This window comes from Carcharhinus amblyrhynchos, chromosome 22, assembly GCF_965287045.1.
Source record: "Carcharhinus amblyrhynchos chromosome 22, sCarAmb.v2.hapA, whole genome shotgun sequence".
Classification (NCBI taxonomy): Eukaryota; Metazoa; Chordata; class Chondrichthyes; order Carcharhiniformes; family Carcharhinidae; genus Carcharhinus; species Carcharhinus amblyrhynchos.
The window spans coordinates 1-288,358 of record NC_137345.1 but is presented as its reverse complement, the minus strand read 5'-3'; the positions used below and the strand labels follow the sequence as shown (position 1 = coordinate 288,358).

The 288,358-nt window shown below is 45.7% G+C and overlaps 3 protein-coding genes across 5 annotated transcripts; 2 read left to right on the top strand and 1 right to left on the bottom strand.

The window, feature by feature from the left end:
- Nucleotides 1–42,565: 42,565 nt before the first annotated feature.
- On the bottom strand, nt 42,566–62,745 carry prok1 (prokineticin 1). Its single transcript, XM_080209989.1, has 3 exons — nt 62,652–62,745; nt 46,441–46,566; nt 42,566–42,809 (listed from the first exon to the last, which is right to left on the bottom strand). The coding sequence occupies exons 1-3, from the start codon at nt 62,718–62,720 to the stop codon at nt 42,687–42,689; spliced, it is 318 nt and encodes a 105-aa protein (XP_080066115.1). The 5' UTR covers nt 62,721–62,745; the 3' UTR covers nt 42,566–42,686.
- Nucleotides 62,746–97,925: 35,180 nt separating this feature from the next.
- On the top strand, nt 97,926–104,195 carry lamtor5 (late endosomal/lysosomal adaptor, MAPK and MTOR activator 5). The gene is made up of 4 exons (XM_080209783.1): nt 97,926–98,012; nt 98,416–98,477; nt 102,037–102,154; nt 103,932–104,195. Exons 1-4 carry the CDS (start codon nt 97,978–97,980, stop codon nt 103,990–103,992), a joined length of 276 nt encoding a protein of 91 aa, XP_080065909.1. The 5' UTR covers nt 97,926–97,977; the 3' UTR covers nt 103,993–104,195.
- Nucleotides 104,196–142,041: 37,846 nt separating this feature from the next.
- Nucleotides 142,042–285,032, top strand: slc16a4 (solute carrier family 16 member 4). 3 transcript variants are annotated; one of them, XM_080209741.1, is made up of 11 exons: nt 142,042–142,182; nt 158,127–158,278; nt 159,097–159,178; nt 175,372–175,522; nt 213,692–213,824; nt 221,099–221,242; nt 231,869–232,030; nt 237,809–238,411; nt 256,225–256,436; nt 257,107–257,200; nt 279,329–285,032. In XM_080209741.1, exons 4-11 carry the CDS (start codon nt 175,418–175,420, stop codon nt 279,580–279,582), a joined length of 1,707 nt encoding a protein of 568 aa, XP_080065867.1. In that variant the 5' UTR covers nt 142,042–142,182; nt 158,127–158,278; nt 159,097–159,178; nt 175,372–175,417; the 3' UTR covers nt 279,583–285,032. The 3 variants fall into 3 exon arrangements, with proteins under 3 accessions (XP_080065867.1, XP_080065864.1, XP_080065865.1); XM_080209738.1 differs by lacking the exon at nt 159,097–159,178; XM_080209739.1 differs by lacking the exons at nt 142,042–142,182; nt 159,097–159,178 and adding an exon at nt 142,230–142,309.
- Nucleotides 285,033–288,358: the final 3,326 nt, after the last annotated feature.

Genomic DNA, 288,358 nt, shown 5'->3' with positions numbered 1-288,358 from the left:
CGGTGTTGGTTCTGTGGGCAGGGGCAGCGGCAGTGAGTCTTACACGGGGCTTCAGAATCTCCCAGCCAGTGCAGAAGGAGCAACTGTTTGACTGCAGTTTCCAGTGCAGGGGGTCCCATTAGGAGGGGGGAGGTTACCATCAAATTCCAAACTCAATCTGCTTTAAAAAGAAATAGTTAATAATAATTCCTTTTATTTGTTGTAAATGTGACATTTTTACGGCTGGAGTTTATTTGTCTCTGATTCGCTCTCAGCACTGGAACTGTTGATTAAATGAAATGTTTTCCGATAGAACCTCACTTACTGACTTCCAGAGTCTGGAAAATGTGTTGAATTTATTATAGTTTGAGGTCCCATTGATACTGACAGGAAAATGTTTAAAGGAATTCCAGGACAATACGGTAAAATCAGCAGTGAAGAAAACTCTGCTGTACTTTTAGTACAATCAGCCCATTCCACTGAATTCAGCCTCTATAATCCCTGTTCCTCTCTGCTCCCCTATCCTGCCCCATCGTCCCTCCCTGCTCCTCATTCCCCTTCCTACTCCTCCATTGCCCTTCACTGTCCCTCCATTGTCTCTCATTGTCCCTCTTTGCCCTTCCATTGCTCCATTACCCTCCCTACTCCTCCATTGCCTCATTGCCCCTCCCTACTCCTCCATTGCCCCATTGCCCCTCCTTATTCCTCCATTACCCCATTGCCCCTCCCTACTCCTCCATTGCCTCATTGCCCCTCCCTACTCCTCCATTACCCCATTGCCTCTCCCTACTCCTCCATTGCCCCATTGCCCCTCCTTATTCCTCCATTACCCCATTGCCTCTCCCTACTCCTCCATTACCCCATTGCCTCTCCCTACTCCTCCATTACCCCATTGCCCCTCCCTACTCCTCCATTACCCCATTGCCTCTCCCTACTCCTCCATTGCCCCATTGCCCCTCCTTATTCCTCCATTGCCCCATTGCCTCTCCCTGCCCCTTTGCTCCTCTGTCCTGTGGGTTTCTGTTGTTGATGAGAGTGTGATACCAGGAGTAATGGGGAGGAGAAAGGGGGATGTGATGATGTGGGGTATATGGAATTAGCACACAGCAAATAGCCTCCTGAATCATTTTATGACTGGACAGGGGATAGGAGAGAGAATAACCTCTTTTACTGAATAAGGAGCAGATATCTACCAATGTAATTGTGATTAGCACATTCTTACCCTAAACAACCTGCTTTTAACATTTACGATGGGATTTGTACTCACACACCAGGCTGGTGGTATTAATACCAGTCAGTCAGATAGCAAAGACAGGAATTCTCACAATGCACAGACAGTCCATAACATTCTCTCTATAAATCTAAACCCTGCATTCTGAGGAATGGCAGGATTTAGACAGATGAGTACATTTCTTGTCTAAGCAATTCCAAGATCAGGCATGATTCCAACCAACATCAGCTGGGACAGATATCCATCAGTAAACAACCAGCAACACTGAAAATGCTCAAAACCATTTCAACAAATCAACTGACCTGACATTCACCCACCCACAAACTTCCCGAATCATCAGTGATGCACGGTGAAGCCGTGTGTGCCATCTACAAAAGGTGCTGCGGCCACTCACCAAGATTCAATAGGCAGCACCTTCCAAACCCATGACCACCGTCATCTAGAAGGACAAGAACAGCAGATACCTAGAGATACCACCACCTGAACGTTCTCCTCCAAGTCACTCAACATCCTGACTTGGAAATATATTGGCCGTTCCTTCACCATCGCTGGGTCAAAATCCTGGAACTATCTCCCTAACAGCACTATGGATGTACCTACACTATATCAGCTACAGCGATTCAAGAAAGTGGCTCCTTCTGGAGGGCAATTAGGGATGGGCAATAAATGGTGGCCTGGCCTGAGGCAGTCACACCCCGTGAATAATTAATTAAAATAAAACAAACATCATCACCACTGAACAGTAAAAACTGGATAGAACCCAATCCCACCCGAGAAGATGGGATGAGACAATGCGGAGACCTCCTGAAACAATTCCAAACCCAAACTGGACCAATGCTTTGATTATTCTGGAAGCAGCAGAATTAGCTCATTTGAGAATAGCCTCAGCAGTAACACAAGCGAGTCCATTTCCCAAATATCCTTTGTATTTGAATGTCGAAAATTATTTTCCTGGAAGAGACATTTCTTGCCCTGGTGCAGTATGGAAACAGAAAGAGAAGTTGTATTGTGTTAGAAAATGAAAATGAACTTTCCTCATTATACAGATATTTCTTTAAATAAACACAGTCTGAGGTTCCTCTGTCTGGGTTGCCCAGTATCGAGTTACTAACACAACACTGTACAGAACCGAACCCACAGCCTCAATGGAAGGAAGCACATTCCATTGTGAACCCAAGCAGACAGAAGCCAGTCTTCTGAACTTTAATTCTTCAACATTCCTTACTGTCTGCCTCACTGCGTTAATCATTCAAAATATTGCACTTTAATTTTTATACAAACAAAGTCTTAATCAGCCAAGGCTACAGCAGCTTAACAGTGTGGAGGCCCAACTGAGAGGCAGTTACTGAGTGACACATACACAGCCCGGAAGAGCTCAGTGAAATTCAGGCAGATTCTTTCACAGAGAAGCGATGTTGAGGCCAAGGTTCATACACAGCACTGGAGTGAGAGATGTAGCAAATAAACAGGGAAGTATCTGAGGTGGGGCCAGCTCTGATTGGCAGGTTGGATCCTCTCCTCCACAACTGACCTGTGCAAGTGACTGACAGATGGTAAAACTCAGAACAAAGGATGTTCACCTGATACTCTGCGCCTTATAGTACGTGGCCCTTTGTGAGGAATAATACCTCAGGCATTTTCTCAATGAGTCTGAAGTTCAGTGAAATGGTTCCGGTGGTGGGAGAATCCTTTGTTGGGTGAATGAGATATTCCACCTTCTGGGAGTGTAGTGGAAGATGGATCTGGTCTTTGACTGCAGTATAGGATATAGAATTGCTGTAGATGCAGGAACTGAGTGGGATGCTAGTCATTATTGTTTATAAAAGGCATTAATCCTGAGGTAATCCTAATGCTTACTGTTGGTGATATTGCCAGTATCAATAAGTACAATGAGCAATGGTTAAAGATGGTTAATCCTGGAGCTTAGGCTTGGTAAGAAATTGGAGCCAGAGTTTCAAGCAACTCAAGGACACTTCATACATTTCAGAGAAAAACTGGACCCCAGAAAACTGATGACAGGGAAGGAAAAGTTGGAAATGAAAGAGGAATATTTCTAGTTTTGGTTGATTGAACAGTAATGGGAGTGACCAGGCAGTGTCAGGATTTCCTTTAGCAGACAGAGCCTGGTCTCCATGCATTCTGCTTATGGTGGGAATGGGAGCCTTGGGGACATTCTGCACCAATTTCAATATTTTATGCACAATACATAAAATTTTAAATTTATCCAAACTTTGTTACTTTTCCTAATGAAGATCACATCCAGAAATTCAGAGATCCAGAGATCTATTCATCCTGACATCCAGAGATCCAGTGATACAACAGACAGCAAACCAGACCTATTCTGAGATGACAGAACAAACACATGTCTCCAGGTATATCCATGGGAGGATAGGGAAGAGGAGAATATGTAGTTACTTGCAGAATCCTTATACAAGTTTAACACCTTCACCTGAACCTTCAGTTCCTTTTGGGATCTTTCTTCCACACTCACTGACTGCTCTTTAAACACTTTCCATTCGCTCATTAGATCCTCAGTCTGGTTCTTACAATCGCCCTTTTCTGTTTTAACAGTTGGATTTGCTTTTCTAAATCACTCATCACATCTTTCGTGCTTTTCAGATAGGATCAAAGTTTGAGAATTTGATCATTCCATATTGGATTTATCAGGAATTCCTTGAAGCTCACACTCAGTAATTTTACTTCTGTTAATTCTCTCTAAAACTCTCCTCTCTCCTTTGCAAGCGCTTCCTTGTGCAACAAGACAACCTTTTTCTAACATCCAAGGCTCTTGATTTTTATTTCAGCTATTTAATCTTTCAAAAACCCAATAGTTCTCAGTAAGTTAGAGGTTTTCCTTCGATTTGCTTAATCTTCAGTTTCAGACTGACTTTTGTTTCTTTCTCTGCCTACAGCAGGGCTGTATCCTTGCCCTTCCCTTTGGTTTCACTATTAGACACATCTATCTCCAACAAAGCCCTAACTTGTCTCAGTTCTGTAATTGTGCACCTTGTGGTTTTACTACCCGCTTGCAAGCTTGAAGTGTTCGATAACTATCCTTTCATAAAGAACCAGCCAGCTCAGCACTGCCACCTGGTGAGGCAGTTTGTGTAATGTCTCAGCCCTTTCAGAAAGATCCGTGTTTAGGTCTTCTGGCTGGTTCTCTGGCTGGTTCTCAGGCTTCTGTTTCTTCTGCATTAAACCCTTCAGCTCATGAACTCCATTGCATTGACACGGGCTGCCACTATTGTGTGATTTGCTTGGATATTGTCTTTCACACTTTTGTTGCTTTATCAGGGGTGCTCTAACCCTCTGTTTAAAATTTGCATACTCTACCACTTGAAGATTAAAGTACTTGTCCATGGCTTTTACTTTTTCATCAAAGTTGGCTGAGGATTCATCAATAACTTGCATGAAGATTACTTCTTCAGCAGGTTTGCCAAAGAAGTGTAAAAACATATTAACTTGATTTTCCTTTGATTTCCTATTTAAACTTGATAACCTCCAGTAATTCAAACACCTTCTGTTCCATGATGCCCAATTTTGCATCAGGTCTGGGTTTTGTATGAGCTCAAACTGATCTAGAGGATTAATTTATTTTCCAAGCCTGAGATTCAGTTATACGGGAGTACAGATTGTGCTGTCGTAACAATTTTATCAACTTCATCAGGATTTGGTTCCTGCAGTGATCCAGACTTGACCTCAAAGGGAACAATTTCTTGCAGTAAATTTCTGATCAAAGATTTGTGCCCTTTAGAATGTTTTTGGAATATTTCAGAAAGTCTTTGGAGTATTTTAGGATGATTAAAAGGCAATTGTCAGCTGTGGCCTAGTTTCTAAACTTTAGGTGGGATTTTCAGACCTTTCCCACCAGTTGGACCTCCAGCTCCCGCTGGCCCCCTGGTGTGCGTTCCTGGCAGGAGGCTGAGTGAGGCACGCCAAACGCCGCGGACACCAGCAGGACTGGAAGATCCTGCAGGTGGTCAATAGTGAGCCAGCTCCATCGCTGGAAAATATGCCATGGGGGATGGAAAATCCAGTGTTTTGTTCTCAGGGGAGCTCAGTCACCAGGTGAAAGGGCCCCAACTCTGAACCTGGCCTGGGCCCGGTGATGAACAAGGCTCTGACTGACCAATAGCCTGAAACCATACAATGGTCTGAAGGTAGTTCAGCCTCAGAGTTGACTCTTTGCTCACTCTTGCCAGCTCCTTTAACTCTGCAATCACTGAGGGTTCAGAATGGACCTCCACCTGCTCTGGCAAAGTCCCCACGCTGCACAGGGGGTTCAGTCTTCATGTTGCAATGGAGCTTCTCTAGGCGATCTCCAACTCTTTGCCTCCAGTTCAAATGAGTTTCAGTCAGGTGAGAATGTTGTTCCTTTAGTTTTATAGATTCCAGATCCTTCACCAATTGCTTCTGTTCTGAGTTTGTTCATCAGCTACCTCCATCTTGGAAGGAATTGGTAGTTAATTTCACTAAGATTCAGAGGCTTGGAAGGTTCAATGGCAGAGTTTATTGGTGGTATATAACTCAACAATATATATTTATATGGGGGAGAGACAGTGGTCACACTGGACTAGTCACGCAGAGATCCAGTGTAATGCTAATGGGGACCTGGGTTCGAATCCCACCATGGCAGATGGTGAAAGTTGAATTCAATAAAAATCTGGAATTAAAAGTCTAATGATGACCATGGAGCCATTGTTAATTGTTGTGAAAATCCATCTGATTTACTGATATCCTTGAGGGAAGGAAATCTGCCGTCCTTATCCTGGTCTGGTCAAAACATGACTCCAGACCCACAGTAATGTGGTTAACTCCTAAATACCCTCTGAAACAGCCTAGCTAACCAGTCCAAGGGCAGTTAGGAATGGGCAATAAAAGCTGGTCTGGCCAACGACACCCTCACCCCGTGTGAGATTAACATGTATGTAAAAGACCAGACTAACTCCATACTTACTTCTACAAAGGTCTCAGCATAATCTTAGACTTTGTCATGTGACCTTTTACACCATGCTCAGTACTGTTCACCAGTTCCATATTAGCCCAATCACCCTATCCTACAGCTGTAAATGGGATTAATCATGTCAATGTGCTGATACTGTTTCTGTGGAATCAGAACACACACATGAACAAAGAGATGACTGAGACCATTTACCTTAGAGACTGTTCTGTCATTAATAGGACCATGGATCACCTTCCTGCACTGTCCTCATATCCCTTCATTCCCTTAGAACCCAAACATCTGTTGATACACGCATTGAATAGAATTCCTCATCTGAGCATCCATAGCCTTCCGTAGCAGAATTCCAAAGATTTTCAACTCTTTGGGTGAAGTGATTTCTCCCCATCTCAGTCCTAAAAGCCAGACTCCTTATCTTGAGGCAGTGACCTCCATGTTCTCAATTTCCCAGAACATTTTCTCAACATCTGCCCTGTCAGCTCCTTTAGATTTGTCACCCAGGTGATCCCAGTCAACCTCTCAGTGATACACAGAATTACACAGAGTGGAAGCACAGATAAAGCCAATCAGCCCATTGAACCATGCTAGTGTTTATATCCACAGGAATCTCGTCCTGCTGTAATCTCCACCTCCTCCCCTGCCCCACATCCCTCTCTCTCAACGAGCTGTTAACCTACCCTGAAGTGTATTGATTCTCTCCCCCTCAGTCTCTCTGTCTGGCAGTGAATTCCACATTCTCAGCAATATCTGTGTAAGAAAATTCCTGCGAAGCTCGTACTGAAAACACTGCGAGATGTTTTATTGCATTGGCAGCTTGGTGTGACAGGGACTGGAATACTGTACAAACTTTCAGCTAATCTTTCTCCTTCTCTGCAGATCCAGCATCTTAATTTAACCTGTGACTAATTTACATCTGTAAATTGGAATGGTTTGGTAAATCTTTGTGTGATATTATCTATATAATTTGGGAATCTCCCCCCACCCCCTCCCCCTCCAGCTCCGCACCATTTAAAAGTGGAACAAAGGAGACAGACGGGGTCAGTAGGGGCAGACAGGGTGAAAGGTCAAGGTTCAGTGAAAGGCTATACAGTTTGAGGCCCACATTAGACAGTGAGAGAGCTCTGTGCTCAGTTCGAACTGCTTATTACTCTAAAAGGGCGTCATCTCACAGCTGGCAGCATTCCAGTTTAATTTTTTGTGTATGTTTTTTTTCTGCCGAACACTAACATTTGGGAAGTTCAATGGGGGTTGAGCGCGGTGATAGGTAAGGTTTTGGGGCCCCACTCAGGGGAGTATGACTGGCTAGGAATTAAAACAAGCCGTAAGCATTCAGTGACGAGATAGCAGCTCGGAAATTTACCAACACATTTTAAATAATAACCCCTGGGAGGAGCCATGGAGGCAAAGAGTCAGGAGTAAGATTAGTGTTACCAAATCGAGCCTTTTCCATTCATTCACAAGGTGTGGGTGTCACCGGCTAGGCCAACATTAACTGTCTATTCCTAATTGTCCTTGAGAAGGTGGCGGTGAGCTGCCTTCTTGGATCACTGCAGTCCATGTGGTATAGATACAGGGAAGGAGTTCCTTGATCACTCATCAACAGTGAAGGAACAGTAATATATTCCCAAGTCAGGATGGTGAGTGACCCAGAGGGGAACCTCCAGGTGGGGGTGTTCCAGGTACCTGCTGCTCTTCAGGCTGTCAGGGGGTGAGGATCTCGCTGCAGGATTCCCCACCATTGACTTGTTCTGGTAGCAGTTTTTGGTGGTGACACCGGGATGTTGATGGTGGGGCATTCAGTAATGGAACTACCACTGAATACCAAGCAGAGATACCAAGAGATTCTCGCTTTTTGGAGATGGCCACTGATGGGCTGTGGCGTGGCATAAGCATTAATTGCTATCTATTATCCAGGTCTTGCTACATTTGGACATGAACTGGTTCAGTATCGAAGGAATCGAGAATGGTGCTGAACATTGTGTAGTTATCAGTGAATATCACTGAGAATGATGTACTTGATTCTGAGACTAGGGTCCTGAATCTTAATAAAAGAAGCTACAATGATATGTGGTGTGAGTTGGCTGTGATAGATTGGGAAATGTTACTTCAGGTGGTGATGGTGAATAGGCAATGGCAAACGTTCAAGGAGCACTTGGGAGAACTGTAACAATTGTTTAGTCCTGTCTGATTCAAAAGGAAAACTGGAAACGTGGCCAAAGCATGGCTTAAAAGATATTAGTGTTAGATAAAGTATTAGACCCAAGGGAGAGGCAGATAAATAGGCCAGAAAAAATCAACAGACCTGAAGATTGGGATCAGTCTAGAATTCAGCAAAAGAGGGCTGAGGGATTGAGTAAGAAGGGAAAATAGAGTATGAGAGTGAGCTTGTGGGAAACATCAAAACTGACTGTAAAAGTTTCTATAGGTATATGGAGAGAAAAAGATTAGTGAAGACAAATGTAGGCCCCTCACAGTGAGAAACAGGGGAATTTATAATGGGAACAAATAAATGGCTGACTAACTAAATACATACTTTGATCCTGCCTTCAAAAAGGAAAACACAAATAACATTTCAGAAATGTTAGTGAACACAGGGTTTAGCGAGAGGGAAGAACTGAAGGAAATCAGTATTATCTGGGAAATGGTGTTGGGGAAATTGGGATTGAAGGCCAATAAATCCCCAAGGCCTGAGTGCTTAAGGAAGTGGTCCAAGAAATATTGGATGCATTGGTGGTCATCTTCCAAGTTTCTGTAGACTCTGGAATAGTTCCTACAGATTGAAGGGTAGTGAATGTAACCCCATTCGGGAATGGGAAAAGAGAAAACAGGAAATTGAGCCAAAGAAGTTAATCTGAGTGTTTCCCAACTGGAAAATACTGATAAACAGGGACATCCATTGCTTCCTGAAGCAAGTTCAAGTCAGGTGACCCTGATACCATCCAGATACAACCTACAGAGAACCATCAAAGATGCCAAGACACAATACCGGACAAAGAGAGAGTTCCAGGCTAGCCACACAAACCCCATCGATTGTGGTAAGGTCTACACAATGTAACGGACTACGAGATGAAACCGAGTAGCATCACCGACAGCAATGCACCCCTCCCCAGTCTCCCCAATGAGCTCAGCACATTCTATACTTGTTGTGAGCAGGGGGTCAGCGAGAGGCCGTCATCCATTCCAGTGGCCTCAGTCAAACCCGTATCCGAGGTCGCCATCGCAGACATTTTTGTTTATTTCCAGATGGGTTACCCGGATGAGCGCTGAGGTCCTGCGTGGGCCAGCTGGGAACATGTGCAGATATCTTCGACCTCTCCTTGCTCTGATCTGGAAGTCTCTGTCTGCTGGAAGACGATCATTATCCCAGTACCAAAGAAAAGCCAAGCAGCGTGCCTTAATGACTATCAGCCTACAAAACCCATCTCCAAACTCCGTGGCCTGGGCCTCGGCTCCTCCCTCTGTGACTGGATCCTGAACTTCCGAACCCACAGACCACAATCAATAAGGATCGGCAACAACACCTCCCCCACGGTCATCCCCAACACCGGTGCCCCACAAGGCTGTGTTCTCAGCCCCTTCCTTATACACTGTGCGGCCACATTCCCCTCCAACCCCATTTTCAAATTTGCTGATGACATCACCATAGTGGGTCGGATCTCAAACAATGATGAGACAGAGAACAGGAATGAGATCGAGAATCTGGTGAACTGGTGCAGGGACAATAATCTCTCCCTCAATGTCAACAAAACAAAGGAGATTCTCATCGACTTCAGGAAGTGTAAAGGAGAACATGTCTCTGTCTACATCAACGGGGATGAAGTAGAAAGGGTTGACCATGCTTACGCTGGCTGTTTGAAAGACCTATCCAATCAGTCCCTCTCTTCCACCTTTCCCTCATCATCCTGAATTTTTCCCCTTTGTTTTTACTTCTCCAAATCCATCCTGAACATTCCGATTGAATCTCCTCCCGCCGCTCTATCAGGCAACACCTTCCAGATCACAACACAAACATTTTTTTCAACTCTTCTCTGGTTGTTTTGCAAATTATTTTAAATCTATTTGCTGTCAACTTTGTATTTGTGTTTATGTGCATCAAAGTTCCCTGACCTATCGTAGAATCTGCAAATTCAACCAAAGGGACAGCGACACCAAAACCTCAACAATTTCTGGAAATCTGAAGTCACCGTTAATTAACCAGAAGCTGAGAGATGTTCAGACTGACAGAGTTTGTGTGAGGGATTTGCTGGAAGATCACAGGATTCCCAGGAAATGATGAGAACATCGTCAGTAAAAATGACGGCGATCTTACCGCATTTACCACACTCCCACGGCAGCGAAGATGGAGATTTTGGCAACAAGCCAAAATCCCACTGGTGTGAATGGTCAGAAATTTCCAGCTAATATCTCTGTCTGGTATAAAGTGTCCAATTCTCAGATACTCCAGTCCCATTGGGAACTCTGGATCGATGTACTGAACTAAGAAACACTGAATCATATATGGTAAAGGAGGATTGGTCATAAAAACACAGAAACAGAGAAACCAGAAGCAGGAGGAGGCCATTCAGCCCATTGCGCCGGCTCCACCGTTCATTTTGATCGTGGCTGTTCATCAAATTCAATGTCCTGATTCCCCCTTTCCCTCCCATGATCCTTGATCCCTTTAGCCCTGAGAGCGAAACCTAATTTCTTCCTGAAATCAGACAACATTTTGGCCTCAGCTACTTTCTGTGGGAGTGAATTCCACACATTCCCCACTCCCTGGGTGAAGACATTTCTCCTCACCTCAGTTCTAAAAGATTTACCCCTTATCCTCAAACTCTGACCCCTAGTTCTGGACTCCCCCACCATTGGGAACATTCTTTCTGAATCTATCCTGCCTATGAGATCCCCTCTCACTCTTCTAAACTCCAGTGAATATAATCCTAATTAGTCTACTTAATCTCTCCTCATATGACAGACCTGCCATCCCAGGAATCCCTCTATAGCAAGGACATCCTTCCCCAGATAAGGATATCAAAACTGCACACAATACTCCAGGTGTGGCCTCACCAACACCCTGTACAATTACAGCAAAATATCCCCAACCCGATACGCAAATCTTTTCACTATGAAGGGCATCATACCGTTTGCCTTCTTTACTGCCTGCTGTACCTGCGCGCTTACTTTCAGCGACTGAAGCACGAGGACCTCAAGATCTCGTTGAGTATCCGCATCTCTCAATTTTCACCCATTCAAGAAATAATCTGTCTTCCTATTATGGCTACTAATGCTAGGATAAATGTAGATAACGTCACATTTATCCACATTGTACTGCATGTCCATGCAGATGCCCACACACTCAGCCTGTCCAAATCACACTGAAGCGTCTCTGCATCCTCCTCACAGCTCACCCTCCATCTGTATGATCTGTAAATTTGGAGATAATACATTCAGTTCCCTCTTCCAAACCACTAATATATAATGTGAACAGTTGGGTTCCTAGCACAGATCCCTGTGGAACCCCACTGGTCACTGACTGCCAATCAGAAAAAGACCTATTTATGCCAACTCTTTGCTTTCTATCAGCTAACCAGCTTTCTGTCCATTTCAGGACAGTCCCCACAATCCCATATGCTTTAATTTTACATAGTAGTCTGTTCTGTGAGACCTTGTTGAAAGACTTCTGAAAGTCTAAATAAACTATAACCACTGGTTCTCCTGAGTCAACTCAACTAGTTACATCCTCAAAGAATTCCAATAGATTCATCAAGCATGATTTCCCTTTTGTAAATCCACGCTGACTTTGTCTGATTATACCACTGCCTTCCAAATGCCAAATTACTAAATCCTTGATAATGGGCTCTAGCAACTTCCCAGTATTAATGTTAGGCTCACTGGTCTATAGTTCCCTGTTTTCTTTCTATCCCCCTTTTTGAATAGTGAGCTTATATTTGGTACCCTCCAATCTATTCCAATTTACTAATGGATCTGCTATTTCCAGGATCACTTCCTTAAGTATTCTGGACCTGGAGATTAATCCATCTTCCATCCCACCAATTTCCCCAAAACCGTTTGTTTGCTAATGCTGATTTCCTTCAGCTCCTCACTAAAACATGTTTCTTTCAGCAATTCTGGCACATTATTCATGCCTTCCTTTGTGAAGACTGGAGCAAAGTCTGGAAGCTGTACTAACTAAACACACAAATATCAGTAATATTCTCTCAAAAAGTTCATTTTGCGTTGTCCAAAAGTTCCTACTGTTCTCCTGTGCTGAATATATCGCAAAGAGTGCCAAGGATAGATCTCGGGAGAGTTAATTGGTTTAAGCTCTGACCTGTTCTGTTATTTGAGGAGGAGGGGTTAATGGAAAAATTGAAAATCGTTGCTAATCCCTTCAGTCAGTCATTCAGAGTGAATGTTGTCTTAATGTCCCAGCGACGTGAGTGTGGTTTGCTCCGGGCTGGATCCTGGGCTGCTTCAAGGTAAACAGACACACAAGTCCGATCTGGCAAATGTATTGAAGTTCAGAGGGAGGGTCAGTGTTTGATTCTGGACTCTTTGTTGACCAGAGTCTTATTTTAGCATCTAAACTATTCCTTTAGCACTTGGAGCAAACAGGAAATAAACCTTTCCACAATTAGTGCAGGCAGAACAGTGCCTTGCTCAGTGGGAGAGTGAATCAGGTTACCTGTTCCAGGGCACTGCCACTTTCCAATCCTGAATGTCAATTGTAATAAACCAGCAGTCTGTCGCCCAAACTCTGCTGGGAGAATAAACTCATGGCATTAACCCTTGCTCTGCCACTGGGGGTAGAACAGGAAAATGGCCCCCAAACTCCATATGTCACTCACTGGGTCACATTGTCTAACTGGATGTTATGAATATGGAAGAAACGCCAGATAAATTTTACTCTCCTTTCATCAAATTAACATTGGATATAGAATGGCACAGAACAGCAGGAGGCCATTCAGCCCATCAAATCTGCACTGTTTCCTTTATTTTCCTGCTCTTTCCCCTTTGCCACTGCAATTCTCATTTTGAAAATCACAATTGAATCTCCAATGCTCCCAGGCACAGAACGCAAAAGCCACAGGTCTCTGCAGTTTAGTGGGGAGCTGAAAGTTTGGAGAGGGTGACAGAGGAGGTTTGTTAGAACGGTTCCAGTTATGTCCAAATATTAATGATTTTTCTGACGTGGCCTCGAGTCCCTCAGCAAATCACCTTAATTTTGTGTCCCCCGGTAATCGATGTTTCAGCCCCCGGTAAACAGTTCCGTTTTATTTAACTGGACCTTTGTGATTATGAATAAGTTTATTCAATATTCTCTCAGCTTTCTTTGTTCTAAGGGTGAATAATCCCAACTCCTCCACATTCACTGAAATCTCTCCCCTTGGAACCGTTCTGGGTAAATCCTCTCTTCTACTTTCCAAACTCCACTCTCCTGGAAATCTGGTCCCTGGAATTAGACACAGAACCGGCATGGACTCAAATCCCGGTCTGAATGTCCGCGAAATCTTCCGAGTGGCCAAAAGTGGAATTTGTACCAGCGAGATCTCAGTCTGAAACAATCTACCCGTCCTCCACAAAGGCCACGAACCTAACTTCCGTTAATTTATTAATATAATTACAGGGCCTGACACCTTATCCTACCCCTGACCAACCCCCCATCGCTTTCAAAAACAAAAACCAGTCATGATGACCACACGGGGGGAGTTGGGGGGGGTGCGGGGTGGAGGTGCCTGGAGGCCCAGGGGATTTTGGCACTAGACTGGGCATTTTTTCCAAGGACCCTCGGATTCTCTGGCTGCTGAGAATCAGAAAATCTGGTCTGAAAACTGGGCTGTACTTTTGGAGAGAAATGCACTGCTTACCAGTCAGAGACTGTGATAGACTTTGGGGAAATTGAACCAAATATTCTAGCAGGGGTCTAACCAGTCAGGGTTCAGCAGTAACCCCTGGCTTTTATACTCAATACTTCTTTATAAAGTCTCACAATGCCAGGTTAAAGCCTAACAGTTTATTTGGCATCACGAGCTTGCGGAGCTCTGCCCCTTCATCAGATGAGTGGAGGATGGTGAAGGACCTGAAGAAGGAGCAGTGCTCCAAAAGCTCGTGATTCCAAATAAACCTGTTGGACTTTAACCTGGTGTTGTGAGACTTCTCACTCTGCCCACCCCAGTCCAACACCGACATCTCCACATCTGTTGATAGAGGTTAAGATTCCCAATGCTTTATGAAGTTTTATTAAACCTGTCCTTGCAGCTTCAATGTTTAATTTTTCACGGCCTGTCTGCTGTTTGATTTTTTAAATCTGTTAGTTTATTCTGAGCTGAATCACGGGGTTGTATGTTGGCTGCAGCTTCCATGTTCTCCGGAGGTTGATGACGTACTAGCTCCTCAGCCGACCATCGTTACACAGCTGACAATCGGAAACGGCAAGGATGGGTTCCAGATTACCGTCCTGCGGCAGGGTGGGGGGATCGGTCTCTGAGGCGACAGACCCGCCATCCCAAACAGGGTAACAGACAATACTGTAAAGTCACCCCTGACCTGGGCCAGAGCCTTGGTAACCCATCAGGTGGCCAGTGGAGAGTATATCCCACACAGAGCGATGATTTGTGCATTTTCCAGTCTGGCCAGCTATATCCATTTACATTTTAACCAATTCCCTGCTAACAACATCAATCTCCACAGGGTGAGAGAAAAGCAGCAACTCTCCCACCTTTCAGCTTTGAGGATTAAACACTGATTGGATTATTCTGTGCATAGATGTCTGCACCATCAGACTGAAGGCAGCGATGTTTTAGAAGGAGGAAACCTACCCCCAGATTGAGTGAAGCTGTGCTTGGTACCCTCCTGAATGCAACATACATTTGATTTGATTTGGTTTATTATTGTCACATGTATTAACATACAGTGAAAAGTATTTTTCTTGCATGCTATGCAGATCAAGCATACTGTTCATAGAGAAGGAAAGGAGAGGGTGCAGAGTGTAATGTTACAGTCATAGCGAGGGCGTAGAGAAAGATCAACTTAATGCAAGGTAGGTCCATTCAAATTTCCGATAGCAGCTGGGAAGCAGAGAGGTGGCACAGTAGCACAGTGGTTAGCACTGCTGCCTCACAGCGCCAGGGGCCTGCATTTGATTCCCAGCTTGGGTGACTGTGTGGAGTTTGAATGTTCTCCCCGTGTCTGTGTGGGTTTCCTCTGGGTGCTCCAGTTTCCTCTCACAGTCCAAAGACATGCTGGTTGGGATGCATTGGCTGTGCTAAATTCTCCCTCAGTGAACCTGAACAGGTGCTGAAGTGTGGCGACTAGAGGATTTTCACAATAACTTCATTGCAGTGTTAATGTAAGCTGAGTTATGACTAATAATAAATAAACAAAGAAGCTGTTCTTGAGTCAATTGGTACGTGGCCTCAGGTTTTTGCATCCTTTTCCGAAGGAAGAAGATGGAAGAGGGAATGTCCGGGGTGTGTGGGATCCTTAATTACGTCGGCTGCTTTGCTGGGGCGGTGGGAAGTGTAGACAGAGTCAATGGATGGGAGGTTGGTTTGTGTGATGGACTGGGCTACATTCACAACCTTTTGTCGTCTCTTGCAGTCTTGGGCAGAGCAGGAGCCCAGACCAAGCTGTGATGCACCCAGAAAGGTGCATCTGTAAAGGATGGTGAGTGTTGTAGCTGACATGCCAAATTTCCTTAATCTCCTGAGAAAGTAGAGGACTTGGTGGGGCTTTCTTAACTATAGTGTCGACGTGGGGGGATCAGGACAGGTTGTTGGTGATCTGGACACCTAAAACTTGAAGCTCTCGACCCTTTCTACTTTGTCCCCATTGATGTAGACAGGGGCATGTTCTCCACTAGACTTCCTGAAGTCAATGACAATCTCCTTCATTTTGTTGACATCGAGGGAGAGATTATTTTAGAACCACATAGAACTCCTATAGCGCAGAAAGAGGCCATTTGGCCCATTGAATCTGCACTGACCACAAACTCACCCAGGCCTACCTCATATCATTACATATTCACCTCCTAACCCCCTGACCTACGCATCTCAGGACACTAAGGGACAATTTTTAGCACGACCAATCAAACTAACCCACATACCTTTGGACCTTGGGAGGAAAACGGAGCATCCGGAGGAAACCAATGCAGATACGAGGAGGACATGCAGACTCCACACAGACAGTGACCCGAGCCGGGAATCGAACCCAGGTCCCTGGAGCTGTGAAGCAGCAGTGATAACCACAGTGCTACCATGTCGCCCAATTGTTGCTCCACCACTTCACCAGATTCTCTATCTCATTCCTGTACTCTGTCTTGTCATTGTTTGAGATCCGACCCACTACGGTGGTGTCATCAACAAACTTGAAAATCGAATTGGAGGGGAATTTGGCTGCACAGTCACAGGTGTATAAGGAGGGGGCTGAGAACACAGCCTTGTGGGGCACCGGTGTTGAGGATGATCGTGGTGGAGGTGTTGTTGCCGATCCTTACTGATTGTGGTCTGTGAGTTCGGAAGTTCAGGATCCAGTCACAGAGGGAGGAGCCGAGGCCCAGGCCACGGAGTTTGGAGATGAGTTTTGTGGGAATAATGGTGTTGAAAGCTGAGCTGTAATCAATAAATAGGAGTCTGACAGAGGTGTCCTTGTAATCGAGGGTGTGACTGGATCACATCTCTGGGAAGTTGATGGTCTGATGCACTATGGCCCTGGGCCTGGGATGTCTCTCATTGTGCCTCTGCTCTGTGTCAGATCTGGGCACTCTCACAGCTGTCATTACCAGCTTTTCGTAGATAACCCTTACCAGCGAGTAGCCGTCTTTCCAAGAATCCAGGCCAGGGAAAAGTCTGGAATGTGAGAGTTCCTCAGGATGAGTTGGTGGTTGCTGCCTGAGAGTCTGACTCACAGACACATCAGCTGCTGATTATGGTCACACACTGGCTGCACGCTGATGGAGTGGAAGCTTTTTTCTGAAGATGCAACGTTGTCTGTCTGGAACCTTAACGTTGCATGTTTGTGAAGTCAGTGACTCCCTACAGAAACCAGAACTTGCTGCAGAAACCCAGTCTCCATCCGTCTGTGTTTGGACATTCTGCGGGGAGTTGATGCAATGCTCAGCCCTTTGGAACATTGTATGTGAGGTGTAGCTGGCTGTGTTGTCTCACTGAACTCCCCATGGGTTTCCTAAAATCAGCCTGATGCCAGGAGGTAAAGTGTTAATGTCACCTTCACTGTAAAGCAGCTGAATGTTATTCCCACAGCAAACATCGTGATGTTCCAGCCTGACTTATTATCGACACAGAGTCTGATTCAGTCACACAGATTTGCTGCCCATTCACCCTCAGGGTGACAGGAGCCTGTCTACGCCTCGCCTGAGTGTTCCCCGGATCTTCCTGACTTTTCCTGATGAGAAATATCAGCCATGATTGAATGGCAGAGCAGACTAGATGGGCAGAGTGGCCTAATTCTGTTCCTGTGTCTTATGGCCTAAGGAGGCCTCTACAACACACGACAATGCAGAGTCGCTGAGCAGAAACTGATAGTGAGCTTCTGCACGCATGAGGATGGCCTCAACCGAGATCTTGGGTTGATGTCACACTCTGTGTAACCCCCCCACCACCACCACCATTTGTCCTGGGTTTGCAAAATCCTACTAACTGTCCTGGCTTGAGACAATTCCCACCTCTTTAACCTGTGATTATCCCCCTCTCTCCACTCGCACTCTCTGTACCTGTAAAGACTTGATGATCTGTAAAGGCTCACATTCCAACCATTATCTTGCAATTGAATCTCTCTCTAATATGCCGTATTTGTGAACCCACCTCTCCACGTACCTGATGATGGAGCAGTGCTCTGAAAGCTCGTGATTCCAAATAAACCTTTTGGACTTTGATCTGGTGTTGTGAGACTTCTTACTGGTTTCAAACGAGGAGTGATTATACAGCCTGGATTCTATAATCCACACGAGCCTTCCCTTCTCAAGAACATCAATATCTTTTCTATCAGCTTTTCACTCAGAAGGTTGTAAATCTCGGGAATTCTCTGCCGCAGACTCTCAGGATATTGAGGAGAAAGTGGGAAAGTGCTGTTCAGGTGGAAGATTATCCAATGATCTTACTGGCTAGTGGAGAAGGCTCGAGGTGACCCACTCCTGCTCATATTTCTGAAGTTGTTGTGTTCTATAATGTGGCCACCACAATTATTTCCTGGAGTCTAAGGGTTAAATGAGGCCATTCTGCCTCATGTTTTTCTATCTCACACAGCTCAAACTGACCTCATACAACCTCAGCTGTTTCTTATTGGTTGTTCAACGTATTTTAAAAGTTGAAGAGCAGAATTGGTGTAAAAGTATATTGAAGGGAAGGTGTGTGGCTGTGCTGGAGCTTCTGTAATAACCTGCAACCTCAGGAATATCTGACAGATTAAAAATGAATTTGGAGTGATTCTGCACATTGTGTTATTGGGAGTATCAGAGAAATGTTCTCAATAACCCTTGCGATCTAAATACAGAGGGAGAGGGGCAGAGTGAGAGCACAGCAAGAAACTCCCCAAAGGCAAAAACCATACTGGATGTGGAGACACAGGAGGGGGGTGTGGAATGGTGATCACATACCTGATCAAAGGATGAGTCTTGAAGGTGGAGAGAGCGGTGGGAATGGCTCAGGAAGGAATTCCAAAGTGTTTGGCTGAGACAGCTGTGGATAAGGGGAAAAGTGGGTTTTTTTATTCATTTGTGGGATACGGGCATCGCTGCCTGGCCAGCATTTATTGCCCATCCCTTGTTGCCCAAGAACTTTAAGAGTCAACCACATTGCTGTGACTCTGGAGACACATGTAGGCCAGACCAAGTAAGGATGGCAGATTTCCTTCCCTAAAGGACATTAATGAACCAGATGGGTTTTTCTGACAATTGACAATGATTTCATGGTCATCAGTAGATTCATAATTCAAGATATTTCTTATTGAATTTAAATTCCACCAACTGCCATGGTGGGATTTGAACCTCGGTGCCTAGAACATTAGCTGAATTTCTGGATTCTACTGATAATATTGCTGAACCATCACCTCCACTGAGTTTGGGTAAAAAGAGAGAGTTACACAGGGACAGAGTCAGACAAGTGGGGAGTTAAAGGGATAATACATTGTGGTACCAGAGTTAGAACAAAGAACAAAAAAAGTACAGCACAGGATCAGGCCCTTCGGCCCTCCAAGCCTGTGCCAATCATGATGTCCTAACGAAGAAAAAACCTTCTGTCAGTGAGAGATCAGGAGTCACGGAGTTTAAATCAGTTTGATTTGGGGTGATGGGAAACTGGGAACTAGGATATCTCAATGAAACAGGAGAATGGTTAATCTCGCACTGTACCTGTCCTGGGAGTGTTTGATGGGAACAGTGTAGAGGCAGCTTTACTCTGTATCTAACCCCGTGCTGTACCTGTCCTGGGAGTGTTTGATGGGGACAGTGTAGAGGGAGCTTTACTCTGTATCTAACCCCGTGCTGTACCTGTCCTGGGAGTGTTTGATGGGGGGACAGTGTAGAGGGAGCTTTACTCTGTATCTAACCCCGTGCTGTACCTGTCCTGGGAGTGTTTGATGGGGGACAGTGTAGAGGGAGCTTTACTCTGTATCTAACCCCGTGCTGTACCTGTCCTGGGAGTGTTTGATGGGGGGACAGTGTAGAGGGAGCTTTACTCTGTATCTAACCCCGTGCTGTACCTGTCCTGGGAGTGTTTGATGGGGGGACAGTGTAGAGGGAGCTTTACTCTGTATCTAACCCCGTGCTGTACCTGTCCTGGGAGTGTTTGATGGGGGGACAGTGTAGAGGGAGCTTTACCCTGTATCTAACCCCGTGCTGTACCTGTCCTGGGAGTGTTTGATGGGGGACAGTGTAGAGGGAGCTTTACTCTGTATCTAACCCCGTGCTGTACCTGTCCTGGGAGTGTTTGATGGGGACAGGATAGAGGGAGCTTTGTTTGATGGGGCAGTGTTTATTGATGTCTGTGTTTATTGGGGATAGTGTTTATTGGGGATAGTGTTTCCTGGAGACTGTGTTTATTGGGGACAGTGTTTTACTGGGGACTGTGTTTATTGGGGACAGTGCTTATTGGGGACATTGATGGGGACAGTGTTTGATGGGGACAATGTTTATTAGAGACAGTGTTTATTGGGGCATTGTTTAATGGGGACAGTGTTTCCTGGGGACAGTGTTTATTGGAGATAGAGTTTATTGGGGGCAGTGTTTATTGGAAACATTGTTTAATGGGGACAGTGTTTATTGGAAACATTGTTTAATGGGGACAGTGTTTATTGGAAACATTGTTTAATGGGGACAGTGTTTCCTGGGGACAGTGTTTATTGGAGATAGAGTTTATTGGGGGCAGTGTTTATTGGAAACATTGTTTAATGGGGACAGTGTTTATTGGAAACATTGTTTAATGGGGACAGTGTTTATTGGAAACATTGTTTAATGGGGACAGTGTTTATTGGAAACATTGTTTAATGGGGACAGTGTTTATTGGAAACATTGTTTAATGGGGACAGTGTTTATTGGAAACATTGTTTAATGGGGACAGTGTTTATTGGAAACATTGTTTAATGGGGACAGTGTTTATTGGAAACATTGTTTAATGGGGACAGTGTTTCCTGGGGACAGTGTTTATTGGAGATAGAGTTTATTGGGGGCAGTGTTTGATTGGTGGAGATATTTGTCTATTCTCAGTAATAAACATTCCTCAATATACTAATCGCAGGATTTCAGAGAAATCTACAAATACATTTGTAACTCCAATACTTTCAGCTTGCTAATAACTGGATGGTGATATGAATATAATTTGATTTCAAGAACAGAATTATTTTGAACCCTGAGGTATTATTACAATTCAGAACTTGAGCCACTTAGTAACCGGTCAGCATCTTGTTATCGCTCAAATTCAAATATCTAAAAATTCCATCTCCTCAAAGTATTTCCATTTCTGCTGTGATTGTCACCCTCAGATTACCAGCCCTCTCTCTGTCTGATTCTATTGCACAGTGAAAGCTCCCTCTCGCTGTGGTCTATTTCTGATTCCAGTCTAACCTGGATTTTCCAGCAGACACTGAGCTCCGCACGCTTCCTCTCAACTCTCCAGCTCCACTTTCAATTTTATTCCTTCTCTGATGACCACATCGTCCATCTCCTTCCTTGACTTTCTCCGTCCCCACCTCTGGGATATTGAAACTGAACTCACTGGTTCCCAGAGTGACGTTGCCTACACTTCTTCACACAGCTTCTCGCCAGGACCCTGCACCATTCCCCCAGCTCCTCTTCCAGTGCTAAAGCTTTCTGATCATCTCCCTTTGTCCTGAACCAAGGATTCTCCTCCATGGTTGGTGGGGCCCTTTACCCCATGAGTTAGTCTGACCCGTTCCTCATCCTCCCAGAGCCATGATGGGATTGCCCTCGTTATCATCCTGCTGTTGATGTTCGTTAATGTCATTCCCATTGGTCAGGTTCAGAGTGACGGGCGATCGGTGTTAACTGGCCTGGAGCAAATATAAAATAGAGGAGGGACCATGGAGATAGGACAGCGTCGCTGGCTCAGTAATACCATTTCAATTTGATTTGTTAAGTTTCCTTTGATGTTTTGTTTCAGTTACAGTGCCCCACCAGGAACTCATAAAGTCATTGAGGTTTACAGCATGGGAACAGGCCCTTCAGCCCAACTTATCTATGCCACCCTTATTTTTTTTAAAACCCCTAATCCCAATTGCCCGCATTTGGCCCATATCCCTCTATACCCATCATACCCATGTAACTATGTAAATGCTTTTTAAAAGACAAAATTGTACCCATCTCTACTACTGCCTCTGGCAGCTTGTTCCAGACACTCACCCCCCTCTGTGAGAAAAAATTGCCCCTCTGGATACTTTTGTATTTCTCCCCTCTCACCTTAAACCTGTGCCCTCTAGTTTTAGACTCCCCTATCTTTGGGAGACAATGTTGACTATCTAGCTGATCTGTGCCCCTCATTATTTTATAGACCTCTATAAGATCATAGGAACTATGAACCTGTACCCCTACATCTGTCTGGTCTGTAACTCTCCCCAGTGCGCTACCATTAACTGAGTAAGTCCTGCCCTGGTTCAATCTACCAAAATGCATCACCTCACATTTGTCTAAATTAAACTCCATCTGCCATTCGTCAGCCCACTGGCCCAATTGATCAAGAACCCATTGCAATCCTAAATAACTTTCTGTTAACAATACCACTGTACCACTGCCTCCCAATGTATAGAACTTTGGTGAGGCCGCAGCTGGAGCACTGTGTGCAGTTCTGGCCACCTCATTATAGGAACATTGTGATTGCACTGGAGGGGGTCCCGGGGAGACTCACCAGGATGCTGCCTGGGATGGAACATTGAAGTTATGAGGAGGGGTTGGATAAGCTTGGGTTGTTTTCATTGGAGCAGAGACTGAGGGGAGACCTGATTGAGGTGTACAGGATTATAGGGGACACGGACAGAGTGGATAAGGAGAAGCTGTTCCCCTTAGTTAGAGGGTCAGTCACAAGGGGACACAAGTTCAAGGTGAGGAGCAGGAGGTTCGGGGGGAGGGGGGGGGCTGTGAGGAAAATCCTTTTAACCCAGGGGGCAGTGAGGGTCTGGAATGCGCTGCCTGGGAGGGTGGTGGAGGCAGGATGCCTCACATCCTTTAATGGATGAGCACTTGGCCCATCAGAACATTCAGGGCCAAGGGCCAAGGGCTGGCAGATGGGATCAGGTGGGAGCTCAGGTGTTTCTAATGTGTGGGTGCAGACTCGATAAGCCAAATGTTTCTATGATCTTATGAGACTTATCGAATGCCTTTTGGAAATCCAAATGCATCTACTGGTTCCCCTTTATCCACCCTGCTTGTTACATCCTCAAAGAACTTGAATAAATTTGTCAAACGTGATTTCCATTTCATGAAACCATGTTTTCTCAGTCTGATGGTATTCCGATTTTCAAAATGCTTTATCCTTCGTGATGAATTCCAGAGTTTCACAATATCAGATTTCAGGCTAACTCTCCGATAGTTTCCTGTTTTCTTGAACAATGATGTTACATTTACAGTTTTCCAATCAGCTGGGATCTTTCCTGAATTTAGGGATTTTGGGGAAATTGTAACAAAAGCAGCAAGTTTCCCTGCAGCCCATTCCTTTCCAGCTGGAGAATGTGAGCCATCGGGTCCAGGTGTCCAGAGGCTTTCCATCCCTCGAGAATTCCTCGCAGTTTTTCCTCTGGTGATGGCAATTGTTTGAAGTTCCTTCCTCCTGTCTGCTCCTTGATATCCTGGTGTTATTATGGGATGCTTTCTGTATCTTAGTGAAGATTCTATCACTGGCACTGTCTTCAAACAGAGAAAAGATTCATTTGTGAAAGAGTATTTGTTCCGAGAGCGGGTGGTTTGAGGATATCTGTGAGTTTTGTACAGTCTTCGAGGAGCTGTAATCTTCCTCAGCGATATCCAGCTTGTGGACACTGAGAGAGTGTGAATTTCTATAGCACCTTTCACATTATCAGAGCATCTCAAAGTAGTTTACAGCCAATCAGGCCTTTGTTGCATTGTGAGAAACACAGCAGCTAATTTGTGCACAGCAAGATCCCACAATGAGCAATGTGATCCTGTCTGAGACACACACTCAACGCCTTCAGGAATAGAATGATTTCCGACTCTGTGATCCCTTACTTCCCGAGTTCAGACCCCTGTTGATCCCTGCTGGGAAGGTTGGAGCTAGGATCTCATTTACTCCCTCCCTCCAGCAGGATCCCTGTTCTCGTCCTGAAATGCAACTTTCTGTAATGTTATTATAAACTCAGTGACCCCCCGCCCCCCGCTATCTCTCCCCCTCCACCCCCGTTCTCTCTCCCCCGCTCTCTCTCTCTCCCCCGCTCTCTCTCTGCCCTGCTCGCTCTCTCTCTCTCCCCACCCTCCACTGTCCCTCTCCCCCTCTCTCCCCTCTCCATCCCTCCCTCTCTCCCCCTCTCTCTTTCTCCCCGCCTATCCCACTCTCCACCCCCCTCTCTCTCTCCCTCTCTCCCTCCCTCCATTCTTCATTCCAATCATTGAGAAATGGTGAAATGTTGAGGATCTGGGATGGTTCCCGGGTCTGTCACTGGGATGGTTCCCGGGTCTATCACTGGGATGGTTCCCGGGTCTGTCACTGGGATGGTTCCCGGGTCTGTCACTGGGATGGTTCCCGGGTCTGTCACTGGGATGGTTCCCGGGTCTGTCACTGGGATGGTTCCCGGGTCTGTCACTGGGATGGTTCCCGGGTCTGTCACTGGGATGGTTCCCGGGTCTGTCACTGGGATGGTTCCCGGGTCTGTCACTGGGATGGTTCCCGGGTCTGTCACTGGGATGGTTCCCGGGTCTGTCACTGGGATGGTTCCCGGGTCTGTCACTGGGATGGTTCCCGGGTCTATCACTGGGATGGTTCCCGGGTCTGTCACTGGGATGGTTCCCGGGTCTGTCACTGGGATGGTTCCCGGGTCTGTCACTGGGATGGTTCCCGGGTCTGTCGCTGGGATGGTTCCCGGGTCTGTCACTGGGATGGTTCCCGGGTCTGTCGCTGGGATGGTTCCCGGGTCTATCACTGGGATGGTTCCCGGGTCTGTCACTGGGATGGTTCCCGGGTCTGTCACTGGGATGGTTCCCGGGTCTGTCACTGGGATGGTTCCCGGGTCTGTCACTGGGATGGTTCCCGGGTCTGTCACTGGGATGGTTCCCGGGTCTGTCACTGGGATGGTTCCCGGGTCTGTCGCTGCTCAATTCCTGTTGATTGAAGAACCCATTGCCTCCAAGTCACTTCTCCTTCTGCCTCAGCCATGAGGGAGTTGTGTCTGAGTGACTGAGTATCTAACACCTCCCTCAGGACTCTCCCTCTCACCCGCCGTCAGTCACTCAGCTCCTGCTCTCTGTGACACTGGAGCTCAGCCTGGCCTGGATTGCAGACCATTCCTGAAGTAGATCCTCACGGAAAAACCCCCTCTCCCATCCTAACCTTCGCTGGTCACCGCAGACACGAACCCAGCCCAAAACCCCACTGACTCCCTCACAGCCGCCCCACACTCCCTCTGCCCTCCCCACTCTCTCCGCCATTTCCCATCCTGCATTCCGCACAATCCCAGAATCAACTCTTTCTCTTCCTCACAAATTTACTGGAGTTCTATGAGGATGTGTCTAGGGCGGTGGATAGAGGAGAGCCGGTGGATGTGGTCTTTCTGGATTTTCAGAAGGCGTTTGATAAGGTACCTCACAAGAGGTTACTGCAGAAGGTCAGAGGACATGGAGTTGGGGGTAGGGTGTTAGCGTGGATAGAGGATTGGTTGTCAAATAGGAGGCAGAGAGTGGGGGTCAATGGGTGCTATTCAGATTGGCGGTTGGTGACTAGTGGGGTGCCCCAGGGGTCGGTGCTGGGGCCTCAGCTATTTACCATTTATATAGATGATCTGGAGGAGGGAACCGAGTGTAGGGTGTCGAAATTTGCTGATGACACCAAGATTGGGGGAAAGGCAAATTGTGCGGAGGGTGTGGAGAGTCTGCAGAAGGATCTAGATAGGCTGGGCGAATGGGCCAGGAAATGGCAAATGGAATTTAATGTTGGCAAGTGTGAGGTGGTCCACTTTGGTAGGAAGAATGGTAGGAAGGACTATTACTTACGTGGCGAAAAACTGCAGCAGGCGACGGTGCAGAGGGACCTCGGGGTCCTTGTGCATGAGTCGCAAAAACCCAGCCTGCAGGTGCAGCAGGTGGTCAGGAAGGCGAATGGGATGCTGGCCTTCATAGCGAGGGGGATTGAATATAAAAGTAGGGAGGTCTTGCTGCAGCTGTATAGGGCACTGGTGAGGCCGCAGCTGGAGTACTGTGTGCAGTTTTGGGCGCCGCACCTGCGCAAGGATATTTTGGCCTTGGAGGGAGTGCAGAGGAGGTTTACTAGGCTGATACCGGAGTTGAGGGGGTTGAGCTATGAGGAGAGGCTGAATAAACTAGGCTTGTACTCGTTAGAGTTTAGAAGAATGAGGGGAGATCTCATTGAGACGTATAAGATGATGAATGGGATGGATAGGATAGAGGTGGAAAGACTCTTCCCGCTCAAAAAAGACAGTAGGACTAGGGGGCACAGCCTCAAGATAAAGGGGGGGCGGTTCAGAACGGAGTTGAGGAGGAACTTCTTCACTCAAAGGGTGGTGAATCTCTGGAATTCTCTGCCCGTTGAAGTGGTGGAGGCTGCCTCGCTAAATATTTTTAAGAAGCGGGTTGATGGGTTTTTGATAAGAGAGGGGATTAAGGGTTATGGGGAGAGGGCGGGAAAGTGGAACTGAGCCACGACAGATCAGCCATGATCTTATTGAATGGCGGGGCAGGCTCGAAGGGCCAGATGGCCTACTCCTGCTCCTATTTCTTATGTTCTTATGTTCTTATGTTCACTCTCAGATCTTCAGTCTGTCTCCGGATAACAATCTTCCTGCAACTGGAATCACTTCCCAATAAAACTCTCCTGGATTTTGAACGCCTGTATCTAATCTCAGATAATTCCTCGCTCCTCGAGGGAACTGGTTCCCGGTTTTCCAGCCTTGCCCTGGAGCTGAGCTCACTCACCAACGGGAAGCTTCTGGAAAACCTCCTCCGCACTCTGCCAAGATCCACAAATCAGTCAGTCTTTTTATGCGTTAGGTTTTTCTTGTACAATAAACAATTTAATTTCAACACAGCATAAAACATTCAACCCATAAATACTCACTTTGCAGTTTATTTGATTTTTTTATAATGTTTATTGAATATTACACTGGGGAATCCGGCTGGGATTAATGGGCTGTCATTGCCATCTAGTGGTGAGGAAGCAGAGAGCCAGGCGGCAGAATCTCCTTCAGGGCCCGGGATGTGTGAACGACCTCAGATCAGAAGCTTCCTGTCTCAGTCCATCATTAGGGATCGGACACTGGACAGGGATCCCATAATTACAGGATACTGCAAACTGCTGATATTAACACCAATCAAAGCCAATGTGATTCCGGGGGAGATACTCAATGCAAAACCCATCAGTGAAGCACTGACGGAGTGCCGCACTGTCAGAGGGTCAGTGCCGAGGGAGTGCCGCACTGTCAGAGGGTCAGTGCTGAGGGAGTGCCGCACTGTCAGACGGTCAGTGCTGAGGGAGCGCCGCACTGTCAGAGGGTCAGTACGGAGGGAGCGCCGCACTGTCAGAGGGTCAGTGCCGAGGGAGCGCCGCACTGTCAGAGGGTCAGTACGGAGGGAGCGCCGCACTGTCAGAGGGTCAGTGCCGAGGGAGCGCCGCACTGTCAGAGGGTCAGTGCCGAGGGAGCGCCGCACTGTCAGAGGGTCAGTGCCGAGGGAGTGCCGCACTGTCAGAGGGTCAGTGCCGAGGGAGTGCCGCACTGTCAGAGGGTCAGTGCCGAGGGAGTGCCGCACTGTCAGAGGGTCAGTGCCGAGGGAGTGCCGCACTGTCAGAGGGTCAGTGCTGAGGGAGTGCCGCACTGTCAGAGGGTCAGTGCTGAGGGAGTGCCGCACTGTCAGAGGGTCAGTGCTGAGGGAGTGTCGCACTGTCAGAGGGTCAGTGCTGAGGGAGTGCTGCACTGTCAGAGGGTCAGTGCTGAGGGAGTGCTGCACTGTCAGAGGGTCAGTGCTGAGGGAGTGCTGCACTGTCAGAGGGTCAGATGCTCCAGTGGAGTCCCTCTGCTGCCTTTTTCAGATGCTCTTCCTCCGGTTTATCACTGGAGGGATGTGTTTGTTTCAAACATTTGTTCAAGCATTTTTGTTTATTTGGTTTTCCCCGGGGGTTTCAGAGTAGGGTTTGATTCAGTTCATTGACGGAGTCATGTGATTAAGGGGAGGAGTTAAGCTATCAGAGAGAAACAGGCAGCCAATGCTGGGCTCTGAAAGAAGCTGGAGGTGTGTCTGTGTCCCTCTCTCTCTCTCTGGAGGCTGCTGTTTGGGATCTGTCAGGAGAAATCACTCTTGCTCTCTCTCTCTCCCTCTGTCTGTCTCTCCAAAGGTGTTCTGGAGAGTCATGGACAGGCAGCCCAGGTACAAGCAGGTTAGCCTGTGTGTCACTTACTGATTTTGCAGAGGATTTGAAGTCTATACTTAAGGAATATAGTTTAAATGGAACTAATAGAGATAGCTTAGCGGTTAAGAATTGTATTGTGTCATGTTTAATTAAACTGTTTTATTAAAATGAAGTTTGTTTTGGTAAAAGCTTCCCAATGTGTGAGTAGAATCAAGTCTGAAGTGAAACATCACATCCTCACACTAATGACAACATAGCAAATTGTTTGGGTCTAGTCAAGCTCTATAACATAATTGGGGTTTCTGATCTGTAAACTTGTAAGTTACTGAAGGTAAGCATGCAGGTGCAGCAGGCGGTAAAGAAGGTAAATGGTATGCTGGCTTTCATTGCGAGAGGTTTGGAGTACAGGAGCAGGGATGTGTTGTTGCAATTATTCAGGGGTCTTGGTGAGGCCACACCAAGAGTATTGTGTGCAGTTTTGGTCTCCTTTTCTGAGGAAGGATGTTCTTGCTCTGGAGGGAGTGCAGTGAAGGTTTACCAGGCTGATTCCAGGAATGGCGGGACTGATGTATGAGGAGAGATTGACTAGGTTAGGATTGTTTTCACTGGAGTTCAGACCAATGAGGGGAATCTCATAGAGATTTATAAAACTCTAACAGGACTGGACAGGGTAGATGCGGGGAGGATATTCTCAATGGTGGGAGAGTCCAGAACAAGGGGTCACAGTCTGAGGATTCGGGGTAGGCCATCAGACGGAGGTGAGGAGACATTTCTTCACCCAGAGAGTGGTGAGCCTGTGGAATTCATTCCCACAGGAAGTAGTTGATGCCAAAACATTGAATGTATTCAAGAGGCAGCTGGATATAGCACTTGGGGTGAATGGAATCAGAGGTTATGGGGAGAAAGCAGGATGAGGCTTTTGAGTTGGAGGATCAGCCCTGATGGTAATAAATGACAGAGCAGGCTGGAAGGGCCGAATGGCCTCGTCCTGCTCCTGTTTTCTATGTTTCTAAGCAAGTGAGTGTCAGAGCAGGACACAGAGCGAAGAAAATTACAGGCCCTTCGGCCCTCCAAGCCTGCACTGACCATGCTGCCCGACTGAACTAAAACCTCCTCCCCTTCCGGGAACCGTATCCCTCCATTCCCATCCTACTCATGGATCTGTATTTTCTTTCTCAGGATGGCATGGGAACGAGGTGACTTCCTGCAGGCCGTGTCCAGCATTCCTCCAAACTCCATCTTTCACTCTCGTTCTACACTTCTAAAACTTCATTCTCATTCTTTTACATTCTGCACTCTCTCCTTTCCTTCTCTATGAACAGTATGCTTTGTCTGTGTAGCGTGCAAGAAACAATATTTTTCACTGTATCCCAATACATGTGACAATAATAAATCAAATCAAATTAAATTGTCAAAACGTCCCTTAAAAATCACTAAACTGATGCCTGTGAATCAATTTCCTGTCACTGACCTCCAGAATTATAGGGAGGGCATGGCACAGCACAACATTGAGGGCCAAAGGGCCTGTACTGTGCTGTAATGTTTCTGTGACCTGTGAGATGGGAGTGAGAGCAGCAATCAGTGATTATAACTGATCTCCCGCAACACCCTGAAGAACAGGGTTCTGATTTAGTTCTTGTTTATTAGAGACCAGGAGCACGATCTTCCCGACTCTTCACACCATGGTCCCACTCCAGAAAAGTGGGAGAATTTAGCGGCAGCCCAATCTGAGTTCACCGCGGCAGAATGGGAAAATCCTGCCGGCGGGAAGAGTGCAAAGATTCCGGCCAAGAACAGGTCATAAATAAATACTCTGGGAAATTTTATACAGAATGTGGGAACAGAGGTTTAGGGTGTGAGTACACAAGTCATGGAAGGTAACAGGAGAAAGCTGTTAAAAACCATCTGTTCTCCGGAGTTTTATAACTGGATAAACTGAGCCAGGAAATTGGGCACAATCTTTCTCAATCCCTGGTTGGGCCTCGGCTGGAGCAGTCTGCCCAGTTCTGGGTATCACAGGGAGGATGTTAGCACCTTCAAGAGGAGATTTACCCAGAATCATTCCGGGGTGAGGGTCTGGCAAAGCCACGACTGTTCTCCAAAGAGTAGACATGGTTAAGGGGAGATTTGATAGCGTTTTCAAAATAATCAGTGGTTTCAATGGAGCAATAAGGACAAATTATTTCCAGTAGCAAAAGAGTTGATAACCAGAGGGAATTATTAGGAAAAGGCAACAGTGTAGAGGGAGCTTTACTCTGTATCTAACCCCGTGCTGTACCTGTCCTGGGGGTGTTTGATGGGGGACAGTGTAGAGGGAGCTTGACTCTGTATCTAACCCTGTGCTGTACCCGTCCTGGGAGTGTTTGATGGGGGGACAGTGCAGAGGGAGCTTTACTCTGTATCTAACCCTGTGCTGTACCTGTCCTGGGAGTGTTTGATGGGGACAGTGTAGAGGGAGCTTGACTCTGTATCTAATCCCGTGCTGTACCTGTCCTGGGAGTGTTTGATGGGGGGACAGTGTAGAGGGAGCTTTACTCTGTATCTAACCCTGTGCTGTACCTGTCCTGGGAGTGTTTGATGGGGGACAGTGTAGAGGGAGCTTGATTCTGTATCTAACCCCATGCTGTACCTGTCCTGGGAGTGTTTGATGGGGACAGTGTAGAGGGAGCTTGACTCTGTATCTAACCCTGTGCTGTACCTGTCCTGGGAGTGTTTGATGGGGACAGTGTAGAGGGAGCTTTACTCTGTATCTAACCCCGTGCTGTACCTGTCCTGGGAGTGTTTGATGGGGGACAGTGTAGAGGGAGCTTGATTCTGTATCTAACCCCATGCTGTACCTGTCCTGGGAGTGTTTGATGGGGACAGTGTAGAGGGAGCTTTACTCGTGTCTAACCCCGTGCTGTACCTGTCCTGGGAGTGTTTGGGGACAGGTACATGTTCATTCATATGAAGTGGGATTTGTCAGTCACTCAGCACAATTGAAATTTTCTGCACATTCTAAATTACGAATGTGGGAGTGAAATCTCTCATTAACTACATTCAAATTTTATTGCCACTTTTCACAGTGTGAGAAAATAATCCAGTTGTATTATTATCTCATTGTATTTGCGTGTTTCTAAGTTGGTTTTTAATGTGTTGTTTATGGCAGTTGATAAAATTCCAACATTATCGACAGATCTGGTCGTGAACTTTTGAGGAAATTCCAACTTTTGATTCACTGCTTTTTGCTTTGTGAAGGTCGATTTGAATCTTTTATTTCTGATACGCTCTCCCCTCCTGCTGGCCATCCCCTCTCACAGCAAATATCCTTCACTCAGTTTCTCCATGAGGAAATCCCTCTCTTCCCTGCTCTGCTGCCCTGCAGATGGAGTTTATTTCAAGGGGCAGTTCCCCAGGATCACATCTCCCCACCCTCGGCCCACCCCACCCTCGCCCGCCCCCCTCACCCACCCCACCCTCGGCCCACCCCACCCCAGGTGCCTTTCCTCATGGGATGGTAAATAATTTAGAAAAACAAAAGGAAGGAGAGACTTCTTTCTAAAACACTGTCCACATCCTCAGCCTGTCCCGTGGTTTCCAGTCAGTGAAATACATTTGAAGTGTAGTCAAGTGTTGTAACGGGAAACTCAGTCGCTAAATGCCAGACTGCGAGATTAACCGGGGAAAAGGTAACTTCAAAGGGGTTAAAAAATGATCTGAGTCAAATAATCTGAAGCCCAAGTTTAGCAGGAAAAGCGATAGCGGACAATAGGCTGCCTTCAAAGCAGAGATAGTTCAGGCACAGTTCGGAATATTCCCTCAAAAGGGAAAGGGACACAAACGAGAAAGAGGATGACAAACGAGATAGAATTTAAGCTGGAGGTGAGAATGTGTGCTTATGATGGATGTCAGATTGATAACACAACAGAGAACCAGGCTGAAGGTTCAGAGAGGTGAAAAAGCAAATAAAAGAAGCTGAGAGAAACTATAAAAAGAGACAATCAGTTACAGAGCAGGAATTCTAAAGTCTTTTATAGGCATTTAAGTCGTAAAAGAGTGGTGAAAAGACAGGGGCCAATTAGAGACCAAATGGGGATTGATACATGGAGACAGGGAGAATATTAAATGAATGTTTTATAAATCTGTCTTACCGAGGAAGATAATGTTACTCAAAACCTGGTGAGCGAGGTGGTAATTAACACACTGGAAGGGTTACAATTGGAAAACCAGAAGTATAAAATTAACAGCAGAATCAGATGAGGAGCATCCAAGGGTTCCGAGGGAATTAGAGTAGAAACTATAGAGGGACTGGCCATAATCTTCCAACCTTCCTCAGGGGTTGTGTTTGAAGTTTGGGGAATTGTAAGTGTTACACGCTCGTTCAGAAACATCTGTAGAGACAAGCCGGGCAACTGAGGGCCAGTCTGTCCAACCTCACTGGGAGGTAAACATCCGGAAATGACAATGTGGGACAAAGTTAAGATCACGTGGACAGATGTGGATTAGTTAAGGAAAGCCAGCATGGATTTGTTAAGGGGAAAATGATTTTCAACTTACTTGCTGGAGTTTTTTGAGGAGGTAATGGAAAGGATCAATGAGGGTAATGCTGTTGATGTGGTGTACATGGACTTACAGAAGGCATTCCATACAGTGCCACACAACAGACTTGTAGAAAAAGTTATAACTCATGGAATAAGAGGGACAGTAGCAATGTGGATAAAAAATTAGCTGAGGGACAAAGTGTTAGTGGATATTTTTTAGGCTGGAGAAAATGTTGTAGTGGTGTTCCCCAGGGGCCAGGACTGGGATTCTTCTTTCTTCTGATACATATTCACAATCTAGACTTTGACATACAGAACACAAGTTTGCAGATGAAACAAAACTTGGAGGCACTGTAAACTATGAGAAGGATCGCTTCATCTGCCTGAACCTCTTTCTCTAAAATTGGAATGAATGTGTTGTTGATATGGGTGGCACAGTGGTTAGCACTGCTGCCTCACAGCACCAGGGACCTGGGTTCGCTTTGGCCTCGGGTCACTGTCTGTGTGGAGTTTGCATGTTCTCCCCGTGTCTGTATGGGTTTCCTCCGGGTGCTCTGATTTCCTTTCACACTCCAAAGGTGTGCTGGTTAGGTGGATTGGCCATGCTAAAAAGAATTGCCCCTTAGGGTCAGGGTTAATACATGGGGTTAAGGGAATAGGGCTTGAGTGCAGGTCTGATGGGCCGAATGGCCTCCTTCTGTACTGTAGGGATTCTATAATTATGACACAGGCTGGAGTAGGGACTGGGTAGAGCTGTGTGTCGTTGTTGCCGGAATAAACTTCATGTCATTGCGTTCGACCAGAATCCTCATCATTCTCAGTGTGTCGCCTCGCATTGGGACAGATCCCTGGGATGTACATCGAGACCCTCAGCGTATATCGTGGCTGCAGACCGTAACAGACCAGCCCAGGAGGATAAGAAACACAGACAAGTGGGTGGAATGGGCAGACGGGTAACAGGTAAAGCTTAATGATGTGAAATGATTAATTTTGGCAGGAAGAACATGGAGAGACAATATAAAACAAAGGGAATAATTCCATTGCAGGTGCAGGAGCAGACGGAGCTGGATGTATCTGTGCATAGCACATTGAAACTGGCAGGACAGGAGAAAGCAGTTTAAAGTTTACTTATTAGTCACAAATAAGCTTACATTAACACTGCAATGACATTACTGTGAAAATCTCTGAGCAGGGAGGTTATGCTGAACTTATACAAACCACTAGTTAGATCTCAGCTGGGATATTGTGTACAGTTTTGGGTGCCACACGAGAGGAAAGGTGTGAATCCATTGGACAGAGAGCAAAAGAGACTCACAAGAATGGTCCCAGGGATGAGAAACTTTAGTTATGAGGAACGATCGGAGGGGTTGGGACTGTTCTCCTTGGAGTGAGGAAAGCTGCGAGGAGATCTGAGAGAGGAGAGAGGGAGAAACTGTTCCCAGTCATAAACAGATGAAGAGCAAGAGGACACAGATTTCAAATGATTTGTAAAAGAAGCAGATGTGATGTGGGGAAAGCTTTTACACCCGGCCAGTGGTTGGGTTTGTACCTGTCACACTGCAGCACCTTCCTCTTTCAGGGGAGGCGATGGCCCGACTGGAATTACCACCAACCAATTAACCCAGAAGCTCAGGTAATGTTCTGGGGACCCGGGTTTGAGTCACGGCGATGGTGGAATTTAAATTCAATAAAAAATTTAAAGATTAACAATCTACTGGTGACCATGAAACCATTGCCAATTGTCGGAAAAACCCATCTGGTTCACTGAGGTCCTTTAGGGAAGGAAATCTGCCGTCCCTACCCGGTCTGGCCCACATGTGACTCCAGAGTCACAGCAATGTGGTTGACTCTCAACTGCCCTCCAAGGGGCAATTAGGGATGGGTAATAAATGCTGGCCCAGCCAGTGACACCCATGTCCCACAAGGGAGTAAAAAAGAACACTGCGGCACTCCCTCAGCACTGACCCTCTGACAGTGCGGCACTCCCTCAGCACTGACCCTCTGACAGTGCGGCACTCCCTCAGCACTGACCCTCTGACAGTGCGGCACTCCCTCAGCACTGACCCTCTGACAGTGCGGCACTCCCTCAGCACTGACCCTCTGACAGTGCAGCACTCCCTCAGTACTGACCCTCTGACAGTGCAGCACTCCCTCAGCACTGACCCTCTGACAGTGCGGCGCTCCCTCAGCACTGACCCTCTGACAGTGCGGCGCTCCCTCAGCACTGACCCTCTGACAGTGTGGCGCTCCCTCAGCACTGACCCTCTGACAGTGCGGCACTCCCTCAGCACTGACCCTCTGACAGTATGGCACTCCCTCAGTACTGACCTGTGGACAGTACTGGTTCCCGTTGAGTAAATCCCATGAGTTGGAGCTTGTCCTTGACTGAATTTGCAAACTGAATGGTGGTGATGGCCTCTGGCTGTGCATTGCCCCATCTCTGAGCTAAGCTCAGGGATTGGAGCGGATGTGTGAGGGTTGGAATGGGGAATGTTTCAAAATAAAAGGTTACATAAATAGGGAATAGTGAGATATGGAACAAGTAAGGGCAGAAGGTTTTGTTTTAGTTTAGTTGGGGCATCGTGATTGGTGTAGTGTTGGAGGGCTGAAGGGCCTGTTCCTGTGCTGGACTTTTCTTTGTTTTTTGTTCTAAGCTGAATTAAAGTCTGGATTCAAAATAATTATCCCATTAAAACACGAGTCCTGTGTCTGTCATCTTTCTACGTTCAGACTGGGTGTGTTGTGTTGTTCGAATAAAAGCATCTCTGAGATGAATTTACACTCGATCAGGAACCATTGCTGGGTGCACTGTGTGAGTCACGCAGACCCGGAAGATGGAGTGAAATGTGGGAAAGTGTGAAATTGTCCATTCTGGCAGAAAGGTTATAAGAAGCTTATTATCTAAATGGTGAGAGGGTGCAGAACTCTGAGGCACAGAGGGATCTGGGTGTCCTAGAGTTTGAACCATAAAATGCTAGTATACCTGTATGGAGAGTAATTAGAAAAGTGAATGGAATGTTATCATTCATTGTGAAGAGAATTGATTCCAAAAGTAGGACATTAGTGAGACCAAGTCTGGAGTATTGTGTATAGTACTCAGTTAATGATAGGGTGTAATATTCTATTACTCTCCCCAGGATGTTATTAAACTAGAAAGAGCGCAGCAAAGATTTACTAGGATGCGACCGGGACTTGATGGTTTGAGTTACAAAGAGAGGCTGAATAGACTGGGACTTTTTTCCCTAGAGAGCGGGAGGATGCGGGGTGATCTTATAGAGGTCTATAAAATAATGAGGCGCATAAGTCAGCTAGATAACCAATATCTTTTCCCAGTGGTAGCGGAGTCTAAAACTAGAGGGCATAGGTTTAATGTGAGAGGGAGAGATACACTAGGGTCCAGAGAGGCAATGTTTTCATAAAGAGTACCTCAAACAAGCTGCCAGAGGTAGTACTAGGGGTGGGCTTTCATGGGCTTTTACTTTATGCGCTAGCTCTTATGTGGCGCCTTGTCAAATACTTTTGAAAATCCAAATACACTACATCTACTGTTTCCCCTCTATCTACTCTTTCTGTTACATCCTCAAAGAATTTGAGCCAGTTTGTCAAACATGATTTATCTTTCATAAAACCCTGTTGACCAGGTTTGATATTTAACTTTCCGAAATGATTAGCTATTTTCTCTTTGATTATTGACTCCAGCATTTTGCCTGTAATGGATGTTAAACTAACTGGCCTACAGTTTCCTGCCTTCTGCCTGTCTCCCTTTTTGAACAAGGGGGTCACATTGGCTGATTTCCAATTTTCTGTAACTCCGGAATTTAGTGAGTTATGAAAATTTTTAGCCAATGGGTTCTCTATCTCTGCAGCCACTTCCATTAGAACCCTAGCGTGCAGTTCATCGGGTTCTGGCAACTTATCCATCTTTAGCCCCTTGAGTTTCTCTAATAATCTATCCCTTGTCATTGGGATTATTGTAAGTTCTGCCAAGTTATTTGGAATCAGCCCATTCGATATCTTAGGGATATTTTCAATGTCTTCCCCGGTGAAGACTGTTACAAAAAATTTATTTAGCATCTCCGCCATTTCTCTGTTTGCTGTTTTCAATTCACCCGCCCCATTCGGTCGAGGTCCCACATTTACCTTAGCCGCACACTTCCTATTTATATGTCCATAGAATCTCTTACTGTTCGTTTTTATGCAAGTTTTCTCTCAAAATTCATTTTCTCTCGTGTGAGTTTTTTAATCTTTCACTGCGGGATTGTAAAAGCTCCCCAGTCTCTGCTCTCTCACTATCCCTTGCTGCTCTATATATCTCACTTTCCAATTTAACATTATCTTTCACCTCCTGTGTTAACCATGGATTTTGCCTCTTTTTGATTAGACATTTTGGACCAGCAGGTTGAGTATCTGCCACTGTTCATCTACTGACCTGTATCTTAGCTTATTTACCCAGTTCACCGAAGACACTTTCTCCCTCATTCCATTATAATTACCATTATTTAAATTGAAGTCACTGGTTATTAACCAATGGCATTTACCCTCAGACTATCTGGAATTCTATCATATTGTGATCACATCCCCCAAGGCGATCCTTAACCACAAGATCCTTTATTAACCCTTCATTATATAAAACCAAGTTTAAAATAGTCCATTCCTGGGTAGGTTGCACAATCCCTGATACACTCCACAGATTCTCCTTCTGGTCCATCTCGCAGGTCACTGCTCTCACCCCCTCCCCTCCTCCCCTCCTCCTCTCACCCCCTCCCCTCCTCCCCTCCTCCTCTCACCCCCTCCCCTCCTCCCAGAACAAGGATAGGATTTTTTTTAGTTTATTTATTAGTGTCACAAGTAGGCTTACATTAACACTGCAATGAAGTTACTGTGAAAATTCCCTACTCGCCACACTCGGGCGCCTGTTCGGGTTACACTGAGGGAGAATTAAGCACAGCCCAATGCACCCTAACCCACATAACTTTCGGACTGTGGGAGGAAACCAGAGCATCTGGAGGAACCCACACAGACATGGGGAGAATGTGCAGGCTCCACACAGACAGTGACCCAAGCCAGGAATCGAACTCGCTTCCCTGGCGCTGTGAGGCAGCAGCGCTAACCGCGGTCCCCACTTTTCACACCTCCACTTCAAAGGATCATCCTCTGCCATTTCTGCCAACTCCAGTGCGATGCCACCACTCAGCATAACTTCCCCTCACTCCCCCTGTCAGCATTCCGCAGGGATCATTCTCTCTGAGATACCTTCACCCACCCCTCTGTCACTCCAACACCTCACCCCCTGTCCACAGCACCTTCCCATACGGCCACAGAAGGTGCAACACTCACCCCTTTACCTGCTCCATGTCCCAGGGCCCAAACACCCCTTTCAGGTGAAGCAGTATTTCATGTACATCTCCTTCCATCTGGTGTATTGTACTTGCTGTTCCCAATGCAGCCTACTCTACACCAGAGAGACAAAACACAGACTGGGTGACTGCTTTGGTCAACACTTGGTCTGTCTGCAAACAGGACCCAGACCTTCCTGTTGCCCGTCACTGCACCACACCACCCTGCACTCCTGTCCACATACCCATCCATGGTCTGTTGCAATGTTCCAGCAAAACCCAACACAAACTTCCGATTGGGCACTTTACAGCCTTCTGGACTGAACATTGAGTTCAACAAGTTCAGAGCAGGAACTCCCTCCCCACAACCTTCACCCCATTTCCATTCATTTTATTTTATTTCATTTGATTAATTTTTTTCACTTTTTAAATCTCACTTTCCCTATTTTTCACTCCCTATGGTCTCCCCTCTCTTCCCCCACTCCAGGGGCATCTGTCGCATATCTCAACTTCTTCTTCGCCATTCTGCTTCCCTTCATTCTGTCATTGACACATTCTGATCTCTGAGTGGCCGCTTCATAGCCTCGAACATCACCGTTTAGATTTCATTTGCCTCTTTGTCTGTGACATCTTTGTCAATTCCACCCACCCCCGCCCCCACCCACCCCCGCACCGCCCCCCCCCCCGCCCCCCGACCCACCCACCCACTTTGCCTCATCCTATTTTCTCTTGTTTCCAGCTCTGATGAGTGGTCACCCAGACTCGAAACATCGGCTCTCTCTCTGCACAGAAGCTGTCAGGCTGCTGAGATTTTCCGGTATGTTGTGCGTTTATTGCGGAGACACCATTATTCAGTTTAGCAGCTGCCAGTCAGTCATTCACATCTACAGATAAGGAGCCCTGTGCTTGCTGTTGCTCCCTTGCAGATTGGGTTTCCACCTGAGGCACTTCCAGCATCGATCCAACTGCAGGAGAACTAACATCAGGCAAAACACGGATACAGGGGGTCAGTATTGATCTGAATCCCTGTCCCTCCCGGGTTTCTGCCTTCACCGAGACACTGAGCTCTCGGTCATCCCACCACCAAACCACCCCCCCCCCACACCCATGTAACCACAGGAGATAAGTGTAGTCCTCAAGTGAAGGTGCTAAATTGGGGGAAGGCGAATTACAACAATATTAGGCAGGAACTGAAGAATGTAGATTGGAGGCAGATGTTTGAGGGCAAATCCACATCCATCATGTGGGAGGTTTTCAAGTGTAAGTTGATAGGGATTCAGGACCGGCACATTCCTGTAAGGATGAAGGATAAGTATGGCAAGTTTCGGGAACCTTGGATAACGAGAGATATTGTGAGCCTCGTCAAAGAGAAAAAGGAGGCATTTGTCAAAGCTAGGAGGCTGGGAACACACGAAGCAAGTGAGGAATACAAGGAAAGTAGAAAGAAACTTAAGCAAGGAGTAAACAGGGCTAAAAGGGGTCACGAAAAATCATTGCCCAGCAGGATTAATGAAAATCCCAAGGTTTTTTACACATATACAAAGAACAAAAGGGTAGTCAAGGAGAGGATTGGCCCACTCAAGGACAAGGGAAGGAATCTATGTGTGGAGCCGGAGGAAATGGGTGAGGTATTAAATGAGTACTTTGCGTTAGTATTCACCAAAGAGAAGGACTTGGTGGATGATGACTCTGGGAAAAGATGTGTAGATAGTTTTGAGTCACGTTGAGATCAAAAAGGAGGAGGTATTGGGGTTCTTGAGCAACATTAAGATAGACAAGTCTCTTGGGCCTGATGGGATATACCCCAGAATACTGAGAGAGGCAAGAGAGGAAACTGCTGGGGCCTTGAAAGAAATCTTTGTATTCTCACTGGCTACAGGGGAGGTCCCAGAGGATTGGAGAATAGCCAATGTTGTTCCTTTGTTTAAGAAGGGTAGCAAGATTAATCCAGGTAATTACAGGCCAGTGAGCCTTACATGAGTGGTAGAGAAATTATTAGAGAGGATTCTTCGAGACAGGATTTATTCCCACTTGGAAATAGATGGATGTATTAGTGAGGGGCAACATGGTTTTGTGAAGGGGAGGTCGTGTCTCAGGAATTTGATCGAGTTTTTCGAGGAAGTGACGAAGATGATTGATGAGGATAGGGCAGTGGGTGTTGTTTACGTGGACTTCAGTAAGACTTTTGACAAGGTCCCTCATGGCAGACTGATGCAGAAGGTGAAGTTGATCGGGATCAGAGATGAGCTGGCAAGCTGGATATAAAACTGGCTCAGTCAAAGAAGACAGAGGGTAGCAGTGGAAGGGTGCATTTCTGAATGAAGGGCTGTGACAAGTGGCTTTCCTCAGGGATCAGTGCTGGGACCTTTGCTGTTTGTAATATATATAAATAATTTGGAGAGAAAATGTAACTGGTTTGATTAATAAGTTTGTGAACGACACGAAGGTTGGTGGATTTGTGGATGGTGATGAGGACCATCAGAGGATACAGCAGGATATAGATTGGTTGGAGACTTGGGCAGAGAGATGGCAGATGGAGTTTAATCTGGACAAATGTGAGGTAATGCATTTTGGAAGGTCTAATACAGATAGGAAATATACAGTAAATGGCAGATCCCTTCAGAGTATTGATAGGCAGAGGGATCTGGGTGCTGAAAGTGGCAATGCAGGTGGAGAAGGTAGTCAAGAAGGCATACGGCATGCTTGCCTTCATCGGCCGGGGCATTGAGTTTAAAAATTGGCAAGTCGTGTTGCAGTGTTATAGAACCTTAGTGAGGTTGCACTTGGAATATAGTGTTCAATTCTGGTTGCCGCACTACCAGAAGGATGTAGAGGCTTTGGAGAGGGTACAGAAAAGATTTACCAGGATGTTGCCTGGTATGGAGGGTATTATGAGGAGAGGTTGGAGAAACTTGGTTTATTCTCACTGGAACAATGGAGATTGAGGGGAGACCTGATAGAAATCTACAAGATTACAAGAGGCATGAACAGAGTGGATAGTCAGAAGCTTTTTCCCAGGATGGAAGAGTCAATTACTGGGGAGCAAAGGTTTAAAATGCGAGGGGCGAGGTTTAAAGGAGATGTATGAGGCAGATTTTTTTGCACAGGCGCTGGAACATGTTGCTGGGGAAGGTAGTGGAAGCGGATTCGGCAGTGGCTTTTAAGGGGCGTCTTGACAAACACATGAATAGGGTGGAAACAGAGGGGTGTGGTCCCCGGAAGGGTAGGGGGTTCCGGTTAAGTTGGCACGGTTGGAGCAGGTGTGTTGGGCTGAAGAGCCTGTTCCTGTGCTGTAATTTTCTTTGTTCTGCTCCCTCCCAACTGAGCTGTAGCTCCGAGGAATCCCCTTCCCCGACACCACCATCATATCCCCCTCCCCTCACCTCCCCCACACCACCCGCCTTCCCCCTCCCCACCTCCCACTGACCCCTCTCCGAGGCTCAGATAACAATCAACCGAATCCCACCCATCAAACATGGAGTTTGGTGCAGAGTCCCCAACATCAGAATAATAATTTGATTCAAGATGTAAATCTCCAGTTCACAGACTCTCCCCGTGGGACGTTAACCCAGTGACTGAGCAACACAAGCTGCTGAATGTTTGCACGCGAACATATGATTGGCGCAACTTGTGGGCCGAAGGGCCTGTCTGTGCTATAGTGTTCTATGTTCTATGAATGTTGAGGGATTAAATGTGCGTCCCTCACTCTGAAACAGAAACCCCAGACATTGACCCCGAACTCCGACCCCAGGACATTGACCCCAGAAGTCTGACCTCAGAACAATAACCAAAGACACTGACCACAAAACATGACCCCAATATACTTGACCCCCGAACACTGACCATAGGACATTTACCCAGAACACGGACCCCAGGGCAAAGACCCTCGGGTACGGACCACAGGCATGGACACCCCGGCATGGATCACGGCACGGAACCCCGGGGAAGTTTAACCCTGAACGCCAATATCCTTTTTGCTGGAATGCCGGGAGGAGCAGTGGGAATAAGATCAATTCCCAGATTTACAAATAGTGCCTGACGGAGGGTGCTGACAGAGAGTCCATTCCGAGCAGGAAGCGGTCTGATGAAGGATGTGTGCAGTGAGCTTTACAAAGATAACAGTCACTGTTTGTGCTGCTGAGTTTATTGTCACTGCGGAACAATCAGAAAATGAGAATTCCCTTTGGAAACGGCATCATCAACAGGAGAACAAGGTGTCAATCCGTGACTGAATCCGTGTAACTGCAACAAACAGCCTCTCCCCAGTTAGCAGCAAAACAATCCCAACATCATTAAAGGGGCAGGCACTGTGAGTGCTGCCCAATTAAAGGGACAGACCCAATGAGTGCTGCCCAATTAAAGGGACAGACCCAATGAGTGCTGCCCAATTAAAGGGACAGACCCAGAGAGTGCTGCCCAATTAAAGGGACAGGGCCCAATGAGCGCTGCCCAATTAAAGGGACAGGACCCAGTGAGTGCTGCCCAATTAAAGGGACAGGGCCCAGTGAGTGCTGCCCACATTACAGAATGAAGAACGCTGCAATCAGTTGCTGAGGTGTGTGGCCAGTGTGACTGTCACTGTGTGTCTCTGGCCTCCCAGGTGGTGATGGCCACACACTGACCGCATTCTCAGTGTAAGTTCATGTTTTTAAAGTTGGAGGTGCAGCGAAAGCTGCTGTCCCAGGATCGGGAGCACAGCAGGTACGGCAAACACGGACAGATGTGATGCTGCCGCTTCCCAGCGAATGGGACCTGCAGGAGGAAAGAGAAGCAAAAATCAACAAATCCAACGTCCAAAGAGATTTCACACCAACAACAGACAGGAAATAATCAGCCTGTGATCTGAAACACAGATTTCAAACTGGAAATCAGAGAGAGCTTTCCACCCACAAACCAGCCCGACTGAAAACTGTCCTGATACAACCCCCCCACCCCGAACACTCCCCCCTCACCCCCCCGGGGCACTGACTCCCTGGACATTGACCCCCGCCCTGAGACAATGTCCCCTCTTCCCCTGAGACCCTGCCCCAGGACACTGACCCCTGACCCCACCTGTCCCACCCCCCCTCCACCACCCCCCGCCCGGGACACTGACACCCGCCTTTGCCTGGGACACTGACCCCCACCCACAGGACACTGGTCCCCACCGCCGGGACACTAATCCACCGCCCCAGGACACTGAACCACGCCGCCAGGACACTAATCCCCCCCACCTGGGACACTGACGCCCCCCTCCCCACCCTGGGACACTGGCGACCCCACCATGGGGTCTCTTACCCCAGGACACTAAAGCCAGACTGTTACACTTCCCAGGACACAGAGCAGGACACCAGAGATCACAGCCAGAGGCCATCACCACCATTCAGTTAGCAAATTCAGTCAAGTACAAGCTCCAACTCATGGGATTTACTCAACGGGAACCAGTACTGTCCACAGGTCAGTACTGAGGGAGCGCCGCACTGTCAGAGGGTTAGCACTGAGGGAGTGCCGCACTCTCAGAGGGTCAGTGCTGAGGGAGTGCCGCACTGTCAGAGGGTCAGTGCTGAGGGAGTGCCGCACTGTCAGAGGGTCAGTGCTGAGGGAGTGCTGCACTGTCAGAGGGTCAGTGCTGAGGGAGTGCTGCACTGTCAGAGGGTCAGTGCTGAGGGAGTGCCGCGCTGTCAGAGGGTCAGTGCTGAGGGAGTGCCGCACTGTCAGAGGGTCAGTGCTGAGGGAGTGCCGCACTGTCAGAGGGTTAGCACTGAGGGAGTGCCGCACTGTCAGAGGGTCAGTGCTGAGGGAGTGCCGCACTGTCAGAGGGTTAGCACTGAGGGAGTGCCGCACTGTCAGAGGGTCAGCGCTGAGGGAGTGCCGCACTGTCAGAGGGTCAGTGCTGAGGGAGTGCCGCACTGTCAGAGGGTCAGTGCTGAGGGAGTGCCGCACTGTCAGAGGGTCAGTGCTGAGGGAGTGCTGCACTGTCAGAGGGTCAGTGCTGAGGGAGTGCCGCACTGTCAGAGTGTCAGTGCTGAGGGAGTGCCGCACTGTCAGAGGGTCAGTGCTGAGGGAGTGCCGCACTGTCAGAGGGTCAGTGCTGAGGGAGTGCCGCACTGTCAGAGGGTCAGTGCTGAGGGAGTGCCGCACTGTCAGAGGGTCAGTGCTGAGGGAGTGCCGCACTGTCAGAGGGTCAGTGCTGAGGGAGTGCCGCACTGTCAGAGGGTCAGTGCTGAGGGAGTGCCGCACTGTCAGAGGGTCAGTGCTGAGGGAGTGCCGCACTGTCAGAGGGTCAGTGCTGAGGGAGTGCCGCACTGTCAGAGGGTCAGTACTGAGGGAGTGCCGCACTGTCAGAGGGTCAGTGCTGAGGGAGCGCCGCACTGTCAGAGGGTCAGTGCTGAGGGAGTGCCGCACTGTCAGAGGGTCAGTACTGAGGGAGTGCCGCACTGTCAGAGGGTCAGTGCTGAGGGAGTGCCGCACTGTCAGAGGGTCAGTGCTGAGGGAGTGCCGCACTGTCAGAGGGTCAGTGCTGAGGGAGTGCCGCACTGTCAGAGGGTCAGTGCTGAGGGAGTGCCGCACTGTCAGAGGGTCAGTGCTGAGGGAGCGCCGCCCTGTCAATGTGGCTGTGAAAGAATTGGGTAAATCTTCCATCAGACCTGCAATGATTGCCACAGTAAGAGGGATCTGAAATCCTGATGGGCCGTTCAGGTGGAAATTCCGATCTTCGGGAGGAGGGAGAGGAAACTGATACACGTCTTTCGGAAGGGATATCACAAGCAACCGAACTGCAGCCTTAGAATTCCTGAATGTGACAAAGGGACAATTAACACAGATCTCTTGGGAAATATCCTCACTGTGTTCCTGTGTGTTTCACTGATCAGTGGTGGGTTCCCAGATTGTGCAGCAGAGAATGTTCTGCTGGAAGTGAGATTAGCCGGTCAATTGTATTCCAATGTTTCCCTGAGAATTTCTATCCTGTTGGTGACATATTACTGACCTGGATCTTTTCAAAAGGATTGAGATTAGTGAAGAGAGTCTCCTTTAATTCCCCAGCTAGATCGCTCAGCTAACAAGCTCAATAAACGCATCAACAACAAGCCTTAATACCTTAGACAGCTGAGTGTTCTCCAGCGTGGAGATTTCTTTCCTGAACCTGGAAAGGTGGAGACCTGCTTTCTGAGCGGAAAATTCTCTTACGAGTTTGTAAAACAAACTGGAAGCAGTTTGTGTTTAAAGAGGGTGCTGTCCTACAGGCTGGATACCAAATCAATGCACGGGGAGTCCATGTGAGTCACCTGTCTGACTTTTTATGAATATTATTGTGGGGAACTCTGAATGAGTTCCTGTCTATGACAACGAGGCAACAACGCAGCTCAGTCTCTGGAAAATGGCCGTGTTAACAGCCCTTTAACCCTGTAAAGCTGCCCTTGGAATTAAACGTTTCTGCAGGGAGATGATTAACATGGGTCGCTGAAACACGCAGCTGGGGTTAATTACACAACAATTTTTGTCAAAATTAATTCATGGGTTGTGTGGTTTGCTGTCTAGACCAGCACTTATTCCCCATCCCTAACTGCCCTTGAGAAGATATTGGCTGAGCTGCTGCTGTCTGTGTGCTGTAGGTGCAGCCACATTGCTGTTCGGAGGGAGTTTCAGGATTTTGACCCAGCGACAGTGAAGGATCGACGATAATATTTCCAAATCAGGATGCTGACTGACTCAGAGGAAAACTGGTGGTTTTCCCAGAATTCCCTCACCCTTCAAGATGGTGGCAGTTACGGGTTTGGAAGCTGCTACCTGAGGGGTCTTGGCAAGTTTATCTTGTAGATGGTGCACAAGGGCTGCGGTGATTTGGAGGTTATAAATGTTTGTTGATGGAGTCTAATCAAGCGGGGCTATTTTATCCTGGATGGTGTCAAGCTTTTTGAGTGTTGTTGGAGCTGCACCCACCCAGGCAAGGGGAGGGTATCCTTGTAGATTGTGGACAGGCTTGGAGTGGGAGGGGGTGGTGACAGGATTGGGGGGGGTGGTTAGGTGGTGGATTATTCACTATAGTATTTCCAGCCTCTCACCTGCTCTGGTAGCCACAGTATTGAGATGACCAGCCCAGGTCAGTTTCTGGTCACTGGTGACCTCCAGGATGTTAAAAGTAATTACTGGAAGTATTGGGACTCAGCTAGCAATGGGTCCCAGCACATGGTGGATATTGGAACTGTTACCTTACATCCAACTCTGAAATGGAACAATCTAGTTACTTGGAGCAGCCCATTGTCAGGCGGGGGGAGGGGGTCAGTGTGGCTCAGCACTTACTCTGGGGAGACCCAACATTCTCCTTCTCTTGTCAAGTCCCAAGAGATGGAACTGGACTGTGTGAATCCTAACACAATGTACAAGTGATTCTGCAGATCCCAACCTTGCGACTGAAGGGATGACACTTGTCTCCTTCCTGTCCTTGTGGGGTGCACATTCGGAGTCCCCGCAACCACAGACTGACAGCACAGCAGGACCCTGGGCCGCACTGCATATCCCGGTCACAGGCCTGGTGAGAGAAAGAGGGAGGGAGTTAATGAGAAATACTCAAATCTCAGATTAATGCTGCAGAGAGGTTTGAAAAATCAGACCAATTGAAATGCTTAGAACCTACAATTCCTTTTGTGTTTGATTATCCTAGAAGAAAAAAAATCAAAGAAATATTCCAAACTGAAAAAAAACTCAAGATGCGAAGCTGCAGGAGGAAACCACCAGAGAAAAAAATCCAAAGAAAGACTTGGAAGCTGAAGGCAGAAATTAAATTTTTATCACTGAAACAGAAACCTCCATTGGATGGCGTGGAAGTCCAGCTTCTATACCCAGAGTTTACAGAGTCAGCAGATTGAGTAGGGGGGTCAGCAAAAAATTTAAAAGTTCTGGACAACACAAGTCCTGAAAAAGCAGGAGTGCACAGATATTGCTATTGGAACCGCACACTACGAAACCTGATTTCTGAGTTGGGGCCAGAGTGCGTGACAGCCCAGCTCACTCTGAACAAGGAAAAATATCGATAAATATTACTCTGGGCTAAATAACTGAACAAAAGCTGGGATTCAGCACTTCAAAAACCCGAGAACATTGCCCTAAAATAGCGAGGATTCAAATAGATTATCCAGGCTGTGATTGCTAAAAAGATCCACACTCAGAGATCCCAAGTGCCATTACTGTGGGAACCGCCAAAATCAGTAACCGCAGGAAAACTCTTTGTGTCGAAGTGGACAGTGGTGGCATCTTGGATTTTTGGAAACCTCTTAAAGCTGAACATGTAATTTAAAAATGTTAACAATGGATCAGAAATCCACCCTCAGGATCAGTTTGAACTTATCCAAGGATAAGGATAGTGTGGATGAACAGAGGGATCTAGGTGTATGTGTACATAGATCCCTGAAAGTTGGGAATCAAGTAGATAAGGTTGTTAAGAAGGCATACGGTGTCTTGGCGTTTATTGGTAGGGGGATTGAATTTAGGAGTCGCAGCGTCATGTTGCAACTGTACACAACTCTGGTGCGGCCGCACTTGGAGTATTGTGTGCAGTTCTGGTCCCCACATTATAGGAAGGATGTGGAGGCTTTGGAGAGGGTGCAGAGGAGGTTTACCAGGATGTTGCCTGGTATGGAGGGGAGGTCCTATGAGGAGAGACTGAGGGATTTGGGGTTGTTTTCACTAGAAAGAAGGCGGCTAAGAGGGGACCTTATTGAAACATATAAGATGATTAGAGGTTTAGACAGGGTGGATAGTGATAGCCTTTTTCCTAGGATGGAGAAAGCTAGCATGAGGGGGCATGGCTTTAAATTAAGGAGGGGTAGTTATAGGACGGATGTCAGGGGTAGGTTCTTTACCCAGAGGGTGGTGAGGGATTGGAATGCCCTGCCTGCTGCAGTTGTAAATGCGCCTAGTTTGGGGGCGTTTAAGAGATCTCTGGATAGGTTTATGGACGAAAAGGGATTGGTTTAGGTTAGAGGGTCATTGTTTTTTAACTGGTTGGCGCAACATCGTGGGCCGAAGGGCCTGTTCTGCGCTGTAATGTTCTATGTTCTAAGGCACAGACTGAGATGATGGCACAGTGATATTGTTACTGGACAAGCAATCCAGAGACCTGGGGTAAAGCTGTGGAGACCTGGGTTCAAATCCCCCCACAGCAGATGGTGAAATTTGACTTAAATAAAAATCTATTATCTATAAAGTTTAATAATAACCATGAAACCATTGCCAGTTGCTGTAAAAACCCATCTGGTTCCCTCATGCCCTCTAGGGAAGGAAATCTGCTGTCCTTACCTGGTCTGGCCTATATGTGAGTCCAGACCCACAGTAATGTGGTTGATTTTTAACAGCCCTCTGAAATGACTGAGCGAAACATTCCAGTCAAGAACAATAAGAAATGGGCAACGAGTCTGGCACAGCCTTTGATGCCCACACCCCTTGGAGCAGTGCGGTGGCACAGTGGTTAGTACTCCTGCCACAAAGGGACCCGGGTTCAATTCCCAGCTTGAGTCACTGTCTGTGTGGAGTCTGCATGTTCTCCCCATGTCTGAGTGGGTTTCCTTTGGGTGCTCTGGTTTTCTCCCACACTGCAATGATGTGCGGTTTAGGTGGACTTACCATGCTAAATGCCCTTGAATGCCAGGGGGACTAGCTAGGGTAAATATGTGGGGTTACAGGGATAGGACCTGGATGGGATTGTGGTCAATGCAGGCTCGATGGGCTGAATGGCCTCCTTCCACACTGTAGGGATTCAATGATTCGATGAAAGAATTTTTAAAACTTTGTGGAAAGAGATCTTTCAGATAGATAGAACCATAAATTCCAATTAGTGGTGAAAAATCATGGCCCATTGAAGGGACAAGAGCATTTTCCTGTCTGGAAAACTTGGCTCAAATCTCTACTGTCTGGAGTTACCTGGAGGCTGCAGCAAAGAGACCCATAGACCCAAGTACAGTGACCCCAGGAAACTCAGAGAGATCACACCAGCAGGTAAAGGGCCCAGTGAAACTGACAGGCAAGAGAGAAGGTAAGTGGGGGGTGGGAAGGGAGGAATCCGGTCAGGTTACAGGGGGAGGGGAGCAGACATTAAGGGAATGAGAAGGTTGGACATCAGGGTGAGGGGGTGGTGGTCTGGGATCTGGTTGCAGGGAGGACACAACTGTTCAGAGGGACTGAGCATCAGGCCAGTGGGTTTACGAGAGGCTAGTTACTTGTGGCTGGAGTCAAAGGATGGGGGAATTTGGATCAGGGTGACAGGAAGGTGGGTTTGGAATACCCTGGGGTGGGGGGGATTGGGGGGGTAATTAGTTGGGGGAAGCGTGTCCGGAATATGGGATGTGGACCATGTGGGGCTCTGTTAGGGTCTTTAAAATAATTGCTCTCTCTGAGTAACTGTGAGGATAAAACAGGCAGAACCATTTACATCACTTTGTCGGATGGTCCCCTGAACAGTACAATTGTCCAGGAGAAATTAGCACTTTGGGCGACTGCTGAGTAAACCCTTATATGGAAACCTCCCAAAGGGTTTCCCCGGAATGCTCCCTAAATCTGATACTCGGGAGCCAGAAAGTTATGGGCCATAATTGTCTGGGTGAAAGGAAAGGATTGAACAGGTTAACACGCTGCTTTATTCCATTGGTCCAACAGCTGACAATATAATCATAAAACAAGGAATCAGCCAATTATCTGTAAAATCTGATAAAGTTTTAAATTTGTTCAATGATTATTTTAGATGTAGAACTGCCCCTTAGTGTCTGTATATAATCAGAGGCTGAGGAGAAGGTAGAGGATTGGTTGATGCAGAAGGAGGGAGAGATTGGAGAATGAAGCCACCAGTTGGGGAAGTTGTGCCGGAGAGAATGAGACAAAACAGCGGTTCAGGCAGAGAAGGAAACGGAGATTACACACCAGAGACTGCTGAAAAGGTCACACTCATGGAAAAAAACAAAATCCAGTATGATAAAATGATCAGCCTTTATCACTACCTTATACACTCCCTTTGTCTGAACTGTTCCTATCAATTACAGCCCCCCCTCCACACCCCCGCCCCACTGCACCCCCAACCCCCCCTCAACTCTTCCCAACCCCCACCCCCCACCCTCCCACCCTGACAGTATAAATCTTGTCCAATTTTCCTTGTCTTTAGTTCTGATGAAGAGTCATCCAGACTCGAAACGTTGGCTCTATTCTCCACAGATGCTGCCAGACCTGCTGAGATTTTCCAGCATTTCTGTTTTAGTTTCAGATTCCAGCATCCGGAGTCATTTGCATTTATGATAAAAACGTTAATGGAAAGATACAAAGAAAAGTGCTCAAAATAGATAAAACTTTCCACAGGATATAATTATCTAAACTAGAATACGCTGATCACCAGTGACAGAGCGAGTTTGTGAATGAGCTGTCAAGACATGAGGCTGTGATTTGTGATGTTGGTGTCCTGCAGGAATTGTAACGTGTGTGAAAGAGAAAAGGATCAACAGAGAACTAGAGAGTGACACAGTCCGCAGTGTAAAGTATATAATCCTTGATCACACAGTCCAGGACAGAACTCAGAAAGCAGCAAGCCTGTTTGGCAGAGTCCCACAAATCTTCATGGAGTCGGGAGACTCGAGTGGAAGCCATTTCGCCAGCACCCCATTGGGTGGATTTCCAGTGCCGTCAGCTCCATGGTGCAGAGCTGTATCATTTATTTAAATTCACCTTTGAATCTGTTTTAAATATCATTAGCGGGCCTGGGATTGAATTCTCCAGACCCGCCAGTCTCTCCCCCCACTCCTCCCAGGACTGGTTCACTCCAGCAGGGTTTGCTGGGTGCTGCCAGCCTTGGCCTGCTGGAGTGGAAGTGAAAACCTCACACTTTTCCACATTGTATTCCATTTGCCACTTCTTTTCCCACTCTCCTAACCTGTCCATGTCCTTCTGCAGCCCCCCGCTTCCTCAATACAATCTGTTCCTCTGCCTTTCTTTGTATCACCTGCAAACTTAGTTACAGTGCCTTCAGTTCCATTCTCCAAATCATTAACGTAAATTGTGAAATATTGTGATCCCAGCACTGACCCCTGAGACACACCACCAGTCACTGGCTGCCATCCTGAAAAAGACCCCCTTATCCCCACTCTCTGCCCACTGCCAGTCATGATGTGGTGTTGTCAGACTTTTTACTGTGTTCTGCCAGTCAGCCAATCCTCTATCCATGCCAGGATCTTACCCTTAACGCCATGGGCATTTATTTAACAGTCTCCTATGTGGCACCTTGTCAAAGGCCTTCTGGAAATCTAAATAGATCATGTCCGCTGATTCTCCTTTATCTAACTTTCTTGTTACCTCCTCAAAGAACTCTAACAGATTTGTCAAACATGACCTCCCCTTGATAAAGCCGTGCTGACTCAGTCCTACTTTATCACACATTTCTAATACTCCGCGATCTCATCTTTAATAATGGACTCTAAAATCTTGCCAGTGAGCGGTCAGGCTAATTGTTCTATAATTTCCCATCTGCTGCCTCCCTCCCTTCTTAAACAGCAGTGTTACATTAACTACTTTCCAATCCTCTGGGAGCCTCCCTACCTCCAGTAATTCCTGAAAGATCACCACCAATGCCTCCACAATTTCCTCAGCTATCTCATTTAGAACCCTGGGGTGTAGTCCATTCGGTTCAGGTGATTTATCCACATTCAGACCTTTCAGTTTCCCCAGAACTTTCTCCTTAGTGATAGTCACTACACTCACCTGTTCTCCCTGATTCTCCTGGAGCTCTGACATCCCACTGGTCTCTTCCACCATGAAGACTGATGCAAAGTAACTATTCAGTTCCTCTGCCATTGCTTTGTTTCCTATTATTACTTCTCCAGCCTCATTTCCAGTGGTCCAATGGCTATTTTTGCCTCTCACTTACCTTTTATACATTGAAAAAAACCTCTTCCTATCTTCTTTTGTATTACTAGCTAGCTTACACTCACATTTCATCTTTTCCCCACTTCTTCACTCAAAGGGTGGTGAATCTCTGGAATTCTCTGCCCGTTGAAGTGGTGGAGGCTGCCTCGCTAAATATTTTTAAGAAGCGGGTTGATGGGTTTTTGATAAGAGAGGGGATTAAGGGTTATGGGGAGAGGGCGGGAAAGTGGAACTGAGCCACGACAGATCAGCCATGATCTTATTGAATGGCGGGGCAGGCTCGAAGGGCCAGATGGCCTACTCCTGCTCCTATTTCTTATGTTCTTATGTTCTTATGTTCTTAATGTATTTTTAGTTGTCCTCTGCTCACTTTTAAAGGCTTCCCAATTCTCTGGTTTCTCCAGTGGGAATAGGCCCCATTCACTGATTTTCTCTGGAATTCTCTGCCCATTGAGGTGGTGGAGGCTACCTCGCTCAATATTTTTAAGACGCGGGTTGATAGGTTTTTGATAGGCGAGGGGATTAAGGGTTATGGGGAGAGGGCGGGAATGTGGAACTGAGACACGACAGATCAGCCATGATCTTATTGAATGGCAGGGCAGGCTCGAGGGGCTAGATGGCCTACTCCTGCTCCTATTTCTTATGTTCTTATGTTCTTATGTTCAGCATGATACATGCTGGGACACTCTGTAGAGACTCTTTTTAAAACTCCCATTGGATCGTCCAGTGTGATTTACTCCAGTTTTTACGTGAATTCAACACTTAGATTTTTTGGGGGAAAATCACCCACCCACATTTGGAACGGTGCATAGTTTAAACCTCCTGGTTGAAGTGTTATGTTAAATACAAGCCTCCAGAACTCACCTTTGAACAATTATTACACCAATTTACAAATGTTAAACCTGTCTGCATAATGTGTATTTAGAATGTGTGGCTTTGAGTAAATTGACTTTAACATTTGGAATATTGTGTTCAGTTCTGGTCACCTCACTATAAGAAGGATGTGGGAGCATTGGAGAGAGTGCAGAGGAGATTTACCAGGATGCTGCCTGGTTTGGAGGGTAGGTCTTATGAGGAAAGGTCGAGGGAGCTGGAGCTTTTCTCTTTAGAGTGGAGGAGGATGAGAGGTGACTTAATAGAAGCTTATAAGATGATGAGGGGGATAGATAGAGTGGACGCTCAGAGATTATTTCCTCGAGTGGATGTAGCTGTTACTAGGGGTCATAACTATAAGTTTCATGGTGGGAGATATAGGAGGGATGTCCGAGGTAGATTCTTCACTCAGAGAGTGGTTGGGATGTGGAATACACTGCCTGCTGTGATAGTGGAGTCGGACACTTTAGGAACTTTCAAGCGGTTATTGGATAGACACATGGAGCACTCCAGAATGATAGGGAGTGGGATAGCTTGATTTTGGGTTTGGACATAGCTCGGCACAACATCGAGGGCTGAAGGGCCTGTACTGTGCTGTAATGTTCTATGTTCTAACTGTATAATGAGGTAAAGGGGGAGGGATGTAGTGATTATAGGGTCTGTCTCTAAGATAACACAGCAGAAGAGAGTCACCTGACTTGAGGGGCTGGTCATACCAGAGGGTGGAGTCCTCTTGTGCAGAATCATTGAGAGTAGTAAGCATGTAATGCCCCCAAGGCAGCCATGGCTGAAATCACCTCTACCAGATTTCTGTTTATCAATAATTATCTGTTCTTCCTAAAGGAGACTGAAGTGTCTTGACATTGCCCGAGGGGTGTCACACTATTACCAGTCTGCTTGGCTGGTATATACAATCCCTTGGGAACACTTCCTCCTGCTAGGTCCCCAACCATCCTGACTGTTCATTCACTGGCATTGGTTCAAACTCCTGGAACTCTCCCCCCTCCCACAGCACAGTGGGTGGACCTACACCAGGCAGGTTGCATCAGCTCAGCACTGCATTCTCATTGACAATAATGCTGCCTTTTCCAGTTTCGGCGTTCCATCCTCTGCAGTAATTTGCTTTTATTTCAGTGGTTAACCAGTTAACCAATACTGTCGGGGAAGGTTTAAACTGGTTCGGCAGAGTGAGAAAAATCAAAGAATCAGAGGTTTTAGCAAAGAGGTCAAAGGACAGCAAGATATAAAGAGCAGGAAACGCAGAATAATCCTGAAAGCTACAGGAATCAGCAGAAAAGTGATGAAGATGATATTGCGGTGTCCGTACGTCAAAGTCTGTCATGTAATTAATAAGGTTATTAAGCTGTAGGCACTAATTAGTACGTGTGATTATAAGGCATTTGCAATTCCAGGATTGTGTTCTTAATATTCCTGGTTAACAGGTGTTCCCGAATAAAGGAGAAGGGAAAGGAGGAGTTGGAACGGCAGTATATTTATTATGTGTGATATAAATTTCTGAATAAAAAGGATTTATTGAATTTGACTGAATCTAATTGTGTTGAGTTAAGGAAGAGTGTGGGAGAGTTCCATAGCTGGGACTTTGTACAGGATCCAAACAGTGCATAGAGAAGAAAGAAAGCTACATTTCTGTAGCGCCTTTCATGGCCACAGATGCCCCAAAGTGCTTTATTGTCCAGAAAATCATTTCTAAAATGTAGCCACAGTTGTACAATAGGAAACACAGTGGCAAATCTTCACATAGCAAGATCCCACTCGGAGCAACTTAATCGTAGAACCTTGCAGTGCAGAAAGAGGCCCTTTGGCCCATCAAGTTTGCACCGAATACAATCCCACCCAGGCCCTATCCCCATGTCCCCACATATTATACCCACTAATCCCTCTAACCTACATATCCCTGGACACTAAGGGGCAATTTCCTAGCATGGCCAATCAACCTAACCCTCACATCTTTGGACTGTGGGAGGAAACCCACACAGACACGAGGAGAATGTGCAAACTCCACACAGACAGTGACCCGAGCTGGGAATTGAACCCAGGACCCTGGAGCTGTGAAGCAGCGGCAGTGCTAACCACTGTGCTACCGTGCCACCCTTGATAGTGTTAAATCTGTTTTAGTGATGTAGATTGTGGGGTACAGGATTCAGGAAGAATTCTTCTTTGAAATAATCGCATGGATCGATTAGAACATCTGGGAGTACAGATAGGGCCTTGGTTTATGTGACAGCTCCAGCAGTGTAGCTTTCCCCCAGTATTGCTTTGGAATGTGACCTAAATTTTTGTATTCAGCTATCTGAAGTGGGACTTGAACTGGCATTGTGCCGGGGGGACTGTGCCGGGGGGACTGTGCCGGGGGGACTGTGCCGGGGGACTGTGCCGGGGGGACTGTGCCGGGGGACTGTGCCGGGGGGACTGTGCCAGGGGACTGTGCCGGGGGGACTGTGCCAGGGGACTGTGCCGGGGGGACTGTGCCGGGGGGACTGTGCCAGGGGACTGTGCCGGGGGGACTGTGCCGGGGGACTGTGCCGGGGGGACTGTGCCGGGGGGACTGTGCCAGGGGGACTGTGCCAGGGGACTGTGCCGGGGGGACTGTGCTGGGGGGACTGTGCCGGGGGGACTGTGCCAGGACCTGCTCTCTGGAGACCCTCAATGGGGAGACTTCCCTTATGTGTGGGGGGGGTCACCCGATGCTCATGGGGAATGTTTTGCCACATTGATTGTTGGGGGAGTGGAGTTACTCCAATAATTGCTGGGGAGGGGGGCAGCCCTGCTGGGAAAGGGGGGGGGTTGTCCTACTGATTGTTGGGGAGGGGGGTGGTTTGTCTCAGTGCTTGTTGGGGGGGGAGGGCTCACCCTGATATGTAATGGGTGGGGGGGGGGTTACCCCGATGTTTGTTGGAGAGGCATCTCATAAGAACATAAGAACATAAGAAATAGGAGCAGGAGTAGGCCATCTGGCCCTTCGAGCCTGCCCCGCCATTCAATAAGATCATGGCTGATCTGTCGTGGCTCAGTTCCACTTTCCCGCCCTCTCCCCATAACCCTTAATCCCCTCTCTTATCAAAAACCCATCAACCCGCTTCTTAACAATATTTAGCGAGGCAGCCTCCACCACTTCAACGGGCAGAGAATTCCAGAGATTCACCACCCTTTGAGTGAAGAAGTTCCTCCTCAACTCCGTTCTAAACCGCCCCCCCTTTATCTTGAGGCTGTGCCCCCTAGTCCTACTGTCTTTTTTGAGCGGGAAGAGTCTCTCCACCTCTATCCTATCCATCCCATTCATCATCTTATACGTCTCAATGAGATCTCCCCTCATTCTTCTAAACTCTAACGAGTACAAGCCTAGTTTATTCAGCCTCTCCTCATAGCTCAATCCCCTCAACTCCGGTATCAGCCTAGTAAACCTCCTCTGCACTCCCTCCAAGGCCAAAATATCCTTGCGCAGGTGCGGCGCCCAAAACTGCACACAGTACTCCAGCTGCGGCCTCACCAATGCCCTATACAGCTGCAGCAAGACCTGCCTACTTTTATATTCAATCCCCCTCGCTATGAAGGCCAGCATCCCATTCGCCTTCCTGACCACCTGCTGCACCTGCATCTCCTTGTCTGTTATGTGGGGGGGAGTCCGTGGTGGAAGTTAATTTTGGGTGCTGATTGGGGCGCACTTTACAGGTGGTGTCTCTGTGTGAAGCTGGCATTGCTGGCTCTATAATGCCTGGCCCTACCAGACCAACGGCAAAAACCAACCCCCAGACTCCCTGGGCACTGCAGATAATCTGGAGGAAAATCTCAGCAACTGGCAAATGGAATTTAATGTTGGCAAATGTGAGGTTGTCCACTTTGGTAGGAATAATGGTAGGAAGGACTATTACTTACATGGCAAAAAACTGCAGCAGGCGACGGTGCAGATGGACCTCGGGGTCCTTGTGCACGAGTCGCAAAAACCCAGCCTGCAGGTGCAGCAGGTGGTCAGGAAGGCGAATGGGATGCTGGCCTTCATAGCGAGGGGGATTGAATATAAAAGTAGGGAGGTCTTGCTGCGGCTGTATAGGGCATTGGTGAGGCCGCAGCAGGAGTACTGTGTGCAGTTTTGGTCGCCGCACTTACACAAGGATATTTTGGCCTTAGAGGGAGTGCAGAGGGGGTTTACTAGGCTAATACCGGAGTTGAGGGGGTTGAACTATGAGGAGAGGCTGAATAAACTAGGCTTGTACTCGTTAGAGTTTAGAAGAATGAGGGGAGATCTCATTGAGACATATAAGATGATGAATGGGATGGATAGGATAGAGGTGGAGAGACTCTTCCCACTCAGAAAGGACAGTAGGACTAGAGGGCACAGCCTCAAGATAAAGGGGGGGCGGTTTAGAACGGAGTTAAGGAGGAACTTCTTCACTCAAAGGGTGGTGAATCTCTGGAATTCTCTGCCTGTTGAAGTGGTGGAGGCTGCCTCGCTAAATATTTTTAAGACGCGGGTTGATAGGTTTTTGATAGGCAAGGGGATTAAGGGTTATGGGGAGAGGGCGGGAAAGTGGAACTGAGACACGACAGATCAGCCATGATCTTATTGAATGGCGGGGCAGGCTCGAGGGGCCAGATGGCCTACTCCTGCTCCTATTTCTTATGTTCTTATGTTCAGCAGGAGAGATACAGCCTGATTCTCCCACTGAAACTGACAAATTAGGTGAAGATTCTGTCCAGGAAGTGTACACAGTTATGAAGGATATGAGTTGGACAATTACCCTTTGGATCTTAAATGGCAGAATTATTAATGATATACATGACAGCTGTCATCAGAAAGCAGGTGGATGATGTGAAAGGTAAACAGAGGAAAGATCAGCATTTCTGAAAGGACATTTTGTTCTGGATAAAAGCAAACTAGAATTCTGACATAACCAAAGATGGAAATACTTGAGGCCAGTGTTCAGGAAAGGGAAGAGGATTAAGCAGGAAACTACAGCCTGTAAAATCATTCTGCTTGAACATAGAGGCTGTGCCCTCTAGTCCTACTGTCCTTTCTGAGTGGGAAGAGTCTCTCCACCTCTATCCTATCCATCCCATTCATCATCTTATATGTCTCAATGAGATCTCCCCTCATTCTTCTAAACTCTAACGAGTACAAGCCTAGTTTATTCAGCCTCTCCTCATAGAACATAGAACATTACAGCGCAGAACAGGCCCTTCGGCCCACGATGTTGCGCCGACCAGCTTTTAAAAAAAAACAACACTAACCCACTAATCTAAACCAATCCCATTTCGTCCATAAACCTATCCACAGATCTCTTAAACGCCCCCAAACTAGGCGCATTTACAACTGCAGCTGGCAGGGCATTCCAGTCCCTCACCACCCTCTGGGTAAAGAACCTACCCCTGACATCAGTCCTATAACTACCCCCCCTTAATTTAAAGCCGTGCCCCCTCGTGCTAGCTTTCTCCATCCTAGGAAAAAGACTATCACTATCCACCCTGTCTAAACCTCTCATCATCTTATATGTTTCAATAAGGTCCCCTCTTAGCCGCCTTCTTTCCAGCGAAAACAACCCCAAATCTCTCAGTCTCTCCTCATAGGATCTCCCCTCCATACCAGGCAACATCCTGGTAAACCTCCTCTGCACCCTCTCCAAAGCCTCTACATCCTTCCTGTAATGTGGGGACCAGAACTGCACACAGTACTCCAAGTGCGGCCGCACCAGAGTTGTGTACAGTTGCATCATGACGCTGCGACTCCTAAATTCAATCCCCCTACCAATAAACGCCAAGACACCGTATGCCTTCTTAACAACCTTATCTACTTGATTCCCAACTTTCAGGGATCTATGTACACATACACCTAGATCCCTCTGCTCCTCCACACTATTCAAAGTCCTCCCGTTAGCCCTATACTCAACACATCTGTTATTCCTACCGAAATGAATTACCTCACACTTCTCCACATTAAACTCCATCCGCCACCTCTCGGCCCAGCTCTGCAACCTTTCTAAGTCACCCTGCAAACTATGACACCCTTCCTCACAATCTACCACACCTCCGACTTTGGTGTCATCAGCAAACTTACTAATCCACCCAACTATACCCTCATCCAGATCATTAATAAAAATTACAAACAACAGTGGCCCCAAAACAGATCCCTGAGGCACACCACTCGTAACTGAACTCCATGACGAATATTTACCATCAACCACCACCCTCTGTCTCCTATCTGCTAGCCAATTCCTGATCCAATTACCTAGATCACCCCCAATCCCATACATCTGCATTTTCTGCAGAAGCCTACCATGGTGAACCTTATCAAACGCCTTACTAAAATCCATATACACCACGTCAACTGCCTTACCCCCATCCACCTCTTTGGTCACTTTCTCAAAGAACTTGATAAGGTTAGTAAGGCACGACCTACCCGCTACAAAACCATGCTGACTGTCTCTAATCAATTCATTACTCTCCAAATAACTATAAATCCTGTCTCTAATAATCCTTTCCAAAACCTTACCCACCACAGAAGTAAGACTCACCGGTCCATAATTCCCAGGGAAGTCTCTGCTCCCCTTCTTAAACAATGGGACAACATTTGCTGTCCTCCAATCTTCCGGTACTATACCAGAGACCAACGACGACCTGAAGATCAGAGCCAGAGGCTCCGCAATCACCTCTCTTGCCTCCCAGAGAATCCTAGGGTAAATCCCATCCGGACCAGGGGACTTATCTATTTTCAAACCCTCTGCTTGAAAATGGGAATATGGAATTCGGCCCATCGAGTCTGCTCCATCATTCAATGAGATCTGGCAAGATTTTCTGGCCATGCTGATCCCAAATCCCACCCGATGTTCATGGACCTTTGCATGGTCCTGTCCCGCCTATTCCAATTCCTTGGCAGCTGGGATGGGAAAAGTCTCTCATCATCCTTAAACTTCAATCATCTGCAAGTCCACTTTCCCACTTTATCCCCATAATCCCCATTTCCCTTCCTGATTAAAAATCTCTCCATCTCAGCCTTGAACATGACCCAGCCTCTCCAGCCCTCTGCGGTAAAGAATTTACTCTCCCCTGAGAGAAAGAAATCCCTTCACAGTCCACTGACAGCGCAAAAGTCATGGAAAACATTTTTACCAGCTGACTTACCGGTTCTGTTACCTTCAGGGACTGTGGACACACACTCTCAGGGTGCTCTTTCTCTCTCTGTGTGGGGGAGGGGGGGTGGTGGTTTCCTATCCTGCCTTCCACGGGGCATGGACCATGTGGAGGTCTGTTGACCTTGGGCAGGGTTTTCCAGTTTTCGGGTGAGCGTGGCTGGAAAATCCCGCCCAATGTGCCTTACTATCCAGCTTCTATTTATAGTGTATAATGTAATATGTAGCGATGTAATATCATATACTGATAAAAACAACTCTGGGCTTGCAGATTTCTAGCAGGAAGCTGGAATAGTTAGAAAGCTGGCAGGGGTCAGTGATGTGAAAAGATAATATACGGTAATGTCATGACTTTGAACATTATAAATGCACAGAGAGTTCTTGGTGTCCATGTATATAAATCCTTAAGGACAGCAGGGTAAGTTGATAAGGGATTAAAAAGCACATTGGTTTCTTTGATTATAAGTAGGGAAATAGGACTTTTTTTTAAAAAGGCAAAAGGAAACTTTCTGAATCACCAGTTAGCTCTCCGCTGGATAATTGTAGATAACTCTGGGCAGCATGGTGGCACAGTGGTTAGCACTGCTGCCTCATAGCACCAGAGACCCGGGTTCAATTCCAGCCTCAGGTGACTATCTGTGTGGGGTTTGCACATTCTCCCCATGTCTGCGTGGGTTCCTTCTAGCTGCTCCAGTTCCTTCCCACACTCCAAAGATGTGAGTTAGGCTGATTGGCCTAATGTTATATTGGTGTCAGGGGATCAGCACGGTAAATATGTGGAGTTATGGGAATAGGGCCTGGGTGGGATTGTGGTCAGTGCAGGCTTGATGGGCCAAATGGCCTCCTTCTGCACCACAGGGATTCTATGATTCTGGACACCGCACTTGAGGAAAGATGTAAAAGCCTGAGGAAGGGTCCAGGGGAGCATTGTCAGAATATTACCAATGAAGAGGAATTTCAGTTCTGAGGAGAGGTTGGAAAAGTTTGGATGGTTCTGTCTGGAACAGACAGGGTTAAGAGATGAGATGGAGAATTCACGTTGATGTCAGATTTTGATAGAGTAGATTGAGAAAACGATTCCCTCGGTGAGTGGGTCATTAACTGGTGCCCACAGATTCAAAATCATTGGCAAAGGAGGGGAAAGGTTTATTTTTTTCACTCAGGAATTAGGATTGACCTGATTCTATCAATAACTTTGAAAGGGAGTTTGACTCTATCTGAGGATGAATAACTTATCAGGTTCTGAGCAATAAGTGGGGATGTGTTGGCAGCTCCTATGCAGTGAGTCTCTATCACTGTAATATATAGTACATTCTAACAGCGTATTATTGTGTGTAACAGTTTTGGGGGGTGGAGACACAGGCTTTTATCGCAATCACCTCCCACTCTCACAAACCAGTGCAACTGAATATCACTGCCTCAAAATGTTCCTCTCTCACTTTCTCTCTGACTCTCAAACACACACTCTGGCTGCAAATCTCTCATTTTCTCTCTTTCTATTTTCTCTTTCTCTCTCTCACAACACACTGACAGACACATACTCACATAGAAACAGACACACACACACACACACTCATAGACACACAGACATACTTATATAAAGATATACACACATACACGCACATACACACAGACACACAAACACACACATACACACAAACACACACATACACACAGACACACAAACACACACACACACAAACACACACACACAGATGGTGTTTTCTCACTATCTGTTGTGCTGTGTCATTATTTTCCTTCTTTCACATGTGGCCATTTATTGATGTGCTTTAGGAATTATGAAACAAACACAAAGCACGAAAGAGAAATTTATTGATGAACTGTTAGATTTTCCTTCCTTAACCCGGAGGTGATTTTCCTCTCAGACACTAAACTCCAATCCCTGCCTGAATTCACATTCCTAGATCTGTTTTTGTGGCTTCCCCACTTTGGCAAATTGCTTCCTCCCCTGAACTGTTCCTGCCACCTGTTTCTGAATGTTGTTCTTGTTCAGGTCGAGTTTCAGTATCTCAGTATTGCATTCCTGACTGGTGACATTTCATTGTTTGAATAAGATAAGGAAAGGGTACAGCAGGGAAAGGATCTCAACTAACTCCAGCCAGGAATTGCTGCTACATCGATAAAACAGTTCATTTTTAAGAAAACAATTCAATAACAGCAGAATTCGGCAAAGGAATTCATCAGACACGTACTTACCTTCAAAGAACTGAATATTGGAAATACTGTGCGAAAGAAGGGATGGTTGGATTGATGTTTCTGGGATACTGTGTCCCAATTTTTGATCACATCAAGTGGATTATTGTCAATCCAGATGCATTGCTGCACTTTCATTCTGAGATATTGGGCTTGTTAAAGCCATTATTTTACATATAAAAATATACTTTCTATCTGTAAACTCCGGAACACAACATTAGGCAGCATCAGACAACTTTTTAAAAATGTGTTTGAACAAATCAAGCAGAAACCAAAGGAATTGGAACTTGATATTTATCCCTGTTCAATATATTAATGAGTTAATTAAACAGATTGAAATTATTTCACTTCAGCACTGAGCAATAACTCCAAGATGCATTTACAATATGATTCGTCACTAGATTCAGTAAATACATTTTTAAAAGTCTCTAAATCCTGGATATAGAAATAAATTCATTGACTATAATTTAAGTAAGAAATGCAGACTTACCCCTGTAATAATAACACTTTGGCTGGGTATTGATAACAGTAGGAAAGTTAGAAAGAGCAAAGATTTCATTCTGAATCCCAGAGATGGGAGCTTTGTCTGGAGTATTGGGTCTCTGCCTCAGTCTGTAATGTGTACAGCTGAATTGTATAATACACTCGGCCCAGATCTCCAGGAACTGTCCCCTCCCACTTCAGGTCCTGCTCTTCATGGAGCTGTAGCAATCTGATAGGGAGGCGTCTCCCTCTTTTTCTCTCTGTCTCTTTCTATTTGTCTTTTTCTCTTTCTGTCTGTCCCTCTATCAGTCTCTCTCCCTCTCTGTCGTTTTGTCCTAATGTCTCTGCCCCTCTTCTGTCCCTCTCACTATCTCTTTCCCTATCTCGCTCCTCTGTTTTGCTCTCTATCACTTTCTTTACTTTTCTCCTCTCTCTCTTCCTCTTTCCTTCTCTCTTTCTCTCTGTCTCCCTGCTCAAACCCTGACACTATCTGAATGAATGAGTCCTGTTAGAGTGTGCAAAGTCCAATGATCGTTGTTTTAAGCACTCACCTGGAAAAGGAATTCTGGAACATTTAAGAAATCGACATTGCAGAGAATTAAATCATATTCAAAGGTCAGACACTGATTTGTTAACTCATTAATTCAGGATCAACCATTGGCTCTGAAACTAAATCAATAGTGAACATTTGGTTTAATTTAGTTTTAAATGCTAACACTGCAGTTCTATAGATCAGCTTAAATGACTGAAGTGAATATAAATTCCATCAGAACTTGCCATCTTCATCCATTATTTTAAATATTGTTGTTTACAATTTTTGATCTGATTGAGTGAATGACTTTTATAACCCAGAATAAATCTCCATCCACACTGAGTGCGTTCCAGCATTTCACATTTTCACCTGATATGGACCACAACAACATAAAAAACAGAAGCAGGAGTTGGCCGTTCGGCCCTTCGAGCCTGTCCCACCACTCAATACCATCATGGCGGATCTCTGCCGGCCTCAACTCTTTTTCTGTGCCATTTCCCATAGATCTCTATTCCTCAGTCTATCAAATATTTATCCACTTCCACTTTAAATACTCCTAATGATCCAGCCTCCACCCTTTGGGGTGCTGAATTCCAGAGATTCACCACCCCCTGCAAGAAGAAATCTCTACGCACCTCATTTTTGAATGATTGGCCTTTTATTTTGTCGCATGTGTCCCCTTGTTCAAGACTCTCCCACTCGTGAAAACATCTCACCATCCATCCTGTCAAGCCCCCTCAGGATCTGGGTCAACTCTCAATCTTCTAAACTCCAAAGGATATAGACCCAGGTTATTTAGTCCCTCCTGATAGGACAACCTTCCCAATCCAGGAATTAGTCTGGTGAACCTCCTTTAGATTGCCTCCAACGTTTCTACATCCTTTATTGATTGTTCCTATTTGTGAACTGAACTCTTCACTCATCTGATGAAGGGGCAATGCTCCAAAAGTTTGTGCTATCAAATAAAGCTGTTGGACTTTAACCTGATGTTGTGAGACTACTTATTGTGCCTACTCCAGTCCAACACTGGCATTTAGAGATGCAATTACTGATTATGGACAGTCAGCATGGCTTTGTAACTGGAAAATCATGTCTCACAAATTTGATTGAGTTTTTTGTAGGGGTAACCAAGAAGGTAGATGAGGGCAGTGCAGTTGATGTTGTCTACATGGACTTTAGCAAGGCCTTTGACAAGGTACCACATGGTAGGTTGTTGCATAAGGTTAAATCTCATGGGATCCAGGGTGAGGAATCTAAATGGATACAAAATTGGCTTCTTGACAGAAGCCAGAGGGTGGTTGTAGAGAGTTGTTTTTCAAACTGGAGGCCTGTGACCAGCGGTGTGTCTCAGGGATCAGTGCTGGGCCCACTGTTATTTGTCATTTATATTAATGATTTGGGTGAGAATACAGGATGCATGGTTAGTAAGTTTGCAGATGACACTAAGATTGGTGGCATAGTGAACAGTGAAGAAAGTTATTTCCAATTGCAACAGGATCTTGATCAAATGGGCCAGTGGGCTGACGAATGGCAGATGGAGTTTAATTTAGACAAATGCGAGATGATGCATTTTGGTAGATTGAACCAGGGCAGGACTTACTCAGTTAATGGTAGGGCGTTGGGGAGAGTTACAGAACAAAGAGATCTAGGACTACAGGTTCATACCTCCTTGAAAGCGGAGTCACAGGTGGACAGAGTGGTGAAGAAGGCATTCAGCATGCTTGATTTCATCGGTCAGAACATTGAATACAGGAGCTGGGACGTCTTATTGAAGTTGTACAAGATACTTGGAATACTGTGTGCAATTCTGGTCACCCTATTATAGAAAGGATATTATTAAACTAGGAAGAGTGCAGAAAAGATTTACTAGGATGCTACTGGGACTTGATGGATTGAGTTATAAGGAGAGGCTGGATAGACTGGGACTTTATTCTCTGGAGCGTAGGAGGCTGAGGGGTGATCTTATAGAGGTCTATAAAATAATGAGGAGCGCAGATCAGCTAGATAGTCAATATCTTTTCCCAAAGGTAGGGGAGTCTAAAACTGGAGGGTATAGGTTTAAGGTGAGAGAGGAAAGATACAAAAGTGTCCAGAGGAGCAATTTTTTCACATAGAGGGTGGTGATTGTCTGGAACAAGCTGCCAGAGGTAGTAGTAGAGATGGGTACAATTTTATCTTTTAAAAAGCATTTAGATAGTTACGTGGGTACGATGGATGTAGAGGGAAATGGGCCAAATGCGGGCAATTAGGATTAGCTTTGGGGTTTAAAAAAAAGGGTGGCATGGACAAGTTGGGCCGAAGGGCCTGTTTCCATACTGTGAACCTCTAGGACTCTACGACTCTAACTCCACATCCTGAATTAATGAGTTAACAAATCAGTGTCTGACTTTGAATATGATTTAATTCTCTGAAAAGTCAATTGCTTAAATGCTGCATACAGTTTTGGTTCCCTTAGCTAAAAAAGGATGTAGTAACATTGGAGGCAGCCCAAAGATCATTCACCAGACTAATTCCTGGGATGGGAGGGTGAGGCCTCACCAACAATTGCAACAAAACCTCCCTAGTTTTAAACTCCAATCCCTTTGCAATAAAGGCCAAAATGCCATTTGTCTTCTTAACTAGTTGTTAGACCTGTCTGCTAGCTTTTTGTGATTCATGCACCAGAACATCCAGATCCCTCTGTACTTCACTCACCTGCAGTCTCTCTCCATTTAGATAATAATCTGCTTTTTGATTCTTCCTATCAAATTGCATAAGCTCGCACTTGCCCACATTAAACTCCATTTGCCAGGTTATCACCCAGTCACCCGATTTATTGATATCCTATTGCAGAATTACAGTATCCTCATCAGAACCTGCTCTTCCACCTATCTTCGTATCACCGGCAAATTTGGAAATCTTTCATGAGATCATAGAATCAACATTCATTCTGTTCCTTCCTCCAGGTCGTTAATGTGAACAGTGAACAACTGCCGGCCAAGAACTGATCCCTACTTTCCACTACTTACATCTTTCCACTCGGAAAGGACCCATTTATTCCAACTCTGTTTTCTATCTGACAATGCTTCTTCCAAAGCAATGGGCTTTTACTTTATTTGGTACCTTGAACATACGACAGCTACTGGTTCCCCTCTATCTACTCTTTCTGTTACATCCTCAAAGAATTTGAGCCAGTTTGTCAAACATGATTTATCTTTCATGAAACCCTGTTGACCAGGTTTGATATTTAACTTTCCGAAATGATTAGCTATTTTCTCTTTGATTATTGACTCCAGCATTTTGCCTGTAATGGATGTTAAACTAACTGGCCTACAGTTTCCTGCCTTCTGCCTGTCTCCCTTTTTGAACAAGGGGGTCACATTGGCTGATTTCCAATTTTCTGTAACTCTGGAATTTAGTGAGTTATGAAAATTTTTAGCCAATGGGTTTTCTATCTCTGCAGCCACTTCCATTAGAACCCTAGCGTGCAGTTCATCGGGTTCTGGCAACTTATCCATCTTTAGCCCCTTGAGTTTCTCTAATAATCTATCCCTTGTCATTGGGATTATTGTAAATTCTGCCAAGTTATTTGGAATCAGCCCATTCGATATCTTAGGGATATTTTCAATGTCTTCCCCGGTGAAGACTGATACAAAAAATTTATTTAGCACTTCCACCATTTCTCTGTTTGCTGTTTTCAATTCACCCGCCCCATTCGGTTGAGGTCCCACATTTACCTTAGCCGCGCACTTCCTATTTATATGTCCATAGAATCTCTTACTGTTCGTTTTTATGCAAGTTTTCTCTCAAAATTCATTTTCTCTCGTGTGAGTTTTTTAATCTTTCACTGCGGGATTGTAAAAGCTCCCCAGTCTCTGGTCTCCCACTATCCCTTGCCGCTCTCGCTTTCCAATTTAACGTAATCTTTCACCTCCTGTGTTAACCATGGATTTTACCTCTTTCTCTTGGGACAGTAGCCGTGGTTCAGAGATTTAGAGGCCAATTTTCTTCTTCAATTCTCTGAATGAAAGCAGGTCCTTGGTGATTAGTCACTGAACCACAGCACAGTGCTTTAGCTTTCACAATGGATAAGGTGGAGAGGCTGGCACAAGCGGATCCATGTTCTAGCCATCTAGACAACTGAGCCAACCAAAGGGCCAGTTACATCACTGAAACACCTCGACAGCTGAGAAAGTGAGGAAGTAGAAGAAGGTTTGGAAAGCTCTTATATAATCAAAGTTTACTGCACCTCTCTGCAGTTATACTACAGAAAGCAGAGCCAGTTCTCCAAAGGGTTTCTGAATGCTTTGGTTTGCATTGACAGCTGTGCATTAAGCTGCTGCTGGTTTCACTGGTGTGAGAAATGGCAATGATTGTCTTAGAAACCACAGAAAGGTGATCTTGTGCATCAACATAGAACAGCAAACAGCATCAATCAAAAGACAACACACTTTGGGTTAGTCTGAAAGCCACAGTCAGGTCATAGCCTGAGAATCAGAGACGTGGCTCTCAAAATCACCATTAGGTTCATGCGCCTTTCTCACTGGACATTTCTGGAATTAACACTTTAATATGTTTCTAGAATGCACAGCACAGAAACAGGCCATTTGGCCCAATGTTTCTGTGCTGGCTCTTTGAGAAGCTATTGCTTCTTTCCCATAGTTCTTCAACCCTTTCCATTTTAAATATGGAGTGTGTCCCTTTCGAAGGTTATGAGATGTGTTTGTAACACTAGAATCAGGTTTCATGTCTATCAGAATAAATTCCTGATGATAGGTGATCTCACTTCCATTGTGGAAGCAGCAAATCCTGAACTTATTCCCAGGCAGAAACTACTCCAGTCGTGGGGTCCAGCACTCTGGCTGAGTTTTGCAAGCACAGAAACACCCTGTACTGTATCTTCCCTCCCCATTCTGCATCAATTCAATGGGTATGAACCCAAAACCGAGACCTGGAAGCCTCCAGTTTTCTGGCCTAGGCTACACCATGCTGCCCGACTGAACTAAAACACCCAGTCCCCGGAAGGACAGAGACTTTTAGTTCAGTTGGGCAGCGTGGGAAGGCCAAAGGGCCTGTTCCTGCTCTGTAATTTACTTTGTTCTTTATTCTACACCAGGCCATAGAGCCAAGGACAGGGAACATGACCCTGCTCCTTCTGATAGGACTGTAAAATATGTTCCATTCCATAGTGCCATGTGTAAAGATGGGAAGTATTGAATTAAGCTTCCTGTTAGCTGGGAGCAGATTCCAGACCGGCTCTACAATCTCCGGAGCCTGGGGGTGACTTCATTGAAACATGAATCATAAAAATCACAAAAGGTTTGATGGGACAGAGGGTTCAATTACTTTTTCTTCTCTCTTCTTATTTGCCAGGCTGGAGAGTCTGGAACTAGGCCTCAGGACTCAGAATAAGGGGTCAGCCATTTTGGGAAAAGGAGGAAGAATATTTGCATTTATATAGCATCTTTCATAACAACAACATGTCCCAAAATTCTTTACAGCCAATGAAGTGCTTTGAAGTGTCATCACTGTTGTCATGTAAGAACTGTCACAGCCAATTTGTGCACAGCAAGATCCCACAAACATCCAAAGCTGTGCAGATTAGTTTGATTGGCCGTGCTAAATTGTCCCTTGGTATACCAGGATATGTAGATTAAAGGGATTGGCGGGGTAAATATGTGGAGTTATGGGAATAGGACCTGGGTGGGATTGTGGTCACTACAGACTCGATGGGCTGAATGGCCTCCTTCTGCACTATAGGGATTCTATGATTCAATTAGTGCAATATTGACCGGTTAAGATGTTTCTGTGAGATTGATTGAGGGATGTAGTAACCTCAGTTAAACATCTCAGCTGAAAGACAGCACTGCTGAGAGTGTAGCACCCCCTCCATACTGAGATGTTTGATTTTTGTGTGGGGGATTTTGGTGTGGGTCTTGAACCCACCATGTTGCAATTCAAAGGGAAGAAGTTCCATCAAATGAGTCACATCGACACCGACTGAGATGATGAGAAATTTTTTAATTCAAAAGGATGTGAATCTAGACTCCCCCACCATCAGGAACATCCTTCTTGCATCTACCCTGTTTAGTCCTGGTAGAATTTTATAGGTTTCTTTGAGATTCCCCCCTCATTCTTCTAAAGTCCAGCAAATACAATCCTAACTGACTTCGTCTCTCCTCATACATAAATCCCAGGAATCAGTCTAGTAAACCTTTGCTGCACACATCTATAGCAACAACATCTATCCTCAGATAAGGAGACCAAAACTGTACACAATATTCCTGCTGTGGACTCACCAAAGTCGTACATAACTGCAAAATATCCCTGCTCCTGTGCTCAAATCCTCTCACTATGATCCTCTCACTATGGAGACCAACATACCATTTGCCTTCTTTACCACCAGCTGCACCTGCATGCTTACCTTCAGTGACTGGTGCACGAGGACACCCAGGTCCCTCTGCACACTCCCCTCTCCCAATGTATACCTATTCAGATAATTATCTGCCTTCCTGTTTTTGCTATCAAAGTGGATGACCTCACATTTATCTACGTTATATTACAGCTGCCATACAGATGCCCACTCGCTCAGCCTGTCCAAATCATGCTGAATGTTCTCTGCATCTTCTTCACAGCTCACCCTCCCACCCAATTTTGTATGATCTGCAAATTTGGAGATATTACATTTAATGACCTCTTCCAAATCATTAATACGCACTGTGAATAACTAGGGTCCCAGGACTGACCCCTGTGGCACCCCATTAGTCACTGCCAGCCAATCAGAAAATGACCCGTTTACTGTTACTCTTTGGATCGGATTTTCTGGCTGTGTTCACTCCATGGCTGGAAAATCCCACCCAGGGTCAACAGACCTTTCCGTGGATCATGTTCTACCCGCTATGATTCCCATGGCAGGCGGGATGGAAACATTCTGCCCATCATTTCCTATCTGCCAACCAGTTTTCTATCCATCTCAATACATTGTCCCCAGTCCCATGCATTTTCAGACTAATGGGGGGGTAGTGCATTGAAGTGGATTTAAGGTGAAGATCAGTTATGATCTTATTAAATGGTGGAGCAGGTTCCAGGGACCAAATGGTCTATTTGTGCTTCCAGCTTTCCAACATGAGATAAGCCCAATTTAAATATGTAATTAACTTTCAGCTAACCTCCTCGATATTAACGCAAGAGCTAATTTCGCAATAAATTGTCAATTAGGCATCATTAAATATCAAGTCCTGAGAACTGTATGTTCATTGTGTAATATAAATATAAAATCATATTTTATTAGTACCACAGATCGTTGTCCTTTAAAGTCCTGGAACATTTGTAAATTTACATGTCAAATATAACTTGGGTTTGCATTCTTGGCACCAATTTAATTAAACAATTTTACTGTGTTGTTCATCAGTCAACTTGGCTTTTTCAATGATTGCCTTGGGCTTTTCAGTGGGATTATAATGACCTTTTCTTTCTTCGTGTTTTCTAAACCCTGAATTAACTTAGACCGAGCAGTGACTGGGGCCTTTTGAACAAAATTCACTCTCAGTCTGGCTCCCCGTTTCTTGGTCGTTTAACTCCCAGACTCACTGAAACAGAGATCCAGCTTCTGATTGAAGCAAATGACAGTGACATGAGGCAGGGAGGCAGGGGGAAGAGAGGGTAAGTGGCTGCAACGGTGAACCTGTGGAGAGAATTCCTGTCAAGGTGAGTTTGAGGGGAGGCAGGGAGGCTCCTAGGACAGCGAGGGAAGCTGAGAATTCCTGGAACATTCTGCTCTCCTGGGCACCCAAGATAACCTTGGAAAGATCTTTTTGACTGTCTGGCTCACCTGTCCCTCAGTGTGGTTTCCTGGTGAATCAGCCACAAGGTCATGAACTTGCCACTATCAATAAAAATACAGTTATCATCAGGGTTTAGGTTTTGTGAAACTGCCACTTCAAGGGGACTTTTATATTTATGGAAGAATTTTATATACAATATCGCTAACTGACCTCAAATTCATAAAACCATATGCTGGGACTTCCACATTCTCTGGATTATTAGCACAGCGACACAATGATTACACTTCTGCTCTCCACTTCTCTCATTATTGTCACCATGTTTGGTGCAGGTGCCTCATACTCCATGGATCATCACCTTGACACAGTGGACAGACTTTTGCATCCCAACAATTCCTTGAGAGATGTCTTGGGGGTTCCTTTCTCCTTGCAGCATCACATAAGGTGACACGTTTAAGGGGAAATGTCACAAAAGCATGATCCAAAAAGCTCTCAACGGCAGAACAGGTAAAGGAAGCCTGTGTATCACACTCGCTGTGAAGGTAGAAGAGGGTTGCAGTGGCAAGTTAGCCCCAATTATCATTGGTTGACTCACCACCAAAGCCTGACCACCAATCCTCCAAGGTCAGGTGGACTATGACAGCAGCACAAAGTCCCCAGGTTAAACCAGGTCACTGGCGGCTTCTACTGGTCTCCATTTGCCAAGTGCTGTGCTGATTGGTGACAGGGACAGGGCTATGAGCCTGAGCCAAGAATCTACACACAGGCGACAGATATGTGAAGATGGTTGGACACCTGTGTGGAACAGATGTGTCTTTGAACAGCAGCATCTGTGTCTGAGCCGTTCCTTTCAGGATACCCTCTGCTCACACCAATGGGGAGAGGGCTGGAAAAGGTGCCCTAAAGATAGGTTGTCCCACTTTCTCCCGGCTGGGGAACCGCACCCTGCGGCAGCACAATCTTCACGTCAAAGAAAGAAAACCTTCAATTTTGCAACTCAAATATTGGAACATGCATGGACAATCTCAAGAGTGACAATCCAGAAAGAGCTGCAATCGTATCATGTCAGCTACTGAGATTCTAAACTAACATTGCTGTCCTCAGTAAGAGCCACCTTCCTAGGAGAGGCAGTTGAAAGAACAAACAGGGATACACCTTCTACTGGAGAGGAAAGGCTGACAGTGACACAGGGTTGGATTTGCCATTTGGAATATTATCCTGGATGTACTGCCAGAACTCTCCAGTTACAGCAATGAACTACTCGTGACATTTCTCTGACCCGTAACTAAGATATGACCATCATCAGCATTTGTGCACTGACTTTTGACTCCAATGAAGATGTTGAAGAGGGGTTTGATTCTGACCTTTATGAAATCTTCGCTGCTAGCCTCAAACCTCCTTCTGAGAGGCTTTAATCCTAGGATTGGCCATGACTCTGATATATCCTTGCTGAGATAATGTGCTCAGCATGACTTCATGGTAATAAACACCTTCTTCCAGCTAAAGGGCCAATACATGGAGGGACTGTGGCTCAAGGCACTGGCACTTCCTGGGTTATTCCATTATTAATGTCAGAGGGAGGTGTCATTTTCCAGTTTATTATGAAATTTCAGACATCACTTTAAAATTTTGAACAAACGCAGATTGTTAAAGTGGCCACTGCGAAACATGTGAGATTTGTCCGTATTGGCTCCAGACAGTTTTACGCATATCAACCTGTCCACCAAACTTATTTGAACAAGTATTTTGAATTTGTAACATGTCACATAGATAAATTAGCCATATTTGTAGCCTACTTTTGAAAAACCAAGATTCAGCTCTGCAAAGGCAGAGAAACTACCAGAAAGATGTGAGGTTTTTCTATATCGGCTCCAGACAGTTTTGCAACTCAAGCCAACACCTAATTAACTATTCACTTTCATAACCTTCCAAGAAATCTACACATCCCTTTGTTCAAATCTGGAGCATCAACAAAAGGACTGTAGCGTTCCGGCCAACTCACCTTCTTGGTTCACCATAGACAAAAAAAGTCAAAACTCAGTCTGTGTTTGATGAATGTGAATGGGGACACATTAACCTGCCATTGCTTTATGACGGTCCCCCTTGTCAAGGCAGACTAGATAAATTTCAAAATTTCAAATGATAAACATGAGATCAACACAAGAGGCAGCAATGGTTAACACTGCTGCCTCACTGCACTAGGGACCTGAGCTCGATTCCAGCCTTGGGTCACTGTCTGTGTGGAGTTTGCACGTTCTCCCTGTGTCTGCGAGGTTTCGTCTCACAGTCGGAAAGATATGCTGGTTAGGTGCATTGACCCAAACAGGCACTAAACTCTGGCAACTAGGGGAATTTCACAGTAACTTCCTTGCAGTGTTAATGTAAACGTTGCTTGTGACTAATAAATAAACTTTAAGATATGCCTGTTAGGTTGATTGGCCATGGTAAATTTCTCCTTGGTATCAGGGGGATTAGTAGAATAAATACGTGGGATACGGGGATAGGGCCTGGGTAGGATTGTTGTCAGTGCAGGCTGAATGGGCCGAACGGACTCCTTATGCACTGTAGGGATTCTATGATTCTTCTATGATTGTTCCATGTTTATCAACCTGTCCACCAAATTTATTTGAGCAAGTATTTTGGAGCTGTATCAGGTGACGTTGTTGAGTTAGCCATGCTGTATGCCTTCTTTTAAAACACCTAGATTCAGCTCTGCAAAGACAGAGAAACTACCAGAAAGCCCCTGTACTAGCTGCACTCAACCAAGCAGCCAAGGTAATAAACAACAATGTTTTGAAATCGACTGAAGATCTTTCCAACTTCAAGTTTATCTGAGAACCAACCTCTTGAAAATCCAACAATAAGAAACCTCACAGCTTACTGAGAAACCACTGCTTACAGGACCTTCACTTCAACAAAAACAATCAACTCATCTAAGAAACTACAGGTCTGACACAAAAGAGAAACTGAGAGAGTTACATCTTGTAGTTACAGTATTTCTTTTTTCATCTGTATCTAATCTTTAAGTGCATGAATCAAGTGGATGAAAAATCATTCTTGCAAATCTCCAGGGTAAGTGTAAGATAATATATAGGCTTCTTTATTTTAAAATTCACAGAAAGCTTGCTGCTACAGTTACCTAAATTGGAACAATTCCTCTGAGGGTGAAAATGTAAATACCCCAAACGCAAATCACACTGATCAAGACATTAAGAAAGAAATATATTCTGTTTGTGACATAAATAATCCTTATATCACCTTATTAATGCAAAGTACTGATCACCTGCTGGATAAATCCTAGGTTTATTCAATTGTTGATGAATATTACCAAGCTCCAAGACCCAAAAATCCAGGAGGAAGAAGATTGATGTTTCAGCCCTAAAGCAGTCCAATCAAAAAGAGGAATACCAAGTGCAATTCATGACCAATGTGGAAATGAATCAGATATCAATCTCAGTTCCACAACCGTGGGATCAAATCAAATCATCCGTACAAGAGACCTGTGCTGACATCATTGGGTTTGAGCATCATTGTCACCAGGATTGGTTCAATGCTGAAGTTTGTAGCCTCGTAGAACAAAAACACAGGTGACAGGTACAACCCAAGGCTGCAATTATAGAAGGCAGCATTACATAGCCCAAGGCTGGTGCCCCTAAAGACAAATTTGGAAGATAAATGACATGTAATGGGAAGGGAAAGCTCAAGAGATCCAACAATACGTGGTCATCATGACATGTGAAGTGCTTTTGAAGCTACCATGGCCAACTCTAGACCAAGATCATTCACAGGATGGTGTCTCTCTTCTTGATGATGGCAATGTGACCCATCACCACTGGAAAGATCCCTTACAGCAAATCTTCCACCATGAATCTGGAATGGCAGCTGATCCTCTCTAGGCTTTCACCCAGCACCCTGTGGTAGAATCTGTGGGTGTACCACCATCGATGGGAATCTGTGGGTGTGCCACCATCGATGGGAATCTGTGGGTGTGCCACCATCGATGGGAATCTGTGGGTGTGCCACCATCGATGGGAATCTGTGGGTGTGCCACCATCGATGGGAATCTGTGGGTGTGCCACCATCGATGGGAATCTGTGGGTGTGCCACCATCGATGGGAATCTGTGGGTGTGCCACCATCGATGGGAATCTGTGGGTGTGCCACCATCGATGGGAATCTGTGGGTGTGCCACCATCGATGGGAATCTGTGGGTGTACCTCCATCGATGGGAATCTGTGGGTGTACCACCATCGATGGGAATCTGTGGGGGGACCACCAACGATGGGAATCTGTGGGGGGACCACCATCGATGGGAATCTGTGGGTGTGCCACCATCGATGGGAATCTGTGGGGGGACCACCAACGATGGGAGAACCACAACAAACAATCAAAATGATGTAAAACAAAGCCTGTGGCATCAACGCTGACGTTGATCTTCAAAGTTGGTTAGTCTTTGCCCACATCATGACTACAGCCACTCATTCTACATATTGGGAGGAAAAATAACTCTCCGTTCGGGAAAGTGACAATTGTAATAACTCCATGTTGTGGAAAGTAATATGAAGGAGCAATCTCCGGCAGAATCAACATGATTTTGTGACAGAAAAATTGAGTTTAACTAAGTTATTGTCTGAGAAAGTGATGAGCAGTGTGGATAAAGAAGGACTGTATTTAGATTTCCAGAAGGTGTTTAACAAGGTGCCACATCAAAGGTTACTACACAAAATAGCAATTACACAAAGCTCGACCAGAAACTGAACTGGACTAGCCATATAAATACTGTGTCTACAAGAGCAGATCAAAGGCTAGGAATCCTGCGGCATTTAACTCACCACCTGACTTCTCAAAGCCAGTCTACCAGCTACAAGGCACAAGTTAGGAGAGTGATGGAATACTTTCCGCATGCCTGGATGAATCCAATTCCAAGAACAACCAAGAAGCAGAACACTGTCCAGGATAACACAGCCCACTTATCGCTATCCTTCACACTAACATTCATGTTCTCCACCAATCATTTGTTTGGGCCTGGCTTAGTTGATGGCTTAGTGAGGGAGGCAGATAGGGAGAGAGGGAGGGAAGGAGGGAGGGTGGGAGAGAGGGAGGGAAGGAGGGAGGGTGGGAGAGAGGGAGGGAAGGAGGGAGAGAGTGTCACATGGACAAGAGGGTAAATCACAATAATTATTGCCTGGAAAATCATCGGGAATGCCTTCCAATGGATGTCAGCCAAATGAAAAATGAGTCTTCCTGGTGAAATTGTTTTGTTTGCAATGAGCAGCTGATGATGAATGAGAGAATTAACAGGAATTCTGCATTGAAACAGAACTTGCATTTGTCTCAATAGCCCCAGTAATAACTCATTTATCTCTTTATTTGTGAGTCCTATTAATGTGCCATGACTCTGTGCTTCATGTTATAAATACCAATTCATATTCACAGTAATATTTTAAAAGTAATTTTTAATTCTGGAAAGACTAATGTTTAACTGTGGAAATGGGATAAAAGTAACAAGAACAGCTTAGTCTATTCTATTTAAAAGGTGGAGCCTTGTTGAGATAAGCAGTTCTCAGCTGGAAAGGTAACTTAATAAAGCAGCAGGTGGACTTACTTAGTTAGCGAATTGGAGAGGAGGTATTTACTCTGCTTGGAATGAACTTTCTGCCCAAACAGTTACTTTGCTTTGGGAGTTGGAGCTGTATTGTCATCGAGATGGGTGGAGCTGAAGAAAGTTTGAATATTTCCATTTATGGGTGTGTTGCTGGGGGAGTTGGGAAAGAAAGAGAAGCAGCTGGACAAAAACATACTGCAGTTCTCAGGTAGCAAGAGTGTTGCTGTTGGGTTCTGGAGGTAAATGGATTCAGGTTAGGCACAACCAAATAGAATGGCAGAAAAGAATTGAGGGGCTGAGTGGCCTCCTCCTGTTGTGATGAAGAAGAATGAAACGCAAAGATATTGGCCAGCAGGTTTCACTCATAAACCAGTTGTTAAGAACACATTCACGTTACAGATGTTCTTACATTCTTCACAGGGCAGTTTAAGGCTGATCTTCTTTTATGTGAAGTTGCTGTGAGATACATAAGGGTTAAAGTAACATTTGTGAGTTGCTCTCTTCCATGCCTGCTGTGAGTCTCACTGGAGTTTTAGACAAATTAAAGAAATAAAACAGTGGTTTTGCTTTCAGCAGCTCTGCAGCTGATGAAATAGTGTGTGAGTTAGCAGGACCTAGGGGATGAAGGCACACTTCTGGAAAAAAAATGGTTCAATTGAAAAGTGGCACGGGTAACTCATCCTCAGTGAAAATTGTGATCAATGGTAAATAGTCCAGCAGAAGTAAAATCATAGTCCAACTGAAATAGTCTGCACTCCTTCACTCCCCAGATCAAGATCCTCGATGGTTACCTACTGCCTATCAGTTGATAGTTACCCCCCAACCCCCAGAAGGAAAGGCCAGTTCAAACCCGTATTCTTATTTCCCTGTTTTCCTGTTGTTTCCTCCAGTGCTCAGACACCAGAGAGACAGGATGGAACTGGTGCTGAGCCGAGTAAAGCAGAAACTCCAGTTTGCAGCGTATGGTGAGTTATCTGAAACAGCCGACAGGATGACAGATTCACTGGTGGCTCTGGAACTGTGCGAAGGAGGATTGAATCAGTCCAAATATGTCCCAGTTTAAAAAGGTACAAATTTCTTTGAATCTGTTGTATGGACACACATCACCAACAACCACTTTAGATCTCTGTGCCACTGTACTTCCATGTTTAGCTAAACAACATGGGACTGAGAGCATGAAACTGTCTCCAGTACAGCAGTTATCAACATTCACTGACTCTGTCTACACTTCCCGCTGCCTCAGCAAAGTGGCCGGCATAATTAAGGACCCCACTCCCTCCGGACATTCTCTCTTCCACCTTCTTCCTTCAGGAAAAAGATGCAAAAGTCTGAGGTTACGTACCAACCGACTCAAGAACAACATCTTCCCTGCTACTGTCAGACTTTTGAATGGAATTACCTTGCATTAAGTTGCTCTTTCTCTACACCCTAGCTATGACAGTAACACTGCATTCTGCACCCTCTCCTTTCCTTCTCTATGAACGGTATGTTTTGTCTGTATAATGCGCAAGAAACAATACTTTTCACTGTATGTTAATACATGTGACAATAATAAATCAAATCAAAAACTGTCAGTATTGCAAGAACAGACCAAAGACCAGTGGTAAGGTGAGGGGTTCAGCACCCCAATATATATCCTGGTACACAGACAGCTTGTCCACACACAACACGCAACACACACAGATCAATTTGCAGGTCAGGCAAAGACAACATGCAAACTGCACATAGATTGCAGACAGACTGTCCAGACGAAGCACAAAGTGCTCAAGCAAAGACATTAGTATTAAAATTGGGGAGTGCTCAGTAACCACTTAGTACTTATTGAGATTACTAATAATGTACTGAAAATTAGCTAGACTTACTACATATCATAGAAATACGTAGAAATTACACATTCTGCTCAACAAGCCTTTCCAAATATCTTCCACCCGAGAAAAAAGTCCTAATAACCAATCCTGTTCACATATCCCTGATCCTACCCATTTCTCTAATCCAATTGGGGATAGAGTCATAAAGGTTTACAGCATTGAAACAGGCCCTTCGGCCCAACTTGACCATGCCACCAGTTTTTACCACTAAGTTAGTTCCAATTATCCGCATTTGGCCCATATCCCTCTAGACCCATCTTATCCATGTAACTTTCTAAATGCTTTTCAAAAGACAAAATAGTACCTCTACTACTATCTCTGGCAGCTTGATGCAGACACTCACCACCGTCTCAGTGAAAAAATTGCCCTTCTGGACCCTTTTGTGTCTCTCCCCTCTCACCTTAAACCTATGTCCTTTAGTTTTAGACTTCCCTAACCCTAACCCTGGTTAACATACTTCTGAAAGTCTCCCACTTACCAGCCACTCCTTTGCCTGCCAACAGACTGCCCCAATCAACTTTTGAAAGTTCCTGTCTAATACCATCAAAATTGGTCTTCCCCCAATTTAGAATTGTAACTTTTGGGCCAGACCTATCGTTCTCCATCGCTATCTTAAACCTAATGGAATTATGGTCACTGGTCCCAAAGTGATCCCTCGCTAACACTTCTCTCACCTGCCATTCCTTATTTCCCAAGAGGAGGTCAAGTTTTGCCCCCTCTCTAGTCGGGCCATCCACATACAGAATGAAAAATTCCTCCTGAATAAACTCAACAAATTTCCCTCCATCCAACCCTCTAATACGATGGCTGTCCCAGTCAATGTTGGGAAAGTTAAAGTCCCCTACTATTACCACCCTCTTTTTCTTACAGCTTTCTGTAATCTCCTCACATATTTGCTCCTCAATTTCCTGCTGACTATTTGGGGGCCTATAGTACACCCTATCAAAGTGATCTTCCCCTTCTTATTTTTCAGTTTTACCCATATAGACTCAGTGAGTGAACCCTCGGATATATCCCCTCTCAGTACTGCCATGATGTTTTGCCTAATCAAAACTGCAGCTCCCCCTTTACTCTTATTTCCTATTCTATCTTTGTTAAAGCATCTGTACCCTGGAACATTGAGCTGCCAATGCCCTCTAGTTTTAGACCCCCCTATCTTTGGGAAAAGATATTAATTATCTACCTTGTTAATGCCCCTCATTATTTTATAGACCTCTATAAGATCACCCCTCAGCCTCCTACGCTCCAAACATAAGAACATAAGAAATAGGAGCAGGAGTAGGCCATCTAGCCCTTCAAGCCTGCCCCGCCATTCCATAAGATCATGGCTGATCTGTCGTGGCTCAGTTCCACTTTCCCGCCCTCTCCCCATAACCCTTAATCCCCTTGCTTATCAAAAACCTATCAACCCGCGTCTTAAAAATATTTAGCGAGGCAGCCTCCACCACTTCAATGGGCAGAGAATTCCAGAGATTCACCACCCTTTGAATGAAGAAGTTCCTCCTCAACTCCGTTCTAAACCGTCCCACCTTTATCTTGAGGCTGTGCCCCCTAGTCCTACTGTCCTTTCTGAGCGGGAAGAGTCTCTCCACCTCTATCCTATCCATCCCATTCATCATCTTATACGTCTCAATGAGATCTCCCCTCATTCTTCTAAACTCTAACGAGTACAAGCCTAGTTTATTCAGCCTCTCCTCATAGCTCAACCCCCTCAACTCCGGTATCAGCCTAGTAAACCTCCTCTGCACTCCCTCCAAGGCCAAAATATCCTTGCGTAAGTGCGGCGACCAAAACTGCACACAGTACTCCAGCTGCGGCCTCACCAATGCCCTATACAGCTGCAGCAAGACCTCCCTACTTTTATATTCAATCCCCCTCGCTATGAAGGCCAGCATCCCATTCGCCTTCCTGACCACCTGCTGCACCTGCAGGCTGGGTTTTTGCGACTCATGCACAAGGACCCCGAGGTCCCTCTGCACCATCGCCTGCTGCAGTTTTTCGCCACGTAAGTAATAGTCCTTCCTACCATTATTCCTACCAAAGTGGACCACCTCATAAGAACATAAGAAATAGGAGCAGGAGTAGGCCATCTAGCCCTTCGAGCCTGCCCCGCCATTCAATAAGATCATGGCTGATCTGTTGTGGCTCAGTTCCACTTTCCCGCCCTCTCCCCATAACCCTTAATCCCCTCTCTTATCAAAAACCCATCAACCCGCTTCTTAAAAATATTTAGCGAGGCAGCCTCCACCACTTCAACGGGCAGAGAATTCCAGAGATTCACCACCCTTTGAGTGAAGAAGTTCCTCCTCAACTCCGTTCTAAACCGCCTCCCCTTTATCTTGAGGCTGTGCCCCCTAGTCCTACTGTCTTTTTTGAGCGGGAAGAGTCTCTCCAGCTCTATCCTATCCATCCCATTCATCATCTTATACGTCTCAATGAGATCTCCCCTCATTCTTCTAAACTCTAACGAGTACAAGCCTAGTTTATTCAGCCTCTCCTCATAGCTCAATCCCCTCAACTCTGGTATCAGCCTAGTAAACCTCCTCTGCACTCCCTCCAGGGCCAAAATATCCTTGCGCAGGTGCAGCGCCCAAAACTGCACACAGTACTCCAGCTGCGGCCTCACCAATGCCCTATACAGCTGCAGCAAGACCTCCCTACTTTTATATTCAATCCCCCTCGCTATGAAGGCCAGCATCCCATTCGCCTTCCTGACCACCTGCTGCACCTGCAAGCTGGGTTTTTGCGACTCATGCACAAGGACCCCGAGGTCCCTCTGCACCGTCGCCTGCTGCAGTTTTTCGCCACGTAAGTAATAGTCCTTCCTACCATTCTTCCTACCAAAGTGGACCACCTCACACTTGCCAACATTAAATTCCATTTGCCATTTCCTGGCCCATTCGCCCAGCCTATCTAGATCCTTCTGCAGACTCTCCACACCCTCCGCACAATTTGCCTTTCCCCCAATCTTGGTGTCATCAGCAAATTTCGACACCCTGCACTCGGTTCCCTCCTCCAGATCATCTATATAAATGGTAAATAGCTGAGGCCCCAGCACCGACCCCTGGGGCACCCCACTAGTCACCAACCGCCAATCCGAATAGCACCCATTGACCCCCACTCTCTGCCTCCTATTTGACAACCAATCCTCTATCCATGCTAACACCCTGCCCCCTTACCTTCTGCAATAACCCCTTGTGAGGTACCTTGTCAAACGCCTTCTGAAAATCAAGAAAGACCACATCCACCGGCTCTCCTCTATCCACCGCCCTAGACACATCCTCATAGAACTCCAATAAATTTGTCAGACACGACTTCCCCTTAACGAAACCGTGCTGCGTCTGCTCTATCAAGCAATTCCCTTCAAGATGCCTCGCTATTTCCTCCTTGATGACGGATTCTAACATTTTACCCACAACAGACATTAAACTAACCGGCCTATAATTCCCTGCCTTTTGCCTGCCACCCTTCTTAAACAATGGCGTAACATTAGCCATTTTCCAATCTTCCGGCACTTCCCCGGAATCCAGCGACGTTTGGAAAATAACCACCAAGGCATCCACTATCACCTCCGCCATTTCTTTCAGAACCCTCGGATGCATTCCATCCGGTCCTGGGGACTTGTCCACAATCAGTCCCTCCAGTCTGTCGAGCACCGCCTCTCTAGTAACAATAATGTCATTGAGACCCTCCAGTCCTACCATCTTTCCATCGCTAACACCCGGCAAATTATTCACGTCCTCCTCCGTGAAGACCGAAACAAAAAAGTTATTCAAGACCTCAGCCATTTCCCCATCCCCTACCACTCAGTCCCGCCTCTCATCCTCTAAGGGAACAACGTTCACCCTAGCCAGCCTCTTCCTTTTTATATATTTATAAAAACTCTTGCTATCCTTTTTTATATCAAGCGCTAGCCAAAGAAAAAGGTTCCAGCCTATTCAGCCTCTCCTTATAACTCAAACCATCAAGTCCCGGTAGCATCCTAGTAAATCTTTTCTGCACTCTTTCTAGTTTAATAATATCCTTTCTATAATAGGGTGACCAGAACTGTACACAGTGTTCCAAGTGTGGCCTTATCAATGTCTTGTACAACTTCAACAAGACGTCCCAACTCCTGTATTCAATGTTCTGACCAATGAAACCAAGCATGCCGAATGCCTTCTTCACCACTCTGTCCACCTGTGACTCCACTTTCAAGGAGCTATGAACCTGTCCCCCTAGATCTCTTTGTTCTGTAACTCTCCCCAACTCCCTACCATTAACTGAGTAAGTCCTGCCTAGGTTCAATCTACTAAAATGCATCATCCGCATTTACCTAAATTAAACTCCATCTGCCATTCGTCAGCCCACTGGCCCTTTTTGATTTTTGTCTTTGGTTTCTCTGCCTTCCATTTTTTCCCTTACTGCTTTTGTTTCTGATCCCACTTTACTTCCCTCTGACTTCCTGCATCGGTTCCCGTCCCCCTGCCACATTAATTTAAATCCTCCCCAATAGCACTCGCAAAGACTCCCCTAGGATATTGGTTCCAGACCAGACCACCCAATTTGTTCTGGTCCCACCTCCTCCAGAACTAGTTCCAATGTCCCAGGAATTTGAATCCCTCCCTCTTGCACCATCCCCCAAGCCAAGTATTCATCTTAGCTATCCTGATATTCCCACTGGGACTAGCACGTGGCACTGGGAGCAATCCTGAGATTACTACCTTTGATGTCCTGTTTTTTAATTTAACTCCTAATTCCCTAAATTCAGCTTGTGGGACCTCATTCTGTTTTTCCCTATATTGTTGGTGTCTATATGCACCACGACAGCTGGCTGTTCACCCTCCCCCCTCCAGAATGCCCTTCAGCCCCTCAGAGGCATCCTTGACCGTTGTACGAGGGAGGCAACATACCGTCCTGGAGTCTTGTTTGCGTTTGCAGAAACGCCCTTCTATTTTCCTTACAGTTGAGTCCCCTACCCCTATCCCTGTGCCACTCTTTCTCCTGCCCTCCTGTGCAGCAGAACAAGCCACAGTGCCATGAACCTGGCTGCTGGCACCTTCCCCTGGTGAGCCATCTCCCCCAACGGTATCCAAAACGGTATATCTGTTTTGGAGAGAGATGACCACGGAGAACCCCCGCACTGCCTTCCTACTCTTCCTGCCTCTGGCGGCCTCCCATTTCCTATCTCCTTTTATCTAAATGCATGTTTTCTGCATCAACCACTAATCGTGGGAATGAATCCCACAGCCTCACAACAACCTGTGTAAAGCTTTTCCTGCCCTCAGTTCTCAATCTCTCCCATGCAATCTTGTATCTCTACTCCCTCATTCAAGACCCTGAATTAACGGGAACTGTTTGATTCTACAAACCCTGCACCATTCTTACATCTTTGTAAATGCTTCAATAAAATCACCTCATAATCAGCGTTACTCGCACAAAACCCAAGTGTTTCTAAATCTTTCCCCTGTTGATTAAATCACTCGATGTTGAAATGTACTTAGTGAAGCGATTTCCCTGAAGAGATGGGCCACATTTAACCTTCTGACATCTTGCTGATTTAACTCAGCCCAGTGTCTATGGGGAAAGGTAAATAGGATTAAAATGGATTTGCAAAGCCTGATTAAATTGGTTAATTTTATGATTCTTCAGATTTTGCTGGACTTGTAACTATTGGAATCCAATGATGCATCATTTAATTTTGTTTGTCTCAGTAACTGACCAAGTTAATTCCCCTACATATTAATATATCAACTAAAAAAGAGGAAGCATTAATTGAGGAGGAATACAGCTTGTATTCATGGTAAGTCAGGAGTGTTAGTAGCTGTCTGTAGCTCATTCATCAATCGGCAATGGAATTTTTTAAAATTCATTTTTTCGTGAGATGCGGCCCAGCATTTGTCACCCAATCCTAACTACTCTTAAACGGAAAGACTTGCTGGGTCATTCCAGAGGTAGTTAAGAGTTAACCACATTGCTGTGGCTGAGGTGCCACATATAGGCCACACCAGGTAAGGATGGCAGATTATGTTCATTGGGTCCGATTTAGACATTGCTGCAAGTTTAATTGTTTCATGTCAGATGTAGGTGGATCTTCCACGGTATCTATTCTCCTGGACATCAGCCTAAATGTCATTTCTCTAAATTTAGATCTTGAAGGCTTGCTTTGTTGCTCCAATTCCAAGACTGACGCCAATTGCAGTGCCTTTCTGGACAGGATTCGGAAAGGACTGTTGATTGTCTGGTCAAAGCTTGGCTTTGTTGGATACTGTACTTCAGGCACATCCGGGCTTACTTTTATCCGGATACTTCCTGAGGAAGGTTATGTAATCGTCCACGCTCAAGTAGTGGTCACTGAACTCTGTCAAACTGCTGTGAGTGCCCACTCCCATCGAGATACCTCACAGCTCATATGCCAAACTTGTAGCGCTTTCCAGTGATGGGGCCAGCTATAGCACCTGTCTAAAGTCCAGTGGGATTCAACTGGCAGGTGTTTTTGAATAATTACATTATTTATCTCACATACCAAACAGCCTCTAAGTATCTTGTAGTCAACCCAAATTCACATGCTTCTGCCAGTTGTCTCAAGCTTGTTAGGAAACGTGTACCAGATTTCTCCATCTCCTGGAGTGCTGAATAAAGCTTGTACCTTCTTAGAATCAGAGTGGCTTAATATCCCCTCACTAGGTCTATCAATTCCTGGAAAGTTTTGGTAACTGGCGCCTCCAGAAAGGTTAAGCTGTGAATAACGGTAAACGCCACTGGTCCACAACCAGCCAGAAGGATGATCCATCACTTTTCATCTTCCTCAATGTCATTTACTCTCAAAGGTAACACATGTGTTCCGGAACACTGGGCCCAGTCCTCCACTGCAGGGTCAAAACAGGCCAGTTTCCCAAACAAAGTTACGATGCCTGAAACTGGTTTACCCCAAGTGAAGCCAGCTGTTAGTGAGCAAGTTCCTGAGGGTCACTCATTTTCCTCATTGCTACTGAACTAACTCCTCAGAGATCGGGGTCTCTCCACCAGATTCCCTTTACTTACAAACTCTATTCCGTTCCTAAGAGCACTTCAGCTATAAAGTCAGAGTCCAGAGAGTCAGTAGACCTGGCACTCCTCAACATTATTGGAATACTCCCTGGGGGAGGTGATGGCCTTGTGGTATTATCACTGGGCTATTAATCCAGAAACTCAGCGAGTGTTCTGGGGACCTGGGTTTGAATCCCACCATGGCAGCTGGTGAAATTTAAATTCAATAAAAAATATCTGGAATTAAAATCTATTCATGGCCAGGAAACCATTGTCTGAAAAACCCATCGTTAGGGAAGGAAATCTGCTATCCTTACCTGGTCTGGCCTACATGTGACTCCAGAGCCACAGCAATATGGTTGACTCTCAATTGCTCTCCAAGGGCAACTGGGGATGGGCCATAAATGTTGATCTAGTCAGCGACGCCTGTATCTCACAGATAATTAAAAAAAATAGAACTGAGATTCCCTGATTGGCAGGCAATCTTTACCTTCATCAGAGAACTCCTCCATTGAACCAAATAAAGGAAATCAAGCTAGCTTAAGGACAACTCAAAAGGGGCAACTTCCTAAAAGGAGTGAAACTGCCCGAAACAAAAGATAAAGTGGAAAGGAAACTTAAAGCATCAAATTAAAAGGTGACTATCAGGGTCAATAATACACCCCAGTCCTTGAGGTGCCCAGTGGATACGGAAGACATGAACAGTGCCCCTGGACACCGCATGCTCCCTCTCCAGGGACACCTGACTGCGAATATAGCTGCGGTAGAGGGCAAACAGTCAGGTTGGACAACCCCATCGATCGCCCGCTGCCTGAACCTGTTGATGGCATGCCTCGTTATGCCCAGGAGCAGGTTCACAAGGAGGTCCTCTTCCCGATCTGCCCTCCACACCATGCACCCGTAGATCAGGAGCGTGGGACTGAAGTGCAAACAAAATATCAATAAAAGATTTTTAAGGAAACTGAAAAGATAGGGCAGCCTATAACACAGAATGTAGACATGGTCCACAGACTCCACAAGGTTGCAAAAGGACACGCCTGGGAGCCCGTAAACTGGAAGAAATCTCAACCAGGGAGCTCATATTCCAAGAGGCCAACTTCCTGGGCCTCATTGAGGTCATTCCAGGCAATATGCCAGTCCCAGTCCCGTCTTTTCCCTGTAACTCTGACAATCTCTGTTTAGCTAATTGTGCACTTCCCTTTGAAAGCCATAGTTAAAGCTTCCTTTGCTATGTCAATTCCAGATTCAAAGAATTTGCTTCCTCTGAAATACGATCTCCTGGTTCCTTACCACCTGGTTTAACCCTCCCAATAACATGAATAAATTACCCTGAAAGGTCATTGGTCCTGGCTCTGTTATATTCAATCTGTTCAAGTCCCACTCTGCTCTTCCCCACTCCCTCCTCACCAAGAACTGTCCTAATGCAAGAGTGCGTTGAGCTCAGGAAATTCAGATTAATGCATACACTGGCTACCACATTGGTTGTCAGTGTTGGTTAACAAATTGCATATCATTTATTGATTTCTAATTCTGAGTTAATTATTGATCACTGGATTGCATGTTAGTTCTGATTGCTGTTGGTTGCTGAATTCTGAATTCACCATAGTTTACCATGTCGATCACTAGATTATACATTGATTACGAGTTTCCATGATCACCAATGTTGATTACTGGATTTCACATTGGCTGGGAAATCTAAAACACGGTAACACAGTCTCGGGATAAAGGGCCAATCATTTAGAATTGAGATGAGGAGAAATTTCTTTGTACAAAGGATTGTGAATGTTTGGAATTCTCAATCCCAGTGTGTTGTAGATGCTCCATGATTGAATATATTTAAAGCTGGGATAGGCAGACATTTCATTTCTCAAGGAATTGAGGGAAATGGTGAGTGGATGAGAGAGTGGAACTGAAGCCCAAGAGTGGCCAAGATAGTACTGGGTGTCAGAGCTGGCTTGATGGGTCGAATGGCCAACTCCTGCCCCAATTTCTTGAGCTTGTGTTCTTGGTATTGATTGCTGGAATGTGTGCAGAGATTGCTGAGGATCTCCTTGTTATCTAGACCTGGGTGATAAATTGCCCACTCTGTTCTTTTCAGCTGTAATGAATGGTGTTTATTACACAATTGTTATTTTGTGTAGGTGATGTGAGATGGTTTTGCCACACCACAAATGCACCTTGTTTCTAATGTGCTCAGCAGTGAGGTTCATGCGAGGTGTGTTCATTATGATTGTGAGCTGTTTTTGCCTCTCTCCAGTGTTTTGGTAAGGAGTATGAAGAGCAGAATTTGAGGCTATGTTCGAGGCCTCGTTCTTCTATGGCTGGATCACATTGGTATAATCTTTCAAACTTTCTGCAGCTGATTTTGGGAAATTGCAGGAGGGTCAGTGCTGAGGGAGTGCCGCACTGTCAGAGGGTCAGTGCTGAGGGAGTGCCGCACTGTCAGAGGGTTAGCACTGAGGGAGTGCCGCACTGTCAGAGGGTCAGTGCTGAGGGAGTGCCGCACTGTCAGAGGGTCAGTGCTGAGGGAGTGCCGCACTGTCAGAGGGTCAGTGCTGAGGAAGCGCCGCACTGTCAGAGGGTCAGTGCTGAGGGAGCGCCGCACTGTCAGAGGGTCAGTACTGAGGGAGTGCCGCACTGTCAGAGGGTCAGTGCTGAGGGAGTGCCGCACTGTCAGAGTGTCAGTGCTGAGGGAGTGCCGCACTGTCAGAGGGTCAGTGCTGAGGGAGTGCCGCACTGTCAGAGGGTCAGTACTGAGGGAGTGCCGCACTGTCAGAGGGTCAGTACTGAGGGAGTGCCGCACTGTCAGAGGGTCAGTACTGAGGGAGTGCTGTGCTGTCACAGATGCTGTTTTTCAGATAAGATATAAACTTGGTGTTTTGCCTGCTCTCCTAGATAAAGGTACAGGATGTTCAGCAACTTTTATCCTTCAGTCAAAGTCACTACATCAGATTTCTGGGTCATTATCTCATTGCTGTTTGTGGGATCTTGCCATTCATCCAGTAACTATCACCTCCCCCACCTTACAATAGTGACTGCACAAAAGCTATACAAAGTGCTTTGGGACATCCTAAATGGTGACTTTATTTAAATGTTGTTTGTCAATCCTGAGTGACTCCTCCGGCCTGGAGGTCAGGTTACTGCCGTTCTTTGATAATGTGATGCTCCAACATTCAAATAGCCCTCCCACAGTCTCTCCACTGACTCATGGCCAGTTGCATGAGTAATTGGATGCTGGATAAGCCCCAGTGACAGTCATCCCTTCACAGGCACCCGGAGAGGATTAGAGCGAGAGAGAGATCTCAAAAAGCCAAATTCAGCTAACAACAGGGAACCAGTTTTCTCTCTGCCATCGCCTCCTTTACAAAAAAAGGAATGATCCTCACTGGAGCATTGAGCTGAGAAGTGAAACAACTTGTACCTCAGATTGATGATGTTTGGTGCAGTTTACATCTCCCATGTTGCTGTATTTATAGCTTCAATAAATTCTACATGCTTTAGAAAAGTGATTTATAGCAGATGGGCCATACACAGTCTGCATTCTTCACATTAATTTTACTTTTACATCAAGATGCCTAGAGACCTGGGAATTCTTGGAAAGTATCTTCCTGCTGCCCTCACAGTAACGTAACCACTTACTACCAGCACCCCTGGCAGGTGTACCCCTTTACCCTCCTCCCCCTTTCCCTTCCCCCTTCACCTGTTACTTACGTGGTAATTTAAGGGGAGGGTTTTGCACAGGTTCAAAACCATTTCAATCAATGCTCCCAGTGAAGGGCACCTAGTGAGCTGATCACTCCTTTAAGGAACATCAGATGATGAACTGAGACCATGACTGTAACAGAATATAATCTGTCTCTGGGAACTGAACCTAACTGGTTCACACAGGACTGTGGGTTCTGCCACTATGAATCAGTACACACCACAAAGGACAAATTTCCTCTGCGCTAAAGCAATGCAGCTCATATTCAACCTCTGTGCGCTTTTTGAACTTGTTCTGGTTAATGCTCAGAGCGATTTAGTGAGTGTGTTAGGTGAAAAATCATAACTCAGTGGGGAATGTTCTTCAGAGCTCAGAGTCTTTCTGTCCTCGGGATTAACAGCTAGGTTTGGTTCTGTTATATTTGTGAAGTTTATAAGATTGTTATGCTTTTTGGAAGGTGAATTTAAGGCAAAATGAATGGGATCATGAGACCTTTTCTGAAATCTGCTTGATAACCTGAATGCTTTGATTGTTAGCGGTTAAATGGGACCCAGATCATTTGACTGGGGAGAAGGTGCAAGGTGCCCATTCTTTGAGAAAATGGCAGGAGACTGTCAAAGTCCTCAAACAGTGATGAACATGTCAGGCTGTAAACAATTGTCCTTTTAGCTGTCCATTTACTTCCAGAATAGAGTTGGGATCTTAAAGATAGCTAATCAGCATTTCTACCTGGATGCAAGGCCCATGTGATTCACATTGCCATGAAAATGGATTGTGAGGGAGGAAATTGTGGTCCCTGAAAATCCATGGACAGCAATATAGTTGGTTCCCAGCTGCCCTCTGAAATGGTCTTGATGAACCACTCATTTCAAGGGCAATTAGAGATGGGCAACAAATGATGGCCTTGCCAGTGTTCATAGAATCATAGAATGTACGGCACACAGACAGACCCTTCAGTCCAAACTGGTCCATGCTGATCAAAATGCCCAGCTAAGCTAACCCCATTTGTCTGCATTTGGCCCATATCCCTCTAAACCTTTCCTACCCATGTATCTGTCCAAATGCCTCTTAAATGTTGTCGATGACCCTGCCTCAACCACTTCCTCCAGCAGCTCATTCCACACACATTCCACCTTCTGTTAATTTGAATTGATTTATTTATTACTGTCACGTGTATCAACATACAGTGAAAAATATTGTTTCTTGCGCACTATACAGATAAAGCATGCCATTCATGGAGAAGGAAAGGAGAGAGTGCAGAATGTAGTGTTACAGTCATAGCCAAGGTGTAGAGAAAGACCAACTTAATGCAAGGAAAGTCCATTCAAAAATCTGACAGCGGCAGGGAAGAAGCTTAGAATAGAATGACTTAGAATTCCTACAGCAAAGGAAGAGGCCATTCGGCCCATTGAGTCTGCACCGACCACAGTCCCACCCAGGCCCTACCCCCATATCCCCACATATTTAGCCACTAATCCCTCTAAGCTATGCATCTCAGGACACTGAGGGCAATTTTAGCATGGCCAATCAACTTAACCCGCACATCTTTGGACAAGCTGTTCTTCAGTCGGTTGGTACATGACCTCAGACTTTTGTATCTTGTTCCTGATGGAAGAAGGTGGAAGAGAGAATGTCCAGGATGCGTGGGGTCCTTCATTATGTTGGCTGTTTTGCCAAGGCATCAAGAAGTATAGACAGAGTCAATGGATGGGAGGTTGGTTTGCGTGATGGATTGGGCTACATTCACGACCTTTTGTAGTTTCTTGTGGTCTTGGGCAGAGCAGGAGCCATATCAAGCTGTGATACAACCAGAAAGAATGCTTTCTATGGTGCATCTGTGAAAGTTGGTGAGAGTTGTGGCTGACATGCCAAATTTCCTTAGTCTTCTGAATAGCAGAAGCATTGGTGGTCTTTCTTAACTATAATGTTGGCATGGGCAGACCAGGACAGGCTGTTGGTGATCCGGACACCAAAAACTTGAAGCTTTTGACCCTTTCTACTTCATCCCCATTGATGTAGACAGGGTCATGTTCTCCTCTACGCTTCATGAAATTGCTGACAATCTCCTTCGTTTTGTTGACACAGAGGAGAGATTATTGTCACCTCACCAGTTCATCAGATTTTCTATCTCGTTCCTGTACTCTGTCTCATCATTGCTTAAGATCTGACTCACTATGGTGGTGTCATCAGCAAACTTGAAAAGCAAATTGGAGGGGAATTTGGCCGCACAGTCAGAGGTGTAAAAAGGAGTGTAGTAGGGGGCTGAGAACACAGCCTTGTGGGTCATCGGTGTTGACGATGATCGTGGAGGAGGTGTTGTTGCCAATCCTTACTGATTGTGGTCTGTGAATTAGGAAGTTCAGGATCCAGTTGCAGAGGGAGGAGCCGAGGCCTAGGCCCTGGAGTTGGAGATGAGTTTCATAGGAATTAACGTGTTGAAGGCTGAGCTGTAGTCAATAAGTAGGAGTCTGACATAGGTGCCGCTTATCTAGGTGTTCCAGGGTTGAGTGCAGGGCCAGCAAAATAGTGTCTGCTGTGGACCTGTTGCAACGGTGGGCAAACTGTAGTGGATCCAGGTAGTTCAGGAGGCTGGAATTAATTCGTGCCATGACTAACCTTTCGAATCACTTTGTAATGATGGATGTCAGAGCCACTGGATGATAGTCATTGAGACACGCTGTTTGATGGTTGAATTCTTGAAGCAGATAGGGACCTCAGATTGTTGTAAAGAGAGGTTGAAGATGTCTGTGAGTACCCTCCCCAGCTGATCAGCGCAGGATCTGAGTGCTCGCCCGGATACCCCATCCGGGCCAGTCACTTTCCATGGGTTGACCTTTGAGAAAGCTGCTCTAACATCTGCAATGTGACTCCAATTACAGGTTCATCCAGGGCTTCCAGGGTGGAGGACGTGCTCTCGCTTGCTCAAACCACGCATTGAGCTCATCAGGGAGGGGTGCATTGGAGCTGGTAATTTTTCATGCCTTAATCCTGTAGCCTGTTATGTCTTGCAGACCTGGCCATGGTTGGTGGGGATCTGTGTGGCTGGCCTGGGACCCTAGCTTGGTCCCGTACTGTCATGTGGCATCTTTGATGGATCTCCTTAGATGGTATCTGGCTTCCTTGTATAGGTCAGGGCTGACTGACTTGAAAGCCTCAGACCTGGATTTCAGCAAGCAGTGGACATCCCTGTTTATCCATGGTTTCCGGTTGGCACACAGTCTTCTACACTCCTACTAATGAAGTCAGTTACTGTAGTGGCGTACTCATTAAGGCTGGTCGCAGAGTTTTAAATACCGACCAGTTCACTGACTTCAAGTAGCCCCGTCAGAGATTATGCAATTCCTCAGACCAAAGTTGCATAACTTTCCTTGATGGATTGTCCCATTTCAGTTTTTGCCTGTAAGCTGGGAGCAGGAGCACAGTCTTGTGATCTGATTTGCCAAAATGTGGGTGGGTAATAGAGCAGTAGGCATGTTTGATATTTGTGTAGCAGTGGTCTAGGATGTTTGGGCTCTGCTGGAACAGGAGACGTGTTGGGGGTAACTTGGTATTACGCTCTTGAGCTTGAGCTGATTGAAGTCCCCAGCCACAACGATCAAGGCCTCGGGATGTTTTGTCTCAAGGCTATTCATAATTGTGTATATTTGATCCAGTGCAATCTTCACGTCTGCATGGGGTAGGATGTAAACTGCCGTCAGGATAATAGAGGTGAACTCCCATGGAAAGTAGTAGGGGCCGCATTTTAGCGTCAGTATTCTAGGTCTGGGGAGCAGAAACTTGCCAGTGTTGCTACATCTAGGCATCACAAGGTGTTGATTAGGAAGCAGATCTCCTCCCCTAGCCTTCATGAGGCCGCTTATGGTCCATTTGATGGATTGAGAAGCCCTTAGGTTGTAGGATAAACATCCCGTACAACTGCGACATAACTTCCCAACTACAAAATGGCCTGACTAATGAAGGCCAGCATGCGAAAAGCCTTCTTCACTGCCCTATCTACCTGCAGCTCCACCTTTACAGAACTGTGCACATGAACTCCAAAGTCCCTCTCTTCTATGATACTCCCTAAGGTCCGACCATTCACCATGAAAGTCCTACCTTGATCTGACTTTTCAAAATGCAACAGTTCACACTTTCCTGTATTGAACTCCATTTGCCATTTCTTGGCCCACTTCCCCAGCTGAACAAGATCCTGCTGCAATTTTTGATAACCTTCCTCGCTATCTACAAGACCGCCTATTTTAGTGTCATCTGAAATCCACATGGAATAAAGAAAAAATATTTTGGTCAGGATCCAGAAGAGGGAACAGCTCGAGGTTTAAGTCTCTCTGGTTTACCATACAGAAATGTGGTTAGAAACTTACACTTTGATTGAAAAGACCAACCTCTTGGGGACTTAAAATGTGGCTGGAAGATTTTCTTAGCTTTAGCTAGAGGGAGAAGTCTCTAGGAGAAGTCAATTGTGAGAGGCAGTTCTGGAGTTAAATGTTTCTAGATTGGGAAAGGATCAGAAGTAAACCCTTGAAGTTAAGAATCATTTTGGACTAATTCTGGGAGAATTGAAGATCTACTTTGAAGTACAGTGTAACTTATAGTGAGTTTTTTTCAGTTCTCTAGCTTAAAATATAAGTTGCTGATAAAAATAATGTTTAGTCAAAGTATTTTACTGTTTGTTGCAGTAAACATCTTAAAATGTGAAATCTTCTCATGTCATCTTTTCTGCTTTTAACCGTATGCCCAAATGTCTCTTTTTAAAAGTTATCGGGCTCCATGAGGACTGTAACACAGTTCAAGCTCTCACCTCGCATCCTTTCAATTTTTTAGGCTGTAAGTGGGAAATGAGTGCCATCAAAAATCAGACTTGAAGCTCCAGCCTTTCCAAAGGGCTGACTTCCCTTTGGAGAAATGTTGTGCATTTTGTACTTTATTTAACGCTATTGTCTGAGTGAACCTTGGTAATTATCCCAACAAAAGGATGTTTTACACAATTTCCCCAGAATCCTGAATTGGGGCGGTGGGGGGGGGGGTGCTGTTTATAAAGTATTAATATAGAATGTGGCAATAACCCCACAACAAGTATCCTCAAAAGCTGATATTTACCTATCCCGGTTACTAGCTGACCCTGGATAATGTTCACCCAATAACTAATCCTTAATTTTAAGCCTCATTATAAAAACATTCTCGGACATATTGAGAGACGGGGGGTGTGTATTTCTGCAGCTTGGAAGGGTGAAATTTAAAAATGTATCTGATAACTCAGCTTTGAAACCAACTCTTTCTATACATCTGAACCTAGCCAACAGAAAGCTCAGAATGAAAATGGTTTGGATGATTGATGTACTCTCTGTGCTGTAAATAGTTGTGATTGATAGAAAACTGTCTCATAGAGCTGAGATAAGCGATTAGCCGTACACAGAGCACTTCGATCAATAAGAGAGAACAGTCATCGTTATCAATGGTTGAGGTGAGGAGCCAAATTCCCCTTCACACAATCCTCGCTCGGTTTCTGATAATCGTGCTCCTTTCAAACTGTGGATGATGACATATATTGACGTTTCAGAGTTTACCAGAAATTATTCTTTTCTTGAGGTTTTCACAATTCTGACAAAGGGTATTTCGCCTGGGAAGATAAGTAGCAGAGTTCTATTGCACTATCCTTTCTATGTCTCCTCCATTATTATCTCAGCGGAATCAGATAGCAAGCTCACACCACTTCCTACAAAGGTGAAAAATAAAATGTTAAATATAGACAAAGTGTTCCTGTCCTAAACTAAATGGTGCAGATTAAAGAGGAATTAAAGGATATTAGAGAGCATTGAAGCAGAGAAAATGTTTTACAAGACAGCTTACATCCAGACAAATACATACGCATGGATCTATATATTAAAGCCTTGTGTGTATCACGGACGCGCAGAAAATGCAACATATGCCCTTTTCAACTGAACCAACTGCCCTCACCATCTATCTCTTGTGCCAGGAGAAACAGTGAAGTGCGTGAAAATATTGCATTCACTGCTCACAACATGATCTGCTCCACACTGTGGAGTTCAACTGCAAATGGGGTGATCATTTTGCTCAACACCTCCATTCAAGCCCCAGCTTGACACTGTATAATTTAAAATCTTCTCCACTCTCCCACTCTAATCTCTCTATATATAAGCCCCTTCATCCATTCCAGTGAAGTTCAACATAAACTTGAGGAAGAGCACCTCGACTTACACTTAAAAATTTATAGGCTTCCAATCCAACACTGAGTTCAGCTGTTTCCGATTATAGCCTCTGCTCCCAATGTTCCAGACACGTCCATTACTGCACAGGAAACCTTTTAGCCCATTGAGCAGTCCTGTATAGAGTAATCCAGTCATTTCCATTCTCTTGCTCTATCCCTGCAAGTTTATTTCCCTCATGTGTCCATTCGATTTCCTTTTGAAATCATTCATTGGTCTCCGCTTCCACCACCCTCGTGGGCTGTGAGTTCCAGGTCATTGCCACTAACTGCCTACAAAATATTTTTCCCCACATCCTTCCTGTATCTTTAGGCCAAAAGTTTAAGTTGGTGTTCGGAATCATTTTCCATCAGCTAATGGGAACAGCATTTCATTGGTTCAGATCTGATGACAGCAACAGTGGTGAATATTCAGAAAGAAGCAAAATACCCAGATGCTGGAATCAGAAACAAAATGCTGAAAAATCTCAGCAGGTCTGGCAGCATCTGTGGAGAGAGAATAGAGCCAACGGTTTGAGTCTGGGCAACCCTTCATCAGCTCTGATGCCTTGTAAATGACGGACAGGCTTTGTGGAGTCAGGAGGTAAGCTACTCACCACAGTATTCCTAGCCTCCAAACTGCTCTTGTAACCACTACACTTATGTGGCAAATCCAGTTGAGTTTCTGGTCAATGGTAACCCCAAAGATGTTGACAGTGGGGGATTCAGTGATGGTAACACCATTGAATGTCAAGGAATGGTGTTCAGAGAGTCATTTAGTGATAGTCATTGCCTGGCATTTCTGTGGCGCGAATGTTATTTGCCACTTGTCAGCACAAGCCTGGATATTGTCCAGATCTTGCTGCATTTGAACACGGACTGCTTCTGAAAAGGTAATTTCCAAAGTAAAGAATAATGTGTTTAAACAGAAGAAGTAATTATCAGGAAAGATTGAAAGATGAATGAGAGAGAAGTGCTGTGCTTAGAGCCAGCATGTGAAAGAAGCAAAATGAGCTCAGAGTGTGGAGATGCCCACTCACCTGATGAAGGAGCAGCGCTCCGAAAGCTCATGACACCAAATAAACCTGTTGGACATTAACCTGGTGTTGTGAGACTTCTTACTGTGCCCACTCTCAGAGAAAATGTTTGTTTTAGAAAGCAAAGTTTTGTTACAAGCCTTGAATTTCCTTTATCGAGTGAGAGATGAAGAAACCATGTGAAATACCTCCCCTTAGTAAAAACTGGGTGCCTTGTGGCAATATTACTGAAATTTATATAGTTTAAGAATCTATAGGGATAATTACATAAAAAGGGGTGTTTTGTTGTGAGTTCTTCTTGTAGTTGCATGGGTTTCCTCCTGGTGCTCTGGTTTCCTCCTACAGTCTAAAAGGTGTGCAGGTTAGGTTGATTGGCCATGCTAAGTTCTCCCTCAGTGTACCCAAAAAGGCACCGGAATGTGGCAACTGGGGGATTTTCACAGTAACTTCATTGCTTATTTGTGACAATAATAAACTTTAAACACTAAACAAGTGAAACAGTAACTGCAAGGGTGGAAATCCCATTTCATTCCCAATGGTAACAGGGGGTGAAATGAACCTAGCAATTCAAACACCACATTTCTCCCTGGGATTTTTCGGATACTATATGGAATGTCCTTTTCTTGCTAGGCTGCCTGCTCCTACTCCCAACAATCTCAATCCCATTCCCATATCAATCCCCAAATAAATCAGTCTGAACCCACTTTAGATAGTGGTTGGTGGTTTGGAATCTAAATTCATTCCAGTCATTTGAAGTTGTTTCAGGGAAGGCAGGATATCAGGAACATTGCGATTCAGGAGAGGGGAATGGGAAGACAGAGTCCACACTTTTGCTAATTCAGTTTGTGTTTAATTTCAAACCAATTTCACACAGATACAGATAAAATTGTTTTATTTTCTCACCCAGCCCCAAATGTCAATGAGTCCGACATTGAAGTGTCCAGGAGTTGCCTTTTGAAGGTTTGTAACACTCCCAGCAATGAACAACATCAATCACTCTCCAAGTGACAACTGACAGCTTGGCTCCTCCGTTAGACTGTCATCTTATGCACAGCAATGGTGATGCCCCCATGTTTCTGGATCATGATATTCCTGCAGAGAGGGTTATACTGAGTGAATATAGATCACTGCAGAATTAGTTATTATTAAAAAGGAGCTGAATCCACATGAATGGATCCCCTGTTTCTGATTTCCACTCTCAGCTCTCACACAGACATCAGTCTGGCTCACTGAGTATCAGACTCCCCACTGCAGAGACACAACCCCATAGAGCAGGCTGACACTCCCAGTGCAATACTGTGGGAGTGCAGGACTGTCAGAGATCCCAGCTTTCACAGGAGAGATTCAGCTCTCACCCTCTCCCTGGGGAAATGATGAGGGGAAATTGCCACACTGTCCTGTCAATCATTCATCCATCAATCAACATGGGGGCGGGGCCAGAAAGGAGGCGGGGACAGAGGGGGAGGGGCAGGAGTAGGCGGGGCATCTGGGTGATGGGGCGGGGTTTGAGTGAAGGGGCGGGGTTATGCCGAGGGAGCAGGCTGATTGGCTATATCGGACCATGTGACCGGCTGCGGTGGATCACGTGATGAGGAGTTGAGCCGGATGTTGTGAGGAGAATGGAGGCGGTTTTAGAAACACAACTCCGAGAAACGTGAGAGAGGCCGGGGACCGAGAGACCGGGGTCCGGGGAGACCGGGGGGGGGACCGGGCCGGGGGGAGAGACGGGGCCGGGGGGGAGAGAGACCGGGCCGGGGGGGAGAGAGACCGGGCCGGGGGGGAGAGAGACCGGGCCGGGGGGGGGAGAGCGGGGCCGGGGGGGGAGGGAGGACCGGGGGCGGAGAGCGGGGCCGGGGGATGTCGCTGCACAGGGTGACTGTATGACAGCTGGGGCTGGAGGGTGTTGACACTTTGCAGAGTGGGGAGGACCCCCCCCCCGCTCTCTTCAGCCCGCCCCCCGCTCTCTTCAGCCCGCCCCGCCTCCCCGCCCCCCCCTCACTTCAGCCCCCCTGCCGCCCCCGCCCTTGTGCTCAATGTGTGAATCTTTATTCCCACAGGATGAAGAATCCCGCCATTATCGGGGTGCTCTGTTCTGATGAGCAAGGCCTGAACCTTGGCTGTGAGTATTTGGCAGGGATGAATCTCAATGATTTGGTGAGGTGACACGCACAGGATTAACCGGCCAGCTAAGAGCTTGTTGTGTTAAATGCTGCATTATCAGCTTTGATAGCAGATTGGTTAATGTGTACAGGAAACTGGCTAGACCAAAATCGCCCATCCTTAATTAGCCATGAGATAGCATCTTTTCAGAGGGCAGCTAAGAGTCAGCCACATTGCTGTGTGTCTTGAGTCACAAGTGGGCCAGACTGGGACGGCAGATTTCCTTCCCTAAAGAGTATTGTTGACAATCTACATAAGTGATGTTGCCAAAGTGGTGGAGAGTAATCTTTGATGCCTCGGACACAGTGGTACCTGAATTAGTGATCTAGAGCAATGCTCCAGGGTCCTGGGTTTAAATCCTATCTCAGCAGGTGGTGGAATTTGAATTCAGTAAAAAAAAATCTGGAATTATAAGTTTAATGATGACCAAAATTTATTTAAGAACACAGAATATAATAAAAAGAATTAGCATAACTTTTACCAATTACAAAGCTTAAAAATGACACTGTATAATTCTTAAAGGCTAGCTACCTCTGTTGTTCCAATTTAAAAAGCAATACCCCGTAGACATACACCTCCTTCAGAATTAATTAGCACTGAAACGAATGTATTGGAGTGATCTGAGACTTCCCGCTTTTAACACCTGTGGACAGAAATCCAAGCAGCAGTTTTCAGAACGATATATCCTCAAGACAGCAAAACAGAGAAGCACACCTAGTCTTGAGCAGCTTCCAGTCTAAAGACTTCAGAGACAGAAAAGAATACCTCACTCTCTGCAGTTTCCAAAACAGCAACAGTCAGCAGAATCTCCGACGCCAGAGCAGGGTGAAAAGAGACAGTGCTCTCTCCCAACTCCAAATAACATCCAAGTTGGAATCTTCCGTGAAAGCCTAGCTGTCCCCAGTCATATGACCTAATTTGTCAATTATCGCAATCAAGCTCTATTCTGCAATCCCAGGGGAACACTAATATAACAGAACACTGCATTAATTCAGATTAGAACTAACATTGTATCAATTCTACTGCTTCAGTAACAATAGAAGACACCGGGTTGTAGTCAAAATGGCTCTGACAGAACACCAAGGGCTGCTAGAAACATGATTAAAATACATTTTGTTAAAGAGATTGAGAGGGTTAAAGAGACTGAAGGGCCTATTCCTGTGCTATAATTTTCTTTGTTCATTAAACAATCCACCGGCTGGAGATTGGACACTGGTAGAGTGTTGAATGAATGCTTCGTATCTGTCTTCACCCAAGAGAATGAGGATGATAGTATGGAATTCAGGGAGAGAGACTGTGAGGTTCTTGAGCAAATTGACATTGGGAAGGACAAGGTATTGGAGGTGTTGGCAACCTTAAAAGTGGATAAATCTCCAGATCCAATGAATTGTGCCCTAGGCTGCTGTGGGAGACGAGGAAGATGATTACAGGGGCTTTGGCCCAAATTTTCAATTCACCTCTGGGCACAGGGGAGGTACCAGATGACTGGAGAACTGCTTATGTGGTTCTGCTATTTAAGAAGGGTTGTTGAGATAAGCCAAGGAACTACAGACCAGTGAGTCTCACATCAGTGGTAGGCAAACTATTACAGAAACTTCTGAAGGAGTGTGTCTATCACCACTTGGAGAGGCAAAGCTTGATCAGAGATAGTCAGCCTGGCATCGTCAGAGGGAGGTCGTACCTGACAAACTTGATTGAATTTTTTGAGGCGGTGACCAGGTATCTAGATGGCGGTAGTGCAGTCGATGTAGTTTATGTGGATTTCAGCAATGTCTTTAACAAGATCCCACATGAGAGATTTGTAAAGAAGGTAAATTCACATGAGATACTGGGTAATTTGATAAAGTGGATTCAAAATTGGCTCCGTTGTAAGAGACGGAGGGTGATGACAGAAGACTGCTTTAGTGATTGAAAGCCAGTGTCCAGTGGCGTACCACTGGATCTGTGTTGGGTCCCTTATTCAAAATTTATACAAATGACATTGATTATGTAGGGAGGAGGTTTAGTATGTTTGCTGATGACATAAAGAATGGCCAGTGGTAAAGTGAGATGGAGTGTCTTGGGCCACAAGAAAATATAGACGAAATGGGCAGATAATTGACAGATGGAATATCTCCTCTCTTGCCTTCTTCAGCTGCGTGGGATACATCTCACCTGGACCTGCGAATATATTTATTTTTGAAATTGCTTCACTTGCCGATACTTCATTTCTCTCAATTAATTTCCTGTAATATTTCACAATCGCCATCCTGATGTCTACACCTGCAAAATCATTAAATCCACTCTAGTTTAAACTCTCCATGGTGTGGCAACAATAATCTCTCCCTCAATGTCAACAGAACAAGGGAGATTGTCATCGACTTCAGGAAGCATAAAGAACGTGCCCCTGTCTACATCAACAGGGATGAAGTAGAAAGGGTCAAGAGCTTCGAGTTTTAAAACTTGAACATTTAAAAATCAACAAAGAATGACTAAGAAGTTGATAAAGGAAGGATAGACTATGAAGCTAAACTAGCACTAAATATAAAAAAGGACAGTAAGAGTTTTTACAAATATATAAAGAGGAGAAGGCTGGCTACAGTGAATGTTGGACCCTTAGAGGATGAGAGGGGGGATTTAGTGGTGGGAGATGAGGAAATGGCTGAGGCCTTAAATAAGTTTTTTGCCTCAGTCTTCACGGAGGAGAACACGAATAGTTTGCCATATAGTAAAGATAGAAGGATGGTAGGAGTTGAGGGCCTGAATGCGATTACTGTCACTAGAGAGGTAGTGCTTGATAGACTAATGGGACTGAAGCTGGACAAGTCCCCAGGACCGGATGGAATGCATCCCAGGGTTCTGAAGGAAATGGCAATGATGATAGTGGATGCCTTAGTAATTATTTACCAAAATTCGCTGGATTCTGGAGAAGTGCCGGAAAATTGGAAAACGGTTAATGTTACGCCGCTGTTTAAAAAAGGTAGCAGACAAAAGGCAGGGAACTATAGGCTGGTTAGTTTAACGTCTGTAGTTGGAAACATGCTTGAATCCGTCATCAAAGAAGAAATAGCGAGGCACCCAGAAAGGAATGGTTTGATCGAGCAGACGCAGCATGGATTCGTTCAGGGGAAGTCGTGTTTGACAAATTTATTGGATTTCTGTGAGGATGTGACTAGTGCGGTAGATAGAGGGGAACCGGTGGATGTGGTGTTTTTAGATTTTCAAAAGGCGTTTGATAAGGTGCCTCAAAAGGCTGCTACAGAAGGTGAGGGTGCACAGAGTTGGGGGTAAGGTGTTAGTGTGGATAGAGGATTGGTTGTCTAATAGGAAGCAGAGAGTTGGTATCAATGAGTGCTGTTCTGATTGGCGGTTGGTGACTAGTGGAGTGCCGCAGGGATCGGTGCTGGGGCCTCAGCTACAGTCTCTTGGTGCAGCAACTGTACGTTTAGATACCTGGTCACTTGCTGGAATGTGGGTGATTCCTGGTGTGGTTCAGTGAAAGTGCTAACCAGTCTTACAGAGGGTGTTCTGTTCTCTAGGCCGTGGGTCACTCATTGATGAACACGCTGGTGTGGTCTCTGTTCTTGCACAGCAAGCAGCTAAGCTGACCTCTGACCCCACTGACGTGCCGGTAATTTGCCTGGAATCAGACAGCGGGTGAGTGTTTAAACTGTTACCTTTGGGAACTTGTGCTGGGCTCCATACTGTGGCTGGTTTCTGGAGCAGTTGAACCTTGTGTCCCTAGTGGAACTTTGTCCCTTACAACAGGTGTGCCCACAGCATGTTGCTGTGACCCCGTCCAACATCCCATGCCCCATGAACAGGGCTCAGGTGGTGAGCAAGCTGGCTGCAAGGGAATATTCACCCAGTGCTGAGTGTATTACTGAGGGAACAGTGCTCTCTTTCCTGTGCCTCCCTGGTGTTTCTCTGCAGGGTCAGAAAGACTCTTCCCACTCAAAAAAGACAGTAGGACTAGGGGGCACAGCCTCAAGATAAAAGGGGCGGTTTAGAACGGAGTTGAGGAGGAACTTCTTCACTCAAAGGGTGGTGAATCTCTGGAATTCTCTGCCCGTTGAAGTGGTGGACGCTGCCTCGCTAAATATTTTTAAGACGCGGGTTGATGGGTTTTTGATAGGAGAGGGGATTAAGGGTTATGGGGAGAGGGCGGGAAAGTGGAACTGAGCAGCGATAGATCAGCCATGATCTTATTGAATGGCGGGGCAGGCTGAAAGGGCTGGATGGCCTACTCCTGCTCCTATTTCTTATGTTTTTATGTTCTTATGACTCTGTGGCCAGTTGCTGTCCTCTGACCTTGGCGAATGGTCATTGTCCTGAAATGCCGAACCCTTGTATTACAGTCAAGCTCAGGCCCACAGCGAATAGCGGGCAGAATCCAGAACCTTTCGATGCTCCCCTCACCATCAACATTCCCCCTTTCCACTTGGCTCTCTGGCCCACCCATGTTCAATGAAACTCAGCGAATGTGAATCCGATCCACACTTAGTAATGAACAAGATGCAGGGCATCTGGGTGCTGGGTGACTGGTGATGTGTGAATTCAGTCCAAGTCCAAAGCATGTTTGCAGAACAGGGAGCGGTTCAGTTGGTATGTGATCTGAGATGGCTAGGGGCTGATCCTTGGACCCAAGGAAGTGATTGAAGGACCTGATGGCTGCAAATGGTGGTGCAGTCCCTTTGTCCTGGAGAGAGCGACACTGCCTGTACTTTGCAGGATTAGAGAACCCTATCCTAAGAGGCAGTTCAGGGGAACACAGCAAAAAATATATTAAAAAGATATATCTGTACTGAAAGGTCTATGAATGAGCCTTAAAGGAGAGAGAATAAAATAAAATGAGAGATTCCTGATGAGGAAGTTGAGCCTCAAGGGAAAGAAGGTGGAAACTGGGTGGAATGGGAAGAGTGATTTTGATACTAAGAATTAAGTAAGAGTTTGAGTTTCTGTGGTGCTGTTTATAACACTGGAAATGTCTCAAATCTCTGCAGCCAATGTGGTATTTTTGAATTGCAGTCACTGTTGTATGAAACAGCAGCCAATTTGCACAGCAAGATCCCACAGGCATGACTGTAATCTTTTTCTAAGATGTTGATTGAGGGATAAATGATTGCCAGGACAACGGAAATTTTCCCTACTCACGTCATTTTACGTGGAGAGCAAATGATCAATATCTCCTGTGAAAGCTGGGATCTCTGACAGTCCTGCACTCCCACAGTATTGCACTGGGAGTGTCAGCCTGCTCTATGGGGTTGTGTCTCTGCAGTGGGGAGTCTGATACTCAGTGAGCCAGACTGATGTCTGTGTGAGAGCTGAGAGTGGAAATCAGAAACAGGGGATCCATTCATGTGGATTCAGCTCCTTTTTAATAATGACTAATTCTGCAGTGATCTATATTCACTCGGTATAACCCTCTCTGCAGGAATATCATGATCCAGAAACATGGGGGCATCACCATTGCTGTGCATAAGATGACAGTCTAACGGAGGAGCCAAGCTGTCAGTTGTCACTTGGAGAGTGATTGATGTTGTTCATTGCTGGGAGTGTTACAAACCTTCAAAAGGCAACTCCTGGACACTTCAATGTCGGACTCATTGACATTTGGGGCTGGGTGAGAAAATAAAACAATTTTATCTGTATCTGTGTGAAATTGGTTTGAAATTAAACACAAACTGAATTAGCAAAAGTGTGGACTCTGTCTTCCCATTCCCCTCTCCTGAATCGCAATGTTCCTGATATCCCTGCCATTCCCCTCTCCTGAATCGCAATGTTCCTGATATCCTGCCTTCCCTGAAACAACTTCAAATGACTGGAATGAATTTAGATTCCAAACCACCAACCACTATCTAAAGTGGGTTCAGACTGATTTATTTGGGGATTGATATGGGAATGGGATTGAGATTGTTGGGAGTAGGAGCAGGCAGCCTAGCAAGAAAAGGACATTCCATATAGTATCCGAAAAATCCCAGGGAGAAAGAGAACCATAGAAAATTACAGCACTGAAACAGGCCTTTTCGTCCTTCTTTACTGTGCCAAACTATTTTTCTGCCTAGTCCCACTGACCTGGACCTAGACCATATCCCTCTACACCCCTCTCATCCATGCATCTGTCCAAGTTTTTCTTAAATGTTAAAAGTGAGCCCGCATTTACCACTTCATCTGACAGCTCATTCCACGCTCCCATCACACTATGTGAAGAACTCCCCTATCATATTCCCTTTAAACTTTTTCCCCCTTCACCCTTAACCCATGTCCTCTAGATTTTTCTCCCCTAGCCTTAATGGAAAAAGCCTGCTTGCATTCACTCTATCTATACCCATCATAATTTTATACACCTCTATCAAATCTCCCCTCGTTCTTCTACGCTCCAGGGAATAAAGTCCTAACCTATTCAATCTTTCTCTGTAACGCAGTTTCTCAAGTCCCAGCAACATCCTTGTAAACCTTCTCTGCACTCTTTCAACCTTTATTAATATCCTTCCTGTAATTAGGTGACCAAAACTGCACATAATACTCTAAATTCGGTCTCACCAATGTCTTATACAACCTCACCATAACATTCCAACTTCTGTAGTTAATACTTTGATTTATAAAGGCCAATGTACCAAAAGCACTCTTTACAACCGTATCTACCTGTGATGCCACTTTTAGGGAATTATGTATCTGTATTCCCAGATCTCTCTGTTCTACTGCACTTTTCATGTCTTACCATTTACCTTGTATGTTCTACCTTGGTTTGTCCTTCCAAAGTGCAATACCTCATGCTTGTCTGCATTAAACTCCATCTGCCATTTTTCTAGCTGGTACAAACCTTCCTCACTTCTATTACACATCCAATCTTTGTATCATCAGCAAATTTGCTGATCTAATTTGCCACGTTATCATCCAGATCATTGGTATAGATGACAAACAACAGTGGACCCAACACCGATCCCTGTAGCACACCGCTAGTCACAGGCCTCCACTCGGAGAAGCAATCATCCACTACCACTCTCTGGCTTCTTCCATTGAGCCAATGTCTAATCCAATTTAATACCTCTCTATGTATACCTAGCGACTGAACCTCCCTAACTAACCACCTGTGCGGGACCTTATCAAAGGCCTTACTGAAGTTCATGTAGACAACATCCACCACCTTCCTTTCATCCACTTTCCTGGTGACGTCCTCAAAAACTCTAATAAATTGGTTAAACATGACCTACCACGCACAAAGCCATATTGACTCCCTAATAAGTCCTTGTCTGTACAAATATTTGTAGATCCTATCTCTTAGTACTCCGTCCAATAATTTACCTACTATTGATGTCAAACTTACTGGCCTATAATTTCCTGGATTACTTTTTGAGCCTTTTTTAAACAACAGAACAATATGAGCTATCCTCCAATCATCCAGCGCCTCCCCCATCGATACCCACATTTTAAATATATCTGCCAGAGCCTCTGCAATTTCAACACTAGTCTCCTTCATGGTCTGAGGGAATACCCTGTCTGCTTCTGGGGATTTATCTACTCTGATTTGTCTGAAGACAACAACTCTGCCCCTTTAATCTGTATAGGTTCCATGACCTCCCTACTTGTTTGCCTTATTTCCATAAACTCCATGCCAGTTTCCTTAGTAAATACGGATGCAAAAAAACCATTTAATATCTCCCCCATTTCTTTTGGGTCCATACATAGCCGACCACTCCGATCTTCAAGAGGACCAGTTTTATCCCTTACTATCCTTTTGCTGTTAATATACCTGTAGAAGCTCTTAGGATTTTCCTTCACCTTGACTGCCAAACCAACCTCATGTCTCCTTTCAGCCCTCCTGATTTCCTCCTTAAGTAGTTTCTTGCACTTTTTGTACTCAAGCATCTTATTTGTTCCCTGTTGCCTATACATGTCATACATCTCTCTCTTTATCAGAGTTGCAATATCCCTGGAGAACCAAGATTCCTTATTCTTTTTCACTTTGCCTTTAATCCTGTCAGGAACATACAAACTCTGCACTCTCAAAATATCTCCTTTGAAGGTCTCCCACTTACCAATCACATCCTTGCCAGAGAACAGCCTGTCCCAATCCACGCTTTTTAGATCCTTTTCCCCAGATTTGGTGTTTGAACTGCTGGGTTCATCTCATACCCTGTTACCATTGGGAATGAAATGGGATTTCCACCCTTGCAGTCATTGTTTCACTCATTTAGTGTTTAAAGTTTATTATTGTCACAAGGAGGCTTACATTAACATTGCAATGAAGAGACTCTGAAAATCCCCTAGTTGCCAAACTCTGGCACTGTTTGAGTACACTAAAGGAGAATTTAGCATCACCTGTGCATCTAGTAATGGAATCCCTACAGTGCAGAAGGAGGCCATTTGGCCCATTAAGTCTGCACTGACCACAATCCCACCCAGGCCCTATTCCCGTAACCCCATATATTTACCCTACTAACCCCCTGACACTATGGTCAATTTGGCATATCCGATGCACCTAACCCACACATCTTTGGACTATTGGAGGATAATGGAGCACCCAGAGGAAACCCAAACAGACATGGGGAGAATGTGCAAACTCCACACACACTGATCCGAGACCGGAATTGAATCCGGGTCCCTGACGCTGTGAGGCCGCAGTACTAACCACTGTGGCATTATGCTGTCTTTTGAAGGTATTGTGTCTGTTCCACTCCCTGAACGTATTGTTTTAAGATTCCCCTTCTATCTCAGTCATGGATTCTTCTCACTTTCTTCAGGCATTTGGGTTGAGGCAAGTTCTGAGAGTTTAATAAGGTGCCCTTGATGGTTACCCTCCAGACTGATGGCGTTCCGCATACCCTTGATAATGAATAACCTATAAAAATGTGTGTGTTTCCTCTTGCTGTCTTGTTGCTGACGTTATTAAGATGTTGGTAAATGTCCCTTGTGCTGTGATTCCAAGTAATCACTTTTTTAATAGAATGCGTTTTCTGTGAACATTTCAGGTTTTAACAGAACAGACTATTCAGATTCGGGCTGTGATGGGAACTTGGCTTTTGTTTTAGTCGCAATAATATCCATGAGGTTGGTCTATTTCCAACATCTCTGGAGTACCCCACTTTCCCTTGTCTTCCCTTCTGCCCTCTTTCCCCTCATTTATCGGAATAATCTAGACAGTTTCTCTTTGCTATTAATTAATTCACAACATAGACACGTTGTGATAGCAGGATGTGTTGGGGTGGGTGGTGGACAGGGAGGTTACACCTGACCTGAGTGATCACTTCCCTCCCCAAACAGACAGGCATTTAGTTTCGTTTTTCCGTACTGCCCTCTTCCACTTCCCTGAGCACTCGCTATCCCACAGGAATAGGGTTAATGTTCCCCTCAGTTCACTCTTCACTCTGGGGCTGAAAGACTGAAAAACTCAAGATGTTCAGAAAGTAAATGGAACTTAAACAATAACTCAAACATAGCACTCTCCAAACAGTGATTTAATTTAGAAATGTAAATCTATTAATGAGACTGTTTAAACACAAACTACAGAAAATATTCAACTCTGAGAAGCTGTTAATATTTCAGGAAGTAAATGTGATCTGAGTACCCGTCACTAGGGGGCAGAGCGAGACTACATGATTGTCCCAGTGTAACAAACCCTCTCAGTCTGAGATCTCCGGGATTCCACATCCGAGCATCACTGAGCAGTGATTTCCCTTCTGCTACGTACTAACCTGATTGTGTTCCAAATCCACCTTTCTATCTACCCTCCGATAATCTTTGACACCCTTGTTATAGAATAAAACATAGAATCCCTATAGTGCAGGAGTGCTGTTCAGCTGATTGAGCCTGCACCAATCACCATAACCACACATTTACCTCAGCTAATCCTCTGACACTAAGGGAAAATTTAGCATAGCTAATCTACCAGACCTGCACACCTTTGGCCTGTGGAAGGAAACCCACGCAGACATGGGGAGAACGTGCAGTTTCCATACAGACAGTGAACCAAGCCTGGAATCGAACCCTTGTTTTTAATCTGTCTCTCCTGGTTCTCATTTGGAGTATTGTGCGCAGTTCTGGTCGCCTCACTATAGGAAAGATGTAGAAGCTATTGAAAGGGTGCAGAGGAGATTTACAAGGATGTTGCCTGGACTGGGAGGCATGCCTTATGAAGTTAGGTTGAGGGAGCTGGGACTCTTTTCCCTGGAGAGACGAAGGTTGAGAGGCGACCTGATAGAAGTTTACAAAATGTTGAGAGGAATAGATAGGGTGGACTCTCAGAGGCTATTTCCCCGGTTTGAAATGGTCGCTACGAGAGGACACAGATTTAAGGTGCGGGGAGGGAGGTTCAGAAGTGATGTTAGGGGTAAGTTTTTCACTCAGAGGGTGGTGAGTGAATGGAATCGGCTGCCGTCAGTGGTGGTGGAGGCGAACTCGCTGGGGTCTTTTAAAAGACTTCTGGATGAGTATATGGGGTTTAATGAGATTGAGGGTTATAGATAGGTCTGTAGGTTGGTAGGTGATGTGGTCGGCGCAACTTGTGGGCCGAAGGGCCTGTTTGTGCTGTAGTGTTCTATGTTCTATATGTTCTATGTTCTAGTCTCTTACCCCAAGGGGAAACATCCTTTCAGCATCCACCCTGTCAAGTCATCTCAGGATCTTGTTTATTTCAATAATATTTCACCTCATTTTTCGAAACTCTTGGACACAGACTCAGCCTGTCTAACCTTCCCCAACATAACTCATCTCAGGTATCTGTAATTCTTCTGCATTTGTATCCTTTCTTAAATAAGAGAACCAAAAATGTCCACAGTGCTTTGTGATCACATCAATGTCCTGTACAACTGTGACAAAACATCCCGACTCATATATTCCATTTGCCTTCTGATTTACTTACTATACCTGAATATTGAGTCTAGTCTCACCAGATCCCTCTGTCCCTCAGAGTTATGCAATCTCTCAATTTACATAATTTGCTATTTTTCTGTTGTTCCAAAGTGGACAAGTTCACATTTTCCCATGTTACGTTCCATCTGCCAATTTTTTCCCTACTTGCTTATCTATATCCCTTTGTAGACTCCTTCTGACCTCTTCACAGTTTACTTTTTGCGAATTTTGCAAGCATATTCAGACCCTTCATCCAAGTTATTGATGTGGTTCTGATCCCTGCCACACTCCACTATCACATCTTGCCAATCCACAATTGGCCTATTTATCCTTGCTCTTTCTTTCCAATTAACTAACCAGTCCTTTATCCATGCTAATGGATCACCCTACAGTGTGAGCTCTTATTTTGCATCGTAATCTTTGACATTACAGCCTGTCAAAAGCATGCTGGAAACTGAAGCACATCCACAGGCTCCCCTTTATCCATATTCCTTGTACTGCTTCAAAGAACTCCAAGAAACTAAATTGAATTCCCTTTCTCAAACCATGTTGACTTTGCCTGATATTGCAATAAGTGCCCCACGATAACCTCCTTAATAATAGAATCGATGTTTGCTAATCTTTGCATGCTGTTTTACGTTGCTGCACAGTGTCCAGTATAAGTATCCTGCCGCAGTGATCATCATTTGTTCACACAGGGATTATATTATTCCATGATGTGGTTCCAAGGGAATTGCAGAGTTCCTGGTCTCCTGGCCAACGTTCCTTCCTCAAACTAACACCAATTGTTAGTTAACTGGTTATTTGTCAGTGTGGGATGTTTCTGTCATTGGCCTTCAGAATTGTTGTGAATTGATGGAATGAGAATTGAAACTTGACCCAGTTACACCAGGTCAACTGACCCTTTACCACTCTTGCAATTTTCCAGCCCGTTTGTAGGGGGCATTGATTCTGTCTGCTCACAGGATGTGTGTAAATCATCTGAAATTCTCACATTTATGGCCTTAGTAGCACTGGATGCAAATTATGTCTTTATGTCCAAAACTGTGACCTCACTCACACCAAGTACACATCAACCTGTGCATGCTGAACTACATTGTGCCCTGGTATAGCTCCTCTCCCTTGTGGCCTCATGCCTCCCTATCTTCATAAACTTTACCAGAGCTGTAGAATCTGTCCATTCCTCTGCCTCTAGCCTCTTGTGAATTCCTCCCTCTCTGCATCTACCATTGGCAATGTGCCTTCTGCCATCCCACTCCCATGTTATGGAATTCTCTGCCTAACCTGCTTTATAGTTGCTCCTTTTAAGATCCCCTTGAAAATGCCTCTTTGACCAAGTTTTTTGTCACCTCCTCTGCTTTAGTTCTGTAGATGCAGATTAATACTGGACAGAACTGGACATGATTCACTTAGGCTGTTTCAGGCTACCCTAATGACCTTCAACATTCAGTAGGTCTCTCACACTCGCTGTTTCTTTCTCTCCCTCGCTCGCTCACTCACTCGCTCACTCCCTGTTTGGAATTAATGTAAATAAGGTATCACTATGTTGGTGTTAGTGAGTGTGGCTGTGAAGCCATGGATTACTGTAAAAACTTGATGAGTGCACCTTGGGTAAAGCAGCCTGGTCATTCTCACTTCTGGTTCCTGACCACTCAGTTTTATTCTGAGGAATAAAATTGAACAGAATGCTGTATGTTGGTCTGCTCCTGGGCCAAGCCAAGGTGGCCATTAATAGGTCCAGATAGCGGCTGGCCGAGGGGGACTCATTTGGGCCAACTGTCTGCCTCTCCTCGGCTCTGGCTGGAGATTTCCCTCCACTAGGAATGTTTTCTAAAGTTGTCAATTTTTTATTATAAGGGGGCGGTAAGGCTCCTTTTGAAATAAATTGGCCATGGTTTCCTCAAAAGGGATTTAAGGAGACATTTATTGATACTGGGGATGGGGTGTAGAGTTAGTAATTGTGCATATGGGTGGCACAGTGATTAGCACTGCTGCCCGAGAATGCCACTGACCCAGGTTCAATTCCCACCTTGGGTCACCGTCTGTGTGGATCGATAGAGTCATAGAGGTGTTCAGCATGGATACAGGCCCTTTGGCCCATCTTGTCCATGCCACCTTTTTTATCACTAAGTTAGTCCAACTGCCCACATGTTCTCCCCGTGTCTGCATGGGTTCCCTCTGGGTGCTCCGGTTTTCTCCCACACTCCAAAGATGTGCAGGTTAAGTGGGTTGGCCATTCTAAATTGCCCCTTAGCGTCAGGGGGCACTAGCAGGGTAAAGACGTGGGGTTACAGGAATAAGGCCTGGGTGGGAATGTTGTCAGCGTTGGCACGATGGGCCCAATGGCCTCCCTCTGCATTGTATTGGCTCTGTGTTTGCATACAGCAAGATCTGGGCCACATTCAGACCTGGGCTGATAAAGTGGAAAGTAACATTTGCACCATACAACTATCAGGCAGTGACTATCTCCAACAAGAAATGATTTAACCATTTCCTGTTGATCTTCAGTGGCAGTAAGTTCTGGCATTGCTACGTCATGGGAATAAATGTAATATCAGAATGATGTGCTGTTATGGGACAAAGAGGTTTTTCCATACCCTGGAACTTTCTCATGAACTTGCTGCTTCTGACAGCCTCAGCAGGAAGAGATACTCGGAGTTCATTCCCTTCATTCTGCCAGTGAATGATGTACCTCAACAGAAAGGAAAATGCTACTGTTAACAGCCAAAACTTGCTGAAATAATAACTCTGAAAAACAGAATAGCCCATCAGTAATGCTTTATTTCAGATTTCCAATGTTTCTCCTTTCACACTGGGAAACGACACAGGTCAGCAATTTCATCCGAGACTTGTTGTTTGGGTTCTAAATGTGAAGCGTGATTAGATCTTTGATCAACACATTTTCAGTTCCACTGGCCACTAACTCCGAGTGGCCTTGTCAAAAGGTTTCATCTCTGATAATGCTATCTTGCTGCTGAAAGATTATGCAACAACACTGGAGATTAACTCGTTAAATGATGCATCCATTACTAAAGACATCAAATGCTGATCTGAATCGTGCTGAAAACAATAGCCAAGAGCTGGAAGAATTTACAAGAATATTGGAATTCAAAATATTCGAGATGAAATGCAAATAGTCAGAATAAGCAAGGAGGTCGGCAAAGCAAATGATAGACATGGTTAAACAATTACTGACAAAATCTGGCTACTAACTTTAAACTCAATTTGATTGAGCAAGTGCTCCCTTAGAGACCTTAGATTAAATTAACCTGAGTGAAACTCCTGATCTTTTCCCATTAGGGGTTCAAATGCAGTTTCTTAGCTTTTGAGTCTTTATGTTCCTCGTTTCCTGGTTGCTTTATGTTGAAGTACCTTTGCCAGGATGTTTGGAATGGGCTAAATTTACATTTTTGAGGCAACTTTAATTACAACTTCAAGATCTGCATGAGATACCTAAGATTTTACACATGTAGGGAAAATTCAATCAGTTTGTTACACTGACTCCAATTTAGCATAGCCAGTCATCTAATCAGCATATCTTTGGCCTGTGGGAAGAAGCCAGAGTACCCAGAGGAAACCTGCTGGGGCTGTAAGCCTTGGGAATTTTGCTGTTTGTAATATATATAAATGATTTTAAGAAAAATGTAACTGGTTTGATTAGTAAGGTTGGTGGAAGTGCGAATAGCGATACACACCACGAGAGATCAATTGGCACTAGGGCGAAGAGATGGCAGATGGAGTTTAATCCGGACAAATGTGCGGTAATGCATTTTGGAAGGTCCAATGCAGATGGGAAATTTACAGTAAATGGCAGAACTTTTAAGAATATTGATAGGCTGAGGGATCTGGCTATACAGGTACACAGGTCACTGAAAGTGGCAATGCAGGTGGAGAAGGTAGTCAAGAAGGCATACGGCATGCTTGCCTTCATCGGCCGGGGTATTGAGTTTAAAAATTGGCAAGTCATGTTGCAACTTTATAGAAGCTTAGTTAGGCCACACTTGGAATATAGTGTTCAATTCTGGTCACCACATTACCAGAAAGATGTGGATGGAGGCTTTGGAGAGGATACAGAAAAGATTTACCAGGATGTTGCCTGGAGTGGAGGGCATTAGCTATGAGGAGAGGTTGGAGAAACTTGGTTTGTTCTCACTGGAATGACGACGGTTGAGGGGTGACCTGATAGAAGTCTACAAGATTATGAGAGGCATGGACAGAATGGATAGTCAGAAGCTTTTCCCCAGGCTGGAAGAGCCAATTACTAGGGGCATGTGTTTTCAGTGTGAAGGGCAAGGTTTAAAGGAGATGTACGAGGCAGATTTTTTCACAAAGGGTGGTGGGTGCCTGGAACTCGCTGCCAGGGGAGGGAGTGGAAGCAGATACAATAGTAACTTTTAAAAGAACAAATATATGAAAAGGATGCGAATCGAGGGATATTGACCCTGGAAGGGTTAGGGGGTTGTAGTTCACACAGGCAGCATGGTCAGTGCAGGCTTGGTGGGCAGAAGGGCCTGTTCCTGAGTTGTAATGTTCTTTGTTCTAACACAGCTTGTCACAGACGTCCAATTAGAAATGTACCCTTCCACTGCTACTGTCTGCTTTCTACGCCCAATACAGTAAGAAGTCTCACAACACCAGGTTAAAGTCCAACAGGTTATTTGGTAGCAAACGCCACTAGCTTTCAGAGCACGGCTCCTTTGTCAGGTTATGGGGTTGTAAGACTTCTTACTGTGTTTACCCCAGTCCAACACCGGCATCTCCACTTCTATACCCAAGCCAGTTTTGTATCCAACTTACCGGCTCACCTCAGATCCCATATGGCTTCACCTTCTGTATCATCCTGCCATGAGGAACCTTATCGAAGGCTTTACTGAAGTCCATGTAAACAACACCCACTGCCCTGCCCTGGTCAATGTTTCTTGTCACTTCCTCAAAGAACTCAATCAAATTTGTGAGACACGACCTCCCCTTCACAAAACCATGCTGCCTATCGCTAATAAGCCTACTCTCTCCCAGATGTGAGTACATCTTGTCTCTAAGAATCTTCTCCAATAATTTCCCCACCACTGATGTAAGGCTCACAGGCCTGTAATTTCTCAGTTTGTCTCTTCTGCCCTTCTTAAACAGAGGAACACTGTTAACTATTCTCCAATCCTCTGGTACCTGGCCTGTGGCTATAAAGAATGTAGCTGTGTGTTTCCAGTAGCAAACCCCATCACTGAACCCTGACTGAGGCACTAAGCAGCACTGGCTGCGGGAAAAGCCCCAACGATGTCTTGCGGTCTGACACAGTCGCGAAATGTTGTCTGTCGATTCACTGGTAAAATTTCTTTACTGCAGCAGTGACTGCAAAGCTTTCTTTGTCGATTTGTGAATACTTTTTCTCAATATCTAACAAAGTCCTTGAAACAAATGCAATTGTTCTCTCCAACCTATCCACCATTCTGTGGGTTAGAATTGCTCCCACTCCATGTGGTGAGGTGTCACAGATATAAACTAATGGCTTGCTCGGGTCAAAATGCACAAACAATGTTGACGATTGTAAAGCCTGCTTGACTTTGATCAGAAGTCAGCAAGTTGCACAGGTTCCAGCCTTTTCCATTAGACTGCGACTTTCTGATGCAAATGACACTCAGCTAGTTTGAAAAACCTGAGGTGTAGTTTTTAACTCCTTTTATCCGACCCAGTTATCTCTGGAATACCTCCTGATATTTACATCAGAGCTCTTTGAATTCCCCATCCTGGACATGAACTATTTCCAGCCAATTCAGTTTTTGTTTGTTTTAACCAATCCAGCTCCATGAGGCTGAGTCTTTGGTCTTCAATCACCAGTAAAAAGTCTCACAACACCAGGTTAAAGTCCAATAGGTTTATTTGATAGTAAACCCACAAGCTTTTGAAAACACTGTTCCTTCGTCAGGTGTGTGGAAGGTTCTGATCAGAGAAGGGCGTATAAAGGCACACACAGTTTACAGAATACTGATCAGAATGTGAGTCTTTACAGCTAACCTGCTATTCAGGTCTTAAAGATGCAGACAATGTGAGTGGAGATCACCAGGACAGGTAGCTGAGCTCACTGCTTCCTAAAGGACACCAGCGCAGACATTGTTTCCAGTATCCTTAATGTCTTTCCAGTGTATGCTGCCAAAATAGCCTCAGGATGGCTAAAGCTTAACGTTTGCAGTCTCTTCTGGAGATGTTTGAATGTTTTTTCACCAATGACAAAGCTCTATGGACTTTCATTTTCAGGAGGCAGACATTAACCATTAAACAATCTCAGTGGGAGGTATCTTGTTGAGTTAGAGTTGGTTGAGTGTGTAGGTTTCAGATCCCTCCTTTGATTCCTCCGCCTTTGGAATGTTCTGAGCAGCTGCTTCACCCTACCCCCAGTACCCTTCTTTTTACATCTGAAACAGAAAATTCTTGCACCGGCATGTCTCGTGGGGGCGAGCTCCCCAACACTGGAGGACGTGGAGACTTTGGAGAGAGTACAGAAAAGGTTTATCAGGACGTTGCCTGGTGTGGAGGGTATTCGCTATGAGGAGAGATTGAATAAACTGGGATTGTTCTCCCTGGAAAGATGGAGGCTGAGGGGTGACCTGATAGAACTTTATAAAATTATGAGAGGTATGGATAGGGTGAACAGTTGGAAGCTTTTTCCCAGGGGCAGAAATGACAATTACAAAGGGAGGGAGGGGTGTTGGGGGGACATAACTTCAAGATAAGTGGGGAAAGGTTCAGTGGAGATGTGCAGAGAAGTTTTTTACACAGAGGGTGGTGGGGGCCAGGAATGCATTGCCATAGTGAGGTGGTTGAGGCAGATACATTACCACATTTAACACTTATCTGGATAAACATATGAACAGACGGGGAATAGAGGGATACAGGTGCTTGGTCTAGATAGGACAATGTGATCGACACAGGCTTGGAGGGCTGAATGGCCTGTTCCTGTGCTATACTGTTCTTTGTTCTGTATGATAAGACCATTCAAAATCTGACGGCAGCAGGGAAGAAGCTGTTCTTGTATCGGTTGGCAGGTGTTTTTGTACCTTTTTCCCAACAGAAGAAGGATGTCCGAGATGTGTGGGATCCTTGATTGTTTGCTATTTATGGGATGTGATTTGTGTTCTGAGCTGCACTGAGTGCTTTCCCCGTGTCCTGTGATGAAGTGGTAACTGCTGTTCCTGTTAGAGGTGTTATGTAAATGTCCCATGCAATGCAGCAATGAGCTCAGACTGTTAAAAGGTTCAAATCCTGGCCTGTGCTGAGTTGGAAAGTAATGTTTATGAAGTTATTTGACTGCAGGATGCATCACAGCCAGCTCTGAATTGTCACCACCCGATCTCCATACATACAGTTTACAATAGGTTTCACTACAGCATTCGTGGCTGTATCTTCTCCCGCTCCACCACCCCACCCCCCGCCCCCACCCCTCTCCCCACCCCACCCCAGCACCAGGGAATCTAGCAGAGTGAGGCGCCTGAACTGCGCTCTCCGGATCTCTACACATCCATTTATTCATTAATCCATTGAAGCATTTTGGTTAAAATGTAACTGTTATCCTCAGTAACTCACAGATACGAGACAAGGCCAGCTGAAAGATGTTGTTTCCCTGAGTGCTGGTTACAGTTTGGAAGGATGATTGTGTTTAGAGTCAGACTGTTCAGAAGAGGCTCTTCAGCCCATCTGCAGGGACAAAACTACACTAAATCTAATCCCTCTATCCAGCAATTGGCTCATAGCCTTGAATGGTATATTTTAATTCTCAATATCATACTGTTTAAAGGTTTACAGGGAAACATAGAAGAGAGGAGCAGCAGGAGGCCACTCGGCCCTTCGAGCATGCTCACCATTCATCGCGATCATGTCTGATCATTCAACCCAATAGCCTAATCCTGCTTTCTCCCCATAACCTTTGATCCCATTCACCCCCAAGTGCTATATCCAGCTGCCTCTTGAATACATTCAATGTTTTGGCATTAACTACTTCCTGTGGTAATGAATTCCACAGGCTCACCACTCTTTGGGTGAAGAAATGTCTCCTCACCTCCGTCCTAAATGGTCTACCCTGAATCCTCAGACTGTGACCCCTGGTTCTGGACTCCCCCACCAAGGTTGTGAGGTTTCCTGCCTCTGTTTCCCTCCCAGGTAAGGCATTCCAGACTCCCACCACCTTCTTTCTCAAATTCCCTCTAAACCTCCTGCCCCTCACTTTGAATTTATGCCCCCTTGTTATTGACCCTTCAACTAAGGAGAACAGCTGATTCTTACCCACCCTATCCATTCCCTTCATAATCTTATACAACTCAATCAGGTTCCCCCTCAGCCTTCTCTGCTCTAAAGAAAACAACCTGAACCTATCCAGCCTCTCCTCATAGTTCAAATATTCTGTCTCAGGCAACTGAGACCCCCAAATCCAGAACTCTCCCTGCAAAAGGCTGTTGAGTTTGGAAGTCATCTGAAAATTTGTGAACTGAGATTGAGTTTGTTCATTAAGGGGATTATGGGTTATGGAACCAAACTAATGGAATTAAACTACAAAACAGTGGCATGGTGGCTCAGTGGTTAGCACTGCTGCCTCACAGTGCCAGGGACCCGGGTTCGATTCCGGGTTTGGGTCACTGTCTGTATGGAGTTTGCACATTCTTAAAGATTCTTAATCATGACATTTGTCAGACTTATTTCACAAAGACTCTCACAACCAATATCAAGCGAGTCTGAGTTGCTGCACAGATCTTCAATAAGAGTAGGCCGTTACTGTTACACTTTCCCACTCCGTGCCTCCCAATGACTCCCTGCCAGATTGCAGAGTCACACCCTACTCTTGCATTGAAATCGCCAAGATCAGCTTGTCGGTACTGCTCACTGCTGATAGAAGGGCGTCTGGTTCTTCGTAGAACTTGTCTTTCATCTCGCCCGAGTTGTTCATTGTGGGGGCATAGGTGCTGATCAGGATGGCTTGACTTCTGTTCTGTAGCAGAAGCTGTAATGTCATAAGCCGGTCGTTCACACCCTTGGGTAGACTGGCAAGTTTCCGAACAAGGTGACTCCTGACGGCGAATCCAACTCCCGTTTCAGTCAACCGACCTATGTTGGCAAGACGAGTTTCAGTCAGGGCTGCAATGTCAATGGTAATTATAATGGAATGAGGGAGAAAGTGTCTTCGGTGAACTGGGTAAATAAGCTAAGATACAGGTCAGTAGATGAACAGTGGCAGATACTCAACCTGCTGGTCCAAAATGTCTAATCAAAAAGAGGCAAAATCCATGGTTAACACAGGAGGTGAAAGATAATGTTAAATTGGAAAGTGAGATATATAGAGCAGCAAGGGATAGTGAGAGAGCAGAGACTGGGGAGCTTTTACAATCCCGCAGTGAAAGATTAAAAAACTCACACGAGAGAAAATGAATTTTGAGAGAAAACTTGCATAAAAACGAACAGTAAGAGATTCTATGGACATATAAATAGGAAGTGCGCGGCTAAGGTAAATGTGGGACCTCGACCGAATGGGGCGGGTGAATTGAAAACAGCAAACAGAGAAATGGCGGAAATGCTAAATAAATTTTTTGTATCAGTCTTCACCGGGGAAGACATTGAAAATATCCCTAAGATATCAAATGGGCTGATTCCAAATAACTTGGCAGAACTTACAATAATCCCAATGACAAGGGATAGATTATTAGAGAAACTCAAGGGGCTAAAGATGGATAAGTTGCCAGAACCCGATGAACTGCACGCTAGGGTTCTAATGGAAGTGGCTGCAGAGATAGAGAACCCATTGGCTAAAAATTTTCATAACTCACTAAATTCCGGAGTTACAGAAAATTGGAAATCAGCCAATGTGACCCTCTTGTTCAAAAAGGGAGACAGGCAGAAGGCAGGAAACTGTAGGCCAGTTAGTTTAACATCCATTACAGGCAAAATGCTGGAGTCAATAATCAAAGAGAAAATAGCTAATCATTTCGGAAAGTTAAATATGAAACCTGGTCAACAGGGTTTTATGAAAGATAAATCATGTTTGACGAACTGGCTCAAATTCTTTGAGGATGTAACAGAAAGAGTAGATAGAGGGGAACCAGTAGATGTAGTGTACTTAGATTTTCAAAAGTATTTGACAAGGCGCCACATACGAGGCTGGTGCATAAAGTAAAAGCCCGTGGAACTGGAAGAAGTATGTTAGCATGGATTGAAAACTGGCTGTCACATAGAAAACAGAGAGCTGGAACAAATAGATCTTTTTCAGAATGGAAAGATGTAACTAATGGCAGCACTGTGCCACAGCGGTTAGCACTGCTGCCTGGTTAGTACCAGGGACCTAGATTCGATTCCGACCTCGGGTAACTGTGTGGAGTTTGCACGTTCTCCCCGTGATGGCATGGATTTCTTCTGGGTGCTCCGGTTTCCTCCCACAGTCCAAAGATGTGCAGGTTAGATTGATTGGCCATGCTAAATTGCCCCTTAATGTCAGGGGAATTAGCAGGATAAATACCTGGGGTTACAGGGATAGGGCTTGGGTGGGATTGTTGGTACAGGCTTGATGCGCCAAATGGCCTCCTCCTGCACTGTAGGGATTCTATCATTCTAGTGGAATGCCTCGGGATCAGTTCTTGGCTCACAATTTTTTACTATTTACCTTAATGACCTGGAGGAAGGAACAAAATGTAAAGTTTCCAAATTTGCCAATGATACAAAAATAGGTGGAGGGACAGGTTGTGATGGGGATATTGTGATCCTGTAATGGGATATAGATTGGGTGACTGGATGAAAACCTGGCAAATGGCGTTTAATGTGGGCAAGTGTGAGGTCATGCGCTTTGGTAGGAAGAATCAAAGAGCAGATTATGTAAATGGACAAAGGCTGCAGGTGAGTGAAGTACAGAGGGATCTGGGTGTTCTGGTGCATGAATTACAAAAAGCTAGCAGACAGGTCTAACAACTAGTTAAGAAGGCAAAGGGATTTATTGCAAAGGGATTGGAGTTTAAAAATAGGGAGATTTTGTGGCAATTGTTCATGGTGTTGGTGAGGTTTTACCTGGAACACTGTGTACTGGTCCCAAAAGAGATTTACCAGGCTAATTCCTGGGATGAGAGGGTTGTTCTATCAAGAGAGATGACATAGTCTCGGTCTGTATTTCTTGGAGTTTAGAAGAGTGAGGGATGACTTTATTTAAACATATAAGATTCTGAGGAGGTGTGACAGGGTCAATGCTGAGATGTTGTCACGAGTGGGAGAGTCTCAAACAAGGGAACATAGCGACAAGATAAAGATCCGGTTATTTAAAACTGAGATGTGTAGAACTTCCTTCTTGGAGGTGGATCTCTGGAATTCTCTGCCCCAGAGGCTGGATCATTATAGACGGCACTGTGACACAGTGGTTAGCACTGCTGCCTCACAGCGCCAGGGACCCGGTTCAATTCCGGCCTCAAGTGACTCTCTGTGCGGAGCTTGCATGTTCCCCCCAAGTCTGCCTGGTTTTGGGCTGAGCACGACAGGAAAACCCCACCCTTGGTGTCAGGGGGACTAGCAGGGTAAATAAAGGGGGTTACAGGGGTGAGCCTGGGCCTGGTCGGTGCAGGCTTGATGGGGCAAAGAGCCTCCTTTTGCACTGCAGGGATTCTATAATTAGAAGTATTTAAAATGGCGGTGGATAAATATTGGATCGATCAAGGAATGGAGCGTGCTGGGGAGGTGGCACAGGGAAGGAGCAGAGGCTGGCACAGATCAGTCAGGATGATATTGAATGGTGGGGCAGCTCAAAGGGCTTGGGGTCTCCTCCTGCTCCTATTTCTTTTGTTCTTTTTCATGATTTGCCTTTCTAACAACCACAGTGTTTTCAAACAGTTCATTATATAAGAACCACAGTATAATAAGTTGCCAAATAAATTCTCGCCTCACAGCGCCAGGGACCCGGGTTCAATCCTGGCCTCAGGTCACTGCCTGTATATAGTTTGCATGTTCTCCCCGTGTCTGCATGGGTTTCCCTGAGTGCTCCGTTTTCCTCCCACACTCCAAAGATGTGCAGGTTAGGTTGATTGGCCATGCTAAATTGCCCCTGAGTAACAGGGGGGCTAGTAGGGTAAATATGTGTGTAAATATGTGGGATAGGGTAAGATTGTTGTTGGTGCAGGCTCAATGGGCTGAATGGCCTCTTTATGCACTGTTGGGATTCTGTGATTCTATGAATGTAATTTCTTTCTCACCCTCTTTCACAGGCCCTTGGCCACTGCTGGGGTCCCACTCTCCTCAGGAGAAAGTTTGAGATAGTGGTTCAGAACAGCTTGTTATGTACACATTTAGCCAATTCCTGTTTTCATCCCCATTTTGTTCAGCAGGTAATGTGAGTTTGATTTGAAGATCTAAACTCGGGACAGGAACAAAGGCCAAATTCTCCAGTTGTTCAGAGCAGTGAGATTGTCCAATCTTGCCTGCAACTCTTCAAAAGTTTATTTATTGGTATCACAAATAGGCTTACATTAACACTGCAATGAAGTTACTGTGAAAGTCCCCTAGTTGCCACACTCTGCCTGTTTGGGTACACTGAGGGAGAATTTAGCATGGCCAATGCACCTAACCAGCACGTCTTTGGACTGTGGGAGGAAACTGGAGCACCTGGAGGAAACCCACACAGACACGGGGAGAATGTGCAGACTCCGCTCAGACAGTGACCCAAGCCTGGAATTGAACCCGATCCTTGGAGCTGTGAAGCAGCATTGCTAACCATTATCCCATCATGCCACTTATCCCTGTCCTCGGATTTCTGGCTGGCATGGGGTAACATTAGTGGGAATTCCCATTGTCAGTGGCGGCACCAGAGAATCCCATCGCTAACAAGCAACGCGCCACCTCCTGCCACAGGAAACACATGGCTGGAAGGCTGGAGAATTCTTAAAAACTACAGCAAACCCCAGGACAAAAGGCTGAATGTCCAGAAGTTAGAAATCAAGATGCACAGATTAGATGGATTGGCCGTACTAAACTGTCCCTTTGTGTCCCACAGTGTGTAGATTAAGGAGATTAGCAGGGTAAATATGTGAGGTTACGGGGGATACGGTGAGGGGTTTGGCCAGGGTGGGACACTCTGTCAGAGATTTGGTGCAGACTCGCTGGGCCAAATGGCCTTTGAGATTCTGTAATTCTTCCTGTTTATCCTGAAAAGAATGAATAGACAATGTGGAATAAGTGGATGTTTAGAACGAGGCAGTTTGAGGCTGTTTGTGGCATTTTGCTACATTCTAAATAGCTGCTTGTTTGTCGACTTTGCAAAAGTTGTGAAATTTCGAAGTAACTAATTAGATGTTGAAGTACGTTGGCTCAAGCGAGGAGCAAATTACTTCAGAAGTAAAATCTCTTCCTACTTTTCTAGAAAGAGAACAGATTCTACGAAACTGGGTCCATAAGGATTTGTTTTGATCTCTGAAAATAACACCAGCTTGTTCAACTGTTGGACCTTACCCCATTCCTTAATAATCTCATGAGCTCATGTTTTAACAAGACGTCCAGTTCAATGTGCTGGAGGCAATGGGCTGGGGTAGTCAATGTTCCAATGTGCCTGATTGTAATTACATCCCGTCCAGTTATGTACTGTATGCCAAGTCAATCCAAGAGGTCTTTGACTTGACTGAGTTAAAATGAACCATTGACCTAGTGATAGGTTTCAATTTTGTTTTTCCTTTCAGTGTTATTTCTGGAAGAGATCTATCTTACACTGTTCATTAATAAAACTCAGATCTTGTTTCCAAAGTGGGAATGGGTCTAATTTAACAAATTTTTTCAGCTTTTGGGTACAAATTCTGCCTCATCTTCTTAACTGAAGTGTTCGTAACAGATTCAGTGAAGTCCCTCTAACAGTGACAGCAGCAGGGGCCAGAAAAGCAGTAACTTCATTGTTTAAGGTTTAAGTTTTTTTATTAATGTCACAAGTAGGCTTACAGTAACACTGCAACAAAGTTACTGTAAAAATCCCCAAGTCGCCACACTCCGGCGCTTGTCTGGGTACACTGACGGAGAATTTAATATGGCTAGTGCACCTAGCCAGCACATCTTTTGGAGTGTGGGAAGACACCGGAGCACCCAGAGAACACCCACACAGACACTGGGAGAACATGCAAACTCCACACAGACATTGACCCAAGCTAGGAATCGAACCCGGATCCCTGGAGCTGTGAAACAGCAGTGCTAACCACTGTGCTAACTCATTGCAGTGTTAATGTCAGCCTACTTGTGACACTAATAAATCAACTTTAAATATCCTTCCAATGTGTTCACACCCAAGCACAGTGGCTAGCACTGCTGCCTCACAGCGCGAGGGATCCGGGTTTGATTCCCAGCTTGGGTCACTGTCTGTGTGGAGTCTACACATTCTCCTTGTGTCTGTGTGAGTTTCCTCTGGGTGCTCCAAGTTCCTCCACATTCTGAAAGATGTGCTGATTAGGGGCATTGACCTGAACAGGCCCCAGCTGTGGTGACTAGGGAAATTTCACTGCAACTTCATTGCAGTGTTAATGTAAGCCTTACTTGTGACAGTAATAAATAAACTTTAAAATCCCTATCCTTCCTTGAGCCAGATCTCTGTTATCACCACAACATCATATTTCTGCATTGCAATCTCCACCTGTACCTTCCCAATCATATTTACGATACTCTGTGCATTCACACATATACACAGTAACCCTGATTTACACATCGTTCATTTCTCCCTTACACCAACTTTACCTCTGATCTTTTTATTCTCTAGACTGGCACTACCTGTCCCTCCCAGTGTTTTGTGTATCCTGGTATTCCTCACTAATATTTCTGCTTGGTTCTCACCCCCCTGCTGAGTTAGTTTAATAGCGCTTACAATGAATTCTGTCCAGCTCTGTTCAGGTGCAACCCACCCAGCTGGTACAGGTATCATCTCCCCCAGAGACAGTGCCAGTGTCCCAGCTCCATCCTGCACTATCTTTCCAGCCACACGTTCATCTGCCTTCTTGTCCTATTTCTATACTCGGTTGCCTGTGACACTGTGAATACACAAGAAATACAAACAGGAGTGGAACATTCAGCCCTTCAGACCTGTCCTGCCATTCAATCCAATCATTGCCGATCTATGCCAGCCTCAGCTCCTGTTTGGTGCCATTTCTCCCGTCGCCCTCTATTCCTCGATCCATCAAATATTTATCCAGTAATCTGGAGATGATTAGAGTTTATTTTCTGCCTAGCTCCCTAAATTCCGATTGCAAGACCCACCCCCCTTCCTGTGTAAGTCATTGCTTCCCATGTGGTCCATGACTGTTCACCCTCCTCCAGGAGGATGTCGTGCAGCTGCTCTGTGACATTGTTGACCTTGGTACAGCACCCTCCAATCATGTCTTCAGCACAGAAATATCTGCCTGTTCCTCTAACTAACAAATCCCAATCACTGAATTCTTTCCTCCTTCTTCCTCCCCTCTTGTATTGGTGAGCTCCTCATGGTGCCACAAACCTGGCTCTGACTGCACTCCTCTGAGGAACCAGTGCCCTCACCAACGTCCAAAGCCAAAAACTGATCTCTGAGCAGGTCCCCAGTGGATACCTGCACTACCTGTCTAGCTCACTTGGACTGCCTGGTGGTCACCCATTCCCTCTCTGCCTCTAGGCCCTTGGTGGTGAGACCTCTCTGAATCTGCTGCGCATGTAGCTCTCAGTCTCATGGATGCATCATAATGACTGCAGCAGCTGCTCGAGCTCTGAAACCAAGAGCTCAAGTGTCTGCAGCTGGCAGCACTTCCTGTACTTTCGGTCATCTAGGACACCAGCAATATCCATAACTTCCCACATATTACAGGATGCACATTCCACTTGATTGAGCTGTCTTTCAATGTCTTAACTTAATGTCCCTTAAAATAAAGTTTACTTTGGATTACTTATATTACTTTGTTATACTCGCCCTGGCTTTCCCTTATTCCTGGTGTTTCTGATTTAAATCCAAGGATTGCAGCTTCTTTAAAGATTACAACAATTTTAAGACAGCCTGACAGTAATTTCTTACCAACCAATGAACTTACACTTTTGCCACGATGTGACTCTTTGCTTTTCAGTCTCAGCACATGCTGGCCCCCAGTGGCTGAATGGCCTCCTACAATTCCAAGTTCAGTGGAGTGTTGGCTGCTTCTCTCTAGAACCTCACTGGACTGCGTGGAATTCACTCACTCCCCTAGGTGACGGCTGTCATTGGCTAATTGGCAAATAAACACCTTTCACAAATGGGAAAATGTTCTGGATGTTGGGCTGAGGAATTGTTTGGCAATTGAGGGTTGTGAAATTTTGTTAAATAAAAAGACAAAAATTTTTTAAAGATATCAATGCATTTATTTCTAATCTCTGCTTGTGAAGAATCTGGGTAGATGGGGTTCTTGGCAAACAGTCAGAGAACCAGCAGGGTGCCACATCAGGGGTGCATGTGTGTGTTTGTGTTCCCAGGCAGTGTATTCCACATTCCCACTGTCCTCCGAGTAAATTTTCGTTCTCTCAAATCCCCTCAGAATCTCTTGCCTCTTGCCCTAAAACTATGACCCCTCAGCCAAAGGGAACAGCTGCTGTTCACCCTTCCAAACCCCTCATAATCTTATACATCTCAATCATGTTCCCCCCTTAGCCTTCTCTGCTCTAAAGAAAACAATCCAAGCCGATCTAATCTCTCCTTATAGCTGAAATTCTCCATCCCAGGCAACATCCTGGTGAACCTCCTCTGTACCCCATCTATCGCATGCCTCCTATAGTGAGGTGACCAGAACTGCACATAATACTCCAGCTCTGGCCTAACCAACGCTCTGTACAACTCCAACATTCCCTCCCTGCTCTTATACTCTATACCACAATTAATGGAAGCGAGCCTCCCACATCATTTAACTCTCCTATTCACCTGCTCTGCCGACTTCAGGATCTGTGAATAAGCATCGAAGATCCATCTACTCCTCTGAGCTTCCCAGTGTCCTGCCATTCACTAAATATTCCCTCATCTTGTTTCTTCTTCCAAAGTGCATCACCTCTCACTTACCAGGGTGAAATACCATCTGTCACTGCTCTGCCCATCTGACCAACCCATCTATATCTTCCTGTAACCTACAACCATCTTCTTCACTATTAACATCTGACCGATCTTGGTGCTATCCGCAAACTTGCTCACCATTCCTACCCACCACCACCCCCCCTCCATTTTCATCTATATCGTTTATGTTTATAACAAACAATAAAGATCCCAGAATTGATCCTTCTGGTACACCACTGTTCACCGGCCTCCAGTCACTCAAACAGCCTTCTACCCCAAGCCTTTGTGTCCTATTACTGAGCCAGTTTCTGATCCATCTCGTCAAGTTTCCCTGAATTCCAAGTGCTTTAACTTTCTCAATCTGTCTCCCATGTGGGACCTTGTCAAAAGCTTTTCTAAAATCCATAAAATCTACCTCAGCTGAACTTCCCTCATCCACACACTTGATCACAATTTTGAAAATTTCTAACAAATTTGTTTGGCATGACCTCCCTCTGAGAAAGCCATGCTGACTATCCTTTAATACTCCACGCCTTTCCAAGTGGAGATTAATTCTCTCCTTCAGAATTTTGTCCAATAATTTCCCCTACCACTGACATGTGACTCACTGGTTTGTAATCTCCTGATTCATCTCTACCACCCTTCTTGAAAAGTGGAACCACGTTAGCCCCCCTCCAGCCCCCCGGCACTTCTTTCGTGACCAGAGAGGAAATGTCAGAACCCCTGTAATTTCCTGCCTCACCTCCTACAGCAAACTGGGATGCAATTCATCCTGGGGATTTGTCAATTTTAAGCCCATCAAAGCTTTCAATGCCTCCCAATTTCTTATGTCAAACTGTGCAAGCTCCTCATAGTCCCTTTTCCTGAGTGAAGGCTGAAGAAAAGTATTCATTTAACATCCTTCCAATATCCGGCAATTTCACACACAGATTGTCCCCTGGGTCTCTAATGGGCCCTAATCTTTCCCTGGTTAACCTCTTCCCTTCAAAGTATTTATAAAATATTTTCGCATTCTCCCTAGCCCTGTTCACAAGCCCTTTCTCATCCCCCTTTTTTGCTCTTCTAATTGCTTTCTTAATTTCTCTCTTGCATTTCTGATATTCCTTTTGGACTGCAGCTGAATTGCTCCCTTTGAACTTGCTAAAAAAGCCTTTCTCTTCTTCCTCATCCAGTCCTGAATTATCCCAGATATTCAGGGTTCCTTGAATTTATTGCTGCTACATTTCCCACAAATGTCATTGTTTATTTATTCTCTGCCTCTGTAGATGTCCCGTCCTCATTGTTTCCAGAGGAGCAGTTGGAGTGAGGATTCAGTGAAGAGAGCTTGTAGCTAAGAGGGATTTTTACAGTTTTTTTTGGAGTTTTTTTTTCCTAAGCTGGGAGTGTAAAACCGGAAGTAGGCCCCAGTGAGACCTGGGAAGATCTTTTCCCCAATCAATTTGAATGGGGAGGAAACCCGAGACTCTACACGTCTAGAGTCTCCCACCCTCCCCCTCCTCTAACCTAAAAAAAAGACTTGGAGTGAGAGCAGGTAAGCTTTCTTCTTTCCTTTGCTTATTCCTGTAACCTAAGGTGGGTGAGAGAAAATCAGGCAAGATCTTTCTTTTTACCTCGAGGGAATGGCAGTGAAAGCAGTGCAATGTTCCTCCTGCGGGATGTTTGAGGTGAGGGATGCCGTTAGTGTCCCTGCTGATTTCACTGTGGGAAGTGCACCCATCTCCAGCTCCTCGAAAACCGAGTTAGGGAACTGGAGCTGGAACTGGATGAAGTTTGGATCGTTCGAGAGGCAGAGGTGATCATCGATAAAAGCTTCAGGGATTCGGAGATTCCAAGAAATGAAAATAGATGGGTGACAGTGAGAGGAGCTGGGAGGAAGCAGCCAGTGCGGGGATCCCCTGTGGTCATTCCCCTCAGCAACAAGTATTCCGTGTTGGATACTGTTGAGGGGGACGACCTACCAGTGGTAAACCAGAGTGACCGGACCTCCAGCACTGAAACCATCCCAGTGCCTCAGAAGGGAAGGGAGGAGAGCAGGAGAGCAACAGTAATTGGGGACGTGATGGTTAGAGGGACAGATAGGAGGTTCTGCAGCAGCAAAAGAGACTCACGGATGGTATGTTGCCTCCCAGGTGCAAGATTCTGTGATGTTTCGGACTGTGTTTTCAGGATCCTTAAGGGGGAGGAGGATCAGTCACAGGTCATGGTGCACATCGACACCAACGATGTAGGTAGGAGAAGGGATGGGGATTTAAAACAGGAACTCAGGGAGCTAGGCTGGAAGCCGAGAGCCAGGACAAAGCATGTTGTCATCTCTGGTTTGTTGCCGGTGCCACATGTTAGTGAGTTGAGGACCAGGGAGAGAGAGAGAGCAGATTAACATGTGGCTGCAGGGATGGTGTAGGAGAGAGGGTTTCATTTACACGGATAATTGGAGCACATTCTGGGGAAGGTGGGACCTGTACAAACAGGACAGTTTGCACCTGAACCAGAGGGGCACCAATATCCTGGGAGAGAAATTTGCTACAGCTCTTCAGGGAGGGTTTAAACTAATTTGTCAGGAGGATGGGAAAATGAGCTGTAGTCCAAAAACCAGTGTTGGGGGTCACGAGGTACTGAGGAAGGTACCAAGGTCGTAGGAGTGTACAGGCAGACCGGATGTTGGGTTGAAGTGTATCTACTTCAATGCAAGGAACATCAGGAATAAGGTAGGTGAATTTGGTGCGTGGATTGGTACTTGGGACTATGATATTGTGGCCATTACGGAGACATGGTTAGAACAGGGACAGGAATGGTTGTTGGCGGTTCCGGGGTATAGATGTTTCAGTAAGAGTAGGGAAGGTGGTAAAAGAGGTGGAGGAGTAGCATTGTTAATCAAGGACAGTTTAACAGCTGCTGAAAGGCATTTCGAGGGCGATCTGCCTACTGAGGTAATATGGGCTGAAGTTAGAAATAGGACAGGATCGGTCACATTGTTAGGAGTTTTCTATAGGCCCCCAAATAGTAATAGAGATGTGGAGGAGGAAATGGCAAAGCAGATTATGGATGGGTGTGAGGTCACATGGAGTTATCATGGGTGACTTTAACTTTCCAAATATTGATTGGAACCTTCTTAGGTTAAATTGTTCGGATGGGACACTTTTTGTACAGTGTGAGCAGGGTTACACACTGGGCAGGAGTATACACTAAACAGGGATACATACTGAGCAGGGATACACACTGGGCTGGGGTATACACTAAACAGGGTTACACACTGACCAGGGGCACACACTGTGCAGAGGTACACACTGAGCAGGGGTACACACTGGGCTGGGGTATACACTAAACAGGGATACACACTGAGCAGGGTTACACACTGGGTAGGGGTATACACTAAACAGGGATACACACTGAGCAGGGGTACACACTGAGCAGGGGTACACACTGGGCTGGGGTATACACTAAACAGGGATACACACTGAGCAGGGGTACACACTGGGTAGGGGTATACACTAAACAGGGATACATACTGAGCAGGGGTGCACAATGTTCAGGGGTACACACTGAGCAGGGGTACACACTGGACAGGGGTATACACTGGGCAGGGGTACACACTGAGCAGGGGTACACACTGGGCAGGGATACACACTGAGCAGGGGTACACACTGGGCAGGGGTATACACTAAACAGGGATACATACTGAGCAGGGGTACACAATGTTCAGGGGTACACACTGAGCAGGGGTACACACTGGGCAGAGGTACACACTGACCAGGGGTACACAGTGGGCAGGAGCACACACTGTGCAGATGACAACACTGAGCAGGGTTACACACTGGGCAGGGGTACACACTGGGCAGAGGTACACAGTGACCAGGGGCACACACTGGGCAGGGGTACACACTGACCAGGGACACACACTGAGCAGGGGTACACACTGAGCAGGGGTACACACTGGGCAGGGGTACACACTGGGCAGGAGCACACACGTTCAAATGCCAGGGGGACTCAGTCCTTGTTCTGGGAGGGAGAGGAGGGAGTGAGGGGCATGGTGTGGGAGATGGAATGCACGCTGTGAGGGTCCTGTCAATAACTGTAGGTAGGAAATCACAGCTGAGGAAGAAGGAGCAGAAACAGTAGCACGACTTTGGAAGGTGGCATCATCAGAACAAACAATCGGATGATGATGCTTTTATCATTCATTTAAAAAAATTAAAACCCAACAAAGAGAAATGTTGATGGAAAATGACAAACAATAGAATTTTTTTTAAAGTCCTGATGGCTGTTCCACAGCTTTATCCAAGAGACTGACCTTCGATTCCCAGCAACCCAACTCAGACTACAGAAATTTCAATATATCCAGAAACACCTGGAGGGTCAGAGGGTCAGTGCTGAGGGAGTGCCACACTGTCAGAGGGTCAGTGCCAAGGGAGTGCCACGCTGTCAGAGGGTCAGTGCCAAGGGAGTGCCGCGCTGTCAGAGGGTCAGTACTGAGGGAGTGCTGCACTGTCAGAGGGTCAGTGCTGAGGGAGCGCCGCACTGTCAGAGGGTCAGTGCTGAGGGAGTGCCGCGCTGTCAGAGGGTCAGTGCTGAGGGAGTGCCACACTGTCAGAGGGTCAGAACTGAGGGTATGCCGCACTGTCAGAGGGTCAGTACTGAGGGAGTGCCGCACTGTCAGAGGGTCAGTACTGAGGGAGTGCCACACTGTCAGAGGGTCAGTGCTGAGGGAGTGCCACACTGTCAGAGGGTCAGAACTGAGGGTATGCCACACTGTCAGAGGGTCAGTACTGAGGGAGTGCCACACTGTCAGAGGGTCAGTGCTGAGGGAGTGCCACACTGTCAGAGGGTCAGAACTGAGGGAGTGCTGCACTGTCAGAGGGTCAGTACTGAGGGAGTGCCGCACTGTCAGAGGGTCAGTACTGAGGGTATGCCACACTGTCAGAGGGTCAGTACTGAGGGAGTGCTGCACTCTCAGAGGGTCAGTACTGAGGGAGTGCCGCACTGTCAGAGGGTCAGTGCTGAGGGAGTGCCGCACTGTCAGAGGGTCAGTACTGAGGGAGTGCCGCACTGTCAGAGGGTCAGTGCTGAGGGAGTGCCGCACTGTCAGGGGGTCAGTACTGAGGGAGTGCCGCACTGTCAGAGGGTCAGTACTGAGGGAGTGCCGTACTGTCAGGGGGTCAGTACTGAGGGAGTGCCGCACTGTCAGAGGGTCAGTGCTGAGGGAGTGCCGCACTGTCAGGGGGTCAGTGCTGAGGGAGTGCCGTACTGTCAGGGGGTCAGTGCTGAGGGAGTGCCGCACTGTCAGGGGGTCAGTGCTGAGGGAGTGCCGCACTGTCAGAGGGTCAGTACTGAGGGAGTGCCGCACTGTCAGAGGGTCAGTACTGAGGGAGTGCCGCACTATTGGATTGGCAGTAGCTATGGAGTGCTCAGTGTTTGGGTACCAGCTATTGGAGAAGGAGGTTTAAGTTCCATCCCAACTTCCTTCACATGGCAACAAAAGTCTGCCTGGTGCTATTTTGAATGAGGAGATCACTGGGACCACTGGGGCTCTGAGTTCAGTCATCCAGACTCAAAACATTGGCTCTATTCTCTCTCCTCAGATGCTGTCAGACCTGTTGAGATTTTGCAGGATTTTCTATTTGTGTACCTGGGGCTAATATTTGTCACTCTCACAGCTCTACTCAAAGTGGACTATTTAAATATTAGCACGTTCCAGTGCCTGGAGGTCTTGTCACAGAGTGTTGTGTCCCTGTCTCTGAACCAGAATCTCTATCCCAGGACTTGGAAACCAAGGCAGCTGTGTTTGTAATGCGGTCAAATCCAAACCAACGTGCCAAATCCCTCCAATGAGAGGTGGAAGAGTGGGAGAGCTTCCTGGTCGGACGTATTTGCCGTGCACTGGTGTTCCTGGCAATGCGCTGCTAATCTGTTCAAAGGGAAAGGGGAGTCAGCCCCAAGTCATAGTTCATGTGGGGACTCATGACATAGGGAGGATAAGGGAAGGGGATATTAAACAGAAATTTATGGAGTTGGGGTGGAAACTTAGGGCCAAATCAAACAGAGTGGTTATCTCGGGACTCTTGCCTGTGCCACGGGATAGTTTAGAGAAGAACAGAGAGAGGGAAAGTTTGAACTCGTGGCTGAGGGGATGGTGCAGGAGGGAGGGGTTCAGGTTCTTGAACAATTGGGGCTCATTCTGGGGAAGGTGGGACCTCTACAAGAGTGATGGTCTACACCTGAATCAGAGGGGAACCAATATCTTGGGGGGAAAATTTGCAAAGGCTATGCAGGGGGGTTTAAACTGATTCAGAGGGGGGGTGGGATCCTGAGTAGCAGGGATGAAATTGAGGGGGTCATAGATGAGGACTGCAAAGTGTGGCATCGTGGGGTTGGGGCGGAGCAGGGTTTGAAATGTGTATACTTTAATGCGAGGAGTATTCGCAATAAAGTGGATGAACTTGCAGCGTGGATCAGTACCTGGGACTTTGATGTTGTGGCCATTTCAGAGACATGGATAGAGCAGGGGCAGGAATGGATGTTGCAGGTTCCGGGGTTCAAATGCTTTAGTAGGAGTAGAGAAGGAGGTAGAAGCGGGGGAGGGGTAGCATTATTAGTCAAAGACTGTATCACAGTGACAGAAAAGAAGTTTGATGAGGACTTTTCTGTTGAGGTAGTATGGGCTGAGGTTAGAAATAGGAGAGGAGAGGTCACCCTGTTGGGAGTCTTTTATAGACCTCCTAAAAGTTCTAGAGAGATAGAGGAAAGGATTGCAGAGACGATCCTGGACAGGAGTGAAAGTAATAGGGTAATTGTTATGGGAGACTTTAACTTTACTAATATTGATTGGAATAGCTATAGCTCTAGCTCGTTAGAGGGGTCAGTTTTTACACAAAGCGTGCAGGAAGGTTTTTTGACTCAGTATGTTGATAGGCCAACTAGAGGTGAGGCTATATTGGATTTGGTGCTGGGAAATGAGCCAGACCAGGTGTTAGACTTGGAAGTTGGTGAGCATTTTGGTGATAGTGACCACAATTTGGTTACGTTCACCTTAGTGATGGAAAGGGATAGGCATGAACCTCGGGGCAGTAGTTATAGCTGGGGTAAGGGTAATTATGAGGCTATTAGGAGAGAATTAGGGAGCATAGGTTGGACTAGGAAACTACAGGGGCTTGGAACATCCGAAATGTGGAGTTTATTCAAGGAGCAGCTACTGTGAGTCCTTGATAAGTATGTCCCTGTCAGGCAAGGAAGAAATGGTCGAGCGAGGGAACCGTGGTGCGCTAAAAAAGTTGATTCACTGGTTAAAAGTAAGAAGGAGGCTTATGTCAGGATGAGGCTTGAGGGCTCAGGTAGTGCACTGGAAAGCTATAGATTAGCCAGAAGGGAGTTAAAGAGGGATTTAAGAAGAGCTAAAAGAGGACACGAGAAGACTTTGGCTGATAGGATTAAGGAGAATCCTAAGGCTTTCTTTAGATATGTTAAGAACAGAAGATTGGTTAGGGCAAGATTAGGGCCAGTTAGAGACAGCAGTGGAAAGTTATGTGTGGAACCGGAAGAGAATGGAGAGGCACTGAACAAATATTTCTCTTCGGTATTCTCGCAGGGAGACGTAAATGTAGTTGTGGAGAACACTGGGGTACAGGGTTGTAAACTGGATAGTATTGCAGTAGATAAGGAGGATGTGCTAGATATTCTTGAGGGTTTGAAAACAGATAAGTCCCCTGGGCCGGACGGGATTTACCCTAGGATTCTCTGGGAGGCAAGAGAGGCGATTGCAGAGCCTCTGGCTCTGATCTTCAGGTTGTCGTTGGTCACAGGTATAGTGCCAGAAGACTGGAGGATAGCGAATGTTGCCCCATTGTTTAAGAAGGGGAATAGAGACTTCCCCGGGAATTATAGACCAGTGAGTCTTACTTCTGTTGTGGGCAAAGTATTAGAAAAAATTATTAGGGATAGGATTTATAGTTATTTAGAGAGTAATGAATTGATTGGAGATAGTCAGCATGGTTTTGTGAAGGGTAGGTCGTGCCTTACTAACCTTATTGAGTTTTTTGAAAAAGTGACCAAAGAGGTGGATGGGGGTAAGGCAGTTGATGTGGTATATATGGACTTTAGTAAGGCGTTTGATAAGGTTCACCATGGAAGGCTTCTGCAGAAAATGCAGATGTATGGGATTGAGGGTGATTTAGTTAATTGGATCAGGAATTGGCTAGCTGATAGGAGACAGAGGGTGGTGGTTGATGGAAAGTATTCGTCATGGAGTTCGGTTACAAGTGGTGTGCCTCAGGGATCTGTTTTGGGGCCACTGCTGTTTGTAATTTTTATAAATGATCTGGATGAGGGTATAGAAGGATGGATTAGTAAATTTGCTGACGACACCAAAGTCGGAGGAGTTGTAGATAGTGATGAGGGGTATCATAGTTTACAGAGAGACTTGGACAAGTTGCAGAGCTGGGCCGAGAGGTGGCGGATGGAGTTTAATGCGGAAAAGTGTGAGGTAATTCACTTTGGCAGGAATAACAGATGTGTAGAGTATAGGGCTAACGGTAGGACTCTGAATAGTGTTGACGAACAGAGGGATCTAGGTGTATATGTGCATAGATCCCTGAAAGTTGGAAATCAAGTCGATAAGGTTGTTAGGAAGGCATACGGTGTCTTGGTGTTTATTGGTAGGGGGATTGAATTTAGGAGCCGCAATGTCATGTTGCAACTGTACAAAATTCTGGTGCAGCCGCACTTGGAGTATTGTGTGCAATTCTGGTCCCCACATTATAGGAAGGATGTGGAGGCTTTGGAGACGGTGCAGAGGAGGTTTACCAGGATGTTGCCTGGTATGGAGGGAAGGTCCTCTGAGGAGAGACTGAGGGATTTGAGGTTGTTTTCGTTAGAAAGAAGGCGGCTAAGAGGGGATCTTATTGAAACATATAAGATGATTAGAGGTTTAGATAGGGTGGATAGTGATAGCCTTTTTCCTTGGATGGAGAAAGCTAGCACGAGGGGGCATAGCTTTAAATTAAGGGGTGGTAGTTATAGGACGGATGTCAGAGGTAGGTTCTTTACCCAGAGGGTGGTGAGGGATTGGAATGCCCTGCCTGCTGCAGTTGTAAATGCGCCTAGTTTGGGGGTGTTTAAGAGATCCGTGGATAGGTTTATGGATGGAAAGGGATTGGTTTAGGTTAGTGGGTCATTGCTTTTCTCTTAATTGGTCGGCGTAACATCGTGGGCCGAAGGGCCTGTTCTGCGTTGTAATGTTCTATGTTCGATGTTAAAACTTGCTCTGGGCTGAGACAAAACTGCTTTGTGCGGGAAGGCAGACATCAACAGTGTATGGGATCATTCTGTGCCCAAACTGGCCGCCACACTTCCCGCTTGCAGCTTTGCCTGTATTACACACATAGTTATTTTTCACTATAAATTGGATTACCTGAGGATACCGTGGGAGGCACGCTGGCACAGTGGTTAGCACAGCTGCCTCACACTTCCAAGGATCTGGGTTCAGTTCCAGCCTTGGGTCATGGTCTGTGCGGAGTTTGCACATTCTCCCCGTGTCTGTGTAGGTTTCCTCCGGGTGCTCCGGTTTCCTCCCACAATCCAAAGATGTGCAGGTTAGGTTGATTGGAAAGGCTAAATTAACCCTTAGTGTCCCAGGATGTGATAGGATAAAGGGGTAAGCAGGGGTAGAGCCTTGGTGGGATTGTTGTTGATGCAGATTCGATGGACTGAATGGCCTCCTTCGGCACTGTAGGGATTGTATGATAGTTTTTAAAATTTATTTATTAGTGTCACAAGTAAGCTTACATTAACACTGCAATGAAGTTATTATGAAAATCCCCTAGTCACCACACTCTGGTGCCTGTTCGGGTACACTGAGGGAGAAATTAGCACGGCCAGTGCACCTAACCAGCACATCTTTGGACTATGGGAGGAAACCGGAGCACCTGGAGGAAACCCACACAGATACGGGAAGAACATGCAGACTCTGCACAGTGCCCTGAGGCCGGAATTGAACCCGGGTCCCTGGCACTGTGAAGCAGCAGTGCTAACCACTGTGCCACCGTGGAAATTTGAAAAGTGTGATTGACAAATGTTTTCATTCGATGCTTTGCCTAAGAAATAACCAGTTAGAGAGTGCACTGAAAATCACCAGGACATCTGTCTGTGCCTGATAACAGAAACGGGGATGAGATAAGGATAACTTGATAATATTTAATGGGTTCTCCCATGAGATTTCCCACTGCCATCGACTGTCAAAGACCAGTCTCTACTGGTTAGGTGTGGCCAGGGCTGACCCTGTCCAGATCAAAGCACTGCCGGGAACTATAGCCTTCAACTAGGAAGTGAAAGGTTATATTTCACTGGAGTCAGAATGTTCCAGAAACAGGAACAATCACTTTGAATTTGCCAAATTCGAAAACCAGAAGATCCCATGCCAGGAATATTCCAGAACGATCAAATAAATTTAATGCAAGATTGTCAAACGCAAATGCATTGGACGAGTAATGAATATACGGCAGAAAGTTAGAGGGCTGGTTTCTTCCATTGCTGAGGTTAGCTGATTGGAGGCTGCAGATTAAGGGTTCCTGGTGCCTCTGTGGCTGCGTACAGACAGCAGATTGAGAATGGGGATATCTTGACACATAAATCTATTGTAAACTGGTTAAATCTGCAGAGATTGAAATGGGGAGTTGCATTAATAATAGAGCACATAACGATTTCAAATGAGTGATGCAACTGGCATATACCATTGTGGACCTCACTTCAGACAGAATTCTACATCGATGTCCAACAGATTCAGAAGAATATTAGAAGCCCCGAGACTGTCATGAAAACAAACAATGCCAATTGACAAGACAATTCAGAAAAGCAATTCCAACAAATAGGGTAAATCAGGGACCCAATCAGGAATTCAGGAACATACCAACCACTGCACTGACCCCTGACATTTTACGCACACTAAAATAATCTAAGGTCCATGAATTAGACCCACTGTAGTTTCTGGTCAGTGTTGACTGGAGTTGAGTGATGGAAATGTCTCCTTATCAGTGAGGCTTGTTTCTGGGCAAATTCCTAAGCTAAGTGCAAACTCCCTCATCACACTGAGCCAGGAGAGATTTACACTGGGTGGTGAGGAAGACAATGGGAATCGTGTGAAGATGATGAGCATCTCGAGCTCTGCAGATACAGCACAGACACAAGATCACATTACACTAAATACCAAACTATTCAGATAGCAATACCAAGAAAGAGAAGTGAAGCATGAATTCATGAAAAGGATATTTGTGTAGATATTGAAATATGATTCACTGTTTTAAAAGATATAGATAATTGGATACATTTATCAGATAGTTCATAAGAATTAGAAACATGAATGAATGCCAAAAAACAGCTGTACACCAGTTTGGGGGAGTGGGATATCAGTCTGGGGGAGTGGGATATCAGACTGGGAGTGTAGGATAACAGACTGGGGGAGTGGGATATCAGACTGGGAGAGTGGGATATCAGACTGGGAGAGTGGGATATCAGTCTGGGGGAGTGGGATATCAGTCTGGGAGAGTGGGATATCAGATTGGGAGAGTGGGATATGAGACTGTGTGAGTGGGAGTTTGGACTGGGGGAGTGGGATATCAGACTGGGAGACTGGGATATCAGACTGGGAAATTGGGATATATTTCCTGGCACTTGTCTGATATGACTATTATTTGCCACTTGTCAGTCCAAGCTTGGATATTGTCCAGGTCCTGCTGTGTTTGAACATGGACTGCTTCAGTATCTGAGGAGTCACAAATAGTCCTAAACATTGTGCAATCATCGGCTCACATCCCCACTTCTGACCTTTATGATGGAGGGAAGGTGATTGATGAAGCAGCTGAAGATTGTTGGGCCTCAGACACTCCCCTGAGGGACTCCTGCAGAGATGTCCTGGAGCTGAGATGACTGACTCTCCACAACCACAACCATCTTCCTTTGTACCAGGTATGACTCCAACTAGTGGACAGTTTGCCCCCTGATATCCTTTGATTCCAGCTTCATTAGGGCTCCTTGATGCCACACTCGGTCGAATGTGGCCTTGGTGTCGAGGGCTGTCACTCTCACCTCTGGAGTCAAATCTTTTGTCCATGTTTGAACCACAACTGTAATGAGGTCAGGAGCTGAGTGACAAACCAAAATCTGTGAGCAGGTTATTGCTGAGCAGGTGCTGGGGAATCGCGCTGTCGATGACCCCTTCCATCACTTTACTGATGATCGAGAGTAGACGGATTGGGCAGTAATTGGCCGGGTTGGATTTGTCCTGCTTTGTGTGTACAGCACAGTAAGACTGCAAGATCGATGGGGTCCATTTTGGTGTTGGGGCAGAAATAGAGCCCTCGGCTGAGAACTTCGATTTTGTCTGGTTGAAGTGTGTAATCTGACAAGTTGACAATGGACTTCCCTGCGGTGGTGCTGTTCCCTACTGTGGTACCATGTGCTTACCCCAGTCCAACGTCAGCATCTCCACACTTTGTGTACAGGACATACCTGGGCAATTTTCCTCCAGTGAGTGAGATTTTGGTTGGGGCAATGGGATTTCAGAGAGAAGGAGTGGGATATCAGACTGGGAGAGTGGGATATCGGACTGAGGGAGAGGGATATCGGACTGAGGGAGAGGGGTATCAGACTGAGGGAGAGGGATATCGGACTGAGGGTGAGGGATATCGGACTGAGGATGAGGGATATCAGACTGAGGGTGAGGGATATCGGACTGAGGGAGAGGGATATCAGACTGAGGGAGAGGGATATCGGACTGAGGGTGAGGGATATCAGACTGAGGGTGAGGGATATCGGACTGAGGGAGAGGGATATCGGACTGAGGGCAAGGGATATCGGACTGAGGGAGAGGGATATCGGGCTGAGGGAGAGAGATATCGGACTGAGGGTGAGGGATATCGGACTGAGGGTGAGGGATATCGGACTGAGGGAGAGAGATATCGGACTGAGGGAGAGAGATATCGGACTGAGGGTGAGGGATATCGGACTGAGGGAGAGAGATATCGGACTGAGGGAGAGGGATATCGGACTGAGGGAGAGAGATATCGGACTGAGGGAGAGGGAAATCGGACTGAGGGAGAGAGATATCGGACTGAGGGAGAGAGATATCGGACTGAGGGTGAGGGATATCGGACTGAGGGAGAGGGATATCTGACTGAGGGAGAGAGATATCGGACTGAGGGAGAGAGATATCGGACTGAGGGTGAGGGATATCGGACTGAGGGAGAGAGATATCGGACTGAGGGTGAGGGATATCGGACTGAGGGAGAGAGATATCGGACTGAGGGTGAGGGATATCGGACTGAGGGTGAGGGATATCGGACTGAGGGAGAGGGATATCGGACTGAGGGAGAGAGATATCGGACTGAGAGAGAGGGAAATCGGACTGAGGGAGAGGGATATCGGACTGAGGGAGAGAGATATCGGACTGAGGGAGAGGGAAATCGGACTGAGGGAGAGGGAAATCGGACTGAGGGTGAGGGATATCGGACTGAGGGAGAGAGATATCGGACTGAGGGTGAGGGATATCGGACTGAGGGAGAGAGATATCGGACTGAGGGTGAGGGATATCGGACTGAGGGTGAGGGATATCGGACTGAGGGAGAGGGAAATCGGACTGAGGGAGAGGGAAATCGGACTGAGGGTGAGGGATATCGGACTGAGGGAGAGAGATATCGGACTGAGGGAGAGAGATATCGGACTGAGGGTGAGGGATATCGGACTGAGGGTGAGGGATATCGGACTGAGGGAGAGGGAAATCGGACTGAGGGTGAGGGATATCGGACTGAGGGTGAGGGATATCGGACTGAGGGTGAGGGATATCGGACTGAGGGAGAGGGAAATCGGACTGAGGGTGAGGGATATCGGACTGAGGGAGAGGGATATCGGACTGAGGGTGAGAGATATCGGACTGAGGGAGAGAGATATCGGACTGAGGGTGAGGGATATCGGACTGAGGGTGAGGGATATCGGACTGAGGGAGAGGGAAATCGGACTGAGGGTGAGGGATATCGGACTGAGGGTGAGGGATATCGGACTGAGGGTGAGGGATATCGGACTGAGGGTGAGGGATATCGGACTGAGGGAGAGAGATATCGGACTGAGGGAGAGGGATATCGGACTGAGGGTGAGGGATATCGGACTGAGGGTGAGGGATATCGGACTGAGGGAGAGAGATATCGGACTGAGGGACAGGGAAATCGGACTGAGGGAGAGAGATATCGGACTGAGGGAGAGAGATATCGGACTGAGGGTGAGGGATATCGGACTGAGGGTGAGGGATATCGGACTGAGGGTGAGGGATATCGGACTGAGGGTGAGGGATATCGGACTGAGGGTGAGGGATATCGGACTGAGGGTGAGGGATATCGGACTGAGGGAGAGGGATATCGGACTGAGGGAGAGGGATATCGGACTCAGTGAAATTTTGAGAAGTGAGTAATGGGGGGGCTATCAGAGAGGTGGGGCTATGATGTTATAGGCGGGGCTTTGATATTGGCCCGGGGCTGTAAATTCAGGGGCGGGGTTATGACATTAGGGTCAGTGCTGTGTATTAGGGGGTGGGGTTGTGTATTGGGGGCAGGGCGATGACATTAGGGGCGGGGCTGTGTATTTGGGGCGGGGCTGTGCTGGGGGGGGCGAGACTGCGTGTTGAAGGTGGGGCTGTGCGAGGGAGCGGGGCTCTGTATTAGGGTGGGGCTATGTGTTGGAGGTGGGGCTGTTCTGGGGCAGGGCTGTGTATTAGGGGCGGGGCTGTGCTGGGGTGGGGCTGTGTTGGGGGTGGGGCTGTGTTGGGGTGGGGCTGTGTGTTAGGGAGTGGGTCTGCGCTAGGGGGCGGGGCTGTGAACTAGGGGGTGGGGTTGAGTGGTGGGGGCAGGGCTGCGTATTAGGGGTGGGGCTGCGGTGGGGGCGGGGCTGTGGGTTAGGGGGCGGGTCTGTGCTAGGGGGTGGGCTGTTAGGGGGCGGGTCTGTTAGGGGGCGGGGCTGTGCTAGGGGGCGGGGCTGTGGGGTAGGGGCGGGAATGTGTATTAGGGGCGTGGCTGTGCTGGGGCGGGGCTGTATTAGAGGCGGGGCTGTGTTAGGGGGCGGGGCTGTGTGTTAGGGGCGGGGCTGTATTAGAGGCGGAGCTGTGTTAGGGGGCGGGGCGATGTGTTGGGGCGGGGCTGTATGTCAGGGGCGGGGCTGCGTGTTGGGGGCGGGGCTGTTTGTCAGGGGGCCGGGCTGTGGAGTAGGGGCGGGGATGTGTATTGGGGCGGGGCTGTATTAGAGGCGGGGCTGTGTTAGGGGCGGGGCTGTTCTAGGGGCGGGGCTATATTAGAGGCGGGGCTGCGTTAGGGGGGCGGGGCTGTATTGGGGCGGGGCGATGTGTCAGGGGGCGGGGCTTGTGTCAGAGGGCGGGGCTGTGGTTAGGGGGCGGGTCTCTGTTAGGGGTCAAAGCTGTGGGTATGGGCAGGGCTGTGGGTAGGGGTGGGGATGCGTATTAGGGGCGGGATTGTGCTAGGGGCGGGGCTGTATTAGAGGCGGGGCTGTGTTAGGGGCGGGGCGGTGTATTGGGGCGGGGAGATGTGTCAGGGGGCGGGGAGATGTGTATTGGGGCGGGGCTGTGTGTCAGGGGGCGGGGCTGTGGGTAGCCCATGTGCCGCTGACTGTGGGCCAGTTTCTGGGAGCCGCATCCCGGGACAGGCAGCCTGGGATCGGGACTGAGGCCGGAGCCGGAGCCGGTCACATGGTGCCCGGGACCATGTCCCCAGACAAAGCGGCTCTTGTGGCAGCCCCAGCGCCTGAGGAGGATTAGAGCTGAGCCGCTGTGCTGGCAGCGGGCACGGTAAGTCTCTGTCTGAATGGGGAAGGCTGGCACTCAGTCAAACTGCTCCATTCCCCTACAGGCTGGACATGGAGCGGCTGTGAACTCTCTCAGAGCCGGAGGAACATTCAACAGCAGCAGCGTGAAGGTAATCTCTGCTCAATCCTACAGAGCACTTTAACTCATCACAGCTCTTCATTCTCAGCCCGGTTCCTACCTGTCACCGACCACCGCTGTGGGACAGGGAGAGAGACAACTTCATGTTGGACATTTAAATCCCGGAGATCCCCAGCCGGAGGGCGAGGAAATTGATCAGTAACTGCGACAGTATGGGAACAACCCGGCACCATTCCCCTCAATAGGTATTGTGTCGCTCCGAGATAGTTACTTCCCAAATGGGGAATTCCTTACGCTAGCAACCTACCTCTACACTGTCCCCATCAAACACTCCCAGGACAGGTACAGCATGGGGTTAGATACAGAGTAAAGCTCCCTCTACACTGTCCCCCCCATCAAACACTCCCAGGACAGGTACAGCATGGGGTTAGATACAGAGTAAAGCTCCCTCTACACTGTCCCCCATCAAACACTCCCAGGACAGGTACAGCACGGGGATAGATACAGAGTAAAGCTCCCTTTACACTGTCCCCCATCAAACACTCCCAGGACAGGTACAGCACGGGGTTAGATACAGAGTAAAGCTCCCTCTACACTGTTCCCCCATCAAACACTCCCAGGACAGGTACAGCATGGGGTTAGATACAGAGTAAAGCTCCCTCTACACTGTTCCCCCATCAAACACTCCCAGGACAGGTACAGCATAGGGTTAGATACAGAATAATTCACCACTAATCAGAATGGTGTTGTTGTGGATCAGAGGTGATTGTAAAGGAAATGCTTTGTTCTATTGGTGAGATTTTGTTCTCCTCACACTCATGGAGCCAATGAGTTTAAAAGAGGTCTTTGATTTTGCCGCTCAATCCTGTTTTGCCATTGTTTTAACCCGGGACATCCATTGCAGAGAAGTTCAATCAGAAAGAACACCATTCATCACTAAACTGGGCTTTGAAATCTGATTCCCTCGGATCCAGGGATGAATCTTCACTGTGGGAATTCCGTTGGTGTGGAGATGCTGGTGTTGGACTGGGGTAAACACAGTAAGAAGTTTCACAACACCACGTTAAAGTCCAACCAGTTTATTTGATAGTAATCCCATAAGCTTTCAGAAACAGTGTTCCTTCGATAGGTGTGTGGAAGGTTCAGAACACACACCTAACAAAGGAACACAGTTTCTGAAAGCTTGTGGATTCCATTGAGCCAGGGGGGTTGTCCAGTTGCATTGTTCTCCTGTGGACAGTAATACCCACATGATGCAGAGCCCACCAAGTGTCTGCTTCTCCCCAGACTCTTCCCCCTCACCCGACTCCATCATGCATCCTTCCTGATCTCACCTCTTTCTTCATATGACTCACCTTGGACTCCTCCACCTCTCCTGTGTTCCTAACTTCCCTTCCTCACCCACTGGCTGCCTCATGATGGGCCATCTGATATCCCTTCCCCTTGGAGCTTCTCTGGGGAGTGGTTACTCTCCACTGTGGCGTGTCACTGACTGGGTCACATTGGACTGGGCTACTGATGAAGGAATAATTGACCCAGATTCAAACAGCTCAACCCCTTGAGTCAGAATTAACCCTTTCCTGTGAGAAAGTGGGACAGGAAGCTCGGTAACAAGGCCCTGGCTGAACTTGTTTACTGCATCAAACTGGATGAGGAGAGCTTTGATGAACATTGCCACAGTCTGGTCTCTGATACAATAAAACACAGCAGCCCCAAAGATAAGGAATACAATATTATCGTCTCCGTGAGCAAGAGGTCAGGGCCACAAATTTGATATGATCCGTGTCTGTGTTAGCGAAGGTGGTGCGGTAAGATTCCCAAACCAGAACCAACAACGTAAGGAGCCTCAGGAACACTGAATGTTGGTGTACTCTGGACTGTAAGATCCTTTACCTCACAGTATACTTTCCTAATGTTTTAACATACACAAGTATTTTAGCTAAAATTATGGGTATTAAACCTGATATAGTTGTGACACTCTTCAAATATTATTAATCTCATCACTCCAGTGTTTTTAGTAACGTGCATTGGAATTCCTGAAGCTTTGTCTACACCAATGGGAGTGTTAGAAACTGTAACAACATCAGCATAAAACACTCCCAGGACAGGTACAGCACGGGGTTAGATACAGAGTGAAGCTCCCTCTACAGTGTCCCCATCAAACACTCCCAGGACAGGGTCAGCACGGGGTTAGATACAGAGTAAAGCTCCCTCTACACTGTCCCCATAAAACACTCTCAGGACAGGTACAGCACGGGGTTAGATACAGAACATAAGAAATAGGAGCAGGAGTAGGCCATCTAGCCCCTCGAGCCTGCCCCGCCATTCAATAAGATCATGGCTGATCTGTCGTGGCTCAGTTCCACTTTCCCGCCCTCTCCCCATAACCCTTAATCCCCTCGCTTATCAAAAACCCATCAACCCGCGTCTTAAAAATATTTAGCGAGGCAGCCTCCACCACTTCAACGGGCAGAGAATTCCAGAGATTCACCACCCTTTGAGTGAAGAAGTTCCTCCTCAACTCAGTTCTAAACCGCCCCCCCTTTATCTTGAGGCTATGCCCCCTAGTCCTAATGTCCTTTCTGAGCGGGAAGAGTCTCTCCACCTCTATCCTATCCATCCCATTCATCATCTTATATGTCTCAATGAGATCGCCCCTCATTCTTCTAAACTCTAACGAGTACAAGCCTAGTTTATTCAGCCTCTCCTCATAGTTCAACCCCCTCAACTCCGGCATCAGCCTAGTAAACCTCCTCTGCACTCCCTCCAAGGCCAAAATATCCTTGCGTAAGTGCGGCGACCAAAACTGCACACACTCCCTCTACACTGTCCTCATCAAACATTCCCAGGGCAGGGTTAGCATGGGGTTAGATACAGAGTAAAGCTCCCTCTACACTGTCCCCATCAAACACTCCCAGGACAGGTACAGCACGGGGTTAGATACAGAGTAAAGCTCCCTCTATACTGTCCCCATCAAACACTCCCAGGACAGGTACAGTGTTATACATTAAACCTGCTTGGATCTGATACAGTTCTAGTTGCATGCACTTTTTGCAGGGCAAAGGTAAGACTCTGGAGAGAGGTGTATTTTAAATGTACAGTAAATCCCATTTCGATTGGGACTATACAAAGATCAAAGAACAGTACAGCACAGGAACAGACCCTTCAGCCCTCAAGCCTGCGCCAATCATGCTGCCTGCCTAAATTAAAACTGTCTGCTCTTACGGAGTTCTGTATCCTTCCATTCCCATTCTATTCATGAGTTTATCTAGATACCCCTTAAATGACACTATTACAACTGCTCCCTCCACTTCCCCAGGCAGCACGTTCTAGACATTCACCACCCTCTGTGTAAAAAAAAAAAACGTGCCTTTCACATCTCCTCTAAACTTTTCCCCATGCATCTTAAACCTATGTCCCCTAGTACTTGACTTTTCTGCCTTAGGAAAAAGCATCTGAGTATCCACTCTGTCCATGCCCCTCATAATCTTGTAAACCTCGATCAGGTCACCCCTCAGCTTCTGTCATTCCAGTCAGAATAAACTGAGTTTCTCCAACCTTTCCTCATAGCTAATACCCACCAAACCAGGCAATGTGCTGATAAACCTGTTCTGTATCCAATCTCTCCAAAGCATCCACGTCCTTCTGGTAAGGTGGCCACCAGAATTGTACACACTATTCCAAATGAGGCCTAACTAAGCTTCTATAGAGCTGCAGCATGACCTGCCAATTTTTATATTCAATGCCCTGAGCAATGAAGTTAATCATACCGTATGCCTTCTTCACCAGCTTATCCACCTGCATTGTCACTTCCAGTGATTGGTGGACCTGTATGCCCAGATCTCTCTGCCAGTCAGTACTCCTAAGGGTTCTAACAGTTACTGTATAATTTCCACACGCATTGGATCTTCCAAAATGCATTTTTTCATGTTTGTCTGGATTAAACTCCATCTGCCATTTCTCTGCCCAAGTCTCTACATGGTCTATATCTTGCTGTATCCTCTGACAATCCTCTTCACAATCCACAAATCCCCCACTTTGTGTCATCTGCAAACTTACTAATCAGCCCAGCTATATTTTCCTCCAAATCATTTACATATACCATGAACAATAAAGGCCCCAGACTGATCCCTGTGGAACACCACTAGTCACAGCCTTCCATTCAGAAAATCATCCCTCTCCTGCTACCCTCTGTGTTCTGTGGTCAGTTCTGTATCCGTCTTGCCAGCTCTCCTCTGATGCCATGTGACTTCACCTTTCAGACCATTCACTATGAGGTGCCTTGTCAAAGGCTTTACTGAAGGTCCATGTGGGAGCAGTATTGCAGCTTCCCTGGCTAGTGTACTCTGTCTGACTCTCAAACTTCCTGCTGGATTGGCAAAATGATGTAAAGGTATAGAAACCCAAAATGCGTAGTATCCGTTCTGACACTGAATCAGAAGGTGGCCGTGATCCCAGAAAAGAATCTCAAACTTGCGGATGAAATTCTGCTCGTACAGGAACCGGATCATATTGTAGTTGCTCAGAAAGGGACAGGAATGTAAGCACAGGCCATAGTTTAACAAGATTGAAGCCTCAAGAACAAGCTATCAATCTCAATAAAAGTGGAAGTCCTCATAACCAAGAGATTTTTTTGTAGCTGTTAATAAACTGAAAAATGAAGGGAGGCAGAGTTGGAAGGATTTGGAGTAGAGACAGCAGTACCTGACAGGAGAGAGCCAGCTTTATCTCCCCAGTGGAGCTGTACAGAAAAGGTTCTTCCAGACGGCATGTAGAAGATTAGTCGCCTGAGACTTTGAAGAGAAATGAGGAGATCAGGACGTGAGGGTGGACTCAATCACTGCAGCAAAAGTAAGTTTGAGGATTTTCTTGGCTGTTTTGACATCAGATTTCTGGGAATCTGAATCGATTGGCATAAAGGCAGCATTTTACAAGGGGGAAAGTTTCAAAGAGACTTTTTGAAACCACCCAAAGAGGTTAGTGATGTAGAAGGAAACTGAACAATTGTGTTTACAAATTGAATGATGCATCAGGAGTCTGGTATTTTTCCGTGAAGTCTTTCTCATTGAAAACAGGTTATGTTCAGTTAAAGGTGGAACCCGGAATGTTCTACTGGTACCGTTAGGAGAAACTAGCCAGAATTTTCATCATGCTTTGTTGAATTTGAGCAAGAGGTAATCAAGAAGATAAAGAAGGAATGCGAGGTAGGAAGTCAGGCTGCAGGGACCTCAAAATACTCAGGTTTAAACATTAAGCAGAACAAGTTTGGAGTGACACTAAATCAACAGTCTTATCTGGAAAGTGTTAATCGTATCCCAATAATTTGGGTAATATCCTCACAAAAATAGAATCCTGCCTCCAAGGAAGAAACTGAGAAGTTTGATTGGGCCATTGAACTGGCCAGGTACTCAAAGCAGACCTGATGCAAATGATGATACTTAGAGTTAATTACCAGAATGAAATCTGTTTCAGTTTAGGAAATCTTGAGAACAAATAACACAAAGGTATGTGCTCAAGCTCCCAGCTTTAGTCGCACAGACAGACACTCTGGGACAGTAGGATTTATCATGTTCTTGGTAGGAATACATAAAAAGTGTTGACTGTTAGTTGAGGATGCCAAGAAAATATAAAGAGTCGTTAAAAGCACATTAGCTGCTGAAACACTGGAGCTGAGGTTTACTTTACCAATATCTGTGGGAAATTTTATCCAAAGAGATTTAGGGGAAAATTTCCCAATATTATGTTATGTTGACATCTGGTCTCTTTGAGACAATGTTCATTTAACAAAGAATGTAACAGAGAAAATACTAAGATAAGACCTTGCCAGGAAAAGAAAAATGTTTGAGAGAAGGGAAATCTCCAAAATACAATGGGTTGATACAAGTCACCAGCTATCAGATGGTTTTATAAAAAGACATACCCACTCTCAAAAATTACTAAATGTACCAGAATATGTCTTGTATTGTAATAATGGCTGATGCGTACTTGGGAAAGGGGTTACAGGATTCACAGATGTGAAAATGTCAGATCTTTTAACCTGTTTACATTCAAGAGAATCTTCTTTATTATTTTTTAAAGTTTGAATTAAAAAAAAGACCTGTCAACGTACCTCCCAATCAGCATGTGGCAATGACCTTATGAAGAGAATTACTGGTTGAACTTGAGACAATTATTGTGCTATAAATAGAGGCAGTTTTGTTGGGGAGTTTTTTTGTAGGTTGGTAGCACAGAGGACGAGCTTTACCATAAACCCGCTTTACCTTAAACACCTGACTGAATTAATTCTTCCACCAAATCCCTTTATTGTAAGTAACGTATATTGATCATCTGATGAGTTTATTAATCAGTGTCCTAATTTTGGGCAGTTTGTTGCTGGAGTCTACAGTCTATTGAGATGGAGTATTCTGGGATTCAGCCGGTTGGCTACCCCTTTGCAAAGACTAATGATATCTAATTGTTTGTGGCCTGGCTATTCCTGATTAGTGCAAGAGTGCTAAGGGAATTGTGGCCAAATTATGATTTACAAGGGAAATTGGAGATAGTATCAGATTGAAGGAAGGAGCATATAAATGTGAAATGGTGGCACAGTGGTTAGCACTGCTGTTTCACAGCGCCTGTGACCCGGTTTCAATTCTACCTCAGGTCACTGTTTGTATGGTCGGTGAAAACTCGATAAACTGAATATCCTCCTTCTGCACTGTTGGGATTCTATGAGATTAGCAAGACCGAGCAACAGGCCTGAAGATTTGGAGCAGTTTAAAATTCAGCAAAGGAGAATCAAGGGATTGAAGGAAAGGGAAAATAGAGTATGAAAGTAAAATGACAGAGAATGTAAAAACGAGTGTAAAAGTTTCTGTAGATAGGTAAAGAGAAAAAAATTGACAGAAACAAATGTAAACCCCCTACAGTCAGAAATGGGAGGAATAAAAAAATGGCTGAGGAATTAAATTTGTATTTTGCTTCAATCTTCACAAAGGAAGACATGAATAATGTGCCAGAAGTGTTGAGAGAAATATGTTTTAATGAGGAGCTGAAGGAAATCAGCATTAGTAGAGAAAAGGTTTGGTGGAAATCAGTGGGATTGAAGATGGATAAATCTCCAGCCCTGATAATCTTCACCCAGAGTACTTAAGGAAGTGGCCCTGGAAATAGTAAATCCATTGGTGGTTATTTTCCAAAATCCTGTGGATCCTGGAATAATTCCTAAAGATCGGAGGGTAACTAATGTAAGCTCGCTATTCAAAAGGGGAGACAGAAAGAAAACAGGGAACTATAGACCAGCGAGCCTAACATCAGTACTGGGAAGTTGCTAGAGCCCATTATTAAAGATTACTTAACTCAGTATTTGAAAGGCAGTGGTATAATCAGACAAAGTCACTCAAGGAGTTGACTCAGGAGAACCAGTGGATGTGGTATATTTAGACTTTCAGAAGGTTTTGACAAGGTCTCACATATCAGACTGCTAGGTAAAGTTAAAGCACATGGGATTGCAAGTGTCCTGAGATGGATAGAATGCTGGTTAGCAGATAGGAAGAAAAGAGTTGGCATAAATGGGTCTTTTTCTGTGACTAGTGGGGTTTCGCAGGGATCTGTGCTAGGACCTCAACTGTTCACATTATATATTAATGATTTGGAAAAGGGAACTGAATGTATTATCTCCAAATTTGCAGATTGTACAGATGGAGGGTGAGCTGTGAGGAGGATGCAGAGATGCTTCAGTGTGATTTGGACAGGCTGAGTGTGTGGGTATCTGCATGGCAGATGCAGGATAATGTGGATAAATGTGAGGTTATCCACTTTGGTAGCAATAATAGGAAAGCAGATTATTACTTGAATGAGTGTAAGTTAAGAGAAATGGATATGCAATGAAACCTTGGCGTACTCATGTATCAGTTGCTGAAAGTAAGTGCGCAGGTACAGCAGGCAGTAAAGAAGGCAAATGGCATCTTGGCTTTCATAGTGAGAGGATTTGAGTATAGGGATAGGGATGTTTTGCTGCAATTGTACAGGGCATTGTTGAGGCTACACCTGGAGTATTGTGTGCAGTTTTGGCGTCCTTATCTGAGGAAGGATGTCTTTGCTATAGAGGGAGCACAGCGAAGGTTTACCAGGCTGATTCCTGGGATGGCAGGTCTGTCATGAGGAGAGACTAAGTCAGTTACGATTTTATTCACTGGAGTTTAGAAGAGTGAGAGGGGATCTCATAGAAACTTAAAAATTCTAACAGTGTTAGATTGGGAACATTCTTTCTGAATCTACCCTATGGTGAGGGAGTCCAAAACTAGGCATAATAGTTTGAGGATAAGGAGTAATGAGGTGAGAAGAAATCTTTTCACCCAGACGGTGGTGAATGTGTGGAATTCACTCCCACAGAAAGTAGTTGAGGCCAAAACATTGTCTAATTTCAGGAAGAAGTTAGATATAGCTCTTGGGGCTAAAGGGAGCAGCATGGTGCACAGTGGTTAGCATTGCTGCTTCACAGCGCCAGAGACCCAGGTTCAATTCCAATCTTGGGTCTCTGACAGTGTGAAGTTTGCATGTTCTCCCTGTGTCTGCATGGGTTTCCTCTGGGTGCTCTGGTTTCCTTCCACAGTCCAAAGATGTGTGGGTTAGGTTGATTGGCCATGCTAAATTGCCCCTTAGTGTCAGAGGCGTTTTTTGGGGTAAATATGTGGGATTATGGGAAAAGGGCCGGGTGGGATTGTTGTCAGTGTGGACTCTATGGGCCAAATGACCACCTTCTGCAGTGTAGGGATCTATAATCAAGGGACACGGGGGAAAGGAGGGGGGTGGGGGTTCAGGATTTTGAATAAGTGGAACAGATGTGAAGGGCTGACTGGCCTAACCCTGCTGCTTGTTTCTGTGAACGCAGTATAAAAGTCAGGAAGTCTTGCTAAAATTATATAAAGCACGAGTCAGACCACACCTGGAATACTGTGAACAGTTTTGTCCCTTGTGTAAGAAAAGCATTGGAGGCAGCACAGAGAAGGTTCAGTCGATTCCAGGTATGGAGGAATTTTCTTATGAGGAGAGGTTGAGTAGTTTGGGCCTGTATTTATTGGAGTTTAGAAGAATGAGAGGTGACCTTATTGAGACGTATCGAGTTCTCAGGGGGATTGACAGGGTCGATGCTGGAAGGTTGTTTCCCTGTGTTGGAGAGTCTCGGACCAGAGGGCAGAATTTCAGTGTAAGGGGGTCACCCATTTAACACAGAAATGAGGAGGAATCTCTTCCCTCAGAGGGTAGTGAATCTGTGAAATTCTTTACCGCAGAGGGCTGGAGAGGCTGGGTCATTAAGTATGTTCAAGGCTGAGATGGAGAGATTTTTAATCGGGAAGGGAAATGGGGATTAGGTGAGAAAGTGGAATTGAAGATTATCACATCAGATCAATCATGATCTCATTGAATGGTGGAGCAGACTCGATGGGCTGAGTGGCCTACTTCTGCTCCTACATCTTATGGTCTTCATGTCCCCACAATTCTTGTGTTGTCTATGTTATAACTTGCAATATCTTATTTAATTTTCTATCCAACAGTTTAACTGCAGTTAGTTTGTCTATAAACTATTCCCACCAGCTCTGACTCTCACTATCCCTAATATCCACCCACACGGATTCTAGTTCCTTATTTCCTGAGCCCGATCCTTTCTCATTATCAGCATTATGTAACCCTTTATTAACATGACTGAAAACAGAAGAAATAACTGAAGGAAGAATTTACATTTATTTAGGATCTGCTCATGGTTTAGATAAACCTCCTCCTCGCGTATAGAGAAACAGGGTAGTCAGTTTGGTCACAGTATGGTCCCTCTGAACATGAACATAAATCAATAACCAGTTAGTCTGCTTATTTTTATGCTGAGCGATTGATTGGAATCTTCACCTGCTGTTCATCAATATAAACACTGACTATCCCTCCACCCCCAAGCCTGGGACTTGTTTAACTGAACAAAGGGACCTAGGCAGCCTTGTCCATAAGTCACTGAAGGCCAACATGTAGGTACAGCAAGCTATTAGAAAGCATAATGGAATGTTAGCCTTTATCATAAAAGAATTTGAGTACAGCAGTAGTGAGGTCTTGCTTCAGTTGTGTAGGAGCTTGGTTAGACCATACCTGGAGGTCTGTGTACAGTTTTGGTCTCCTTACCTCAGAAAGGATATTATTGCCATAGAGGGAGTGCAGCAAAAGTTCACCAGACTTGTTCTGGGATGGTGGGACTGTCTTATGAAGAGTGAGTGTGGGAACTGGGCCTGTGCTCTCTGGAATTTTGAAGAATGAGAGGTGATCTCACTGAAACCGACAAAATAAGGAACAGACAGGCAAGATGTGGGTAAGATGATTCCCTCGGCTGGAGACTCTAGAACCAGGGGACAATTTCAAAGTAATGGGGATGTCGCTATGGATTGGGATGAGGAGAAATTTCTTTACACCAAGGTTTGTGAATCTTTGGAATTCTCTACCCAGAGGGCTGTGGAAGCTCAGTCAGAGTGTGTTTAAAGCAGAGATTGATAGATTTCTGATTAACAATAATCATAAGGAGTTTCGGAGCTACTGAGTATAAAAGAAATTGAAGTGGATATTCAGCCGTGTTGCATTGAATGTTGAAGCGAGCTCGATGGCTGAATGGTCTACTCATGTTCCTGAATCGTTGTTGGGTTCTCATACGTAGCCACGGTATTTGGAGGGAAATCTTCAAACTGCGGTACCTTGTCTCTGACTTGCTTTCACGAGGATGACGAGGGTCTGGATAACCAATAGGAGACCCCAGTGTCTGATCACCAATCATCATTGCCCCCTTCCCATTGTGGGATGGTGGGAGGGACAGCAGGGGAGAGGGAAAGTTGTGCTGTGTTTCCTGTGCCTCCACCATTGGCGTAGAGTCCACAGTCGCACTGATTCCACCCACAGTGCCCCTGTTCGTAACAATTCAGGTTGTTTTGGGGAAGAGTGTGCCTGTCTCTCCCTTCGTATTGGGGAACACGCCCACTAATGGCCTTTTGTTAAAATGGGCCATCTGTTCCCCATTTAGGTATTTTTTCTAATGGAGGATTTAATTCCCAGAAATGTCTTTTCAAAGGTTCAAATTGTACATCATCGTCATGTTGGGATTGTTTTTCTGACAGGATAATTGATTGAGTCTGTTATTCAACAGCAGTTTATGAAAGTGGTGGACTTGAATGAGAGAGTGAGCATGTCAACATTTATACAATTCCTTTGTCCACCATTTTAATGGGAAATGTCTCTGCTGAAATCGTGAACAAGTTACGGACAAGGGAAGATGTTCAGGGAACAGTGTACAGGGTTATTGAAAAGGAATGAGGCAATGGAATTAATGGGAATTGGCGATCCAAGAGCCAGCACAGGTACAAATGGGCCAAATGGCTCTGCCGCTCCCCCACCCCCCACCCCCTGCTGTATCATTCTTTGATTCTAAAGTTTGTATCTTACTATTTATGTCTCATAATATTAAAAACTGAATAAATTTCTTTCCTTCAGTTAAACAGTTCTATTATCAACAGTCAAAGCACGTATTCTAAAGATCTAAGCATTTTAATAATTGATTCTCTGTTACTTGTGTAAATCTTTCTGTCCCTTGCATTCTCTCTTAGAACCACGATAGATACTCCTTGCTTCCAATTAATCTCCACCTTCAATAGGTGATCCACCACTCCAGCACGATGCCATCACCAAACGCAACTTCCCCTCTCCTTTTGGCCAATGGTGACAGGCAAGTGCCCTTAATAAATAGCCCAACTGTCTCTACTGGCCTCTGGGCGGAAAGGCTCCCCTTCCTCACCATTGTAAAATGCAATGGCAGCAGGAAGGTAATGGACTGTCCACCACTCCCACATGCTTTCCCCCCACCCCATTCTACAGCCTCGCACCCCCCTCACACCCCACCCCCACCTTTAGAGGATTTGTAGAACCAATCCCAGTGAACGTATTTGTTCTGATCTTGCAAAAATCCTTTGATTCTAGAAACAGTTCGTAAACATTTAAAGGTAGAAACATCAACCCCGCTAAGAAAGCAGGAAGAGAGAAAGTAAGGAATTCTAGTCTGTGGGTAAAAGGCTTGAAACTTCACTGAGGAACATGGTAACCAGCGCTTGCAAAATCATAAAGTGATTGGGCAGAGTGAAAATGGATATTGGGCGCAATCTTACCGTGCCTTCCCACTGCAGTGAGATTGGAGAATTTGGCAGCTGGCCAAGTCTCTGTTCGCTGCAGCAGGATGGGAAAATCCTGCTGGCGTGAATGGTGGTAAGATTCCAGAAGTATTTAACAATCTTTTGTAGTTTTCTGAGGTTGTAACTTTGCCCAGGTGAAAGAGTAGTTTAAGTTCATCCCGCAGGTTAATATACCACAATGAGAAGAATTTCAGTAAGGCGTTTGACAAGGTCCCTCATGGTAGGCTGATAGAAAAGGTGAAGGCTCATGGGATACAAGGCCAGGTATGTAGATGGGTGGAGAACTGGCTTGGGAGGAGGAGACAGCGAGTAGTAGTGGAAGGCTCCTTTTCCAATTGGAGGCCTGTCACCAGTGGTGTGCCGCAGGGCTCGGTACTTGGACCTCTTCTATTTGTGGTATATATTAATGACTTGGAAGAGGGGGTAGGTGGTGTGATCAGCAAATTTGCTGATGACACCAAGATGGTTGGATTGGCGGGTACTGAGGAGCAGTGCCTGGCAATGCAACAGGACATAGACAGGCTGGTAGATTGGGCAGATAGATGGCAAATGGAATTTAATCCGGAGAAATGCGAGGTGATGCACTTTGGCCGGAATAATGTGGAGGGGAGTTATACGATAAAAGGTAGAACTATCCGGAGTATAGATACGCAGAGAGACCTGGGGGTGCAAGTGCATAAGTCCCTGAAGGTGTCGGTACAGGTGCAGAATGTGATGAGGAAAGCGTATGGTATGTTAGCCTTCATAGGAAGAGGTATAGAATATAAGAGTAGGAGTTTGATGTTGCAGTTGTATAGAACGTTGGTTAGGCCTCACTTGGAGTACTGTGTCCAGTTCTGGTCGCCGTACTACCGGAAGGATGTAGAGATCCTGGAGAGAGTGCAGAGGAGATTTACCAGGATGTTGCCTGGTATGGAAGGGCTGTCTTACGAGGAAAGATTGGATGAACTTGGGCTGTTTTCCCTTGAGAGACGTCGGCTGAGGGGGGATCTAATAGAGGTTTATAAGATTATGAAGGGGATAGATAGAGTAAATGGTGGTAAGCTTTTTCCGCTACTAGAAATGGATAGAACGAGGGGTCACGGGCTTAGGGTGAGGGGGGCTAGGTATAAGACAAATATTAGAGGGCAGTTTTTCACGCAAAGGGTAGTGGGGGTGTGGAATGCACTGCCGAGTAAGGTGGTGGAAGCAGGCACGCTAGGGTTGTTTAAGAGTCACTTAGACAGCCATATGAGCGGGCTACATATAGGGGGATATAGTAGGCCTTACTGAACATTGTAGGCTTGGGAATACATTTTGCCTCAGGAATGTTAGTCTTTGCCTGTTTAATAATGAATTTTTTTGTCTCCACAGGCATTTAAGTCCAGCAAGGGGCATGCAGGCGGCAGGTTGTAGTGGGCTGCTCTTGGATGTTGCTTCGGGAGTTGCCTATTGCTTCATGTCGTTAGTGTGCTTAAACTGGACCATCTCGAGGGCAACATGACAGCTCAGAGACTATCTCTGTTGCTGTGCGGACACATGGATTTGGGCCTGTGTCTGTGGGAGTTTGCACGTTCTCCCCGTGGTTGCGTGGGTTTCCTCCGGGTGCTCCGGTTTCCTCCCACATCCCCCAAAGATGTGCTTTTAGGCTGATTGATTGGGTACTAAAATTGTCCCTAAATTGGACCTCCCTGATCCTCGCACGTTAGACGTAGACTAAAATCATGAATAGGTCACTGAGATAGTAGGACGGCGGCGTGGGCTCGTTGGGCCGAAGGGCCTGTTTCCCGTGCTGTGTTGTTCTTTGTTGTTCTTCTTTGTTGTTCTCTCTTTGTTGTTCCCAATGCTGATGGAGTGAGTGCCTTCTGAAACACTTTGGTCCTGTCTGCAAGCATGACTCCAACTTTCTGGTTGTTGCTCATTTTAATTCTCCATTTTGCTTGCACTCTGACCTCTCTGCCTTTGCCTCCTGCAGCTGAACACAAGTTTGAGCACAATCCTCATCTTTCAATTAGAAGCTCATCCTTCAATGTCAGCTGGGATTCTCCCAAAAGAATTCTAAGTGTTGAATTCATGTGAAAACTGGAATCTTTTTCCAGTGGGAGTTCAGATTCGGATCTCCCACACTCTATGCACTGCAGAGTGCGCCAGCATAAATTGTGCTAAAAATCAGTGGCCTATTTCCACTGGAGAGGCCAGCAGCACAGTGCTGAGGGAGCCACTGTGCATGCGCTGATCTGTCAGTACCGAGATCAGTGCACAGGCAGTGGCCCCTGTCTGCCGGCCTCCCAATTGCTGTCCAGTCCTACGACCCTGCAACGCTGTTCATCTCGATCACTCCTCTTTCCGCAGACCCCATCTCCCCCTCCACCCACCCCCCACCTTCTCCCCCCACTCTGATCGCTGGCCTCCCTCCCTCTGCTCCCAATCTCAAAGTGCAGAGCAGCAGTGGGAATCCCTCATCCCCGCTGATCCCTGCCCCTATTAGGCCCCACCCATTGGCACTGCCAAGGTGCCAATGCCCAGTGTCATGTCCCCCGGGTGCCTGACCCTCTGGGGGGCCCCGATTGCTGCCTCTTTCACTCCAGCAAGGTCGGGCTGCCAATTCCCTAAAATTGGGGAGCTATTATAGACCCTGCTGGAGTGAAATACTTCTTGCAGGAGGCGGGGTGGGGAGATGCTAGCACACCCAGAAATTTCAGTCCCAGGCTCGCTGATAACATTTAAATTGCATTGAAATTCAAATTTACAAAAATTATGCAGCTCTGCCCCATTCCTGGCACGGAGCTGATGGCACCAGAAATCCAGTGCTCGGAGGCGCACTGTGACGGACACTCAGCATGGATTGCCCTAATCTGGCCCCGCTGAAATCTCCCATCAGTGCAGCGGGATGGAGGAATTATCCCTGTCGTTTTTTTAAATGAAAGAAAGACACTGATCACTGGTAAGGGATTGGGTAAACACAGTTGGTTGATTTACTGGGAGTAGGCATGTGACCACATGGGTATAAAGCTTAAGGATATCAGAGCTGTGTGTGTGGACTCTGCTTCAGAGCAAAACTGAAACGAAATTGGTTGTCCTGACACACTTTCTTGCTAGTGATGTCACGCTGCAATCCCTTAAAGACAAATTACAACACTGGACACAACATCAAATTCAAATTTCAGATTGTTAGCTTTGTTATTTTTATTCCAGGGAATGGCTGATGTTGATGTTTCTCTTATTCATGTTTTCACCTCCCCGAGAACTCTGTTTCTTTATTTGACCCATTACCGTCTCCTTTGGCTTTGTACCATCGCGCTATCATTTGAACTCTCCTGTCTTCCACCTTTCAGAGACCTTTTTGTGTTTTCCTCCCCGTTCCCGCTTTCCCTGATTCTGTAATTGTTTAACTCCTGTTTCCTTTCTCACTCTTCCCAATTGTAATGAAAAGTCATTAACCGGAAGCGTTAACTTTGTTCCTTTCTCCTTGGGTTTGCTGCATATTTCTAACATTGTGTTTCTAATGCAGATATCTGCCCTGGTTCACCATTGTATTAGCTCATTCAAAAACTTTCCGAATCACACTCCAAATTCCCAATTTGGCAACTGGGAATTCTGCTACGTCATGGAGCAATAGGAACCAAGACCAGCCTCTTCTTTCCAAAGTATTAAAATGCTTTATATTTCCTCCTGTTGCAGGTACGAAAGGTCCGGGAATTTAACTTTGGCTATCTCAAAGTTTGACACGGTCAGTCTCATCTGGACAATGAATAATAATGAGTAGAAGAGCACGCTATCGAGCAGTTGTGATTGAACTTAAGAAATTCCACGTCTTGGCAGGGCTGCATCAGGTGAGCTAGTTCCAATGATTACGTAAAGGAATTCGAGGAAGGTTTAATCCTCCGAGATCAGAGGCTTAATTTTGGTTAATCAGAAGGCCTTGGGCAAGGGGCTGACTGGATGTCATAATAGAGAAATTCCTCTTCTTAATGAGATGAATCTTGACATTGAATTAAACACACAAGTATCAGAGATGCCTGAGAGAGAAGGACAAGGAGAGAGAACTGAGATCATCCCAGGCACTGACACACCTGCTCTGTTGTTCCAGCAATTTCTTTTACTTACTATTCACAAATCTCTGGTCTCACTAAGTTTCCTCTTTTCACCTGATTTGTGTTTAAACAAAAGTGCCGTAGGTTATACTGTTTCCTAACAATGTTCCAAACACTAGCTTACTGACCTCATTCAAGGGAACACCATTGAACAGACTGAAAATCAATAATTGTGTTTATGCAGGAGAATATTTATTATAAAATGTTGGATTTTGTAGAAAGTAAATCTGTCACTGAACCAGCTCCATTGTAACCCTATCCCAGCTTTCAAAACCCTCCTGTGTTGACACAAGTCTCAACTATTCCGATCATCACACAAACATAGAGGCAGGAGTAGGCCATTCAGCCCCTCGAGTCTGCTCCCCCATTTCAACAAGACCATGACTCAACCCCACACTCCCGTCCACCCTGATAACCTTTCACCCCCTCGTTAACCAAGAATCTCGCTCTCTCCGCCTTAACGATATTCAGTGACTCCGTTTCCAGAGAATTATGGACCCCCGCGAGGAAAACAATTCTCCTCGTATCTGTGTTAACAGGATGACCCCTTGCTCTAGATTCCCCCAAAAGATGAAACGAGCTCTCCACATCCCGTCAACTCCTCTCAAGACCTTATCTGTTTCAATCTTCTGAACCACAGTGAGTACAAGTCTAGCCTGTCCAATCTTTCCTCATTAGATAACACACCCATTCCGGGTATTAGTCTGGTAAACCTCCTTGTAAATTATATCTTTCCTTGTATATGGAGACTGATTGTGGAAACAGTCCTACAGATGCGGTCTTCACGTACTGTATACAACTAATGCAAAACCTCCTTATTTTTGTAATCAATTCGTCTTGCAAAAAGCATTAATATAGCTTTGCTATATTTTGTGTACCTGCATTCTAGGTGTTTTTGTGATTCATGCACTAAAAAACACCTGGATCCCTTTACACCTCAGCTCTGAAATCTCTCTCCATTTCCATAATATGCTTTCTTATTTTAATTGCCAAAGTGATTGGTTTTACACTTTTACACATTATATACAATTTATCAGATCTTTTCCCATTCACAACTTATCTAAATCCCTTTTGAGCCTCATTATTTCCTCTTCACAATTTTCTTTCCTGCCTATCTTTGTGCCATCAACAAATTTAGCAACTATCTCTTCATCCAAATCATTGATATAAATTGTCACAGATTGTGTCCCAGCACTGATCCCTGCCAACCAGGAAAAGATCCATTCATGCCAACTCTTTCCTGCCATTGGCCAATCTTCATTCCATGCCAACACTACCCCTTATACCACGAGCTTTTATTTTCCGCAATAACCTTTGATGCAGCAGCTTATCACATGGCTTCTGGAAATCTAAGTACAGTACATCCATCTGTTCCCCTTCATCCATAGCACATGTGGCCTTTTCAAAAGTCAAAAAAAACTGATGAAACATGATTTTCCTTTCACCATGTTGACTCTACCTTATTTCTTCAAACTTTTCTAAGTGCCCTGCTAAAATATCTTCCCTCTGGCAGATATCATGCTAACAGCCCGATAGTTTCCTGCCTTCTGTGTCCCTCCTTTTTTGAATAAAGGAATTACATTCACCACTTTCCTTCTAATGGAACCTTCTCCAAATCCATTAAATTAAAACACTGACTAACTATCTATTCTGTAGATGTGAGCATCACTGGCTAGGCCAGTATTTATTGCCATCCCCAATTACTAATTGAGAAGGTGTTGGTGAGCTGCCTTCTTGAAATGAGCAGCACAGGCTTGGAGGGCCGAAGGGCCTGTTTCACCCCCTACAGTCCCACGACTGTTAATGTTCGGTCAGCTATTTGTGTCCTTTACCGTGAAGACCGACGCAAACAACCTGTTTAAGGCCTCGTCCATTTCCTCGTTTCCCATTATTAAATCCCCCATCTCGTCTTGTAAGGGTCCAACATTTACTTTAGCCACTCTTTTCCTTTTTATATATTTGTAAAAACTTTTATTATCAGTTTTTATATTTTGCACTAGTTTAGTTTCATAATCTATCTTTCCTTTATCGCTTTCTTAGTCGTTCTTTGTTTCTTAAAGCTTTCCCAATCTTCTAATTTCTCACTAGTTTTGGCCACTCTGTACGCATCGGTTTTTAATTTAATACTTTCCTTTATTTCCTTCGTTATCCACGGCTGGTTTTCCCTTTTCTTACATTCTCTCTTTATCACTGGAATATATTTTTGCTGAGTACTGAGAAAAATCTCCTTAAAATCCTCCACTGTTCCTCAGCTGTCCCACCTCTTAAACAAGTTAAAACTACTTCTCTAACGCCCATTCTTGCCATCCTCAAATTGAATGTAAAATTCAATCCATTATAATTGCTGCGGGACAGGGATGCCTTTACTGTGAGGTCACAGCTTGTTCTGTGTTTGGTGTCAGAATATGTTAAGAAACTACCCTGAAAATGTGCTGAGTTCTCATCCAGGCTACCTTTATCCATGTCATTTTTTTTCCCCCCTGTGTATACGTGGATTCAAATCCCCCAGGATTATTCCTGTAACTTTCTGACAAGCTCCCATTATTTCTTACTTTGTATCCAACTGTGTGATTATTGTTAAAAGGCCTGGACGCCACTTAGCCCACAAGCAACTTTCCTTTTTCATTCCACTTTACCCAGACCATTTCCACATCCTGTCCTGAATTAGAACAAAGAACAATACAGCAGAGGAACAGGCCCTTCAGGCCTCCAAGCCACCTCTACCCCTCTATTCCCCATCTGTTCATGTGCCTATCCAGATAAGTTTTAAATGCCACTAACGTATCTGCCTCAACCATCTCATTTGGCAGTACCAGACTCCCACCACCCTCTGTGTAAAAAAAAAAAACCTGATGTGGAGATGCCGGCGTTGGACTGGGGTAAACACAGTAAAAAGTCTGACAACACCAGGTTTAAATCCAACCGATTTATTTGATAGTAAACTCACAAGCTTTCGGGTTAGCCCCTTCGTCAGGTGAATGGAGAGTTCTGGCCTCAGACAGAGCATATAAAGCACAGACAGTTTACAGATTACTGATTAGAATGCGAATCTTTACACCTAACCTGCTGTTCAAGTTTTAAAGTGGCCGACAATGTGTGTGGAAGGAGCACTGATCACAGGTTAAAGAGATGTGTATTGTCTCCAGACAGTACAGTAAGTGAGGTTTTGTAAACCCAGGCAAGTCACGGGGGTTACAGATAGTGCGACATGAACCCAAGATCCCTGTTGAGACCGTCCTCATGTGCGGAACTTGGCTATCAGTCTCCGCCCAGCGACTCCGTGCCGCCGACGCTACAACAACAGATGAATGAACATCGCTCGACAATCACCAGGCAAGACTGTTCCCTTCCTGTTGGCGAACACTTCAGTGGTCACGGGCATTCAGCCTCTGACCTTCGGGTAAGCATTCTCCAAGGCGGCCTTCATGACACACGACAGCGCAGAGTCGCTGAACAGAGACTGATAGCCAAGTTCCGCACACGTGAGGACGGTCTCAACAGGGATCTTGGGTTCATGTCGCACTATCTGTAACCCCCGTGACTTGCCTGGGTTTGCAAAACCTCACTTACTGTACTGTCTGGAGACAATACACATCTCTTTAACCTGTGATCAGTGCTCCTTCCACTCACATTGTCGGCCACTTTAATACTTGAACAGCAGGTTAGGTGTAAAGATTCGCATTCTAATCAGTAATCTGTAAACTGTCTGTGCTTTATTTGCTCTGTCTGAGGCCAGAACTCTCCATTCACCTGACGAAGGGACAAACCCCGAAAGCTTGTGAGTTTACTATCAAATGAATCGGTTGGACTTAAACCTGGTGTTGTCAGACTTTTTACTGTTTTAAAAAAAAAACCTCCCCTGCACATCTCCACTGAACACCCCACTACCTACCTTGAACTTATGCTTCCTTGTAATTGTCATTTCTGCCCTTGGGGAAAAAGCTAATGTTCTCGTTATCTATGCTCCTCGTAACTTTATAAATTATGTCGCCTCTCAGCCTCCATCTTTCCAGGGAGAACAATCCCAGTTTTTTCAATCTCTCCTCATAAAAATTACCCTCCTTTTCTGTAATCTCCCCAAAGTCACCATGCCCTTCTGGAAGTGTGGTGACCAGAATTGGACACAGTATTCCATGTGTGGCCTAACCAAGATTTTATATAACTGTAACATAATTTGCCAAATTTTATACTTGATGTTCCAGCCAATGAAGGCAAACACAGTGGCACAGTGGTTAGCACTGCCAGGGACCCAGATTCAATTTCAGCCTCGGGTGACCGTCGCTGTGGAGTTTGTACATTCTTGCCGTGTCTGTGTGGGTTTCCTCCAGGTTCTCCAGTTCCTACCCACAGTCCAAAGCTGTACACCTCCGGTTGATTGGCCATGATAAATTGCCCCTTGGTGTCAGGGGGATTATCAGAGTAAATATGTGGGGTTATGGGGAATGGGTCTGGGTGGGATTGTTGTCAGTACAGGCTCAATGGGCTGAATGGCCTTCTGCAGTGTAAAGATTCTATGCCATCTGCTTTCTTCACCACCTTTTCCACCTGTGCTGCCACTTTTAAGGATCTCTGTGTCGATGCTCCTGATGGTTCTGCCATTTATTTTATAGCTCCCACCTGGATTGGATCTACCAAAATGCATCACCTCACATTTGTCCAGATTAAATTCCATCTGCCATTTCTCCACCCAGTTTTCTAGCCTATCTATATCCAGGTGTATTCTCTGACAATCTTCTTCACTATCTGCAACTCCTCCAACTTAGTATCATTCGCAAACTTGTGAATCAGATCAGCGATGTTTTCTTCAAGTCATTTATATATGTTACAAACAGCAGAGATCCCAGCACTGATCCCTGTGTAACACAACTAGTTACAGACCTCCATTCAGAAAAACACCCTTCCACTGCAATCCTCTGTCTTCTATGGCTAAGCTAGTTCTGAATCTATCTAGCGAGTTCATCACTGATCCCGTGTGATTTAATCTTTTGCACCAGCCTTCCAGGAGGGACTTTATTAAATGCTTTACCAGACAACATCCACAGCCCTTCCCTTGTCAATCATTTTTGTCAGCTCCTCAAAAAACTCAATTAAACTAGTGAGACATGACCTCCCTCGTACAAAGCCATGCTGTCTGTCACTGATAAGGTCATTCAGTTCCAAATGTGTATAGATCCTATCTCTAAAAATCCTCTCTAACAATTTCACTATCATTGACATCAAGCTCACTGACCTATAATTACCCAGGTTATCCTTGCTACCCTTCTTAAATATTGAGACAACATTGGCTATCCTCCAATCCCCTGGGACCTCACCTGTGGCCAACAAGGAAACAAAGATTTCTGTTAGAGACCCAGCAATTTATCTCATCTCCCTCAGTAATCTGGGATAGATGGTATCTGGCCCTGGGGATTTGTCTCTTTTTAATGATTTTTAATTCATTAGAACATAGAATACTACAGCACAAACAGGCCCTTCAGCCCACAAGTTGCACCAATCACATCTACACCTACCAAACCCTAGAACTATCTGTAACTCCCAATCCCGTTAGATCCCATATACTCATCCAGAAGTCTTTTAAAAGACCCCAGCGAGTTCGCCTCCACCACCACTGACAGCAGCCGATTCCACTCACTCACCACCCTCTGAGTGAAAAACTTACCCCTAACATCTCCTCTGTACTTGCTTCCCTGCACCTTAAACCTGTGTCCTCTCGTAGCGACCATTTCAGCCCTGGGAAATAGCCTCTGAGAATCCACCCTATCTATTCCTCTCAACATTTTATAAACCTCTATCAGGTCGCCTCTCAACCTTCTTCTCTCCAGGGAGAAGAGACCGAGCTCCCTCAACATATCTTCATAAGGCATGCCTCCCAATCCAGGCAACATCCTTGTAAATCTCCTCTGCACCCTCTCAATAGCTTCCACATCCTTCCTGTAGTGAGGCGACCAGAACTGCGCACAGTACTCCAAGTGGGGTCTGACAAGGGTCCTATAAAGTTGCAGCATTACCTCCCGACTCCTAAACTCAATCCCTCGATTAATGAAGGCCAGTACACCATACGCCGCCTTGACCACATCCTCCACCTGCGAGGCTGATTTAAGAGTCCTATGGACCCGGACCCCAAGATCCTTCTGCTCTTCAACACAGCTAAAAGTCCTACCCTTGATATTGTACTCCTGCATCCTATTGGATCTGCCAAAATGGACCACTACACATTTATCCGCGTTGAAGTCCATCTGCCACTTCGCCACCCAGTCTTGCATCTTATCTATGTCTCGCTGCAACTTCTGACATCCCTCCAGACCATCCACAACACCATCAACCTTCATATCGTCGGCAAACTTACTAACCCATCCCTCCACTTCCTCATCCAGGTCATTTATGAAAATGACAAACAGCAAGGGTCCTAGAACAGATCCCTGGGGCACTCCACTGGTGACCGACCTCCATGCAGAAAAAGACCCATCCACAACCACTCTCTGCCTTCTGCAGGCAAGCCAGTTCTGGATCCACAAGGCCAAAGGCCCTTGGATCCCATGCCCTCTCACCTTCTCAAGAAGTCTTGCATGGGGGACCTTATCAAACGCCTTGCTGAAGTCCGTGTACACCACGTCCACCGCTCTTCCTTCGTCAATGTGTTCAGTCACATTTTCAAAGAACTCAACTAGGCTCGTAAGGCACTATCTGCCCTTGACAAATCCATGCTGACTATTTCTGATCATTCTAAACTTCTCTAAATGCTCATAAATCTTGTCCCTCAGAAACCTCTCCGTCAACTTACCAGCCACTGAGGTCAGACTCACCAGTCGGTAATTTCCTGGGCTATCCCTGTTCCCTTTCTTGAAAATAGGAACCACATCCGCAATCCTCCGGAACCTCCCCCGTCTCCATCGACGACGCAAAGATCATCGCCAGGGGCTCTGCAATCACTTCCCTCACCTCCCACGGTAACCTGGGGTACATCCCATCCGGTCCCGGTGACTTATCTATCTTGATAGAGTTTAAAAGTTCCAACACATCCTCTTCCTTAACATCCACATACTCAATCTTTTCAGACTGCCGCAAACCTGTAGCACAACCTCCCAGATCACTTTCCACCGTGAATACTGAGGCAAAGTACTCATTAAGCACCTCTGCCATTTCTTCCGGTTCCACACAGACTTTTCCCCCTTCACCTTTTATAGGTCCAATCCCTTCACTTCTCATCCTTTTACTCTTCACATATTTGTAGAATGCTTTGGGATTCTCCTTCATCTTACCCGCCAAGGCCTTCTCATGACCCCTTCTGGTTCTCCTAATTTCCTTTTTAAGCTCCTTTCTACAAGCCTTATACTCCTCTAGATCCTTACCATCTCCTAGCTCTCTGAACCTTTTGTACACCTTTCCTTTCTTCCTGACTAGGTTCACCACAACCTTCGTGCACCACGGTTCCCGCGACCTACCAAAACCTCCTTGTCTCATCGGAACGTTATCGTGCAGAGCTCCAGTCAAACATTCCTTGAATATCCGCCACCTTCCTTCTGTACTTTTCCCCAAGAACACCTCCTTCCAGTTTATTCATCCAATTATCTGCCTGATGTCTTCATATTTTCCCCTTACTCCAGACAAACACCTTCCTAGCCTGCCTGATCCTATCTCTTTCCAATGCTATCGTGAAGGAGATAGAATTATGATCTCCATCCCCGAGATGCTCTCCTACCGAGAGATCCATCACCTGTCCTGGTTCATTAGCCAGCACCAGGTCAAGTACAGCCTCTCCTCTCGTAGGCTTATCCACGCACTGTGTCAGGAAACCCTCCTGAACACACCTAACAAACTCCTCCCCATCCAAACCCCTTACCCTAGGGATATTCCAGTCGATGTTTGGGAAATTAAAGTCTCCCATCACGACAACTCTGTTATTACTACATCTCTCTAGGATCTGTTTCCCTATCTGCCCCTCAACTTCCCTGTCACTATTGAGCGGCCTATAGAAAACACCCAGCAAAGTTATCGACCCTTTGCTGTTCCTAACTTCCACCCACAGAGACCCTGTAGACAGTCCCTCCACGGCATCCTCCTTCTCTGCAGCCGTGACACTGTCCCTGATCAACAGTGCCACTCCACCACCTCTTTCGCCCCCCCACCCCCCTCCCTGTCCTTCCTGAAGCGTCTGAATCCCAGCACCTGAAGTACCCAGTCCTGGGGGAAATTTGCCAATGCTATTCAGGGGGGTTTAAATTGATTCTGAGGGGGGATGGGAACCTGAATTGTAGCTCCAATGTACAGCAGGATGAGAATAGGGAGGTCATGGATAAGGTTTCTAGGTCACAGCAGTGTATTGGCAGGTGGGAGGGTGGTTTGAAGTGCGTATACTTTAATGCAAGGAGCATACGCAATAAGGTGGATGAACTTGCAGCCTGGATTGGTGCCTGGGACTTCGATGTTGTGGCCATTTCAGAGACATGGATAGAGCAGGGACAGGAATGGTTGTTGCAGGTTCCGGGGTTCAGATGTTTCAGTCAGAGCAGAGAAGGTGGTAAAAGAGGCGGTGGTGTGGCATTGTTAGTCAAGGACAGTATTACAGTGGCAGAAAGGACGTTTGATGTGGACCTGTCTATTGAGGTAGTATGGGCTGAGATTAGAAACAGGAAAGGAGAGATCACACTGTTGGGAGTTTTTTATAGGCCTCCAAAAAGTTCCAGAGATGTAGAGGAAAGGATTGCAAAGATGATCCTGGATAGGTGCAAAAATAACAGGGTAGTTGTTATGGGGGATTTTAACTTTACAAATATCGATTGGAAAAGCTACAGTTCAAGCACGTTTGAGGGGTCAGTTTTTGTCCAATGTGTGCAGGAAGGTTTCATGACACAGTATGTAGATATGCCAACAAGAGGTGAGGCTACATTGGATTTGGTACTGGGTAATGAACCAGACCAGGTGTTAGACTTGAAGGTAGGTGAGCACTTTGGTGATAGTGACCACAATTCAGTCACGTTTACCTTAGTGATGGAAAGGGATAGGCATATACCGAAGGGCAGAAGTTATAGCTGGGGGAAAGGTAATTATGAGGCTATTAGGCAAGATTTAGGATACATAGGGTGGAGTAGGAAATTGCAGGGGCTGGGAACATCTGAAATGTGGAGCTTATTCAAGGAGCAGCTACTGCGAGTCCTTGATAAATATGTACCTGTCAGGCAGGGAGGAAGTGGTCGAGCGAGGGAACCGTGGTGTACTAAGGAAGTTGAATCTCTGGTGAAGAGGAAGAAGGAGGCTTATGTAAAGATGAGACGTGAAGGCTCAGTTAGGGCACTGGAGAGTTATAAATTAGCCAGGAAGGAGCTAAAGAGAGAGTTAAGAAGAGCTAGAAGAGGACATGAGCAGACTTTGGCGGATAGGAGGAGAGGCTGAATAAACTAGGCTTGTACTCGTTAGAGTTTAGAAGAATGAGGGGAGATCTCATTGAGACGTATAAGATGATGAATGGGATGGATAGGATAGAGGTGGAGAGACTCTTCCCGCTCAGAAAGGACAGTAGGACTAGAGGGCACAGCCTCAGGATAAAGGGGGGGACGGTTTAGAACGGAGTTGAGGAGGAACTTCTTCACTCAAAGGGTGGTGAATCTCTGGAATTCTCTGCCCGTTGAAGTGGTGGAGGCTGCCTCGCTCAATATATTTAAGACGCGGGTTGATAGGTTTTTGATAAGCGAGGGGATTAAGGGTTATGGGGAGAGGGCGGGAATGTGGAACTGAGACACGACAGATCAGCCATGATCTTATTGAATGGCGGGGCAGGCTCGAGGGGCTAGATGGCCTACTCCTGCTCCTATTTCTTATGTTTTTAGGATCAAGGAAAATCCTAAAGCTTTCTATAGGCATGTCAAAAGTAAAAGATTGGTTAGGGTAAGATTAGGGCCAGTCAGAGACAGCAGTGGGAAGTTGTGCATGGAGCCTGAAGAGATAGGAGAGGCACTGAATGAGTATTTTTCGTCAGTATTCACGCAGGAAAAAGTCAGTGTAGTCGAGGAGAATACTGCGACACCAGATAGTAGACTAGGTGGGATTGAGGTACATAAGGAGGAGGTGTTAGCAATTCTTGAGAGTGTGAAAATAGATAAGTCCCCTGGGCCGGATGGGATTTACCCTAGGATTCTCTGGGAGGCTAGGGAGGAGATTGCAGAGCCTTTGACTTTGATCTTCATGTCATCATTGGCTACAGGTATAGTGTCGGAAGACTGGAGGATAGCAAATGTTGTTCCCTTGTTCAAGAAGGGGAGTAGAGGCCATCCTGGGAATTATAGACCAGTGAGCCTTACTTCTGTTGTGGGCAAAGTTTTGGAAAGAATTATAAGGGATAGGATTTATAATCATCTGGAGAGAAATAATTTGATTAGGGATAGTCAACACCGTTTTGTGAAGGGTAGGTTGTGCCTCACAAACCTTATCGAGTGTTTTGAAAAGGTGACCAAAGAGGTGGATAAGGGTAAGGCAGTTGACGTGGTGTATATGGATTTTAGCAAAGTGTTTGATAAGGTTCCCCATGGTAGGCTACTGCAGAAAATGCAGATGCATGGGATTGAGGGTGATTTAGCAGTTTGGATCAGGAATTGGCTAGCTGATAGAAGACAGAGGGTGGTGGTTGATGGGAAATATTCAACCTGGAGTTCAGTTACAAGTGGTGTACCTCAAGGATCTGTTTTGGGGCCACTGCTGTTTGTCATTTTTATAAATGACTTAGATGAGGGTGTAGAAGGATGGATTAGTAAATTTGCTGACGACACCTAAATCAGAGGAGTTGTAGACAGTGAGGATGGATGTTACAGTTTGCAGAGGGACATAGATAAGCTGCAGAGCTGGGCTGAGAGGTGGCAAATGGAGTTTAATACGGAAAAGTGTGAGGTGATTCACTTTGGTAAGAGTAACAGGAGTACAGAATATCAGGCTAATGGAAGGACTCTTAGTAGTGTTGACGAGCAGAGAGATCTCGGTGTACATGTGCATAGATCCCCGAAAGTTGGCACCCAGGTTGATAAGGTTGTGAAGAAGGCGTACGGTGTGTTAGCTTTTATTGGTAGAAGGATTGAATTTCGGAGCCGCGAGGTCATGTTGCAACTGTACAAAACTCTGGTGCGGCTGCACTTGGAGTATTGCGTATAGTTCTGGTCGCCGCATTATAAGAAAGATGTGGAGGCATTGGAAAGGGTGCAGAAGAGGTTTACCAAGGTGTTGCCTGATATGGTGGGAAGGTCTTATGAGGAAAGGCTGAGAGACTTGAGGTTATTTTCATTAGAAAGAAGAAGGTTACGAGGTGACCCAATCGAGGCGTACAAGATGATCAAAGGATTGGATAGGGTGGATAGTGAGAGCCTTTTTCCTCGGATGGTGATGGCTAACACGAGGGGACATAGCTTTAAATTAAGGGGTGGTAATTATAGGACGGATGTCAGAGGTAGGTTCTTTACTCAGAGGGTAGTAAGGGCGTGGAATGCCCTGCCTGCAGCAGTTGTGGACTCACCAACTTTAAGGGCGTTTAAATGGTCAGTGGATAGGCATATGGATAACATTAGAATAGTTTAGGTTAGAGGGTCATTAGATTGGTTCCACTGGTCGGCGCAACATCGAGGGCCGAAGGGCCTGTGCTGCGCTGTAATGTTCTATGTTCTCTAAGTTCTATGTCCCTGAGACATCCAAGTCTCTGTATTGGCCACCACATCACATTCCCAAGCAGCAATCCACGCCCTAAGCTCATCTACTTTATTCACTACACTCCTGGCGTTAAATTTGACACACCTCAGACCCTCGGTTCCCTTCTCCACCACCCGTCTAACCACCATCTCATACTGTCTACAGTCCTTCCCTACCCGGGAGCTAACCTCCTCGCTCTCAGTCTCCTCATCTCTGTTCCCTCCCCCCCATCCTTTCTAGTTTAAAGCCCCCCCAGTAGCCCTAGCCAGTCTTCCCGCCAAGATATTAGTCCCCCTGGGATTCAAGTGCCACCCGTCTTTACTGTACAGGTCACACCTGCCCCTAAAGAGGTCCCAATGATCCAGGAACCGGAATCCCTGCCCCCTGCTCCAGTCCCTCAGCCACGCATTCACCCTCCACCTCATTCCATTCCTGCTCTCACTCTCCCGCGGCGCAGGCAGCAATCCTGAGATTACTACCTTCGCATTCCTCTTTCTCAGCTGTCTACCTAATTCCCTACAATCCCTTTTCATGACTGCTTCCCTCTTCCTGCCTATGTCAGCAGTACCTATATGAACCACAACCTCCGGCTCCTCACCCTCCCCTTTCAGGATGTCTGGGACGTGTCCAGAGACATCCCGGATCCCAGCTCCAGGGAGACAAACCACCATCCGCGACTCCCGTCTGCATCCGCAAAAACACCTGTCTGCTCCCCTCACTATGGGGTCCCCTATTAACACTGCCTAGCTGCTCTCTTTCTTACTTTTTTGGAGTACTGGCTCAGGCTCAGCTCCAGAGACCCGGCCACTGCTGCCTCCCCCGGGTGAGCTGTCCCCCCCCCAGCAGTACTCAGACAGGGGTACTTATTTTGAAGGGGGACATCCACCGGCGTGCTCTCCATCACGTGAGCTTTCCCCTTCCTAACAGTTACCCACTTGCCTTCTTCCCGTTGCCCCGGTGTGACCACTTGCCGGTAGCTCCTGTCAATTACCTCCTCATTCTCTCTAATGAGACGAAGGTCCTCGAGCTGCAGTTCCAGTTCCTTAACCTGGTCCCTTAGGGACTGCAGCTCCACACACCCAGCACAGATATGGACATCTGGGAGACCAGGAGCCTCCAGGACCTCCCACATATTGCATTGGCAACAACATACTGGCCTCACACTCATACTTGCCCTTTTTAGAAATACAGAGAAAAAAGTAATAAAAACTTATAAACTTACCTTGCCTCACCCTTTTTGCTTTGGCCCTGTGAGCCAAAGCCCTTCCAGCTCACACAAAAAAAAACCAAACTTACCTGTTCTCGCTCCGAGCCCCCCTCTCTCCCTCTTTTTTAGGTTAGAGGAGGTGGGAGGGTGGGATACTCTACCTGTGTAGAGTATCAGGAATCCTCACCAGTCCAATTTATGGTAAGGGAAAAAAACAACTACCCAAGTCTCTTTGCAAACTCCTTCCTGTTTCTGGTATAAAATTTTTTAAAAATCTAGCAAAGTTAATTTTAAAAATCGCTTTAACTTACCCTTCGTCTAACACTTCCTCGTAATGATGACTTGTTCTAAAGGGTTTACACGCCCCTCTGAGTCATCATCAGTTGACCATGTCCCTCTTCTTTGTGAATACCGATGCAAAGTACTCATTAAGGGTCTCACCCGCTTCCTTTGGTTCTATGCATAATTTCCCTCCTTTGTCTTTTGAGTGGACCAACTCTTTGTCTAGCTACCCTCTTGATCTGAACAAATATATAAAACACCTTGGGATTCTCCTTAATCCTGCCTGCCGAAGACATTTCATAATCCTTTATACCCGCCTAATTCGCTGTTTGAGTGATTTTCTACTTTCCCTGTATTCTTCAAGTGTTTCATCTGTTTTTAGTTGCCTAGACCTCATATGCATCCTTTTTTTTGACTAGACTCGCAATTTCCCTGGTCATCCATGGTTCCTGAATTGTGGTCCCACTGCAACTTTGATGACCTGGCCAGACTTATTCCCTAGTACCAGGTCCAGTGAATATAGAACATTACAGCACAGTACAGGCCCTTCGGCCCTTGATGTTATGCTGAGCTATGTCTGAACCCAAGATCAAGCTATCCCACTCCCTATCATTCTGGTGTGCTCCATGTGCCTATCCAATAACCGCATGAAAGTTCCTAAAGTGTCCGACTCCACTATCACAGCAGGCAGTGCATTCCACACCCCAACCACTCTGAGTAAAGAATCTACTTCGGACATCCCTCCTATATCTCCCACCATGAACCTTATAGTTATGCCCACTAGTAACAGCTACATCCACCCGAGGAAATAGTCTCTGCATGTCTACCCTATCTATCCCTCTCAACATCTTATAAAACCTCTAAGTCACCTCTCATCCTCCTCAGCTCTAAAGAGAAAAGTCCCAGCTCCCTCAACCTCCAAACCAGGCAGCATCCTGGTAAATCTCCTTTGCACCCTCTCCAACGCTTCCACATCCTTCTTATAGTGAGGTGACCAGAACTGAACACAATATTCCAAATGTGGTCTCACCAAGGTCCGGTATAGTTGCAGCATTACCCCACGGCTCTTATACTCAAACCCCCTGTTAATAAACACTAACACACTATAAGCCTTCTTCATGACTCTATCCACCTGAGTGGCACCTTCAGAGATCTGTGGATATGAACCCCAAGATCTCTCTGTTCCTCCACATTCCTCAGAACCTTGCCGTTGACCCTATAATCTGCGTTCAAGTTCGTCCCACCAAAATGAATCACCTCGCACTTATCAGGGTTAGACTCCATCTGCCACTTTTCTGCCCAGCTCTGCATCCTATCAATGTCTCTTCGCAGCCTACAAGAGCCCTCCACCACATCCACTACTCCACCAATCTTGCTGTCATCAGCAAATGTACTAACCCACCCTTCAGCCCCCTCTCTTATCAGACTATCCACATATTGTTCCAAAAAAAAACTTCCTGGACACACTTAATGAATTCTTCACCATCCAAACCCTGAGCCCTTGGGATTTCCAATCAATATGAGGAAAATTAAAGTCTCCCACTACAACAACCCTTTTATTTCTACATCTGTCTAGAATGTGCTTACATATCCGTTCCTCAACTTCCAATGGGCTGTTGGGAGGCTTGTAGTACACCCCCATGTAGTGACTGCTCCTTCCCTGTTTCTGAGTCTCACCCACAGTGTCTCATTACATGATTTTTCCAAGGTGTTGTCCTCTGTACAGCTGTAATATGTTCCCGAACCAATATTGCAATTCCTCCACCTATTTTACCCTCCACTTCCGCCCCCCACCCCCTCACCTAAAACATCAATATCCCGGAATGTTTCACTGCTAGTCCTGTCCTTTTTTTTAGCCAAGTCTCTGTTATCGTAACCACACCCAAATTCTGCGCAAAAATCAAGGCTGTAAATTCATCTATCAACTGTTGTATTTGCATTGAAGCAGATCTCCAGGTCCATTGACTTTGACCTCCCCCAGTCTGCCCTTCCTCTTAACTAGCCTGATCTTGGTTCCAAGCTCATCCCCAGTTCCTACACTTGCCGACCAACTGTTCTGACTTCCACCCCCCTCTTCCCCTGCCACCCTGGTTTTAAACACACCTGAATCACACTAGCTAACCTCCCAGCCAGGATATTGGCCCCTCCAGTTCAGGTGTAACACATCCTTCTTGTACAGGCCCCACCTTCCCTGGAAGACGTCTCAATAACCCATTAAATCTGAAACCCTCCCCCCGCCCCGCACCAGTTCTTTAGCCAGCTGCACTGTCTCCCTATTCCAAGGTAATCCCTGACCATTGTGTTAATATCACCAATCATTAACAGCGCCATCTCCTCACCTTTCCTTTGCTACTAGCAACCCCCGTCCCCAGCCATCCCAGTGATACCCGAAAGGCCACCCCAGCGATAAAGCGATAAACCAGCTTGGAGAAAAGCTGGTTAGTTAATTGGTTAACTAATCCTGACTAGTTGTTGTCATCTCAGCTCCAAAGTGTAGAAAATCAACAGGTCCGGATGCAGTGAAAGAACCCGTTTAGTGAGTAACTGCAAAACCAATTAGGAAATAACAAACATTCAACCCTTTAATTAAAGGTGATGCAGATGTGTCATAAGCACAGCAAATTGCAGAAAGCACAACAATTATCCCAAATTAATTAATCAAGTAACATAAATGCCAATGATGGAGCAGGTGATATGTTACATGCCTTTTTGTGCTCGCTGGGAAAGCTTCTCTCTGTCAAGGATCATGTCTGGTCCTGGCCCCATGAACAAGAAGCAGATGTGTTGGTCTTGCCAGTAAAACCAGAGGCTGCCCTGGAGGTTGGGAGCAGTGGGGCACTGCCCACAGGGCACCAGGCAAGAGGGTAATGGTAAAAGGGTGGGCCCTACTCGAGGCAGGGACAGACTGAGGCTGTCCATCTGGTGGGGCAGGGAACTCACTGCACACTCTGCACAGTGATTGGTGGGGAGAGGGAGGAGGAGACCACTCCTCCAGCGATGGGCAGGCTGGGGCAGTCATTCTAGGCGAGGGAGTTGGGAGATTTGTGATCGGCTGTGGGGCCCTATGATAACATGGGGTATGACGGGGTTCTGGCCATGGAAGCCTGCCAACTATAGCAGCAGTGGCAATGACCTATCTCTGTTGCTCTTGACACACATGCACATGCACAATGGTACTCTCTAATTCTATCAGTCAACTTTTGGGTGATTTAGGCCCAGCCCACTCCCCCTACTGGTGGAAATCAGATTGAGGGTTTTTTTATTGCACAGAATGTGTAAGGTTCAACTGGTGGCCTTGCTGAAAAACTGAACTGAAACTCTCCTGCTTTCACAGCCATTCTGAACTTGGAATTATTTGGTAAGATTGCCCCCAGAAAATGATGGATCACTGCCACTTGTGAACTAATCCCACAAATTGATGACCCCTAGGCTGGAGCTGGAATCAGAATTTCAGGAGTGCCCTGGATCCCAATATCATGACCAACAAGGATTTTTCAAATAATCCCTTCTCCGGGAGCAGAACTGATATTAAATTAGTGAGTGAATTTCTGTGGAACTGAGGTTTTCCTTGTGCCTAACTCAAAGGGAAAATCCCAAGTCAAGACTGAATGTGAGGTTATACAGAGTGTTTTGTTTCATTTGTGTAGAAATAGAAGCAATATCTGTGAATATGTTACAGGCATACAGAAAAGGTGGAGTTGGGTCAGAGCAGCTGCTAAAGAAACATGGACGAGATGAGCAAGGTGAAGTGTTGGAGTCAGAAGGTGAAGCGATACGCTGACCCCCCTGATGGGGGCTGGGGATGGATGATAGTCCTGCATTTCTTCTTGGTAAGAAAACAACTTTCAGCCACTCAGCCGTTTCTCTAAGTTTTTGTGAAAGAGTAATGGAAATGGAACCAGTTAGAAACCAGAGAACTGGTCGCATGATTCGATAATTCTATTGTTTCCAAACCAGATTGTTGGCAATCTTGGTGATCCAGAGATCAGCTTCCAGCTACTTACCCTCTTCAACCAAGGCTGCTTGTTTCTGCTCTGTGCTTCATCTGACTCAGCCCCTGTCCAACCTGTTACTGAAATTCTATCCACGCTGTTGTTACTGTTAGACTTCACTACTCCAATGCTCTGTCCAAACTCCCATGTTCTCCCACATAGATTCACAAGCATCCAAACCTCTGCTCCTATTTAACCTTGTCTCTTACCTCACTGGCACACTCTGCTTCAGCCACACTTTGGTGTAAAAATTCTCTTCCTTGTTTCAAACCCTCCTCATAACTTTGCCTCTTCCTCATTCATAAACTCTCCTCCAACCCCACAACCCTCTGGCATTCTGGACTTCTTTAACTTTGCCACTTGCTTATCTTCAGTTTTGATTGCCCCATAATTGGTGGCCAGATTCCTGCAAAGAATTCCTTCCCTAGCTTTTTCCAGGCGGGAAAGGTGTTTTCCACCTTTCGATCTTAGATCAAGGTTTTGGGCATGCAGCCCAGTGTCTCCTCATGTCGTAGATTTTGTTTGGTAATTGCTGTTGTGAAATGTTTTGGTTGTTTTACTACATTTTAGGTGCTATATAAATTCAAGTTGCTAATTCTAATAAAACGTTGTGAGTGCTGAAAGCAGATGAATGAATTCCTGGAACAGAATGTGGTCATTGGCATGCTGCATCGTGTCGAGAATACAAAGAAATAAAATTGAAAGCTTTAGCAGAAAATCTTCTCCCATTTTCATAACAAAGAAAATGTTTATTCTGATCTAACGCTCATTTTCCATTTTCCTCTTTACTTTTCCAATTGAAGGTCTGAATTATTAAAGTTCAGGTTTTTTGATTTTCTGTTAATAGCAGAACAAAGATCAGAGATCAACGCTTAAAGCGAGTTTCCACTCTCCCGCAACATGGCTACCTGCTTAACAAAGGAAGCTTTCACGAGTGTCAAATTTTAAGACATTTCAAGATGCTGTGTTTTTAATTCTTGAAAGTACCATTATTCCTGGATTGGTAATATCGACACCTCTCTGAACCCTTAGGGTTTAACTGCTGGACGGAGAGAGAAATTCACAGATTAACATTCCATTGCAGTACTAAGGGCTTGCCATGGATATTAAAGATTCCTTTGGCATGATTTGAGGAAGATCCAGACGTTCTCTGGGTGGCCTGGACAATAAACCTCCTTCACCCAACAACATGGAGAACAGATCGCTGCTGATTTATCCACTTGCTCTTTTACAGAACACCAATCCTGTGGAAAGAGTCACTGCATTCCAAAATCTGATTCATGCTGTGAACTAGTTTGCAAGATGCCAGCAGCATAACTAATTCCACTTTTTAACAAATCCTTTAAATACAATAAATATCCCAAAAAGATTCACAGAGGCAAGAATAATTGGACACTAAGTAATGGTGGGAAGAATGTTCTAGAATGCAGAGTCAAGATGGCAGATGGCAGTTCAGATTGACGGGGGTGAGGACTGAGGAGGCAGTTGGATTGGACAGAGTGCAGGGGTTACGTCAGATGTTCAGAAGACACAGACAGACTCCAGGGTAACAGTGAGCTGTGGAGTGGGGATGAGGGCAAAGGATTGTTGGTTCTAGAGAAGATGTCAGCAAAGGTAGTTTTAGATAATTACAGAGACTTTGGAACTGAGAGTGTGGGCACAGTATAAGTGCATGAATTGCATGACTTGTAGCTTTCATGCTGAGTTTTGTGTCTCTTTTTGTGAGTAGGCAATATCAGTTATTTAATTTTTTCCCTGGATGTAGGTCTCTCTCGGTAGATCAGCATTTATTGCCCTTGAAGGTAGTGATAAACCAGCTTCTTCAACTACTCCAGTCCGTGTGGTGTAGGTACAGCCACAATGCTGTTAGAGGGGGAGTTCCAGGATTTCAGTCCAGTGACAGTGAGGAACGGTGAGGTAGACCCCAAATCAGGATGGTGCATGGTTTGGAGGGGGAGGGGGTACAGTGGTTTGGAGGGGGAGTTTGTCAATGATGCTGCTTTGCATCTGTTGCCCTCGTCCTTTTTTGCTGATACTTGTAATCTAGCCTGGGCTAGGACACTACCCTGAGATAGAGATGACTGAACTCCTAACCACCGCAATCATTTTTCTTTGTGCCATGAATGATTCCAACCAGTAGCAAGATTGCCCCCGACTCCCATTGATTCCAGTTTGGCTCGGGCTCCTTGATGCCACACTTAGCCGAATGCTGCCTTGATGTGAAGGGCTGTCACTCTCACCTCACCCTGGAATTCAGCTCATCTGTTCATTTTTGACCCGAGGCTGTAATGAGGTCAGGAGCTGACTGACCCTGATGGAACCCAGTGATGATGATGTTGCTGAGTGAATGCTGATTGATGACCCCTTCCATCACTTCGCTGTTGACTGAAGATTGTTGGAAATGCTTCAGCCTTATTTTTAGCAATGATGTGCTGGGCTCCCCTACCATCAGCATAGTGGCACAGTGGTTAGTACTGCTGCCTCACCACGGCAGGGACCTGGGTTCAATTCCAGCCTCAGGTCACTGTCTGGGCAGAGTTTGCACGTTCTCCCTGTGTCTGCGTACATTTCCGCTGGGTGCTCCAGTTTCTTTTCACAGTCTGAGAATGTTCTGGTTAGGTGCATTGGCCATGCTAAACCCATTGCAGGTGGGGATATTAGGGGAGCCTCCTTGTTTGGTGTTTAATTATTTACCACTTGATGTGGTAGAACTTTGAAATAACCCATTTGTGTAGGATTGTCTAGCTCTGCCTACAGAATGCTACTTAGAATGCACACAAACCTCTGCCATGGTTTCACCTGCTTGTTCTGAAGTGAGCTGGCAATCTACAGTAACTCCTCACTGTCACCTATAACACCAAGATTTGTATCATCTACAAACTTCTTAATCATTGCCTCTCTTAGATAAGCCCACAGCTTCCTTCTGTCCTTCCCTGGCTTACTTAAGACAGTGTCAAGCCTGGAATGGTGGCAAGAGAGCAGGATTGTCAAGTATCCTGAAAGATGGGTATAGGAATTTGGGTTATCAGATATGTGAGAGCAAAATGAAAGGAGATATAAGCAGTCGTTAAAGAACAGATTCACCGGCACTTTCTCAAGGGCAATTAGGGATGGGCAATAAATGCTGGCCTAGCCAGCGGTACCCACATCCATGAAAGATGGAGTCAAAGAAAAGGCAGAGAAAATGATGTTGATAGAAATGGAGTTGGGGCTGAGTCTTTTGTTATTCATGGTATCAATGATTTGGACTCGTAGGGGCAATGATTAAAAGTTTGCAGATGATTCAAAATGGCACCCTTGGTTGGTTGTGAGGAGGATGGCTGTAGACTGATCAGGTGGGCAGAAAGTGGCCAATGAAATTCCACTCGGAGAAGTGTGCGGTGATGTATTTCGGGAGGATAGACAAGACAAGGGATTACACAATAAATGATCGAATGCTGAGAGGAGGCACTCAGGGTTACACACAGAGTTACTGTTCACAGATATCTGAAAGTCAGTGATTTCTACAAGTGATTCCTCAAGTCCAGAGAAGCAGCCAAAATGCACATGTGAAGAACATGGGGAAGGTGAATATAAGAAGGTCTGTCTACATAGAAATTTTAGGATCCAAATATCTAGTAAGTAATTGGAGAATACTATTATTTAAACAGTGAAAATTTACATTATGCTACTGTGCAGAGGGATCTGGGGGTCCTTGTGCATGAATTGCAAACATTTAGTTTGCAGGTGCAGCAGGTAATCAAGAAGGCAAATGGAATGTTGGCCTTTATCGCGAGAGGGATGGAATATAAAGGCAGGGAGGTCTTATTGCAATTGTACAAGGTACTGGTGAGGCCGCACCTTGAGTACGATGTACAATTTTGGTCCTCTTATTTGCGAAAGGATATATTAGCTTTGGAGGGGGTACAGAGAAGGTTCACCAAGTTGATGCCGGAGATGAGGGGGTTAGCTTATGAGGAGAGATTGAGTAGACTGGGCCTGTATTCGTTGGAGTTGAGAAGGTTGAGGGGAGATCTTAGAGACATATAAGATAATGAAGAGGCTAGACAGGGTAGAAGCAGAGAGATTATTTCCACTTACAATGGAAACAAGAACTAGGGAGCACAGCCTCAAACTACGGGGGTGTCAATTTAGAGCAGAGTTGAGGAGGAACTTCTTCTCCCAGAGGGTAGTGAATCTTCGGAATTCTCTGCCCAATAAAGCAGTGGAGGCTACCTTGTTAAATGTACTTAAGTCACAGATAGATGTTTAACCAATAAGGGAATTAAGGGTTATGATGAGCAGGTGGGTAAGTGGAACTGAACCCAATATCAGATCAGCCATGATCTTATTGAATGGTGGGGCAGGCTCGAGGGGCTCGATGGCCTACTCCCGTTCCTATTTCTTATGTTCAGTCAGAGGGATCCAGAATTAAAGTCAGAGATAGGATGGAATTTATATGGAACATTGTGAAACTGACGCCAAGTTTGGAGGCAATGTTACAGGCAAATATAGGTGAGAGACTGTGTGATGGGTGGAATGTTGGAAGACGCATTGATAGAGATGAAGCTTGAGGATGTACACAGTGCTGTGTGGGGGGAAACGGTTCTGGTGGTGACGCTGGAGCTTATCTGCAAGATCTGTGGGCAGCAGGGAAAGGTCATTCAATGTCTGGTTCAGTAGCATTCTTGTCTCCAGGGGGATTGAGCGTGGGCCCAGGTCGGTGAAGGTCCAGACTGTAGCTAAAATGAAAAAGCAGGAACCTAGCGCCCAGCCTCAGACTCTGCAGAAAAAGCTCATAATTGAACATAGAACACTACAGCACAAACAGGCCCTTCGGCCCACAAGTTGCGCCGATCATATCCCTATCTATAACCCTCAATCCCATTAAATCCCATGTACTCATCCAGAAGTCTCTTAAAAGACCCCAGCGAGTTCACCTCCACCACCAGCCTTCCAAAAGTTGGAAGCTAAATTTGCAAATAGACACAGTTGGTTAAAGAAATCAAAGGCAAGGCAATGGGGACAGTGACAGTTTAAACTATAGTTTGGGCTAAGAAGCACCCACTGTTAGAGCCAGAGAAACTTGATTTTTGATTTATTTATTATTGTATACATTATTAATACATGTACTAATATACAGTGAACAATATTGTTTCTTGTGCGCTATACAGACAAAGCATTCATACACAGGGAAGGAAAGGAGAGAGTGCAGAATGTAATGTTACAGTCAAAGGTAGGGTATACAGAAAGATCAATTTCATATAAGGTAAGTCCATTCAAAAGCCTGACAGCAGCAGGGAAGAAGCTATTCTTGAGTTGGTTGGTACGTGACTTCAGACTTTTGTATCTTTTTCCTGATAGAAGAAGATGGAAGAGAGAATGTCCGGGGTGCGTGGGGTCCTTAATTATCCCGGCTGCTTTGCTGAGGCAGTGGGAAGTGTAGACAGAGTCAATGGATGGGAGGCTGGTTTGCCCGATGGATTGGGCTACGTTCACGACCCTTTTGTAGTTCCTTGCGGTCCTGGGCAGAGCAGGAACCCAGACCAAATTGTAATACAAAGAGAAGGGATGACAGAAAGCAGAGGGTTGGGATAAGTGGGTCCTTCTCTGGCTGGCAAAATGTAATGAACGGTGTGCTGCAGGGGTCAGTCCTCAGCCCTAAAAGTTTTTCAATTTAGAAGTTCTAATTTCAGTGAGGGAGTTAAAGTGAAATAGAACCAAAAACTGATGAGAGAAACTGTCCTGGAACAATGTGTAATTGCTAAGAAACAGATGCTTCAGGTATAGACTAGGGACATCCCAATAAGAGGAAAAGGTAGGACCCTGTGAATGATGAGGGAGATTGAAAATATACACGTCAGGCGAATTCTTCAAGCAAGAACAGGTCAAATAAAATAAGGAAAAGGGGGAGGTGAAGAGGGGAATCAAGATTATGAAAATAGAATTAACATTATAGGGAACCCAAACATCTTAGTAAACCATAGGCAGGTAATAAGAGGCAGAGTGGGACCTATTGGACGCAAAGAGCTGATCTACGTCTCCAACACACAAGATAAGGCTAAGTTTCTAGGATAATAATTAATATGCGTACAGGTGGTGAGGCTGGAAGAGATGAATTGAAAATTAATAAGTCGGATTTATTGTAAAAATTGGCTTTAAGAGTGGGCAGTGTCTCAGCATTCACCCAATCAAGCCTCTTCAGAATTTTATAGGATTCAATGAGATTGCCTCTTTATTCTTTACTCCAGAGAATATAAACCCAATTTTAAATTGTGAAAAGGACATAAAGAAGCTACAAAGGGACATAAATTGGTTAAGTGAATGGGCAAAGATTTGGCAAATGGAATGTATTGTAGGTAAATGTGAAATTGTCCATTTTGGCAGGAAGAATAAAAAAGATGCTTATTATCTAATCGGTGGAAGATTGCTGAGCTCTGAGATGCAGAGGGATCTAGGTGTCTGTGTGCATCAATCTCAAAAAAAGGCAAATATACAGAATCATAGAATCCCTTCAGTGTTGAAGAAGCCATTCAACCCATCAAGTCTGAACTGACTCTCTGACAGAGTACCTAACCCAGGCCCTCCCCTCCACTCGATCCCAGTAACCCAACACATTTCCCACAGCTAATCCATCTAACCTACATATCTTGGGAGACTAAGGAGCCATTCAGCATGGTAAATACACTTAATCTGCACACCTTTGGACTGTGGGAGGAAACCCACACAGACACTGGGAGAGTGTGCAAACTCCACACTGCCAAGGTTGGAATTGAACCCAGGTCCCTGGAACTGTGAGGTAGCAGTGCTGACCACTCTGTCACCCAGGTACAGCAAGTAATTAGAAAAGCTAACAGAATGTCATCATTCCGTGTGAGAAGAATTGATTACAAAAGTAGAAAAATCATGCTTCAGATATACAGTGACACCACGTAGAACCATTGAAAAGTTATCCCACTGAAGGAAGCCATTCAGCCCATCTTGTTTTCATTCTAATCCTGCCTTCCCACACCTGACCCATAACATTGTAGCCTACAGCAGTTAAGGTGCAGATCCAGGTACTCTTTTAAAGAGGTTAGAGTCTCTGCTGCCACCACCAACTCGGGCGTGTATCTTCAATTTGTGACACCTGGTTCAAGAATTCTCCACCACAGAAAACAATTTTATCCTGCCCACTCTATCCCTTCCCCTCATAATTTTGTACATTGTACATCTGGAGCACTATGTACAGTATTGGTCTCGTTATAAGGAAAGCATGGGGTTAATGGACAAAATGGCCTCCTTTTCTGCAATAATGACTCCATGCTTAACAACAAGTGTGGGAAGTTCATAGGATTCTTTGTCACTAAGATTAAGAGCATTTGATGAGTTGTTTCTGACATTTTGGAACTTTCCCAGCCTCCCTTGTCAAACTGCCTCGAAGAGTTCCCTTTCCTTGAACTCTCAGCATTCTCAGTTCCTCTCCTCTCCAAGCTCACCTTGTGCATGAGGCCCATGTCCTTCTTTCATGAGCCTATTTCCTGTTAAGCTGTGAAGCACCCAGCTTTCCTTCCTGTTTCCATGTTAGCTGATATTGTCCTTGAAAACAATCGTCCCATTTCCAACCTTCCTTTCCTTTCCAAAGCTCAGATATGTTATTGTCTTCCAAATCCATTCAACATTTCCCAGATCTCCAACTTTCAATCCCTCCAATCAGGGTTACATGTCTGCCAAAATGACTCTAGTAAAGAACAAAGTACAGAACAGGAACAGGCTCTTCGGCCCTCCAAACCTGTGCCGATCATGATGCCCTAACTCAACTAAAAGAAACCTTCTGCTCTTACTCGGTCCATATCCCTCTATTCCCTCCCTATATTCATGTGTGCATCCAGATGCATCTTAAATGTTGCTAATGTGCCTGCTTCCACCACCTCCTCTGGCAGCGCATTCCTGGCACCCACCACTCTCTGCGTGAAAAACTTCCCCCGCACATCTCTCTTAACTCTTTTTTTCCCCCTCTCAACTTGAACCTGTGCCCCCTTGTAATTGACACTTCCACCCTAGAAAAAAGTCTTTGACTATCCACCCTGAATATACCTCTCATTTATTTTGCAGACTTCTATCAGGTCACTCCCCAGCTGCTGTCTTTCCAATGAAAACAATTCAAGTTCATTTAGCCTTTCCTTGTGGCCAACACTGTCACGACCCAGCAACATCCTGGTGAACCTTCTTTGCCCTCTCTCCAAAGAAATCAATGCAGTTTGTGAGAGAATCTATGGGAATGAGTCACCATAATATGATAGAATTCATGGTCACAGTGAAAATCAGAGCACAGGTACAGTAGACAGTGGCGCAGTTGATTTTGAGACCAGGGTCCTGAATCTCGATCAAGGTAACTTTGGTCTGAGGGATGAATTGGCCATAATGTTTTGGGAAACATTACTGAAAGGAAAGATAGTGGACAGGCACTGGCAGGCATTTAAAGAACAAATAGGTGAACTCCAGAAGTTGTTTGTTCCTGATTGGTGCAAGAGTGCTAAGGGAATTGTGGCTAAGCCGTGGCTTACAAGAGAAATTGGAGATAGTGTCAGATTTAAGGAAGAAACATACAAATTGATAAGAAAAAACAATAAGCCTGAGGATTGGGAGCAGTTTAAAATTCATAGAATCCCTACAGCACAGAAAGAGGCCATTTGGCTTATCAAGTCTGCACCAGTCACAATTCCACTCGGGGGCTATCCACTTGACCCCATCTATTTACTCTGCTGGTATTCCTAACAGTAACGGCAATTTAACATGGCCAGTCCACCTAACCTGCACGTTTTTGGACTGTGGGAGGAAACCGGAGCACCTGGAGGAAACCCAAGCAGACATGGGGAGAACGTGCAGACTCTGCACAGACAGTGACCCGAGACCTGAATTGAACCTGGGTCCCGGGTGCTGTGAGCCAGCCATGCTAACCACTGTGCCACCCAACAATTCTGATTACTTTTTTCTATTCTTTCATGGGTTGTAGGTGTCACTGGCTGAGCCATTATTTGTTGTCTATCCCTAATTGCCCACTTCAGAGAGGCAGTTAAGGAGTCAACCACATTGCTGTGCTCTGGAGTCACATGGAGGCCAGACCAGGTAAGGACAAAGGACATAGAGAAGAACAGGACAGGAACAGGCCCTTCAGCCCTCCAAACCTCCGCCAATCATGATGGCAGATTTCTTTCCCTCAAGGACATTAGTAAACCAAATGGGTCTTTATGACAATTGGCGATGGTTTCATGGTCATCAGAAGACTTTTATTTCCAGATTTTTTTTTATTCAATTCAAATTTCACCACCTGATGTGGTAGGAGACTGAGGGGTGATCTTATAGAGGTCTATAAAATAATGAGAGGCATAGATGAAGTAGATAGTCAATATCTTTTCCCAAAGGTAGGGGAGTCTAAAACTAGAGAGAATAGGTTTGAGGTGAGAGATACAGAAGTGTCCAGAGGGGTAATTTTTTTCACAAGTGTGCCGAATGCTTTCTTCACCACTCTGTCCACCTGTAGCACTATTTTCAAGGAGCTATGAACTTGTACCCCTAGATCTCTTTATTCTGTAACTCTGTCCAACGCCCTACCATTAACTGAGTAAATCCTGCCCTGGATCAATCTATAAAATATATCACCTCGCATTTGTCTAAATTAAAATCCATTTGCCATTGATCAAGATCCCGTTGCAATTGGAGATAACTTTCTTCACTCTCCACTATGCCACCAATCTTAGTGTCATCTGCAAACTTACTAACCATTCCTCCTATATTCTAATCCAAATCATTAATATAAATGACAAATAACAGTGGGCCCAGCACTGATCCCTGAGGCACACCGCTGGTCACAGGCTTCCAGTTTGAAAAACAACTCTCTACAGCTGCCCTCTGGCTTCAACGCCAGCACGTCCACATTCTGTCAAGAAGCCAATTTTGTATCTATTTAGATACCTCGCCCTGAATCCTGTGCGATTTAACCTTATGCAACAACCCACCATGCGGTACCTTGTCAAAGGCCTTGCTAAAGTCCATGTAGACAACATCAACTGCACTGTCCTCATCTATCATCTTGTTACCCCTTCAAAAAACTCAATCAAACTTGTGAGACATGATATTTCCACTCACAAAGCCATGCTGACTGTCCCTAATCAGTCCTTGCGTCTCTAAATGCCTGTAAATCCTGTCTCCCAAAACACTTGCCAACAATTTCCCCACCACAGATGTGAGGCTCACTGGCCTGTAGTTCCCAGGCTTTTCCCTGCAGCCCTTTTTAAACCACATTTGCCACATTCCAATCTTCAGGCACCTCACCTGTGACTATCGATGATTCAAATATCTCAGCTAGGGGACCAGCAATTTCCTCCTTAGCCTCCCACAATGTCCTGAGATACACTTCATCAGGTCCTGGGGATTTATTTACCCCAATGGATAAAGGCGAGTGTGCCCATATGCCCTTTTCACCACTTATTAACCTGCCTTTCCAACTTCAGAGATCTATGGACAAACACACCAAGGTCCCTTTGTTCTTCAGAACTTCCCAGTGCGAGACCTTTCATACAGGCCTTAGACGTAAGACCATAAGTCATTGAGTCTGCTCCGCCATTCAATCATGGCTGATACTTTTCTCATCCCCGTTCTCCTGCCTTTTCCCCATAGTCCTTGATCCCCTTATTCATCAAGAATCTATCTATCTCTGTCTTAAAGACACTCAATAACCTGGCCTCCACAGCCTTCTGCAGCAAAGAGTTCCACAGATTCACTCCTCCCTGGCTGGAGAAATTCCTCCTCATCTCTGTTTTAAAGGATCACTCCTTTATCCTGAGGTTGTTTCCTCTGGTTCCAGCTTTTCTGACTAGCGGAAACATCCTCTCCGTGTCCACTCTATCCAGGGCCTCTTAGTATCCTGTAAGTTTCAACAAGATCCCCCCTCATCCTTCTAAACTCCGATGAGTACAGACCCAGAGTCCTCAACCGTTCCTCTTCATTCCAGGGGGATGTGAGGAAAAACCTTTTCACCCAGAAGGTGGTGATGGTCTGGAATGCACTGCCTGAGAGGATGTTGGAGGCGGGATGCCTCACATCCTTTAAAAAGTACTTGGATGAGTACTTGGCACATCATAACATTCAAGGCTATGGGCCAAGTGGGCAGGTCAAGGCATTTCATGTGTCAGTGCAGACTTGATGGGCCGAAGGGCCTCTTCGGCACTAGTTTTCCATGATTCTGTAATCCCACGTATTTACCTTGATGATCTTCCTGACACAATGGGCAATTTAGCTTGGCCAATCAATCTAACCTGCACAATTTTGGAGTGTGGGAGGAAACCAGAGCACCCAGAGGAAACCCACACAGACATGGGGAGGACATGCATTCCTGTTTTTGGTTCAGATTCCACCGTCTGCAGTATTTTGCCTTTATTTTTGAATTAACTCCAAATTTGCAGATGATGCAATGTTGGGTGGGAGGGTGAGCTGTGAAGAGGATGCACACTTGGTTTCATCGGTCAGAACATTGAATATAGGAGTTGGGACGTCTTGTTGAAGTTGTACAAGACATTGGTAAGGCCACACTCGGAATACTGTGTGCAATTCTGGTCACCCTATTATAGAAAGGATATTATTAAACTAGAAAGAGTGCAGAAAAGATTTACTAGGATGCTACTGGGACTTGATGGATTGAGTTATAAGGAGAGGTTGGATAGACTGGGACTTTTTTCTCTGGAGCGTAGGAGGCTGAGGGGTGATCTTATAGAGGTCTGTAGAATAATGAGGGGCATAGATGAGCTAGATAGTCAATTTTTTTCCCAAATGTAGGGAGTCTAAAACTAGAAGGTATAGGTTTAAGGTGAGAGGGGAGAGATTCAAAAGTATCCAGAGGGGCAATTTTTTCAGTGATGAGTGTTTGGAACAAGCTGCCAGAGGTAGTAGTAGAAGTGGGTATAATTTTGTCTTTTAAAAAGCATTTAGACAGTTACATGGGTACGATGGGTGTAGAGGGATTTGGGCCAAATGTGGGCAATTGGGATTAGCTTAGGGATTGTAAAACAAAAGGGCGGCATGGATAAGTTGGGCCGAAGGGCCTGTTTCCATGCCGTAAACCTCTAGGACTCTAAGGTCTGGCAGCATCTGTAAGGAGAGAAAAGAGCTGACGTTTCAAGTCCAAATAATCCTCTGTCAAAGTTACATTAGCTCTTTTCTCTCCTTACAGACACTGCCAGACCTGCTGAGATTTCCCAGCAATTTTTCTTTTGGGATCAAGATATTGAATTTGATAATTGGCCATAATCAGAATGAATGGTGGAGTGAACTCAAGGGGCTGAATGGCCTTCTCCTGCTTCTCATTTCCATGTTTCTCCAATTTTGGGCTTTTGAGCATCTCCCATTTTAATTGTTCCACCATTGGCGACTCTCTGTTCAGCTGCCTGGGCACCAAGCTCTGGAATTTCCTCTCTTTTTCTCTCTCTCTCTCTCTCTCTCTCTCCCCTTCTCTGAGACAATCTTTCAAACCTATCTTTCACGGGTCATTCGACAACATCCTTTGACAGTTTGGTGTCAGACTTTGGTTTACAATGGTGCAGTGAAGCTGTTAGGTGTGGTTTATGACATTAAAGTCTCTACATAAATATAAATCATTGTTGGCCATCTCAGCAGGAAGATAAATTATGTTCCCAGTGGGGAGAAATGTTACTCGGTGTGAGGTGAGCAGCAACACAAATAAATGGCCAGCATTGGTATCAAAGACCATGAGGTTTTGATTAAAGGACACAGTCTCCATGGAAATGTATTCGGCAAGTCCAGAATTTCTTGGTGGAACCCAGGCAAAGGCAGTGTGCTGTTCCTGATGCTCTGTTGTGGTGTCAGGAGAATTTGTGACGTTATGTCCTGTTCTGTGCAAAAGATAAACATATTTTGAGTTTTTTTCACAGACAGAAGGGCCTCAAGAAGCCCCAACAATTCCACAAACTCCTGACAGTTCATTGAAATATCTGGGCTTTCCCATATGATGTGATGGACTCAAATACAACCAGATGTGTTCAGCTAACCACAGGAAGAAGGAAAAAGGTCATCAGGGTTCCAATCTTCAGCTTTGAAGATCCTGCCTTGTAATTCTGTCCAAAATCATTGTTGGTCCCAAAGGGATAGCTTCCTTTGTCCCAGCAGCCCAGAGTTTGCAGATAGTCTGTTAATTGCAGTTCTTTATCTATTCTAAAGTAACTGGGGCCTGTCCTGTGTCCCATCTTGTGTGTCACCTAATGGCTGGTTCTCTAAAGCTGTCTGCCAAACTCACCAATGAATATCTCTTCACTAACTTTTCCTCTGAACTCGGTCGCCTTGCAACACACAGCGCTAACTACATTAATACACAGCAGGAACCAATGTAACAACATTGAAAATGCTGTCCTTTAAATGTTGCAATGTCCATACACTGTGAATTCTAACACAGAGTCACTGGATTCATAACACTCAACATTCCTCCAAACTTATGGTGCTCTTCCATTCTGGCCTCTTCAACATCCCTCACTTCCTTCACCTCACCATTGGCTGTGCTTTCATCTCTCTGGGCGCTGATTACTCCCTGCTGCTTACCTTCTCTCAAATTCTGCTCTTTACAGATGATACTTAATAATTATCACTTTCACCTGTCCTGTTTGTCCATTATTGGTTGATGATGCTCTTGTAAAATCATCCAGAACATTTGACTATGGTAAAGATGCTATTTAAATATATGTTGTTGCTGAATGCAACATGCTCGGTTGTACCTTCCAGCAGTCATGGGAACATAAAAGAGCCTTTCTCTGTATCTAACCCCGTGCTGTACCTGTCCTGGGAGTGTTTGATGGGGGACAGTGTAGTGGGAGCATTACCCTGTATCTAACCCCGTGCTGTACCTGTCCTGGGAGTGTTTGATGGGGGACAGTGTAGAGGGAGCTTTACTCTGTATCTAACCCCGTGCTGTACCTGTCCTGGGAGTGTTTGATGGGGGACAGTGTAGTGGGAGCATTACCCTGTATCTAACCCCGTGCTGTACCTGTCCTGGGAGTGTTTGATGGGGGACAGTGTAGAGGGAGCTTTACTCTGTATCTAACCCCGTGCTGTACCTGTCCTGGGAGTGTTTGGTGGGGACAGTGTAGAACATAGAACACTACAGCATAAACAGGCCCTTCGGCCCACTAGTTGCACCGATCACTTCTATACCTACTAAGCCATAGACCTATCTGTAACCCCCAATCCCATTAGATCCCATATACTCATCCAGAAGTCTTTTAAAAGACCCCAGCGAGTTCGCCTCCACCACCACCGACGGCAGCCAATTCCATTCACTCACCACCCTCTGAGTGAAAAACTTACCCCTAACATCTCCTCTGTACTTGCTTCCCTGCACCTTAAATCTGTGTCCACTCGTAGTGACCATTTCAGCCCTGGGAAATAGCCTCTGAGAATCCACCCTATCTATTCCTCTCAACATTTTATAAACCTCTATCAGGTCGCCTCTCAACCTTCGTCTCTCCAGGGAGAAGAGTCCCAGCTCCCTCAACCTATCTTCATAAGGCATGCCTACCAATCCAGGCAACATCCTTGTAGATCTCCTCTGCACCCTTTCAAAGGCTTCCACGTCCTTCCTGTAGTGAGGTGACCAGAACTGCGCACAGTACTCCAAGTGGGGTCTGACAAGGGTCTTATAAAGTTGCAGCATTACCTCCCGACTCCTAAACTCAATCCCTTGATTAACGAAGGCCAGTACACCCTATGCCTTCTTGACCACATCCTCCACCTGCGAGGCCAATTTGAGAGTCCTTTGGAACCGGACCCCAAGATCCTTCTGCTCTTCAACACAGCTAAGACTTCTACCCTTGATATTGTACTCCTGTATCTCATTGGTCCTGCCAAAATGGACCACTACACATTTATCTGCGTTGAAGTCCATCTGCCACTTCTCCGCCCACTCATGCATCCTATCTATGTCCCGCTGCAACTTCTGACATCCCTCCAGACCATCCACAACACCACCAACCTTTGTATTGTCGGCAAACTTACCAATCCATCCCTCCACTTCCTCATCCAGGTCATTTATGAAAATGACAAACATAGAACATAGAACATAGAACATTACAGCGCAGAACAGGCCCTTCGGCCCACGATGTTGCGCCGACCAGTTACAAAAACTATGACCCACTAGCCTATACCAATCCCTTTTCGTCCATAAACCTATCCAGAGATCTCTTAAACGCCCCCAAACTAGACGCATTTACAACTGCAGCAGGCAGGGCATTCCAATCCCTCACCACCCGCTGGGTAAAGAACCTACCCCTGACATCCATCCTGTAGCTACCCCCCCTTAATTTAAAGCCATGCCCCCTTGTGCTAGCTTTCTCCATCCGAGGAAAAAGGCTATCACTATCCACCCTATCTAAACCTCTAATCATCTTATATGTTTCAATAAGATCCCCTCTTAGCCGCCTTCTTTCCAACGAAAACAACCCTAAATCCCTCAGTCTCTCCTCATAGGACCTCCCCACCATACCAGGCAACATCCTAGTAAACCTCCTCTGCACCCTCTCCAACGCCTCCACATCCTTCTTGTAATGCGGGGACCAGAACTGCACACAGTACTCCAAGTGCGGCCGCACTAGAGTAGTGTACAGTTGCAACATTACACTGCGACTCCTGCGACTCATTAAACAGCGAGGGTCCTAGAACAGATCCCTGGGGCACTCCACTGGTGACCGACCTCCATGCAGAAAAAGACCCATCCACAACCACTTTCTGCCTTCTGCAGGCAAGCCAGTTCTGGATCCACAAGGCCAAAGCCCCCTGGATCCCATGCCCTCTCACCTTCTCAAGAAGTCTTGCATGGGGGACCTTATCAAACGCCTTGCTGAAGTCCATGTACACCACGTCCACCGCTCTTCCTTCGTCAATGTGCTCAGTCACATTCTCAAAGAACTCAACTAGGCTCGTAAGGCATGATCTGCCCTTGACAAAACCATGTTGACTATTTCTGATCATTCTAAACTTCTCCAAATGCTCATAAATCTTGTCCCTCAGAAGCCTCTCCATCAACTTACCAACCACTGAGGTCAGACTCACCAGTCGGTAATTTCCCGGACTATCCCTGTTCCCTTTCTTGAAAATAGGAACCACATCCGCAATCCTCTGGACCCTCTCCCGTCTCCATCGACGATGCAAAGATCATCGCCAGGGGCTCTGCAATCACTTCCCTCGCCTCCCACAGTAACCTGGGGTACATCCCATCCGGTCCCGGCGACTTATCTATCTTGATAGAATTTAAAAGTTCCAACACATCCTCTTCCTTAATATCCACATACTCAATCTTTTCAGACTGCCGCAAACCTGTAGTACAACCTCCCAGATCAGTTTCCACCGTGAATACCGAGGCAAAGTACTCATTAAGCACCTCTGCCATTTCTTCCGGTTCCACACAGACTTTTCCCCCTTCACCTTTTATAGGTCCTATCTCTTCTCATCCTTTTACTTTTCACGTATTTGTAGAAGGCCTTGGGATTCTCCTTAATCTTACCCTCCAAGGCCTTCTCATGACCCCTTCTGGCTCTCCTAATTTCCTTTTTAAGCTCCTTTCTACAAGCCTTATACTCCTCTAGATCCTTACCATCTCCTAGCTCTCTGAACCTTTTATACACCTTTCCTTTCTTCCTGAAAGAGGGAGTGTAGAGGGAGCTTTACTCTGTATCTAACCCCGTGCTGTACCTGTCCTGGGAGTGTTTGATGGGGGGACAGTGTAGAGGGAGCTTTACTCTGTATCTAACCCCGTGCTGTACCTGTCCTGGGAGTGTTTGATGGGGGGACAGTGTAGAGGGAGCTTTACTCTGTATCTAACCCCGTGCTGTACCTGTCCTGGGAGTGTTTGATGGGGGGACAGTGTAGAGGGAGCTTTACTCTGTATCTAACCCCGTGCTGTACCTGTCCTGAGAGTGTTTGATGGGGACAGTGTAGAGGGAGCTTTACTCTGTATCTAACCCCGTGCTGTACCTGTCCTGGGAGTGTTTGATGGAGGACAGTGTAGAGGGAGCTTTACTCTGTATCTAACCCTGTGCTGTACCTGTCCTGGGAGTGTTTGATGGGGGACAGTGTAGAGGGAACTATTCTCTAGAAATGTTGAAACTCGAAGCAGGAGTTGGCCTCTCGGTCCTTCGAGCTTGCTCTACCATTTATTTTGATCATGGCTGATCATCGAATTCAATATCTTAATCTCCTCTTCTCCCCACCCTGCCCCATCTCTTGACCCCTTTAGACCTAAGAGCTATATCTAATTTTTTCTTTAAACCAGACTGCATTTTGGTCTTGACTACTTTCTGTGTTAATGAATTCCATGCATTCACCACCTCTGGGTGAAGAAATTTCTCCTCATGGGTGGCACGGTAGCACAGTGGTTAGCACTGCTGCTTCACAGCTCCAGTGTCCTGGGTTCGATTCCTGCTTTGGATCACTGTCTGTGAGGAGTTTGCACATTCTCCTCATGTCTGCGTGGGTTTCCTCTGGGTGCTCCAGTTTCCTCCCACAGTCCAAAGATGTGCAGGTTAGGTTGATTGGCCATGCTAAAATTGCCCCTTAGTGTCCTGGGATGCATAGGTTAGAGGGATTAGTGGGTAAATGTGTAGGGATGAGGGTGGGGCTTGGGTGGGAATGCGTTTGGTGCAGACTTGATGGGCCAAATGACCTCTTTCTGCACTGTAGGGGTTCTATGATTCTATAAATCTAACAGATTTACCCCTAATCATCAAACTGTTACCCCTCTTTTGGGACTCCCCCACCACCGGGAACATTCTTTCTGAATCTACCCTGTTAGAATTTTATAAGGTCCTGTGAGATCCCCTCTCACTTTTCTAAACGCCAATGAATATAATCTTAACTGACTTTGTCTCATCATATCGCAGACCTGCCATCTCATGAATCAGCGTAGTAAACCTTTGCTGTTCTCCCTCTATAGCAAGGACATCCCTCCTCAGATACGGACACCAAAACTGCACACAATACTCAAGTTGTGGCCTCACCAAGTTTTATACAATTGCAGTAAAACATCCCTATTCCAATACATCCAAACCTCTGTACTCAAATCGTCTCGCTATGAAAGCCAATGTACCATTTACCTTCTCTTCTGCCTGTTGTGTCTGTGTGCTTATTTTTAGTGATTGATGCATGAGGACTCCAAGGTCTTGTTGAGTATCCCCCTCCCTCAATTTACACCCATTCAAATAATAATCTGTCTTCCTATTATTGCTACAAGTGGATAACCTCACATTTATCCACGTATATATTTATCCACATCGATACCTAACCCTGCATTATGTACCAACCAGACATTGAGTTTGGAAACCTTCTGTTTATTTTGGCCAGCTGCAGTGTGGTAGCATTTGCTGTCATATCTCCGAGGCTGTGTGGAAGTGTATTTTAAGTCTAATTTGTTCCTTTTTAAAAGCTTCCTTGGGTCTCCTGTTACCCAATGACAATTTTTGCTACCTCAGTTTTTTGAAGTTCAGACCGGCTGTAATATCTTCCATTTCTGTCATTACAAAAATCATCAACCGTGTCAGAAAGCTACTTCCAAAGTGTTGCAAAATCTAGACCACCGGTAATTTATTCATACGTTACTTTTAAAAAATGAAGTGAAATTAAAATTTAAGACTGAAATATCGTGCCACTGAAAAATGCCAACAGTATAGACTGGAATGTTACCGTCCAGCCCTCCCCTGGAACTGGAGCGGGTGGGGTGCGCAGAATGGAATTCTCCATTGGCCATGGGCAGGATTTTGAGCCTCACCCAAACGAGGTCTTAGATCCTTGAATAGACCAGAATTTTACCTGCCCTGAAATCGGGGTGGGCGAGGTTTGCACAACCACATTCTCTGTTGGCCTTGGGGTAATCTTACAAACCTCTGCTGGATGTGCTGGTAAAATTCCAGCCGTAGTATCTAATCTTAATATACTGAGATCAGGATTTATTTGAAATTTTAATCTGAAATCTGCTTCTCAAAGCTTTTAAACTGTGGAATTCCTTTCAGTAAGAATCTATTAAAACCCTGCACGCTGCCTCAAAGTTCACCTTCACTTCTATCCAATTGGTTGTTAAAGCTGTTAGCAATATTCTTTACATTATTGAAAATTCAGAAGTTTTAATGAAGAGCTTTTATCCAACCAGTGAAAGGTAAATAAATGACCTTTTCCACAATAAGTCACAGGTAGATGCCAGTAGATAGGAAAGCCAGGCATTGGAAACTGCCCAGGGCTTTGGCCACACAATGGTTTAGTTCACAAAACTCCCGTTGACTTTCTGCCTCCTGTTCCTGAACTTGGCCCACTCTGAAAAGTCAGAGTCTGGAAAAAGAAATATGTTCCAAATTATTTCCCGCAGTTTCACAGCCAGACCCAAGCCATCGACAACTGCATCGGACTTTTATATGTCCCAGATATTTCCATGTGTGTTCCAGCTGTGGGTGTTTGAAAGCTTGCGGAAGTCGTGTATGATTGAAACTGAGGTTAGACTTTCTGCAGAATCCTTTTGGCAGTGAACAATGCAGCTGAGTTAAAATCAGACAGGTGTGTGATCCGCTCCCCAGGTGAACAGGGAAATCTGTCCTGAAAAGTCTGAAGCCTTCAGAGCAGTTCTTGCTGCTGGGATTCTCTTTCCTCGAATATTTGTCCTCTCTGTCCTAAGGGTGCTGACTGACCCTGGGACCAGTCCTCTCGGCGTCTGGTAGTAATGGAATGGAGTTCATCTGAGAGGGCTCAATGGCAATTAATCTTATGGATTGTACATAAGCAATATCCATTTAAGTGTGTATATGAGTGCTGTGTGTGTTGGGCCACTTACTCAAAGAAGGCTGTCTGTGGCCTGTACTTTGAGGAATAATCCAGGACTTGAATTAAGCCAGAATCATCTTCTCAATGCTGCTTTTGAGGAGTGAAATTTAACTTGTGAAACCACTTTTACCAATGGAGTCTTATCACCAGCACTCCTTTTAAAACAGACAATCTCACCTTTATCCCTGTTTAAAAAAAACAAAGGGTTGTGAGAAATTTCTTAAATGTAACCTTTGGTGCCATCCAATCAATATTGAATTCTTCACTTTTCATTATTTATTTGAACTCTCCTGCATTTCAGGTTTCCATTCCAGCTTTATCCTTCACTGTTCCTGTACCTGCACAATGCTCTCACTTTATAAAGAACAAGAAAGCGACAAGGCTGAAGGGCCTATCCTGCAGTGAATGACTTGTATTGCAGGAAAGTGGGTTCAGCGTGCCTTTAGATATTGTCCGTGCAGACTCAATGGGCCAAATGGCCTTTTGTGTACTGTACGACTCTATAGGAAGCTGAGTGAGGGTCGAGGAGTTGGAGAGGCTGTGATGAGAAATCTGAGGAAAGTTTTGAGAACATGGAACACTACAGCACAAACAGGCCCTTCGGCCCACAAGTTGCGCCAATCATATCCATACTACTAAGCCATAGAACCATCTGTAACTCCCAATCCCAGTAAATCCCATATACTCATCCAGAAGTCTTTTAAAAGACCCCAGCGAGTTTGCCTCTACCACCACCGACGGCAGCCGATTCCACTCACTCACCACCCCCTGAGTGAAAAATTTACCCCTGACATCTCCTCTGTACTTGCTCCCCAGCACTTTAAACCTGTGTCCTCTCGTAGCGACCATTTCAGCCCTGGGAAATAGCCTCTGAGAATCCACCCTATCTATTCCTCTCAACATCTTATAAACCTCTATCAGGTCACCTCTCAACCTCCTCCTCTCCAGGAAGAAGAGACCGAGCTCCCTCAACCTATCTTCATAAGGCATGCCTACCAATCCAGGCAACATCCTTGTAAATCTCCTCTGTACCCTTTCAATAGCTTCCACGTCCTTCCTATAGTGAGGCGACCAGAACTGCGCACAGTACTCCAAGTGGGGTCTGACAAGGGTCTTATAAAGTTGCAGCATTACCTCCCGACTCCTAAACTCAATCCCTTGATTAATGAAGGCCAGTACACCATACGCCTTCTTGACCACATCCTCCACCTGCGAGGCCGATTCAAGAGTCCTATGGACCCAGACCCCAAGATCCTTCTGCTCTTCAACACAGCTAAGACTCCTACCCTTGATATTGTATTCATTCATCCCATTGGTCCTGCCAAAATGGACCACTACACATTTATCCGCGTTGAAGTCCATCTGCCACTTCTCCGCCCAGTCTTGCATCCTATCTATGTCCTGCTGCAACTTCTGACATCCCTCCAGATCATCCACAACACCACCAACCTTCGTATCGTTGGCGAACTTACTAACCCATCCGTCCACTTCCTCATCCAGGTCATTTATGAAAATGACAAACAGCGAGGGTCCTAGAACAGATCTCTGGGGCACTCCACTGGTGAACGACCTCCATGCCGAAAAAGACCCATCCACAACCACTCTCTGCCAGAACTGGCTTGTGGATCCAGAACTGGCTTGCCTGCAGAAGGCAGAGAATGGTTGTGGATGGGTCTTTTTCCCTTTCTTGAAAATCGGAACCACATCTGCAATCCTCCGGACCCTCTGCCGTCTCCATCGACGATGCAAAGATCATCACCAGGGGCTCTGCAATCACTTCCCTCACCTCCCACAGAAACCTGGGGTACATCCCATCTGGTCCCGGTGACTTATCTATCTTGATAGAATTTAAAAGTTCTAACACATCCTCTTTCTTAACATCCACATACTCAATCTTTTCAGTCCGAAAAGGTTTATAAAAAGAGTGCACGAGGTGACCAGGTTTGAAGAGCTTGCAGGAAGTGCATCTGAAGAGGGTAGGACTGAAACAAACTCTCATTTCCTGTTAGAAGTCTCTTTGCAAGGGCAGGAAGGTGAAAGGCAGGAAAAAGCTTTGTAAACACTGGAACTGTGGATCTACTTTCAGCAAAACCATTTTTGCTGATGGCCTTTTAGCCAATTACATATCTGGATAATTTTAACCCAACTTGCTGGATGGGAATCCTGGGAGATTGTGCAGAAACTGGTTTTACATCAAGTCTGGACGACATTGACGGTGAATGATGGTGAGGTAAACCCAACAGTGGATCTTGTCAGGTTCCTGAGGGACTAAATGTGTCCTCCACCCTGTTTCATATCTGTCATTAACTTGCTTGATTGGCCTCATTATGTTTTTATTGCCTCCTGTTTCCATACTCTCTCACTGCTGTCTTTGTGTTTTCCCCTCTTCACCTCATATAAGAAATGGGCTAGTAGGAGACCATTCAGCCCTTCAAGCCACTCTGTCAGTGGCTGACCTTCCAATTCACTATTTTGCTGCATTATTCCCCTGTCCCTTGAAGTTTTTATGATGCACAAACTGATTATTCTCAGCCTGATGGTGAGAGAAGCAGAGCAGAAATTCACTCTGAGCAACAGTGAGAACAAGATAAAGCACGGAGCGAGTGTGGGGGAGAGGCAGCAGGATCAGTGAAGGGTAAACCTGGAGTGGGAGTGGGGTGAGAGGGGGAAGGCAGTTGGGAGTGAGGGGGGAGGGGGAAGAGGGGGAATTCACTTGAGGTGAAAAACTGGAACCAGTTTCTGAATTCCCTAACAGAAATCAAGGTGAGACATCGAAGGGGAGCAGGTGGATGGTTGGCTGAGAGAAGGCCAGGAGATAAAAGTGTGTAAGAGGGAGAGGAGGAGATGATTGGTGAGTGACAGATGAATAAATACTGAGTATGAAGTTTAAGGTGTGACAGTGAATCTTGCTCCTCTGGAATCTGCATTTTCTGTGAGTTATTCAGATACAAAATGCCCTCAGTGACTGTATTTACAACGAGTGACACCAGCCGCAGGAACTAAAGCCCAGAAATTGCTGAAAGTGCCCAGCAGTTCAGGCAACATCTGTCCTTCTAGAAAGTTCTGATGAATGGCCATTGACCAGAAATGTTGGGGGGGGGGGGTTGCAGAATTTTGATTTAAGGTGGGAGAGTTTCTGTCTGAGTATAAGATTAGAACAGTTTAAGATTAGAACAGTTTAAAGTGTGGGCATGTCACTGACTTTCACCTTTAAGTTGCGCGTACCTCAGTGTGTGGAGAAGATGGCTAGACAAATGGTGTAAAATAATCAGTACTAGCAGGTTTAACACAGAAATCTTTCTCTTTATTCATTCGTGGAACGTGCGTGTCTCTGGCTGGCTAGCATTGATTGCCCATCCCTAGTTGCCCCTTGAGAAGGTGGTGGTGAGCTCCCTTCTTGAATCGCTGCAGTCCACGTGCTGTGGGTTGACCCATAATGTCGTTAGGGAGGGAATTTCAGGATTTTGACCCAGCGACTGTGAAGAAACGGTGATATATTTTCAAATCCGGATGGTGAGTGACTTAGAGGGGAACTTGCAGGTGGGGGTGTTCCCATGTGTCTGTTGCCCTTGTCCTTCTAGAGGGAAGTGGTCATGTGTTTGGAAGGTGCTATCTAAGGATCTTTGGTGAATTGCTGCAGTGCATCTTATAGATGGTACACACTGCTACTGAACGTTGGTGGTGGAGGGGTTGACTGTAGATGTGGTGCCAATCAAGTGGGCTGGTTTGCCCTGAATGGTGTCAAGCTTCTTGAGTGTTGTTGGAGCTCCACCCATCCAGGCAAGTGGAGAGTATTTCCACTTGTGCCTTGTAGATGGTGGACAGGCTCTAGGGAATCAGGAGGTGAGTTACTCACCACAGTATTCCTAACCTCTGACCTGCTGTTGTAACCACTGTCTTAATGTGGTGAGTCTAGTTGAGTTTCCGGTCAATGGTGACCCCAAGAATGTTGACAGTGGGGATTCAGTGATGGTTACACCATTGAATGTCAAGGGGCGGTGGTTAAATTGTCTCTCATTGGTGGTGGTCATTGCCTGGCATTTGTGTGGCACGAATGTTATTTGCCACTTGTCAGCCCGAGCCTGGATATTGTCCAGATCTTGCTGTATTTGAACATGGACTGCTTCAGTATCTGAGGAGTCACAAATGGTGTTGAACATTGTGCAATCATCAGCGAACATCCCCACTTCTGACCTTATGATGGAGGGAAGGTCATTGACGAAGATTGTTGGGTCTAGGACACTATCCTGTGGGACTCCTGCAGAGATGTCCTGGAGCTGAGATGACTGACTCTCCACAACCACAACCATCTTCCAATGTACCGGGTATGACTCCAACCAGCGGAGTGTTTGCTCCCTGATTCACATTGATTCCAGTTTCACCTCAGCTCCTTGATGCCACACTCAGTCAAATGCTGCCTTGATGTCGCGGGCTGTCACTCTCACTCATCTCTGGAATTCAGATCTTTTGTCCATGTTTGAACCAAGGCTGTAATGAGGTCAGGAGCTGAGTGACCCCCTGGCGAAACCCAAACTGGGCGTCGCTGAGCAGGTGCTGGGAATCGCGCTGTCGATGACCCCTTCCATCACTTTACTGATGATCGAGAGTAGACGGATTGGGCAGTAATTGGCCGGGTTGGATTTGTCCTGCTTTTTGTGTACAGGACAGACCTGGGCAATTTTCCACATTGTCGAGTAGATAGTAGGGTGGTGGAGGCAGGCACATTGGACTTGTTTAAGGTTTACTTAGATAGACACATGAGCGAAACAGGGATGGAGGGTTATAGTAGACGGTATTAAAAAGGGTCAGAGCCTCAGGACGACACCGGAAATGTAGTATTACATGTTAATGTTTTGTCTCTTTTAATCCACAGGTGTCAGTCCACCTTGTTGTCTAACGAGGGGCATGCACACGGTGGGTCGTGCGTGGGCTGCTCTTGGAGGTTTCGAGAGTAGCCTAGTACTTTGTGTCGTTGTGTGTGCTTAATCCTGGACCAGCAGATGGGCACCACAACAGCTCGGTGACTATCACTGCTAGCTGTGCAGATACATGGATTTGGGCCTGTGTCTGTGGGAGTTTGCGCATTCTCCCTGTGGTTGCGTGGGTTTCCTCTGGGTGCTCCGGTTTCCTCCCACACCCCAAAGATGTGCTCTTAGGCTGATTGGTGTACCAAATTGACCCTACACTATTCTCCCCTGAATCTGGCTAAATTAGGGGTTCCATTCACATACACACAGGGCGGGGTAGGTGTAGGAAAATGTTTTGTTGAAGGGGCAGCGCGGGCTCGTTGGGCCGAAGGGCCTGTTTCCCGTGCTGGGTTGTTCTTTGTTCTATGTCAGTGTTGTAACTGTACTGGAAGAGCTTGGCTTATTTTTTATTTATTTGTGGGACATGGGCATCGCTGGCTGGCCAGTATCCCTAGTGGCCCAAGAGCAGCTGAGAGTCAACCGCATTGCTGTGGCTCTGGAGTCACATGTAGGCCAGACCAGATAAGGCCGGTAGATTTCTTTCCTTCACATCTGTGAGCCAGATGAATTTTTCTGACAATCGACAATTGTTTCATGGTCATCAGTAGATTCTTAATTCCAGGTGTTTTTATTGAATTCAAATTCCACCGTCTGCAGTAGTAGGATTCAAACCTGGGTCCCCAGAACATCAAGTGAGTTTCTGGATTAATAATCTAGCGATAATACCACTGGGGTATCACTTTCCTGCGAGGGGAGCAGCAAGTTCTGCAGCACAAGTCTTCAGTACTATTGCCGGAACGTTATCAGGACCCGTTGCCTTTGCAGCATCCAGAGACTCCAACTGTTACTTGGTATCACGGGGAGTGAATTGAATTGGCTGGAAACTGGAATCTGAGATGCTGGGAATCACTGGAGGAGGCTGAGATGGAGCATCCGCTCTGCACTTCTGGCTGAAGGTTGCTGTGAATATTTCAGCCTTATCTTTCACACGGATGTGCTGGGCTCCTCCATCATTGAGGATGGGGATATTTGTGGATCCTCCTCCTCCAACGAGTTGTTTAATTGTCTATCACCATTCACAATTGGATGTGGAAGGACTGCAGAGCTTAGATCTGATCCATTGGTTGTGGGATCGCTTAGCTCTGTCTATCACTTGCTGTTTTTGGCATTTGGCATGCAAATAGTCCTGTTTGGTAGCTTCATCAGGTTGACACCTCATTTTTAGCAGCCTGATGCTGCTTGTGGAATGCCCTCCTGTACTCTCCATTGAACCAGGGTTGATCCTTTGGCTTGTTTGGTAATGGTTGAGTGGGGGATATGCCGGGCCATGAGGTTACAGATTGTGCTGGAGTACGGTTCTGCTTCTGTTGATGGCCCACAGCACCTCATGGATGTCCAGTCTTGAGTTGCTGGTTCGAAGCCTGTCCCATTTAGCACGGTGATACTGCCACGCAACACGATGGAGGTTATTCTCAATGTGAAGTTGGGACTTTGTCTCCACAAGGACTGTGTGCTGGTCACTCTTACCGATACTATCATGGACAGATGCATCTGCAGCTGGCAGGTTGGTGAGGATGAGGTCAAGTATGTTTTTCCCTCTTGTTGGTTCGCTCACCACCTGCCATAGACCTGGTCTGAGTGTAGCAACGCATAAGTTTCCCAAGCTTCCTGAAACACGGGTGGATGGGTGGGTGAGGATGGTGGTTGGTAGGTAGCAGGGGGTAGGTAGCGATGGAAGTGTTGAGGGGGGTAACACTGAGCAACTTGTAGGCAAGAAAGGCTTGAAATAAGTTATCGGTTCATTTGGTCTCACAGAGGTTCTGGGTCTTGTATATTTGAATATGAAGAGTTTATTGATAACTCTTGGGAAATGTGGAGGTCAGGAACTCCCAATGGGCTTTAGAGTTTTAGTGCATGGACAGACCTAGAGCAGACTCCACAAGCTCAAATCAGCACGTTAACGTTTATTTTAGGCCTATAGCACTTGTGCATACAGAAATGGCGTGGAAATCTGGGTCAGGACATCAGAAACACAGCGGAAGGGTCAGACAGGAGGGGGTGGCCACAGGGAGAGATGGGGGGAGGGGAGAGGGAGGGGACGAGGAGAGATACCAGTTCAGTTAAAAAGAAAAGGGCAGGGAAAAAAGGCTCCAAGTAGAGAAAGGACTGTGCGTAGTAGAGTTTAAGAGGCCCAGAAGGAGGCCCCAAGATCCAAGAAGTTGGTGTCTCGATGCTGTGGGCAGGTGGGGCATTGGTACCTCTTTGGAGCATTGATGTTCTCTCAGGACAGCTGGGGGTCTGAAATTGCACCTGTGGGTTTGTGTCTGAGTGTTTTCTCGGTGAATCCAGGAGAACAGAATCTTGAGAGATGAGATTGAAACCAGAGGAGTGGGCTGCCATTGATGCTGTCTAATTTGGAATGACGTTTGGAGAGAATCTTTGAAGGTGAAGAATGGAATCCCTCGTTAGAGAGAGACGAGAGTTAGACATAGAACATAGAAAAACTACAGCACAAACAGGCCCTTCGGTCCACAACTTGCGCCAAACATATCTCTACCTACTAGGCTTACCTATAACCCTGAATCTTACTAAGTAGATAGGCTGGGCGAATTGGCCAGGAACTGGCAAATGGAATTTAATGTTGGCAAGTGCGAGGTGGTCCACTTTGGTAGGAAGAATGGTAGGAAGGACTACTACTTACGTGGCAAAAAACTGCAGCAGGCGACGGTGCAGAGGGACCTCGGGGTCCTTGTGCATGAGTCGCAAAAACCCAGCTTGCAGGTGCAGCAGGTGGTCAGGAAGGCGATTGGGATGCTGGCCTTCATAGCGAGGAGGATTGAATATAAAAGTAGGGAGGTCTTGCTGCAGCTGTATAGGGTGCTGGTGAGGCCGCAGCTGGAGTACTGTGTGCAGTTTTGGGCGCCGTACTTACGCAAGGATATTTTGGCCTTGGAGGGAGTGCAGAGGAGGTTTACTAGGCTGATACCGGAGTTGAGGGGGTTGAGCTATGAGAAGAGGCTGAATAGACTAGGTTTGTACTTGTTAGAGTTTAGAAGAATGAGGGGAGATCTCATTGAGACATATAAGATGATGAATGGGATGGATAGGTTAGAGGTGGAGAGACTCTTCCCGCTCAGAAAGGACAGTAGGACTAGGGGGCACAGCCTCAAGATAAAGGGGGGGGGGGGCGGTTTAGAACGGAGTTGAGGAGGAACTTCTTCACTCAAAGGGTGGTGAATCTCTGGAATTCTCTGCCCGTTGAAGTGGTGGAGGCTGCCTCGCTAAATATTTTTAAGACGCGAGTTGATGGGTTTTTGATAAGAGAGGGGATTAAGGGTTATGGGGAGAGGGCGGGAATGTGGAACTGAGACACGACAGATCAGCCATGATCTTATTGAATGGCGGGGCAGGCTCGAAGGGCTAGATGGCCTACTCTTGCTCCTATTTCTTATGTTCTTATGTTCTAAGTCCCATGTCCTCATCCAGAAGTCTCTTAAAAGACCCTTTCAAATCCACCTCCACCGCCGCCGGCAGCCGATTCCAAGCACCCACCACCCATTCCTGTGAGATTTGTGATAACGTTGTTACTGATATCTGGGAGGGGTGTTAGGATATCAGTGGACTCTGTTTTGGTTGAGCTTGTATTTATTTCAGCTACCTTTTCAAAAAAGATAAAATATATCTCAGCTCCATCTTCTGTGAACTTTTTTATTTGTTTGTGGGATATGGGTGTCACTGGCTGGCCAGCATTTATTGCCCATCTCTAGTTGCCCAAGGGCAGTGGAGAATCAACCACATTGCTGTAGCTCTGGAGTCACGTAGGCCAGACCAGGTAAGGATGGCAGATTTCCTTCCCTAAAGGACATTAGTGAACCAGACGAGTTTTTCTGATGGCCAACAATGGTTTCATGGTCATCAGTAAATACTGAAATCCAATGTTTTTTATTGAGTTCAAATTCCACCATCGGTCTTGGTGGGATTTGAACCGGGTACACCAGAACATGAGCTGAGTTTCTGGATTAAACATGTCTTTGTTGTATTCAAAGCTTGGAATGTAATACAATTCCTCCTCTGAACTATTGGACTATCTTTCACTCTATGATCTAAGGTGCTGCCTAATTTCTTTACCTGTTAATTCACATGAACTTCTTTAACCCTGAATGTTAAAATATGTAATCGACATTATCAGAACTAGAAACAGGAGGAGGCCATTCAGCCCCTCGCTCCTGTTCTGCCAATACAATCATGGCTGGTCTCACCCCCACTTTCCTGCCCACTCCCCATAGCCCTTCATCCCACCACTAATCAAAAACCTATCTTTCTCCTCAAATCTGTTCAGGTGTCCAATGCACTCTGGGCAGAGAATTCCACAGATTCACAACCTTTTGCGTGAAGCAATTCCTCCTAATTTCTGTTTTAAATCTGTCACTCCTTAGCCTAAAACTAAAATGTCCAGCAAGTGAAACATCCATTCTACATCTACACTGCAATCCCCTTTAGCATCTTATAAACTTCAATTAGGTCTCCTCTCATTCTTCTAAACTGAAATGAGTGTTGGCCTAAATCTCTCAATCTCTCTTTATAAGACAAATCCTTCATCCCTAGAATCGATCTAGTGAACCTTCTCTGAACTGTCTCTAATGCATTTACATCTTTCCTCAAGTAAGGGGATGAAACTCCAGATGTGGTCTCACCAATGCCCCATGCAGTTGTTTTATCTTTCTGACCTTACACAATACAGTTAACTTTAGTTTGTTCAAATGCCATGGTATCTTTGGCTTTATTCATTGAGCAAGACTCTTAAATTTCAAACTCTGTCTACTTTAAACAAAATATTATTGTTCCCCTAACCAGATCTTACCCACAATCTGGGGCTCTCGCCAAGGACCATAACATATATCAAGAGCTAGCGCAGGATCTGTAATCAGATATTTACAAGCGCTATTACTGGTGCTCAGGGTGAGAAGGTTTCCATGGCAAATTTCACTGCGCTGATTATAAGATCGAATGGCTTTATCAATTGCTACAACTTTTCTGGAGATGGAAGATTGACTCTAGAGTTAATTAAAGGGTTAATTTCATTAGCAGAAGAGTTAGATTTAAAAGCAGAGGCTCAGAGAGCAGTTGCAACTGAGGTAATAGTGCAGAATCTGGGATCGGAAGAAGAAAAGGTTGATGCAGATGGAAATTCAGTTGAGTTGGCTGGAATTCAGTTGCAGATAAAGCTGTTTAAACAGCAAAAGAAATGAAAAAGCTCTGATTGGAAAAAGATGAAAAGGAAGGGCAAACGAAATAGAAATACAAAAGTGTTCATCCCAAAGAGAGGCTGAAATCAGACGACAGCTTAGATCAGAGTGAAAGATTGGTCATTCAGGTGAAGAATTGTGTTCCATTCTGAGCGTTAACATTAAAGAGCCTTTACAAAAGGGAAATCACAGTTGACAAATCTATTGGAATTGTTTTGAGGATGTAACTAATAGAGTTCACCAGAAGGCTTTCGACAAAGTCTCACATAACAAACTACTACATAAAGTTAAAGCACGTGGGATTGCAGGTAATGTTTTGAGATGGATTGAAAGCTGGTTAGCAGATAGAGTTGGCATTGATGGGTCTTTTTCTGATTGGCAGTTAGTGACTAGTGGGGTACCATAGGGATCTGTGCCAGGATCCCAACTGTTCACATTATATATTAATGATTTGGAAGAGGGAACTGAATGTATTATCTCCACATTTGCAGATGATACAAAGTTGGGTGGGAGGGTGAGCTGTGAGGAGGATGCAGAGATGCTTCAGTGTGATTTGGACAGGTTGAGTGTGTGGGTAACTGCATGGCAGATGCAGTATAATGTGGATAAATGTGAGGTTATCCACTTTGGTAGCAATAATAGGAAGACATATTATTACTTGAATGGGTGTAAATTGAGAGAGGTAGATACTCAACGAGACCTTGATATCCTTTCAGTCGCTGAAAGTAAGCACACAGGTACAGCAAGCAGTAGAGAAGGCAAATGGTACGTTGCCCTTCATAACGAGAGGATTTGAGCATAGGGATTGGGATATTTTGTTACAATTGTATAGGGTGTTGGTGACGTCACACCCAGAGTATTGTGTGCAGTTTGGGTGTCCTTTATCTGAGGAAGGATGTCCTTGCTATAGAAGGAGTACAGTGAAGGTTTACCAGGCTGATTCCTGGGATGGCAGGTCTGTCATATGAGGACAGACTAAGTTGGTTAGGATTATATTCACTGGAGTTTAGAAGAGTGAGATGGGATCTCATAGAAACTTTTAAAATTCTAAAGGGATTAGATAGGGTAGATTCAGAAAGAATGTTCCCAATGGTGGGGGAGTCCAGAATGAGGGGTCATAGTTTGAGGATAAGGGGTAAACCTTTTAGAACTGAGGTGAGGAGAAATTTCTTCACCCAGAGGGTGGCGAATGTGTGGAATTCACTCCCACAGAAAGTAGTTGAAGCCAAAACATTGTCAGATTTCAAGAAGAAATTAGATATCGCTCTTGGGGCTAAAGGAATCAGGGATGTTGGGAAGGAGGATCAGGATATTGAATTCGATGATCAGCCATAATGGGGATCTTATTGAAACATATAAGATGATTAGAGGTTTAGATAGGGTGGATAGTGATAGCCTTTTTCCTCGGATGGAGAATGCTAGCACGAGGGGGCATGGCTTTAAATTAAGGGGTGGTAGTTATAGGACGGATGTCAGGGGTAGGTTCTTTACCCAGAGGGTGGTGAGGGATTGGAATGCCCTGCCTGCTGCGGTTGTAAATGCGCCTAGTTTGGGGGCGTTTAAGAGATCCGTGGATAGGTTTATGGACGAAAAGGGATTGGTTTAGATTAGTGGGTCAGTGTTTTTTTTTAAAAAAAAACTGGTCGGCGCAACATCGTGGGCCGAAGGGCCTGTTCTGCGCTGTAATGTTCTATGTTTCTATAATCAAGATTAATGATGGAGCAGACGGGAAGGGCCGAATGGCCTCCTCCTGCTTCTAATTTCTGTGTCTCTGTCCCTCCCATGGACATTAGGACCCATGTCCCTCATTGGTGGCATGTTTCTGCCCCCACCCTTTTGGCATCTGAGCTCTCTTGATGGGTCTTTGTGCCTTGCCCCCTTGGCATGGCCCCCTACTAGTGCCAACTTGTCACTGTACACTGACACTCTGGTAGTACCAACACTGCCAGTGACAGGAACCAGTGCCTGGATGCTACCCAGGATGTCCCCAAGTACCTGGGGGCTACCATAACCTTTCAACTCCCCTGCCTGGTGATTGAGTCCGAACAGTGCAGAAAGAGGCCATTCGGCCCATCGAGTCTGCACCGATTACAATCCTGCCCAAGCCTTTTCCCTGTAACTTCACATATTTCCCCTGCTAATCCCTCTAACCTACACATCCCAGGACACTAAGAGGCAATTTAGCAAGGCCAATCAACCCAACCAGCGCATCTTTGGACTGTGGGAGGAAACCAGAGCACCCAGAGGAAACCCACACCGACACGGGGAGAACGTGCAAACTCTGTACAGACAGCGACCCGAGGCCAGAATTGAACCTGGGTCCCTGGAGCTGTGAGACAGCAGTGCTAACCACTGTGCCATCATTATCACGTCTGCTCTTAGTTTGTGGGGACCAGTAGTGATTTCAGCTGGTGCCATATCACGCTGTTGGATGGGATCTTTGCAGTTTTCCACAAGATTCAGCATCAAGTCAACTTTGTTGATGGAAATCCATGTTAATGAATGGTGATTAACAAGGCTGTGAACCTGATCCTGTCACTGGGGTAGCCTGAAACATTGTGAACCGTTTTGGTATTCAGCACAAATCCTGTTTCTGGACTCTCATAGAATCCCTACAGTGCACAAGGAGGCCATTTGGTTCATCGAGTCTGCACTGACCACAATCCCAGCCATCCTGATATTTTCCTGATGTAATGGGATTTTGTAGGATACAGCACAATCACTCCGATGGATTCTCATTTTACAAAGTGTTTGGTCAGGAAAGATATGGATTTGCTTCGTTGGGAAGAGTAATCTTCAGATTGTGAGGTGGTTAAAGCTGCAGCACTTGGAAATAGCCTCACGGTTAAAAATAAAGGGATGGCATGGACAAGTTGGGCCAAAGGGCCTGTTTTCATGCTGTAAACCTCTAAGGTCTTGTCACTGAAGCATATCAGCTGAAACTTTGGACTTTAAAGACCTAATAAAATGTTTGTTGAATTTGTGAGGAAGAAAGAAATGTTGTTTGATCACTGATGTTGGAGCAAAATTTTGAGAAAAAGGAAGCAAATGATACTGGAAGAATTTTGAAATGGTATCCCAATAGGTATTGGGTTAAACTTGAAAGACCATAAGGTTCCTAAGGTACAGGAAGCAGTGGTTCTGGCAAGTAGATACGATTTATCAGAAAGGCAACTAGTGTGCAGTAAATCTCCATTTGTAAACCCACAGGGAAGCTGGAAGAATAGAAAAGAGTCCAGCATCATGGAGAAGGCAGAAACTGCTCTGGCAAGAAAACTGATAATGTAGAGGATAAAAACAATGCAAAGAAAACCAGTATGCTTTTATTGCCAGAAGACAGAGCCCGTTATTGGAAGCTAAATGTAAACTGATGGCAGCAATAGGAATGTTCAGGAAGTCTTTAGAAAAGTAAAAGTGAAATCTGTTCCCTCAGAACCTGTTAGAAAGGTGGCGAATTGAAGTGAATCAGGCGACTGGGCGTTTTAGAGGTTTTGAGAAGAAGGTAGTTCCTTCTCCTCAAAATAAGTAAACAAATTAATATCTTGAGAATCACTTGGGCAGATCCATTACTGATACTGACTGATGATGTAATCTGTGTTCCAGATGATTTAATGCAGGAAAATGTATTAATCATAGAATCCTACAGTGCAGAAAGAGACCATTCGGCCCATCGAGTCTGCGCTGACCACAATTCTACTCAGGCCTTATCCCCATAACCCTATGCATTTACCCTAGCTAGTCCCCCTGACATCAAGGAGCAACTTATCATGGTCAATCTGCCTAACCCACATATCTTTGGACTGTGGGAGGAAACCAGAGCACCCGGAGGAAACCCACACAGACATGGGGAGAATGTGCAGATTCCGCACAGACGGTGACCCAAGCCGGGAATTGAACTTGGGTCTCTGGCGCTGTGAGGCAGCAGTGCTAACCCACTGTGCCACTGTGTCACCTCTTAAAAAAATGTACAATGGGATTTATGAATTTGTTATCTTGTGTGAAATCAATTTGCAAAGTGACTTAATAAGAAGAAGCATCACTGGAAATGTTTCTGAGTTGAAGGGGTAGATTCTGTATGGTGTAATGATTTGGCCAACATAAATGGTAACATGGCAATGACTGCTTTGCAGCAGGTTGCTCAGTCTGGCTCAATTCCTGAACTTTACTCTAGCCAAACATCAGACGCTTATTGCCAATAATGATGGATATAAAGTGATTGGTGTAAAGCACCAATCTTCACAAGATAAATGTTTGTTAATGAAGAATAGGGACTGATGAGAAATTTGAGCATCAGTCACAGAAAGAGTAATTACAGATTAATCTAAATACAAAATTAAAAAGTAAAACCAATAAACTGTTGGAAATTCTCTAGGAAAGGGACAATGCAATCCTTAAACTTTGATGCAATCTGGAGAATCTGCCAGATGAGGTGTGTAGTATGGAAGAGTAGATCCAAACTTTGAAAGAAACAAGGAACGTTTTAAGAAACGTATTGAGGATGTAACAAAAGGAGCAGCCAGTAAGCATGGAAGAAAGATTCATTTCACACTGAATGTCAGTGTGAAATGATTAAACTTGTATATCTGCAGATAACTCTGCAACAATAACAACTAGAGATTCCCAAGTAGCTGCTAAGTTGTATGAAAAGATTCATGAACTGAGAAAAAGAGTTGGAAAATCAGACATTAAAAAATGACTTGGGTAAAATTGTGAAATAGGTGGAAATGAAGGTTCTGTTTTTGAAATGCCAATAGGGAGAAAATGAATTTCTTCACCCAAAGAGTGGTGAGCCTGTGGAATTCATTACCACAGGAAGTAGTTGATGCCAAAGCATTGAATGTATTCAAGAGGCAGCTGGATATAGAACTTGGGGAATGGGATCAAAGGTTATAGGGAAAAAGCAGGATTAGGCTATTGAATTGGATGATCAGCCTGATTGTGATGAATAGGGGAGCAGGCTCGAAGGGCCAAATGGCCTCCTCCTGTTCCTATCTTCTATGTTCCTATGAATGTGTACATAAGGCCAGTGTATATCTCTTGGATAAACTAGAAAATGACGTGGGTAAAGAGGAAAATTCCCTGTATGGTGTTGATGAAAACAGTGAACTGAGTCTGTTGCAGAGACACTGATTATGGAAGTTGGTGCCAGTCAGACACGGACAGTTCCTGTCACGCACTTTAACGGACTCGGTGCATGCACATTTCCATAAACAGAAGAGTAAAGAAAACCCAATGGAATGTTGATAAACTGGTGCAAAAGTCGTACATCACGTACTACGGCCAATGGCAAAAGAGCACAAGAGTGATCATTGAGCTGACCATCAGGATGGTGAGGATGTGGTTTTGATTCCTGGGAGATCCCTCATTCTGCAGCAGGCAGGGATTCCCCAGTAACAGTGGAACACTCTGCCTTGGACATCGCTCAGTAACAAGGACTAAATCCCCAGGAGGAAGAAGCTGGAGAATGTTTTGCATCTGGAGTAAGCTGAGATGGCGAGGGTACCTACAGGATGCCCAGGACAATCTGGTTCGGGCAGCAGTTCACCAGCCTGAGGCAGTGTAAACATCTGGCTCACCGATTCAGAATCCACTCTGGCCTGAAACATAAAGTAGCTCCACCAGTAACAATCCATTTCCTCTCGCTGAGAATCTTCACTTACTCAACCCTGGACTTGCTTCCTTCTCTGTGGAGATCAGTATTTGAGAAGACTGGATGTTAGAGTTCTGAAATAAAGTTTATAAGTACAAAGCAGAGTGTAACAGTGCTAAACACCCCTCTGCAGAACTAAATGCTTCGTTCTAGAATGAGTGTAATCCCTGTGGCTTCAGCAGACACATTCCCTGTTCTGGAGTTTTGGGCTAATCTCCTCTGCATTGTGCAGTCTGTGAGGGTTCCTGCAAAGCTGATGTCCCTGCTGCAGTCAGGATGGGAACCATGCCGGGTCTGGCTGGTGGCTAGGTGAGTGCAAGAGTCCCCCTCGTGCGCACAATCTCCATTCCTCTCTCCTGGCTGCACCCACAGTCAGCTGATCAGTTGCTGGAGAGAATCTCGCTGGACTTTAGCAGGGTTCTGATGAGGCTTTTCATCCATCTTGTTTAAACTGAGAGTGAGGGTGCTGACCCCTGGTCAGGGCCAGTGTACGCCCGGTTCCTGCTGCGTCTTATGCTCCACAGAGTGGGGGAAGGGACACTGTCTCTGTGGGGGTGGACATCAGCGCAATGGCCTGAGATATCCTGGCATTTGGTGTGTATGAGTCATATGGGAGGTGCAGTCTCAGAGTGAGTGACATCCGATGGCATCACTTCCTCCTGAGGGACACTGGTTGGGCCTGTAACTGATGAAAGAAATTGGAGCTGAGAGTCAGAGGGTTGTTAGTTATCGTGCTGTTGTTATGTTTTCTTGGCTGCTGATGTCCGGTTAGTGTGAGTGTGCTATCTGCCATTGCCACTATTATGTCGCAGTCCAGAACATTCCCCCATCTCTCCACTGGCAATGATCAGGAATGTCACAAACCAGCTTATCTTCAGCTCCACCTCATCCTCCATCATTGTCTGAACCATATCCAGGTCTCTGCCTTTCTCTGCTGCTCTGTGCTCTCCCCCTGCAGAGAGAGAATGAACACCTGTGTGAACGTGACCAGTGGAAGGATGATATTGTGGAGGTTCAGCTCACTGTCAGGTGGCATTAGGTTGAGAGCAAGTGGCAGTGTTGACTGTTCCAGTCAGGATGTGAAGACTTGCCTTGACAGGAAGGGATGGGTTCAGTTGCAAGGTTTTATTCTGAGGAGTGATGTGTAGGTTAAGGCTGGGCAAGGCAAAGTGAGGAGGTTGGTACTTGAAGTGACACATGTCCCATCTTCTCTGCCCTGATCAGGCCATTGGATCCTGGAAGACCACAGCTGCTGACCCCCATGTCCACCTCCAGTCACATCTGCTTCTTGAGATTTTCTTCCTGTCTCCATGGGAATCTTGGATCCTTACAATTGCAGCATCATGTCAAGGGACAACGCTGAGAGCCAGTGGTTCTGCCTCTTCACATTAGCACTCTATATGCCAAGTTGCTGCTTCTGTGAGGATATTTTGGCAGCTTCAGTTCTGACCCTTGCAGGGTCTCCCTTTAAATATTGGAACAGAACCAGAGCCGTGTGGGTGGTCATCTCATCCTCCCCATCTGATTGGTTGGGAAGTTGGGTGCAAACAATGTGGCTGAGTTAAGCTGGCGCTGGCATTGGAACATCCAACAAACCGCAAGTTGGAATTCCACCCGTTAACTCTGTTTTTCTCTCTACAGATGCTGCTAAGAATTTCCAACACCTTCTGTTTTTATTTCAGATTTCCAGCTTTTGCGTGTTGGATACAGGTTAGGGAGACGTTTTCGTTCCAGACGTCTGAGGGTCTGCATATCTTGTAGCTGCTCCTTTTCACTGCCAGTGGGTGTACCCTGGCAAAGACCCTCAGCATTCTCCTCACAATTCCAGAACTAGCCATTCACCAGTTTGTGCTCACGAATGGAACTCCATTAGGTTCCAAGTTGATTCTATAGACTACCTGATGGACAGCTGGTAAGAGACAAGTGGCTGAATGGCCTCCTTCTGCCATTTTGGATCATCGTTGTTCACACTCTATTTACAGTAAAAAAAAAGTGCCCCTCCGCCCCTCTCTCTCCACCGCTTAACCTGAGGGATTTCTCCAATCATTCTCTCTCTTTTCCAAATCGTCTTTGAAACTTTCCTGATGGTGAAATTACAATCAGTAAATTGTAGAGCACACTCAGAAAGAGCCTGCCTTCAATCTTAAACCTTTTCAGGATTTATTCAAAGTAATTGGGGTCCAGGAGGAAGCTGACACATCATTGGCTGGTCTCCAGTAGGTGCAATCTATGAAGATGTGGTTTCTTTCTGAGACTTAAGGATGGATCTCTGCATCCTGGGAGGGAGGTGATTTCTGTTCTGTAATTCCTCAATGTTGATTTGCAGGTGAACGTCTTGGTTATGGGGACACTGAAGACCTTTGGGATTTTCTTCGTCACTTTCCAGGACGTCTTTGGGGGGTCCTCGGAGCAGGTCAGCTGGGTTGGCTCCATCATGTCGAGCCTCCGCCTCTCTGCAGGTAACTGGGAGCGCTTGAGAGAGTGGCAGAGGGATCAGAATTTCAAACTCATGCATTCGGTGGACACGGGAGGGGGTTTGACAGTGACGCCCTTTATTGTCCTTTATATCCTTCCCATTTTCCTTTGATTTATAGAAGGTGCTGACTAATGCTGGCACACCAGGACAAAGTCTATTGGATGAAGTGCCATTGGCTACTCTTGAAGTTGAATAGGAACAGACAATATATAAAGATATGTAGAGGGACAGGTAGTATTGAGGAAGCAGGGAGGCTGCAGAAGGACTTGGACAGGTTAGGAGAGTAGGCAAAGAAGTGGCAGGCAGAATACAATGTGGAAACATGTGAGGTTATGCACTTTGGAAGGAGAAATGGAGGCATCATCTCTTTTCTAAATAGGGAAATGCTTCAGAAACCAGCAGCACAAAGGGACTTGGGAGTCTTTGTTCAAGATTCTCTTAAGGTTAACATGCAGGTTCAGTCAGCAGCTAGGAAGGCAAATGAAATGTTAGCATTCATGTCAAGAGGGCTAGAATACAAGAGCAGGGATGTACTTCTGAGGCTGTATAAGGCTCTGGTCAAATCCCATTGGAATATTGTGAGCAGTTTTGGGCCCCGTTTCTAAGGAAGGATGTGCTGGCCTTGGAAAGGAGCCAGAGGAGGTTCACAAGAATGATCCCTGGAATTAAGAACTTGTTGTATGAGGAACAGCTGAGAACTTTGGGTCTGTACTCGTTGGAGTTTAAAAGGATAAGGGGGGTTCTTATTGAAACTTACAGGATACTGTGAGGCCTGGATAGAGTGGACGTGGAGAGGATGTTTCCGCTAGTGGGAAAAACTAGAACCAGAGGGCACAACCTCAGGCTAAAGGGACGATCCTTTGAAACAGAGATGAGGAGGAATTTCTTCAGCCAAAGAGTGGTGGATCTGTGGAACCCTTTGCTGCAGAAAGCTGTGGAAGCCTTTGAGTGTCTTTAAGACAGAGATAGGCCCTTGATTAATAAGGGGGTCAGAGGTTATGGGGAAAAGGCAGGAGAATGGAGATAAGAAAAATATCAGCCATAAGTGAATGGCGGAGCAGACTCGATGGGCTGAGTGGCCTCATTCTACTCCTATGTCTTATGATCTTATAGTCTAACTGACTATTCTACCATGACAGCCTCACTACAATCCAGTTCTCACGTGGAGAAGAGTTTTAATCGCTATGCCACATAGGCTGTGGTGTTGAAAATGGCCAGGAGGTGGACTGCCCAAGGACCCAGGTAGTGCCATGTTCAGGCAGGTGTGCAAATGGAACCAAGGGCATTTGCCTGTAGCAAGCAATGAATGTATCATTAGGGTTCTTTGACTAGTTGTTGGACCAATGGTAAGAGCCATTGAGCATGTTGTGTCCACCTGTAGCAGCCAATCAGCAGAATAATCAGAGGGTCTGTAAGGGAATGTAGGTTACAAACACCAGGCCCGACCCCTCAGTCTGTCTCCTTTCTGGCTGATATTGTCGCTCAGTTTGAGGACTTACCCTCGTTCACTGAAAGTGAGGATCTGAATGTGGAGCTCTGCCTAATGGAAGCTCAGGCTGAGGAAGAGGGGATGGGGGCACTTTGTCTCCTTGTCCACACCATTTGGTTGACTGGTACCCACTAACCACATGGAAAGGTTTTATTGGCTCGACTCCAGAGCATTACGAGCTCCTCTGCATTGGACAAATGTTGAAGCCATCTCAAACCAAGAAGGTTTAAAGAACACAGGCCAGGAGAGTAAAGCTCAGTTAGCCATCGAGCACAACAGCACTTTTATAAACTGGGAATTAGATACTGACCCTGCTTCCAATCCATCACATCTCTGGGTTGGAGCTTTCTGCTGCTGTAAGAGAGGTTAATAAAGTGAGTTGTGACCATCTGAATCCCATTTCTACGTCCATGTCACAACATGGGCACAGTCACTGAAACAGGCCAGGAAGCTGGTTGGTATGAGCGATGAGGAAATGCCACACTGGCTCACGGACGCCAGCAGATGGTGCCCATGAGCTGGAAGCATCTGCTTGTCTGATTCTTGTACCTGGAATTATCGGACGTTGATGTTTACGCTAACACTGATTTTGGAATGAGAAATGATGTAAGGTTTATTTGTTAATATCGACATTTTGTATGAAACTGCTCCATTGTTTCCAAACTAAAACTGCCTTCAGTGATAACAGATTGTTTCCTCTTCCACTGTTTTGATGTCAGTTGTTCTCCTGCTGCGAAGCTTTTGACAAAAGGCCAAGAACTATTCAGCCAGAAGGTCATCCAACAATCATCCTGGCCAACAACGGTCATTTTTGTGCCTTTATTGTAGTCAAATGGCCCAAGACACTTGACTAAAGTGCTACCATACAGAATTTGACATTCAGCCACAGAAGGCAATCAAAAGTTCGGACGAAGAAGTAGGTTTTAACGAGTGTCTTTAAAGGAGAGAGAGAGTTGTGGAGATTGAGAGAAATCTCCAGAGTCTGTGCAGCTGAAGACAAGCTCCCAATGGAGGAGTGATGAAAAAGCAAGGATGAGCAAAATGCTGAAGGAGTGCAGAGATTGGGAAGGATTGTTGAGGTGGAGGAGGTTAGAGGGAAATTAGAAAAAAAGGAGGAAAGTTTCAATATCAAGACATTGCTTAACCAGGAGCGTGTTTACTAGAGGCATAGAAGTGATGAGAAAAGGCACAAGTTTGTGGATGGCACAAAAATAGGTGGGAAGGCAGGTAGTGAGGAAGACACACAGTCTATAGCGGGAACTAGGCAGGTTAGGCAAGTGGGCAATAACTTGGCAGATGGAAAAAATGTAGGAAAATGAGAAGTTAGTCACTTTGGTTGGAAGAAAAAAGGAGCTTAATATTATCTAAATGGAGAAAGACTGCAGAAAGCTGCAGCAGGGGGTGGGGTGGTGGGTGGCGGGATTCAGGGGTTCTTGTGCATAAGTCACAAAAAGCTAGCATGCAACTTCAGGGAATTGGGGAGGCAGAGGGAATGGTGGCCTTTATTTCAAAGGGAATAGGAGTATAACAATAGGGAAGCCTTGCTAAAACTATACAGGGGACTAGTTAGACTGCACATGGAATACAGTGAACAGTTTTGGTCCCCTTATCTAAGGAAAGATACACTGACATTGGAGGCAGTCCAGAGAAGGTGAACCTTCTCACTAGGTTGATCCTAGATATAGAGGGATTTTCTTATGGGAGAGGTTGAATATGTTAGGCCTGTACTCATTTGAGTTTAGTAGAATGAGAGGCAATCTTATTGAGATATAGCGGATTCTCAGGGGGATTGACAGGAGGTGGTTTCCTCTTGTGGAAGAGTCTGGGACCAGAGGGAATAATCTCAGAGTAAGGAGGTCACCCATTTAATACAGAGATGAGGAATTTCTCCTCCCTGAGGGGAGTGAATCTGTGGAATTCTTTTCTGTAGAGACTGGGTCGCTTTGTATGTTCAAGGCTGAGATGAAGAGATTTTTGATCAGTAAGGGAGACGGGGGTTATGGGGAATAAGGTGAGAAAGTGGAGTTGAGGATTATCATTATCAGATCAGTCATGATCTCATTGCTGGAGCAGATTCAATGGGCCGAATGGCCTATTTCTGCTCCTACATCTTATCCTTAATTTCCATTTCATTCTTTCTGCCTGGTTCCAGCTTGCTCTGTCTTTCTAACGTTTTGGAAAATTTCATTGACTAATAACCGATCGGACCTGCGTTGTGATTGACTGTAATCCGCCCTCCATCCAGGGTCTGCCCTGGAGAAGGAATAGACAATGACCTGGAGTGAGTGAGTGAATTCTCAAGCTGATTGGCTGCAGTGGGATTGGTTTTGGGTTTGAATCGAAGGCAGCATTGGTCAATTATTTAATAAAAGCAAAATACAACAAATCCTGGAATTTTGAAATAAAAACAAAAAATGCTGGTTAAACTCACCAGGTCAGAGAGTATTCCTAGAGAGTGAAGGAGTTAATAACTCCTCTTTGAAAGGAGCGGCACGGTAGCACAGTGGTTAGTACTGCTGCTTCACAGCTCCAGGGTCCTGGGTTCGATTCCTGGCTCGGGCCACTGTCTGTGTGGAGTTTGCACATTCTCCTTGTGTCTGTATGGGTTTCCTCTGGGTGCTCCAGTTTCCTCCCATAGTCCAAAGATGTGCAGGTTAGATTGATTGGCCATGCTAAAATTGACCCTTGGTGTCCAGGGATGCGTAGGTTAGAGGGATTGGTGGGTATAATATGTAGGGATATGGGGGTAGGGCCTGGGTGGGATTGTGTTCGGTGCAGACTCGATGGGCCGAAGGGCCTCTTTCTGCACTGTAGAGTTCAACGAAAATACTTCTCCTCTTCTATGAGAAAAACAGACCCCTATATATTCTGTCAGGTTGAAGAGAATCTTATCTGTTTCATAAATTATCTTTATGCTTCTGTTGGAAGTGAGGGAAATGTTGCAGCAAGGGAGATGGAGAGGATTGTTGTGATGACACAGTTTTGTTTGATAACATTCTGCACAGAGTTAGCCTCAGTAATGAGGACCACGGTTTTGTGTCATTATAGAAGTGCCTATGATTACACCTTGGAATAAAGAGCAAGAACACAGATTGCTGATGCAGATACTCTGAGCTGTCTACCATTGCCCATGAGCCTACCCTCACCACCAAAAATGGACAAAATCTTGATATGTCTTATGGTTACTATGTCAATATCAGCCAATCAAATTAAGGCTTGGACTTGGAATGATCCCACATTGAGCTTATTAAATGTTGGCTTACAAGAGTATCCGACACCGGAATTACAACCCATTGTGACCAAGTACTGTAACTGAGCTTCGGGAATGGTATTATTCTCTGGGGAGCCCTGGTAATTATCCCACATCTCACCCAAAGGCTGATTCCCTAAGGACTATGTCACGGCCATCCAGGGATCTCAAACGTGAAAATGTTAGTGAGAGGCTGCACCTGGTGGCCCGGAATAGATGGGGACATGGAGAAGATGGTTAAAATGTGCAATAAAATAACCAGAGGGCCCCAGCAGGAGCCTCCACGGACCCTGAGAATGGGTGTGAGAGCATACGGACTTCGCAGGATCACTTACGGTTTCAATGTTTCTGATACTGATCGATGTTCACTCCATGTGGATGGCTTCCACCGCTTTGTATAAAAACCATAGAGAGACTCAGACAGGCTGGAATTCTCCCAAAAAATTCCAAGTATCAAATTCACATGAAAACAGGAGTAAATCAAGTTTTTTCAGTGAGAGTTCAGAGAAGATTCTCCCAGGCTCTGCCTTCGCCGGGGACACATTAGTCCAGGTTCACTTGCCTTCATCCCCTTGGTGGTGGAGATCCTCAATGGGAACCAGATGTGATGGCCTCACTGCTGGGACTGGAGACCATTGAAAACCCCAGGTGGATGGGGACAGGGCCAGGGCAGTCCATGGGGCAGTACTAGCCTGGTACCTTGGCACTGCCTACTGGGCACTGGACTGTGCCAAAGGGGTGGGGCCTGAGGGGGGCAGGGCCATTACAGCCATTATAGGGTTGGGGGAGCCAGAGGTGTGTTCTATAATGGAATGGGAAGGGGAAGCAGTTTACCAGCTAAGCAATGACCCGAGGGTTGGGGAGCAGTCAGCCAGGGCGGCGGTCTGGGGGATGGTTATCAGCTTAGGAGGTGGTCTGGAGGATGGTAATCAGCTGGGGTGATTGGGGGGATGGTGGGTGTGATCAGTGGGAGGAGATGGTGGGGTGGTGAGGGAGGTGACAGATTTTCCACAGTATACCGGGAACATGGGGTTCCGGCGCAATGGTGCCCCTAGAGCTCAGCAGCCGGCCTCACAGGCGAGACTCCAGCCATCCCCTACTGGCGGGAATCGCACTATAACCTCTGTACAGCAGAGTGCCGGAAATTCCCATTACTTACCTCACTGAAGAAAACAGTGAGAAAACCTCCCATTTTAAACTTAGATTTTATTTGAGAAAATTCTGCCCATATTTGGGACTATGCAGAGTTCTATAGGACGTATTATGTTAAATACAAGCCTCAAGATCCCTTCGTTAAACAATTGCTACATTGATTTACAAATATCTTAACTTGTTTATTTAGAATGTGGGCTGAGTAAATGGGTTTTGAAATTTGTATAAGAAAGTTAAAGGGGGAGGGATGTTGAGTGTGGGGTGATAGTGCAACAGTAGTGGGTCACCTGTCATGAGGGACTAATGGGAACTGAGAGTGAGCGATCACCCCAGAGGGTAAAGCCCTGTATCAGTGCGAGTATATCTGGTAGCCGTGTAGTAAGCACGTAAAGACTGAGCAACTGCCCCAGGCAGCCGAGGGCCACAAATCCGGAACCAAGTTTCTCGTTATCAATAAAGACCTTTTAAGTCTAAATTTTTTAAAGAATTCATTAATGGGATGTGGGCAGCACTTGCTGACCAATTGCCCATCCGTAGTTTCACTGCAGAAGATTATGATGAGCTTCTTCTTAAATCGCTGCGGTCCTTGTGGTACAGATGGACCCAGTTAGGGAGTTCCAGGATTTTGACCCAACGACTGTGAAGCCAATGTATTTCCTGGTCAGGACGGTGAGTGACTTGGAGGGGAACCTGCAAGTGGTGGTGATCCAAGGTATTTACTGCTCTTGTCATTCTAAGTGGTAGTGGTCACATATTTGGCTAGTCTGTGAGATAGCTCTTCCAATTTTGGCACAAGTCCTCAAATGTCAGTAAGGAGGGCTTTGCAGGATTGACAGAGCTGGGTTTGCCATTGTCATTTCCGGTGCCTGTGTCGATGCCAAGTGGTCCATCCAGTTTCATTCTTTTTGTTGTTTCTTGTACTGACTGAGAATAACTGAGTGGCTTGCGAGCTCATTTCAGAATGCATGTAAGAGTCAGCCACATTACACGTGACTCCAGAGCCACAGCAGACTAGACTGGGTAAGGACAACAGATTTCCTTCACTGAAGGGCATTAGGAATATTTTTCTGACAATTGACAATAGTTTCATGGTGGTCATTAGACTTGTAATTCCAGATGTTTCATTGAGTTTAAATTTCACCATTTGCCATGGTGGGATTTGAACCCGGGCCCCCAGAGCTGGAGCTTCTGTTCTCCTCCAACTCTGCTTCCAACTTTCTGTCTAGTCTCTCCCTCCATTTATTGACAGCCTGCAAAATAGATTTTCAGTTATATTGTAAACCAACTCTTCCAAATGGAAGATAAAAGATTTATTTTTAAGACAAAAGAGAAATATTGAATGTTTAATCAAATTTCTCTCCTTCAGGTCCAATTGCTTCAGTTGCCTGTGGGAAGCTGGGGGATCGATGGACTTCAATTCTCGGGGCTGCCCTAGTGAGCGGTGGATTTCTTATTAGTATCCTGGCGACCAGTATCCTCTTCCTTTATGTATCTCTTGGTGCTATCGTTGGTAAGAAATGTTAGTTCTGCTTTTAAAGGTGTTCTATGTACAATGACCATACCTATCCTTTAGAATGACCACTCCTTAAATCCAGGAGTGCTCCAGTTGTTGAATATTTGGCAAAATTGACGAGTAACCTCGATTTCACTCTGTGATGAAATTTAAACGAATGAGCAGACTTGTACAAAAGAATGTTTTCATTTGCACTTCACCCTAATTGAATCACGGAGAAGAAACCTTTCTAGAAATCTTTGTGATAAACTGTAAACCACAACTTGCTTTATATAAAAACAGAAAATGCTAGAAAAGTTCAAGTTTAGACAGCATCTGTGGACAGAAACACAGCAGTTTAGAGTGCATATGACTCTTACAAGCTCTATGTTTGCATTTGATTTACACCTTTGAAGTAAAAATTATTCCAAGGCACCTGACAGGAGGGTTATAAAGTGAAATTTGGCACAAATCCACACAAAATAATCTTATCGCAATTAGTCAAAAGTTGGTCAAGGGGATAGGCTTAAGGGGTATTTTAAAGGAGGAAAGAGAGGGGTGGAGAGTTTTATGGAAGGAATTCCAGAGCTTGGAGTCCAGGCAGCTGAAGGCAAGGCTGTCAATAGTGAAGCAAGTAAAATGCACAACAGTCCAGACTTGCAGAGTGCAGAGGGTAATGGGCTAGAGGAGTTCAGAAGTAGGTAAGAGCAAGGCAATGGAGATTAACTTCAGTCTGATAAGATAGAGGCTGTCCTTGGTGAATTCACCACATTTATTAAAGAGTAACAACAGAAGACTAGTGGGAGCTGTCAAAAATAATTTAATGTAAAACAAGTTTATACGCAGAAGGTGCAAGAGCTCCACTTACCAATACAACAGCTCTGAACAACCAGAGCATCAAACTAAATGGGAGAAGAGGCAAAACTGCAAAAACTGCACTGACCCTGGCAACAGAGAAAGGTACAAGGAGCAACAGAAGGTGACAAAACACATAGAGGAAGAATGAAATTGTATTCGATGTTCAGGAGTGATTCAGCCTCTAGAAAACTGAAAATGGGGACACTTTAAATGAAAACAAGGAAATATTGAATTATTCAACTCCCAGAGAGAAGGTATAGCATTGGCTAAGAGATAGAATCCCCCAAAACTAACTGACTAGAAATATAATAATGAAAATAATGACATGAAGGAGTGAACAAAAACAGGAAGTTATTGACCAGTCAGCCTGACATTGAAATGACCAGACTGTCATTGGCATAAAGTGACTGAACAACTTGATGCAGTTTTTTTCTCACTTGATCCGTGATGAGAATTGTAGTGGGTGGGACAGGACCATGCAAAATTATGTTGACATCGGGCGAGATTTTCTGGTCTTGGGTGACACAAATCCCACTGATCAGAGATCCAGGATGGATTTTTAAGAATGACAAGCCTAATTTAGTTTGTGAAGTGTTGACCACAGTATTGGGTGCAGGATATTGATTGAATACTCATGGAGACTTTGAGAGACATTTGAAAAAGTTTCTCATAAGGCATTGTTAGCTAAAGTTGAAGCTTGTAGAACGAAAAGCAAGTTATTGACCTCGTCCAGAAATTGAGTGGCAGGAATCATAGTACAGAAGGAGGCCATTCAGTCCATTGAACCTACACTGATAATTATCCCACCCAGGCCCTAATTCCATAACCCCACGTATTTACCCTACTAATCTCCCTGACAATCCACCTAACAGGAAACAGAAAGTAGGGACAAAGGGTTTTGATGACAAACTATGAAGATTGGTGTTTGTCCATTGTCATCGATGAGGACCTCAACACCATTAGTCATTTTGAGGCTGGATGTGTCCGAAGATGACTGATCAGGCCAATTCGGGCATGGAATGTCCTGGCACATATTGGACAGACTTGTGTAGACAGACTTGTGTAGTTGTTGCGCTGATGGCTCTGCACTTGCACAGCTCGCGCTTAAGTTGTGCTTCAGCAATATACCTTGCTTCGTGAGCTTGACAGCCCTTGTGAATGAGGCAGCGCCAGGTAGGAGGGTTTAGTGCCAGCGTTTCCCAGGTGGTTGTGTCAACTTCAGGGAGGCTTTGAGTGCGTCTTTGAAACGTTTCTTCTGCCCTCCATGCGAGCTTCTTCCAGCAGAGAGTTCCCCAAAAAGGAGCTGCTTGGGTATGCACTCGTCTGACATACGGATGACATGACCTGCCCACTGGGTCTACGCTCTCATCAGCGGTGTGTGGACTGATGGCAGGCTTGCTCTAGAGAGAACTTCAGTGTCTGGTACTTTGTCTTGCCATCTGATGCGTAATATTCTGCAAAGACAAGTCATGTGGAAATGATTGAGCTGTCTGCATGCCTTCGATACACAGTTCACATCTCACAGGCATACAGGAGGGTAGTGAGTACCACGGCGCTGTAGACCTTCAGTTTTTTTGCTGGGCTGATTCCTCGACATTCCCATACAGTGGAGCGCAGTCTACCGAAAGCAGAACTTGCCTTTGCTATCCTGCAGTTAACTTCTGCATCAATAGTCACTGCTTGGGAGAGGGTGCTGCCAAGATAAGTAAACTGGTCCACTGCCTGTAGTTTCTGCCCTTAGATTGTGATTATGGGTTCTGTGTACAGTGCACGAGGAGCAGGCTGGTGCATGACTTCGGTCTTTTTAATGTCGATGGCGAGTCCAAAGTTGTCACAAGCCGTGGAAAATTTGTCTATACTGACGTGCGTCTCTGGCTCTCAGCCAGCATACAGGGCGCAGTCATTGGCAAAGAGGAAGTCTCTCAGAACAGTCTCTTTCACTTTGGTAATAGATTGAAGTCTCCTCAGGTTGAAAAGCTTCCCATCCATTCTGTACTTGAGGCTGATTCCAGCAACTCTGTCCTGGAAGGCATCATTCAGCATGGCAGTAAACATCAGGCTGAACAGTGTGGGTGCGAGCACACAGCCCTGTTTGACGCCATTGGTGACTGGGAATGCCTCAGGGATTCTCCACCATCCAGTACTCTGGCCATCATGGAACTGGCGTACCATCTGAATGAACTTTGACATAATCCTCCACAGGCCTTGTCGGCTGACAGTGCTGAAGGCTTTTGCGAGGTCAACAAAGATCGTGTAGAACTCACCATTCTGCTCCTGACACTTCTCCTGAAGTTGGTGCACAGCAACAATCATGTCAATAGTCCCTCAACCTTTGTGGAAGCCACACTGTGACTCTGGAAGCAGGCCCAGCTCCAGATGAGTGACCAGACGATTTAGCAGGACTCTTGCGAGAGTTTTTCCTGTGATGGAGAGCAGTGAGATTCCTCGGTTGTCTCATATTTGCCGATTGCCCTTCCTCTTGTAGAGGTGAACGATGGAAGCATCTTTAAGTTCCTGAGAAATGGATCCTTGCTTCCAAAAGGATGGGAACAACTCGGTGAGCTTCTCTAAGTGCAGGACCAGCAGCTTTGTAGATCTCTGTGGGTATGGCATCTGCCCCTGTGGCTTTGCCACTGGATAGCTGGCTGGCAGCTTTCGTGACTTCTGCTACTACCGGTGGGTCATGCATGGTGCTGTTGATATCGACCTGGGGAGTCCTGTCTATTGCCTCATCGTTGATAGATGACGGTCGGTTGATGACGGCTTCAAAGTGTTCAGCCCATTTCTGCAGGATCTGAGCCCTCTCTGTAATGAGAGTTGTACCATCTGGACTCAGGAAGGGGATCTCCCGAGAGACTGAGGTCCATAGAGAGTGTTGAGGGCTTCATAGAACCGTTTCAAGTCATTTCTGTCAGCGTATCCCTGTATTTCATCTGCCTTGGTGCTCAGCCGGGCATCCTGCATTTTACAGTTTATTCTGGACTGTCCTGCGAGCACTGGTAAAAGCATTTTTCTTGGCAGCTGAAGATGGGTCATTCTGACAGGCCCGATGGAGACAGTGCTTTTCAACAAGTAGAGTCTGTATCTCCTCATCATTCTCATCGAACCAATCATGCTGCTTGTGGGTAGCGGGCCCGAGCATCTTCAGCGCAGATGTATGGACATCATCCCTGAAGTGTTCCCAGTCATCCTCGGCGCTGCCTGCGAGGTGTAGGTCAGCAAGCTTGATTTCTAAGTCTTCAGCCAGTGCTGAAGCTATGCTGGGGTTCTTTAGCTTGGCCGCATTGATACTTTTCATAACCTTGCTTCCTTGTGGTCGCCTCTTGGGTCTGATGTGGAGCCTCATTGTCTCCAAAATGAGCCTGTGATCTGTCCGGCAGTCAGCACCACACATGGCCTTGGTCACTCTGACATCCTGCCTGTCTTTTCTCCTGACAATGACATAGTGGATAAGATGCCAATGCTTAGAGCGGGGGGGCATCCAGGAGGCCTTGTTACGGGTAGGCAGACGGGAGGTTGTGTTGGTGATGAGGATGTTGTGTGCTGCACAGGTCTTCATTAAGAGTAGGCTGTTACTGTTACAGTTCCCCACTCCAAGCCTCCCAATGACTCCCTGCCAGATTGCAGAGTCACACCCTACTCTTACATTGAAATCGCCAAGTAAGATCAGCTTGTCGGTACTGCTCACTGCTGATAGAAGGGCGTCTAGTTCTTCGTAGAACTTGTCTTTCATCTTGTCTGGGTTGTTCGTTGTGGGGGCATAGGCGCTGATCAAGGTGGCTTGACTTCTGTTCTGTAGCAGAAGCTGTAATGTCATAAGCCGGTTGTTCACACCCTTGGGTAGACTAGTAAGTTTCCGCTCTAAGCATTGGCATCTTACCGACTATGTCATTGTTAGGAGAAAAGACAGACAGGATGTCAGAGTGACCAAGGCCATGTGTGGTGCTGACTGCCGGACAGATCACAGGCTCATTGTCTCCAAAATGAAGCTCCGCATCAGACCCAAGAGGCGACCACAAGAAAGCAAAGTTATGAAAAGTATCAATGCGGCCAAGCTAAAGAACCCCAGCATAGCTTCAGCACTGGCTGAAGACTTAGAAATCAAGCTTGCTGACCTACACCTCGCAGGCAGCGCCGAGGATGACTGGGAACACTTCAGGGATGATGTCCATACATCTGCGCTGAAGATGCTCGGGCCCTCTACCCACAAGCAGCATGATTGATTCGATGAGAATGATGAGGAGATACAGACTCTACTTGTTGAAAAGCACCGTCTCCATCGGGCCTGTCAGAACGACCCATCTTCAGCTGCCAAGAAAAATGCTTTTACCAGTGCTCGCAGGACAGTCCAGAATAAACTGTGTAAAAAGCAGGATGCCCGGCTGAGTGCCAAGGCAGATGAAATACAGGGACACGCTGACGGTGAATGCAACTCCAGCATCACGACGCTCATCGCTGCCGTGACCGCTCCAAAAAAAAGTGTATCCATCTCCCGTTTCACTCAACTGACCTACGTTGGCAAGACGAGTTTCGCTCAGGACTGCAATGTCAATGTTGTATCTTGCAAGCTCTCTGGCAACTAAGGCTGTTCCTAGAACATAGAACATAGAACATTACAGCGCAGAACAGGCCCTTCGGCCCACGATGTTGTGCCGACCAGCTTTTAAAAAAAAACACTAACCCACTAATCTAAACCAATCCCCATTTCGTCCATAAACCTATCCACAGATCTCTTAAACGCCCCCAAACTAGGCGCATTTACAACTGCAGCTGGCAGGGCATTCCAGTCCCTCACCACCCTCTGGGTAAAGAACCTACCCCTGACATCAGTCCTATAACTACCCCTCCTTAATTTAAAGTCGTGCCCCCTCGTGCTAGCTTTCTCCATCCTAGGAAAAAGGCTATCACTATCTACCCTGTCTAAACCTCTAATCATCTTATATGTTTCAATAAGGTCCCCTCTTAGCCGCCTTCTTTCCAGCGAAAACAACCCCAAATCTCTCAGTCTCTCCTCATAGGACCTCCCCTCCATACCAGGCAACATCCTGGTAAACCTCCTCTGCACCCTCTCCAAAGCCTCCACATCCTTCCTGTAATGTGGGGACCAGAACTGCACACAGTACTCCAAGTGCGGCCGCACCAGAGTTGTGTACAGTTGCAACATGACGCTGCGACTCCTAAATTCAATCCCCCTACCAATAAACGCCAAGACACCGTATGCCTTCTTAACAACCTTATCTACTTGATTCCCAACTTTCAGGGATCTATGTACACATACACCCAGATCCCTCTGCTCCTCCACACTATTCAAAGTCCTCCCGTTAGCCCTATACTCAACACATCTGTTATTCCTACCGAAATGAATTACCTCACACTTCTCCACATTAAACTCCATCCGCCACCTCGTGGCCCAGCTCTGCAACCTTTCTAAGTCACCCTGCAAACTATGACACCCTTCCTCACAATCTACCACACCTCCGACTTTGGTGTCATCAGCAAACTTACTAATCCACCCAACTATACCCTCATCCAGATCATTAATAAAAATTACAAACAGCAGTGGCCCCAAAACAGATCCCTGAGGCACACCACTCGTAACCGAACTCCATGACGAATATTTACCATCAACCACCACCCTCTGTCTCCTATCTGCTAGCCAATTCCTGATCCAATTACCTAGATCACCCCCAATCCCATACATCTGCATTTTCTGCAGAAGCCTACCATGGTGAACCTTATCAAACGCCTTACTAAAATCCATATACACCACGTCAACTGCCTTACCCCTATCCACCTCTTTGGTCACTTTCTCAAAGAACTCGATAAGGTTAGTAAGGCACGACCTACCCGCTACAAAACAATGCTGACTGTCTCTAATCAATTCATTACTCTCCAAATAACTATAAATCCTGTCTCTAATAATCCTTTCCAAAACCTTACCCACCACAGAAGTAAGACTCACCGGTCTATAATTCCCAGGGAAGTCTCTTCTCCCCTTCTTAAACAATGGGACAACATTTGCTGTCCTCCAATCTTCCGGTACTATACCAGAGACCAACGACGACCTGAAGATCAGAGCCAGAGGCTCCGCAATCACCTCTCTTGCCTCCCAGAGAATCCTAGGGTAAATCCCATCCGGACCAGGGGACTTATCTATTTTCAAACCCTCTAAAATATCCAGCACATCCCCCGTATCAACTGCAATACTATCTATTTTACACCCCTGCACCCCAGTGTCCTCCTCAGCTACATTCATGTCCCCTTGCGTGAACACCGAAGAGAAATATTGGTTCAACGCCTCTCCAATCTCCTCCGGTTCCACACACAACTTCCCTCTACTGTCTGTAACTGGCCCTAACCTTGCCCTAACCAACCTTCTGTTCTTGACATACCTGTAAAACGCCTTAGGGTTCTCCTTAATCCTATCAGCCAAAGTCATCTCATGTCCTCTTTTAGCCCTTCTTAACTCCCTCTTTAACTCCCTCCTAGCCAATCTAAAACTTTCTAATGCACTACCTGAGCCCTCAAGCCTCATCCGAACATAAGCTTCCTTTTTCTTCCTAACCAACGAATCAACTTTTTTGGTGCACCACGGTTCCCTGGGCCTACCAAATCCTCCTTGCCTGACAGGGATATACCTATCACAGACCCGCAGTAGCTGCTCCTTGAAAAATCTCCACATCTCGGACGTTCCCAGTCCCTGTAATCTCCTAGTCCAACCAATGCTTCCTAATTCTCTCCTAATAGCCTCATAATTACCCTTCCCCCAGCTGAAACTACTGACCCGAGGTTCATGCCTATCCCTTTCCATCACTAAGGTGAACGTAATCGAATTGTGGTCACTATCCCCAAAATGCACACCAACTTCCAAGTCTAGCACCTGGTCTGGCTCATTACCCAGCACCAAATCCAATATAGCCTCACCTCTAGTCGGCCTATCTACATACTGAGTCAAAAAATCTTCCTGCACACTTTGAACAAAAACTGACCCCTCTAACGAGCTAGAGCTATAGCAATTCCAATCAACATGAGTAAAGTTAAAGTCCCCCATAACAATTACCCTATTACTTTCACTCCTAACAAGGATCGTCTCCGCAATCCTTTCCTCAACCTCTGTAGAACTTTTTGGAGGTCTATAAAAGACTCCCAACAGGGTGACCTCTCCTCTCCTATTTCTAATCTCCGCCCATACTACCTCAACAGACAAGTCCTCATCAAAGTTCCTCTCTGACACTGTGATACAGTCCTTGACCAATAATGCTACCCCACCCCCCCTTCTACCTCTTTCTCTACTCCGACTAAAGCATTTGTACCCTGGGACCTGCAACATCCATTCCTGACCCTGCTCTATCCAAGTCTCTGAAATGGCCACAACATCAAAGTCCCAGGTACTGGTCCACGCTGCAGGTTCATCCACTTTATTGCGAATACTCCTCGCATTAAAGTATACGCATTTCAAACCCTGCTCCGCCCCAACCCCACAATGCCGTGCATTGCAGTCCCCATCTATGCCCCCCTCACTTTCACCCCCTCTACTCAGGATCCCACCCCCCCTCTGAATCAGTTTAAACCACTCCGCATAACCTTCACAAATTTACCCCCCAGGATATTTGTTCCCCTCTGGTTCAGGTGTAGCCCATCCCTCTTATAGAGGTCCCACCTTCCCCAGAACGAGTCTGTCTGCTGTAGGGTTGTCTGCTGTAGGGTTGTCCAAAAGCGTACGTGAGTTCCAAGAGCCAATAGTGACCGGTGTCACCTTGTGTTTTATTTTGTTTGTTCGACCGCAAGGTGGGATCCCTGCCAGCCGTGGTAAACTGGCCAGGGTGTAGTGAAGCAGGTAATGTTTAGGACACCTTTTCTAGCCCCTTCCTCATTCTACGGAGGTGAGCAGTGTGTTCCTGAAGAGGGCTGCTCAGTCGTCCAGGTAGACGCCGAGTTTCGCTGCTGCTTCGATAAGCGGAAAACGACCGTCAGACCTGAGCCGCCTGTGTGCAGCTCCGTGACTACAGCTCCCAGTGTATCCACACCTGCTGATTCATCGCTCGCTCATCGCCACAGGACTTCAAGGGCTGAACAGAATGATGATGATGGTGTCGAGACTAGCACCTGATTTGGATTAAAGTGAGGGAGAGTTGCGCAGCATCAGCCTCACTCTCTCTTCCCAATTCCCATCCAGATCCGGCAGCAAGACAAGAGTCAAGACGGCTGGAGGTGGGACTAGGCGCAGTGGATGACCAGGATGTCTTCTGTGTCTTGTCCTGCTCTTCGTGTTTCACGACGCTTGCAGAGACCGCCTTCTTGACCATTGGACCTTCCTTTGGTCTCGTCCGCTCAATCTGCTGGAGTCTGACTTCACATCTTGGGATAGACATCTCCCTATTTCCCCGAGGGTTGAGACCCGTCGGCTGCCCTCACCTGGTTTAGCCGGCTTGTCGAGGCCGTTGCCCGGGGTGTGGCCCCTGTCGCATGCAAACAGCTACGGGGAGCCACAGGTGAGAGCTGAGTGCCAGGTGGGGACAAAGGGTGGACAAACCGCCCTGAAACATGTTCCCCCACCAAAGGTACCCCCCTCCCTGACACCCCAATGAAGATTGAAGTCCACAGAGATTTGAGTTAGTGCGTCAGAACTTCACAGCATTTATTAATATCTGTGATCATCTAACTGGTTGAAAGCGAATGGGTGAGGAATATCCTAGCCTTTGTTTTGGGTTTTGAAAGTGTGGGCCATTTGTCTGTATCCTGCCTGTTACAAACAGCCCATGGAAGATGTCATTTGATTTGATCAACCGATTACTGCAATGTTTGGGGTATGGTATTTGGTATTGTGCGAACATCTCTGAGTGCGCTAATAGCTACATTAACATCCAATTTAAGATGATCATTCCAGCTCATAAGATGATGTATTTACACTTAGTACAAGTGACTTATGTTCCTACACAGGGACCTGGTCTCTGAAAACAAAAGGAATATTTGAATTACATGGATGTTTGGAGAGCCTATAGTTCCCTGCTGCTTTCTCCAATCAGAGTCAACTTGTCAATCAATCAACATCCTCTTCTCCTGAGATATAAATCATTGAGAATATTTAAAATTTGCCATTCTTTGTACTTGTCCTGATGAGTGGATGACAAAAGGTTTTGCAACATTTCTTTTCAGTAATTTCATCGGTATATTCACTACCACCTTGTGAAGGGCAGTTAGACATGGGCAATAAATACTAGTCTCCACATTCCAGCAATGTATTCCAAAAGAAATGTTAGAACTTCAAAATATTAGCATTAGTATCCTTAAAACTAAAGAAATTGTTTTAACTTTTTTGCTATGTGCAAGTGGTTTGAAGATTAAAGACTGAATGGCCAGAGCTGGGAAAAAATTCTGATGGAAGGAGGGATATTTACAGAAACAATTTCTCAACATTTTATTCACTGTTTTGATTGGACTTTCCTGTTTGAATACAGAAGTTCAATGATTGAGGAATAATTCTTCCTGACTTCCAAAACCCACACAGCCGCGTGTGTGAGTAGATATGTTGGGGTTCCTGTACATAAGAAGCTTACACATGTCTGATGAATAAATTTGCTGTTTTGACTCATTACTCGGCAGAGATAGCCTTGTGGGATGAGTAGGCCAGAAGGAGAGCAAGATTCAGCCAGAGCCATTCAATTCCCCGAGGCCTGTTTCAGAGCAGTCAGTAAATGTCAAACACAAATTTTTCACACGCTGTCTGACTGAAGACTCAGAAAACACAAGTTGACACACATACTGAGCTGTGAACATTTGTTACAGGAATCGGCTTCGCTTTCCTCTATCAAGCGGCGACTGTGATGCACGCAAAGTACTTCAAAAAAAGACTAGCAACTGCCTACGCCATTGCAAGGTCAGGAATGGGCCTGACCTTTGCCCTTGCTCCTTTCACACAGTTACTGTTGGTAGAATATGATTGGCAAGGTGAGCAATATTTGTTTAATTTTATTCATGGCTAAAAATTAAATTATATCACACATTTTAAAATGAAGCCTTTAGCAAAGAAAACTAGTGGGTAAATTGGGGAGCGAAATGTCATTAATGGTAATTTCCAGCCTTTCTCTGGTGTTTGTGCTAAGGTTATAGCAGCAGCTCAGAAACTGGTAGAAATCTGACTCGTTATTGTACATGGCTGAGTTATATGAATTTTATTGACAGTTGTGTTTGGATGAGAAGACTTCTCTTCACAGAAGTTTTGGGTAACAACATTTTGGGAGCATCCAATTGCATGTTTGCTGTTGAATTGTTCACCATTGGCCTTTCAACAGCGTAGCCTGAGAAAGTCTTTCTGTAGAATTATAAACATCACAACAACCAAAACCAGGCACATTTTCCAGCTGCCATAGGCTGCTCAACACGAATGAACTTGCTTCCTTTCCAATAGTTCACCTCATTAACAAGTATTTTGTTTTCTGTAGATGCAAGAGATCTGAGATGAAAACAGTAAGTTTTGTCAACATTTGTGGAGTGAGAAACAGAATCAATGTTTTGTGTCCAAAATAACCTTTCTTTCCAAAGAAACATTAACTGTGTTTCTCTCTCCACAGATGCTGCCAGACTTGCTGAGCATTTTCAGCACTTTATTCTTCTGCCTTTTCCCCATAACCTCTGATCCCCTTATTAATCAAGAACCTATCTATCTCTATCATAAAGACAATCAATGACCAGGCCTCCACTGCCTTCAGCGGCAAAGAGTTCTACAGATTTACCACTGTCTGGCTAAAGAAGTTCCTCCTCATCTATGTTTTAAAGGTTGTGCCCTCTCGTTTGTTTTTCTGACTATGGAAACATCCTCACCACATCCATTCTATCCAAGCCTCATGATATCCTGTAAGTTTCAATACGAATCCCGCCCCCCCCTCCACCCTATCCTTCTAAACTCCAACGAGTACAAAGCCAAGTCCTCAACCATTCCTTATGCAACAAACTCTTCATTCCAGGGATCATTCTTATGAACCTCCTGTGGACCCTTTCCAAGGCCATTACACCACCCCCCCCCCGCCCCCCCCTTAGATATGGGGCCCAAAACTGCTCACAATGGATAGAGGTTAGAGTCATAAGGTTTACAACATGGAAACAGACTCTTCGGCCCAACTTGTCCATGCCACCCTTTTTTTAAAACTTCTAAGCTAATCCCAATTGCCCGCATTTGTCCCATATCCCTCTATACCCATCTCATCCATGTAACTGTCTAAACGCTTTTTAAAAGACAAAATTGTACCCACCTCTACTACTACCTCTGGCAGCTCGTTCCAGACACTCTCCACCCTCTGTGTGAAAATATTGCCTCTCTGGACCCTTTTGTATCTGTCCTCTTTCATTTTAAGCCTATGCCCTCAGGTTTTAGACTCCCCTACCTTTGGGGAAAGATCTTGACTATCTAGCTGATCTGTGCCCCTCATTATTTTATAGACCTCTATAAGATCACCCCTCAGCCTCCTACGCTCCAAAGAAAAAAGTCCCAGTTTATCCAACCTCTCCTTATAACTCAAACCATCCAGTCCCAGTAGCATCCTAGTAAATCTTTTCTTCTTCTTTTCTAGTTTAATAATATCCTTTCTATAATAGGGTGACCAGAACTGTACACAGTATTCCAAATACGGCTTTACCAATGTCTTGTACAACTTCAACAAGACGTCCCGACTCCTGTGTTCAATGTTCTGACCAATGAAACCAAACATGCCAAATGCCTTCTTCATCACTCTGTCCACCTGTGACTATTACTCCGAATGGGGTCTGACCCAGAGCCTCAGAAGTACATCCCTGCTCTTGTTTTCTAGGCCTCTCGACATGAATGCTAACATTGCATTTTACCTTCCTAACTGATTGAACCTGCACATTAACCTGATGAGAATCTTGAATAATGATTTCCAAGCCACTTTGTGTTTCTAATTTCTGAAGCATTTTCCCATTTAGAAAATAGTCTGTGTCTCTATTCCTCCTTCCAAAGTGCATAACCTCACATTTTTCCACATTGTATTCCATCTGCCACTTCTTTGCCCCCTCACCTAACCTGTCCAAGTCCTTCTGCAGCCCCCCTGCTTCCTCTGTACTACCTGTTCCTCTACATATCTTTGTATCAACTGCAAACTTAGCTACAGTGCCTTCAGATCCTTCTTCCAAATTGTGATTGTATGTTGTGAAAAGTTCTGGTCCCAGCACTATCCCCTGAGGTACACCACTAGTCACTGGCTGCCATCCTGAAAAAGACCCCTTTACTTCACTCTTTGCCTTCTGCCAGTCAGCCAGTCCGCTATCCATACCAGGATCTTATCCTTAACACCGTGGGCTCTTAACTTATTTAACAGTCTCCTCTGCGGCAAAGACTTCTGGTTGGAGATTGGGGACCAGGATGACCCTGGTAGTTCCTGGGGAGGGTGGAGTCACAGCAGAGTACGCAGAAAAGGAATCATGAGAGAACATTCCAGATACGTGATCTGGTATTTGTAAAAAATGTTGGGAATGGACCAAGTTGGGTCCTGGGTGTTGTAATGGGCAGAAGTAGCCCAGCGTCCTGCAGAGTTCAGCACAAAATTCTAAAAAAGCAACTTGGATCATTGAAGAAGGTGAGAGTTGGCTCGAGGGCAAGTGTTGCAGCTTATTCTAATTGCACAAGCCCCCAGTGTTGGAATTGGCCAAAGGAGTGAAGAATAAGTCAATTACAGAACCAGGTGCTGATTTCAGAGAAACCCCAGAAATAGTGGAAAGACAAAATACCGCAGATGCTGAAATTTAAAACAAAACCAGGGAATCTCAATGTGTCCGACAGCACCTGTGGAGAGAAAACAGCCGACGTTTCGAGTCTGGTTGATTCTGTCAGAACTGAAGATGAGGGATTATCTCGACTCGAAACGTCGGCTCTACTCTCCCGCCAGATGCTGTTAAATTTGCTGAGATTTTCCAGCATTTGCTGTTTTTGTTGTAACTAGTGGGAAGGGATGCGCCCGTACAAGGAGTCAGACTCGGAAAACCCAATCTATCTCTGCTATTGAATCAAAGCCAGTCGGGTGAAATCTCTCCCAGAGAAAGCTGAGGTCCCCGACAGACTGAACTGTCTTCAAACTATTTGTTATTGTGAATGTTGTGTATTGTGTAATAAGGGGGAGGGGTGTAACAGTGAGCCAACTGGAGAGTCATGTGACCCAATTGTCTGGGGGGAGGGGGTGGAGTGCATGAAGCCTGGGGCCAAGCGTGGGATTTTAGTGTCAGAATGGATGGTGGAGCTGAAGACGCAGATTGGAACGTTCTGTATATAGTTTGAGTTAATGAATAAATTCCTGTTGTTGTGAACCTGGTGCCATTACAACTATCACAGCCATGACCTTATTAAATGGTGGAACAGGTTTGAGGGGCTGAATGGCCTTCTCCAACACCTTGTTTGGATGTTTATATGGGATTCTGTATCCAGTTGGGTTGAGAGAGAGAGGAGCCGTGATTCTTCGAGGCCACCAGCCTCTGGTGTGTATTGCAATGACCCAGGTCAACTGGGCATCAGACCAGCGGTGATTCTACCAGCCAGACCCAATCTGGTTCCTGCCCTAATGGGACAGGAACCTCATTGATATTCAGAAATAGATGTTTTAAATGTCACTAGTGGGTTTGAGGCTGGATGATCAGGTCTCCTGGTATGATGCTGCCCCCTCTCTTCCCCCCTCCCCTGGAAAGCCTGGTGGGTGGGGTTTAGTAGAGGTATTGACAAAAGTGGTCCTGCCAGGACCCACCCTGAACAGAAGAGGGGATAGGGAGGTGAACGCTATGCCCATGTGCCCCTCTGCATCTGCTAGACTGCAGAGGGAGTGTTCTCCAGGGGTCGTGGGGTTTGGGTGGGCTTGGCCGGGTAGGGGTGACCTCCAGACTCTCCCCAGTGTTATCATCTTTCTGTCCTGGTACCAACCGCATCAATTCTCCAAAGTTTCCACATTCTTTCTACAATATAGTTAAGGCTGCACCACCCGGTAAAATATTAAAAACAAGAGGCTGGAAAATCTCAGTAGGTCTGGTAGTATCTGTGACGAGGGTAAGAGTTAATGTTTTGAGTCCAATATGACTTGTTTTCAGACTCTGCCACTCTGTTCTCAATTTGAATCTGGACTCTGGCTGGAATTTTACTGGCTGATTCCGGGGACGGGCGAGGCTTGGAAAACGGCATTCTCCGTTGGCCTCGGGTGGGATTGTACAAACCTCGGGCGGAAATGCCAGTAAAACTCCGTCCTCCATTTCTAAATCTGTGTATTTCTGTTTCTGTAACGTTGTCTGACTTTTCTCTGTTCACCAACTGTTCTTAACCTCATTCATACCTTTATTACCTTGAAAAGGTGACTATTCCAATACGCACTTGGCCATCGTCCACATTCTACCTGCTGTAAACATCGGGTTGTGCAATATTTTGCTGCTCCTGTTCTAGCTCTAACCAAGTCCCATTTACCCATCACTCCATGATGTGCACTTACATTGTGTCCTAGTTAAGCAAAACATTGATTTTAAATTTCTTATCCTTGTTTCAAATCTCTGTGGCTGTCCCTATCTCAGCCTCACAAAGCCTGACACCCTTATCTTGTTCTGGTCTCTTCAGCATTCCGAATTTTAATCTCACCACCATCAGACTCTGTGCCTGGACCATAAACTCAGAATTCCCTCCTGACCCCTCAACCTCTCCCTTCCTCTAAGTTTCCTCTTTGACCACCTTTGGTCAGTAGGTGGTGTGGAATTTTGTTTGGTAATGTGAAGCTTTGGGGTGTTTTTCTACGTTAAAGGCACAATATATATTCAAGCTATTTTTGTTGGTATTTATTAAATATAGAACATAGAATATAGAACATAGAACACTACAGCACAAACAGGCCCTTCGGCCCACAAGTTGCGCCAATCACATCACCTACCAACCTACAGACCTATCTATAACCCTCAATCTCATTAAACCCCATATACTCATCCAGAAGTCTTTTAAAAGACCCCAGCGAGTTCGCCTCCACCACCACTGACGGCAGCCGATTCCATTCACTCACCACCCTCTGAGTGAAAAACTTACCCCTAACATCACTTCTGAACCTCCCTCCCCGCACCTTAAATCTGTGTCCTCTCGTAGCGACCATTTCAACCTGGGGAAATAGCCTCTGAGAGTCCACCCTATCTATTCCTCTCAACATTTTGTAAACTTCTATCAGGTCGCCTCTCAACCTTCGTCTCTCCAGGGAAAAGAGTCCCAGCTCCCTCAACCTAACTTCATAAGGCATGCCTCCCAGTCCAGGCAACATCCTTGTAAATCTCCTCTGCACCCTTTCAATAGCTTCTACATCTTTCCTATAGTGAGGCGACCAGAACTGCGCACAATACTCCAAATGAGGCCTGACAAGGGTCTTATAAAGTTCCAGCATTACCTCCCGACTCCTAAACTCAATCCCTCGATTAATGAAGGCCAGTACACCATACGCCTTCTTGACCACCTCCTCCACCTGCGAGGCTGATTTAAGAGTCCTGTGGACCCGGACCCCAAGATCCTTCTGCTCCTCAACACTACTCAGACTTCTGCCCTTGATAGTGTACTCGTTCATCCCGTTGGTTCTGCCAAAATGGACGACTACACATTTATCCGCGTTGAAGTCCATATAATGTATGGACCTGGTGTAAATGTTGACAGATCAGAAACCCTAGTGTAATAAGTTTGAATAGTTTAGTAACCCGTGTTTTTTTTAATCTTTACAGGTGCGTTGCTGATCTTGGGGGGTATAATGTTGAACCTTATTGCTACCAGCATGCTGCTGAGGCCAATTTATCTACATGAACACCAGTCCACGTACTCACAGCCACAATGTAACAAGCTGAAAGCACCTCACGGCAATCCATTTCAGAATGGGACAGCAAAACCAGGATTAATGGAAAACTCAGAAGGCTGTTTAATTACGGCCAATCCCATCGTGAGCCATGCAGCCATTGGTCACCTGGATGTTTCCACAAATCCGGACAGCTGCATCCTGAGAGATGAGAATGTGACGATTAGCCCCTCCCGGCTGGAGACAGAATCAAGCATCTCACACGAGAGCAAAGCGTTTCTAGACAAAGTAACTTTCAGAACAGCGCACAAAGAGACTTTTGGGCTCTGCAGCAGGAGCAAAGAAACACAGAGTCCTCCTTCTAAAGAGAAGCTTCTCGACTTCTCACTGTTACAAGATCCTTTCTTTTGTATTTACACTTCCTCAGTGGTGTTCAGCCAGTTAGCATACTTCATTCCCTACTTCCATCTGTCAGCCAGGGCCAGGACATTGAATATTGATGCCATGGATGCATCCTTCATCATTTCTGTTGCAGGTGAGCACGGCCTAAAAAGTATTTCCTCAATGTTTATCCTCTGTTTTAGATTTCCTTTCATAAGAGAGCTTCTCTTTGTTGTTTGGTTTAGAACTTGTCAAAGCTTTTCGTCTTGCACTCATCAGAACATTTCAGAAGCACACCAGTGTAAAACAGAAACCGTTTTTGGGTAAATTGGGTTTTCTCAAGTCAATTCAGTGATCTCTCAATTACAATACAAAGCAGCATTTACATTGCAGGAAATTTCATGGATGATTGAGAATAATGCTGATACGAGATCCGTTCTTGCTTCATGTTATGAGTTTTTCTCAGGGAGTTAAAAATAGACCATCCACTGCCAGTCAGAATGGAGAATTTGGCGCTCAGCGAAATCTCCATTCACTGCAGTGGGACTGGAGAATCCCAGCCAAGGGTAAGATTGGAGAATCCAGCTGAAAGTCTCTGAGTGAGAGAATTGTCCAGTCAGCCAGTGTGACCATCTCTGCTCACATTTCCAGCTGCAAGTCTGTGAGGACAGGGTGGAGTGTGAGTACAGAGGATGGGTAATTCTGAATGGGCTTTAACATCTGCAAACTGTAACTTAGGACAGAAAATAAATTCCTGGCGTAATTCAGACTCAACTCTTTTTAGAATGGTATAGCACAGGAAAAGGCCCTTTGGCCCACGCTGAGTACAGCACAGATCACTTTCATAGGCATTATCATGACATCACAGAGTTCCTTACCAATGTCTATCTTAATCCAGACAATATTTAATCACTTAAATATTTACACGAAATGAAGGTTCTGCTGCGAATTGAGGAGATGTTTTTCCTGTTTAATAAGATATAACGCCTCCATTTGCCAATGCATTGCTGTAGCAAAGGCTAGCATGGCTTGTGCTGGATGTATTAGACCCATAGGGTGGAGGTGCGGAAATGCGGTGGGCAGAATTCACAGCATGTTTCCAACTGTTGGAATGACAGGAAATCGACGCTGAATTCTGTGCTGAGAAGCTCATTAATTATGTAAGAGTGAGAGGGGATCTTATAGAAACAGTTAAACTTCTAACAGGGTTAGAACCATAGAACATTACAGCATACAAACAGGCCTTTTGACCCTTCATGGCTGTGCCAAACCATTTTTCTGCTTAGTCCCACTGACCTGCACCTGGACCATATCCCTCCAGACCCCTCTCATCCATGTATCTGTCCAAGTTTATCTTGAATGTTAGAGGTCAGCCCACATTCAACACTTCACCTGGCAGCTCATTCCACACCCCCACCACTCTGTGTGAGGAAGCCCCCCCTAATATTCCCTTTAAACTTTTCTCCTTTCACCCTTAACCCATGTCCTCTAGTTTTTTTCCTCCCCTAGCCTCAGTGGAAAAAGCCTGCTTCCATTCACTCTATCTATATCCATCATAATTTAATACACCTCTATCAAATCTCCCCTCATTGTTCTACGCTCCAGGGAATAAAGTCCTAACCTATTCAATCTCTCTCTGTAACTCAGTTTCTCAAGTTCCAGCAACATCCTTGTAAACCTTCTCTGCACTCTTTCAACCTTATTTACATCCTTCCTGTAATTAGATGACCAAAACTGCACATAATACTCTAAATTTGGCCTCACCAATGTCTTGTACAACCTCACCATAATATTCCAACTCTTATACTCAATACTTTGATTTATAAAGGCCAATGTACCAAAAGCACTCTTTACGACTCTGTCTACCTGTGATGCCACTTTTAGTGAATTATGTATCTGTATTCCCAGATCCCTCTGTTCTACTGCACTCTTCAGAGTCCTACCATTTACTTTGTATGTTCTACCTCGGTTTGTCCTTCCAAAGTGCAATACCTCACATTTGTCTGCGTTAAATTCCATTTGCCATTTTTCAGCCCATTTTTTTCAGTTGGTCCAAATCCCTCTGCAAGCTTTGAAAACCTTCCTCACTGTCCATGACACCTTCAATCTTTGTATCATCAGCAAATTTGCTGATCCAATTTACCACATTATCATCCAGATCATTGATATAGATGACAAACAACAATGGACCCAGTGCTGATCCCTGTGGCACACCGCTAGTCACAGGCCTCCACTCAGAGAAGCAATCCTCCACAACCACTCTCTGGCTTCTTCCATTGAGCCAGTGTCTAATCCAATTTATTACCTCTCCATGTATACCAAGCGACTGAACCTTCCTAACTAACCTCCCATGTGGGACCTTGTCAAAGGCCTTACTGAAGTCCATGTAGACAACATCCACTTCCTTCCCTTCATCCACTTTCCTGGTAACCTCCTCGAAAAACTCCAATAGATTGGTTAAACATGACCTACCACACACAAAGCCATGTTGACTCTCCCTAATAAGTCCCTGTCTATCCAAGTACTTGTAGATCCTATCTTTTAGAAACATAGAAAATCTACAGCACAATACAGGCCCTTGTGCGGAACATGTCCCTACCTTAGAGATTACTAGGCTTACCTATAGCCCTCTATCTTACTAAGTTCCATGTACTTATCTAAAAGTCTCTTAAAAGACCCTATCAAATCCGCCTCCACCACTGTTGCTGGCAACCCATTCCATGCCCCACCACTTTTACTCCTGACATCTCCTCTGTACCGACTCCCCAGCACCTTAAACCTGTGTCCTCTTGTGGCAACCATTTCAGCCCTGGGGAAAAAGCCTCTGAGAATCCACTCGATCTATACCTCTCAACATCTTATACACCTCTATCAGGTCACTCCTCATCCTTCGTCTCTCCAAGGAGAAAAGGCCTAGCTCCCTCAACCTATCCTCATAAGGCTTGCTCCCCAATCCAGGCAATATCCTCTGCACCCTTTCTATGGCTTCCACATCCTTTCTGTAATGAAGCAACCAGAACTGTGCACAGTACTCCAAGTGGGGTCTGACTAGGGTCTTGTACAGCTGCAGCATTATCTCTCGACTCCTAAACTCAATTCCTCAATTGATGAAGGCCAGTTTAGTACTCCTTCCAATAATGTACTACTATCGATGTCAAATTTACCGGCCTATAATTTCCCAGATTACTTTTTGAGCCTTTTTTAAACAACGGAACAATATGAGCTATCCTCCAATCATCCGGCACCTCCCCCCATCGATACCCACATTTTAAATATATCTGCCAGAGCCTCTGCAATTTCAACACTAGTCTCCTTCAAGGTCCGAGGGAATACCCTGTCCGGTCCTGGGGATTTATCTACTCTGATTTGCCTCAAGACAGCAAACACCTCCTCCCCTGTAATCTGTATAGGTTCCATGACCTCCCTACTTGTTTGCCTTATTTCCATAGACTCCATGCCAGTTTCCTTAGTAAATACGAATGCAAAAAAAAAATTTAATATCTAAGAACATAAGAACATAAGAAATAGGAGCAGGAGTCGGCCATCTAGCCCCTCGAGCCTGCCCCGCCATTCAATAAGATCATGGCTGATCTGTCGTGTCTCAGTTCCACATTCCCGCCCTCTCCCCATAACCCTTAATCCCCTTGCCTATCAAAAACCTATCAACCCACGTCTTAAATATATTTAGCGAGGCAGCCTCCACCACTTCAACAGGCAGAGAATTCCAGAGATTCACCACCCTTTGCGTGAAGAAGTTCCTCCTCAACTCCGTTCTAAACCGCCTCCCCTTTATCTTGAGGCTCTGCCCTCTAGTCCTACTGTCCTTTCTGAGCGGGAAGAGCCTCTCCACCTCTATCCTATCCATCCCATTCATCATCTTGTATGTCTCAATGAGATCTCCCCTCATTCTTCTAAACTCTAACAAGTACAAGCCTAGTTTATTCAGCCTCTCCTCATAGTTCAACCCCCTCAACTCCGGTATCAGCCTAGTAAACCTCCTCTGCACTCCCTCCAAGGCCAAAATATCCTTGCGTAAGTGCGGCAACCCAAAACTGCACACAGTACTCCAGCTGCGGCCTCACCAGTACCCTGTACAGCTGCAGCAAGACCTCCCTACTTTTATATTCAATCCCCCTCGCTATGAAGGCCAACATCCCATTTGCCTTCCTGACCACCTGCTGCACCTGCAGGCTGGGTTTTTGCAACTCATGCACAAGGATCCCGAGGTCCCTCTGCACCATTGTATGCTGCAGTTTTTCGCCATGTAAGTAATAGTCCTTCCTACCATTATTCCTACCAAAGTGGACAGCCTCACATTTGCCAACATTAAATTCTATTTGCCAGTTCCTGGCCCATTCGCCCAGCCTATCTAGATCCTTCTGCAGACTTTCCACACCCTCCGCACAATTTGCCGTTCCACCAATCTTGGTGTCATCAGCAAATTTCGACACCATACACTCGGTTCCCTCCTCCAGATCATCTATATAAATGGTAAATAGCTGAGGCCCCAGCACTGACCCCTGGGGCACTCCACCAGTCACCAACCGCCAATCCGAACAGCACCCATTCTTTTGCTTCCATACAAAGTCGACCACTCTGATCTTCAAGAGGACCAATTTTATCCCTTACTGTCCTGTTGCTCTTAATATACCTGGAGAAGCTCTTGGGATCGTCCTCCACCTTGTCTGCCAAAGCAACCTCATGTCTTCTTTTAGCCCTCCTGATTTCCCTCTTAAGTAGTTTCCTGCACTTTTTATACTACTCAAGCATGTTATTTGTTCCCTGTTGCTTATATATGTCATACATCTCTCTCTCTTTATCAGAGTTCCTATATCCCTCGAGAACCCTGATTAGAGACAGGATAGATTCAGAAAGAATGTTCTCAATAGTGAGGGAGTCCAGAACTAGGGGTCATAGTTTGAGGATAAGGGGTAAACCCTTTAGAACTGAGGTGAAGAGAAATTTTTTCACCCAGAGGGTGGTGAATGTGTGGAATTCACTCCCACAGAAAGTAGTTGAGGCCAAAACGTTGTCTGATTTCAAGATGAAATTAGATATAGTTCTTGGGGCTAAAGGGATTGAGGATATTGGGGGGAAGGAGGGGATCAGGATATTGAATTTGATGATCAGCCATGATCAAAATGAATGGTGGAGCAGGCTCAAAGGGCCGAAGGCCTCCTCTGCATCTAGTTCCTATATTTCTGTTTCTAACTGAAGGCATTGTGAATCTCTATGTTTGAATTCTCTGATTTATTGTTTATCCATTCTCCTACTCAGTCTCTCCCTGTGAGATTCACATTCGCTTGATGCCTGCCTCACTGAAGATAGTTTCTCCAACTTGTGGAGAGTCAGGAAGATGTTAAACTCTTTAACGGAAGTGTGTGATTATTCTGTTTGTTTCTCTACTCCCTCTGCACAATATAGTGTGAGGACAGCTGAAACACTCTGAGGGATTAGAGACAATGGTAGCACCAAAGGACAAAACCTGGACAGGAGATAACATCTCCAACCTCATCTCACTGGCTGTGATAGTTTCTCATTAATGTGGTAATGACCGCGTCAAGTAAGTTTGAGTTGAGTTTCAATTCCCAGGGTGAGCACATACACTGCTGACCACCATGGTGATCTAATTGCTGAACTTGCTCTCAATGTGTTTGATTAGATATCATTTCAGGACCAGGAAAAATCCCACCTTGCCTTCACTTTCCTCCTGGAATCTGGTTGCAATTAAAATGGTGCGACCACATCTCCCACATTGAGCTTCCTCAATAGCATTGCCCTGCAGAAGGTCACCCTTTTGAGATTCAATGGCCTCCTGCTCGTTCTCCTCCATTTTACCCTCTGGCAAGAGATAACCCTTTGCAGTACAATCCTGCTGTGGTGTGTGTTCCATCATTCACAACCTGGCATTGCAGTGTGCCACCTGAGTGATTCAAATCTCATTAATGCACCTTCAGAATGCCAAAGGGCTGTTTGATTAGGGACCGTGTGGAGCTCTGAGCCGCCTCTTTTCCAAAACATTCTGAGGCACGGGTATTATTTCAGTGAGAGCTTCTTGTCCCCAAGTAGCTGGCCCTGTAGAGGCTCTGTCCCTTTCAATATCTCCTGGCACTTGGAATGAATCAGGATGTAGGAATTGTGACAGGCCGCAGGGTACCTGATACAAACGTGTTCCTCATGGTCACACCAGTTGAACATTGATGGAGTGAGAATCTTTTTGGGACTGCTGCTATAGAGACTTTAAAACTACCTGGTACAGTCGATTGCACCTTGCACTCTTGGGAATCCTGAGATAGCTACAAAAGCCATTGAATCTCACAGCTCAATATCTTCAAGATCAAGTCTCAGCTAGTGGTGTGTCTTATTGTAGGGAGCCTCAGTGACTTCCTTGATGTGGCAATGTGTTGCACAATGTGAGATGACACATTGGTTCCCAATGATCCCTGAATTGACCCACAGACAAAACAATTGAGTGCGATGATAATCTTCACTGCCAGGGGATTGCGCCTCGTTCCATGAGGCATTAGGTCTTCCCAAAGAATGAGGCAGTTGTGATCTACCAGGGCTCAGGACAAGTGCAGGTGGACACCGCATTGTCCCGCGCTCTTCTGTAAATAGAATGGTCTTCGTTGATATACCCTTGGTCTAATGAGTTGGCTGAGTCTATCTTCCTGAACCTCATCTTCCCTGGGCCTCAGGCAGGACCGCTTCCTAAAGCTGTGCTCAATGTTACTTGTCCCTTCTTGTCTTCCTCCATTCTATCGGAACCCTTAAAAAAGCAGCATTGAAACTTGGATCCATTATTCGTTCATCCTTCTGTCTGGAATGACAGATTGAATGGATAATGGGTTAACACAACCTTGTAACAATATTAACTGTAATGTTTCACAGTGACATCTGCCTCATCAGCCTTGTTGCTGATGCAGTCTTGTGTCTGAGGCATTAAAGAACACATCAGGTGACCAAAGTCCAGGAACTCGACTGGACTCATCACATAGACACAGTAGCCGCAGGAGCAGGTCAGAGGCTAGGAATGCTGCGGTGAGTAACTCACCTCCTGACACCCTGAAGTCTGTCCACCATCTACAAGGCATAAGTCAGAAGTGTGATGGAATACTCCCCACTTGCCTGGATGGGGGCAGCTCCGATAACACTCAAGATGCTCAACACCATCCGGGATAAAGCAGCCCGCATGATTGGCACCACATCCACAAAAATTTTTGGAATAACATTCCAGAAATTGTGAATGAAGAGATGAAAGGAAGGAACTTAAAACAATTGCAATCATCAAGAAAAGGATACTGAGAAAATTGTCAGAACTAATAGCTAATAAATCCCCGGTCCTTCATCTTAAAATAAGTGGCTGCTGGGATAGGAGATAAATTGGTTTTCATTTTCAAAAGTTCCCTAGATTCTGTAACAATGTCATCAGATCGGACAATAGTGAATCTGACTCTTCTGTTCAGAAAAGGAGAGAGACAAAAAGCTGGAAGCTATAGGTCAGTTAACCTAACATCTGTTAGAGGGATATTGTTGGAATCTATTATTAAGAAGATTGTCGTGGGGCATTTGCACCTCAATGCAATCAGGAGAGTCAACATGGTTTTGTGCAAGGGAAATTGTTGTTCTAATTTTTTGGAGTTCTTTGAAGAAGTGATTAGCCACATGGATAAAGGGGAACCTGTGGATGTGCTGTACTCGGATTTCCAGAAGGCATTTTGCAAGATGCCACATCAGAAGTTATTATGCAAGTGAGTTCATGGTATAGGGGGTAATCTATTAGCGTGGACAAAGGATTGGTTAGCTAACAAGAAGCAGAGAGTAGTACAATAGGAATCTACTGTGGACTCCACGACTTACAGTCGATGTTGTATATTTACAATCATATATATTTACAGTCTTATGTTACAATATATATCTATATTCTATAATCTATGGCAGCATGATGGTTAGCACTGCTGCCTCACAATGCCAGGGACGTGGATTCAATTCTGGTTGGGTCACTGTCTGTGTGGAATCTGCACATTCTCCCTGTGTCTGCATGGGTTTCTTCCCTGTGCTCCAGTTTCCTCCCCACAGTCCAAAGCCGTGTGGGTCAGGTGCATTGGCCATGCTAAATTGCTCCTTAGTGTCCCAGGGTATGTAGGTTAGGGGAATTATCCTAGGGATAGGCTAATCCCCCTGTAGGAGCTTGGGCAAAGGGGCCTGAGTGGGATGCTCTTTTGAGAGTTGATGCAGACTCGATGGGTTGAATGGCCTGCCCTGCACTGTAGGGATTCTATGATTCGATATCAGTGATTTGGACGAAGGAGTCTGCAAAAACCTAAGAGCAGCTGGTGAAATTTAAATTCCATTGATAAATCTGCAATATAAAGCTTGTCTCAGTAACTGTAATAAATATTATTTATTGTAAAAACCCATCTGGTTCACTCCTGCCCTTTAAGGAAGGAAATCTGCCGTCCCTGCCTACATGTGAGTCTGGAACCACAGCTATGAGGTTGACTCTGAAATGGTCCAGCAAGTGACTCAGTTCAAAGACAGTCAGGGATGGGAAATACTGGCTTTTCCAGTGATGCTGGGATCCCGTGAAAAAATACATTTTTTTAAAAAAAATCAATGGTTGTAGCCACTTTGAATCCAATTCAAACCTCATTTTGAAACAGGTTCCTCAGTGTCTGGGCGTATGAGAATGAACTGCCTTTGGACACCCTGAGAGTGAGAGGCCATGGGTAACCTGTGACATGTGTCCTAATGTTGTGGTCAGATACAAGGCTGACCAGAGCCCGCCTGTATTGCAACTGATCTGAGAATATTCATGGCCGCAGTAGATTAAGGCCAGGCTAAGGATGGACATCAAGCATTCAGGACCCTTGGCTTCTGAACAATAGCCCCCTCCCTGCCTGCAATCCATTAAGACACATGAAAACCATGTCAATATTTCTATTGCAATGATCTATCCACTCACACTCAGCCTTACTGATGTGATTCTTAAATGTTGGAGTGTTTTAACCTAACTGTCTGCTGTTTTTCTGGATTAGAGAATTTTACTGCAAGCCATGTATTTGCGCTGTCTTCCCTGCAATAACTCAGCTCTGTGCTGGGCACCTGGATTACAGCCAGGCCTTCAGCCTCAGAGTTTAACATCATTAAGTAGACAAGCAGACTGGTATCCTGGGCAGGCTGGTGACAGGAACTGGGCTTGGTGTGAGTTACATTACAAATGCTTCTCCTCTCATCCTGTTGGTGTTGTACGTGCCCGGAATTGTAATGGTTGCTCTGCACTAACTACCCGTCCACCCGCTTGAGAAGAATGACAATCACATGGCAACACCGCACTGGTCAGGGTTTCAGCACAGGCTGTCGCTGAGTGATTGAGCTGCCACAGGGGTTAGAGTTAAGCTGGATCATTCCATGTTATACTCTGACGCAAAATACTAGCCCAGAGAACTGGCCCAATCCAGCCTTCACAATAACACTTCTGTTCTCCAGCCTGAATTTCCCCCAATGTGAAATCTGTCTGGTCTCGAATGCTACTTGTTCAAAATCTGTTCTTTGTAAAAAGAAGCCATTCATTTTTCTGGCCTGAGTTCTGCGTCGCACACAGTTGCCTAGCAAACTGAAAGCTTCTCCAGCTGATTTTATTTAACTTCTCTCTCCCTCTCGCGCTCTCAGTCACTTTCTTACTCCAGGATTCTCATTGGAGCAAATTCAATTTGGAAAATTCTGCAACTGCCCCAAAAATCTTCAACTTTCATTTTTCTCACATAACGATCTGAAACTGTTTAGAACATACAACATTACAGCGCAGTACAGGCCCTTCGACCCTCAATGCTGCGCCGACCTGTGAAAACCAATCTAAAGCCCATCTAACCTACACTATTCCAACATCATCCATATGTTTATCCAATGACCATTTAAATGCCATTAATGTTGGCAAGTCCACTACTGTTGCAGGCAGGGCATTCCGCACCCTTACTACTCTCTGAGTAAAGAACCTATCATAAGAACATAAGAAATAGGAGCAGGAGTAGGCCATCTAGCCCTTCGAGCCTGCCCCGCCATTCAATAAGATCATGGCTGATCTGTCGTGGCTCAGTTCCACCTTCCCGCCCTCTCCCCATAACCCTTAATCCCCTTGCCTATCAAAAACCCATCAACCCACATCTTAAATATATTTAGCGAGGCAGCCTCCACCACTTCAACGGGCAGAGAATTCCAGAGATTCACCACCCTTTGAGTGAAGAAGTTCCTCCTCAACTCCGTTCTAAACCGCCCCCCCTTTATTTTGAGGCTGTGCCCCCTAGTCCTACTGTCCTTTCTGAGCGGGAAGAGTCTCTCCACCTCTATCCTATCCATCCCATTCATCATCTTATATGTCTCAATGAGATCTCCCCTCATTCTTCTAAACTCTAACGAGTACAAGCCTAGTTTATTCAGCCTCTCCTCATAGTTCAACCCCCTCAACTCCGGAATCAGCCTAGTAAACCTCCTCTGCACTCCCTCCAAGGCCAAAATATCCTTGCGTAAGTGCGGCGACCAAAACTGCACACAGTACTCCAGCTGCGGCCTCACCAGTGCCCTGTACAGTTGCAGCAAGACCTCCCTACTTTTATATTCAATCCCCCTCGCTATGAAGGCCAGCATCCCATTTGCCTTCTTGACCACCTGCTGCACCCGCAGGCTGGGTTTTTGTGACTCATGCACAAGGACCCCCAGGTCCCTCTGCACCGTCGCATGCTGCAGTTTTTCGCAGATATCTCTGACATCTGTCCTATATTTATCACCCCTCAATTTAAAGCTATGTCCCCACGTGCTAGCCATCACCATCTGAGGAAAAACGCTCTCCGTGTCCACCCTACCTAATCCTCTGATCATCTTGTATGCCTCTATTAAGTCACCTCTTAGCCTCAAGTCCCTCAGCCTTTCCACATAAGACCTTCCCACCATACCAGGCAACATCCTGGTAAACCTCCTCTGCACCCTTTCCAATGCTTCCACATCCTTCCTCTAATGCGGCGACCAGAAGTGTACACAATACTCCAACTGCGGCCGTACCAGAGTTTTGCACAGCTGCAACATGACCTCATAGCTCCGAAACTCAATGTCTCTCCCAATAAAAGCTAACACACCGTACGCCTTCTTAACAACCCTATTAACCTGGCTGCCAACTTTCAGGGATCTGTGCACATGGACACCAAGATCTCTCTGCTCATCCACACTACCAAGTATCTTACCATGAGCCCAGTACTCTGTATTCCTGTTACTCCTTCCAAAGTGAATCATCTTGCACTTTTCCGCATTAAACTCCATTTGCCACCTCTCAGCCCAGCTCTGCAGCTTATCTATGTCCCTCTGTAACTTGCAATATCCTTCGCACTGTCCACAACTCCACCAATTTTAGTGTCATGCGCAAATTTACAAACCCATTCTTCTACGCCTCAGGCTGAAAGATACCCGAGGGGGACCCCTACCTCTCCCCAGCCTGGGAGGGGCCCCAGGGCCCAGGCTAAGACTATATTTTGATAACAATAACAATTGTGCTGGATCTGGTTTTAGAAACCCAGTCTCAGAGTATCAGAATCTTAATTGAAGTTTATAAAGCTTACTTATTAGTCACAAATTGTGTTACATTAATACTGCAATGAAGTTACTGTGAAAATCCCCCAGTCATCACACTCTGGCACCTGTTCAGGTACACTGAGGGAGAATTTGGCACAGTCAATCCACCTAATCAGCGCGTGTTTCGGACTGTGGGAGGAAACCCATGCAGACACGAGGAGAATGTGCAAACTCCACACAGACAGTGACCCGAGCTGGGAATTGAACCTGGGTCCCTGTTGCTATGAGGGAGCAGCGCTAACCCACTGTGCCACTCCATTAGATTCTATGGGCTGTACCATTATTCACTGGGGATGGGTTACAATGGCAGTGCTGCTTTTACTGCTTCCGCCCCTGCGCCCCCCCCCCCCCCCCCCACCCAGGTCTCCTTCCCCCTCCACCCCACTTGCTGGGGAACATGTGCAAAGATTTTGCTGACAGATAAAGTAACATTGTGACCATACATTACAACTTATAACCAACCAAGTATGTGGCCGTGTCTATTTTGTAAATGTTGTCAAGAACACAAGTGAGGGTAAACACTGGATTATTCCAAATCCCAGACGGAAAAATTGAAACAATTGTCCTTGACTCTACTTTGCAATTTAATATAATCTGGGGAAAGGTTTGAAACCCAAAGAATGATGCCCCAGACATTTTGTGTTTAAAAAATTGAGCAATAAAATAAACATGATAAACTATTCGTACCCTTAACAAAGACATTGGTTACACATAGTATCACTAACTTTACCCGATTCCAAAATCCCTTACCTTCACTATCTGCTGATTTCATTCACCCCAAATGTTCCACAACATCTGAAATTTTAAAAACCATTAAAAAAATTGAGTAACAGATACCATACCAGTTACATCGCTCTGGGAGTTGGATTCTCAAGACAGGCTTTCGACATGACAGCTAATCCTGCAGTGACTGAAGTCTGAAGAAACCACCCTTGCATAAATTTAGACCATAAGACATGAGCAGAATGAGGCCACTCGGTCCATTGAGTCTGCTCCGCCACTAAATCATGGCTGATATTTTTCTCATCCCCATTCTCCTGCCTTTTCCCATAAACCCTAATCCCCTTATCAATCAAGAATCTATCTATCTATCTCTGTCTTAAAGACACTCAATGACCCGGCCCCCACAGCCTTCTGCGGCAAAGAGTTCCACTGATTCACCACCCTCTGGCTGAAGAAATTCCTCCTCATCTCTGTTTTAAAGGATCGTCCCTTTAGCCTGAGTTTATGTCCTCTGATTCTAGGTTATTCTACTAGTGGAAACATACTCTCATGTACACTCATGTCTCAGCGTCTCTGCACCGATCACATTGTATATCCCTCTCTTCCCTGTTTGTTCATGTGTTCATCCAGATAAGTCTTAAATGTGGCTAACATACCTGCTTCAACCACCTCACTTGGCAGTGCATTCCAGGTCCCCACCACCCTCTGTTTAAAAAAAAAAGCTTCCCCCGCACATCTCCATTGACCATTTGCCTCCTAGTAATTGTCATTTCTGCCCTGAGAAAAAGCTTCCAACAGTTTACTCTATCGATACCCCTCATAATTTTATAAACTTCTATCAGGTCACCCCCTCAATCTCTTTCCAGGGAGAACAATCCCAGTTTATTCAATTAAGGAGCCTACATTTGTCTTCACCAATATTTTTCTCTCCACATACCTGTAGAAACTTTTACAGTCAGTTTTAATGTTCCCACAAGCTTATTTTCATACTTTATTTTCCCCTTTTTAATCAATCCCTTTATCCGCCTTTGCTGAATTCTAAACAGCTCCCAATCTTCTGGTTTGTTGTTTTTTCCCTCTGGCCAATTGATATGACTCTCCCATGAATCTAATACTACCTCTAATTTCTCTTGTAATCCATGGTTTACCTTTTAGGTTTTCCTTTTGCACCAGATAGGAATAAACAATTGTTGCAGTTCACTCATGCGATCCTTGAAACTTTTCCATTGCCTATCCACTGTAATTCCTTTAAGAAACTGCATTGTGTGCAGTTTTGGTGTCCTTATCTGAGAAAGGATGCCCTCGATATAGAGGGAGCACAGCAAAGGTTTACCAGGCTGATAGCTTGGAATGGCAGTTCTATCATATGAGGAGAGACTAAGTAGGTTAGGATTATATCCACTGGAGTTTAGAAGAGTGAGAGGGGATTTCATAGAAGCTTGTAAAATTCTAACAGAGTTATATATAGTAGATTCAGAAAGAATGTCTCCAATGGTGGGGGAATTCAAATTAGGGGTCATAGTTTGAGAATAAAGAGTAAATCTTTTAGAACTGAGGTTAGGAGAAATTTGTTCACCCAGAGGGTGGTGAAAGTGTAGAATTCACTATCACAGAATATAGTTGAGGCCAAAACATTGTGATTTCAAGAAGAAATTAGATATAGCTGTTGGGGCTAAAGGGATCAAAAGATATGGGGGGGGTGGGGGGGTGGGGGGGCGATATCAAGATACTGAATTTGATCAGCCATGATTAAAATGAATAGTGAAGCAGGCTCAAAGGGCTGAATGGCCTACTCCTGTTTCTGTGACTTTTCTCAATCCATCATAACCAACTCACACTACATATCATTGTAATTTCCTTTATTAAGATTCAGGACGTGAGTCTCAGAACCAACTACGTTACTCTCGATCTTGATGGAGAATTCCATCATGTGGCGTTGCTCATCCCCAAGGGGCTTCACACGACAAGATTGCCAATTATTCCTTTCTCATTACACAATATCCAGTATAGAATGGCTACTCTCTCATTGGTTCCTCAATGTATTGATCCAGAAAACCACTCCAAGAATTCTTCTACAGTGTTATGACTAATTTGATTTGCCCAATCTAAATGCAGATAAAGTCACCCATAATTCTGGTTTTTTTTTAACCACAATTGTCTTTAATTTTCTGTTAATGTCATTCAAATATCACCACTATAGCTTGGGGGTTTATATCCAATCCCTGTTAACATTTTCAGCCCCCTTAGTTTTCCCACTGTGATCCCAATGTGGATGGGAATGGGATGAGATTGGGATCCTGAGGTGGTTGGGGTTGGGATTGAGATCCTAAAATGGATGGCGTTGGAATCGGGATCCTGAGGTGGGCTCAGGTTGGGATTGGGATCCTGAGGTGGATGGGGTTGGGATTGGGATCCTGAGGTGGGCTCAGGTTGGGATTGGGATCCTGAGGTGGATGGGGTTGGGATTGGGATCCTGAGGTGGATGGGGTTGGGATTGGGATCCTGAGGTGGATGGGGTTGGGATTGGGATCCTGAGGTGGATGGGGTTGGGATTGGGATCCTGAGATGGGCTCAGGTTGGGATTGGGCCGCGGCGAAATCCACTCACTGACACACTGAATAATTCTCACCCACTCCTCCTTGTATTTTTCCAGGGTGACAAATTCACTCATTACACTCAGATCTCCTGTTTGCCTTTACTTGTGTCCCGCTAATTACAATTTGGTTCCGAGCTAGAATATTTTTGTTTTGGACTCTTACATTTCTGTTCTCCTGATTGAGCCAGATGAACTCACTAACCTTTGGTCCATTGCCAGGCTCTAACCTGCTCAAATGATCTTGCTAAACCCGAGTCGAGAGTCTTATTTACAGCAAGAAATGATCAGTTGAATGAGGGTGATGACAGAAGGCTGCTTTGGTGACTAGAAGCCAATGTTCAGTGACGTACCATAGGGATCTGTGTTGGGCCTCCTATTATCATAGAATCATAGCATCCCGACAGTGCAGAAGGAGATCACTTGGCCCATCGAGTCTGCACCAACCACCATCCCACTCAGGCCCTATTCCTATAACGTCACATGTTCATTCTGCTTATCCCCTGACCATAGGGTCAATTTAGCTGGGAATCGAACCCGGGTCACTGACGCTGTGAGGCAGCAGTGCTAACTGCTGTGCCATAAGTGACATTGATGACTATTAGGATTAGTAAGCTTGCAGTGACACAAAGATTGGATGGATGGCTAAAAGTGAGGCGGAGTGTCTTGGGCTACAGGAAGATATGGACAGAATGGTCAAATGGGCAGATAAACGGCAGATGGAATTTAACCCTGAAAAGTGTGAGGTGTACACTTTGGAAGGAGCAATTTGACAAGAAAGTATTCAATGAATGGTAGGACACCAGGAAGTTCTGTTGGACAAAGGAACCTTGGAGTGTTTGTCCACAGATTTTTGAAAGCAGAAGGGCATGTTAGTAAGGTGGTGAAAAAAGGCACATGGGACACTTGCCTTTATCAATCGGGGCATAGACTACTAAAGTAGGAAAGTCATGGCGGAGTTGGAGAACTTTGGTGAGGCCACAGCTGGAGTACTGTATGCAGTTCAGATTGCCACATTATGGGGAGGATGTGATTGTATTGGATGGGATGCAGAGGAATTTTCCAGGATGCTGCCTGGGATGGAACATTTTAAGTTATGAAGAGAGTTGCAATAGACTTGGGTTGTTTTCATTAGAGTAGAGAAGACTGAGGGATGACCTGTTTGAGGTATACCAGATTATGAAGGGCAGGGACAGAGTGGATAAGGAGCAGCTGCTCCCCTTAGTTGAAGAGTCAGTCATATGGGGACATAGGTTCAAGGTGAGAGGCAGGGGATTTAGGGCGGATGTGAGGAAAAACTTCTTTACCCAGAGGGTGGTGACAGTCTGGAATGCACTGCCTTTGCGGGGGAGACGGGGGCGGGGGAGCAGGGAGGTGATAGAGGCGGGTTCCCTCATATGCTTTAAAAAGTACCTGGATGAGTACTTGGCACATCATAACATTCAGGGCTATGGGCCAAGTGCTGGCAGATGGGATTAGGTGGGAGTTCAGGTGTTTCCAATGTGCTGGTGTGGACTCAATGGGCCAAAGGACCTCTTCTGTGCTGTATGATTCTATGAGAATCTAATTGCACGTGGGTCTTTCTACTCTCTCCATTCTTCCTCTTCAAATTTCCGTCTGTCATGTTTGCTGAGTGAAGGTATTGAGGGATATTGAACATTGGAATGAATTGGATTGAGGCACAGATTAACAAGGAACTGATGAATTATGAAAGAGGGTGAATGGCCTCCTTTTATTCTTGGTGAAGAGATTTCAGTTCTCACAGTCCTTGCTTGTCTCTCGATACAGTTCCTCTCTTTCAAAAACCTCCTCTGTTATATCCTTGACCTCTCCTTTGTTCACCCTTTGTAACCATCTCCTTATTACATCTTGGTGAATAGTGGCTGCTTTGTGAAGCGCTCTAGGTTTACTAAACTCTAAGGTTGAACAGTTTTTTGACACTCGTTAGAGGGCACAATGAAGAATAGTAATTTGGATAAAGAAAAAGATCAGGAAGACTTGCATTTACATAGCCCTTTTCAAAACCTTGGGGCATTTCAAAGTGCTTTCCAACCAATGAAATTGTTTTAAAGTGTAGTTACAGCCAATTTACACACAATACGCTTCAACAAAGACCAATGAATAATGATGTTAGTGGAGGGATTGGCCAGGACACTGTGCCTTCTTATAGAATCCCCACGTGCAGAAGGAGGTCATTGAGTCCACACCGACAACAATCCCACCCAGGCCCTATCCCCATTACCCCACATTTATACTGCTAATTCCCTGACACTAGGGTCAATTTAGCATGGCCAATCAACCTAATCTGCACATCTTTGGGGTGTGGAGGGAAACCGGAGCACCCAGAGGAAACCCATGCAGACACGGGGAGAAGTGCAAACTCCACGCAGACAGTGACCCAAGCCAGGAATCAAACCTGGGTCCTGATCACTGAGGCAGCAGTGCTAACCACTGTGCCACCATGCCGCCTTCTCTTTGGAATAGTGTAATGATTTTGCTACGTCCGTACAAGAGAACAGATGTGGGTTTGGCTTAACATATTCTTCTATACTGACCCTGCAACAGTCCTGCAGTCCCTCAGTGCTGTCCTTATCAGGAGTGCCAGCCTGGATTTTCTGCTCAAGTGACAAGATTGGGACTGGAACCCACAGCTTTCCATCTCAGATGTAAATACCACCAAGTCAGCCATGGCTGGTAGAGATGAGGTACAAGCTAGTATCCATGGAACCCACACCACAACAAGAATAAGCAACTTTCATTAGTGGAAAACTGGACAGAAAACAAATGAAATTTCGATAAAACAAAAGTTGCTAAAAGGCCAATGTTTATCCTTCAAAGGCCTTTTCCCCCTCCTTTAAAGCAATCCTTAAAACCTACCTCTATGACCAAGCATTTAGCCACCTGTCCTTTTATCTTCTCTTGGCTGTGTCTGACAACACTCGTGTGAACTGCTTTGAGATGTTTGATTATGTTAAAGCCATGCGTAATTGCTGGTCTTGTTGTAAGAATACTCCTGTGATCTACTCTTTCAGGTATAACAGAGACTGTGGCCCAACTTGCTTCAGGATGGATAGCAGACCAGAACTATGCCAACAAGTTCCACTATCACAAAGCTTACCTTCTCCTGTGCGGCCTTTCCAATCTGTTGGCTCCACTGGCAACCACATATGCCCAGCTGATGACATATGCCATATTCTTTGCTGTGTTCTGTGGTGGATACATGGCTCTGCTGCTCCCTGTCTTGGTAAATCACTCGCTTTTCTTCTTTACCTCTGCGCAGTATCTGTTCATACTCCTTTTTAAGGCAGTTCCTTCAGTAAAATTGCTGTAGTCCCAATTGACCGTAGGCTGCTCTCCCCTTTGAGGGGGGAAAGCTGACTGGTGGTGATTTAACCCTGTACGTCTCAGCTGAGAGGCAATGTTGAGAAGGCAGGGTTTTCATGAATAACCTCAGCTGGTAGGGGAATTGAACCCACACTGATGGCATTGCTCTGCATCACTAACCAGCTATCCAGCCAACTGAGTCAAGCAACTCCCAGTTTCTTTCAACAGATACTTAAGGAAATGTCACCCAGAATTGCCCCTTTGTGGAATTAGTGACACATATTTAAGGTGTTGGTATGAGTCTGCTGTAAGTCATTAGCCTATTTTTGTGAAGCAATAGCACAGTAATAGCACAATCAGTAAACCTCAGAGTAGAAATATCCACAAGGTGAAGGAATTTCCACAGCGAGGTGATCCAATATTCTGTATTCTCCCATTCCGGTGACATCACTTACAGGAAAGTTGATGGAGCTTCTGTCTGAAACCATATTCAGGGGCCAGCTGATGATGTATTGTTAACAGATAGCAATGAAATGTATCTGGGTCTGCTTGTACCCATTAGCTTGCTCAGCAATCTTTGTGTTCTACAGGTTGACCTAGTGGGCGTGACAAAAGTACGAAGTTCGATGGGTTTTTCAATGTTTTTCGCTGGGATTGGCTGCCTGACAGGACCTCCAGCAGCTGGTAAGACCATGTAGGGCTATTGCCCAGAAACCTGCGCTCCCCAACATTCAATATTCCCCAACTTCCACCCAACACACAGCGGTTCCCGATATATAATGATAATGTAAGGATATATAATAATGATTTATAATATTTCCCAACAGTTTCTTCAAATGAAAGTGAAAATTACCAAACATTCTAGGAAGTGAACTATTTTGAAGCTACTGTCTATGGGTGGCACCGGGTGGCACAGTGGTTAGCACTGCTGCCTCACAGCGCCAGGGACCCTGGTTCGATTCCTAGCTTGGGTCACTGTCTGTGAGGAGGTTGTATGTCCTCCTTGTGTCTGGGTGGGTTTCCTCCAGGTGTTCCAGTTTCCTCCCACAATCTGAAAGATGTGCTGGTTAGGTGCCTTGATCCGAACAGGTGCCGGAGTGCGATGACTCGGGGAATTTCACAGTAACTTCATTGCAGTGTTAATGCAAGTCATACTTAGAATTAATAAATAAACTACTTTATACTGATACTGTACCAAATCCTCATCAGATGTTGCAGAAACCTTCTGCCCAAATTGCATAATGGGAGAAAAGCAGTTGACCCATTGCGTGTTCTCTCAAACATGCATCCTGACTACAATGACCCTGTATCCTCCTCACACAGTGGGTCAGAGGATGAGCTGTGTGGGCTTACAATCTTGAGAGAGCAGCAATTAATGTGAAACTGATTAACCACTGAGAGACTGTGAGAGTGTGTGTATGACAGGCATTTGACTACTAATGTGCATCTGTCATTGTAGAGATACTGAAACAGGCACATAAAATTAAACCTTTCCACTGGTGCTGCTGTAATGCATACTGTCTCCTGGAATTGAAAATAGTCTGCACTAATAGCTCCGACTCCATTCTAAACTTATCCCATACCTCCACCCACCCCTTTTCTAGGAATTAAAGATGAATCTCCAGGACGTTTCTGCTTGTGGGTTTTACATTTTCTTTGAACACCTTGATTTATTAGTTATAAAGTAATTAGAGATGCAATCAAGGCTGTTTGACTGCCAGCCACAAATCATTATGAGACAAAGTAATGAAAGGTGTTGTTCCAAGTAGAAAGCGGCTGCAGCTCATTTTTTCATCCCACAGAGACTTGTATTATTGTCAATTCTGTCTTTCCTCAAGGCGTCGATTTCTGCTGAGTTTGAGTTATGTGGAGCCCTGTGTGCAGACCGTTTACCAGCCTGGTCACAGCACACCCTGGAAATAATGACTAATTTATTATTTTAAGCCAGTATATTACAGCTTTGTGCAGGATTCTGTTTGCATGTGTAACGGATATAATAGATTTCCTGTGATGTACCTTATTCAGTCTTTCAAAAAGTTTTGTAATGTCAATGACTTGGATATCGAAACACCAATCTACAGGGATACACTTTATGATTGAGTAGTGTTTGACCTTGTGCCTTTTGTAGTCTGGTGATTATAACTCAACACCACAATCTGTTGAAATATAATATGTTCCCCAAAAGTTTCTTCAATCAAAAGTGACAATTACCAAGCATTCTGGGAAGTGAGTTATTTTGCCTATACTGATATTGTACCAAATCCCCGTCAGGTCTGGGGAATCCTCTTCTCCAAATTACATAGTGGTAGAAAACCAGTTGACCCATGGGGTGTTCTCTCAAATATACATCCTGACTACAGTGACCCTGTATCCTCAATATACTTTGAAAAGGCTCAACACTTTTGGTTAGATGGGGTATTTTTTACATTTGTCAATTCTGTGCTCGAGAGAACAGCTCATCAGTAACCAAGTTTTATGATTAGATTCCCAGCCCCTCCTTTGCATTTGTAAAATTAGAAAAGCAGAAAATATACTGGACGCATTGCACGCAGGAACAGGACACCTGTTCACTCAGTGTATCCACAACAGTAAAGGCAGGATAAATCCTTACTCCTTGAACCAATCCACACTGGATAATGTGTTGAGTTTTCGTCATATCACAGCAAACACGGGACAAATCAATTGATCCTTGCTGAAGTGGGGGTGGATTATGAGAAGAGCATTGGAAATTCAAATCTACAGAAATATAGCTAAGAGATCCTCAGAGGAATATAACATATTAAAAGGGTATAAGGTTAAACTAGTGAAAGATAGAAGGAATTTAGGGGAAGTTTCTGCGATTAAAGAATGTGAATTATTTGGAAAATGTTACCAGACAGGCAAGTGGACATTAGAAGATTTGGAGGGCAGCAGATGCTGAATGGGACAAGTTAGCATCAGATGGACTTTGACAGAATAAATGATATTTTTACCCATGTTTTAATTGAACATATTTAACAAAAATACAGCACAAAAACAGAACTGGAATTGCCAGAACATCCCAAAACCCAGCAATACAAATTTAAATAATCAGGAAGCTGCTACAACAGGAGGAAATGATGAGAAATGGGTCAATGACTGGACACAGACTGAGCTTGAATAAGAACATTTTAAAACTTTACATCTGGGAACAAACTTTGGTGAAACTATGTGGTCAGTTCTCTCTAGAATCTATCACCTGTTGTCCTGGAGATGTTTGGAAAACCTACCCAAGACACATGCTCACAGAAGGTAGCAACATAGTGGTCTTGTCACTAGACGAATGATCCAGAGACCCAGGGTCATGCTCTGGGGAACCTGGTTCAAATCCCACCATGGCTGATGATGGAATTCAAATTTTAAAGTAATCTGGAATTATAAATGTAATAACCATAAAACCATGTTGATTGTTGTAAAAACACATATAGTTCACTAATGTTCTTACTTGGACTGTAGTCTGGCCTACGTGACTCCAACATGACTGCCACTCAGTCCGAAAGTAATTAGGAATGGGCAACAAATGCTGGCCTTGTCAGTGACACTCACATCCCATGGAAGAATAAAAGCCAGGTATGACTTCACTCTGCCTTAATCACTTTGGCCACCTATATTGCCACTTCTGGGGTACTGTGGAATTGCACAACCAGATCCCTCTACGTCATCCTCTGACAATCCCTGGCACAATCAGCAACTCCACCAATCTTTGTGTCATCTGCAACATACTAATCAGACCACCTGCATTTTCCTCCGGATCATTTATATATACTACAAACAACAGAGGTCTCAGCACTGATCCCTGCAGAACATCACAAGCTACAGATCTCCATTCTGAAAAACCGCTACTCTCTGTCTCCTATAACCAAGCCAGTTCTGTAGCCATCTCGCCACTCTGAATCCCATGTGATTTTAGGTTTTATACCAGACTACCATGTGGGATCTTGTCAAACACCTTACTAAAGTGCACACAAACTACATCCAAAGCCCTTCCCTCATCAATTAAAATTTGTTTATTAGTCACAAAGCTTACATTAACACTGCAATGAGGTTACTGTGAAATTCCCCCAGGTGCCACAGTCCAGCACCTGTTCGGGTCAATGCACTTAACTAGCATGTCTTTCAATGTGGAGGAAACCAGAGCACCCAGAGGAAACCCATACAGACACGGGAAGAATGTGCAAATTCCACAGACAGTGACCCAAACTGGGAATCGAACCCGGGTCTCTGGCACTGTGAAACAGCAGTATTAACCACTGTGCCACCTTCCTGCCCTTTATCTTTGTCATGTCTTCAAAAAACTCAAATAGGTGAAACATGTAAAACCATGTTTCCTGTCGCTAACAAGTCTATTTTCTTCCAAATGTGCATATATCCTGTCCCTCAGTATCTTCTCCAAAAGCTTCCCCACCACTGACATCAAACTCACCAGCCTATAATTTCCTGGATTATCTCTGCTTCTTTTCTAAACAAGGAAACAACACTGGCTATTCTCCAGTCCTCTGGAACCTCGCCTGTGGTCAAAGAGAATGTGAAGATATCTGTTAAAGCCCCAGCCAGTTCTTCCCTTGCCTCCCACAGTAACCTGGGATAGATTTCATCGTATAATCATAGAATCTCTACAGTGCAGAAGTAAGCCATTCAGCCTGCACCATCAAGTTTATATTGGATGAGAAGGGAGGATGAGAAGGATTCTCTGGGAGGCTAGGGAGGAGATTGCAGAGCCTTTGGCTTTGATCTTCATGTTGTCATTGGCTACAAGTATAGTGCCGGAAGACTGGAGGATAGCAAATGTTGTCCCCTTGTTCAAGAAGGGGAGTAGAGACCATCCTGGGAATTACAGACCGGTGAGCCTTACTTCTGTTGTGGGCAAAGTTTAGGAAAGAATTATAAGGGATAGGATTTATAATCATCTAGAGAGAAATAAATTGATTAGGGATAGTCAACACGGTTTTGTGAAGGGTAGGTCGTGCCTCAGAAACCTTGTCGAGTTTGAGGTGGATAAAGGTAAGGCAGTTGACGTGCTGTATATGGATTTTAGCAAAGCGTTTGATAAGGTTCCCCATGGTAGGCTACTGCAGAAAATGCAGATGCATGGGATTGAGGCTGATTTAGCAGTTTGGATCAGGAATTGGCTAGCTGATAGAAGACGGAGGGTGGTGGTTGATGGGAAATATTTAACATGGAGTTCAGTTACAAGTGGTGTACCTCAGGGATCTGTTTTGGGGCCACTGCTGTTTGTCATTTTTATAAATGACCTAGATGAGGGTGTAGAAGGATGGATTAGTAAATTTGCTGACGACACCAAAATCAGAGGAGTTGTAGACAGAGGATGGATGTTACAGTTTGAAGAGGGACATAGATAAGCTGCAGAGCTGGGCTGAGAGGTGGCAAATGGAGTTTAATGTGGAAAGGTGCCAGGTGATTCACTTTAGAAGGAGTAACAGGAGTACAGAATATAGGGCTAATGGAAGGACTCTTGGTAGTGTCGACGAGCAGAGACATCTCGGTGTACATGTGCATAGATCCCTGAAAGTTGGCACCCAGGTTGATAAGGTTGTTAAGAAGGCGTACGGTGTGTTAGCTTTTATTGGTAGAGGGATTGAATTTCGGAGCTGTGAGGTCATGTTGCAACTGTACAAAACCCTGGTGCGGCCGCACTTGGAGTATTGCGTACAGTTCTGGTTGCCGCATTATAAGAAAGATGTGGAGGCATTGGAAAGGGTGCAGAGGAGGTTTACCAAGGTGTTGCCTGGTATGGTGGGAAGGTCTTATGAGGAAAGGCTGAGGGACTTGAGGTTATTTTCATTAGAAAGAAGGAGGTTAAGAGGTGACCTAATTGAGGCATACAAGATGATCAGAGGGTTAGATAGGGTGGACAGTGAGAGCCTTTTTCCTCGGATGGTGATGGCTAACACGAGGGGACATTGCATTGAATTAGAGGGTGGTAATTATAGGACGGATGTCAGAGGTGGGTTCTTTACTCAGAGGGTAGTAAGGATGTGGATTGCCCAGCCTGCAGCAGTTGTGGACTCGCCAACTTTAAGGGCGTTCAAATGGTCAGTGGATAGGCATATGGATAACTTTGGAATAGTTTAGGTTAGAGGGTCATTAGATTGGTTCCACTGGTCGGTGCAGCATCAAGGGCCGAAGGGCCTGTGCTGCGCTGTAATGTCCTATGTTCTAACTGATTGGTTGGCAAGTATATTCTGGTAGAGATGTCGCCATGAAGAATGCTGCACTTGATGGTGATGTCAGTTAACTGCCAAACATTGTTTGAAATTTAAACTAGGCTGCCTGACTTTCATTGGTCAAGGTATTCCCCTAAGAAATGCATCAATGAATGGCTTCACTTATTGTGTTTGGCTGAAATAAGCACAACTTGAGTGCATTTTCTTTCTGATTGTAAAGAACTAGGCTCTGTGTATTAACAGCTGTATGCAGTTTCCAGTACATGCAAATTGCCACACTTACAACCTGACTGGCAATCTTAAATTGGTACAGCATAATTCTTAGCACACTGAGGATTATTTAGCAAATGTTGTCCAATTTAATGTTGGACACTGTTTTGAGTTTTGCAAAGACGGGCTGGTTGGATCTAATCTGTACCTTTCCCATTGTGAAAGACAGGAGGGATCTGATGTTTGATACAATCCACCGTCGGTCTTTGGGGTTTCATGGCCTTTATACCTAGCATGAAATTGGCACTGATATTCATATACCACATCATTTATTTGTGTGACAGGCAGAATGTCTTTCAGCTTGAGGCTGCATCAGTTAGCGGCAAACATCACTACTCCCTGTTAGTCAGGAGCATTCAGGCCAAGATAAATCAGAAAAGGAAAGCTTACGACAGTCACAAAAGAATTAATACTGTAGAAAGTTTAGAGGAGTATAATAAATACAGGACTGAATACTTTGTTTCTGTCTTCACTAAGGAGAGGAATGATTCTAGCATTCTCATTAGAGAAGTGTAAAATATTAGATACAATAAGCATAGTGAGAGAGGAAATACTGGAGGAACTGGTATCCTTGAAGGCAGATAAATCATACGGTGCAAAAGGAGGTCATTCAGCCCATTGACTCTGCAATGCCCGCCGGAATTGAACCTGAGTCCCTGGCACTGAGAGGCACCAGTGCTAACCACTGTGCCATGGTGCCAGACGGATCATATTCCAGATTGTTGAAGGGGAAATAGCAGATACTCCGAGGATCATTTTCCAGTCCTCACTAGATATAGGAGTCCTAGAGTATTAGAAAAGGCAGAGAGTGGGGATAAAGGGGTCCTTTTCAGGATGGCAGCCAGTGACTAGTGGTGTGCCTCAGGGGTCAGTACTGGGACCACAACTTTTCACAGCATACATTAATGATTTGGAGGAAGGAACTGAAGGCACTGTTGCTAAGTTTGCAGATGATACAAAGATATGTACAGGGACAGGCAATATTGAGGAAGCAGGGGGGCTGCAGAAGGACTTGAACAGGTTAGGAGAGTGGGAAAAGAAGTGGAGGATGGAATACAATGTGGAGAAGTGTGAGGTTATGCACTTTGGAAGGAGGAATAGAGGCATAGACTATTGTCGAAATAGGAAATGCTTAGGAAATCAGAAACACAAAGGGACTTGGGAGTCCTTGTTCAAGATGCTCTGAAGGTTAATGTGCAAGTTCAGTTGGCAGTTAGGAAGGCAAATTAGTGACTAATCAATGATCTTTCAGTTAGGGATCCTCTCAGAAGAAGCGATCACAGTATGGCTGAATTTAAAATACAGATGGAGTGTAAGAAAGTAAAATCCAATACCAGTGTCTTGTGCTTAAACAAAGGAGACTGTAATGGGATGAGGGAAGAATTGGCTAAGGTAGACTGAGATCAAAAAATTTATGGTGGGACAATTTTATCGTGGAGGACTTGCAAAGTGATTTTTCATAGTGCTGAGCAAAGGTGTATACCAATGATAAGGAAGGACTGTAGAAAGAGATAATCAGCCATGGATATCTAAGGAAATAAAGGAAGGTATCAAATTGAAAGAAAATGCATACAAAGTGGCAAAGAGTAATGGGAACTAGAGGATTGGGAAATCTTTAAAGGTCAACCATAAAAAAAGCTATAAAGAATAATAAGATGGATTATGTGAATAAACTAGCTCAGAATATAAAAAGATAGCAAAAGTTTCTTCAAGTATATAAAATGAAAAAGTGGCGAAAGTTAACATTGGTTCTTTAGAGGATGAGAAGGGGGATGTAATAACTGGAAATGAGAAAATGGCTGAGGCATTGAACAGGTATTTTGTGTCGGTCTTCACAGTGGAAGACACAAATAACATGCCAAAAATTGATGACAAGAAGGCTATGGCAGGTGAGAACCCAGAAACTATCATTATCATGAAAGAGGTAGTGTTGGACAAGTTAATGGGGCTAAAGGTAGACAAGTCTCCTGGCCCTGATGGAATGCATCCCAGGGTACTGAAAGATTGCGGGGGAAATAGCAAATGCACTGGCGGTAATTTACCAAGATTCGCTGGACTCCGGGGTGGTTCCCGTGTATTGGAAAACAGTGGCATCACATTTACTGTTTAAAAAAGGAGGTAAACAAAAGACAGGTAACTATAGGCAGGCTAGCTTAACTTCTGTAGTAGGGAAAATGCTTGAATCTATCATCAAGGAAGAAACAGCAAGACATCTGGATAGAAATTATCCTATTGGAAAGACGCAGCATGGGTTCATGAAGGGAAGGTCATGTTTGACTAATTTGATGGAATTCTTTGAGAACATTACATGTGCAGTGGACAATGGGGAATCTGTGGATGTGGTGTATTTGGATTTGCAGAAGGCATTTGACAAGATGCTGCACCAAAGATTGCTACATAAGATAAAGGTGTACAGTATTACAGGTAATGTATTAGCATGGATAGGGGATTGGTTAACTAACAGAAAGCAAAAAGTGGGGGAAAATGTGTGTTTTTCTGGTTGGCGATCAGTGTTGGGACGGCAATTGTTTATGATTTACATGGATGATTTGGAGTTGGGGATCAAGTGTAGTGTGTCAAATTTCGCAAATGACACTAAGTTGAGTGACAGAGCAAAGTGTGCAGAGGATGCTGAAAGTGTGAAAAAGGATGTAGATGGTCTAAGTGTGCAAGGCTCTGGCAGATGGAGTACAATGTTGGTAAATGTGAGGTCATCCACTTTGGTAGGAATAACAGCAAAATGGACTATTATTTAAATAGTAAAAAATGCAGCATGCTGCTGTGTAGAGGGACTTGAGTGTCTGTATGTATGAATCACACAAAGTTGGTTTGCAGGTGCAGCAGATAATTAAGAAGGCAAATGAAATTTTATCCTTCACTGCTAGAGGGATGGAGTTTAAGAACAGTGAGGTTATGTTGCAGCTGTATAAGGTGCTGGTAAGGCTACACCTGGAGTACTGTGTACAGTTTTGTTCTCCTTTCTTGAGAAAGGATATACTGGCACTGGAGGGAGTGCAGAGGAGATTCACTGGGTTGATTTCAGAATTGAGAGGGTTGGCTTATGAGGAGAGACTGACTGGACTGGATCTATGCTCATTGGAATTCAGAAGAATGAGGGGAAATCTTGTAGAAACATGTAAGATTATGAAAGAAATGGATAAGATAGAAGCAGGGAGGTTGTTTCCACTGGCAGATGAAACTCGAACTAGGGGACATGGTTTCAAAATAAGGGGAAGCAGATGTAGGACTGAGTTGAAGAGGAACTTCTTCACACAAAGGGTTGTGAATCTGTGGAATTCCTGCCCAGTGAAGCAGTTGAGGCTCCCTCATTGAATGTTTTTAAGGCAAGGATAATTTTTTTTATAGTAAAGGAATTAAGGGCTATGGTGAGTGGGCGGGTAAGTGGAGCTGAGTCAACGAAAAGATCAGGCATGATCTTATTGAATGGCAGAGCAGGCTCGAGAGGCCAGATGGTCTATTCCTGCTCCTAGTTCTTATGTTCTAATGTTCAAATGCAATGTTAGCATTCATGTTGAGAGGGCTCGAATATAGAGGGCAAAGATCTACTTCTGAGGCTGTATAAGGCTCTGGTCAGACCCCATTTGGAGTATTGTGAGCAATTTTGGGCCCCATATCTAAGGAAGGATGTGCTAGCTTTGGAAAGGGTCCAGAGGAGGTTCACAAGAATGATCCCTGGAATGAAGAGTTTGTTGTATGAGGAATGGTTGAGGACTCTGGGTCTGTACTCGTTGGATTTTAGAAGGATGAAGTGGAAGCTTACTGAAACTTACAGGATAGTGCGAGGCCGGGATAGAGTGGACGTGGAGAGATGTTTCCACTCATAGGAAAAACTAGAACCAGAGAGCACAACCTCAGACTAAAGGGACGATCCTTTAAAACAGAGATGAGGAGGAATTTCTTCAGCCAGAGAGTGGGGAATCTGTGGAACTCTTTGCCGCAGAAGACTGTGGAGGTCAGGTCATTGAGTGTCTTTAAGACAGAGATAAATAGGTTCTTGATTAATAAGGCAATAAGGGGTTCTAGAGAAAATGTTATGGGGAGAATGGGGATGAGAAAAATATCAGCCATGATTGAATGGTGGAACAGACTCGATGGGCCGAGTGGCTCCTGTGTTTTATGGTCTTATGATTAGAGGTCAGCGAATATTATACTATTATTTCTAAAAGGTGTGTATGTGTGTGCGTGTTGCAAGGTATTGAATATAAAACTTCATTGTAGTCTACTTAATGTAAGTCTACTTGTGACATTAATAAATAAACTTTAAACCTTAGTATCCCAAGCTGTGCAGGTTTAGGGGATTCGTGGGGTAAATATGTGGAGTTATGGGGATAGAGCCTGGGTAAGATGACCTGTCACAGTCAATGCAGACTCGGTGGGCCAAATGGCCTCCTCCTGCACCATAAGGATTCTGTGATTCTAGTTGTTGTTTCCATTTTCTGTTCCTTTTATTTATTTAAAAGCAGAAATGTTATGATGGAACTGCGTAAAATGATGGTTGGGTCATACCTGAAGTTTTAAGTACAGTTCTGATCACCATGTTACAGGAAGGGTATAATTGCTCTGGAGACAGTGCAGAGGAGATATACAAGAACGTTGCCAGGGCTGGAAAAGTATAGCTATGAGGAGAGATTGGAAAGGCTAGTATTGTTTTTCTTAGAACAGGGGAGCTAAGGCGTGACCAAATTGAGATGTACAAACTTTTCAGGGTCCTGGACAAGAAAGGATTATTTCCCCCAGCTGAGGGGTCCATTTCCAGGGGCTCAAATTTAAAATGATTGGTAGAAGAATTAGAGGGGACGTGAGGGAAAACTTCTTCACTCACAGGGTGGGAATTAGGATGAATGTGGATGTCACTGGATGGACCAAACATCTGCCTAATTTCTATCCATCTCATTAAAAAAACCATATACTAATTTTGATCTTTGCTAATCCTAAATATAAAGCCTTAGCTCTAAATTGATGTTCATAATTTTCCAAACCATAAGTTTCAACATTTTGCACCTAGTCCATAATATCTATGCAATTGGTGTAAGTATGAGATGCAGACATGACAGGTCAGTGGGGAGTGGAGGGAGGGTAGTGATAATTTTACTCTTGGTGAGGGTGTGGGAGAGAGAGGGAAGGATTAGATGTATACTAATTGTGGGGAATCTGGATTGTGAAACATTATCTCCCTCTACTGGTCCAGTAGTTTTATTGAAGGAATCTGGTTTCACATCCAAGCCTCTTTCTTCAATAACAGCAGAGGTAGAGACAGGGCAGGCAACACAAATAGGGAGCAATAATTCAGTTACACTGTCAGGTATATTAAATCAGTGATTTGAAAATATATCTGTCTGGGAGCCCAGCATCCCGTTGGGTAGCCAGCATTAATATGTGAATGAGTGAGAATGGAAAGTCACATTGGTGCAAAGTACATTTACAGCAACACAAATGCTCTGAAACCTGGGCTTGAGAATGGGCACAAATCCAATCTCCATATCTCTCCGTACACAGTTGACACTCCTTTCCTACAGTAAGAGGAAGAGATAGCCTAGGAAGAGGATTTGAGTTTAATTCTCACTTTGTTTCTGATTAAATTCAACATATACCCTACTACACCAGAAATGCAAATATGAACCATTATTCAAAACATTCTGGTTATTGGTGTCAGTTTAAACTCTATTCAAAATGAGTTGCCAGATTCTATTTTAAAAAGTTGGTGGAAGATGATTCCAGAAATAATTTTAAAAAGGGAGTTGGGCAGATCATTGGACATTGATTGCTAGCAGTTCGAGTAAGGATGTGCTTTTGTCTATCTTTAACAGTTAACTAAAATTTTATTGTCTAAATTTCCCAGCCTTATGCAAGGTTTTGAGGTCTGGTTATGCTTGCAGGGAACATGAAACTAACATTAAGGGTGTCTATAGATACGTGAAGAGAAAGAGGTTGGTGAAGACAAATGTAGGTCCCCAACAGACAGAAATGAGAGGATGTATAATACGGGACAAAGAAATGGCTGGGCAACTGAATTTTTTTTTAGTACTGTGTTCACAAAAGAGGACACAAATCAAATGCTGAAAATGTTGGAGAATGCAAAATTTAGTGTGAGGGAAGAACTGAGGGAGATCAATATTAGTAGAGAAATGGTGCTGGGAAAATTGATGGGATTGAAGGTGGATAAATCTATATCCAGAGTACTAAGGAAGTGGCTCTAGAAATAGTGGATGCATTAGTAGTCATCTTCCAGGATTCTATAGACTCTGGAACAGTCCCTGCAGTTTGGAGGGTAGTGAGTGTCACTCTAATATTCAAAAAGGCAGGTAGAGAGAAAACAGGGAATTATAGATCAGTAAGCTTAACATCGGCAGTAGGGAAAATTCTCAAATCCATTATCAAGGATTTTATAGCAGAGCATTTAGAAAGCAGTGGCAAGATCAGACAGAGTCAGCATGGATTTATGAAGGGGAAATCATGCTTGACAAATCTGTTGGATTCTTTGAAGATGTAACTAGTAGAGTTGACAAGAGGGAGCTAGTCGATGTGGTATACAAGTGCATTGAGATGGATAGAAAACTGGTTGGCAGAGAGGAATTGAAGAGTAGGAATTAATGGGTGCTTTTCAAGTTGGCAGGCAGTAAATAGTGAGGTGCCACAGAGATCAGTGCTGGGACCCCAGCTATCCACAATATATATTAAATGATTTGGATGACGGAACAAAATGTAACATCTCAAAGTTTGCAGATAATACCAAGTTGGGTGGGAGGGTGAACTGTGACAAGGATACAGAGATCCTTCAGAATGATCTGGACAGGTTGGGTGAGTGGCTAATCAATGGCAGATGCAGTATAATTTGCATAAGTGTGAGGTTATTGACTTTGGAAGCAAAAACAAGAAGGCAGATTACTACCTGAATGACTGTAAATTGGGAGAGGGGAGTATGCAGTGGGACCTGGGTATCCTTGTGCACCAGTCACTGAAGGCAAGCATGCAGGTGCAGCAGGTGGTAAAGGCAAATGACATGTTGGCCTTCATTGCGAGAGGTGTTGAGTTCAGGAGCAGGGATGTGTTGTTGCAATTATACAGGGCCTTGGTGAGGCCACACCAAGAGTATCGTGTGCAGTTTTGGTCTCCTTTTCCGAGGAAGGATGTTCTTGCTTTGGAGGCAGTGCAGCGAAGGTTTACCAGGCTGATTCCAGGGATGGCAAGACTGATGTATGAGGAGAGATTGACTCGGTTGGATTGCTTTCACTGGAGTTCAGCCAAATGAAGGGGGAATCTCATGGAGACTTTTAAAATGCTAACAGGACTAGACAGGGTAGATGCAGGGAGGATATTCCCAATGATGGGCAGCCCAGAACCAGGGATCACAGTCTGAGGATTCAGGATAGATCATTTAGGACAGAGATTAGGAGTCATTTTCCTCGGATGGAGAAAGCTAGCACGAGGGGGCATGGCTTTAAATTAAGGGGGGGTAGTTATAGGACGGATGTCAGGGGTTGGTTCTTTACCCAGAGGGTGGTGAGGGACTGGAATGCCCTGCCTGCTGCAGTTGTAAATGCGCCTAATTTGGGGGCGTTTAAGAGATCTGTGGATAGGTTTATGGACGAAAAGGGATTGGTTTAGATTAGTGGGTCAGTGTTTTTTTTTAAAAACTGGTTGGCGCAACATTGTGGGCCGAAGGGCCTGTTCTGCACTGTAATGTTCTATGTTCTATGTTCATTTCTTCACCCAAAGAGTGGTGAGCCTGTGGAATTCATTATCACAGGAGGCAGTTGGTGCCAAAACATTGAATTTATTCTAGAGGCAGCTGGAGATTGCACTTGGGGGGAAAAGGGATCAAAAGTTTATGAGGAGAAAGCAAGATTAGGCTATTGATTTGGAAGATCAGCCATGATCGCGATGAATGGCGGAGCAGGCTTGAAGGACCAAATGGCCTCTTCTTGCTCCTATCTTCTATGTTTCTATAATTACAAAAGCGAATGAAGTTAGCTAATTGAAGGAAGCAGCTGAAACCAGTTTTTTCTGTCACTGGGGGTCAGGTAACTCCTTAGTTCGAGAAGGATTTATAAACAGACATTTCAATGTGAGGGGAAGCAGGTGCTCCCTTGCTTTTGCCTTTTCAACCTGTAGGAGTTGGTTCTTATTTTACCACAGGGGACAGAAGCAAGCTGTTTGGGGTCAGGAAATTAGTTTTGAGGTCAATTCAATTCCAAAAGTTTGAAAAGACACACTGGCAGTGAACTCAAAATATATAAAAAGGAAATTAATTAATGGAATAAAATAATTAAAGTAGTTAATAAAGACACGAAGGAAGGCAACATGTCATAGCTGCAGCACGTGGGAGCACATGGAATGCCAATGTGACCCAGGGAGCTTTGGCTCAGAACCACCAAGCTGGAGGTGGACCTGCAGATACTGCCACACATCAGGGATGGGGAAAGTTACCTGGACACTTCGTACCAGGAGGCAGTCACACTCAGCACAGAACCTTCTGATTTGGTTCATGGATAGAGACAGGAGGCTATGACTGTGAGTGAGGCAGGTAAAAGGACTCAGGGGACAGGAGTGCAACGGCCACCACCTTTCTCCAACAGGTTTGAGATTGCAGCTTATTTGGGACTGCAGGATAGATGAGCTGACTGACCATGAATCATGGTACGGGAAGCTGCTCAAGGAGAGCCAAAAGGAATGTAGTGTTGCAGGGGTGTGTATGATGATGGGAATTGATGTAGATCTCTGCAGAAAAGAGCAAGAATCCAGATGACGGTTTTGTCTGCCTGCCGGATGATTGGAAAACGGCTAATGTTACGCCGTTGTTTAAGAAGGGTGCCAGGCAAAAGGCGGGGAATTATAGGCCGGTCAGTTTAACGTCTGTGGTAGGTAAAATGTTAGAATCTGTCATTAAGGAGGAAATTGCGAGGCATCTTGAAGGGAATTGCTTGATAGAGCAGACGCAGCACGGTTTCATTAAAGGGAAGTCGTGTCTGACAAATTTACTGGAGTTCTATGAGGATGTGTCTAGGGCGGTGGATAGAGGAGAGCCGGTGGATGTGGTCTTTCTAGATTTTCAGAAGGCATTTGACAAAGTACCTCACAAGAGGTTATTGCAGAAGGTCGAGGGACATGGAGTTGGGGGTAGGGTGTTAGCGTGGATAGAGGATTGGTTGTCAAATAGGAGGCAGAGAGTGGGGGTCAACGGGTGCTATTCAGATTGGCGGATGGTGACTAGTGGAGTGCCTCAGGGGTCGGTGCTGGGGCCTCAGCTTTTTACCATTTATATAGATGATCTGGAGGAGGGAACCGAGTGTAGGGTGTCGAAATTTGCTGATGACACCAAGATTGGGGGAACGGCAAATTGTGCGGAGGGTGTGGAGAGTCTGCAGAAGGATCTAGATAGGCTGGGCGAATGGGCCAGGAAATGGCAAATGGAATTTAATGTTGGCAAGTGTGAGGTGGTCTACTTTGGTAGGAAGAATGGTAGGAAGGACTATTACTTATGGGGCGAAAAACTGCAGCAGGCGACAGTGCAGAGGGACCTCGGGGTCCTTGTGCATGAGTCACCAAAAACCCAGCTTGCAGGTGCAGCAGGTGGTCAGGAAGGCGAATGGGATGCTGGCCTTCATAGCGAGGGGGATTGAATATAAAAGTAGGGAGGTCTTGCTGCAGCTGTATAGGGCATTGGTGAGGCCGCAGCTGGAGTACTGTGTGCAGTTTTGGGCGCCGCACCTGCGCAAAGATATTTTGGCCTTGGAGGGAGTGCAGAGGAGGTTTACTAGGCTGATACCGGAGTTGAGGGGGTTGAGCTATGAGGAGAGGCTGAATAAACTGGGCTTGTACTCGTTAGAGTTTAGAAGAATGAGGAGAGATCTCATTGAGACGTATAAGATGATGAATGGGATGGATAGGATAGAGGTGGAGAGACTCTTCCCGCTCAAAAAAGACAGTAGGACTAGGGGGCACAGCCTCAAGATAAAAGGGGGGCGATTTAGAACGGAGTTGAGGAGGAACTTCTTCACTCAAAGGGTGGTGAATCTCTGGAATTCTCTGCCCGTTGAAGTGGTGGAGGCTGCCTCGCTAAATATTTTTAAGACGCGGGTTGATGGGTTTTTGATAAGAGAGGGGATTAAGGGTTATGGGGAGAGGGCGGGAAAGTGGAACTGAGCAGCGACAGATCAGCCATGATCTTATTGAATGGCGGGGCAGGCTCGAAGGGCTAGATGGCCTACTCCTGCTCCTATTTCTTATGTTCTTATGGTGCCAAGGTTCAAAACTGGAGAGGGAGTTGCACAGAGGGAGATTCATTGCAACCCATATAGATACCAACAACATTGGTAGAACAAGAGATTCTTCCTGGTCAGTACGAGGAGCTAGACAGCAAATTAAGTAATAGAACTTAAAATTAGTCGTGTGCAAATTGGACAAATAAATTGAAGAAATGAATACATGTCTCAGACTGGTGCAGAGAAGTGGGTGCCAGTTCATGGAGTACTGCGTCAGCATTGGGGAAATGAGATCTATACCATTCGGATGGTCTACACCTGAACTGTGAAAGTCACATAATCAGGGAAGTAAAGATTTTAAACTAAGTATCGGGAATTTTAGAAAATGTGGTAAGTCAAAGAGAGACAAGGCAAAAGAGAAAGAATGGAAATGATAGACTGTGTCAAAAAGGGATAGACAGTATGAAGCTTACCGTGCATCTGCAGATAAGGCTAGAGATAATAAAAGGGAAAAACTAAAGGTTTTGTATCTGAATGCATGTAGCATTTAAAAACAAACTGCATTGATAGAAGTAAGTACAATCTGATAACCACTACAGAGATATGGCTACAAGACGAAATAGATTGGGACTGGAATATTGAAGGATACACCACTGTACATGACATTTTGGAAGGATAGGAAGAAAAGGTACAGAGGTGGATCCACTAAGTTAATGATGATATTAACACAATTTGATTTATTATTGTCACATGTATTAGTATACAGTGAAAAGTATTTTTTTTTTGTACGCTATACAAAGCATACCGTTCATAGAGAAAATAAACAAGGGAGCGCAGAATGTAGTGTTACAGTCATAGGTAGGGTGTAGAGAAAGGTCAACTTGATGCAAGTCTGATGGCAGCAGGTAAGAAGCTGTTCTCGAGTCAATTGATACATGACCTCAGAGTTTCGAATTGTTTTCCTGACAGAAGAATGTAGAAGAAAGAATGTCCAGGGTGCGTGGGGTCCATAATTATGCTGGCTGCTTTTCCGAGGCAGTGGGAAATGTAGACAGAGTCAATGGAATGGGAGGCTGGTTTGCATGATGGATTGGGCTAAATTCACAACTTTTTGTAGTTCCTTGTGGTCTTGAGCAGAGCAGGAGCCATACCAAGCTGTGATACAACCAGAAAGCATGCTTTCTATAACAACAAAGGATGACCTCCATTCAGGAAACCAGGTTGCAGAAATGGTTTGTGTAGAGATGATAAATGATAAAGGCAAGAAGTCACTTGTGGAAGTGATGTACAGGCCTCCTCCTAACAATAATCACATCAGAGGGCAGCGTATAAAACAAGAAATAATGGGAACTTGTCAGAAAGATACAGCAATTATCATTAGTGATTTTTATCTACATGTTAACTGGATAAATCAATGGGGAAAATGTCATCTAGGTGAAGAGTTCTTTGAGTGTTTTAGGGATAATTTCTTTGAATAACACGTTCCAGAGACAACTAGAGAACAATTATGCTAGAACTGGTATTGTGCAACAAGACAGGAAGCAATGATCTCACAGTGAAGGCAGGTAGCAGATATAGTAAGTTTATTTGTCACAAGTAGGCTTACATTAATACTACAATGAAGTTACTGTGAAAATCCCCTTGTCGCCACACTCTGGCGCTTGTATGGCTATACAGGAGGGAGAATTTAACACAGGCAATATACCTAACCAGTGCATCTTTCAGACTGAGGGGAGAAATTGGAGCATCCAGAGAAAACCAATACAGACATGGGGAGAACATGCAGATTCTACAGAGGCAGTTACCCAAGGTTGGAATTAAACCTGTGTCCCTGGTGCTGTGAGGTAGTAGTGCTAACCACTATTTGACATTCACATTTGAGAGGAGTGGTACTGAGACTAGCATTTTAAACTTAAGTAAAGGCAATTATGAGCGTATGAAAGCAGAGCCAGGTAAAATGAACCATCAAATTAGGTTAATGGGCAGATCAATAAAGATGAAGTGGCAGACATTTAAATAGTTCTGTAAAAGAGAAATCATATTTAACCAATTTATTAGACTTCTGGAGTGGAGTGGTGGCACAGTGGTTAGCACTGCTGCCTCAGAGATCTGGGTTCAGTTTCAGCCTTGGGTGTCTTGTGTGTGAGAGAAAAGAGCTGACGTTGAGTCCAGATGACCTTTTGTCAAAGCTTTGTCAATGTTTTGACAAAGGGTCATCTGGACTCGAAACATCAGCTCTTTTCTCTCTTTACAGATGCTGCCAGACCTGCTGAGATTTTCCAGCATTTTCCCTTTTGGTTTATTCCTCATGCTACTCCACTCCTTTTAACACACTGCTTTCATCTTATACAAACAAGTCTCCAATGTGGCAATTCCTTGAAAATAGTTTACTAGGCTGATACCGGAGTTGAGGGGGTTGAACTATGAGGAGAGGCTGAGTAAACTAGGCTTGTACTCGTTAGAGTTTAGAAGAATGAGGGGAGATCTCATTGAGACGTATAAGATGATGAATGGGGTGGATAGGATAGAGGTGGAGAGGCTCTTCCTGCCAGAAAGGACAGTAGGACTAGAGGGCACAGCCTCAAGATAAAGGGGAGGCGGTTTAGAACGGAGTTGAGGAGGAACTTCTTCACTCAAAGGGTGGTGAATCTCTGGAATTCTCTGCCTGTTGAAGTGGCGAAGGCTGCCTCGCTAAATATATTTAAGACGTGGGTTGATAGGTTTTTGATAGGCAAGGGGATTAAGGGTTATGGGGCGAGGGCGGGAATGTGGAACTGAGACATGATAAATCAGCCATGATCTTATTGAATGGTGGGGCAGGCTCGAGGGGCTAGATGGCCTACTCCTGCTCCTATTTCTTATGTTCTTAAAATGCATACACAAATCCACTGAAATTCCAGCATGCCACCCAAGAGACATTTTATTGCCAGTGTGGAGGGTTGCCATATTCCACTCTGAAGTGATACACATGTAAAATAAGGGCAAGTGCAGTGCATGCTGATTGCTCACAACATTCACAGACAGAGCCATGTGCTCCCTCTGAGCCAGTGTAAATATTTTTGTTTTACCATCTAAAGTTGTTGATAGCTCTATTAAAATATATTTAATCTTATTCATGGGATCATATTTGATGAACAAACCTGATTTCAACCTTGCTGCCCAAAGACAATTTGAGGGTTACCTATGTGGCCATTCAGTAGCCTGGGTCGCCCATCACAGTTCTATAGTCGTTAGTGTACGCTTAAACTGGACCAGCTGACAGGCAACATGACAGTCCAATGACTATCACTGTTTGCTGTGCAGATACATGGATTTGGGCTGGTGTCTGCAGGAGTTTGTACGTTCTCCCTGTAGTTGCGTGGGTTTTCTCCAGATGCTCCGGTTTCCTCCCACATCCCAAAAAACATGCTCTTAGGCTGATTGGTGTAATAATTTGTCCCTGAATTAGTCTTCCCTCAATCTTCCCCAAAAGGTGTAGACAAAGGTCATGGTTAGAGGAGGGCACTCAATGTTAAAATGGCAGCATGGGCTTGTTGGGCCGAAGGGCCTGTTTCCCATGCTGTGTTGTTCTTTGTTCTATAGCAATAGTCTTAGTTTAATGAGGCGGGTAGAATTAGGGAACTTGCGGTGAAGGATCCTCTTGGGGAGAGTGATCATTGTATGGTGGAGTTTCTGGTGCAGATGGAGGAGGACAAAGTGGGTTCCCAGACACGCGTCCTTTGTTTGAACAGAGGGGAGTACAGTAGGATGAGAGAAGAATTGGCGAATGTGGACTGGGGGAGCGCGTTGGAAGGTAGGTCTGCTGAGGAGCAGTGGAGGATCTTTAAGGAGATCTTTCTTGGTGCTCAGCGGAAATTTATTCTGATGGTCAACAAGGACCGTAGGAGGAGAGGTAATAAGCCGTGGATAACGAAGGTGGTGAAGGAAAGTGTTAAATTAAAAGTGGAGGCGTTTAGAGTAGCTAAGAGTAGTGGGCGAGAAGAGGATTGGGAAAGGTTTAAATGTCAACAAAGATTGACAAAGACGTTGATAAAGAAGGGTAAGAGAAACTATGAAGCTGGGCTAGCGCTTAATATAAAAAAGGATAGCAAGAGTTTTTATAAATATATAAAAAGGAAGAGGCTGGCTAGGGTGAACGTTGGTCCCTTAGAGGATGAGAAGGGGGACTTAGTGGTAGGGGATGGGGAAATGGCTGAGGTCTTGAATAACTTTTTTGTTTCGGTCTTCATGGAGGAGGACGTGAATAATTTGCCGGGTGTTAGAGATGGAAAAGTGGTAGGACAGGAGGGTCTTGATGACGTTACTGTTACTACAGAGGTAGTGCTCGACAGACTGGAGGGGCTGATTGTGGACAAGTCCCCAGGACCGGATGGAATGCATCCGAGGGTCCTGAAAGAAATGGCGGAGGTGATAGTGGATGCCTTGGTGGTTATTTTCCAGACGTCGCTGGATTCCGGGGAAGTGCCGGAAGATTGGAAAACGGCTAATGTAACGCCGTTGTTTAAGAAGGGTGTCAGGCAAAAGGCGGGGAATTATAGGCCTGTTAGTTTAATGTCTGTTGTAGGTAAAATGTTAGGATCCGTCATCAAGGAGGAAATAGCGAGGCATCTTGAGGGGAACTACTTGATAGAGCAGACGCAGCACGGTTTCGTTAAAGGGAAGTCGTGTCTGACAAATTTACTGCAGTTCTATGAGGATGTGTCTAGGGCGGTGGATAGAGGAGAGCCGGCGGATGTGGTCTTTCTGGATTTTCAGAAGGCGTTTGACAAGGTACCTCACAAGAGGTTATTGCAGAAGGTCAGGGGGCATGGAGTTGGGGGTAGGGTGTTAGCGTGGATAGAGGACTGGTTGTCAAATAGGAGGCAGAGAGTGGGGGTCAGTGGGTGCTATTCGGATTGGCGGATGGTGACTAGTGGAGTGCCCCAGGGTTCGGTGCTGGGGCCTCAGCTATTTACCATTTATATAGATGATCTGGAGGAGGGAACCGAGTGTAGGGTGTCGAAATTTGCTGATGACACCAAAATTGGTGGAAAGGCAAATTGTGCGGAGGGTGGGGAGAGTCTACAGAAGGATCTAGATAGGCTGGGCGAATGGGCCAGGAAATGGCAAATGGAATTTAATGTTGGCAAGTGCGAGGTGGTCCACTGTGGTAGGAATAATGGTAGGAAGGATTATTACTTACGTGGAGAAAAACTGCAGCAGGCGACGGTGCAGAAGGACCTCGGGGTCCTTGTGCATGAGTCGCAAAAACCCAGCTTGCAGGTGCAGCAGGTGGTCAGGAAGGCGAATGGGATGCTGGCCTTCATTGCGCGGGGGATTGAATATAAAAGTAGGGAGGTCTTGCTGTGGCTGTATAGGGCATTGGTGAGGCCGCAGCTGGAGTACTGTGTGCAGTTTTGGGCACCGTACTTACGCAAGGATATTTTGGCCTTGGAGGGAGTGCTGAGGAGGTTTACTAGGCTGATGCCGGAGTTGAGGGGGTTGAGCTGTGAGGAGAGGCTGAATAAATTAGGCTTGTACTCGTTAGAGTTTAGAAGAATGAGGGGAGATCTCATTGAGACGTATAAGATGATGAATGGGATGGATAGGATAGAGGTGGAGAGACTCTTCCCGCTCAGAAAGGATAGTAGGACTAGGGGGCACAGCCTCAAGATAAAGGGGGGGCGGTTTAGAACGGAGTTGAGGAGGAACTTCTTCACTCAAAGGGTGGTGAATCTCTGGAATTCTCTGCCCGTTGAAGTGGTGGAGGCTGCCTCGCTAAATATTGTTAAGACGCGGGTTGATGGGTTTTTGATAAGAGAGGGGATTAAGGGTTATGGGGAGAGGGTGGGAATGTGGAACTGAGCCAAGACAGATCAGCCATGATCTTATTGAATGGCGGGGCAGGCTCGAAGGGCTAGTTGGCCTACTCCTGCTCCTATTTCTTATGTTCTTAAAGCAGCTCCTTGTACAGTTTTATATTCCATTTTATGCTCCATTGCTTTAATACCCTTTCCATAGGAGGTCTGAACTATTTGAGAGTTCCTGTTAAGTGGAGGATGGAACATGACGATCACGGCATTGAAATAATTGTGAAATAAAGCCGTCTAACTGAACATCTCTTGCACATTTTGCAGGTTGGCTATATGACTACACGCAGACACATGACTGTTCTTTTTACTTGGCTGGGGTGTGCTACCTGCTGTCTTCTGTTTCTCTATTTCTGGAGCCCACAGCAAGAAGATACAAGGCAAGAAAGCAGGCAGAGACTTTGACAGTGAAGATGGAAACAATAACAAATGTGGCTTGTAGAGCCGAATGTCAGAACGGGCAACGTATCATCCCATCTGACATTAGGACTGAGAAGCTAGAACACATCAGCTCTGTATAAGAGAGAGTAATTTGTAACCTCTAATACACTGGGAAAGAGTCACCTTATTTTATAGATATACAAGAGATGGGATTTAAAGATTGTACTTTTTTATCTCAATGCAAAATTATATTTGTGAATATTTTTGGGCTGAGGGGTAGGAATATCAGTGCAAGGACTGGCACAAGTTTTAACATTTTGCATTTATTGTTATGAAGTTCAGGAAGTGCCTGGATTACAAACAAACAGGAAACCTTCAATGCTTATTGACCATCAAACTGTCGCAGAACAAACAGCACCAACACATTTATTTCATTTCCTATATCTCTCTACGTGCGGCTGCTAATTTGGTTCAAATTATAGTTACGTTTTGGTGCACAGAGGTGCTAAGTTGAGCCAGAAACTCGTTTCAACCAGCTCTCCTAACCCCAGGCAAGGACTTTATTCCCCAAATAAGCATCCCCACCCCACCTTCCCTCCCCACCCACCCTCCATTCAGCTGATTTAAAAGGTGCTTCAGCCCTACCTCAGAGATAACAGGTTCAGAACTATGGCAAGTGGAAAACAGATCAGCACAAACACAAATCATTTTATAGTTGGTATCCATTATTCAGAACCTTGATTAGGGATTGTCCCAGGATTCAGGGAACAGTGCTTAGGGAAGAAGAGTATTTTGCTGATTACTCCAGGATTTAAATTTTCACCACCACAATTTGCAGCATTAAAAACACCTCAGCTTTGACAAAGTCACATGGACTCAACATTAACTGTTTTTCTCTCTCCACAGTTGCTGCCAGACCTGCTGAGTTTTTCCAGCATTTTATGTTTTTATTGCAAACACCTCCCCCTTTGTTGAATTTTGGCAAAGTGTCTCCCAAAGAGGTCATACAGCAAGGCTGGAATAGTGTGAGGAGTCACTGTGCCAAAAAGTTGCCTTGAACTATTTTTGTTCTTCAAAGTATCTTTACTGCAGGAAAGAGTGGGTAGCATCCTACACAGTCATACTGTACTTACCAAGTCTGCTTGTGTTAACTACTACAGCTAAACACTGCTGTTACAAAGTCTTCAAAGTAGTTTTTCTCCCTAATTCATGCATCCAACGATGACATTGATTGCTTCAAGGTCAATCACCACACAATTAGAAAGTTGCATTTAAAATATTTTACTCCATTCTTAAAGTTACAAAGCCAATGCTCAGAGTGGACCAGGCAAACCCAAATCCATTCCTTGCTTGCTCCAAATCCAAATTCAAAATTGAATTCAATCCGATTCACGGTCCCCACAAGGGAGGCAGACAAGAGGCAAGCCGGCAAGAATGAGGCATTGCACCCCATCTCTGGCTTGGTCATAGCCAAAAGGCCAAGAAGTCCTTAACGAATATTTCAGCGTTCCCATTTATGAAGCAGGAGGAAGACAGTTAGGTTTTTAAAGACAGAATGAAAATGTCACACAGATTTAGGGAATAAGATTGAGTCAGTCAAAAGCCGTCATCAGTGGGAGGCAAAGGAAGCCAATGGCGGAGAGCCAATGGGTTTGGATTGAAACATAGAAAATCTACAGCACAGTAGAACATGTCCCTACCTTAGGGATTACTAGGCTTACCTATAACTCTCTATCTTACTAAGTTCCTTGTACTTATTTAAAAGTCTCTTAAAAGACCCTATCAAATCCACCTCCACCACCACCACTGGCAGCCAATTCCACACACCCACCACTCTCTGACTGAAAAACATACCCCTGACATCTCATCTGTACCTACCCGCCCCCCCCGCCCCCAACCTTAAACCTGTGTCCTTTTGTGGCAACCATTTCAGCCCTGGGAAAAAGCCTCTGACTATCCACTCGATCAATAGCTCTCAACATCTCATACATCTCTATCAGGTCACCTGTCATCCTTCATCTCCCCAAGGAGAAAAGGCCGACCTCCCCAGTCCAGGCAACATCCTTGTAAGTCTCCTCTGCGCCCTTTCTATGGCTTCCACCTCCACCTCCTTCCTGTAATGAGATGACCAGCACTGAGCACAGTACTCCAAGTGGGGTCTGACTAGAGTCCTCTATAGCTGCAACATTATCGCTCGATTCCTAAACTCAATTCCTCAATTGATGAAGGACAGTACCCCATACAACTTTTAACCACGGCTTCAAACTGTGCAGCTGCTTTGAGCATCCTATGAACTCGGACCCTAAGATTCTTCTGATCTTCCACACTGCCAAGAGTCCTACCATTAATATATTCTGCCATCCTATTTGACCTGCCAAAATGAACCAATTCACACTTATCTGGGTTGAACTCCACCTGCCACTTCTCTGCCCTGTCTTGCATCCTATCAATGTCTTGCTGCAACTTCTGACATCCCTCCACACTATCCACAACACTTCCAACCTTTGTGTCATCAACAAACTTACCAACCCATCCCTCCACTTCCTCATCCAGGTTATTTTTAAAAATCACAAAGAGTGAGGGTCCCAGAACAGATCCCTGGGACACTCCACTGGTGACTGACCTCCATGCAGAACATGACCCATCTATAACCACTCTTTGCCTTCTATGGGCAAGCCAGTTCTGGATCCACAAAGCAATGTCCCCTTGGATCCCATGCCTCCTCACTTTCTCAATAAGCCTTGCGCTACATTACGAGTAACTGAACTCCAGGGTGAACATTTCCCATCACCCACCACCCTCTGTCTTCTTACAGCTAGCCAATTTCTGATCCAAACCACTAAATTACCCGCAATCCCATTTTATGCAATAGCCTACCATGGGGAACCTTAACAAACGCTTTACTGAAATTCATATACATCACATCAACTGTTTACCCTCATCCACCTCTTCGGTCACCTTCTCAAAGAAGTCAATAAGGTCTTGAATCACAAAACCATGTTGATTATCCCTAATCAAATGATTCCTTTCTAGATGATTATAAATCCTATCGCTTATAATCCTTTCCAAAACTTTGCCCACAACAGAAGTAAGGCTCACTGGTCTATAATTCCCAGGGCTGTCTCAACGCCCCTTCTTGAACAAGGGGACAACATTTGCTATCCTCCAGTCATCTAGCGCTATTCCTGTAGACAATGATGACATAATGATCAAAGCCAAAGGTTCTGCAATTGCCTCCCTAGCTTCCCAGAGAATCCTAGGATCAATCCCATCCGGCCCAGGGGACTTATCTAATTTCACACTTTCCAGAATTGCTAACACCTCCTCCTTATGAACCTCAATCCCGTCTAGTCTAAAAGCCCGAATCTCAGTATTCTCCTCGACAACACTGTCTTTTTCCTGTGTGAATCCTGACAAAAAATATTCATTTAGCACCTCTCCAATCTCTTCTGATTCCACGCACAACTTCCCACTACCGTCTTTGACTGGTCCTAATCTTACCCTAGTCATTCATTTATTCCTGACATGCCTATAGAAAGCTTTGGGTTGTGTCAAGCTGGCTGACAGACCAACTTGACACAATGTCATACCATCACCAACAACACTAGGTTAAAACAATGGAAACGTTGATCCTTTACAGCCAGCAGTGTGTGTTTGGGTTTGAACTCAGGATCCTGGATTTGATAGGCTACCATTCTAACGTAATGACAGCCAATTCCACAAAATGTAAATCCTGAAACATACATATCAAAGCACAGATCCATTTCAAAAAAGTATTGAGATTATTGATAATGACAGCTAATTTCTTCCTTTCTTGGTGGCAGTTTCAAAAGCAGAACCTCAATTTTCCATGAAATTGGTCCCAAAATAATAGCAATCAATCATATTTACTTCTCTGCCCAATGGATCCATACACAAACTGTGGCAAAAGTTCATTATAGATTTTATTGTATATAAAACAAATTTAATAAAATTCATTTTTTCTTGGGAAGTGTTCTGGGTTATTGGCAAAATCTTATGGTTTTGATCATTCAATGAAGCTGATTGCAAAATGGAGAATGGGATCAAGATAGTATTTGGTCAAATACTTGATGAATGGCATCCTCCACAGAATTCCAAAGGAATTACCCCGATAGATTGAAGGTCTGTTCTGGTATTGAGTTATCGCTCACATTGACGTGGTTAGATGTATTTATCTTAAACGGCTCCTCTTTACTCCTTTCCGATGTTTGACGTGGTCAGGATTTTTTTCAGGAAACTTCTAAATAAAATTTGAGCAAACACTCCTGTGCAACAGAAACTAGACAGATCTTTATAACTAGTTTCTCCTCACATGGGCCCTATCATCTCTCTGAAAAGCTCTAGAATATCATACAAAATTATTCTCATGGGGAATGGTTTTAAAATGTCGTCAAATAAACAGAAGCTAACTTGAAATATTTACAGCAGCTGAAAGCCAGTCTGTAATAAGAGCTCCACACTCAACCTGACAGTGAATGGATTCCAACAGCTGCACACTGAGGTATTTAATAGCATCAGCAATGATTCCTCGGCTATTCCCAAAATATCATTACAGTCACTCTGTCAGTAGTTATTCTTGGTATTCTTTGCAAATATTCTTTGGAATTCTAACTTTGGTTTAGCTGGGTCACAAGTTACTGTTCACAGAAGATAAGAGAGGAAGAGAAATATTCAGAATCTCTGGTGTTCAGGGCTTGTACATGGGCCTGGGCAGGATTTCTGTCACCAACAATGAAGCCAAGACAATTATCTTTAAAGAATCAAACAGGCAGTTGGACCTCACCCATTCCCTCGTGGACTTGGGCAGCCAAGTGGTTATGATAACGGACAGGCAAACAGAGGAAGGAGTTCAAACCTCACCAGGACAAGTTATGAAATTAAATTCAATAAATTTAGTCATTGGTGAACTGGTAAAGAAAAACAGACAAATAGAATGCTTTTATTTATATTCCATTCCCCTTGCAATACAAGTAGAGAGGTTTTGCTATAATCGTGCAGGGCATATGGTGAGACCATATCAGGAGTGTTGTGTAGAGGTTTATGTCTCCTTGTTTAAGAAACAATATAATTGCATTAGAAACAGTTGAGAGATTTACTTGGTTGATTCCTGAAACAGGGCTTGTTTTAGGAGAGGTGATCTCACTGAAACACCAGATCCTAAGGAGTCATGTTATAGAGGATGCTGAAAGGATGTTTACCTTGTGGGAGAGGCAGGAAGTAAGAGACACTGTTTAAAAAAGTGAGTTTCATGTTAGACAGAGTTCATGATGATTTTTCCTCTCAGAGGGTGGTTAGATTTCCACAGAGAACAGGAGAGACTGGGTCACTAAACAGCTTAAAGCCCAAGTTGCATGGACTGCCTTATTCATCAAAAATCTGAGATCATTGGGGCAGGGAAGCAAATTTTGAAAGGCTGAGGTTTGAAACAATGTTTAAATGAATTAAAAATTAAGGAACAATGGCGGAGCAAAACTAAAGCAATATGACAGCAATAAATCTAGTTTTAAAAAAGTGTGGTGATGTGAATTAACACATTCACTCACGGAACCAACTCCGCTGCCAGGTAGGCACACGCATTCCCTCCGCACACACACCCCTCACCCCTCCTTCCCCATGCCCACTTGCACACGCGCACACACACACACACGCACGCACGCACACTCCCCTTCCCCACCGTGTGCCCGCGCACACTCCCCTTCCCCACCGCGCACACACACTCCCCTTCCCCACTGCGCGCGCACACACACACACACACTCCCCTTCCCCACCGCGCACACACACACACACTCCCCTTCCCCACCGCGTGCACACACACACACTCCCCTTCCCCACCGCGCGCACACACACACACTCCCCTTTCCCACGCGCGCACACACACACACTCCCCTTCCCCACCGCGCACACACACACACACTCCCCTTCCCCACCGCGCACACACACACACACACTCCCCTTCCCCACTGCACACACACACACGCGCACTCCCCTTCCCCACTGAGCGCACACACACACACACTCCCCTTCCCCACTGCGCGTGCGCGCACACACACACAAACACACACTCCCCTTCCCCACCGCGCACACACACACACACACTCCCCCTTCCCCACTGCGCGCGCACACACACACACTCCCCTTCCCCACCGCGCGCACACACTCCCCTTCCCCACTGCGCGCACACACACACACTCCCCTTCCCCACCGCGCACACACACACACACTCCCCTTCCCCACCGCGCACACACACACCCACTCCCCTTCCCCACTGCGCACACACACACACACTCCCCTTCCCCACCGCGCACACACACACACACTCCCCTTCCCCACTGCACACACACACACACACACGTGCGCGCACTCCCCTTCCCCACTGCGCGCACACACGCGCACTCCCCTTCCCCACTGCGCGCGCACACACACTCCCCTTCCCCACTGCGCACACACACTCCCCTTCCCCACTGCGCGCACACACACACACACACTCCCCTTCCCCACCGCACGCGCGCACACACACACACTCCCTTCCCCACCGCACGCACACACACACACACACACTCCCCTTCCCCACTGCGCGCGCACACACACACACTCCCCTTCCCCACCGCGCGCGCGCGCACACACACACACTCCCCTTCCCCACTGCGCGCGCGCACACACTCACACACTCCCCTTCCCCACTGCGCGCGCGCATGCACACACACACCCCTTCCCCACTGCACGCACACACACACACACACTCCCCTTCCCCACTGTGCACACACTCACACACTCCCCTTCCCCACTGTGCACACACACACACACTCCCCTTCCCCACTGCGCACACACACACACTCCCCTTCCCCACTGCGCACACACACACACTCCCCTTCCCACCGCGCGCGGGCGCACGCACACATACACACACTCCCCTTCCCCACTGCGCGCACACACACACACACTCCCCTTCCCCACCGCGCGCGCACTCACACACACTCCCCTTCCCCACTGCACACACACACACACGTGCACTCCTCTTCCCCACTGCGCGCACACACGCGCACTCCCCTTCCCCACTGCGCGCACACAAACACACTCCCCTTCCCGACTGCGCGCGCGCACACACACACACACACACACACACACACGCACTCCCCTTCCCCACCGCACGCAGACACTCGCACTCCCCTTTCCCACTGCGTGCACACACACGCACTCCCCTATCCCACTGCGTGCACACACACGCACTCCCCTTCCCCACCACGCGCGAGCGCGCACACACACTCCCCTTCCCCACCGCGCGCACACACACGCACTCCTTCCCCACCACGCGCACACACACGCACACTCCCCTTCCCCACCGCGCGCACACACGCACACTCCCCTTCCCCACTGCGCGCGGGCGCGCACACACACACACACACACTCCACTTCCCGGGCGCGCGCACACACACACACTCCCCTTCCCGGGCGCGCGCACACACACACTCTCCCCTTCCCCACCACGCACAGGCGCGCGCACATACACACACACTACCCTTCCCCCACCGCGCGCCACACACTCCCCTTCCGCACCACGCGCACACAAGCGCACTCCCCTTCCCCACTGCGCGCGGGCGCGCACACACGCGCACTCCCCTTCCCCACCGCACGCACACACGCGCACTCCCCTTCCCCACTGCGCGCGGGCGCGCACACACACACACACACACTACACTTCCCGGGCGCGCACACACACACACACTCACTCTCCCCTTCCCCACCACGCACGGGCACGCGCACATACACACACACTCCCCTTCCCCACCGCGCACACACACTCCCCTTCGGCACCACGCGCACACAAGCGCACTCCCCTTCCCCACCGCGCGCGGGCGCGCACACACACGCACTCCCTTCCCCACCGCGCGCACACATAAACGCACTCCCCTACCCCACCGCGCGCGCACACACGCGCACTCCCCTTCCCCACCGCGCGCGCACACGCGCACTCCCCTTCCCCACTGAGCGCACACACGCGCACTCCTCTTCCCCACTGCGCACACACACACTCCCCTTCCCCACTGCGCACACACACACACACTCCCCTTCCCCACTGCGCACACACACACACACTCCCCTTCCCCACTGCGCACACACACACACACTCCCCTTCCCCACTGCGCACACACACACACTCCCCTTCCCCACTGCGCACACACACACACTCCCCTTCCCCACTGCGCACACACACACACACTCCCCTTCCCCACTGCGCACACACACACACACTCCCCTTCCCCACTGCGCACACACACACACACTCCCCTTCCCCACTGCCACACACACACACTCCCCTTCCCCACTGCGCACACACACACACTCCCCTTCCCCACTGCGCACACACACACACACCCCCCCACACACACACTCCCCTTCCCCACTGCGCGCACACACACACGCACTCCCCTTCCCCACCGCGCGCACACACACACGCACTCCCCTTCCCCACCGCGCACACACACACACACTCCCCATCCCCACTGCGCACACACACACACTCCCCTTCCCCACTGCACACACACATACACACGCGCACTCCCCTTCCCCACTGCGCGCACTCCCCTTCCCCACTGCGCGCACTCCCCTTCCCCACTGCGCGCACACACACACACACTCCCCTTCCCCACTGCGCGCACACACACACACACACACTCCCCTTCCCCACTGCACGCACACACACACACACTCCCCTTCCCCACTGCGCGCACACACACACACATGCGCACTCCCCTTCCCCACTGCGCGCACTCCCCTTCCCCACTGCGCGCGCACACACACACACTCCCCTTCCCCACTGCGCGCGCACACACACACCCCTTGCCCACTGCGCGCACACACACACACTCCCCTTCCCCACTGCGCGCACACACACAC

Bases quoted from the DNA above. Each gene is read 5' to 3' on its own strand.
- lamtor5 (XM_080209783.1), top strand. From the start codon at position 97,978: ATGGAGGCGGTTTTAGAAACACAACTCCGAGAAAC. The intron at 98,013-98,415 runs GTGAGAGAGGCC...TTATTCCCACAG, and splicing joins GAAACACAACTCCGAGAAAC to GATGAAGAATCCCGCCATTA. The intron at 98,478-102,036 runs GTGAGTATTTGG...TCTGTTCTCTAG, and splicing joins GCAAGGCCTGAACCTTGGCT to GCCGTGGGTCACTCATTGAT.
- prok1 (XM_080209989.1), bottom strand. From the start codon at position 62,720: ATGAAATCTTTGCTCTTTCTAACTTTCCTACTGTTATCAATACCCAGC. The intron at 46,567-62,651 runs GTAAGTCTGCAT...TTCTCTCACCAG, and splicing joins AAAGTGTTATTATTACAGGG to GCCTGTGACCGGGATATGCA. The intron at 42,810-46,440 runs GTTGGGATCTGC...TTCCTCCTGCAG, and splicing joins GTCATCCCTTCAGTCGCAAG to GTCCCATTCGCTGGGAAGCG.
- slc16a4 (XM_080209738.1), top strand. From the start codon at position 175,418: ATGGACGAGATGAGCAAGGTGAAGTGTTGGAGTCAGAAGGTGAAGCGA. The intron at 256,437-257,106 runs GTAAATCACTCG...TGTGTTCTACAG, and splicing joins CTCTGCTGCTCCCTGTCTTG to GTTGACCTAGTGGGCGTGAC. The intron at 257,201-279,328 runs GTAAGACCATGT...CACATTTTGCAG, and splicing joins GACAGGACCTCCAGCAGCTG to GTTGGCTATATGACTACACG.